At 42.1% G+C, this 288358-nt stretch overlaps 1 protein-coding gene across 1 annotated transcript; it reads left to right on the top strand.

Moving 5' to 3' along the window:
* Window positions 1-46100: 46100 nt before the first annotated feature.
* Window positions 46101-283663, top strand: POU1F1 (POU class 1 homeobox 1). The gene is made up of 9 exons (XM_084617069.1): window positions 46101-46316; window positions 156044-156129; window positions 229133-229203; window positions 268525-268674; window positions 270374-270487; window positions 271682-271927; window positions 274905-275069; window positions 279435-279495; window positions 283073-283663. Exons 2-9 carry the CDS (start codon window positions 156125-156127, stop codon window positions 283284-283286), a joined length of 1026 nt encoding a protein of 341 aa, XP_084473195.1. The 5' UTR covers window positions 46101-46316; window positions 156044-156124; the 3' UTR covers window positions 283287-283663.
* The last annotated feature ends 4695 nt before the right edge of the window (window positions 283664-288358 follow it).

Raw genomic sequence — 288358 nt, 5'->3', positions numbered from 1 at the left:
TGTTCTAGTAATGAATTAGTTTACTTTCCAAAATAGCAATGAACTAATGTGGCATGTCTAATTAAAACGTGTTTTTTTAAAACATTGCATTTGGTATGCAATATTTTGCCTGTTTTATTGTCAAGTTTTTCTATATTTGTTGTCAACTGCACATGCCTTAATCTGTACTCTTTGGAATCTCAAATTGTCTGTTAAATTCATTAGTATAATTACACTGTATGTAATCAGACTCATAAAATACATTCTTGTTCTGTACACAGTTCCCATGGAAGTGTGTGGGAGTATTGCCATTGACTTAAATTGAAACACTGTTGGTCCCCTGAAAATATTTTCTTTGTAAACTTGACGCTAGTGAGGAAAGAATTTTGTAGTTCAGAGAGCTGAGCAAGGGACTAAAGTTTAAATGCTCATAAAAATGTAGGGCTGGAAGGGACCTTGAGAGGTCATCTAGTTCAGCACCCTGCACTAAGGCAGGACCAACTAAACCTAAAACATCCCTGACAGATGTATGTCCAACCTGTTCTTAAAAACCGCCAATGATGGGGATTCCACAACCTCTATTGGAAGCTTATTCCAGTGCTTAACTACCCTTCGAGTTAGACAGCTTTTCCTAATATCTAACCTAAATTTCCCTTGCTGCAGATTAAGCCAATAACTTCTTGTCCTGCTTTCAGTGGACATGGACAACAAGGGATCACTGTCCTCTTTATACCAACCCTTAACATATTTGAAGACTGTTACCAGGGCCTCCCTCAGTCTTTTTCTCTCAGGACTAAATATACCCAGTCTCTTTAACCTTTCCGCATAGATCAGGTTTTCTAAACCTTTTATCATTTTTGTTCTCCACTGGGCTCAGTCCAATTTGTCCACATCTTTCCTAAAGTGTGTGCCCACAACTGGGCACAATACTCCAGCTGAGGCCTCACCAGTGCCCGTTAGAGTTGGACAGTTATCTCCCATGTCTTACATATGACACTCCTATTAATACACACAAGAATATGAGACTTTTTCACAACTACCTCACTTTGTTGACTCAGATTTAATTTGTGATCCACTGTAATCCACAGATACTTTTCTACAATACTACCACCAAGCCAGTTATTGCTTATTTTTTAGTTGTGCATTTGATTTTTTCCTTCCTAAGTATAGTACATTGCACTTATCTTTATTGAATTTCATCTTGTTGAACTCAGATCCATTTTCTAATTTGTCAAGGTCATTTTGAATCTAATCCTGTCCTCCAACGTACTTGCAACCCCTCCCAGCTTGGTGTCGTCTGCAAATTTTATAAGCATGCTCTCCATTCCATTATCCAAATCATTAGTGAAAATATTAACTTGACGGTGGGCGTGGTGGGTCCTGGGACCCCACTAGATAATTCCAGTTTGATAGCAAACCATTAAAACTACTCTTTGAGTACAGTCTTTTGGCCAGTTATGCCCTCATTTTGTAGTAATCCACTCTCTAATAGTATAGCATAGTCATCAGGACTATCCAAACTCTCTCAGCCCGTAAAACTGGTAGGAAATCTCATATGCTTACTTTCTGATCCAGCTTGGAAGTACTGTGAAAGGAAAATCTCCCTTGTGGTAACTCTGATTCCAGCTCCTGCTACAAAAGGAATGGAGGGTAGTGCTGAAATTAAAGTAATTGAGGGGAAAAATTAGCTGAACCATTGGAATAAAAACAAGCACTGTTCTGCAGTAACTTTGCAATAGGACCGCCTATATTTCAAATCTATGCCACTCAGAGGTTTATACCCAGACAGTGACCTAGTTTACCCCCACCCACACAGAGAATAGTATGGTGCCCAGAGGGTATGAAATTGTGAAGTTCCCTTCATGCAGTTTCCCCAGAACCATTCCCCTCTGAGAAGGTGAATTTTTGACGCTTTACTCCCACTCAGAGATATAGGGGATCTGCTTTAAAGGAAACCGCTACACCACCATGAGACTTGAGTCATCTGCTGCCTTTCTGGGTCCCATCCTCCATAACAGCACTGTTTCTGGCAGCATCTTCTCTCCAGCTAATGAATAGCTTCTATAGAGTACTCAGATAGAAGCAATACAACTCTGAACTGGATTACCTCAAGCCTGGATTTCTGCATTGAATCTGGGGACAGAACAAGTGATGGTGCCACAGAAAGCAGCCTCTCCCCTTGTCCACAAAGTCCAAGCCCTGCCCCAGTATTTATGGTGTCTCACCAGAGAGAGACATCCTCAGGGAACTGTGGAGGGATGCACTACTCCAGCCCCTCCCACTCCCTGCAGAAAATGGGAGATCTCTGCATGAAGGGCTCCCTCTGTGTGTGGATCTCTCTGGGATGATACAATCTCCTGGTAAGATAGAAAGGAGTGTAAGAATAATGGGTGGGTTTGGGGACACTTGAGTAGCTGAAAAGTGGAATTAAATTCTATATAAATCAAAAAGGAAAACAGTAAAAATGCACTGTTGAATGATTCAGACTTAGAACAGCATTTTGATGAGTCGAGGCTACTTGGCCTAGTGCTACAAACTGGTAACGTAATTGGGTTTTTAAAATTGTATTATGAGAAAAAGCCTGAGTGGGAGCGTGGGATGAACAGCTGGTCAGGTGTCTTTTTTGTTCAGTAAGTGGAAAGACCATTGTTATTCTTTCAATTCTTGTCATAAACAGTAGCAGGCTCTTTGCATAGTGACAAGCCAAGGTACTAATCTGCTGGAGTGGAATGAATGTGGAAAAACATTCTGTTCCACTCTATTCCTTTGTGATATGCAGTTTAAGGACCAGGCATAGTGCCGTTCTCTAATGTTTATGTTGGCCATCCATCGGTGGGTGTTCATTGTTTATACTTCTGTGTCTGAAGGTGGCTGTAACTATAGGTAAGTAATTAGTAACTTTTTGTTAGCTGTGATATTAGACCCGTCCCTCTGCCCCCCTAAAAAGGGTGGTGGGCTAGGAGGGAGTTGTGAAAATTGTTGACCAAAAAAATTCCTGTTTAAATAAAACTTGGAATATTCACCTTTTTTATTTCAAAATTTGAACCTTTTTTGAAATGTCAAGATTCAGATAATTGTTGACTAATCTGAAGTGAGTGTTTGGTGTCAATTTATGTTCAAGTGAAAAAATACCCACACCTGAAAAATTATCACTATATATTGGCACCCTTATTGCCAGTCTCCTCACAGAGGCCAAGGGTTAAATAGGCACAGAGACTAGACTAAGCTTCTTCCCCTACCCCCAGTGATGGTCGGAGCAAAACAGGATTGGATCACTGTAGTAATGTGTGGGGAAACTTGCCTAGCTACTGCCTATACCATTCCTGATCTGTATCTAAACAGATAACTTCATCCTCACAAGTTGTCAAACCACCACCTTTCATTAACACTTAAATTCATTTTTTTAAAAAGTTAATGGTTTACCTAGAGCATATCTAACACTTTGATGGGTGTAATCCACTATCATCATAGGATTTTCCTCATTAATTCAATCCAATTCCTTTCTGAGCTGTCAGAGGTTGCTTAGAGCACAAACAAGTGTCCTCCATCCCTGTCTGCCATGCTGTTTGCCAGAATGGCTACCTTGTGTTTTTTATAACTTTTCTGTGAAAGTGGGTGGTTGGATCTATTGCTCAAACCCCAACCTAAAGGACCGATGGACTGCTTTTCATCCGGTCCCTGCCTTTTGACCTGTCTGGCTTGGATGGCCCTATGAGGAGTTAAAACTCCCACCAGCATAGCTCATGGGGTCATTGGAACATACAAGTTTTCCCATCACATCAAGGTGCAGTCCTAGGGAAGGGCATTGATACAACCAGTGGAAATATTTTGTACTTCAAAATTTCAATAATATTTTGAATGTTTTGAAATTTTTAAAAAAACCCATCACGCCAATTGTCCCCTTTGCGTCCCCCTCCTCATTTTGTGAGCCAACTACAGAGCTGGTTGGCACCTTTCAAATTTAGATTTTTAGATTTATTTTTTTTTAAATGCAGGGAGTTACCTTTTTTCCTGACTAGCTCTGCTCATTGCATCTTATTTTATTTATTTGTATTATGGTAGTACCTAGAAGCCCCATTGTGCTATGTGTTGGATTTCCAAACAAGCACAAGCCTCTTCTGAGTAGAACTTGTTATCTATGCTTTCAGGAGGCAAAACAGGTTTTTGAGGGCTAGAAAGCCTCTGCATGTGTTCAGATGAAAGATGGCCATCTCACATAGCCCGTTTGTTTAGTTCTGCTGGAGCATTCTGCAGAGATCATTACATCTTCTCTCTAGGTTGACTGGACACACAAACTCGGTTTGCAGGAAGGAAGGTGAAGGCAGAAGCTAATTTTTCTATTTATTCTCGAATCTGGCCCTTAAGTGAAAAGACTTTTCCTAAGTGTGAGAAGTCAAAATAGGCATTCATTGCCATGGATGTCTAGCAATCTTGCCCTTCTGACTTATCTAAAGAAATGTCTGCTCACTTGGGTTCTTATGTTGATTCCCAGATGTACAGGAAAATTCGTTCAGTAACAACTTGACTGGATTCTCCTGATGACCCAGGTGTTGGCAGGTGTTGCAGCCCTGCTGGGAGATGCTGATTGGTTCATGATGACTCACTGCCAGATACAGACTAACTCCTCTGGATAAAAGGGAGGTGGGGGAGTTGCCATCTGAAAAGAGGGATCTAGAGTCTGAGGTTGGGCAGTTCTAAGGGAGGAACTTTTGGAACAGTCAAACTTTGGGAGAAAGGTTGGGCTAGAGGTTTTTGTGTTAATAAAAGCAAAGGAATTTTAATCACATGTACTGTTTATTTGTGCTTTGGAAGAGTGTAGGAATACCACCATGCTAAGATGAGCCCTTTCTAATGGTGATCTGCAGATTTTTGTCAGTGTAACACACTACTGGAAACACCCAGAGCTGTGAGCCACTATGTAACCTCTCCACCTCAGCAAGAGTGAGCTTTGCTGGAGACGAAACTGCGTGTCAGTCCCTACCACATCAGTTTGTTTTCCTCACCAGCAAACTCCTCAAGGATCTCCCAGCCTGAACCTTGCCTAGTAGGTAATAATGAGTGAACTCCAGTTCCTGGGCTCCTTAGAGATGTTTCTCTGAAATGCGCAGCTTCGATCACTGTACATTCACAGAAGATATTAAGTTTGCTGCTCTTCTAAAGAGTCAGCACATTACGTTCACTTAATTGGGGTAAACACACCCTTCCCTTCAAACACAGCATTGAGTTGGTTTACAGTAAAATAAAACAAGTTTATTAGCAAAACAACATGGGGTAAGTGATACCAAGTAAAAGGAATAAAGACAGAACAAATGTAAAACTACATTTTCTAATGGCTAAGATGTAACAAACTGCAGTCTTTGTTCAAGGTAGTTTCTCCAACGATCTTCCTTTCCCAGCAATAGCTGACTCTTTTAGCCAGGGTCCCCACAGAGTCCAAGGAGCTGGTTTTCCTTGTCTTTTCAAGTGAAGAGTAATCCAAAGTCTTTCTGTGTCCCCTTATAACTCAAAGACTGCCGTTGTTTCAAGGGAAAATTGATTCCCTGGGGTTCAGTCTCCTGTATCCTCTGGGGGCTGACTCCATTTGAATTAAAGTGTCCTCTGGTATCTTCCAATGTGATGCTTCCTGCTGCAATTTTACAAAGTTAGTGTTCTCTCCCTGCATCTTCAGTACAAATCCCACTGAATTTGACCACTTCTGGTTTGAAGTGTTGGCCTCTTTCCTTTGGGGAGAACCTGTTTATCAGCTTCCTCTGGCATGCCTGCTTTAAACACCTTTTAGTCACAGACTTGAAAGCGTAACATCAGTGAGTATTCATAACTTCATATTCAGAATTGTCATATTCATTTCATAATGATGTTATTGACCAGTGTGCTATTAGTTTTCAAGTGATACCTCACAAGGCATATTTTATACAAATACTGCAGTAGTGTGTAGGGTGTGAATACAGGGGTGTGTAGGGTCACAGTCCTGGCTACACATGGGATTAGATGATCAGTGTGTATTTTACTGCAAGTGCCATTATCCTTCAGGAAGCTTCACTTATGGTTCACTGATGCAGTACACCTAGAAGTCTAGATTTTAGTTGCTAGCTACCTTCTCCTTTGGTGTTTGCTTATGAAAGTAACCCACATTACATTCTCCTCTCTGTTACGATACAGAGAAAGGAACAAAAGTTCACACCCCTTGGCAGCCAAAGTTGTGAAAGCTTTAATGGTATAAGGAGCAAGAATAAATTACTGCAATGTTGCAGTGAGTAACCTATCGGCTGGGTGGCCTCTGACACTCAAGAGTACATTACTGGAGAAATTCTGCTCTCTGTTACACAGATACCTTTAATGGGAATTACAATGTGAGTAGATGTTATATAGTGACATAGCTGATTCATAATTTGGTTCCATTGGCCAGATTCCAGCCCCTACTGCAAGACGCCTTGTGCTACTCTGGGAATCCATAGGTAATGTAGTCCATCCCCTATAGGCCATCTCCCCTTGAGCACAGCAGTATGGCTGAAGTGCTGCTATGCTCTGGTGATCCCCAGCTGCTGCAATGGCCACTGAGGGCAGTTATGGTGGACACATATTTTAGAAGTCCTGAGATGATGGCTATTTCTCCTTTGTTGAGTCATGCCTACTATCTCATCACAAGTAGCAAGGCTGAAAGCCTCCAGCAGTCCCTCTTGACACTGCCATTGCTGTGCCGGTTCTGTGGAGAACAAGATGTTGTGCCGCTAGGGAAGTCAATTTAGCATGTGATAAAATGACCTTAATAGGTTACTTTTTCAATCCCCCTCCCTCCTCCCAGTAAGGGAAGGGATGGTTTCAGGGATATGATTGGATCAGTCTTGTAGGCTCTCCTTTGATTGGAGATGAATAGCTGGTTCTGTTTGTTCTGGCAATTGCAACTTCCATTTATTGTACTGGTTTTTTCTTTGTTTTTAAACATGGTGGCTCACTGATTTTTACTGTGCTGTGTTCTGCTCTGCTCTTCATTGTACTGCATTGGGGAAGGCTGTATGAACACCCTTTGGAAGAGGGCTCTTCCCTTCAGAGTAAGGCATGATAGGAAGCATCTATAAAGTCCTGTCTTACCATAAGAAATCAGTGTGGTGGAGGCTTTGTTTGAAGAAGGCCCTGTAGAAATTTACTTTAAGGCTAGTTTGATAATCTAATTGATTTATAGTGGGTTTCTGGTCTGCCTTTTGCTTTCATATAAGTTTGGTGTATTTGTATGAATACAAAAAGAAAAGGAGTACTTGTGGCACCTTAGAGACTAACCAATTTATTTGAGCATGAGCTTTCGTGAGCTACAGCTCACTTCATCGGGTGCATACCGTGGAAACTGCAGAAGACATTATATACAGAGAGACCATGAAACAATACCTCCTCCCACCCCACTCTCCTGCTGGTAATAGCTTATCTAAAGTGATCATCAAGTTGGGCCATTTCCAGCACAAATCCAGGTTTTCTCACCCTCCGCCCCCCCCCCCCAAACTCACTCTCCTGCTGGTAATAGCCCATCCAAAGTGACCACTCTCTTTAAAATGTGTATGATAATCGAGGTGGGCCATTTCCAGCACAAATCCAGGTTTTCTCACCCCCCACCCCCCTCCAAAAACCACACACACAAACTCACTCAGAGTGAGTTTGTGTGTGTGGTTTTTGGAAGGGGGTGGGGGGTGAGAAAACCTGGATTTGTGCTGGAAATGGCCCACCTCGATTATCATACACATTTTAAAGAGAGTGGTCACTTTGGATGGGCTATTACCAGCAGGAGAGTGAGTTGGGGGGGGGGGGCGGAGGGTGAGAAAACCTGGATTTGTGCTGGAAATGGCCCAACTTGATGATCACTTTAGATAAGCTATTACCAGCAGGAGAGTGGGGTGGGAGGAGGTATTGTTTCATGGTCTCTCTGTATATAATGTCTTCTGCAGTTTCCACGGTATGCATCTGATGAAGTGAGCTGTAGCTCACGAAAGCTCATGCTCAAATAAATTGGTTAGTCTCTAAGGTGCCACAAGAACTCCTTTTCTTTTTGCGAATACAGACTAACACGGCTGTTACTCTGAAACCTGTATGAATACAGTAGAACAATATTTACATTTTCTTTCCTTGAGCCCAGTGCGGCTTGTGTTATGAGCGCTAAATATCATGTCTACTCTATGGTGAATGGTATATCTCACATGCACAAATCAGCATACCAAAAGGTTTAAAAACATGCCAATTTGATCATTAATATGTAAAAAGATGCACCCTATTTTCAGTTTATACATTACATTTTAAAGAAGAAATATGGGTCAAGAATATTTTAAATGAGCAAGAAAGAATTCCAATTTCTATACATCAACTCACAAGATTATTAAACAGGTTGGAGATTTACCATGCTAAATAGATTAAAGCTGTAAAATGAATGTTCCACCTTGTCTAGAATTCAAAAGTAATCTTTTGCTGCAAGGGACTACTTTGCAAGAAGCTGATGCACTAGAAAATAGCTCACTGAGGGAGGCAAAATTTCAACAAGCCTTGTGGAGAATGTAAATTCATAGAGCAAGAAGAGAGGCTTAATTACTGATCCAGTTCACAAATGACATAATTCAGCATGATGGGTGAAGCTGCCACCACAGATTATTAGAACTGGAAAGGACTTGTTATGGCTGAATTGTATTAATGCAGCGGTATTAGGAATTTTGTATAGTATCTGCCTGCACTGTTTGTGCTAATTTCTCAGATGCCCTGAGGCTTTATGTCCCTGATTCATAGTGCAATTTGCACCCACAATTAATGGGGCCACATACCTTAGTTACACCTCTAATTACTTGAGTTGTGCCTGCAGTCAGGTAGTAAACGATATAAACACTGCTCCAAAAGTTGGTCAGAAAGTTTCAAGAAAAATTGAAGACGGAAGGGGGAGGGGGAGGGGGAGGGAATTTCAGCTTTTTTAGTGAAGAACAAAAAACCTGAAATATTTCAGCCAAAACCCAAGATGAAATACTTCAATTAGGAAGTGTCTCTGTGGTGCTTCATGGGATGTGTAGCATGTGTGCCTCATGCCCCTATTTGTCTCTATAAAGTGGCTATCTAGCTGTACTCATGTCCCATAATGCACCACAGGCTCCCCCCTCCAAGAGTCATTTTGGTGCATCCTAGGAAATGGAAGTCAGCCTGGGGAGCCTGGCCTAAAGAGAGAATGGGGGCATGTGAGGTATCTGAACTACAACTCCCATGAGGCACTTCAAAATTTTAATATTTCTGGGTTTGGCCACAAATGTTTTGGTTTCCAGCTGTCTGGTTTTAGCAAACAGTTTAAATTTTGTGCAGAAAGCAGACACTTTCTCTGAAAAAAACTTAGTTTAATTGAAAACTCAATTTTCCATCCAGCCCTATAAAGTGCTAAGATTTGCATCCATGAGTCATGGCAGGTGGTGCTAGCCACTGAAAATTTGCTCCTAATTGTCACTAGCTAGTGTCAGACATTCACTCTGTTTTTCTTAAAGAAACTTTGAGTAAACTGAAAACCTTATTCTTTATCATATGATGAGGATAAACAGCATCTGTTGCAGACTTGGTTTATTATAATACAGAACAACTTAGAAAATAAAGACATTTTGGTGCATTTTTTTTCAAGCAGTGGTATGTAATGTGGCTAGCCATTGTCCCACTGTATGGTCACATGTACATATTCTACTGTCTCATGTTATTTTGTCTTTTGTATTACCTAATTTAATACTATATGAGTTGGCTTACCCACTTTTTACCTTGAAATATAACTGCCATTGGAGGAAGATATGGCTGTAACCATGTTTCTTGATTTTTTTTGTCTCTATCCTTGGTGATAGATACAGTACTTCTGCTTTCTGAAATGAAGCCATATAATGCTTTGAAGTACTGCTTTGAGAGGACATTTTTAAACAACAACAATCAAAAGGATTCTGAAAGGTTAATACAACAGATTTTGAGGGTGATGCTTCTAAGATGTCTAATAAAAAATCTGAACTTTCCACTAAGAGGTTAATAGCTTCATTTTGTTTCTTTCACAGCCATTAGCATGACAAAAGAAGCCTAAATATCATTCCCCTTCATATCATTCCCCTTCATTCCCCCTATTAAAATGTGTTGTATTTTTCATACAGGTTAACTTAATGCCAGCATACATCCAAGTCACACTGATGGAATCACATGCACACTAAAAACTGTGCATTTTTAATTTGCATTTTTGAAGCACTGGAGTCAGTGCTGTAATGCTACTGTGGTTCTTTTGAATTTTCTATCACCTACTTTTGAAATTTGAGTTACATTCCGCCATCAAAATCTGAAGCAGAGTTACCATGAAAGTACATACCCTTGATAAGGGTCGTCTGTGTCTTTAAGGGTATGTCTACACTACAGAATAAGGTCGAATTTTTAGGTCGGTTTTTTAGAAATCGGTTTTATATATTCGAGTGTGTGTGTCCTCACAGAAAATGCTCTAAGTGCATTAAGTGCATTAACTCGGCGGAGTGCTTGCACAGTACCGAGGCTAGAGTCGACTTCCGGAGCGTTGCACTGTGGGTAGCTATCCCACAGTTCCCGCAGTCTCCGCTGCCCATTGGAATTCTGGGTTGAGATCCCAATGCCTGATGGGACTAAAACATTGTCGCGGGTGGTTCTGGGTACATATCGTCAGGCCCCCGTTCCCTCCCTCCCTCCGTGAAAGCAAGGGCAGACAATCGTTTCGCGCCTTTTTTCCTGAGTTACCTGTGCAGACGCCATACCACGGCAAGCATGGAGCCCGCTCAGGTAACTGTCACCGTATGTCTCCTGGGTGCTGGCAGACGCGGTATGGCATTGCTACACAGTAGCAGCAACCCATTGCCTTCTGGCAGCAGACGGTGCAATACGACTGGTAGCCATCATTGTGTCCGAGGTGCTCCTGGCCACGTCGGCTGGGAGCGCCTGGGCAGACATGGGCGCAGGGACTAAATTTGGAGTGACTTGACCAGGTCGTTCTCTTTAGACTTGCAGTCAGTCCTATTGAACCGTCTTATGGTGAGCAGGCAGGCGATACAGATTGCTAGCAGTCGTACTGTACCATCTTCTGCCGGGCAGGCAAGAGATGAGGATGGCTAGCAGTCCTATTGCACCATCTTCTGCCGAGCAGCCATGAGATGTGGATGGTATGCAGTCCTTCTGCACTGTCTGCTGCCAGCCAAAGATGTAAAAGATAGATGGAGTGGATCAAAACAAGAAATAGACCAGATTTGTTTTGTACTCATTTGCTTCCCCCCCTCCCCTGTCTAGGGGACTCATTCCTCTAGGTCACACTGCAGTCACTCACAGAGAAGGTGCAGCGAGGTAAGTCTAGCCATGTATCAATCAGAGGCCAGGCTAACCTCCTTGTTCCAATAAGAACAATAACTTAGGTGCACCATTTCTTATTGGAACCCTCCGTGAAGTCCTGCCTGAAATACTCCTTGATGTAAAGCCACCCCCTTTGTTGATTTTAGCTCCCTGAAGCCAACCCTGTAAGCCATGTCGTCAGTCGCCCCTCCCTCCGTCAGAGCAATGGCAGACAATCGTTCCGCGCCCTTTTTCTGTGCGGATGCCATACCAAGGCAAGCATGGAGGCCGCTCAGCTCACTTTGGCAATTAGGAGCACATTAAACACCACACGCATTATCCAGCAGTATATGCAGCACCAGAACCTGGCAAAGCGATACCGGGCGAGGAGGCGACATCAGCGCAGTCACGTGAGTGATCAGGACATGGACACAGATTTCTCTGAAAGCATGGGCCCTGCCAATGCATGCATCATGGTGCTAATGGGGCAGGTTCATGCTGTGGAACGCCGATTCTGGGCTCGGGAAACAAACACAGACTGGTGGGACCGCATAGTGTTGCGGGTCTGGGACGATTCCCAGTGGCTGCGAAACTTTCGCATGCGTAAGGGCACTTTCATGGAACTTTGTGACTTGCTTTCCCCTGCCCTGAAGTGCATGAATACCAAGATGAGAGCAGCCCTCACAGTTGAGAAGCGAGTGGCGATAGCCCTGTGGAAGCTTGCATTGCCAGACAGCTACCGGTCAGTTGGGAATCAATTTGGAGTGGGCAAATCTACTGTTGGGGCTGCTGTGATGCAAGTAGCCCATGCAATCGAAGATCTGCTGATATCAAGGGTAGTGACCCTGGGAAATGTGCAGGTTATAGTGGATGGCTTTGCTGCAATGGGATTCCCTAACTGTGGTGGGGCCATAGACGGAACCCATATCCCTATTTTGGCACCGGAGCACCAAGCCAACGCGTACATAAACCGCAAGGGGTACTTTTCAATAGTGCTGCAAGCTCTGGTAGATCATAAGGGACGTTTCACCAACATCAACGTGGGATGGCCGGGAAAGGTACATGACGCTCTCATCTTCAGGAACTCTGGTCTGTTTCAAAAGCTGCAGGAAGGGACTCTATTCCCAGACCAGAAAATAACCGTTGGGGATGTTGAAATGCCTATAGTTATCCTTGGGGACCCAGCCTACCCTTAATGCCATGGCTCATGAAGCCGTACACAGGCAGCCTGGACAGTAGTGAGGAGCTGTTCAACTATAGGCTGAGCAAGTGCAGAATGGTGGTAGAATGTGCATTTGGACGTTTAAATGCGCGCTGGTGCAGTTTACTGACTCATTTAGACCTCAGCGAAACCAATATTCCCACTGTTATTACTGCTTGCTGTGTGCTCCACAATATCTGTGAGAGTAAGGGGGAGATGTTTATGGCGGGGTGAGAGGTTGAGGCAAATCGCCTGGCTGCTGGTTACGCGCAGCCAGACACCAGGGCGGTTAGAAGAGCACAGGAGGGCGCGGTACGCATCAGAGAAGCTTTGAAAACCAGTTTCATGACTGGCCAGGCTACGGTGTGAAAGTTCTGTTTGTTTCTCCTTGATGAAACCCCCCACCCCTTGGTTCACTCTACTTCCTTGTAAGCTAACCGCCCTCCCCTCCTCCCTTCGATTACCGCTTGCAGAGGCAACAAAGTCATTGTTGCTTCACATTCATGCATTCTTTATTCATTCATCACACAAATAGGGGGATGACTACCAAGGTAGCCCAGGAGGGGTGGTGGAGGAGGGAAGGAAAATGCCACACAGCACTTTAAAAGTTTACAACTTTAAAATTTATTGAATGCCAGCCTTCTTTTTTTGGGGCAATCCTCTGAGGCGGAGTGGCTGGTTGGCCGGTGGCCCCCCCACCGCGTTCTTGGGCGTCTGGGTGTGGAGGCTATGGAACTTGGGGAGGAGGGCGGTTGGTTGCACAGAGGCTGTAGTGGCAGTCTGTGCTCCAGCTGCCTTTCCTGCAGCTCAGCCATACACTGGAGCATACTGGTTTGGTCCTCCAGCAGCCTCAGCATTGAATCCTGCCTCCTCTCATCACGCTGCCGCCACATTTGAGCTTCAGCCTGTCTTCAGCCTGCCACTTACTCTCTTCAGCCCTCCACCTCTCCTCCAGGGCATTTTGTGCTTTCCTGCACTCTGACATTATTTGTCTCCACGCATTCATCTGTGCTCTGTCAGTGCGGGAGGACAGCATGAGCTCGGAGAACATTTCATCTCAAGTGCGTTTTTTTTTTCTTTCTAATCTTCACTAGCCTCTGGGAAGGAGAAGATCCTGTGATCATTGAAACACATGCAGCTGGTGGAGAAAAAAAATGGTCAGCGGTATTTAAAAACACACATTTTATAAAACAGTGGCTACACTCTTTCAGGGTAAACCTTGCTGTTAAGATTACATACATAGCACATGTGTTTTCGTGACAAGGTTGCATTTTGCCTCCCCTCACCGCGTGGCTACCCCCTGAACCCTCCCCCTTCCCCGTGGCTAACAGCGGGGAACATTTCTGTTTAGCCACAGGCAAACAGCCCAGCAGGAACGGGCTCCTGTGAGTGTCCCCTGAAGAAAAGCACTCTATTTCAACCAGGTGACCATGAATTATATCTCACTCTCCTGAAGATAACACAGAGAGATAAAGAACAGATGTTGTTTGAACGCCAGCAAACATAGACTGCAATACTTTGTTCTACAATGATTCCCGAGTATGTGTTACTGGCCTGGAGTGGTAAAATGTCCTACCATGAAGGACGCAATAAGGCTGCCCACCCCAGAAACCTTTTTCAAAGGCTTTGGGAGTACATCCAGGAGAGCCACGAATGCCAGGGCAAAGTAATCCTTTCACATGCTTGCTTTTAAACCATGTATAGTATTTTAAAAGGTACACTCACCGGAGGTCCCTTCTCCACCTGCCGGGTCCAGGAAGCAGCCTTGGGTGGGTTCAGGGGGTACTGGCTCCAGGTCCAGGGTGAGAAACAGTTCCTGGCTGTCGGGAAAACCGGTTTTTCCGCTAGATTGCTGTGAACTATCTACAAGCTCCTCCTCCTCATCATCTTCTTCGTCCCCAAAACCTGCTTCCGTGTTGCCTCCATCTCCATTGAAGGAGTCAAACAACATGGCTGGGGTAGTGGTGGCTGAACCCCCTAAAATGGCATGCAGCTCATCATAGAAGCGGCATGTTTGGGGCTCTGACCCGGAGCGGCCGTTCGCCTCTCTGGTTTTCTGGTTTTCTCAGATCCTTAAGTTTCACATGGCACTGCTTCGGGTCCCTGTTATGGCCTCTGTCCTTCATGCCCTGGGAGATTTTGACAAAGGTTTTGGCATTTCAAAAACTGGAATGGAGTTCTGATAGCACGGATTCCTCTCCCCAAACAGCGATCAGATCCCGTACCTCCCGTTCGGTCCATGCTGGAGCTCTTTTGCGATTCTGGGACTCCATCATGGTCACCTCTGCTGATGAGCTCTGCATGGTCACCTGCAGCTTGCCATGCTGGCCAAACAGGAAATGAGATTCAAAAGTTCGCGGACCTTTTCCTGTCTACCTGGCCAGTGCATCTGAGTTGAGAGTGCTGTCCAGAGCGGTCAGAATGGAGCACTCTGGGATAGCTCCCAGAGGCCAATACCGTCGAATTGTGTCCACAGTACCCCAAATTTGAGCCGGCAAGGCCGATTTAAGCGCTAATCCACTTGTCAGGGGTGGAGTAAGGAAATCGATTTTAAGAGCCCTTTAAGTAGAAATAAAGGGCTTCATTGTGTGGACGGGTGCAGGTTTACATCGATTTATCGCTGCTAAATTCGACCTAAAGTCCTAGTGTAGACCAGGGCTAAATATTTTCACTGTCTTTGTCACACTGCGGAATTACTGTATTGTCAGTTCCAGTGTTCACAAAGGCTTCAAAGAAGAAAAAAATTAAAAGGTTCTATGAAATGAGTATTAACTTTTCAACTGCCAGCACTCAGTTATATCATGCTACAAAGTTCTAAGTGTATGAAGTACTACACCTCAATTAATGCTGAAAAAAGCTTGATTTATTGCAGTACAGTATTAAATATTTAAATATCCCACATGTTCTTTCCTTTGTTATAAGATCAAGTTTTCCATTGCTAGAAGAAATACCTTTGACACCAAGCTCTTTTTTTCAAAACACCAATCATTCGGCTGTTATTGAAAGAGTTGCTTTTTAGCCTTATTGTATCTTCATTGGCTACAATAGCACTTAACAGGAGTTCAAATTCATATTACTTGAACTCTGAGTGTTAGTTCTCCTCTAGTCACCACAACTTATTCTACACTCACCCTTGTGAAATTCCTGGAAAACTGTAAGACTTCTTGGATTATACCATAGTGGAGAAAGAAAAGCAGTACTTGTGGCACCTTAGAGACTAACCAATTTATTTGAGCATGAGCTTTCGTGAGCTACAGCTCACTTCATCGGATGCATATCGTGGAAACTGCAGCAGACTTTATATACACACAGAGAATATGAAACAATACCTCCTCCCACCCCACTGTCCTGCTGGTAATAGCTTATCTAAAGTGATCATCAAGTTGGGCCATTTCCAGCACAAATCCAGGTTTTCTCACCCTCCACCCCCCCACACACAAATTCACTCTCCTGCTGGTAATAGCCCATCCAAAGTGACAACTCTCTACACAATGTGCATGATAATTAAGTTGGGCCATTTCCTGCACAAATCCAGGTTCTCTCACCCCCTCACCTCCCTCCAAAAACACACACACACAAATTTACTATCCTGCTGGTAATAGCTCATCCAAAGTGACCACTCTACCTACAATGTGCATGATAATCAAGGTGGCCATTTCCAGCACAAATTCAGGTTTTCTCACCCCCCCACCCCCATACACACACAAACTCACTCTCCTGCTGGTAATAGCTCATTCAAAGTGACCACTCTCCCTAAGAAAATTCTCTGACTTCTTGCCAGTGTAAAACATGAGGTTTGCTTAGGCACTGGGTCTGATAGTCAGATTCCTGTCTGTTCCAACTAATGAGGATTGGACAGATTTGCCTTCATGGTAATGTTGTGTAGAGAAAATTATTAATATTAGGGCTTGAGTCAGATTTTATGCTAGTTTTCCAGTATAACTCCACTGATTTCCATGGAGCTACTGCTGATTCTAACCAGTGAAATCAAATTTAGGTTTGGTATTGATTATTATGTACAAGAAATTTAAAAGCAAGAGGGAACATGAATCTAGAAGTAGATTAGACAGAAATTGTGTTGGGGAAAAGTAGTTGCAGGCTTTTATAATATGGAAAAAATCCTTCCCTGAAGGATAAGGTAGAGTGAGTTATTAAAACTTACTGTCCATTATCTTTGAGATCTTCTCTAGCACTCTGGTGGCCCAGATCTTTTGCTCTGCTCAGTCTTTGGAAGTGGCAGAGCATGGAGAAGCTCCCCAGTCCTTGGCTGACCTAATACTGGCTTTGACCTCAAGGGAGCTTAGAGCTGTCCTTCAGTTGGGGTAAGCTGAAATGCAGTGTGCCCTGATCCCCTTCTTCCTCATACCAAGGGTGTTGCTGTTCCTATGCCTGGGGGATTCCTTCACACAAGGGGAATTCTCACCAGTGACAATGCAGAGGTACCTTTGATCTGCTGGGGCCAGGGTATGGTCCCTAGGCTCTAGATGTCTGGATGCCATGAAGAAAAGGTAGAGCAACACCAGGGATTTTCCTTTTTAAACCCTTATCTCCTTCCATTGGGAATCTTAAATCAAAGTGAGGTAAGAAACTTAAGTGTCTCTTGGTAGTCTAAGATTAACTAATTTTGGGATCTTCCCCCATCCTCAATACTGAGTATATCTTTATCAGACTGAAAGACAGTTTCTTTGCCCTCTGCAATGATTCAAACATCTTTTATTTGCAAACTGCTATTTAATGTCCCATTTTCACCTCTGTGAGTTCAGAATTTCACATGCAATAGAGCCATTTTCCTTGACCAAGAAAAATTTAACCATTCCCCTCTTCCCCCAGTTTAAAATTCAGGTTTTTAAACATTAGGCTTTGTGAAAATAATTACACATTCTGTAGGGAATACGTAACTGAAAAAGCACACCTCATCATCATGCTGCTTAGGGCTTCTGAAGCTTTATTTTGTTTTAAAGGAGGGGGATGTAACTGTATAGGACCAAAAAAAAAATCAGAACAAAATGTTTTTTGCTTATTCTTCTGATATCTATGGTACATGAAAGAAGTTGCTTTATGATCTAACAGATTCTGATCAAGGGAGCAGTGCTATTTTAAGATTCAAGCAAGCAGACACCAGTCCTGTCTGAAGTACTAAGACTGAGTCATCTAATAAGTATCTTAATGTTTTCAATGGCTGAAGCTTTAGAAATGTAGATAACTCTTTAAGTTTGCTGTATTTATGGACTGAAATTGAAAAAAGATAGGTGTAACTTCAATGTCCATATATAATGAAGAATCAGGTGTAACTTCAAAGAAAAGAGACAAGAATGATGGACGGGGAATAAGAGAGAATGAATAAGGGGTGTTTAAAATGAGTTTTTTTTAAATTTAAATGCAACATAAATGATAACTTTTAAACTATAGAAATGAAACCTGTGTACTTCTTCTTCCATTATGTGACCTTAGCGGATATGTAGAAAGAGTCAGGGTGGTACTGACCGTGACTGTAATATTGTCTATTCATAGTCTATAGGATCTCATATAATCAGTTAGTCGTGTTTTCAGTGGCTCCAGCCCTAATGGGGATGTATATAAAATAGGCAACATATTGTAATTTACTGTAAGGAGTCAACGCCCTAGTGAATGCTTATCTATATTTTGCAAGAACTCCTATTGGGAAGCTTTAGGGCATTACATTTGTAGAAAAAGGGATAAAGGAAAGAAACAAAATTATTATTCTAGAAGGCAAACCCTAAAACTGATAGATAGTTCCACACTTCCAAAATCCCTAGTGGTTGTTCCCTCAGGTCTCTGAGGATATATCTACCCTGCAAAGAAAAGCCCGCATCACTGAGTCCCAGAGCCTGAGTCAATTGACTGGTTTGTGTGGTTCAGGCTGGAGGGCTAAAAATAGTGTAGATGCTCCCTCATGGAAACAGAGGGGCGGGACAGGAAGGGGAATTATAAAAGGCTGGCCCAGCTACTCAGTTGGAGAGAAGCTGCTGGAGGTGATAGATGCTTCTTCCCCACTGCTGGAGGCGAGCACCAAGGAGAACTGCTACTGCCCCAGGGAGCAGCTGGAGCTTCCAGGGAGCCTTGACACCAAGGAGCTCTTACCACTACCCTTGGCAGTGTACCCAGAGGAGATTGAGGACAACCTCTGGATCCTGGTATGCCCGAGGGGGAGAGAAGGAAGTAACCCAGGGGAAACAGGCAGTAGTCTGGTGGGGAGTGAGCTGGAAACCAAGTCAGTCTGTTGTGGGTGGATCCTCGCTTACCCAGTGGCAGACTGCCCTGCCACTGGTAGGGCCCTGGGTTGGGATGTGGTGGAGTTGGGTAGGCCTGCATCCCTCCTGCCACCTCATCCCTGGGATGGCAGTACTTCTCCTCTGAGGACCTCTAGGAGGCCTGTGCTCCTCAGCTCAACCCCAAACCTGAGCATCCTCGACTGTGTGTGACGCTTGCCCCAAACCCATGGCCCATATATTGGATGGGGGGGGGCTACAGATCTGCCTGATTGCAGGCCAGAGCCCTGACTCTTAACTGCCCTGCCTAAAAGCTGGGTGAATAGACGGCTGGAGCTCCCCCTGGGTGCCAGCCAGAGCCCAGACTATGTACATCCCGCCCCACTTGAAGGACGGGGCCCCGTGTGAGTTGCTAATTCCCCTACTCTTCTTCTGCTCAGAGAAGGCTGTTGCAGACCAAACTCATGGGGAGGCATGCCTTCTTCCCCCTCCCCCCAACTTGCAGACATAGAGGGATGGCCCCACTAGCCTACACTTGTTTTTTGATGAAATTGTATCTTTCAGGGGAAAAATTAATGAATGAAACATTTCAACTTGTTCTAATTATGACAAGACTCAATAGGTGGGTAAAGAAATTGCAAATGGTGGTAGAGCATGGGAGAGGTAATAGGTGGGTGTGTTTGCATAAATGAGTGGTGTCAGAGCATATCATAGTTGCCACAGTTGTTAGTGGTTATGGTAGCTGCAAATGGCCACCAGGCTAATCAGTGCTAGGCTCCCAGCAGAGGCAGGTGTTGAGAAGGATTTATGAGAGGAAGGTGGTGGAGGACAATTAAATACTGGCCTGTAGGTCCCACCAGGATTCAATGCCATCATCTTCAGTCTCATTGGGGCCCTCAGGATTGTTCTCCTGTCATCCAGCCAAGCTTATTACTTCATACCACTTGCTTACAGGCCACCTCCCTTATATTCAGCTGCTGCTGACAACATGCCAACAGCCTGTTTCCCTGCTGTCTCTGCCTCTCTCCCAGCCTCTTTGTCCCAACTCTCAGGCGGCTGCTGGATGCCCCCAAAGTGAATTCCTTCCCTGCTCACCTATGACTAGTATGGTATGAAACTGCAGAAAAACCTGAGTGTCTCTGGATTAAGTTTAGAAGTGTGTGCAACAAGAGTGATGTAGTGGTGGGAGTCTGCTATAGACCACCGGACCAGGTGGATGAGGCTTTCTTCCGGCAGCTCACGGAAGCTACTAGATCGCATGCCCTGATTCTCATGGGTGACTTTAATTTTCCTGATATCTGCTGGGAGAGCAATACAGCGGTGCATAGACAATCCAGGAAGTTTTTGGAAAGCGTAGGGGACAATTTCCTGGCGCAAGTGCTAGAGGAGCCAACTAGGGGGGGCGCTTTTCTTGACCTGCTGCTCACAAACCGGGTAGAATTAGTGGGGGAAGCAAAAGTGGATGGGAATCTGGGAGGCAGTGACCATGAGTTGGTTGAGTTCAGGATCCTGACGCAGGGAAGAAAGGTAAGCAGCAGGATACGGACCCTGGACTTCAGGAAAGCAGACTTCGACTCCTTCAGGGAACGGATGGCCAGGATCCCCTGGGGGACTAACTTGAAGGGGAAAGGAGTCCAGGAGAGCTGGCTGTATTTCAAGGAATCCCTGTTGAGGTTACAGGGACAAACCATCCCGATGAGTCGAAAGAATAGTAAATATGGCAGGCGACCAGCTTGGCTTAATGGTGAAATCCTAGCGGATCTTAAACATAAAAAAGAAGCTTACAAGAAGTGGAAGGTTGGACATATGACCAGGGAAGAGTATAAAAATATTGCTCGGGCATGTAGGAATGTTATCAGGAGGGCCAAATCGCACCTGGAGCTGCAGCTAGCCAGAGATGTTAAGAGTAACAAGAAGGGTTTCTTCAGGTATGTTGGCAACAAGAAGAAAGCCAAGGAATGTGTGGGCCCCTTACTGAATGAGGGAGGCAACCTAGTGACAGAGGATGTGGAAAAAGCTAATGTACTCAATGCTTTTTTTGCCTCTGTTTTCACTAACAAGGTCAGCTCCCAGACTGCTGCGCTGGGCATCACAAAATGCGGAAGAGATGGCCAGCCCTCTGTGGAGATAGAGGCGGTTAGGGACTATTTAGAAAAGCTGGACGTGCACAAGTCCATGGGGCCGGACGAGTTGCATCCGAGAGTGCTGAAGGAATTGGCGGCTGTGATTGCAGAGCCACTGGCCATTATCTTTGAAAACTCGTGGCGAACCGGGGAAGTCCCGGATGACTGGAAAAAGGCTAATGTAGTGCCAATCTTTAAAAAAGGGAAGAAGGAAGATCCTGGGAACTACAGGCCAGTCAGCCTCACCTCAGTCCCTGGAAAAATCATGGAGCAGGTCCTCAAAGAATCAATCCTGAAGCACTTGCATGAGAGGAAAGTGATCAGGAACAGCCAGCATGGATTCACCAAGGGAAGGTCATGCCTGACTAATCTAATCGCCTTTTATGATGAGATTACTGGTTCTGTGGATGAAGGGAAAGCAGTGGATGTATTGTTTCTTGACTTTAGCAAAGCTTTTGACACGGTCTCCCATAGTATTCTTGTCAGCAAGTTAAGGAAGTATGGGCTGGATGAATGCACTATAAGGTGGGTAGAAAGCTGGCTAAATTGTCGGGCTCAACGGGTAGTGATCAATGGCTCCATGTCTAGTTGGCAGCCGGTATCAAGTGGAGTGCCCCAAGGGTCGGTCCTGGGGCCGGTTTTATTCAATATCTTCATAAATGATCTGGAGGATGGTGTGGATTGCACTCTCAGCAAATTTGCGGATGATACTAAACTGGGAGGAGTGGTAGATACGCTGGAGGGGAGGGATAGGATACAGAAGGACCTAGACCAATTGGAAGATTGGGCCAAAAGGAATCTGATGAGGTTCAATAAGGATAAGTGCAGGGTCCTGCACTTAGGACGGAAGAACCCAATGCACAGCTACAGACTAGGGACCGAATGGCTAGGCAGCAGTTCTGCGGAAAAGGACCTAGGGGTGACAGTGGACGAGAAGCTGGATATGAGTCAGCAGTGTGCCCTTGTTGCCAAGAAGGCCAATGGCATTTTGGGATGTATAAGTAGGGGCATAGCGAGCAGATCGAGGGACGTGATCGTTCCCCTCTATTCGACATTGGTGAGGCCTCATCTGGAGTACTGTGTCCAGTTTTGGGTCCCACACTTCAAGAAGGATGTGGATAAATTGGAGAGAGTCCAGTGAAGGGCAACAAAAATGATTAGGGGACTGGAACACATGAGTTATGAGGAGAGGCTGAGGGAGCTGGGATTGTTTAGCCTGCAGAAGAGAAGAATGAGGGGGGATTTGATAGCTGCTTTCAACTACCTGAAAGGGGGTTCCAAAGAGGATGGCTCTAGACTGTTCTCAATGGTAGCAGATGACCGAATGAGGAGTAATGGTCTCAAGTTGCAGTGGGGGAGGTTTAGATTGGATATTAGGAAAAACTTTTTCACTAAGAGGGTGGTGAAACACTGGAATGCGTTACCTAGGGAGGTGGTAGAATCTCCTTCCTTAGAGGATTTTAAGGTCAGGCTTGACAAAGCCCTGGCTGGGATGATTTAACTGGGAATTGGTCCTGCTTTGAGCAGGGGGTTGGACTAGATGACCTTCTGGGGTCCCTTCCAACCCTGATATTCTATGATTCTATGATTCTATGACTAGCCAAGTATCCCCTTGAGAAAGGGGAGAAAACCAGTGATTCACTGCTTGGCAGATTCATTGCAATATTAAAGAAAACAACAAACCAAGGAGCAAGTGTAAAGTCTCTCCATGAAAGAGCACAGTGTGTGAGCCTCACTAACAGCAGCCATCATGAACTGAAACTACACTACAAAATGGAGGGCCTTCCAGTGTGCTGGCAGACTCGCCACCAATACAGGTGCAATACTCAGAGCTGAGTTCTGACAGATGAATCTCCTCATGTTCTCTCTGCTTAGACTATTACTTTTGGCATAGCTAGCTGGCATAGTTATTGGTTATTGAAGAAATACGGTATTTTTGCTCCCTGACTTGACTCCCAAACCCTCAAACTGCACACACGATTGCCTCAGAGATATTTGATCTGAAACCCTGTTCACAGGATTACTAGTCACACTTCTCCTTTCCTTGGACATTCCTGTGAACAAATTCTCCCGCAGGTGCATATTTGTGAAAAGTGGGGGAGGGGAATTAGTGAATTTTCCAGCTTTTATTTGAACATTCACACATACTACTTTATGCAGTAATCACCCAGCTGTAGTGGAAATAGAGGAAAATATCATCATCTTCTTACAGGAATACCTTTTTGGGCTGAAATTACCTCTTTCAATGAAGTATTCTCAATGAGACTTTGACAGAAAATATCTTTGCCATTAGGATTCCTGTCCTGGATCAAAGTAAATAGCTGATAATTAATTTTTGGACTAAATCTTTGTGATGCATGATTAGAGTTGGATTTCTTCAAATGATTCTTACATCCAATATTGAAATACTGAGTTAATAAACTTTGAAAACAGGATAATTCCCCCCCCCTTTTTTTTTTACTGCTTGTTTCTTGATATTATACACACCGTGGGTAAATCTAAGATGTGAATGTTGCCAAAGGCATCTCAGTTTAGCGTTCTCTCTACCAGTGTAATAAAAATGAATTCATGGCATTGAGTCAGAACCAAATTATTTGGAATGCTTCTAAGCATGGCAAGCACATTTACAACTTCGACTTGTACTTTGTGTGGTGAAGACAACCACACACAAAGCAAATGTAAGTTCCTTCTGTTTTCTTGCTGGTCCTAGAGTTCTTATTTTTTTCTTCTCTGTGAAGAGATGAATCTTCATCCATTCCTGTTTGAATATAAATTCAGTGTCTGTCTTTACAGTCACAAGCTGGCAGTTTTTGCCTTAAATATTCCACTCTCGTAGCAGCTATTGGTCCTACTGGGAAAGGGTTCAATGAGGCTAGCTAGCTATGCATTTCTTAAATCACAGTTAAAAACTAATTTGACCACTTAAGTGTGCCTAGCTCTTGTGCTGGCTCTTTGTGAAGGTTTGCCAGCCTTTGCTTCTGCCAGTTATTGAATGCTGCACAATTTTGCAAACTAACTTTATTTAGCTCCATTGGAACGATAACCAACCATCTGCTATTCAAGGTGTGTGTGTGTGATTTCCCTAAAAGGTAGGGTTTTTCTCTTTAATCTGTGCACAGTTTTACAAAAGTACCAGTCTGAATGCATGAACACCTCTGTGTGTCAGACCTGTACATAACCACACTTTTGACCAACCATACTGCAAATGTGCTTATGTAAAAAGGAAGCTGTGATTGACAGCAGCCTACCATTATTTCCTTTATTTTGAGTTTTGAAAACAATTTGATCTGTGACAGTCTATCAGAATGTAAAAAGACGAGCTCATTGTAGAAATAGAAAGTGCTTATCTGGAGAGTGTTTGAGCACAAACATTTTGTAGCATACTGTATTTTTATAAAAAATTAAACCAGCCAGGCAAGAAATGTAGTTTAAAATTAATGTAATTCTTTCCTCATAATGGCTGTGGGTGGTGGAACATTGTTCCAGTCTATTTATCTCCAAAATGACCATATTCTTAAGTGTTTTTGTGGTGTGTTGTGGGTTTTTTATTTATTATTTATTTATTTTTTTAAAAGACTTCTGCCTGTTATCCATCCACTCTGTAATCCTGGGCTGTTACAAAACAGGGGGAGCGGCTGGGGAGACACAAAATCAGGCCAGTGTTTAAGGGGAATATGTGACTCTCTAGAGACAAACAGCATACAGGGCATGATGGACAAACCAAAGTAAAATTCGCAGAAGTAACAGGGGGAGCACAAACCTCCATGCTGCTCTTCTGGGACAAAAACCTGTGAGGGGGGGGGGGGACTTTGAATTTATTCCTAGTTTTTGTCTGTCTGTGTGTCTCTCTCTGAGATTACAGAGGAGGATGGGGTAGGGCTTGTAAGCTCAACAGTTCCTAGGGGCCTGTTGCGACAGTAAAGGGTGATACCATGCAGGATCACAACCTGTGCTTGAGGAGGGAATGGCTGCCCTCTCCCCACCATCTCTGTAGGATGACTCTCTTGGGAAGCTGTGCCAGTGCTGACAAGACCTCTCGATGCCTGCATCTTGTGCCTGAGTGGAGTACCAAGTGTCAGCTTTGACTTCAGGACAGATTTCTGTCCAAACTTCTACTTGCCCAGAAATGTTACACACAACAGCCCCACAGTCAGTGGAGAGACTTCTGCAGTTTGAGGGAAGGGGAGTGTTGCTGCTCTCCTCCCTCTGCAGTTTTTCGGGGCCTCTTCTACCATATATATAATTATAAAATATTTTTTTAAAATGAACTAGCTGCTTCATTACTGTGGACTTTCCCCCAACTAGAATGCGTTGAAGGGAAAGGATCTAATGAGGAGGGGGGCTGTTACCCAGTTAAACATTTAGTCGATTGGGGCTTCATAATACCCAGAATAATGGTTCTCAACCTTTTCCATGGTAGAAACCCTCTCCCCCACACTTAGCAACACAGGAAGGACAAGGTGGTTGTGACCCTCAGGTTGAGACCCTCCCTGCCCCGCAATCCTACAGTACTGGAAAAGGAACCTCCTTAGATCAGATGGGATCAGGCCTGGGAGAGAGGAAGGAATGTGTGTGACATGGAGTGGTAAGCTTCATGCAGCAGACAGCCTGAGCTGTGAGTAGAAAGCCAAGAGCTGGGCAGAGAGCCAGCTTGTTTCTGGTGGAAAGGCCAGCAACAGCAGCAGGATACAGTGCCACACCTTCAAAAGGGAGGCATGGGACAACTGCAGGTGTGACACCAGAACGGGCCCAACAAAATCACAGGCAAGGAGCTGAGCTCTGGATGGTGCAGTCTGTAGGCCAGGGCTTGAATGGGAGAGGGATGGACTGGTGGGAAGTACCCTAGGCACTAGGCTTGAGGAGTTTCATGGGATCTGTACTGCTAAGTAAAGTAAGTAAACGCTAAGTAAAATTAATAAAGATGGTACATGTGGTGTACTGTCCATTATCTCATGTCTTACTGAACTGATTTAGTTTGTGCATAGCACAAGAAGAAAGCATTGGACTGAAAAATCTATATTTACAAAAGTATGCAAAGTCGTGCTATCTAATCACAGTTCACTAGAGCGATATTGGCAGAAATGTCTATTCTGGGGAGAATTTTGATGCTCCCCCATCATTGGACGTGAAATTTATTTTGGTGATTATTTGCATACTTTACAGCCTACATGCTACTCTCACTGAAATACCAAGAATAAGTTTTATTATCTCAAAATACAGAAAAACATGTTGATTAGTATTGCAGACTTTTGAAAAGCTGAACACCTCCATTGTAATGTGTCCTTTGCTCGTATCCATATCTATTGAGGAATGTATGTATTACTTTGGATAAATAGTTCGTCCTGTTTTTCCTTGTGCCAATTTACAGCTTGGAAAGTTCTACTGAAGCACAGAAATGTGTAGTTTTGTGGATTTCTTTTCCTTCTCTTTTCAAAGAGCCCTATCTTATTTTATTTCCAGATATGCATCTCACAGTCCAAGGGCCTTCTGCTTTTTGTTCTAGTCTGTCTTCTCACTGTAAGAGCCATGACTGAGGTGAGAGTGCAGATGGGTTTGGGGGGGGGGAGAAATCACAATCAACATCCCCTTTTTCATGTTTAGTTGGATGGAGGGTCCTGAAACTTTTCAGTTGTAAAACATGGTCATGGTATGGGAAAGGCTGAGATCCACTGCATTAACCTAAAGACTTTTTTCATAGATTTCAAAGTCTGAAGTTACTATTGTGATATCTAGTCTGACTTCCTGTACAACATCAGGCCAGAGAACTAAAATTATTTTTGAAGCGGAGCCTATGTTTTTAATCCAATCTTGATTTTAAAAATGGTCAGTGATGGAGAACCACCGTAGCCCTTGGTAAATTCTTTCAGTGGATTGTGCTTTTACAGGCTAATTGTCCTGGGTAAAGGTGTTAACCTGGATTCAATTTGCTCTTTATCTTGCATCTGAATTTAAACTGTTCACATTTTTATAATCTTAATATCACTTCGGTCAGTGATCTTATTTGATATAGATGTGATTAACACTAATATCCCAAAATCTTGGTCTCTGGCAATGCTTCATCTTTATTGCCCGAAAAGAGTAGGTATCTCCCCAACATCCTCTGTGCTGAAATCAGGTAAAGAAATTATTTAGTTTCTCAATTGTTCCCTTTGCTCCCTGGTATTCCAGCAGAGCCCTGGTAGACTTAAAGAAATTCCATATTGTTCTTTTCTGGCTACTTGCTCTTCAAATTTTATCTGAATTTCTGTTATGTTGTACTATTATAGCTTTTTTTTCTTTCTATTAGCTTCACTTAGGCTGGATTTCCATTTTCTGATGGATGACTACATGGCTTGAAAATCCTCTTGAACCTTGCCATTTAGCCATAGTATTATTTCTTGCCGTATTACTTCCTTTTTTGTTGATGGGCATGCTTGCCTTCTGTGATTCTATTGTGGTCTCCATAAGTAGCCTAGTCCATTATTGCTATTTTATTACACTTTGTTGCTTTTTCATCTTCCATGCTGCACATACTGTTTCCTGATCTGAAGATCAGTAGCATAATCATTCTAGTTTATGCTATGGCTCGGAATTCGTGTATCTGCAGATACTGTGTGGTTCCTACATTCAGGAATTTGATCATATTAGTCAGTGAAATCTTAAGTATAGTACTACTTTACCACATCTGCTGTATAGGACTTCCTATATCCTTTAAATCCAGGAGCTAGAGTACACTATTGATTTGTCATTTCAACATGTTTTAGTAATGTTGAGGTTCTATTTCAATGCCAGGTTTCTTAGTTCCACCCACTTTTGTCTTCTAGCTGCTTTCTGTGGTATACAGATACAGCTTTTAGTTTTGACTGTGTGCCTATTTGTATTTAGCCTCTTTGACTGACACCATATTACTTTCCACAATGTGCTTCTGATCTCACCCTCTCCCTCCATGTTGGCAGTAATTTTGGCCCTTTTCTTTTTTGCAAGGGAAAAGAGAGCTCTACCAGGTCTTTGGCTAAAGTGCTCTACTGCTGGCTTTCCTCCTGCTCTTAGTTTCAATAATAACCCAAACCTTGTTAATTTGCTATGGTGACAGTTACATTCTAGTTAATGGGGAGCCCATCCCTTATGCATCGGCATCCCTTTCCAATAAGACCAACAGTGACTAATCTCCTTGTACCATCTTCTCATTTGCACATTGAGACCCTTTATGGTGTCTTATGATTTTTCCCATGTAAGTTCCCTCTTCCAAGGGTTTGGGGATGGATGTGTGTGTGTGCACTCCTTAGGAGTATACCACTGCAAGATGCTGGGGAGTTTTTGGGAATTGTAATTTAGTAATTGTTTTTCAGAATCATGTTCAGAAGTAATTCAAATACTTTTTTAAAGATAAAGTTGATACTGCTTTTTTTATTAAAGCAAAAGATGGATCAGAACCTAGGGACACCCTAAAATTAAAAATGAGGAAAGTAAGAAGAAACAAGGAATTGAGCCAGAGCCATTTCTGAGGAAGGATAACAAATCCATGGACTCTTATGTTTCAAGGGGAAGTTAATGGAGGGACAAACATATGTTTCAAAAAAAAAAAAGTAGGTCCAAAATACCCTTTCTTTTGCCTCCCCAAGGACCCCACTGACAACAGAAGGAATTTGGAATGTGTAGGAATGCAGGATCCGATCCCCCATGAAGTATTCGTTTGGGGAGGAGGTATGGTGAGTGAGCGAGAAGTAGGAATGAAGAAAAATCCACAAAAGGCAGAGTGGGATCATTGGCCAAATGTATTTTGTTCATCTAAAGTTAACAATTCACTGCAGAAGTCACCATAATGGAGAGGAAAAGTGTCCTCTTCTCCCCCTCCCCCCTTCTTTTTTTTCTTAAGGGGCAGGGGAGGGAAACACAGTATGTCTATATAGGGATTAAAAACCTATGACTGGCCCGAGCCATCTGAAACAAGCTAAGGGGCTGTTCTTATTGCAGTGTAGACAGTTGGGCTCAGAATGGAGCCCAGGCTCTAGGACCCTGTGAAGTGGGAGGGTCACAGAGCTCAGGCTGCAGCTCGAGCCTGAATGTCTACACCACAATTAAACAGCCCATGAGCCCAAGCCCTGTGAGCCTGTGTCATCTGGCCCAACCCAGCTTTGGGTGTCTAATTGCAGTGTAGACATACCCATAAGGACTGATTCTGCAGTTTTTGTTTCAGACAAAGCTTCCATTTACTTCCTACCTGAGTCAAGACCAGTGAGATGGAGCCCACTAATTTGCTTTAAATTATGCTGTGGCCTTCCTTTCTAATGTGAACTTGCTCCATCAACTGCAAAAAACGCAGTCAGCATCTGATATTTTGCTCAAATATGAAGAATCTGTGATGACAGCGTGCCTCTCCTAACTCCTACCCTACACAGCATGATGCAATGCTCTAACTTTCTGGGTTCCCCCCCTTTCTTCTCTCTCCACCCCTCCCCCCACCCCTGGCCCTATTTTTGTTTCCTGTGGGCAGCAATGATGGCACCTGCTTTTGGAATCATCAGCCCACAGGTAACTAATTTTTTGAAAGCCTTAAATTAGAGCCATTGCTGTAACAGGTTTCTTTTCTTAAACCTCTTTCAAGTCCTAAAATCTTGTTGATCTTTTGTTCATGGGCAAACTTGGACATCATGTTTTCAAAATACTCTGTCTGAAGTGCTCCACTCAATGCCATTCCAACCTGAAAAAGTTCACATCTCCGTCTTCTGGTCTTTAGTCCCCTTATTTTATATCTGATGTCCGATACTTTAGATCGGGGTGGGCAAACTTTTTGGCCTGAGGGCCACAACTGGATGGGGAAATTGCATGCAGGGTCATGAGCGTAGGGCTGGGGCAGGGGGTTGGGGTGTGGGAGGGAGTGCAGGGTGCAGAAGGGGACTCAGGGCAGGGGGTTGGGGTACAGAAGGGGGCTCAGAGCAGGGGGTTGGGGTGCAACAAGGAGTGCAGAAGGGGGCTCAGGACAGGGGGTTGGGGTGCAGGAAGGGTGCAGCAGGGGATTGGGGTGCAGGCTCTGGCCTGGTGTCACTTACCTGGAGCAGCTCCAGGGTGGCAGCAGGAGGGCTAAGACAGGCTCCCTGTCTACCCTGGCCCTGCACTGCTCCCAGAAGTGGTCCGGGGTGAGGGGCGGGAGAGGCAGAGAACTCCATGCACTGCCCTCCCCTGCGGGTACCTCCCCCAAAGCTCCCCTTGGCCACAGCTCCCTGTTCTCAGCCAATGGGTACTGTGGGAAGCAGTGCCTGGAGGTGAGGGCAGCGTAGGGAGCCCTCTGCCCCCCTCCCCCATGGTCCGCAGGGACGTGGTGCTGGCCGATTCCAGCAGTGGCGCAGGGTCCACAGCGCCACAGGGGTGGTGGCAATCCCACGGGCCAGATCCAAAACCCTGATGAGCCAGATCCGGCCCGCGGGCCATAGTTTGCACACCCCTGCTTTAGATTGTAAGCTCTTTGGGGTAAAGACTGTCCTTTTACTGTGAATTTGTGCATAATGGAGCTCCAACCTGGCTTCTAAATACCACTGCAATATAAATAATGATCTGACTTGGGCTTTACCTTAATCATTCTATCTCTGATGGCAAACCCTTTCCAACACTTTTTAAATATCTGAGTACCCTACAGCTACTGAATATGCTTTATTTTGTAGCAGTGATGCCTTTAAAGAGATTCCCCAGATAAAAACAGAACTTGCAGTGTCTAAATCTATGCCTGAATACCTTTTAGTCAAAGTGTGTTTGTCCAGGAGTTCTCCCTCTAACTGTTTCCCAGCCTTTCCTACACCTCATCTTAGAGCTATACATATGTGCAAGGTGAATTTTTTGCTTTGGGTGAAGGATTCCTCAAGTTGCTACAACTCTATTGCTGTGTAACTGAACATATAACAATGAATCATGCTTTAAAATCACTCACTTTTGGGTATTAACATCCCATAAGTAAGGCTACAATTTTGCCATGAGTATTTTTAGTAAAAGTCACGGACAGGATGCAGGCAATAAACAATAAATCACGGAAATGTACGTACACACACACACAGTGCAGTTTTCACTAAATCAATACAGAAGCTTTTAAATTGCCAATTAAACCATATAATTTTGACTACTGACAAGATTAATTGTTAGAGTGTGAAAAGGTCATGTACTTACAGTTAGAGCTGTCCACAATTCTGAAACGGCATGTTGTACATTGCCAGATTGTCATCGTTCATTGAGTGTCTGTCATCTCGTAAGATATCTTCGTAAGATTAAAATGATTTCTTGCAGTCAACACTGTTAACGGGGACTGATAAACACCTCAGAGCTATTATGGCCAGACTTGAAAAGTGATCTTTTAAATTGCACTGAAATTCCACAAAGTCAAGGCACTTTCTTTCAAAACTGTACTGCTGTAGCTACAAAACTCTGCTTTTGCCAATGCATTGACTTCAAACATGGGAATAGACTCAAACATATTTAGTGATGCAAGGCCAAGAAGTTTGGCTTGATTGGAATCAAACACTCAGCAGGCTTTCAAAAAACTGGCAGTGTAAACAAAACCATTCAGATTCAGTCACGTAGGCTTCGATTATTTTTTTTGTTGCTGTTTTTGCAAAGTACTTTCTTAGCTAACAGGTTTTCAGTTGTGCCACTGAAGGACTTTGTCCAACTGGCAAAATTGGCCAACTCATTTGCCACTTTACACTATCTGATTTCTGGGCTTTTTTTATAAGCAGTGACAGGTGCCATTATTCTTGGTACAAATGCTTCTATTGCTGCAACATCTGCTTTTATTTCTGTTGATTTACTTAATGACTACATCTTCAACAGATTAAAAGAGTAGGAGCGAAGCTGTATCTTTTTTTTTTCTTTTTTTAAATCCACATAATCCTGCAGATGACTGGTATGAAAATGGACCACTTCAAACCAGCTGTTCCACTATGTGATTCCAGTGAAGCTGGAATTGCAGGCACCTTCCTCTCCCCCCCTCCCCCTCCACAACAATTGATGAAACCATGCTTTGTGGGCAGGCAGTGAATGCATGTTTTACTGCAATGACAAGTTCATTTATTTTTCCAAATGTTTTTTCTCCAGGTATCGCCCACTAAGTTTTGTGAAGAAGTGCAGTGCATGTTACATGCGCTGCATTCAGAAAAAGCACTTTGACACTTTGTTCCCAGGTTTTGTTCATATTTGCAGCATTGTCAGTGACACACAAGCAGTGACTTTATCAAAAGGAGTTTGATATTTCTGAACTGTTTCTGCCACTGCGTGACTTAGTTTTAAAGTTTAAAGTCTCCAAACATTCACACTCCATCAGCAAAGACTTCAATTCCAAACTACTTTTCCCTTGTCAGCTTGAAATGTCTGTAAAAGACTATCAGGGCACTGCCAGGATATTCGGTATGTTGCACCCTTCAGCATCAGTAGTTTCATCTGCTACGAGACTAATTCCAAAACATTGATTCAGCAGGTCTTTCAGGTCACTTACATGTCTTTCAAAAAGCTTTGGCAAGTATGTTTTTTCAGAGATGATCTGAGGTAGGTATAACATATCAGGATTGTCTAGGGCATATAGTGAAATGCCAATGGTGCAGAAAGACTCCTGAAAGTCGGTGAACTTCTGACCTGCAATTCTCTGTGCTTCAGTCTTTTCAGTAAACGGCTCACTTGCCTTTTTTTGTACTTTAGCTTTCTCGCCCACACTCTATTCAAGGCCTTGTGCCTTACATTTATATAACAGACTTTCTATGTTTGTTTGCAGTTTGCTTTTTGCTTGTAATCTACACAGGAACATTACATGCTGTACAAAACATCAATCCATGATGTTCATGGAATGCTCCTTCCTCTGGTGAGCAGTGATGTTTGCCAGTTGCTCCTCAGTGTTCTTGGCATTGCCATTTTTTTCCTCACTCTAATTAAACCTCACACATGCTCCTCATACTTGACTGCTCAGTTACAACAAATTTTACTGGCTAAGCAACAGTGGTGCATAAAACAGTACTTTCAACATGTGTACTGCAGATTTTAAAGGCAATAACCAATCTCTCTTTTTTTCTCAACCAATGCTTTTAATGGAGTTTTCAGGAACTCACCGCCATCTCTTAAAATCACAGAATCCGTGACAGAATCGTAGCCTTACTCATAGGTCTTGTGCCTCTCAGCTGTGAAGCCTAAAAGTGAGTTAACCAAAGTGGCTGTTTGTGATGCTCCAGATGACACTGGTGCATCTCTAACAGATATATTTTTAGCAGGAGCTTCTCTTGAGACATCTGCTACAAAAATCAGCAGCTGCAAATTGGGAATCAGTTTGACAGGCAACTTGCTTCTATTACCAACTGACTCAAGGGTCAGACAGGTTTCTTCTGACACCTCCCAGAAGATCTGTTTTCTTGCTCATGTAAGATCATTTCATTCTCCCCCTCCCGCCCAGTGTAGTTTTTCAATGGACTATTTTTTGTGCACTCTGAGTAAACCTCAGTCATTAAGTTAGGTCTGATCATGTGGTGATGTCCATATGTCTATTTCTCGTACTCCAGTGATTTCTGACATTACTATCTCATCTTTGTATGTGGCTTTATTTGTCAGAATAGTTTATTTCAAATTCTCTCTTATTATTGTATAATATTAACTGTGTCCCTGTGGTTTGTTTCTCTTTGTACCCTGGAAATTATTTTAACCAAACGGATGCTTTTCCAAGTGTTCTAAGGGTATGGCTATTTCAGATTTCCACTCTTTTTCCAGTGTTACAATTTTAAGGGCTCCACTATTGAGAGGAAGTCTAGTTCTGTGGTTAGGGTGCTGTCCTGGGACTTGAGACACCGGTCCTATTTCTTGCTCTGTCACAGACTTCCTGTGTGACATTGGACAAGTCACTTAGTCTCCCTGTGTCTCAGTTCCCTATCTGTAAAATGGGGATAATACTTTATTGGGGGGAGAGGGGTTTGAAGACAAATAAAATGAAAAGATTGTGAAGTGCTCCGATACCACAGTTATGGGGTCATATAAGTACCTATGATACCTAGATTCACGCACATATAAGCAGGGGAATAGTCCCGCTATTGTGGGGAAATTTCCTGGCTTTTGCTAACCCACTTCACCGGGGTAGTGCAGAAGGATCTGAGTCCTCACTCCCACTTCCCTTACCCAGTGGCCTCCCTGCCCTTGAGGACTCCCCTTCCACTCTCCTGTCTGGCAGAGTCCTCGTAACCCCAACAAGGCTGGGCCCAAGATTCCTGGAGGGCTCAAACCCCAACCCTGCTGTGCTCACCTAGGACAGGGGCTAGGGTGTCCCCACTCCAGGGTACTCTCTCTGCACTGGGCACTTCTCTGACCCACTGACCATTACACACAATTTAAAGCAAATGCAAGTTATTTAATCAACCATTTATTTTAAGAAGAATAAGGAAAAATGGGAAAGGTTAAAGGAAACACATCAACCTGCTCTGTGGCAGTGAACATCACAAACAGTATCTCCGGAACGTCAAGGCAGTTCAGTAAGACCCAGGCCCCCTTCTCAGGCCCTGGCAGTGCTGCAGGGATGCTGTGGGTTGGACACTTGCTCTGATGGTGGCCACACGCTCTCAGGCTCTAAGTGGTAGGACACTTCTTCCCAGTGTCGCCCCCGCCCTGTCAGGGTTATGATCCAAGCCTGGCCTGCAGAGCCTCTTGGCTGAGGCGTCTCCCTGTGCTGGGCCCGCTGCCCAGGGTCCCCCTTGGTCTCCTCAGCTGCTCACTGCACCCAGCTCCAGACTGCTCCAGACCCAGCTCCACCACTCTGTCTCAGCACGGCTGCTCTGCCTCCAGCTCCCTGGGCTGCTTCTCTGGCCCCTCTGCCTCTGGTTGCGACAGGTCTGCTCTCTCTGGATCTGGCCCAGCTCTGCTCCCCAGCTCAGCTTGCTTTCTCTTTAGCTCGGCCCCACTCTGTCTGACCCAGGCAAATCCAGCTCACATGGAGGACGGGACCTCCTTGACTCCCTGATTAGCCTGCTCACCCTGTCATTTAGGCTGAGCTGGAGCATTGGCCTCTCCCCATTGTTCCTGGGGGCTTTCAGTCTCAGGGTCCTGATTCCCCATCGACCCTTCCCCTTTTTAGCACTGGGAGCTAGCAACTAAAACACCCCCACTGAATGTTAGTAAGGGGGCAACAGTCCCCTTACACACATGTCCTCCATTGAATTCACTAGTTATGCTAAGAACTGATAGCAGAATTAAGTCCAGAAAGCCTTCATATTCAAACTGTCTGTCTAGATTTTTCTTTCTGTGTAAGCTGGAAGGCGCTCTGATCCCATGATGATGGGTGTGGTATAAAACCTAAGTAGAACCACCTTCACCTGGACTCCCCTATACCCAGAAACCCACATTGAGCTCCTGTGCATCCAGAGTCCCCCCCTGCATCCAGACCCCCACCAAGCTGCCCACACCCAGATTGCGCCACACAATCCTGGTACTCTTGAAGGAATTCTGTGGCAAAAAATTAAAATTCTGCTAAGTTTTGCATATTTTATTTGTTAAAATAACACCATCTCTACATTTTCAATTATTTTGGTAATTTATTTCAAAATACTTGTTAGCAAATTAAAAAGGGAGTGATTATAGTGTGGTGGTTTGACAAAATATGCAGTTTACAGAATTTTAAAATCTTGTTTGCAGAATTCTTTTCAGGAGTATAGACCCCACAGGAGCCTGCCACGTACCAACTGTCCATTTGCACCTTACTGATGTGCGTTAGTGCTTTGGCCTAGGGTATGTCTACACTACGAAATTAGGTCCAATTTATAGAAGTCAGTTTTGTAGAAAGCATTTTTATATAGTCGATTGTGTGTGTCCCCACACAAATGCTCTAAGTGCATGTAGTCAGTGGAGTGTGTCCACAGTACTAAGGCAACAATCGACTTCCGGAGCGCTGCCCTGTGGGTAGCTATCCCACAGTTCCTGCAGTCTCCGCCACCCATTTGAATTCTGGGTAGAAATCCCAGTGCCTGATGGGGCTAAAACATTGTTGTGAGTGGTTCTGGGTACATATCGTCAGGCCCCCCTTCCCTCTCTTGCTCCATGAAAGCAAGGGCAGACAATAGTTTTGCACCTTTTTTTCTTGAGTTACCTGTGCAGACGCCATACCACAGCAAGCATGGAGCCCGCTCAGCTAACCGTCACCCTATGTCTCCTGGGTGCTGGCAGACACGGTACTGCATTGCTACACAGCAACAGTTTATTGCCTTTTGGCAGCAGACAGTGTAGTGTGACTGGTAGCCGTCGTTGACTTAGTCCAGGGTGACCTTGATGAGGTTGGGGTACCTGGGCTAACATGGGAGTGATTCAGCCAAGTCATTTCCCTTTTAAGTTTTGTTTCATGGAGATACTGTCCTTTAATCAGCAGCCAGCAGAAGATAATGGCCAGCAGTCATACTGCACCATCTTCTGCCGAGCACCCAGGAGATGACGATGGCTAGCAGTTGTACTGCACAGTCGGCTGCCAGCAAGATATATAAAGATAGATGAAGTGGCTCAAAACAAAGAATAGACCAGATTTGTTTTGTATTCATTTTCTCCTTCCTCCCTCCACGAAATCCAGTTTTGAGTTCTATCCTTGAGGGGGCCATTCTGTTTCTCCCAAAGCCACCCCCTTTGTTGATTTTAATTCCCTGTAAGCCATGTTGTCAGTTGCCCCTCCCTCCGTCGGAGCAACGGCAGACAATCGTTCCACACCTTTTCTCTGTGCAGCTGCCATACCACGGCAAGCATGGAGCTCGCTCAGATCACTTTGGCAATTAGGAGCACATTAAACACCACACGCATTATCCAGCAGTATATGCAGCACCAAAACAGGCAAAATGAAACCGGGCAAGTAGGCGACGTCAGCGCAGTGACGAGAGTGATGAGGACATGGACACAGACTTCTCTCAAAGCATGGGCCCTGACAATGTGGGCATCATGGTGCTAATGGGGCAGGTTCATGCCATGGAATGCTGATTATGGGCTCAGGAAACAAGCACAGGCTGGTGGGACCGCATAGTGTTGCAGGTCTGGGATGATTCCCAGTGGCTGCGAAACTTTTGCATGCATAAGGGCACGTTCATGGAACTTTGTGACTTCCTTTCCCCTGCCCTGAGGCGCAAGAATTCCAAGATTAGCGCAGTCCTCACAGTTGAGAAGTGAGTGGCAAATAGCCCTGTGGAAGCTTGCAACGCCAGACAGCTTCCCCAGTCAGTCAGGAATCAATTTGGAATGGGCAAATCTACTGTGGGGGCTGCTGTGATGCAAGTAGCCAATGCAATCAAAGATCTGTTGATATCAAGGGTAGTGACCCTGGGAAATGTGCAGGTTATAGTGGATGGCTTTGCTGCAATGGGATTCCCTAACTGTGGTGGGGCCGTAGACGGAACCCATATCCCTATTTTGGCACTGGAGCACCAAGCCAACGAGTACATAAACCGAAAGGGGAACTCTTCAATAGTGCTGCAAGCACTGGTGGAGCACAAGGGACATTTCACCAACAGCAACGTGGGATGGCCGGGAAAGGTACATGACGCTCACATCTTCAGGAACTCTGGTCTGTTTCAAAAGCTGCAAGAAGGGACTCTATTCCCAGACCAGAAAATAACCGTTGGGGATGTTGAAATGCCTATAGTTATCCTTGGGGACCCAGCCTACCCTTAATGCCATGGCTCATGAAGCCATACACAGGCAGCCTGGACAGTAGTGAGGAGCTGTTCAACTACAGGCTGAGCAAGTGCAGAATGGTGGTAGAGTGTGCATTTGGACATTTAAAAGCACGCTGGCGCAGTTTACTGACTCGGTTAGACCTCAGCAAAACCAGTATTCCCACTGTTATTACTGCTTGCTGTGCACTCCCCCTTACTCTCACAGATATTGTGGAGACGTTTATGGTGGGGTGGGAGGCTGAGGCAAATCGCCTGGCCTCTGGTTATGCACAGCCAGACACCAGGACGGTTAGAAGAGCACAGGAGGGCGCGGTGCGCATCAGAGAAGCTTTGAAAATCCATTTCATGACTGGCCAGGCTACAGTGTGAAACTTCTGTTTGTTTCTCCTTGATGAACCCCCCCCACCCCTTGATTCACTCTCTACTTCCCTGTAAGCTACCCACCCTCCCCTCCTCCCTTCAATCACTGCTTGCAGAGGCAATAAAGTCATTGTTGCTTCACATTCATGCATTCTTTATTCATTCATCACACAAATAGGGGGATAACTACCAAGGTAGCCCAGGAAGGGTGGTGGAGAGAAGCACGAGGAGGGGTGGTGGAGGAGGGAAGGACAAGGCCACACAGTACTTTAAAACTTATTTAATGCCAGCCTTCTGTTGCTTGGGCAATCCTCTGGGGTGGAGTGGCTGGGTGGCCGGAGGCCCCCACACCGCATTCTTGGGCGTCTGGGTGAGGAGGCTATGGAACTTGGGGAGGAGGGCGGTTCGTTACACAGGGGCTGTAGCGGCGGTCTGTGCTCCAGCTGTCTTTCCTGCAGCTCAACCATATGCTGGAGCATATTAGTTTGATCCTCCAGCAGCCTCAGCATTGAATCCTGCCTCCTTTCAACTTCAGCCCTCTCTTCAGCCCACCACCTCTCCTCCCAGTCATTTTGTGCTTTCCTGCACTCTGACCTTGTCTGCCTCCATGCATTCGTCTGTGCTCTGTCAGTGTGGGAGGACAGCATGAGCTCAGAACATTTCATCGCAAGTGCGTTTTTTTTTCCGCCTTCTAATCTTCGCTAGCCTCTGGGAAGGAGAAGATCCTGTGATCCTTGAAACACATGCAGCTGGTGGAGGAGGGGGAAAAAAGGGACAGTGGTATTTAAAAAACACATTTTATAGAACAATGGGTACACTCTTTCACAGTAAACCTTGTTGTTAACATTACATACATAGCACATGTGCTTTCGTTCCAAGGTCACATATTGCCTCCCCCCACCACGTGGCTAGCCCCTCATCCCTCCCGCTCCCTGTGGCTAACAGCGGGGAACATTTCTATTCAGCTACAGGCAAACAGCCCAGCAGGAACGGGCACCTCTGAATGTCCCCTTAAGAAAAGCACCCTAATTCAACCAGGTGACCATGAATGATATCACTCTCCTGCGGATAACATAGAGAGAGAAAGAACAGATGTTGTTTGAACGCCAGCAAACATACACTGCAATGCTTTGTTCTACAATGATTCCCGAGTATGTGCTATTGGCCTGGAGCGGTAAAGTGTCCTACCATGGTGGACTGAATGAGGCTGCCCTCCCCAGAAACCTTTTGCAAAGGCTTTGGGAGTACATCCAGGAGAGCTGCGAATGCCAGAGCAAATTTAATCATTAAACATGCTTGCTTTTAAACCATGTATAGTATTTTAAAAAGTACACTCACCAGAGGTCCCTTCTCCGCTTGGCGGGTCCGGGAGGCAGCCTTGGGCGGGTTCGGGGGGTACTGGCTCCAGTTCCTGGCTGTCAGGAAAACCGGTTTCTCAGCGACCTTGCTGTGAGCTATCTACAACCTCATCATCATCTTCCTCGTCCCCAAAGCCTGCGTCCATGTTGCCTCCATCTCCATTGAAGGAGACAAACAACACAGCTGGGGTAGTGGTGGCTGAACCCCCTAAAATGGCATGCAGCTCATCATAGAAGCGGCATGTTTGGGGCTCTGACCCGGAGCGGCCGTTCGCTTCTCTGGTAGGCTTGCCTTAGCTCCTTAAGTTTGACGCGGCACTGCTTCGGGTCCCTGTTATGGCCTCTGTCCTTCATGCCCTGGGAGATTTTGGCAAATGTTTTGGCATTTTGAAAACTGGAATGTAGTTCTGATAGCATGGATTCCTCTTCCCATAGAGCGATCAGATCCCAGACAATTTCACCTGTAACTGATATGTTCACATTAGAAATAATGGAATATTCATTGAATCAGATGTGACACCCAACTCCTGAATTATGAGTAGATAACTGTAAATGAACTGTCATTTTTGTCTCCTGTTCAGTCCATGCTGGAGCTCTTTTGCAATTCTGGGACTCCATTATGGTCACCTGCTGATGAACTCTGCACTCACCTGCAGCTTGCCACGATGGCCAAACAGGAAATTGAAATTCAAAAGTTTGCGGACCTTTTCCTGTCTACCTGGCCAGTGCATCTGAGCTGAGAGTGCTGTCCAGAGTGGTCACAATGGAGCACTCTGGGATAGCTCCCAGAGGCCAATACCGTCGAATTGTGTCCACAGTACCCCAAATTCGACCCGGCAAGGCTGATTTCAGCACTAATCCCCTTGTCGGGGGTGGAGTAAGGAAATCGATTTTAAGAGCCCTTTAAGTCGGAAAAAAGGGCTTTGTCGTGTGGACGGGTGCAGGCTTAAATTGATTTAACGCTGCTAAATTCGACCTCAATGCCTAGTGTAGACCAAGGCTTAGTCCTCCTTGAAACAGGACTAGATCAAAGTCTCCTAACCGACTTGTTAATACACATTAGCTGGGTGCATGTGGACAGCTAAAATGTGGCAGCCAAGTTCAGGTAGATTCCTAGTTTGCCGCAGTCTAATTGTTCACGCAGACGAGCCCATAGTACTAATGTACCTAATGGTGCTCTATTATAACAATTCTCTACCACTTCATTTACTATGCAACTTAATTTTAAATCAGGGCCAAACGGCAGATTTCTGCCAGTGAGAAGAGTAGGACACAGAGTATGCTTGAGAAGGGATTGCATACAGTACCTCCCTGAGTGGCCTGACAGGCAGAGGGACTGCACGTACTAACCCTTCTTTTAGGATGCTGCAGCCTATCTGTTCCCCCAGAACAGCTAGCTTGCCCCATGGTGTGGAGAATAGGACTGGTGCCCTCCCTCCCCCCTTGCGGCACTATGTGCACTGGGGCTGCATCAGAAGAGCAGTCCTTGTATTCTACTGCACAGGTCATGCACAGGGGGAGAGGGGCACCCTCTTTGAGTGCTCCTTCTACCACGCACCATATAAGGGTCTGTGACAATTTCACCTGTAACTGATATGTTCACATTAGAAATAATGGAATATTCATTGAATCAGATGTGACACCCAACTCCTGAATTATGAGTAGATAACTGTAAATGAACTGTCATTTTTGTCTCTTCTGAGGTGCACATAGGGAATAAATCCCCGAAAAAAGTCCAAGACTCATTTTGCTGTGTGAGTGGGGGGAGACTTTTGGGAGAACATGACTTAGGGGTTGTGCCTGAGCATGTGTGTTTCAGGGTTGTCAGCAGGGTGAGGTTCATGGATCCACTGACTATTCCTCTGTCAAGGGGAAGAGCAGGGACTCTGGGAGCCTGCAGCCCTGAGGCTGTAGTGATGCAGAGTGGCCTGGGAATTTAGGAGGAGGAGGGAGATAATCCGTGACAATTCCCTACAAACACCTCTAGATCTCTTCTGGATGTCTGCCTGGCAGAGTGGGCTGTCAGCTGCTGGTGGGATCTGTCCTCAATGTATGCAGACTAAAAATGTAAAAGACATCTGTTCCCATCACTGTTTGGATTTTTTGCTTGCTATCTATTTTTCAGCTTCTTTTTCCAAAAAGACATTGGAGGTGAGTAAGAACAATGGAATCTATTCAGTATCTCTGCTTTTTGCCAGACAATTGAATTTCAATGAACCTCTCGAGATTCTAATGTCAAAATGGACATTTTGAGAGATTGGAGTCAAGGATTGATTTTATTTTATTTATTTGCTCTTTAGACAGCTTTCCCAAATGTCTGTTTAAGGGGATCTCTTAATCTTTGCTCCTAATGCAGAGGTGATGATTTGTCCTCTGCTCAAGACAGTCAGTCAAATACTGTAATGGCTGCTCTGTGACATAAGATACATCGGAACCTAACTACACCACTTGGGTTAAGTGTCAATATTTTCTAGCAACAGTGGTCCCAATCTGTGGTCTGTGGACTGCTGGTGGTGCAGAAAGCTGTCTAGGTCTGTTGTGCTGACTCTTTTGCCTTATTTTCATCTGCTGAACTGCATTTAAGAGATCATTAAGGATACATGAAAAATGTGCCTAATGCAAGTTTTCCACCTAGATGTTTCATGATTGCAAAGAGGGAGGTAGTTCCAGTGCTTCTGGGAAAGAAAAGTCACAAAATTCCTAAGTTTCAAGAGCTTGCTAGGAAAGTGGTTCTTGGGTTGGTTTACTAATGAAAATGATAAAATTTAGTCACAAGAGTTAAAACAAAAACTTGGACTCTTCCAAAAACAAACCTTAAATGTGTTTATGAAGCAAGTAGTATAACCACATCCAAAGAAATGAAGAAGCAATTCTGCTATTAAGCAGCTTGTGAATTTTTCCCCTCTCCTTGCTACCAGTTTCCTCCGTTGAAATATCTTCAACAAAAGAGACACAAGCTCACATAATGCTAAAAGAGCAGCTGTGTTCTATGCCTTCTCTGTGAAATACATGCATTCTTGATGTCTGTATTCCAGATGGCCAGTTACCAGAGCAGGAAATCTATATGCAGTGATCCACTTCATTGCACTTATCAGGAGTATTCATGCTTGTGAAATCCTAGTGTTGCTTGCATCAGTATAGAGTGACATATGGGGGCATTTATATGTGGTCTCAAATATAGCTGGCTTGGTTTAACATACACTCTGACAGTCAGACCTGACAGCTTTAGGAGTGTAGTGGAATGCAGATTTATCAGCCCTGGAATGGTGCGGGCTGTGTTCCCTATAAGCTGAAAGGAGGTATCTCAGGTTAGAGAGACACCTGAGGCCAATTAAGGCCTGCCAGTGACCTCCCCAGAGAGGAGGGGTCAGAAACAAACTGCAGCAGGGTTAGTAGCAGGAGACAGAAAAGGCTGTTCCTGGATGGAAGGCTGCTTTGTTCCCTATAGTTAGAAATCTAAGTTAACTGCTGTTTAGGGAAGGGCTGGCAACCAGAAGCCAATACAATAAGGCAACACCCTAGAGGGGTGACCAGGTGAGGCATTTCTTTTTATGTTATAAGTTTGGGTTTTGTTTGGCTTAAGAGAACCACTGCTCCTAACTGTGTAAATACTGAAAAATAAATCTGTGAAAAGATTTAATAGGCACCAGAGTGGGATTGATTCACTCCAGGCCCCCCTGCCCCGCCATTGCCAGAGAGAAATGTGGAGGCAAGGAAGGTGCCTTGCTACAGCACTTATAAATAGGCAGGTGAGTGTGGCTTTATAAAAGATAACTCTGTACACACACCCCAGGAACAGGATTAATACTGAATGGAGCTGCAGCAGCCAACAGTTTGTCGCCTCACAATGGAGGCCCGTTTGTATACTAAGGCAGCTGCCAGTTGAAAGATTGTGAAATCTACAGGAGACACAACAGCATGTTTTGTCATGTTATGAATGAAAGCAAAAGTTGGGACTCTGTCTTGGGGCAGTGGCTCTCAACTGAGGGTCCATGAAGTCCCCTGGGGGGCCATGAGCAGGTTTTAGGGGGTTCTCCAAGCTGAGCTGGCACTAGCCTGACAGAGGCCTAGGCAGAGAGCCGAAGCTGCAGTGGGACCGAAGTTTGAGCAACTTCGCTTCATGGGGCTCCCTGTGGAATAGGGCAATGGGCAATTGCCATGGCTGGTACCCCTAACACCAGCCCTGTTTTTATATGCAGAAAAACAGTTGTGACACAGGTGGGCCATGGAGTTTTTATAGCCTGTTGGGCAGGAGGGTCTTGGGGGACAAAGGAATACACTAGGTCCTTCACCTAGGAGACAAGCTGACAATGTCCTTTCATTTAAAAAAAAAAAAAAAAAAAAAAGAGGCTCACAGTCAAGCCTGGCTATTAAAAGCTGCAAGGGCTTTGGGTGAGTACTACTCTACAGGGCATAAGAGTATTTAGTTAATTAAGTCTAGGTTCTGGAATGTATGTTATGCTTTAATTTTATATAGAACCATTTGTTTCCAGGACTTGCATTATTTTAATCTCTGTGCTTGGTTAAATAGACGTTTTTTGTACTTGATTTCACTGTAAACAAGTGCCAGGTGTAAAGTGGAGCGGTGATCTGACAGGGAACTGGTGAGCTGGTGTACTGCTGCTTTGGAAGCAGTGGATTTGTGAATACTGGGAGTGTTTAGTAGAACCAGGACTGGGCACTCCAGGAAGACACCTGGAGGACCCTGGGCTTGGAGTGTGTCTTTTGCTAACCTTGTACAGTGACCGCAGGTCTGTGAGGCCTAGAGGGGAAGGCTTGTGTTGCCCATGACCAGTGGAGTTGGGAGCTGACCCCAGGCAGGCACAGACAAGGCTCTCTCATGCTAAGGGCAGGTGGTAGCGATGTGCCTTGTAACACTTGGAAAGCACCACACTTCCTGTGCTAGATGTACTATTAATGCACAACCAAGAGCAGTTTAATTTTTCCTTTGTCTTTTTGCCACTAGCAATTACTACTTCTCAGTCTCTGCTGGCTTAGCACCTTTTCACTCTTCCTTTTTTGTAAAAACATAATCTCCCCCACTGCCCTCCCCACGGCCTTGCGGAGTTTTTTAAGCATTTCCTTTTCAATGATGCAACTGCTTGAAGTCTTCTGCTTTGTTGCAGAGTTTTCATCTGCTTTCCCTTGCTTTCCAGTCTCTTCCTCAGTGTCATATTTTTGCATTCATCTTTCACATGAGTATGCTCCAACAAACTAGAGTTTGTTCTGTGTCTGTACAGTGCCTAGTACAACAGCATCCTGATTCATGACTGGCACTAAATAAAGGCACTATTGTAATACAAGTAATAAAAATCTAGAGAATACCAAGGAATTTCAGAGGAATCTAGAAAAACAAGATGAAATGGGCAGCAGATGATAGATTAAACTGATCATTAGCTTGCATTTATTAACAAACATTGGAAGGATTACTCTGAATTGTTTATATATGTTTTTAATTTAGAAATTTTAGCTACTTAGGAAAAACGCCTGTCATTAAAAAGTGAACAAAATATTAGCGTGCATAAGGAATAGGATAGGAAATAATACCTGAAGTACCATTCTATAAATCCCTGCTCTCCCCTCCCCCACTTGGAATGCTGTGTGCAGCTCGAGTCAGCTTATCTCCTAAGTGATAGAGGAGAAATAGTGAAGGCGTTACAGGAACAGCAAAAGTTAATGGCATGGAAAAATTTCTGTTGAAGAATGAGTGCAAATATTGGGAGTGTTTGACCTGGAGTAGGAATAAATAGAAGGAGACCTCATAGAGGCATTAAAATATGAAAGCTGTATAGACAGGTTGAATTACACCAGGAGAGGGGTGGGGCGTGGGAAGAGAATAAGATGCTCCAGTCGTTTATGACAACTGTATAGGGCATTACTCATAACAAATTCTGCAGATCTTCATAATAGGCCTTGATTTCAGTGGGTCTGCTTGAAAGTGGTATAGGGAGGATTAATGGAGGCAGCCATGACGAGAGTGGCTGATAGGGAGCAATATTACATGTAGGGTTTAGATGTAGGTCAGGTTGCTATGGTGATGAGCATGACATAAAAACCTATATGGATATAGAACCTTGTGATATTAAAATAATAATAATAAAGGGCTGTTATGTAACCCCACATTCCATGCCTTGGCGTTCTGGTAACTACATACACCATCGGAGAGAAACTTCTTACTGGATATATCTGAACCATTGTTTAATACTGGTTGTATAATAGCTGCACTCCAGAATTTATTTGCAAACCTGCTGAAGGACTGCTCCTGCTGCCACTGAAGTCATCTGGACTTTGCGACTGACTTAATGGGAGCATAGTGAGGCCCCGAGACTAGGGGTAGAACTGAATGCATTTTATCCCTTTCTTTCAACCAAACCAAGTCTCTTATTTGTCCAACGATCCCAGTTATCTTAAGGCTCCCGAATTAAGAGAGCAGTGGAGAGCTCTCCTTTAAAAAAGCTTTGTAGCTAATCCTATATAATTTAATTATCTATTGTTGTGATTAATCCATATGCAATTACTGTGTGATGAATAGTTGTAAGCATTAGTTGTAAGCATTAGTGTAGAAATATGTAGGGGATAGTATTATAGGGGTAAAGGGTTGATAAGTATATATTATTGGTAAGTGTGCGCTTAGGTATACAAATAAGATAAGGATCTAAAGCAAGGTCCATCAGCCTGAGGCCTGTCAAATTTCAGCTTAACCTTATTAGGCCTTAGTTCTGACAGAAGTTGACATAACCCTGTATCAGTAAATGGGTGGTGATTGGGAAAGTGTACCACAATACGTCTGTCCCTGCTGCAAGATGCCTGACTGCAGAATTTCCCGTGAGGCTACAATGACTGCAAGTTACCATGGGGACTTGTTGATATGAATGTTAATGAAAGTAGTAAGGGGGGAACTAGGAGGATAGCCTATAAAAATGAACCTGAACACTTATGGGGTATGGTAGTCCAGATAAGGAAAAAGGGTTGGAACCCTCAAGCATATTTATAAGAGTTATAGATATGAATGTAGCACAAGATAAAAGGAGTTTCCCCAGCATGAATAAGGGAGGAAGAACCCACAGGAGACCTTCCACAGATGGCCACCTCTTGGGAGATCCACCCATCTCTAGGGTACTCATGTGAGTATGAAAACGTGAATGCGGACACTTTATGATTTCTTTTCATCTTAATTGATGTATCACTCAATTCTACAGATATAATCTGCATAATAAGGGATGATAACTTGTGAACGCTATTGCGGTCATTGATATTGTTCCTTGAGTGCTCCTAGAGTCTCCAAACCTAGTGATAGTCCTCACAGTGATTCTCACCCTGCTATTTCTGATACTTTAGCCACTGTTACAGGTCACTGTGGTCTAGGAGAACATTGGCAAAACCAACCTATCAATATAAAGGCTAGGGCTTTTTAAGACACAGGAGCTAAATAGCATTAAATGAAACAAAACAAAACAAAACTTTTGCAAGTTGTTCCTAAGTGTAATCAATGTCATTTCAAGGAGCAGAGGAAAATCTTTAGACATAAAACCCAACCTTTTGCGTAGATTTTTTTTTAAACCTTTTTGTTTATATATTATAAAGTATGTGTAGGGAATGAGTTAATGCAAAATTTTCTTTTCCTAAGATTATCAGTGAAATTTCTCATCTTGTTGCTCCATAATATTGACAAATATAAGATCAGGACAGCATCTGGTGTCAGGATAAAATTCTCCACTGTTTTAATATCCAAATACTGTACTGTAGTATTAAGGGACCAAAGCTCTTTTTAATGGTGCATCAACAGATATTAAGTGCAATAGATCAAATTGAGTAGTTTTTTGCTTCTGTCAAATCAAATATTTTAAAAAGTTACCTATTTTTTTTAAGCTGGAGAATCATAATGGGTTATGAATGAATATTCTTGGCAATGCAACTGTCTGACACTGTGCAGTATCTGCAACATGTGCATGTGTGAGATGTGGAGATGACATGCTCCAGGGTGCTGGCAAAATGGGATGGAATTATTATTACCGTGAGAGAGAGAAGCAAACTACAGTAATTACTGCTGTTTGTCAATGCTCCTTTGTTTATCCATCCTATCTCTTCCTACATATTAAAAATGTTGAGGTTCAGTAATGCTGGTGTATAAAGGTGTCAGCTTACATTGCAAGAAACTAAGTTGCTAATGCAAGTCACTGAAGACACTTAACATCAATCTAACATATTAAACTGTCTGAAAGCTGTTTGTTATGATCACACCTCTGTTCTGACCTCCTACAATATCCTATCAGCTCTCACTTAGAGGATAGCATCGTGAAAAATTTGTCCATACTGTAAGTTGCCCTGATGCTCTTACTGGTCTGTGTTTGGAGGCTGTGAAAATAACTCACTCCTCTCTCAAACTGTGGCTGGCCAGTAGCACTGGCTTTTGCAATCAGGTTAAATACCATTGGCCAAAGCAACAGGGCTCCATCAGATCTCCCAGTTGGGTAGCCCAGTGGTTGGGCTATTCTTACTTGCCAACTGCATGAGCAGAAATGTTTGTTCTTCCCTTCCACAGCCAGTAGATGGCTTTCTGACTCCTTATGTATATTTCTTATGTAGTGTTCTGTGCTGGATGAGGTGAAGCCTGAGGGTTTTCACTGATGTTGAATAACATGCCCCAAAGAAATTACAATTGAACAGCTGACAAGTCAAATGTCTGAGATGATATTCGGTACAATTGGTTTTCTTCTTGTTGTCCTGTCTGATTCTTCCCTTTTGCACAATGCCCCAGTCAATCTGCTCTGCTATTGATATACCATGTGCTTTCCTTCCTCTCTGCCCACCCATGACATAAATTCCAGCTCAATACAAATATCTAAAGCTAGTCTAGACTGTCTCCAGTCCTGCATGCTCCCTGGTGGAAGTGCGGGGATTGGGAGGTTTCTAGCTCTGAGGAACAGGGGCAGGAACTGGCAACATCTTTCCTGTCCCCTTAGGTCAATGTGGCTCCAGTTGTTCTCCCTCATCGTGGAAGTTAGAGGGATGATGCCTCATGGATGGGATTATAGGAAAGCATTTTTTTTTTAATATTGACTCATTTCAGTGCTGCTTTTGGAAGGTGCTGCAACATGCTGGTATCTGTAGTATATTCTATTGAGGGTGTGGGAAAAGCGTTTTACAGGCTTACTAAAATGATTTGTGGCTGTAGCATGCTCATATTGTACTAGGTGTACTCCTTTGCCTGGTACCCTCTGGAGTTCTGGTTGGTGGGTGGAATCCTGTGGTTGTTCTCGAAGTGAGAGGTGGGGTGTGCATTAAACATATTTATAATTAATAAACAAAATGTGGAAGTATGATGTTTGCATCCTAAAATATGAACCAGATGGGTTCAGCCCTTTGAAACCAACTGGCTAGAGAGCATGCTTTCATTTTAATAATGTTGCTGAATTTTCTGTCAGTATTGTTGTCTCAGAAGCACAAAGATATTTAGTTTATATAATTAATCCTCATGGAATAGATTAACTGCAAGATAGCTTCCAGAATAGAAAACACACTAAAGATATTATAGCTATATGAAATTAGCTCACAAATATTTCTTTCTTGCAGTAGATTGTCATGTTTTGGTACACTGGCTCTTAGACAGAATCTATTGTCTTGTCTGCATAGTGCCTAGCACAATAAGGTACTGCTCCTTTGGCTGAGGTTCTTAAGCACTACAAAATAGAAATACAATGTAACATTTTGTTTCCTTGTGTGGGTATAGCTTGCAGCCAGTAGCTATAACAAAAACGATTTAGCAAGTGAGATTGACAGAGTAGTTCCCACTAGTGAATACGTTCAGCTTCTAAAAATAATGCACTACATCTGATACCTAGCATTTTGTCAAGAACTAGCTGATTAGCCAGCTACACAAAATTAGTAAGACCTTCTGCATTGACATAATCTTGTGAAAAGCAATAATCCTATATATAATGTCCAAGCTATCTAAGGATGTAGTGGGATTCTAGTTGCCATGCTTGCTTACTTTTTCTTGAATTTCTGTGCATGGTGTGGGCTGAAATTAAGTTGGTAGGGGGTGCAGTTTTGAGGAGTTTTGGTCAACAGGCTTACAAAGGAACTGGTATTGAAGTTTCCCCTTCAGTATATTTGTTCAAACATTTGTTCAGGCCTGGAGTCCCTGGAACTGGTGCTTTCAGGAAATATGAAGTAGAAATAAAATTAAATATTTTACTTCAAGCATATTCTTGAACAAGCTGGATAGTAAAACAACTTGGTCAGGCTGGAAAACTATAGCTTATGGATGGACTCTGCAGACCTAGGAAAGGGGCAGTGGTGAGGTAGAGGGGTATATCATAATGAACACATCGTGAGCGGCACTGGGCAGGGCATGAACCTATACTTTGTTTAAAAAAAAAATTCTGCATAAGTATTCTCCATTAGGGAAAAACAGGTGAGCCAAGGGGTGTAAGATATTCTCACCACCTGCATTAATTGGGTAACAAACATAAACAAGATTGAATTAAACTGGTAAATCTGTGATTTAACATAGGAACAGGAACTTCCTACTTATGATGCAGTGGTAGGATACAGTCCATAGCTCCTATATTCATATGCTAAATGGGGTAGGGGCTGTATCCTCCACTGAATCACAGGCTGGTAAACCTAACTTCAGTACCAGGCAAACTGGCTTAAACTATAGTAAAGAACAGAATGATCAGACATATAGATGAACATGATTTGTTGGGGGAAGAGTCAACACAGCTTTTGTAAAGGGAAATCATGCCTCCCCAATCTATTAAATGTTTTGGGGCGTCGACAAACAGGGATGAGAGTGATCCAGTGGCTAGAGTAGATCTGGACTTTCAGAAAGCCTTTGACAAGGTCCCTTTCTGAAGGCTCTTAAGCAAAGTAAGCTGTCATGGGATATGAGGAAAGGTGGTCTTATGGATCAGTAACTGACAAAAGGAAAGAAAACAGGGGTAGTGTGACAGGTCCTTTGGCCGGGAAGCTCCGTCCCCTCCTCCTGGGGCCTGCTGACTGCCCCAATAATGCTCAGAGAGGCTTCCAGTTATGCAGCACCTGTGGCTTTATTTACATACACAGTTCTCCCACCACCAATGTTGATCTATTTACAAGGCTTACAGGGTTAGTTCCCTCTTTGGCTAGCAGGCAGCCTGCAGCCAGGAGCCTCACCTTTCCCTCTGGCTGTGCCCTTATAGCTGCTGGCTTGTCAGGCCCGCAGGTGGGGCCAATCCTCAGGCCAGGCATCAGGCTTGTTCCACCAGCCCCAATCTATTTCTCTTGATTGGAGCTGGCTGAGCAGGGGGCTAATTAGGTGCTTTTGCACCAGCACCCTGCTACAGGTAGGAATAAAATGGTCAGTTTTGGGAATGGAGGGAGGTAAACGAGTGGGATCCCCCAAGGATCTCTACTGGGACCAGTACTGCTCAACATATTCTTGAGTGATCTCAAAGATGGTAAACTGCAAAGTGGCACAGTTTGCAGAGGATACCAAATTAAAAAAAAAAAACTAATGATCTTGAGTAAAGGTGACCGCAAAGCACTACAAAGGGATCTTACTAAACTGGGTGAGTGGGCAACGAAATGGCAGATGAAATTGTGTTAAGTGCAAAGTAATGTAGGTTGGAAAACATCCCAACTATACATACAAAATGATGGGGTCTAAATTAGCTATTATCACTCAGCCCTTGAAGTCATTGTAGATAGTTCTCTGAAAACATCTGCTCAATGTGTAGTAGCAGTGAAAACAGCTAACAATGTTAGAAACCATTAGGAAAAGGATAGATTATAAAACAGAACCTCATTATGCCAGTATATAAATCAGGATGTGCACATGCGCGCACACATACAGCCTTCAATACTGCATGCTGTTCAGGTGTGTTGTGTTTTTTTTTTTGAAATGCAACAAGAATTGGAAAAGTACAGAAAAGGGGCGGAAAAAATTAGGGGATGGAACAGCTTCCATAGGAGGAGAGATTTTTAAACTGATGAGTCTCAGCCTTTTCAAAGAGATGACTAAGGGAGGATATGAGATCTATAAAATCATGAATGGTGTGGAGAAAGTAAATGACAGTGGTGTTTACCCCTTCACATAACACAAGAACAGGGGTCCCCCAACCAAATTAATAGGCATAGATTTGAACAAACATAAGGAAATACTTTTTCCATACAAAGCACATTCAGCCTGAGAAACTCATTGCCAGATGTTGTGATCACCAAAAGTATAACTAGGTTAAAAAAAATTAAGTTAGTTCATGGAGGATACGTTCATCAATGGCTCTTGATCAAGTGCTCAGAAATGCAACCCCGTTCTCTAAGTGTCCCTAAACCTTTGACTGCCAGAAGCGGGGACCGGACAACAGGGGATGGATCACTTGCTAATTGCCCTGTTCTGTTCATTCCCTCTAAAGAACCTGGCATTGGCCACTGGGCTAGAGGGACCATTGTTCTGACCCAATATGGCCATTCTTAGGTTCTTAAATCCTGGATGTTAAATCTTTGATTATCAGCATAGACAGACAGGTGGTATTCACCAGTGGGGATTTCAGCACCTGCAGCCCACGCTGGTCCAAGTTGGTATACAATCAGTATAGGTCTTTTATAGACCACTTAAGAATGGTCATACTGGGTCAGACCAATGGGAGATTCTAACCCTGTGGTTCTATGATTCTATATTTTTACTCTAAAGCAATTTAACTTTTATCTGTTAATGATTTCTATTATCTCTTAGCATTACTTTTGCAAACTTCATGATAGTTTTGTTTGTATACCAACAATTATTTTAGCATAACCATGAGGGACACTTGAAGCCTTAGGTTTATATGCTAACTGTGGTCATGAACCTCTGAAACCCATTCAGACCTTTTTAGGTTGAGAACAAAGGAATAGTACCTCATAGGAGTAGGAGTATTAGTATTGGAACAAAACAAAAAAACTACACTTCAGTCCATCAATTCCTTACCCACCTTTCATTTCAATGGATAAAATTCGACTTGAATAATCAAAAATGATCATGCTTTCATCTTAATTGATCAAAGTACTGTGTTGATTTATTTGCACTATAGCATGTGAAAACAGCTACTTACTGTAATTGATTTGTCATCTGTTTATCTGAAATGTTGCACAATTAAAATGGTCTTTTTGCACCTGCACCAGAGTCTAATTATTTCAGCCCACTGTTTCCTGCCACAACATGGTATATTTATTGGCAGTTATGCTTGATGATCAGGTATGCCTAAACATGAGGTGGAAGCAATTTAGCATACAAAATGAATTCTGATGGAGTTTATAGTGCAATATATAATTGTTTCACTTGGCTGAGTATCTATTTTCGATCATGTCTTGTTCCCTTTCCCCTTCCGCCTCCACCATTCCCTCAAACCATGGCTCTTCTTTAGGGCCTTTTTGGCTCAAGGCCTACAACACACAGTTCCCATTCTTTAGCTTTAGGCATTGTCAAGGTTCCTTCCCCACTCTGAACTCTAGGGTACAGACGTGGGGACCTGCATGAAAACCTCCTAAGCTTACTTTTACCAGCTTAGGTTAAAACTTCCCCAGGGTACAAACTATTTTACCCTTTGCCCTTGGACTTCCACTGCTACCACCAAACGTTTATCTTGGCTTATTTATTAGGAAAGCATTGTTTGGAAACGTCTTTTCACCAAAAAATCCTCCCAACCCTTGCACCCCACTTCCTGGGGAAGGTTTGGTAAAAATCCTCACCAATTTGCATAGGTGACCACAGACCCAAACCCTTGGATCTTAAGAGCAATGAAAAAGCATTCAGTTTCTGAAAAGAAGGATTTTAATAGAAGTAAAAAAGAATCACCTCTGTAAAATCAGGATGGTAAATACCTTACAGGGTAATTAGATTCAAAACATAGAGAATCCCTCTAGGCAAAACCTTAAGTTACAAAAAGACACACAGACAGGAATATCCATTCTATTCAGCACAGCTTAATTTCTCAGCCATTTAAAGAAATCATAATCTAACGCATATCTAGCTAGATTACTTACTAAGTTCTAAGATTCCATTTCTTGTTCTGTCCCCAGCAAAAGCATCACACAGACAGACCCAGACCTTTTGTTTTTCTCCCTCCTCCCAGCTTTTTAAAGTATCTTGTCTCCTCATTGGTCATTTTGGTCAGGTGCCAGCAAGGTTATCCTAGCTTCTTAACCCTTTACAGGTAAAAGGATTTTTCCTCTGGCCAGGATGGATTTTAAAGGTGTTTACCCTTCCCTTTATATTTATGACAGACATAAATTCTTCCATTTGTCCACAGAAAGAGATAGAAGGGGAGAACTTGCGCTTGAGATCCAGGGTTACTGAGTTACTTCTATTCTGCTGCATCCTCCCCTAATGGAGGCATGGTTCATGGCATAGCAGAATTGCTACTAGGTGTGACCCATGGGCAGAGAAGACTCATGCCTGCCGATAGTGGGGTGGGAGCGGGGCGCAGAGTGAGGGGAGCTGGCTTCAGCAGTGTTACTTGGTACAAGCCAAGCAGCAAATCAGGGCTATTCTCAGGTGGGTGAGTGTCTCTTACACTTTTCAAAAAGTTATTTACAGAGAAAGTGTCATCCTGATGAGGTATGGAAATAGCAAAATTTCACAAGATGGGAAACTATTTTCTGCATAGATCTAATGAGTTCTGGCTGGTGTGTGTGTGTGTGTGTGTGTGTGTGTGTGAGAGAGAGAGATGGCAAAGTCTCTGCTGTAAATGGGCAGCTGGTTACTTTGGCACCAGGAAGCTTCTGCTCCAATTCACTCTTGTCCCAAGACTAGAGGTTCCCAGTTCCCCTGGAGCCAGGTACCTCTGCCAGGGAGGGATAGCTCAGTGGTTTGAGCATTGGCTTGCTAACCCCATGGTTAAGCTCAATCCTTGAGGGGGCCATTTAGGGATTTGGGGCAAAAATTGGGGATTGGTCCTGCTTTGAGCAGAGGGTTGGACTAGATGACCTCCTGAGGTCCCTTCCAATCCTGATATTCTATGATTCTATGAAATCCCTTGGCCTCTCAGAATTTTCCCCATCTGCTCTGGTCCCTGAAGTCACAACTTCTTCCTCTTGGTTAAGGGATTCCTCCTTGGGGCTCTGGTGAGATACAGGCAGGCTTCCCTGGCTCACCATTCTAGTTCCCATTCCAGGGAGCCTCTCTCTGACTTGATGATCCCATAATTCTCCTCTCCAAGCGGCCTGCTCTCTCTCCTTCTGGGAGTTACCTAACAGCTGGGTTTTAATCATGATAAAGATGTAGCTACCTGATCAACACCTGGTTCCATTCCCCAGCTTGTCTGCTGCTCCTTTCAATGCCTTTCCTTAAAGGGGTCATGGAACAGGAGTTGGATGGTCCTGTGCCCCACTACCCTTTAAAGGGGACAGACCACCCTGTTACACTTCCAACAAGCTCATGTGCCACCAATGGTACAAATACCATTGTGTGCGAACTCTTGCCCTAGGGTACAGGTGAAAGGTAACATCCTGCAATCAGAGTGGTCCAGACTGTATGAGAGCAGGAGCAGCAGTCTGGGAGTTGGGACTGAAGGGAAGGCTGGGTGGCTGGTAGCTTGAGTGCTGGGCAGAGAAGAGCAGCCTGTTGCTGATGGATGGGGAGCAGGGGCAGCAGTAACTAGAATAGGAGGATGTAGCACAGTGACCTGCTGTTAAGAGATATGGAAGCAACTGCACGTGTGCAGCAGGTGTATGGTGTAGAGAGGATCCCAATGAGACTGTTACCTTAATATTCCTGTATTGGACTGCCAGTAGGGACTAGGGTAATTTTGTATTGCAATTTACAGCAATTGTGCCTCGGGCAGTTGCCACCTTTGTTTCTGGTAGTCGTAGTAAAGACACTCACAAAATGTAAGTGTTTTAGGGGACCCATCGACCGCTAGCGCATGGATAGCTTAGTGCTTGAAATGACGGCCGAACATACCTCCAACCTTGAGGTATGCAGAGCGTGCTGCCAGACACCTAGTGGGGAGTGGTATAACAGAGCAGTTACTCACACCATGTAGTGGGGTCAGTCACAGTTAGCTGCATGGTAATGGGCAAATGTTGACTTTTTTGAATGGCTTCCATTCTGCCTCATTCAGCTGAAATGATAAGGGAGTTTGGGAAGCCAGAGTTTAATTACTCAAACTGCAGTTTGACAAGGACACTTGAACTCTGTCTTGCAAAAAGGGTCTTGGGATCTTTAATCACCATTTATAGTTATGAAAACAAACTGAAAGACCACTTGTCTTTGGATGAGAAAAGCATCCTGTGCTGTCTAAAATGTGGCTCTCTTTAAACTGAGGAGCAATGTGCTAAATATTTACCCTTCTGAGAGGATGAATTGCTTTTAGTTACAGCTACGAAGTTCAGTGAAAGATATGGAAATTGAAATCTTGTAGGTTAGTTATACATAACATGAATGTCAATGCTATTTTAATATTAACCTTCCAAGTAGGTGATTAGAACCCACGTGAAGATTTAAAGGTCTTATGAATAATCTTACTGTGGAACTAATGTAAGTTTTCTGAACCATTTCACCCAATATATGATCAAGCCGTCATCTTAATTGACTAGTATTGTAAATCACTTCAAAACAAGAGAAATGCTACTCAAAACAGTTTGTAAATTTTAAACCTGTAATTTTTTTCCTGTTTGTGAAAGACATGTGCAGTCTGGCAATTTCTTTGCACCCATGATAAATTTATACAGCAAATCTGAGAATTTGAACTCCCCCTTTCTCCTTGTCATTAATGAAATATTTCAACCTTGTTGTTAAGCAGCAAGAACTTCTAATCTCAATGTCTGTCTCTCTATAGGGGGCTGTGGGAAGGGTGGCCAGCACATCCCTTGGCCTGCACCGCTTCCCGCAGCCCCTTGGCATGGAGTGGGAGCCGCCATCGGCTGAACCAGTGGATGCAGCAGGTAAACAAACTGGTCCGGTGTGCCAGGGGCTTTCTCCGCACAAGCGGCGGACCGGCTTTGAGAACCACTGATCTAGTCCAACCCCCTGCTCAAAGCAGGACCAATCCCCAACTAAATCATCCCAGCCAGGGCTTTGTCAAGCCTGACCTTAAAAACCTCGAAGGAAGGAGATGCCACCACCTCCCTAGGTAACACATTCCAGTGCTTCACCACCCTCCTAGTGAAAAAGTTTTTCCTAATATCCAACCTAAACCTCCCCCACTGCAACTTGAGACCATTACTCCTCGTTCTGTCCTCTGCCACCACTGAGAACAGTCTAGACCCATCGTCTTTGGAACCCCCTTTCAGGTAGTTGAAAGCAGCTGTCAACCCCCCCCCCCATTCTTCTCTTCTGCAGACTAAACAATTCCAGTTCCCTCAGCCTCTCCTAATAAGTCAGACATTCCACTCCCCTAAACGTTTTTGTTCCCCTCTGCTGGACACTTTCCAATTTTTCCACATCCTTCTTGTAGTATGGGGCCCAAAACTGGACACAGTACTCCAGGCCTCACCAATGTCGAGTAGAGAGGAACTATCACATCCCTCGATCTGCTAGCAATGCCCCTACTTATACAGCCCAAAATGCCATTGGCCTTCTTGGCAACAAGGGCACACTGACTCATATCCAGCTTCTTGTCCACTGTCACCCCTAGGTCCTTTTCTGCAGAACTGCTGCCAAATATTTTGCACCCAAGACGAAACTTCCACCTTTTGTGCCCCCCTCCCCAGCACATCAGTTCATTGAGGGGCAAATCCCAATGAACCTTTATAGACCCCAGGGGCCAGCCGTGCCCAGGGGCTGCTCCCCAGACCAGGTTCCCCCCTTGCTGCCCCCTGAACTCCCCTGGATGGTGCACAGCCCTGCTGCGAGCCCACCTCACCCCGGCAGCCCCCACCCAGAGTCCACTCACTGGCTTTGCTGGGCTTGGGCTGCTGCAGCAGCTCAGCAGGGAGGAACTGCCTTCCGGAGAGCCAGAGCATCTCGCTTGCAGTGATGGCAAGCCCCAGCCATGGAGGAGCCTACACGGCGCAGGGGGGCAGCAGCTCTGCAAAGGCAGCGGTGCCACTCGTGGGGAGCAGCCACACTCCTTCACCCTCCTGCCCAGGCTGCAGCCCAGGCCCCCCCCCCCATAGGGTTACCATATTTCAACAACCAAAAAAAGAGGACGGGGGGAGAGCCCTGCTCTGATCCACTCCCTCCCACTTCCTATCCCCTGACTGCCCCCCTCACAACCTCCAGCCCCCCTTTCTCCTTATTCCCTGACTGCCCCCTCCTGAGACACTCCCCCCACCCTACCTGTTACCCTAGGACCCTACCTGTCCCCTGACTGCCCCAACCCTTATCCACACCCCATCCAACCCCCCCCGCTCCCTGACCTGCCCCCAGGACTCCCCTTATCGTGCCCAAGCCGCTGGCTCCAAATGGAGGCAAAACACACTGCCATGCGCACAGCCCCTCCCGCGCAGAGCGCTGAGGCGGTGGGAGGGGAAGCGGCGGCTCATACTCCTGGGAGCTGCAGAACCCGAGCGCTGTGAGGGGGGAGCCGAGGGCTTCCGGAGCGGATGCATGCGGGCGGCGGTCCCCATGCACCTCCCAGCTCCCCCCTCCCTGCGCTCTGGCTCTGCAGCTCCTGGGAGTGTGAGCTGTTGTCACCACTGCTGCCCCTCCTGGAGCAGGCTCAGGGCCCCGTGCCCCAGCAGCACCTCACCTGCTCAGGAGCCACTGAGCCTGAGCGTGGCAAGGGGGGAGCCACGGGGCATATGGGGGCTGGCGCCAGCCCCCATCTGCTGCAGCCTGTAGGAGCCCCCCAGAGGGGCGCCAGGCTGCAGCATGGGCAGGAGGGGCGGGGGGCACGGCTGCTCCCCGCTACCAGTGCCACCATCTTTGCGGGGCTGCTGCCCCCCCTACACCACGCCAGCTCCTCCATGGCTGGGGCTCACCATGGCTGGGGCTCATCTGCGCAAGTGGATGCTTTTTGGCGCCCCCAACCACTTTGGTGCCCTAGGCGACTGCCTAGTTCACCTAGTGGTTGCACTGGCCCTGCTGCCTAGCCATTTGGTCCCTAGTCTGTAGCGGTGCATGGGATTTTTCCGTCCTAAGTGCAGGACTCTGCACTTGTCCTTGTTGAATCTCCTCAGATTTCTTTTTGGCCCATTCCTCTAATTGGTCTAGGTCCTTCTGTATCCTATCCTGACCCTCCAGCATATCTACCACTCCTCCCAGTTTAGTGTCATTTGCAAACTTACTGATGGTGCAGTCCATGCCATCCTCCAGATCATTAATGAAGATATTGAACAAAACCAGCCCCAGGACCAACCCTTGGGGCACTCTGCTTGATACCGGCTGCCAACTAGACATGGAGCCATTGATCACTACCCGTTGAGCCCGACGATCTAGCCAGCTTTCTATCCATCTTATAGTCCATTCATCCGGCCCATACTTTAACTTGCTGGCAAGAATACTGTGGGAGACCGTATCAAAAGCCTTGCTAAAGTCAAGGAATAACATGTCCACTGCTTTCCCCGCCTCCACAGAGCCAGTTATCTCGTTGTAGAAGGCAATTAGATTAGTCAGGCATGACTTGCCCTTGGTGAATCCATGCTGACTGTTCCTGATCACTTTCCTCTTCTCTAAGTGCTTCAGTATTGATTCCTTGAGGACCTGCTCCATGATTTTTTCCAGGGATTGAGGTGAGGCTGACTGGCCTGTAGTTCCCAGGATCCTCACTTTCACTTACTGTGAAAAATACATCTGTGACGTGAAGCAGAAACACTTGATAATACTATACCTTTTTCATAGGTGGTTTTTCTTTTTGTTACTTCTGGAAAAAACTGTTCTTGTTTGGGGCAAAACTACCATTCGGTTGTATTTGGTCAACAGTTCTCCTAGAAATCTTCCTGAGCCTCAGACATTAATAATCTTATCACTGCCAAAAAATGATTGTATAATTTTGTTTTAAGAAATAGCTGCCTTAGGGAAAAAATCCCACCTTTTACTGGGATGTGTCAGAAAATGGGTGATAGTGTGTGGCAGAATGGCCGAGGGAGAATAAGGGGGAAGTGCACTCTAGATGCAAGTGCTGCTTCTCCATAATGGAGTAGTGTGAGCCAGTCCCTCAGTGGGAGTTATTGACTGCATATGCACAGCTCGAGAAGTGGCCTGACTGCATCCTCTGACCCTTAGGCTACACCCCTTTAAAGTTTTGTGGAATACAGCCCAGCGTATTAGCCCAGGCATGTTAGCCCTGACCTCTCTTAGAGAGTACACGTTGGAAGGGTGTCCTGTCCTGCTGTGTGGGTTTGCTGGGGTAGTAGAAGTTACTGCATCTTCATTTCCCTGTGCATAGGCACAATTTTTAGCAGGTTGAGCTCCTGAAGTTAGTACCCGCTTCAGGCTTCCTCCAAGCAAGGACACTAGATTGGAAAGCACAGGTTAATACATTCTTCTCCTTTTGAGCTTTGTGCTTGTTCAGAGGGTTTAATCCATGGCAGATAATGTCCACTGTTCCATAGTCTGAAGAAAGAAATGTAATGCTAATTAATTTTTTTTCTGAAAAGTTTACGTTGAAGATTTGAAAGAGAATATGAAAATGCAGGCACTCTACATATTGCCCCTTTCAACATTATAGGACCAATCCTGGTGACAAAACTCCCATTAGCATGAATGAGAGCTTTTCCTGTTAAAGGACTTACATAACCGGGTCCTATGTGGTATTGGTTACTATTTCATAAGCTGGATTGTGTGTAGATGTATTAACACCTGTAGTGTTTTTAGCTACTTAGAATCCATTTTCAAAAACTGGATGGTAAAATTTAAGGTACCCCCGCTCCCCCACATGCGGGAATAAGTTTTAATAGCATGCCCATTGTGACAGATGTAAGTCCTGGGGAAGTATTAGGAGTTAAAAAAAAGAGTATATTGAGATATATCAGACAGGCTTTTGGGACACTACAATAGGTGATAAGCAGGGGAATCCCTGAGGATTCGTTAAGGCAAATTCACAACTTTGGCTATATTTAACACCCCCCCCCCCAAAAAAAAACCCCAACAACAAAAAAAAAAACCCAACAACAACCCCATACCCCAGCCTTTTGAATCTGTGCCCTGAGGAGAGGGCCATTGCCTGATGATTCTGTTCCCCGAGACTGGGTCTCAGGCCTGAGCTGTATCAAGAAACAGCCGAACTGTCTAGATCAGGCTTCTGGTTCCTGATCTAAAAACTGACATGAAATAACCAACAGGACAAATCTAGCTATGGGAGTCTGAGACTTCAACCTATCAGAGCTCTAGGTTGGAGTTGGGCCTCCTAGTGAGCTTTTAGCATGTGTGTAGGGCTTTTGTTTCTGTTTTTGTTTAATGTTTTCACCCTGCTGGGGAAACCACAGTGAGGTGCAGAGGGCCTTAAGCCTAAACCCAAGGTCTTGAGGCGGGGAAATACAGATCTCTGTCAGAGGTGATGCCTGGGAGCTGGAAACCATAAATGGGTACCCTCAAGGGAGACCAGAAAGGAGGTCAAAAAGTGTAGTTAACCCTTGAAATGATAACACCTCTTCCTCCTAAGAATCTTTCTCTTGCAGAGTATCCCAGGCATGGACACAAACACAGATATCTGCACAGTACAAAAATAGGAAAAATCCTGTGTTCAGTTCTCATTGTTATGCTAGCCACTAAAACAGATAAGGAACGATCCCTTCTTTAATCCAGCCCACAAGTGCTCTAATTTTAAACTAGGATTTGGTGATTTCCTAATAAATGTTCAATCACTTTGCATCTTAGGCCTGAAAATATCACTGTTTAGATGGCAAAGCCCCAGGGCTGTTTGCTTCTTTTAGGATTTTTGTTTTTCTGATTTAGCTAGTTAAACTTTTACTTTAGAGAACATGTGCTGCTCAGATGGGTTAGTCTGTCCTTGCATTTCTTCTTTTTTTTTAAAGACTGTTGGGTGGCAATGTTTGACATGGAACTTAGTCTTTTGCCCTCTTTTGAAACTCCTCTTGTGGCCTAGCTACAAGGAAATGAATAAATATAAAGCCTTCATCAGTGCTTTGGCACAGTTTTTTTTGACACAGGGCAGATTTTTTCATTCTATCTTGTAAATTATTTCCTCCCTCGTTTGACATCCTGTTCATTTACAAAAAGGAAGAGAATTTACAAAAACATACATTCACTGGATACAGAATGGGCTCTCAATCTGTTTACTGCATGGGGAAAAATTCTATTACCAGTACATATCACTGCAGATGTATATGTGATGGCCGATACACTAGGAATCACAGGTGCCAACTCTGTGGGTGCTCTGGGGTTGGAGCACCCACAGGAGGGGGCGGGGAAGTGGGCACTCAGCACCCACTGGCGGGCCCCGCCAATCAGCTCCTCCCTGTTCCCCTTCCCGCAGCGCCTCTTGCCTGCTGAGGATCAGCTCTTCAGCAGAGGGCAGGAGGCACTGGGGGTGATGGGGCAGGAAGAGGTGGAGTGAGTCACCCTCAGGGGAGGGGGCAAGAAGGGGTGGTGGGGCCTTGGGGGAAGGGCTGGAGTGGAGGCAGGACCTGGGGCACAGTGGCGGTCAAACACCCCTAAGAAATCAAAGTCAGCACCTCTGCCAGGGATTAAACCAGTGACCTCCGGAGTTAAAGCTACTAAAGTTTGAGCTAATGAGTTAGGGGTCTGTAGCTAGGGTTCTAACAGACTCTACCTGTTCCACAGAGGATGTGAGCTGGAGATCTGTAACGCATTTACCAGTGGGTTAGATATGCACATGATCAGTGGTCCCTTTAAATATTGCACTTCAGGTCTATCCAGTTTTCCTATCCTCACTTAAGTAAAAATTCCTGTAGAATTCTCTGACCAACTCTAGATAGCTTAAATGTCTTGAGTTCTAACTTAAATACACTCAATATTTAAGAAAATGTCAGCTCAAATTAGACTGCAACATTGGGTGGCAGGGTAAAAATGTTGCTGATTAGTAAAACATTTATTTTCCCTTAAGATATCAGCTACAAAATGTGTAACTAGGCTCTGCCATTTCACTCTCTCAGTGAATGAAAGGGCATTGAAGAGGGAAATAGCAGATGTTAGGCCAGTCTTGTGATAGTTCAGTGAGGTATATTCTGAAGTTGTGAACCAGGAAGTTTGAGGAGGATTTCACAGAGTGAGTTTGGCCGTGGCTGAAAAGCTTGAACTAAACTTCCTTCTGTGCTGAATGCCTGTCCTATGCTGCAGATCAGAACACTCAGTGAAGAATACTGGGCCTAACTCAAACCTTGGTCGTTACCCTTGGTAGCAGTACCCAGAGAGAGGGCAGGAAACTCCAGTGTCCCTTTGAGTTTCTTTTTCATTCCAGTGCAGGATCCAGAGGGAGAGCTGTGTAGAGGTGGGCAATGTCATTTCTCCGCTCCTGCTCCTCCTAAGTTTTCATTTGTTTTGCAGTTAACCTATTAAGCAATGAAACTCACTGAAGGGGAGGAATCATCCTGCCAACAGAGCATGACAGTTGGATCCTCTGACATGTGACATTTCTGGAAAGGAAGCTTCAGCCAATTATTAAACAAGTACTTACAGTTTCAAAATGCCTGTTCTTTAATCATAACTGTAACTCCCTACCCTGTACCTTATTTTTAATAGGAGAGAAATTTTGCATTTTTAGGTAAACCACCAGGCTGTAATCAGTCATGCTTAGTTGGGCTATTTTGGTTCATAGTTAGGTACTTGGACAAGGAGTATATTTTTCCAAGTACATAACAGTGGAAAAGACCCATGCACCTATAAATATTTTACCTCAAATTCAGTTTAATTCCATATCAATTAACTTCGGTGCCTTTGTTCCCTTCACATGAAACTTGGAGTTATGTCTATGCCAAAGTGGTGGTTCCATCTTTTTCTGATCACTAATTGAGTTGCTGAAGTACTGTTTCCATACTTTCCATATGCTCAGAAGCATTTACTAAATGTTTGGTAGTTTGCAAATGTTACTGGATTAGGTGGTGTGGGGGAAATTGCTGTTAACCTTGCTGTTAAAACTGACCTCATCCCATTCTGTGGCAAAATCTATGCAAAAGCTGTAACGCAAGAGGCCTACAGGCCTGTATCCTGTAAGACCTGGCTTTAAGCTAAAGTATTTACATATGCTAGGCTGTGGCACTTGACCCAGATAATGGACTAGGCCAATCTCTAACTAGAAAAGAACCAAAAGAGCCTCCGGAAGAGTCCCTAGCTGTCCATTATATGCACTCTCCAAAAGTCCCTAGTCAAAACGCTGCCACAGCAAACCACAGATCTTGATAATATGGTATGTCAGCACTGTGCTAATTGTGAAACTGCCCTTCCATTAATTCCTTAAGGCTTTATTAATAATGCTTGAATGGTTAGGAAATGTATCATTTGGCTTGAATTTGGGCCTATAGAAGTCTGGTGGTATAGGGGCAGGGCAGAAAGACTAGGGTGGCACCTGCTTGTGACCATCTCTGTCTCCTTCTCCCTGCATGCTTGTATTCAATAAAGGGCCTCAGACTGTTTGAACCAAACAGATGGTGTGACTCGTTTTCCACAACAGTGGAAATCCATTTGAGCCACAGACCTGCTGCTTTTACCATCCTCGGCAGAGACCTTGCCAGCACCCCCAGACCACGATGGATACCTCAGTAGATCCTTATCTTTTGCTTTTAATGGTGACCATAAATATGATACGTCTATCTGATCTATGGTTGTTGCTGTTGTGGGTTTGAGGGGTGCCCCTCCACCTCTGCAGAATGTCTGACTCTGAGGGGGGAAAAGTGGACTAGGGAGAACGTGTTCACTGATACAGCACTGGCTTGCAGGATATCAGACCATGGACAGAGGGACTGGAGAAAGGCTTAGGAGTCCCAGCAGGAAAAGGCAAAAGAGATGCACCAGGATGTAATGGGACTTCTCCCCCAGCCAACACAAATGCTGCAGTCACTTGTTGACCTACAACTATGAGCTTGTCTCCCTTTGCAGTCAATGGAGAACTCCATTTCAGCAGCTCCCTAGCTCCCTCTTTCCCCCCTGCATTCCATGTCTCATCATGGGCCACATCCTACCCCTGCCACTCCATGCTAGGGGTAGTAAGGGGAACCACTGCTTCACCTACACTAGCCTATGTGAGAGCCACTGTTCCTTTATGTTTGGCAGAAATGGAGTGAAATGGACACATGTTTTCTGCTATTCTAGTTTTAAAGTTCTGCTTCATTAATTGATCTTCTGTGTTTATACTATTTTTAATTGCACATTATGTTTGCATGGTTATACATGTTGGTTTCATTTTCTGGACAGTCAGCTTCATAGCACATGTGCAGAATGTCTAGTTGCACTCAAAGTATTTGTTACTTGTAATAGAACAGGAGCCCAGAACTCCCCAGGTTCAGTGAAAAACCCAGTGTAGTAATCATAAATGCACAGCATAATTCATAGGTTCATTAAAAGGCCATGTGATGTTTGTAAATGCATGCCAAGTACTACGCAATTCGTTACAACCCTGAAATCTTCAGGGCCAAGTAGAGCGCGATCCAGAACGGTACTGTGGCTGGCTGTTTAAAGTGCTCCTTTTGAGGCCTTCCTTAGCCCCATAGCTCCTATTAAGCTCTTGTAATGGCCATTGTATCAGACTGTTAAAAGTCAGCAGGCCGCTGCCCTCCTCTCCACCCCAACAGCAACTTCCCCCGGCTTTGCTTCTCAGGCATTATGCAGGAGACAGGCGGCAGCTATAACTAAAGCTGCGAGTCTGTCACGGAGGTCATAAGTCCGATTCTGTGACTCTCTGAGACTTCTGCAGCAGCAGTTTGGGTGTGTGGGAGGGGGCTCAAGGCTAGGGGCAGGAGGTTGGGGGAGACCGTGGGTGCTTATTTCTGAGTGGGGGCTCCCTAGCTCCCACTGGTCTGGCCTGGCCCGGCCCTGCAGCTCCTCCTAGGTGGAGGGACCAGGGGGCTCCACGTGCTGCCTATGGCCACAGACCCCATCCCCACAGCTCCCATTGGCTGCAGTTCCTGGCCAATGGGAGCTGCGCAGCTGGCACTTGTGGCAGAAGCAGCGCACAGCAGCCCCGGCTGCTCCTCTGCCTAGGAGCTGCAGGGACATGCAGAGCTGGGTAGGGAACCCCTGCCAATCCCCCCGCAGCACCAGCAGGGTCCTTGGCCATGTGCTTCAGCTGGCCCCTCCCCCGCAGCACCAGCAGGGGCCCAGGCCACCTCTCCCAGCACCTGCAGCCCCCTCCCCCAAGTTTTAGTTAGGGGTATATAGTAAAATCATGGACAGGTCACAGGCCGTGAATTTTTGTTTTTGTCCATGACTTTTACTAAAAATGCCCGTGACTAAAACATAGCCTTAGCTATAACCATTGAGATTTCTCTCCCTGAGATCTAATCTAGTGAGTAAACACAGCTAGTGTCCCTTTGTTAAACCAAAAGCACATTTATAGGTCATTCTGCACCTGCTGACCCTATAGCTAAATCTTTCCTTTATACACTGATCACCTTGACAACTCTAGCTTCATGAGCCAGGGGTAGGCTTGGTCCTTGAGGATCACTCCTGGCATTTTAACGTGGCCAATGATAATCCGCTGGATGGGGAAAAAATATCCCTGTTTACAACTTCCTGAACAGTCCTCGTTCTTAAAGATGCAAGCATCCTGTAGCTTTCCTGACCAGGCCACATTGATGTTGGTTAAGTGTTCTGGTGATCCACCAGTACTTGCACAACCATGGAAAAGTAGCTTTTTCTGTTGATATACTCTGACACACTGTGGGTTGGGGGCACAAGAGGGAAGTGCATGCCATGTATCCCCCACCACCGTTCAGGAACCTTGTAGCTGCCAACCCATCCATGATGTCCTGCTTATTGCCTAGAACCACAGCCTTGCATAACAGGATATGATTAATGGCCCCACACACTTGCGTGACAACAGATTCCACTGCTGTTTTTTTCCAACTCCAGAATGATTTCCCACTGACCAATAGCCATTTGGCGCTGCAATGTTCCATAGTGCAATTGCTACTCATTTCTCCACCATCAGTGCAGCTCTCCTTCTGGTGTCCACTCTGGAGGGCTGGGGCGAGCTCAGTGCACACATGCAGGAATGTGGTCTTGTACATCCAAAAGTTCTGCAGCTACTGAGCATCATAATGAAAGTTTGGGATGATGAGATCTCACCAGTCGATGCTCATTTCTTGGGCCCAGAAGGAGCACTCCCTTATTTGCAGCCATTCCGTGAATGCTACCAACAGCCTTGAATTATTTTTCCTTGTGTCAGAGAGCAATCTGTCCTGAAATAAGTCATGTCCCCCATTGTTGCAGTACTTTCTGCAATTACTGGAGGATTGTTTGTCCTGTGTTTTGCAATGCTCATGACTAGTATAGAGCTGTGCAGTCTCGATGCTTGTCAGAGATGGTGGATAGCAAATAGGGTTGCACAAGTTTGTGGGATTTTTTTTAAAAAAGGCACAAAAATTATGGGATATAGATGGCAATATGGGATGGAGAAATTTGTATGATGGGGCAATTGACCCCTTGCTCCCAGCCCTCCCTGCATGACTCATGTGCCTCCCCAACCATGGTGAAAATTCTCTCGAAGGCATTAAGCCAGAAGTGGTGCATAGCGTACTGGGATACTTATCCATGGTGCACCACGCTTTGTGTCAACACAAACGCTCCTGGTGAGTATGCATGCATATCATGGATTATACTAAGTGTGGTAGCTTTTGGCCAACTTAATGTGTATTGACCAAAGTTTGTAGCGTACACATGGCATGAGGCCTTGTCCACATTAGAGTGATATAGCTAGGTCAGTCAGGGGTGTGAAAAAACACCTCTGACATTGCTATGCTGACCTAACCCTAGCATAGATGCAGCTGGCTACAGAAGAATGCTTCCATCAACCTAGCTCCTGTCCCTACCCCAACAGAAAAAAACCCTTTTGTTGCTGTAGTCTGCATCTACGCTACAAGGGTATTCTAGCATAGTTATGGTTATATGGCTCTGCCAGCATCATCTCGATAGTTTGTCTCATATTCTGGGTCAGAGACAGAAGAAATCAAGGTTTTTGTTTTTTGTTTTTTTTCTTCAGCAACATGGTTCAATGAACCCTGGCTTGGCCAATGTGGGCTATGTCTTAACCTTAGCTTCTCTATACTAAGCTAAGGACTTCCCAACACTGTGCTCCAGTTGCCTAATAAACCCTACTCTGTTTTGAAAAGACTGCTCATGTCACTGCAAATACTCAGAGGTGCACTGATTGCTGAAGAAGGGTGAAACAGGTGTCTGTCTCAGTGAGGCCAACTGAGACCGAACTCATGGTGTTAAACAGGAGTGCTGGAGCCCAGAGGCTCAGTCTCAGAGGCATTACCCTGTAGACTGTGCCCTACCCTTAAGGAAGAGTGGGGCCCCTTAAGGGTATGACACACTGAAGGGGTTCCTTGATAGGATTGTTTAAAAGCTGGGGTGTAGCACAGGTCCGTGAGGATCTTCCACCTGATAGTTGATCCTGAAAACAGGATGCATGTCCTTTGTGGTACTCTGTAGAGAGATACTGAATCTAAAGAAGATGATGCTGCATCTGACACAACCAGGTTGAAGGAAGGGCAGCCGCAAAGAACGAAGAAAGCTCTTAGATTCAGCACAAGGATCCTTGCCAGGATGCTGCTGCTTCTTCCCTTCATATTCGTGCTGTGTCATAGCCTTGGCTGTGGCAGTCCTGAAGCTTTATTTTATTCTCATTCAAAACATTCATAAACAGTTCTGTTTGACCTTTTCCAATAGAGTCGTCCACAGACTCATCAACATGTTATCAAGCACCTAAAGGTAATCCATTTGTTTTGAATTGTTTTGGTCCAGTAATGGTCCATAGCTGCTTTATGAACTACTCAATGAGGGGTCTCACACATGGCCTTGTCCTATTTCCCAAGGAGCACTGCCAAACTGAGGAAATTACTGTTATGTTCAGTGAACAATTTATCTGATGAGCCCCAGAAAGCCAAGCATTCTATTTTTCTCTTTTGTCACTAAGAACAAAAACAGCTCCCCCTAGGCAGTAGCATGGATCACCTGCCCCTAAATCCAGCCCTGCTCAGAGCTGTGGATACATGCTTGTAAGTGCTAAAAATAGAAATAAATTAATGCAAATATCCCCCTTTGTGAACAGTTTTCCATTTTAATTTCTAACTAGAATCCCAACCTGATTATAATTTTTTGTAACTTTTTTAGTTAAAATGCTCTCCTTTCCTTTCTCCACCATGACTTCTATTTGTTTTTCACCCTGCCTTACCCTCTACTACCTTTTTACCCATTGCTCCCATCAGTATTTTCATCCCCTCCTCCAAAGCCTCCCCTTCTCCTCCACTCTTTAAGTGAAATGTTGTGACTAATATGAGATGCTCTTTAATAGATTATTAATACAGTATTTGGACCTGTTACTAGCATGGTCACCAATATGTCACAGTTACCAGGCTAGCTGCATGTCTGTCTGTCTTGTGTCTCTGAATGAAACCTGTTAAGCACTCTGTTTGAGCACCTGCTTGACCCTTACTTTGGGTGCCTATGATAGTGACTCAGTGACCCAACAACTTTCTTACAAAACAAAAAGTGTTTTTTATGTACCAGTTGGAACAAAGCATTAAAGAGAGGATTTTAAAACAAACAGCCTGTAGGCATATGGGGTCTAATCTAATATTGATATGCTACAAGCTAAGTTAGATGAGCTTTTCTCTTAAGTTACAAAACCAAACCAACTTGTGCCTGCAACTATGTCCTTGTCGTGCTTTAGTGCAGACACTTTGAAAGAAGGTTTTTTCCTGTTGAGGTAGGTTATTCAACTCCCCACCCTGCAGAAGCTAATTTTGGTTGAAAACTTCTGTTGATGTAGCTGTGTCTAGAATTTTTCAAACCCCTGTGCACGGTAGCTAGGTTGGTCTAATTTTAAGTGTAAAGCAGGCCTTACAGAAGGATCTGGGCTGGCTAGGACAATGTCGGTGAAAAATGCAAACCTAATTTCCCATATCTTTCAACAAAAATGTACTTCCCTCACTTAAATACACAATTCAAACAGTTCTAGGTGCATGACTTTCCCACTCAATGAAAAAATCCACAGGAAGGGAAAAGAGATGTTAAAAACTGAGAGGAGTATCTTGGCACAGTGTAGTTGCCATATTATTCCATCTATAATGCGGGGTGATGTTTTTATGGAAGTAGGGAGGAGGCAAACTTTTCAGGCTGTGGGAAATCTGGATCTAGCCCTATGGAACCCCAAGTATAGCTACAGAGTGGTTGGAATCCATGCTCTTCTGGTGGTGTGACTCCTAAAGCTCAGAGTAGGTTGTGGTGCAGTCAGCTAATGCAAAGGTGGGGGAGTCAAAGTACTGTTCAGATTTCTTCTTGGGATTCTGTCTGTGCTTCAAGGGCTCATTGCATGGAGAGCAGATCCTGTGCCTCCCTCTTCAGTCCAAGTCTCTGTCCATGTTGAGCTTAAGCAGAGGGGCTTCTGCTGGTTTAGGGGAAGGGGAGCACATGCAACAGAGATGCTGTTTTGCTATCCTATTTCCATGTTGTCATGCTCCCCTCTGCCCACCTATAAGGAGGGTAAAGGTTAATTCCATCACTGGTATTTAAACAGGGGCTCTTCAGATAATAACTAGTTTGCTAAAACTGGCTAATAAAAATAAAATTAATGGAAAATTTTTGCTGTTTTGGTTTTTGTGCATTAGCATCCATCAAATCTAGGGGGCTGGACATTTCCTGCACTAAAGCAAAAAGTTAATTTTGCTCAAATATGCACTTGTGAATGGTTAGTCTTCTGAATGTCTGTCAGCAGCGTGGTCTAGTGAGCTGGGCTGGGAATTCCCGAGTTCTATTCCCACCTAGGCTGCTGATGGGGCTTAATCATGCTTTGTGTTTTTATGACGCTTTGCAAACATTATTTTTTTTTGCTGTCGTCTCTTATACCTTTCCTCCCCTACATTCTGGTTCTTTCTGAATTGTGCTTGGGAGTGTTTTAGTGCTCTGAGTCTAATGAGGCCTTTAGGATCAGTGCAGACCCACGTGTGGTTTTCTCACTGACACCGCCCTGCTAAACCTGTCATTTGGTTCTAACACTTTTCTCAACACCCTTTGTTCCATAAGGGTCTACATCTTTTGCCTCAAGTTCTGCTCATAAGAATGCTAGTACTCTGCGGCAGCTGCTATACTGTTTCAGGGTTTCCTTATGGTGAACGTGGGGAAGTAGAAACTACCCATGAGAGTTCATTGTGAGCCAGTGAAAATGCATGTGGCCAGAGGTGCAGCATCTCTGATATTTGCTAAGATGGCATTGGAGAAATAGTGGATAGATTGCCAAAAGTACTGAGTTCTCCATAGAAGCTGCTAGTTGATGAGCATTTTTGAGAATCTATCTATGGTAGTCCAGTGGCAAAAAGGAACAGAGGATTTTATGGAGCTTTCTGATTACTTGGGCTGAGATTTTTTTCAAAGGAGCCTGAGGGAGTTGAGTATCTGACTGTCTGTCTTAGGCTCCCTTTACAATTCCAGCCTTGAACATTTGGTGTATTAAGTACATAAGGTGGAAATTTCCACCACTCATATCCCTCACTGTTTGAGGCAGCAGTACTCATGGGGATTGTCAAGGTTCCTTTCCCACTCTGAACTCTGGGGTGCAGATGTGGGGACCTGCATGAAAGACCCCCCCTAGGCTTATTTCTACCAGCTTAGGTTAAAACTTCCCCAAGGCACAACATCTTTGCCCTTGGACTAGGGTATACTGCCACCACCAAGCTCTTTAACAAAGAACCAGGGAAAAGGACCACTTGGAGTTCCTCTTCCCCTAACAATCCCCCAAAGCTCTTACACCCCCTTTCCTGGGGAGGCTTGAGAATAAAAAAGTTGAGCACAGACCAGCTTGGGTTTCTTAGGGTCCTAAGAAATCAGATTCTTAAAAAACCCAGAACTTTATTAGAAGAACAAAACAAAGGTAAAAGAAACACTCTCTAAGATTATAACGGAAGACAATCTCCCAGGCGGTCAGATTCCAAACATAGAGAATCCCTCTAGGCAAAACCTTAAGTTACAAAAAGAGACAAAAACAGGAATACACATTCCCTCCAGCACAGCGAATTTACAAGACAAAACAAAGAAAACCTAACGCATTTTCTAGCTAGATTACTTTCTAACTTTACAGGAATTGGAGGGCTTGCATCCTTGATCTGTTCCAGGCAAAGGTATCACACACAGACAGACAAAAGCCTTTTCTCCCCGCCCCAGATTTGAAAGTATCTTGTTCCCTCATTGGTCATTTTGGGTCAAGTGCCAGTGCGTTTACCTTAGCTTCTTAACCCTTTACAGGTGAAAGGATTTTGCCACCGGCCAGGAGGGATTTTATAGCACTGTATACAGAAAGGTGGTTACCCTTCCCTTTATCTTTATGACAGGGATATTAGTGTTGAAAGAGGACTTTAGGTTACTATGACAAGCTGTAGAGGCAGTTTGCTGTCTCTGGAAAACAAGGAGTTGTTAATGCTGCTTACACAGGTGCTCCAGGGAGGGACCAGAAGCAGCAGCTCCAGGAACAGGATGAAAGACTGCCTGAGGGAAGGCTGGTCTCTGAACTCAGGGCTATGGGCCTGGGTTAGAAGCCCTTAATTATTTTATTAAATTGTGGAATTTTCTTAGACTCTTAAAACCAGAGAGAGCATTGTGGTAATCTAGTCTGGCCTTCTGCATCGCACAGGCCATAGAATTTCTCCACAAGATTCCTGCGTCAAGGCCATAACCTCCAATTATTAAGCTACAGCGTAGCTTTTAGAAAGACATCCAGTCTTGATGCAAAGACTTCAAATGATGGAGAATCCGCCATATCCATAGGTAAGATGTTCTCATGGCTAATTACCCTGACTATTAAAAAATGTGCAGCTTATTTCTAGCCTGAATTTGTCTAGCTTCAGGTTTTAGCCATTGGATCTGTCTGCTAAACTAAAAACCCTTCTCTCAGAATTTTTTTCCCTATTTAGATACTTATAGACCATGATTGTCACCCCTCAACCTTCTCTTGGACAAACAGAGATTGAGTTTTAATCTTGTCCGTACGGCGGACTTTCTAACCTTGAATCATTCTTGTAGCTCTTCTCTGAACCCTTTCAACACCCTTTCTGAAATGTAGACACCAGAACTTGACACAGTATTCCATTCATGGTTTAACTAAAGCGGTGTGCAGTGGCAATAACATCTTCCTTCTACTCTGTATTCCTTTGCTTATACATTAGTCTTCGTAGCTACAGCATTGCACTGGAAGCTCATGTTCATTTTCATTTCCCCTGCTCTTAGATTTTTGGCACACATTTCAGTGAGGAAAATGTGGGACAATATTATTGTAGAGTCCAATGACTGTAATATCATTCTGGTTCACCTATTTTAATTACTTCCCTTGTATGGCTCAAATGCAGTATGCCTGAAGGTAGTGGGTGTAAATCTCATTGAAGTCAATGTGCCAAATCTAAAGGTGACTTCAGGTGAAAGCAGGTAATAAAATGAACGGATGTGGCAGTCATGGGACTTGCATCAGTTTGGAATTCAATAAGAGCAATATATCCGTGCAAAGAATCTGCACAAGGCCTATGCACTACTTCCGTCTATAAAATGGGTAAAGGCCTTGAGCAGCCCCTGTACACAAGGGTGAACTTCAGTTACCATAAGAATGAGTCAGACGAATGGTCTGTCTGGCTCAGTTTTCTGTCGTCAACAGTGACTGTTGTTGTCAGATGCTTCAGAGGGGATGAAGAAAACAGGACTATTATCAAGTCGTCCAGTCCCAGCTTCTGGCAATCAGAGGTTTAGGGGGTGGGTTTGCATCCCTGACCATCTTTGCTAATAGCCATTGATGGACCTATCCTTCATGAACTTTTTTTGAACCCAGTTATATTTTTGGCCTTCAGAACACCCTGTGGCAGTGACTTCCACAGGTTGACTGTGTGTTATGTACGGAAATACTTACTTTTTTGTTTGTTTTTTAAACCTGTTGCCTATTTAATTTCATTGGGTTACCTCCCTGCTTCTTGTGTTATGTGAAGGGATAAATAGCACTTCCTTATACACTTTTTCTACACCATTCATGATGTGTTAGACCTCTATCATATTCCCCCTTAGTTGTCTCTTTTCTAAATTGAACAATCCCAGTCTTTTTAATCTCCCTTGTATGGAAGCTGTTCCATAACCCTAATCATTTTTGTTGCTCTTCTCTGTACTTTTTCCAATTCGAATACACACTTTTTTTGAGATGGGGTGACCAGAAATGCACACAGTATTCAAGATGTGGGTATACCATGGATTTATATAGTGGCATTGTGAACTTTTCTGTCTTATCTGTCCCCTTTCTAATGGTTCCTGATGTTCTGTTTGCTTTTTTGACTGCTGCCACACATTGAGCAGATGTTTTCAGAGAACTATCCACAATGACTCCAAGATCTTTCTTGAGTGGTAACGGCTAATTTAGATCCCATCATTTTGTATGTATAGTTGGGATTGTGTTTTCCATTATACATTACTTTGCATTTATCAACATGGAATTTCATCTGCCATTTTGTTGCCCAGTCACCCAGTTTTGTGAGACCCCTTTGTAACTCTTTGCAGTCAGCTTTGGACTTGACTACCTTGAATAATTTTGTATGATCTGCAAACTTTGCCAAGTCACTGTTTAGCTCTTTTTCCAGCTCATTTATGAACATGTTCAACAGCACAGATCCTGGTACAGATCCTTGGGGGACTCCACTATGAAAACTGACCATTTATTCTTACCCTTTGTTTCCCAGTTTTTTACCACTTACTGGTCCATGAGAAGACCTTCCCTCTTATCCCATGACTGATTACTTTGCTTAAGAGCCTTTGGTGAGGGACCCTGTCAAAGGCTTTCTGAAAGTCCAAGTGCACTGTATCCCCCTTGTCCACATGTTTATTTGACCCCCTCAAAGAATTCTAATAGATTGGTGTGGAGTGATTTCCCCTTTATAAAAGCCATGTTGACTCTTCTGCATATTGTGATCATCGACACGTCTGACCATTCTGTTACTAACTATAGTTAGAACCAATTTGCCTGGTATTGGAGCAGTAGGGGAGGATTGTGGGGGGAAAAGCAATTAACTGGAGGATAGAAGACCAAACATCCGCTTCCCCTTTTGCATGCTACATTCCTGTTAGTTTGCCATCCCGTTATCCCAGAACATATAATTTGGTATCTTTTACGCATCCTCAGTGTAGCAGGCTAATGTAAATGATACTGCTTTGCCAATCAGGCACACACGTTCTAACTAGCTTGCATCTAATGCTTATTTTACACAATTATTGTGTCACTGCTGAGTTTGCCTCTGTGGTGTATGTCTGTAATTGCTGCAATGTAGACATACCGGAGCTAGTTTTGATCTAGCAGTGAAGCTGTGGCTGCACAGCTAGGTTCACCCAACTGAGACCCTGGGTGCATATTGGAGCAGCCTGCTATTGCTTGTCTGTCTACATGTGGTGCAGTCACCCCTCTCAATTGCAATATACACGTTTACCAGGTGTATGGATCCTGTACGATAGTACAAAGATTTGATTTGATATTACTGCAAGCCAGTATGAGAAATTACCCAGTTCACAAACTGGATGTCACCTAATCCCCAGTAATTTATGGAGTGATGCTGTACCCATAAATTGCAAGAACCTAATGACAGCAACTGCAGCCAAGTACAATGTTGGTGAGGACAGTTGAAAAGCAGTGAAAGGCAGATCTGAGTATGACTTTTTCTCAACTTGTTTCTCCCACAGGAAAATATCTAGTGTCAAAGTGTCAGTTGGTTTGACTTGAGAATAAATGAGGAAAGGGAGTTGATAAAACAGAATATAAAAGCCACTGATCTCTCCCTCCCTTCCATAAAGATAGAAGACCCTCATAATCCACGAATAAACTATTTGCCTGAAAAAGCTGTACTTGTGCCCAATAACCCTGCATTTGCACATGGAAAATTAGTGATTGTGTATGGAAAAGGGTTTTTGGCTGTACAGTTGCCCATTCCGCCTGTGTATTTATTTTAGGCTCATCTTGCATGCCCATGTCTGATAACTTAGTCCTGTGTTACCAATATATAAACTATATTTTTTTTTTTGGGAAGGATTTTTTTTTCCTTTGTGCCTTACCAAGTATAATCTCTCTTTAAAAAAGAAAACATGCAATGCATCTAAAGCCTGAGATTGGATGCGCACATGCGTATATGCACACGCACTCTGGTTTGAGACACAAAACTGTCCAGGCAAGTGCAGTCTTGGATGCATAGCAATGGTAATATTCCTTCTGATTTACTCGTGTTCTTAGTGTTAATCTGTCCTCTGTCCTTCAAGTGAGTATAAATATTAAAGTATGGGCCTAACTCTTCAAAAGTGAATGATTTTGAGTATTCACCTTGAGATACCTTAAGAGAACCAGATTTTCAAAGGGTGGGTGTTTTGGCACTTTCTGGAAATCAGGCCCCTTTAAAGGTGTCCTCAAACTGAGTAACCAAAAATTGACATCCAAAGTAGAATTCACAGTTGCATGAAAGTAAAATAACACTTCTTGAGATCCAAAACTTTTCATAAAGTATTGTGGCAAGATTCAGAAATGAAAGTGTCTGCCTCAATTTTGCATGTGGTGTTTTACATTCTGTGGTGCTCGGAATCCCTCTGCATCTAAGGTGCATGAAGGAGATCCTCATTATTCAGTGTCATAGCTTCCCAACTGCCTCTGTATAATAGACCACAGTATTTTGCAGCAACCCTCCCCAAACTTCCTGTCTCTGACACTAAGGCCATGTCTACATTACCACTTATGTCTCTCGAGGTGTGGGGAAAAAAAAATCCCCCTGACCAATATAAATTTTGCCAGCATCAGTGGTAGTATGCACAGCGCTATGTGCTACCGCCGCCCATTGAGGGGGTGGTATGTCGACGGAAGAACCCTCTCCTGTCAGCATAAAGTGGCTACATGAGTGATCTTACAGCAGCGCAGCTGCATCTGTGTAGCTGCGCTGCTGTAAGTTCGCTAGTGTAGATGTGGCCTAAGTGACCTAAAGGTACAGTTCCCAATACCGCAGGTTTTATGCGTCTCAGAATTGTTTTGCAAGTTACTTGTTGAAGAGAACAGGGTTATGCCTTTAAAGACAAAGTGAATGTGAACTTGTCTGAAAGTTTGTAGAAATCTAATTCAATCAATGTTTTCCTTAAAGGCAGATATTTAGAGTAAGTCCTATGGGGCCCAACCCTGTTTCTTTAATTAAACTCGGTACCTAACTTTATTGGCTGCAATGGGAGCAGACTTGGCTCCAGCAATTATGAGCAAGCAAAATATAGTCTGGATAGCTCTTTGGGAATCCAATTATTAAAAGTTATCTAGAAAGGTGTGCATTAATGAAACTGGTGACAGCAGATTTACTGACCTTATTAGTGAAGAACCCTGACATGAGCTGGAGAACACCTTAACTTAGAATAAATCATGCTGTTTCCAGACAGCATGCCTTTTAAAATTAAAACATGCTAACAAATATCTCTCCTTTCAACTGTTAAGTGATACACCTACCAATCAGGAAGCCAGGCAGAGACTAAAATATTGATGTGATTTCTTTCCACGCTAGGAAGCTTTATTTTTTTTTTTAGCTCATGAATGATCTATTTATCACATATAAAGAAAATTGGCAAGGCGTTTTGCTTACAGAAGGAAACTTATTTTTTTCCCCTTGTTAAAGCAGGGGGCTTTCATATGTAACAGTGTCATGCTGAGAAGGATGCCAACAAAATTAGCTCCTGTTTTCTGATTTTGTACTGAATCCATTTCTAAGGCCCAGATTGACAATAGCAGGGAAGGAAACAAGAGAATCGCATCCACTTGAACAAAGCATGCAATGATTGTCTGATTTCCACAGAAAACATACCTTAGACTTCAACTTTTCCTGATTTTTTTCAGTATGAATAGCTGTCAGGGTGCTTCAGTTAACTTCAATAGTATTGAAAAGCAGCAATGTGGCATATAGTGTGGGATATACGGTAATATACTGTGACTATAAAGTGAGTTAGGATGCTGGATTATACAGCAAACTTAAATGACTGACTGCTATGGTCTGTTAAGCTTGAGACCAGTGCTATTTATTTTATTTAGATTTTGGTCTGTAAGAAACTCCACATCAAAGCATGTCCATCCAAACCTATGGTGCCCTATACAATTGTGTTTATAAATCTCAAGATGTTAAAGCACAAATAGTCCAAAACAGCAGCACTTTTCCTTCCTCTTGCCCTACGATGCATCATTTAGAAGGAGATTTTTGAAAAGCATCTAAGGGAGCTAGGAACACAAGTCCCATTTACTTTCAGTGGCAACTAGGATCCTGCATCCCTTAGGCAAATTGTAAAATCTCTGCCTAAATCACTAGTCATGTGACTGATACAATTTAAAACCCCCTTCAACACTTTCCCACCAGCTGTAAAAACACTTATATAGTCTCAGCTCTGCAAACATAGATGGCGCTCAGAATTATGGTACATGTGTTTCGTGTCTTTGAGCCTAGTTTTGTTTCTTATATAATAACCATAACAAAACAACCTAGAAGATGTGGTGGGTGTGTTATCAGGCCTCATTATAAAGGGGGTTTACTCATCATTTGTTGTGGAGGTTCTCTGACTGGAGTTACTTCTGGGTCATTCTACAGCTCCTGTGTTCACACACACACACACCATCAGTGACTGGAGATAAAATACACAGGAAAATTTAATCAGCTGATTTTAAGCAATTCCTTTCTGATGTGTGAGCCTTACAATAAATATCTCTGCCTTTATAATCTCCACATTGTCTGTCTGTCTGTCTGTCTATTGGTTTTATACTGCCACCCATCACTATGGTATCTCAGCACCTCTGTAAAATGGTTAGCAATAGTGAAGTCCTTAGTGGGCATCCTGGAGTTGTCTGACTTTTTTTTCTCCCCTTCTGATAGGCCTTGCTGTGTTTGATTTGTTTCAGCAAATGTGCTTGATGGGTCTGATCCTGTGGTTTCAGGCCCTACAGACTACCCTGGAAGATTAATCAGAACCCAGAGCTGGTGCAGAATGTGGCTGCTTGCTAGTTTCAGCAGTGGTAGCCCTAGAGAGAAAATATTTATAGCTTCTCTGAGATCTATACTGGCTTCTTATTTTATTTGGGGTGCAATTCAAAGTATTGATGTTGTTCTGTGAAGTCGTCTTTGGCTTGGGATGCTGCAGTAGCTACTTGAGAAGTTGCCTCTCTCCCCATGTGCCATCTCTACAGCTCGGGTCAGCTGGGATGCTCTTATATACAGTCATTAGGTTTAAAGGCCCTCAACTCTAGAAGTAGTTTCTCCAATTTCATAGGTTCAGCAGAACCTAAAGTTAACGTTTAGGGACAGTCAAAGTTATTTCACACACTAGGTGTTCTCCCCGCCCCATCTTGTCTTCAAGGCCCTCTGTTTGCCAGAAGCTGGAATGGGCAACAGGGGATGGATCACTCGATTATCTGTTCTGGTTATTTCCTCTGAAGCACCTGGCATTGGCCACTGTCAGAAGACAGGATACTAGGCCAGATGGACCATTGGTCTGACTGAGTATGGCCATTCTTATGTTCTCTCTTCCATTATCTCTAAGATAAATGAGAAACTATCTGTCCTCCTATTACTTCTGTACCAGCTGTTGACTCTGTGCAGCCTTATGTATCTTCTAAGTAATGTTACACAAAAATCTATATTGGGTATTTAGCTGGAGTTGCAATTCATTTAAACTTATGGGGCCAAATTTTGGTTTCATTTATACTAGTGTAAATCCAGTGTAATTCCACTGACGTTATGGATTTACATTGGTGTAACTGAGAGCAGAGTTTGGCTCGTAGGCTAGAACTGATGCAGTCCCAAAAGTTAATGTCAGAATAGCTCTTCAAACAAAATCCATAGTTTGACTTGGAAAGAACAGTGTCACGGAAAACCAAACCTGGTCTATCGCTTCATATCTTGCCATAATCACCGTAACACAGGGAAATTTGCAATGAAAGTCAGTTGCCTCTTTTTTTGAAGTCAGAAATACAGTGAAGCTTGTGTTAAGTGGCTGTCCGAGGGCCTGACAAGAAGTGATCTCTTGTAAGAGGTGGTCTTTTAATAATAAAGGTCACTGAAAATTTTACTTGAACTGTAGAGACTCCCATAGAAGACTAAATAGTATAACTAATTTATTGTTTACAAAATACTTGGCACATAATAACTATAGGTTTAATAAATAAAGTCACTTGTAGCTGAAAGATTAACTTCTCTGGCATTTACTCTTAAAATAGCAGTTATAATACATGTTACTTTTCTATAAGATGTTTGTCTAAAACCACAAAACAATGTAGTGAACTATGCAAAGTTTCCTGTACATAAGCTGTGTGAATATAGTGTTGTTTCTCAGGGTCAATGTTGTACAAAGTGGTTAAGTGGGTCTCCTAGGAGAGAGTGCTGATCACCCAGACTTTGTGCCGGATGGAGCTCTCGTAATCGTGGAAAGGAGGTGGCTGAGTTCAATTATAAAATGCTGGGAGATGACTTACGTAGTTGCTTATTGAAAATGGGGTCTCTAGCCAGGTTGCTTAGTAGATTACTCTTTGTTTTGAATGAGAGTGACTGGCATACAGACTACTGTAGGATGGCAGTGCTGGTACAGGACGTGCATAGGGTATCCATGAAATATTGAGCAAAGGCGCAGTCTTATAGACACCAGTCAGGGAAGGCCACATTTCGAATACATAAGTGATGCCAGTATTTGCTGCTGTCCTTATGGTCTTACTGAACAAACTGAGTATTCAGTCGTTTCAGGTAATGAAAATGAGGCATTCCTAACTGACTCAGCACAAGGCATATTGCAATCTAATGAAATCCTGAATCACCAAGTTGTTTCATTGTATGGGTTCCTTACACAAGTGCGGACAGAAGACTTTTCAGGCTTTATGCTTCTAGCCTGGTACAGATACAGGGAGGTGAACGTTAGTGGCAGTGTCCCTGAGGATTCAGTCAATAGTTGAGTTGAACTCTACTCTATGGTTTTTCAGAGTGATAGCAAGTTTCATTCTAGAATTACAATCCGTTGACATCCTGCAGATAATCACACCAATGGGATTATTAGCCAACAGCTCGGTATTGGTTGCAGACTAGTTACAGATTAAATGCATGAAACAGATGTGGTGCTGGAAGTCTGCCCATGAATAACCTGCCAATATTTTAGAATAACTTTATCAGTATTCAGAACTCCTATCATGCCACAGTGCCTGAGCCTGACACCTGCAGATGTCTCTGTCCTGATTTTTCTTTGCTATAGACAGAGAATCATAAATAATCCAAACTCCTTGCAGGGTTTTTCTGCTGATCTCAAGAATGGTGTAGTATTCACAACCAAAACAGCGACATTAAAGGTAGAGCCCAGCAGTTTGGTCTCTTGTGCCAAGTGATAAACAATGGAAACCTTGCTCTGACTATCCTTTCTCTTTAGTGCAGGTACAATTACAAGGTGTAAGTAATTATGCCCAATAGTTCAGAGACAGAATTCTGTCTGTTAGCCTCTCCTACAGGAAGAACCATGGACAAATATCACTGTAATTGAAGGGTGTAATATGGTAGAAATTCTCCTGCTCTGGTAATACTGGCACTTTTGGCGGAGGCCACTATCTCTTTAAGAAAGAGATTTTATGGTCCTAAAACATGAAATAATTTTGCCTAATATTTTAGAATCTGCAAATAGCCATTTAATCCTTTAAGGTACCCAAGACTTTAATAAAGGAGTAGGGGTTTAAGACCATGCCAGAGGAGTAAATTAAAGAATTGGGCATCAGTCATGGTGTTCATGATAAACTTGCCTCCAGCCTTTTCTCCACCATGCCTCTGTATGTCTGTCTCTTCGTCAAGGTAAGGCCTTTAACCCTTCTTTTTTTTTTTTTTATGTACAGTACCATCAATGAAAGGAAATGGTTTAATATTGCACATGCTGTACAATCGCTTTGAATTTTGGCTTAAACTTCTTGCATAAAGATCAATGTTAGGAGTTAAACACGAAAATGGGAAGTGAATGCACAGTACAAAACTTGTCCGGGTTTCAGAAAGAGATGTTTTTCAGGGTGGCAGTTAAGTCCCTGACTTAAATATATGCAGTTTTCAATCAATGTGGGCCCAGGTCAAAATCCTTGATCCAATACCCGTGATCTTTGAGGTTTGCATGCAGCTCTGAATACAAACTAGATAGCAGTGTCTTGTCTCTCTAAGGGGCTGAACCAAAAGCACAAATCTGAACTGTCTCAAATTTTGGGAACGTTTGGATGTGCATCTTGAATTGAGCTTTCTGGTTCAGTCAAGTCTCTGATGCGAAGGGATTATGTGCATTCTTTTAAATCTCTTAGAGAAATGCATGGGTTTTACTTGAAGGTGCTGAGTTTCTGTAAGAGAACCCTGCGTGAGATATGTACGTATAGCACAGTCTGCGAGGGTACTGGCAAAGTCCCTGAAAAATGTCAGTCATGGCGATACATGGAAGAATATCAAGTTTCCCTTTGGCTATATATGGCTGATTCACTAAAGTAAGTGTGTGTGTGTGTGTGTGTGTATTAAATCCAAGAGTTTAGCAAGGTTTACAAAAGCATTGGACACTTTTATACAAATAACAAGCTAAAGCGACAGGATTTTTTGTAAATTTTGGAAGAGCAAGAAACTCTCATGTTGCAGACCATAAGCCATATGCTCGCTATCAGGGCTAGGAAGAACTTTCTCCTATGAGCAGACTATTCCATAACTGTCCCCATTTCGGGGTTTCTTGCACCTCCCACTGAAGTGTCTGGTGCTGGCTAAAGTCAGAGAAGGTTACCAGAGTAGATGGGCCACTGGCCTGATGCAGAATCACAATTTCTATTCTCCAATATTCCTACAGAGAAGATCTGTAGCCAGACATTTCGTTTTCTGTATGATATCACACTAGTTCAAACGAATATGTCTGGCCACCTGTGGTGGGAGAGAGATGAAAGAAAAATGTTGATGGTTTGGTTTTTGCCTTAGACCCCTCACCCGTTCTTCAACAATCACATATGTGCATGTCTGGGAGTATGTGCTCTCCTTCTGCCCCGCCCCAAAGTTCCAGTATAGCCACCAGTGGGGAGGTGAGCAGGGAGAGCTGGAGCTGCCAGGGTTTTGGTTTCTTATGTCTTGGAGGCAGGGAGGACTGCCTTAGCTTCTCAACTGCTAGGGGTGGACAGTCCCCCTTTCGAAGCACCTCTGAAAAGAAAGCAGAGCCGTGGGCTGCGTGTGTCTGGCTAACCTCACTCTCAGTCAGAGGTGGGTTTTCTTTTCACTACTCCCTGAAGTGGGGAGAGGAGACTGGGTATGTAGCCTGTGTTTTGGCTCTGCCTTCCCTTCCAGCGTTGCTTCAAAGGAAGTAGTAGGAGTGAAGGGGATGAGGTGGGCTTATACCTTCCTCAGTGCAAAAGAGTAAGGAGTTGAGAACTCTGATGGCTGCTTTGGCCACAGCTCTCACCAGTCTCCTTTCTCCAGTGTCGTCTCGGTATTAGAGGCCAGCATGCCTGCAGACAGGTAAGGACGTGATGTGGGAGGGTCCTCCAGGGCTAAAAGCATGAGCTGCTTCAGCTAAAGAGCCAAGGCTTGCTAGCTGGGGGCTATAACAGACCTGCATTCTCTTTGTACTGGCATAGAGGGGGGCCTGTAACACACTCTCACCAGTGAGTTACGCTAGCATGCCAGCACATCGGGTGCAGGCTGCCAGAGAAAGGCCACTGAAAGTGGTCAGGAGTCAGTAGCCACTATTTTAGCTCACAGGCTGCAGAAGGCTATGCAAGGATTGAGCTGCAGTCTGCATCCTCAGGTTTGGGCAGGGGAAGCTATTTTTTCCCATTTAAGCTATGCTTATTTCCCTGCATAAACTCAAGAGTGAGACATGATCGTGCGGGAGGGGAATTCAATACTGAATACGAATAAACTTGAATATTCTGAAAGATGGATACGAAGAATTTTCTCTCCTAATTCAGTTTCTGACATTTCCTTCCTTTTCTCTTTCTATTTGAAGTTTATAACCAGATTTTCTCCTCGGTATAGATTTTCAGCATAGGACATGGGGAATTAGTTACATGATGCCTCCTGTTAGCATTACAGGTGGTGTGCTCTTAATTCCTTTATATAAAAACACCAGATCTAGAGTTAACAGCAATAATCTCACTTCTTCGATTCTGTTCCTTAAATGCCCCACTATGCCTTGTAAAGCCAATAGATTAGTTCATCACATTGGCAAGAAGGCTTATATTATAACCTGAACAATTTTATGTGTTTCCTTAGCAACTTGCTATATCTGTCTGTAACAGGGGGCTTCTTTTGGTAGTAAACAGCTTAATTCTGAGCATTGACCAACAAAAGACACACCCTGTGGAGGAGTAAATGTCAGCACTATTTTAGAGACAAGAAAAGGTTCGCAACACAGCTGCTTTGCTTCTTTCTCATGAGTCTAGTGTATCTTAAGTCTTTACCTTTGAAATTAATTGCATGTATTTTTGAGTTGCATCTCTCTGAAATTTAAAAATATTGCAAATCTTTGCAGGATTATGTGTGTGTTGTGTGAAGATGTTTTGTGTTTTGAAAGTGAAAGTTTTGACTAAATCTGCTTCATCAAAATTGCTGATAATTCTTGTGATTCATTTTCCACGTCAGCACATGCCCTTCCTTGAACTGCTTTGCATAAACTGTTCCATTCTTGTGGATGTTAATTCCCTGTGTTCTCCTCCTAAAAGCTCTCTCAAGCATACTAGAGGAGATTCCCGTTATTCTCTATTAATGGCTTCTAAGCCAAGCTCGTTCTGTGTAAAGGATGGTCTTGGAGTAGGTTATAATTTAAAAAGGGCATGTCCTGCTTTGTCACACAAGTGTAACTCCAGTGACATCAGTGAAATGACAGTTCCTTCAGCAGATCCAAAATCATCATGTTGCTTGAACACTATTTCATAAAAATATCAGATGCTGTTTTCCCCTTTCTCTCGCATTTTTGCTTCATCGTAGTGTTTGTGACAGGGGAGACTGAAGCCACATCTAGTCACATGGCAGGCAGAGGATGGACAGCAGTAGTGGTGGCTTGAAGTTTTGTTGCAAACATTTTGATTTAATATTTGCTGGTATGAATTAGGTGGCCCAATTTCATGGGATTTCAGCAAGAGCTGGGGGCTGGACTCCAAGACACTCCTTTTGAAACTCCAGCTATGCGTCTTTTCCAAACGTATAGTGAGGTTACATAGGAAAATAACAGAGCTGACCAGAGGACAACACCAGTTTGCTACAACTTTCAATGTTTCAAAATTTTTGTTCCAGTGCAGAACAAACCTAAAACCCTTTGAACATTTTCATGGAGGAAATGGTATAACGGGGAACCAGATAGTAAGGAAACTACTCTTATTCTGCTCCTTGCGTTGCTGTAATTGAGGGCAGAATTGGCCCTGGAGGGGTCTCTGATTCTGAGCATTACTTGTGTTACATGCAGTACTCCAACATCATGGCCCAAATTTTACTCCAGTTAAGACAGTGAAAATCTGGAGCAACACTATTGTAATTACTCCAGATTTACAGATTTATAATAGAACTTGACCCTTTTCCTTCCCCAGAATACCTTAACTATTTTACTTTAGCGCTTCATTTCTTTCTTCCTTTGACTTGCTCTTGGTTAAATTTTAAAACATGACTGCATAATAAAGTAATTTTGTAGGTAAATTGATTCTAGTAATATCTATAACAGACTGTTTTGCCTAAAATGATGAGACAGACTTTTAAAAACCCTTTAATAGGTATACAGTTGACAATTCTACTGTCACATTCACTCTGCCGTGTTGAAATTGATCCAGTTTCCTGCTCTACATAGATAGTAGCTCATTTAATCTAGAATATATAATAGCAATAAAGCATCCCAACATCTCCTATAGGTTTTTTATTTTATTCTGGAAAGTCTATGGGATACAATCGGCTTCCCTAATCCATCAAACTGTTTAGGGTTTCATATTCATTTTAGAATTTATTTCAGTTAGAATAGCAAAACCAGTCACCTCCAGTTCAGACAGAACCACTGCATGGTTTTAATCATGTCTAAAGCCTCAGATGGCATGCAGCACTTTTTATGCTGATCAGAAGCAAGGTGGAATATTTAAATAACTCAACTCTTTAAAGAGTACTCCTCTTCTAGACTGGTAAGCACGAGGCATTAACAGAAATCAAGTGTCCACCATTTTTTCAGCTTGAATGGCCCATCATCCATGTTCATTTAGTCCCATTTAATTTGCTGGGTATCCTGGAAGAAAATGCACGCTCTTCTTTGTGTCTCTTAAGGGGGTGTCTTCCACATTTGTTCACTGTTTTCACTCATCTTTTGGGCTAAAATTTTCAAAAGCGGCCACTGATTTTTCAGTGCCAAATTGGACACATTTTGGGGCCAATTTGCAGAGATGCTGGACACCTGCAACTTCATTGAGTTCAGTTAGAGTTATGGGTGCTCAGCATCTATGAAGTATTGTTATGAAGTATTAAAGTCAGACATGCTACACTGTATGAACATAAGTGACTTCACGGGTGGTGCTCACATTAGGACTGTTTTAGTGATTCTGACTCAGTCATTTGCTCCTTTCTGTATGCTAGTGATAAAGGCATGATCACTCTTACCCTATTAGTCCACATTGGTGGAGCAGAGGTACCACAAAATATATTTGTTTAAAAAAAAAACCCATGATTTTTAGGGTGACCCAATATGCCACCCGTGCCTAAAACTGACTGTTCAGCTGCAAGACAATCTAATTCACTTTCAGTAGCTTAACACTTGAAATTCACATTTGTGACTTCTCTATAGCTGTGGAGATACTCGGTGTGATGGGTTCGGTCACATGGACCCTATTGGGACTGCCATCTGATGTGTTACCAGAGTTGCCTGTTACTTTGGGGTACACTTATTTATTAGGGTTACTCTTCTGGGGGGGGCGCTTTCTGTAATTCTGTCAATGTACTGCTTATGTCCCTTGTGCTCTCATACGGAGCTCTACTTCTCCCTTCAGCAAGTCCCCTCCCAATGGAGCTATCCTGCAGGACCTAGGTTCCCCAGGGCTGGGTTCCTCCAGCCCCAGAATCAGATGAGCGTGCGTGCAGGGCGTGCGCACACACTAATAGAGCAAGTCTGAGAGGACTGGGTCAATCAGCACTCTCAAGCTGACCCCTTATATGTCCCTGGACTCAGTGGATTGGGTCAAGCAACACTTCCAAGCTGCCACCCTCATATGTCAAAGGTTCAGCACATCCCTATCCCCAGTTTCACATTACAATTGTTCTGGTAGTAACCCACTTGATGGTGATCAAACCCCACAGTATTTGTGGGCGCTACAGGGATCTTTAGCTTAGGTAATAGGACCATTGCTGCAGAGTAAATGGGGAAGCCAAAAACACAAAGGAGTAAAGCTCAGAGAGAGAGGGAGGGACGCAACCAGCTTAACCATAAAAGTTATTTACTGAATAATAGTGATAACCACACAAGGAGAGCCTAAACAAACAGATACATTATTAAAGATTACGGAAGTCGGATATAGAAAACTATACCTGATCAAACAAGTCAGCATTAAAAAGTTATACGTGAGGTAGAAAAGAAAACAGAGAGAGCTGGGGTCTCACCACTCCACAAAGCTTGAACTGGTTGGGGTTCCCAGGTGATGGTGGTAGCTCAGGGTCCTGAGTGCTGGAGGCAGGCAAAGCCCCCAGCACAATCAGAAGATGAAGTCTCAGTGGAACTGATGCAGAGTTTGGATCCAGGCATCAGATCACTTACTTTAGTGTGAGTAGGGGTTTTTGTAGGGAAACAACAATGGTTCAAGGGAGAACACAAGATTTGTTTATGGGTAAACTGATGACTCAAGGGGTTTCTTTAGGCTAGACAATAGGAACTGATTATTCTTGGCTATGGGTGGTGTCCTTCAAGGGAGCTCACAATGCGATTAGGAACCTTCAGTATTTTGGATATCTATCAAGGATTCATTACTAGAATTGGTCTGATAACTGCTGAGCTGGGTGTGTGCAGACATAGGTTCATTAATGTCTGCGGAGCAGACATCCCCCATGATGCAGTGCTTCCCTGCTTTTCTGGTCCCAGAGTTCAGTGCAGTTCTTGCCTTGGAATCTCTGTTCTCCATTCTGTGTGCTAATTGAGATGTCTCCCTGTCCCATCTTTGATGCAGAAGAGGCTAGGGGAGTTGTCTTAATCCTAACACCCTTGTCAGGAGGGATTTAAGTGTGTCTCCCACCGTCTTTTCATTGCTTTCTGTAAGTCTTTCTTCTGATCAGTTTTGGCTCAAGCAGAGGCTGGGGTGTCCTTCCAGAGTCAGACAGGCTGGATACTGCACCCTGGTTCCCCAAGAACACAGAGCTGACTGGTATCAGATATGCTGAGACTACTTCTGAGCCCATTTTCCCTGCCAGCTTGGGACTTCAGTACCGTGTCTTGTTGAGCCAGACATGCTAGCCTGCTGCAAACACAGACCCAGGTCTGAACCACACCCCCCAAAAGCTCCTGTCTCTAGCACCCAGATACCCAGTGGGATCCAAACTTCAAATAAATCCATTTTTTACTCTGTATACAGGGTAAACTCCCTCTCTAACACTGATAGAGAGATATGCATAGCTGTTTGCTCCCCCAGGAATGAATTACTTACTCTGGGTTAATTAATAAACAAAAGTGATTTTATTAAGTATAACAAGTAGGATTTAAGTGGTTCCAAGTAATAACAGACGGAACAAAGGAAGTTACCAGGAAAAATAAAATAAAAACATGCAAGTCTAAGCCTAATACATTAAGAAACTGATTACAGATAAAATCTTGCCCTCCAAGACGTTCCAATAAGCTTCTTTCACAGACTGGACTCCTTCCTAGTCTGGGCCCAATCCTTTCCCCAGTACAATTCTTTTAGCTCCAGCTCAGGTGGTAACCAGGGGATTTCTCATGACTGGAACTTCGTTTGTTCTGTTCCACCCCCTTATATAGCTTTTTGGCACAAGATGGGAATCTTTTGTCTCTCTAGGTCCCCCACCCCCCCTTCTAAATGGAAAAGCCCCAGGTTTAAGATGGATTCCAATACCTGGTGACATGGTCACATGTCCTGTAGGACCCCAAGCCTTCATTCTTCCCCGCCTGCCTCACAGGAAGGCTTGCAAGTAAACAGTTATTTACAATCAATTGTACTAATTGATGGGAACCATCAATATTCCAAACCACCATTAATGTCCCACACTTTGCATAATACCAATAGGACTTCAGAGTTATATTTCAAATTTCTAGTTTCAGATACAAGAATGATACATTTATACAAACTGGATCACCACACTCAGTAGATCACAAGTTTTGTAATGATACCTTACAAGAGACCTTTTGCATGAACCATATTCCAGTTACGTTATATTCACACTCCTTAGCATTTCATAAAATCATATGGAGTGCAACGTCACACTTGGGTCTGCTGGAACAAGGTGGATGGGGAGGAAGCACTTGGTGGGAGGGGCAACACAGAGTTGCTTTTGGACCTATTGTGTGGAGCAAGATCTAACCCATCAGTCTGCCCAGTGGGATATTGGGTCACAGATCAGGATTAGCAGGTGAGAGTAAGTTTGAAATTCATGGGACTTCTACAAATGGACACCAATGACCTTTGGAAATGCAGGAAAGCAAAAGAGTCCAATGCACTGCAATGAATGAGTAACACAATTCCCAAGGCTGATATTAATCACTCATCAGAACTACTTCTGCAGGAGCCCTAAATGTAAAAATATGTGCAGCATGGCTTCCCTTTCCTTAGGGAGTCTTACACAAATTCAATTAGTGTGCTGTAGTGTGAGTAAAGATGTGTGCTGTACTTAGCACTCAGCTGGCTCTCAACTGCTGAAGGCCATGTAACTAGTTCTGGGAGTGAAGTCCAACACCTGTCATAATACAGCAATTTTCTTCCAGTTCCAGACTGAAATTCACTATCTGTTTCAGATGTATACATATAAATCATAAAAGGAAGCATGAGCGAGATAATTGTGCTCCTTTTAGAGCATACAGGATTCATGTGGGAAAATCCATGGGATACTTTTAAAATTATTCAATAATCCTAACCCAAAGGTTCTACTCTTACAATCTGTGACGTCAATAATATTTAAGAATGAAAACCTATTACGAAAATTCTGAATGTTCAAAACAAAAATCCCTCCTTAAAACTAAACCATGCCAAACACTTCAATAATAAGACAGTGAAAATCCGTGATACCTACATAACCTACATTTTTTTTTTCCTCTGGGCACTGTAGTATTCAGGTTATGCTTTAAAAAACAAACACAAACGTCCTTAGTTCTACTTACACCTGCTGTCCCCATGTGAAAGGGAATTAAGTCTGTCAGTCTAGCGTGTTACCACACTCATTGCTTTTGAATTGGGACTAATGTTTCTAAGTTAGCCTTGGAAGATAGGGTAAGTCCAGTGGTTACACAGGAATTTATAATTCAAGACAGAGGCTTGGTTTCTTACTGCCCAGATGAGAGGATGCAGGTATTGCACAAGGAATTTATCTAGTCTTGGTGTTAGACACACTAGACAAAGCAAGACACTCCCCAACACCCCATCAAACCCATCCAGAGTATTGTGGATGTCATTTGGAGGGAGTGATATGTAATTCTTCCCCTTTACAAAAGTATACTAGAGGTATTGTAGAAAACAGTAAGCCCAATGGTGCTTTCATTGGGACATCGATGCCGTGTGCCAGAGATGAATAGTGCAATGAAAGCATTGAAAAATAAAGGCAAAGCAGTATTAGCATACATCATACTTAAGGCTTGCTGTGTTCATGAAAGCCAATAAATGTGGATTTAGGTGCCTTGTTCCTTGAATACTGACCTCTCTACATTATAACAACATTGATCCATTATTTTGGGCACTTTACTTTAGTTATTCATAATGGAGTTTAGGTTGGAGAAGTAATAAGGATAAACAAAAATACTTCTCAGTTTTTTACATTCCCTGTGTTTGAGTCATTCTTATAGTATAGTATTCTTCCAGTTACAGAAACGGGATTGCTATAATCTTTAACTACATGTACTGCTTCCTGGTAATGTATGATCAGATGCATTTATTTTACACCAGTACAATAATTCTAAAAGTCCAGTAAGTGGTTCTTACAATATATTTTTCTTGGCAGATCAGCCTATTGCATCTAGTAAAAATGGGGCAGAGTCATGAAAGTTATGAATGTTAAATACTACCAAATAGATCTGTTATCCTTGTACATAGGCTTGACATTTTATCTGGTATTTGGTATCTGCTACGGAGGCATAAGCAAAGCTATTTGGAAGACTCTATTTCAGGGGAAGTAGCATAAGCTTATGCAGGGAGAGGATTGGAGCAATGCTATTGTGTATGTTTCAATGAGTGCATGGTGTCTATTCTTCTCTTCTCAGGGGCCTAAGAATGGGGAGTCTGACAAAGTGAGTTTTCCAGGAGAGTTCTCAATTAAAATGGAGAAGTGAAGTGAATTAATAAAGACAAAAGGATTTTATAAAAAATGGATTTGAGCTGGAAGGTAATGATGCTGAATAATGCACACTTTTGGAAAGGAGCCTCAGAGAGTCAAGTGGAAACGGAGAAATAGGTGCCACTTAACCAGCATACACCTCGCAGAGAGTAATCCTGACCTGCCAGCCACCCAGAATGCTAATAGCAAGTCACTTGGGAAGGCATCCAGATGGCAGAGGAGCATATGATTTGTGTAAAGCAATTTGGAAGCTATTTCTTTTGGATGCTGGTGCAGCCATCAAAACAAGCATTAACTATAATGTTAATTTTTCATTTAAGGGACACCTGTTGAATGGCTTTAGTAATTGCAACAGTCATTTTACAATATGTATTGCAATCTGGGAAGTTTCTCTCTGATGAGAGAGGCAACAGTGATGTTTTAGTTCCTGAATTTGTTTCCTGTGTTCTGATCAAACACATTTCTCCTCTTATTTTAAGCCAGCTGGCAACAATGGATTCAGTTTTGCCCAAATTTCTCTGGCAAGGAGGGAATAATTGGGAGAAGTGGCTTGTAATCTCTCAGTGTCTGTCTCAGACCCAGGAGAGTAAGGAAAGGAGTGTGACTAGTAAATGCTCAAAGATCACAATAAGCCATTCACAAGCCTGAGTAACATTTCCGCTTCATGAACCTAAAAATGATTCTTATACAGGGATGGAGACAAGGTTAATAGCACCCATATATCATACTGTGATGCAGACACCCCAAAGAAAAATAAAATACCTCCACACCCTCCTCCCGCATCCAAGAATCCCCTCCTGCCTGATTTTTCTCACATCTGTGGTGGTTCTTCAAGATGGCACTCTTCAGCAGGGAGGGCTACGTCAGAAACTGGAGCAGCAGCCCCCTCTACCTAAGACTGGCAAACAGCATGCTGCATACCAAGGTTCTTGCCCCACTCGCTCTCTTCACATTAACCAGGATCTTTGGACTTGGTGCTTCTTATTTGCCAATGGCTTGGTTAAGGAGGGAGTACCATAGAAGCAACTGAGCTAGCTCTCCTTGTATATCCTCCATCCCCCGCCTCCTATTTGTGTAGTGGAGTGCCTCCAGATTGGCTAGATTGGGAGTACTGAACACAGAAGTCCACCTCCGCACAATATCCATCATCTTCCTCACATTGGGATTGGGAATTTAAGATGAAGTGCTTTGTGTTTTGTCTTTGCCAAACTGAGGAATTCTTGGCCATGCCTCATCATCCAGCAGAGCATTACCTCAACCCAAAACTCGTGATCTTCAGTTACAGATGAGGTTAATTAATGTTAATACAGCAAATAAATACAAATAAGGAAAAAAAGAAAAACTTGAGGCAAAATCTCTTTGGGGAAAAATGTGACTGCAATGGGCAAAAAAAAAAAAAAGGGCTACTGAGTGTTTCAAATTGGCAGGAAATAAATCCTCTTTTAAGCCCGCACTTTAGTAATACGAGTTGGGACTTTCAAAAGTATGCTCAGTGTTGGCCTAACTCTTTCCCATTGACTCCCATGGGACCAAGCTAAGCATTTCTGAAAATCCTATGTACAAACCTCCTGAGATCTGTACCTTCTCAGAGGTCAAAATACAGAAAGAAGAAGGAAGGCTGCAGTGACTGAACAGCAACTGGTTCAAAAATGCTTCCTCAGTTACAGATGATGAACCTGATGTTAGCATCAGTACCAGTTGCCTTGAAATAGTTTTCAGGAAAATATATGGTCTTCAGTAGGTGTGATCCTGTCACTCCTTGATAATGTCACTAATTCTCTGGCAGATCTCAGGGACAAACATGCTCTACTGGAGGTCAGCCTAGGCTATCGTCGTAGTTGCTGCTTGCCATAAAATCTATGAATACAAGGGATGTTATCTGACTAATTTTGCTGTTGCACTGTGGGGTGCAGCGTTCTGATGGTTGGAATATATCCATGAAAAACAGTGTGCTTTCTGTTTGATTTATCATTGGTCTATCCATGGCTAGGGCAGTGTTTTAATGAAACATTTCCAATTCAATTATTTGTACCCTAGGATTAAGAACAAGGAAAATGTCTCACAAACCAGTTCTTCTCACACTCAGAGTGGTGCAGTGTCAGCCAGGGGTGCATAAAAATAGGAGGGAGGTTCAGATGGACAAGAGTAAGATCTGGAAATTTAAAAAAAAACGCATTGTAGGAGACTCCTTGAAGTCACGCTTCATTTGGAGAAGTGAGGTTTTCTTTTCCATATTCATGATGAAAATGAAGGGAGTAATTCTAAAAGATGCTTTAGGAAATATTTGGATTTCAGTAAGAAGTTGCACAGTGTCCACCAAGTCAGTAAATATGGTTCTACCAAAAGTTACCTAATATGATCTGCTGAATCATAAAATACTCTGATTAGCCTGCAGCAGCATGCAGAACAGAAAATTGTGTAGGAATTGTGTAACAGAAATAAATGAGGACTGATATCTGATTCTGTTTGTCCATAATTGTGCACTAGAGGTGGTTTTCTAATAATCTGTCAAAGCAGATAAATTGCATGCAAACAGTTGTATTACTATCACTTAAACTTTGAGAAGATTTGGTGTTTTAGAGCTTACTGTAACTTTTTTGCCCAAGCATATGATGGGGTTAACATGAGGAGTCACCTTTTAATAACATTTAGAAGTAAAGACCATCTTTTCTGCGTACTCTGTGTGGACTGTTCTGGATGCTAAATCTTATTCCTGACAACACTTGTCAATCTTCTTCAGCGGTAGGATTTGATTATGTACCAGATTTATATACAGCCTCTTCACTGTCTCTGGTATATACTAAGCAACTGAAAGAGAGACAAATGTACATCTTAAAGTAAGCTCACAGATGGATATCCGAAATGAGCAAAGGGCCTTTTTCGTGCTCCATGTGAGGTTCAGGGCCAAAGAGATCAAAGACTCTCAGATGTACTTATACTTGTTGTTCCCTGTTACCTCTCTCACTTTGACCACAAAAATATACCTAATGCTCCGAGCTTCTTAAATGTTATGATGAGATTCAGCACTCTTTATTAAGTGTGTTCCTGCTTTGACTTCCTACTAGAATTTAAAACCAACTTCAGACTCAAGAACTTAATGCTGAACGTTGCTGGTTGTTTTGTGGAAGCCATAACTGTGTCATGCTGTTTGCACTTGGAAATAAAAGGAAATATAAAGATAAGAGCAGTGGGAACCATTTGCGTGGAACTAAGTATGTACTCAGTCTAGCTTGGTTAGTTTGAATAGCATTGCAACAAAAATGTTGTTCGTGTCTAAACTGTCAATAATCCCCTCAACTATTTTTTGTTCTATCTGGATATCTTCAGACTTAATCTCAGGTTGTTCTTTTAGGGTGTTTTTTTCCACTCCAAGCCTGGCTTTCTGGGAGAGAACATGTGGAAAATCAAATTGCCTGGTATTTCTTTTATGTCCCTGATAGGTTTAGCATATCTCCTGTGCTAAGGAAGATTTACCAGCTCAGCTGAAGCTATTTCCATGCAGTTTCTCAGAGGATGAGGATGTATTATAGTTGAGTTTTCTGATTAAGTTATTTATTTATTTTATCCTAATCTTTATGTTGCTGGCAATGCCCTAAGTATTCCAACATTTTGTATTTCCCCAGTTTTTTGGAAACTCTCCTTGTTTAGTTTGTCTTGCATATAGCCTACTTTTAGAAAGGGAAATTAACTTTTCTGAGATCAGAGTTTCATTGTTGCACCAGAGCTGAGGTGTGGTCCCACTTTCAAGTCTGGAGGATTTGGTGTGGTAGCATCACAAAATTTTCTGTGGCAAAATTGGGTTTATGTGAACATAAATCTTTCTGAACTTCCTGGCATGCCAAACAATGTGAACAGAATTTACATACACATTCATGAATCACTTTCAAATCAAACTCTGAATAGCTTACATGGAAGCTTATCCATATGAACGATGCACTAAAAAAGTATGGGAATATATTTATGAAAATACAACATACGAAGACAGATGGAGGGGTCTTGCCACATTGGCTTTGAAGGGTGAGGCAACTAAGCAGATTAATCCAAATGAAGTCATTACCAGATCTGCGCAATTAACACGCTGATGCATAGATCTCTTGTTCCCATCTGCCAGCATGGCAAGCTGATCACTACTGTAAAGTTCTCCTGATCTGACAGCTCAGGTTTCTTTGCTCCCTAATTCCCGTAGAGCATTGTTTACACTCATTTTAAAATGGGCCCCTTTTACCAAAGTTAAACCCCTAGCAATGTGCAGTGCTCTTCTTCCTTAGAAAAGGCATTTGGGGCCTTAATATGTAGTAAACACCTCAGAACGAAACTAGCCAATGCTTTGAGTGTACTCCATCCTTGCCTGTAAGGGAATACTCATTTTCACAAATACAATATCTGTGGTGTGTTCTGTGCAGTTATTTTAAGGGCTTGTACTTTTTCATTTGTGGAGCCATTGTAGTGGGGTGGCTGCCCCACTCCTGGAGAACAGGGGTTAAAAGCAGCCAAGCTAGGCTGATTGGGCGTGGCCCCAGCTTTGGCTGCTTCCCCAACCGGGGCCCAGCTGGCCCTGATAAGAGGGCTGGGGGGCCAGGAGCTGGAGGAGTCTCACTCTAGCCTTGGAGTGGGAAGGGCTAGTTACCTGGATCCAAGGTACCTGAAGCAGAGCAGAGCAGGGCTGGGGAAGGGCAAAGGGAGCTGGGGAGCTCCAGCTTGGTAAACCCCCAGGCTGCAGGCCTTGTTGAAGGCCTGAAAAAGGTACTGGGGCTGCAGAGGGGCAGCCCGGGGATAGGCAAAGGCAGCAGGTCCTACCCCTTTGCCAGTGATGAGTGGCCATTATAGACTGCAGTCTGCCCCAGGGAAACGGGGCTAGATGATGAATGGCAGTAGCCACTCAGGCATGGTGGGCATAGAGAGTTGAGGGCATAGAGAGTTCCTCCCAGGGGAACCCCAGCATGTGGGGGTGCTGCTGTGGGCAGGCACCCCAAGGAAAGGGGCACTGGGGTCTGGGAGGGACATGGGAGCCTGAGGCAGGTGAGACGCCAGTAAGCAGAGGGCGTGCTGAGGTTAGAAAAGAGCTAATTCCCAGATGACCAGTAGGAGGTGCCACAGTGGTGAGTGCTCAGCACTTTGCTACAAGCCCCCACTCCACAGATCAACAGCAATGCTGAGAAGGTTGGCACTACCCAGGGAGCCTGGATTGGCTAAAGGATGAACAGATACTGAAACACTGGCCTCTCCATCCTCACAGCCCTGACTGGTTAGAGAGCTGGCAGGAAAGCTCTCCTGCCTATTACCTGCTGCCAGCTCTCTTCTGGCTAAAGCACTTATAAAGGAAGTGTTTTGTGGATTCGAAACCATCCATAAACAATGTCCTTTTTGTAATAAAGGGACTAGGGTGGTAATGGTTACCTATGTAACCCTTCTGCTAGGTGTTGAACCCAGCCTTCTTTGCTGCTCTCAATTTTCTAGTTCTTTTCTTAAAGACTTAATTAACACTGGCTAGCGCTTCCACCTAGAAACCTGGGAAACTATGTGCCATCTTGAGTGCCCTGGATAGGCACTACTTCCCTATTTAGTCCAGGGATTACAGCAAAGAACCTTAAGGGGTGGGGGAAGGAAAAGAGGGGAGAACAGAATGAACTTGGTTGATCTACTAAATTGTTGTCCATCCCCCCCCCCCACCAGTTCTATGAGGTAAGAGTGCCCCCCCCCCCGCAGGTGCCTTAACCATAGACCCAACCTCAGTTCCGCTGGCAACTGAGTGGCTGGTGTGTTCCAGCCACCTTCCTCTTTCCCAGCTCCCCACTCACCGTTAGCTGTCCTGGACTGCTTTGGGGGCTCTACCACCTGGCTCAACTGGGTGATTTCAGCTTCAATTTCTGGTGGGGAGGTCTGCACTAGGGTCTCTTAGTTGGGCTGCTGGTCTCTCTGGGTATGTCTACACTGCAATTAGACACCGATGACACCCATGTCAGCTGGCTTGGGCTTGGGCTGCGGGGTTTTTTATTGCAGTGTAGACTTCTGGGCTCAGGGAATCTCCAGCCTCCCAGGGTCCTAGACATACTCCGTGGTTTCAGCCAAAGCTTCCTCAGCAATTCTCAGCCACGGCTGCTCTGTCCATCAGTCACTCTGCACTGTCTATTGCTTCCAAGCCACCCTTAGCTCTACCCCCACTGTTCTGTAGCAGGCTCAGCTCTTCCGTGAGGGTTCAGCGGTAGGCTGGACCCTTAACAGAATCCTCACCACCAGAGAGGCACTCCCAGTGGAAGGTAGGAGCCTCTTTCTCCCTCTGTCTTCTCAGCTTTGACTAAGCTCCCTCACCCAATTGTGCCTAACAGCAATCTCGGTCAGAGTAAACTAGGCAGGCCATTCAGCTGGTTTTCAACTAGACTGTCCTGCTTTTCCAAGGTTCATCCCCTGTCTGGTACTGAGACCGAACCAGATGCCATTTTGAAAAGTGTGTTGCTCCACCCCCCGCAGGCATGACCTTACATGCAAGGTGCATGTGAGGTCACACTGGAGGCGTCACATAGGTGGGGGCAGGCCCACACTGTTCTCAGATATACCAAATTGTCTGGTATGCCAAGAACCTGTGAGTGGGCTCCCTACGGTGAACCAAGGCACATCTGATTGTCTGTATGTATTTCCCACAAAGGTCAATAGCATTTCTTTGCCTCCAGACTCAAAATTTACTGTGCTGTAGCCAAAATGCCCGCAACTGTCCCATTCAGTCAATTCCCCATGTTCTCCAATGGATGCCAGCAGAGAGCTCCTTTTTCTGCACCTCTGTAGTTCTTAAGCAGCTCTGGGCTGCTCTTCTCCCACTTCATCAACAAGTGACAACAGAGAGCACTTTGCTTTCTAAGGCTTCAGGCCACAGGGCCTACACACCATGGAGCTGTCCCACCCAGCCTCTGAAGTTACTCCTACATATTGCATGAAATGAATTCCAAAGTAACCTCTCAGGATCCATTAAGCGCAGCTTCATAAAGCAGTTTATGTTGTTGAAATATTATTTTCCGTCTGGTAGCTTTCAACCAGACTTGGTGCCCCAATGCTTGGGATTCACAGGGTGCCATATAGTCAATGGGGTACCAGCTGCTGACTCAGTTGGAGTCATTACTCCTGTAGAAGCAAGTAGCATTAAAGTGATTGATTACAACCACTGTACTTTAATGGCTGGATTGGCAGAACTCCACCATAATGATATTGTCTTCCATCAACATGCATCAGAAATGAATGGTTAAAGTGCAAAGGATGAATATCTTATGTATTAAAGTACACAGCTGGCATACTTTTTTTTTTTAAATAAGTTAGGGACAGGATGAGGGTCAGACTGCTCTTGATTGCTTTATATATATAGTGTTTGTGTGTGTGTTTGTGTTTGTGTTTGGAAGCCTTCCTGTTCCTAAGTAGAGATTTCCCCTCTGCATATAAACATGATGGAATAGAAGCATCTGAAAGCAAATGAATTAAATAGGTAAAGCCTCCAAACATGGCCAGTGTGAACTAGTTGTTTCCAGAGGTCTGAGCAGAACCAGTCTGAACTGTCATGCAGTAATAAAAGTACTGTTCCATCTCTACAGCTTATTCCTGAGGACTGGCTTCCCCTTACCTGGTGTCAAACTTGTATTAAACCAAAAAGGGAGCAATTATTTTTTTCCAAGACACTTGGATTTGAAAAGAAGCCTTGCAGGAAAATAGCATCTGTTTAAGCAACCTTTTTGAATGTTTTATCATCAAAAGGGTTAGAGAGTGAGCACCTAACCTGTTGGCTATGGTGTTTCTCCACATGGCAAGCCCTACAACTCTGTAGATGTATAATACTTTTGCAGAAGAAGAAAGGATTGTAGATACATTTGAGAAAGGAGTATCTCAGGTACTTAGATGGCCCCCAATTTTATAGTAACTGGGACATTTGCCTTTTAATTCATAACCAAGGACCACTCAGACCAGCTGATGTGTATCTAATGAGAATAAACTCCGTCTTAAGGGTCTATTCTGGAAGTTGTGTTGTGCTTTTTCTCCAACCAGCTTGACTCATGTATCTAAACAACATAAAATAAGAGGTTTCTATTTCCTAATTTGCAGGTTAGTCCTAATTTTGGTGAGCCTCTCCTTTGTCTTGAAAGGCTGGTTTGCAAAATATTTATAAACATTCAGATAGGTGAAGTTCTTCTGCGTGGATTTGCTGTCATTTTTGCATCACAATTAGGGTGCCATTTTTGTTGTCCGGCTCTCATTTCTGACAGTTTGAGACATGTGAAAACCTCTGGTCCAGAGAGATCAGAATCTGACTCATACTGTGTCTAAGTGAGGAAGACGGGTACTAGAGTGCCAAATCGGACTAAGTATTAATCTGCCCTGGTAAAGAAAACCGTGTGAAAAGATTATTAGTTCGAAGTGACTCACTACACGCTACAATTATCCTTCTTAAAAATGATAAAAAGGGAGCATTAAAGATGAGTCAGAACAAATACTTAGTCTTCCAGTTTCCTGAACATTTTTATTTTGTCCTAAAATATGAGAGGGGAACAGGAAAAAGGTCATTTATCTTTTTGCATGGTGGTTCTATATTGTGTATACCACTCTTTAGCTTAAAACGATGTCAAATATATTAGGCAAATTCTCTGGTCTATAAAATGGTATAAAGCTTGCCCTAAATGGGGTGGATCTGGACAATGGAGGATTCCTCTCACATGCCAGCTCTCTCCTGGTTTAGCTAAAGCATTTTTCTGCTTGAGCAATCGCTGTCTGCTGGAATGGCTCATTGGGAAGTTTTAGGCTATGTTGATTTATGGTAGACTGGGTCTGTGTTGAGCCAGATGATCTAAGGCAGTGGCTCTCAACCTTTCCAGACTCCTGAAAGGGGTACAGTAGTCTGATTTGTCTTGCGTATCCCCAAGTTTCACCTCACTGAAAAACTACCTACTTACTTAAAAAAATCAGACATAAAAATACAAAACAGTGTCACAACATACTGTTACTGAAAAATTGCTTACTTCTCATTTTTACCATATGTTAAGACTAAATCCCCACTCCTGTCACTCCTGAGTGCAGAAGTGGGGGCCTGCAAGGATTTTAAAAAAATTAATACTTGCCACTCCAGGCTTGTATTACACTCCCAAGGATACAGCTTTTTTTGTCCTTGGCTTGGTAAACACTGCCATGCCCCAAATGCAAAAAAACAAAAACAAAAAAAAACCCCAAAAACCTTTTGAACCCAGAAAGGAGCACTTGGGAATTCCTCCCTGTGGGGTACCCTCAAGCCCTTTCACCCTCCCCTCTCCCTTTCTGGGGAAGAGCTTAAAAAGAAAACAAAGGAAATTAGCTGTAGGTACCAGCTAATCAAACAACATGCACAAACCTCTTAGGACACCAAATATCCAATCCTGTTCTTAAAAAAACATACATTTTATTAAAAACAAAAAGAAAAAAATTACAGCTGAGACTTAGGCTTTTGCTAGATTTTAAAAGAGCAATTCCAAAAATCAAGCACCCAAAATCGCTTTCTTGGGGGTTTAGCTTAAAGGTTACAAACAAACAAACAAACAAAAGCATCTGGGGTTAGCACAGAGGAGAGCCACAAGCCGAAATAAACCTGATTGTGTCTAACTAAACATTCCCTATCCAAATAATTTCTTCTATGTATGGAAGATGAATTTTCATACCTGGTTCAAGCCTTACACAGCATTGCTGTTCCATCCCTGCAGCCCAGAGAACAACAGACAAAGGGAAATTTTCTTGCCCAATTTTAAAAAGTTCTACCTTCCCATTGGCTCTTTTGGTCAAGTGCCCACTCCTTTTCTTTTACTTGTGGGCTTGTTAACCCTTTACAGGTAAAGCAAGCAGAGAACAGACCAAGAGGGATTTTACAGCTAACTGGCTGGCTGGGTGTCCATCAAAGGGAGCTACTCCTCTCACCCTCTTCATGTATCACACCATAGAATTATAAAATAAATCAACTGGAATATAAATATTGTACTTACATTTCAGTGTATAGAGATCAGTATAAACAAGTCATTGTCTATGTCATAAATATAAAGGGAAGGGTAAAACCCTTTGAAATCCCTCCTGGCCAGGGGAAAGCTCCTCTCACCTGTAAAGGGTTAAGAAGCTAAAGGTAACCTCGCTGGCACCTGACCAAAATGACCAATGAGGAGACAAGATACTTTCAAAAGCTGGGAGGAGGGAGAGAAACAAAGGGTTTGGGTGTCGGTCTGTAGTCGTCTTGGCCGGGGACAGAACAGGAATGGAGTCTTAGAACTTTTAGTAAGTAATCTAGCTAGGTATGTGTTAGATTATGATTTCTTTAAATGGCTGAGAAAAGAATTGTGCTGAATAGAATAACTATTTCTGTCTGTGTATCTTTTTTGTAACTTAAGGTTTTGCCTAGAGGGGTTCTCTATGTTTTTGAATCTAATTACCCTGTAAGATATATACCATCCTGATTTTACAGGGGGGATTTCTTTATTTCTATTTACTTCTATTTTTTATTAAAAGTCTTCTTGTAAAACACTGAATGCTTTTTCATTGTTCTCAGATCCAAGGGTTTGGGTCTGTGGTCACCTATGCAAATTGGTGAGGCTTTTTATCCAACATTTCCCAGGAAAGGGGGAGTGCAAGTGTTGGGAGGATTGTTCATTGTTCTTAAGATCCAAGGGTCTGGGTCTGTAGTCACCTAGGCAAATTGGTGAGGCTTTTTACCAAACCTTGTCCAGGAAGTGGGGTGCAAGGTTTTGGGAAGTATTTTGGGGGGAAGGACGCGTCCAAACAGCTCTTCCCCAGTAACCAGTATTAGTTTGGTGGTGGTAGCGGCCATTCCAAGGATAACGGGGGTAATATTTTGTACCTTGGGGAAGTTTTGACCTAAGCTGGTAAAGATAAGCTTAGGAGGTTTTTCATGCAGGTCCCCACATCTGTACCCTAGAGTTCAGAGTGGGGGAGGAACCTTGACATGGTGGCACAGTGGTGGGATTAACCTGAAATCATTTTGAGATCCAGTTGAGATTTTTTGAACTAGAAATACAGATTTTAAAAAGGAATTTTTAGGAAGTCCAGAAGGCAGCTTTGAAACTGAAAGCAGCTTGGTTTCTCTCTGCTTTGTGGCCAAGCAGAGACAAAAGGGGATTATCTTGTGAATTGCAGGTTTTCTTGCCTGGAGGCAGGGTACTTAACTCCTGCAGGGAAATTCACAGTCTTCCAACCCAGAGGTTTTTTTTTTCTTTTCTTCCTAAAAGTAAATAGGGGGTGTGTGCTCTACCCATTTGCCTGGAGACAAAAGTGGCAGGGTTTTTTTTTTTGGATTTTGATTTTTTTTTGTTTTGTTTTACAAGGAGCACAGGTTTGAAAAGAAATTTTTTTTTTTCTTTGGGCTGGGTAAGCAGTTTTCCAAGTAGTTGGAGGTTTTTTGCTTTAATTTGGGCCCAGAGCAGAGACAAGGGAATTGTCTTTTTCTGTAGGCTGACAATCACTATCAGAGAATAGGTACTCTATTCCAGCACAGCAAAAGTTTACAGCCAAGTTTTGTTTGTTTATTTCTAAACCTCGGGTGTAAAGTTAGTTAAAAACAGAGAGGTTAGAATGGCCAAATCCTCAGCTCGACTACAGCTGGAATTAGCCAAATTTCAGGCTGAGGAAAAACAAAGGGAACATGAAAGACAGATAGAACTCATGCGGCTGGAGAAGGAGGTACAGGAGGCTGCCCACAAGAGGGAAATGGAGGCAAGGAAGCATGTGGAGGAGATGGAGAGGATAAAGGCCCAGCAGAATATACCAACAAACCCTAGCAATCCTTCTCCAGGTACCACTTCCCATCCCAGAAAGTTCCCCACCTACAAGGCAGGTGATGATACTGAGGCCTTCTTAGAAAACTTCGAAAGGGCCTGCCTTGGGTACAACATCTCTACTGACCAATACATGGTAGAGCTGAGGCCGCAGCTCAGTGGACCCTTAGCTGAGGTGGCAGCTGAAATGCCTAAAGAACACATGAACAAGTATGAACTGTTTAAATCCAAGGCGAGAGTCAGAATGGGGATAACACCCGAGCAGTCTCGTCGGAGGTTCAGAGCCCTAAGGTGGAAACCAGACATGTCATTTACCCGACATGCCTACCACATTGTAAAACATTGGGATGCCTGGATATCAGGAGCAAGTGTTGAATCTCCAGTAAATTTGCCCTTCCTAATGCAAATGGAACAATTCTTAGAGGGTGTTCCTGAGGAAATAGAAAGATACATCCTAGATGGGAAACCCAAAACTGTAATTGAGGCAGGAGAGATTGGAGCCAGATGGGTGGAGGTGGCAGAGAAGAAGAAAACTGGTCGCAGTTGGAGCGGAGACCAGAAGGGACCACCCCAGACCACACCCTATTACCGGGGGCCGCCCAAAGCCCCACCTACCTCCCAAAGAACCCTCCAGACCCCTTATCGTCCCACCACCCCGTTCTCCAGCAACCCACCTCGCCCCGGTGACCCGTCAGCTGGACGATGTTTTAAATGTAACGAGCTGGGGCATGTAAAGGCCAACTGCCCCAAGAACCCCAACAGGTTACAGTTCATTGCACCGGAATCACACCAGAGGTCCACAGGCCCAGATACCTCCCAGATACCCTTGGAGCGGAGGGAAACTGTGAGTGTGGGTGGGAAGAAGGTCACCGCGTGGAGGGACACCGGAGCACAAGTGTCAGCTATCCATGCTTCCTTAGTGGACCCCAATTTAATCAACCCAGAGATCCAAGTGACGATTCAACCCTTCAAGTCCAACTCTTTCAATTTGCCTACAGCCAAGTTGCCTGTCCAGTACAAGGGCTGGTCAGGAATGTGGACTTTTGCAGTCTATGATGATTATCCCATCTCCATGCTGTTGGGGGAAGACTTGGCCAATCATGTGAAGCAGGCCAAGAGGGTGGGAATGGTCACCCGCAACCAGGCTAAACAAGCCGTGAGGCCTAGCTCTGTTCCGGAAACTTCTATCAGGACCCAGTCAGAGGTGATGGACCTGGACCCCAGGCCAATGTCTGCAACAGCAGTAGTGGATCCAGTCCCAGAGACCCAGACGGAACCAGTCCCAGAACCGGAACCAGCCAAACAACCAACACCAGACCCCGTGCCAGCACTGAATCCAGTACTTGCAACCTCAACACCAGAGGGCCCCACCGAACCTGAACTGGCAGCAGCCGATAACCCTACACAAGAGGCTCAGCCGGAGCCTGAATCCCAACATAGTGCACCAGCGGAGAGCGGTTCACAGTCAACAGAAACAGCTCCATCCCCTATATCGCTTCCAGAGGGACCAAGCCTATGTCCCCAATCCAATGAGGAACTGATGTCTCCAGCATCAAGGGAACAGTTCCAGACCGAACAGGAAGCAGATGAAAGCCTCCAGAGAGCTTGGACGGCAGCACGGAGCAACCCACCGCCTCTCAGCTCTTCTAATCGATCCAGGTTTGTTGTAGAAAGAGGACTTTTATACAAGGAAACTCTTTCTGGGGGACACCAGGAAGACTGGCATCCTCAGAGACAGTTGGTAGTTCCAACTAAATACCGGGCCAAGCTCTTGAGCTTAGCCCATGATCACCCTAGTGGCCATGCTGGGGTGAACAGGACCAAAGACCGTTTGGGGGGGTCATTCCACTGGGAGGGAATGGGCAAGGATGTTTCTACCTATGTCCAGTCTTGTGAGGTGTGCCAAAGAGTGGGAAAACCCCAAGACCAGGTCAAAGCTCCTCTCCAGCCACTCCCCATCATTGAAGTTCCATTTCAGCGAGTAGCTGTGGATATTCTGGGTCCTTTTCCGAAAAAGACACCCAGAGGAAAGCAGTACATACTGACTTTCATGGATTTTGCCACCCGATGGCCGGAAGCAGTAGCTCTAAGCAACACCAGGGCTAAAAGTGTGTGCCAGGCACTAGCAGACATTTTTGCCAGGGTAGGTTGGCCCTCTGACATCCTCACAGATGCAGGGACTAATTTCCTGGCAGGAACTATGAAAAACCTTTGGGAAGCTCATGGGGTAAATCACTTGGTTGCCACTCCTTACCATCATCAAACAAATGGCATGGTGGAGAAGTTTAATGGAACTTTGGGGGCCATGATACATAAATTCGTAAATGAGCACTCCAATGATTGGGACCTAGTATTGCAGCAGTTGCTCTTTGCCTACAGAGCTGTACCACATCCCAGTTTAGGGTTTTCCCCATTTGAACTTGTATATGGCCGTGAGGTTAAGGGGCCATTGCAGTTGGTGAAGCAGCAATGGGAGGGATTTACACCTTCTCCAGGAACTAACATTCTGGACTTTGTAACCAACCTACAAAACACCCTCCGAACCTCTTTAGCCCTTGCTAGAGAAAACTTACAGGATGCTCAAAAAGAGCAAAAAGCCTGGTATGATAAACATGCCAGAGAGCGTTCCTTCAAAGTAGGAGACCAGGTCATGGTCTTAAAGGCGCTCCAGACCCATAAAATGGAAGCATCGTGGGAAGGGCCATTCGTGGTCCAGGAGCGCCTGGGAGCTGTTAATTATCTCATAGCATTCCCCACCTCCAACCGAAAGCCTAAGGTGTATCATATTAATTCTCTAAAGCCCTTTTATTCCAGAGAATTAAAGGTTTGTCAGTTTACAGCCCAGGGAGGAGACGACGCTGAGTGGCCTGAAGGTGTCTACTACGAAGGGAAATGTGCTGGTGGTGTGGAAGAGGTGAACCTCTCCATGACCCTTGGGCGTATGCAGCGACAGCAGATCCAGGAGCTGTGCACTAGCTACGCGCCAACGTTCTCAGCCACCCCAGGACTGACTGAACGGGCATACCACTCCATTGACACAGGTAATGCTCACCCAATTAGGGTCCAACCTTACCGGGTGTCTCCTCAAGCTAAAACTGCTATAGAACGGGAGATCCAGGATATGTTACAGATGGGTGTAATCCGCCCCTCTGAAAGTGCATGGGCATCTCCAGTGGTTCTAGTTCCCAAACCAGATGGGGAAATACGTTTTTGCGTGGACTACCGTAAGCTAAATGCTGTAACTCGCCCAGACAACTATCCCATGCCACGCACAGATGAACTATTAGAGAAACTGGGAAGGGCCCAGTTCATCTCTACCTTGGACTTAACCAAGGGGTACTGGCAGGTACCGCTAGATGAATCTGCCAAGGAAAGGTCAGCCTTCATCACACATCTCGGGCTGTATGAATTTAATGTACTCCCTTTCGGGCTGCGAAATGCACCCGCCACTTTCCAAAGACTTGTAGATGGTCTCCTAGCGGGATTAGGAGAATATGCAGTCGCCTACCTTGACGATGTGGCCATATTTTCGGATTCCTGGGCAGACCACCTGGAACATCTACAAAAAGTCCTTGAGCGCATAAGGGAGGCAGGACTAACTGTTAAGGCTAAGAAGTGTCAAATAGGCCTAAACAGAGTGACTTACCTTGGACACCAGGTGGGTCAAGGAACTATCAGCCCCCTACAGGCCAAAGTGGATGCTATCCAAAAGTGGCCTGTCCCAAAGTCAAAGAAACAGGTTCAATCCTTCTTAGGCTTGGCCGGTTATTACAGACGATTTGTACCGCACTACAGCCAAATCGCTGCCCCACTGACAGACCTAACCAAAAAGAAACAGCCAAATGCTGTTCAGTGGACCGGAAAGTGTCAGAAGGCCTTTAACAAGCTTAAAGCGACACTCATGTCTGACCCTATACTAAGGGCCCCAGACTTTGACAAACCGTTCCTAGTAACCACAGATGCATCCGAGCGTGGTGTGGGAGCAGTTTTAATGCAGAAAGGACCTGATCAAGAATTCCACCCTGTAGTGTTTCTCAGCAAAAAACTGTCTGAGAGGGAAAGCAACTGGTCAGTCACTGAAAAAGAATGTTATGCCATTGTCTACGCTCTGGAAAAGCTACGCCCATATGTTTGGGGACGGCGTTTCCACCTGCAAACCGACCATGCTGCACTAAAGTGGCTTCACACCGTCAAAGAAACTAACAGAAAACTTCTTCGGTGGAGTTTAGCTCTCCAAGATTTTGATTTCGACATCCAACACATCTCAGGAGCTTCTAACAAAGTGGCTGATGCACTCTCCCGTGAAAGTTTCCCAGAATCAACTGGTTAAAATCGTCCTTGAGATGTGGAAAATATTGTTAGTCTTTATGTACTTGGTAGTATATTTAGAGATGCATGTGTCTTATTAACTCTGTTTTCCTAGAGCTCCAGGAAGAAATCCCAGCCAGTGTTTCACCCTAGCTGAGATTTGGGGGGCGTGTCATAAATATAAAGGGAAGGGTAAACCCCTTTGAAATCCCTCCTGGCCAGGGGAAAGCTCCTCTCACCTGTAAAGGGTTAAGAAGCTAAAGGTAACCTCGCTGGCACCTGACCAAAATGACCAATGAGGAGACAAGATACTTTCAAAAGCTGGGAGGAGGGAGAGAAACAAAGGGTTTGGGTGTCGGTCTGTAGTCGTCTTGGCCGGGGACAGAACAGGAATGGAGTCTTAGAACTTTTAGTAAGTAATCTAGCTAGGTATGTGTTAGATTATGATTTCTTTAAATGGCTGAGAAAAGAATTGTGCTGAATAGAATAACTATTTCTGTCTGTGTATCTTTTTTGTAACTTAAGGTTTTGCCTAGAGGGGTTCTCTATGTTTTTGAATCTAATTACCCTGTAAGATATATACCATCCTGATTTTACAGGGGGGATTTCTTTATTTCTATTTACTTCTATTTTTTATTAAAAGTCTTCTTGTAAAACACTGAATGCTTTTTCATTGTTCTCAGATCCAAGGGTTTGGGTCTGTGGTCACCTATGCAAATTGGTGAGGCTTTTTATCCAACATTTCCCAGGAAAGGGGGAGTGCAAGTGTTGGGAGGATTGTTCATTGTTCTTAAGATCCAAGGGTCTGGGTCTGTAGTCACCTAGGCAAATTGGTGAGGCTTTTTACCAAACCTTGTCCAGGAAGTGGGGTGCAAGGTTTTGGGAAGTATTTTGGGGGGAAGGACGCGTCCAAACAGCTCTTCCCCAGTAACCAGTATTAGTTTGGTGGTGGTAGCGGCCATTCCAAGGATAACGGGGGTAATATTTGTTACCTTGGGGAAGTTTTGACCTAAGCTGGTAAAGATAAGCTTAGGAGGTTTTTCATGCAGGTCCCCACATCTGTACCCTAGAGTTCAGAGCCCAGAGAACAACAGACAAAGGGAAATTTTCTTGCCCAATTTTAAAAAGTTCTACCTTCCCATTGGCTCTTTTGGTCAAGTGCCCACTCCTTTTCTTTTACTTGTGGGCTTGTTAACCCTTTACAGGTAAAGCAAGCAGAGAACAGACCAAGAGGGATTTTACAGCTAACTGGCTGGCTGGGTGTCCATCAAAGGGAGCTACTCCTCTCACCCTCTTCATGTATCACACCATAGAATTATAAAATAAATCAACTGGAATATAAATATTGTACTTACATTTCAGTGTATAGAGATCAGTATAAACAAGTCATTGTCTATATGAAATTTCAGTTTATACGGACTTCGCTAGTGATTTTTATGTAGCCTGTTTGTAAAACTAGGCAAATATATAGATGAGCTGATGTACCCCCTGGAAGACCCCTGGTTAAGAACTGATTTTAGGTCCTCAGAAGTGAACTAAAGTCCACCTTGGCTCTTGCATCCGCCACAGTTCAATTGGACCAGAGTCCTAATGTGAAAGATGATTAAAAATATAAAATATGTTTTATAATTAAAACATAGTAAAAATAAAGCATGGATTCATCCTTCTTGAAGTCTGATGAAGTTTCCACTGCCCCTCCTTATTTTTATTTTTTGAACTCTTTATGCTCCAGCTGAGCCAAGAAATAGAAGTGCCAATGTTAGTGACTTCCCTCAAAGCAGAAAGAGTACCAGAAAGCTGAAAAGAGTTTCTTATGAGACTTCTAGCCCAGTTCCATACACGCAAGAGATTTGGCTATGGTAGAAATAAAAACATCTACAGTTTGGGGTGCTTTTTCCTAACAGAACCTTTGGCAGTCTCCCTTCCTAGTAAGACTAAAGTCTGTGGACTAATATCAGTCCTGGTATATAAGCAGCTGTGACATTCATTTGCCCTTAAGCATGACATCTAATGAAAGGGAGGAAAGAAAGTGTGAATGGAATAGCAAAGACAACAGTGATCTGGGAGGATTTTTTTTAATTGATCCATCAAATATATTACACTGTTTCCTCTGCTACACAAGTGTCAGCTGAAAGAGAAGTAGGGGAAGATGGGACCAATGAAGCTGAAATACCATTTTGAGGGGAAACCCCAGTTCCAATGCCAAAAGCATTTAAAATAAAGACTTTGTGATCAAGACTCTGAGGTGTGGGCTACCTGAAACTTAAGGCATCCCAGCTATAATGCTCAGGGCTGTGAAAAATGTCACACCCAGTGCAATGTGGTTAGATCAACCTAACCCTCACTGTGGACTCAGCTAGGTTGATGGAGGAATTCTAATTACTGCCTTTCGAGGGGGGTCAACTTACTACAGCAGTAAGCGTCTACACTAGGGCTGTCAATTAGTCACAGTTAACTCACGTGATTAACTCAAAAAAATTAATCACAATTAAAAAAAATAATCGCGATTAATCACAGTTTTAATCGCACTGTTAAACAATAGAATAACAATTTAAATTTAATAAATATTTTTGGATTTTTTTCTACATATTCAAATATATTGATTTCAATTACAACACAATTGAATACAATTACAACAAATCATATACTGCTCACTTATATTATTTTTATTACAACTATTTGCACTGTAAAAATGATAAAAGAAAGTATTTGTCAGTTCACCTCATACAAGTTCTGTAGTGCAATCTGTTTATTGTGAAAATGCAACTTGCAAATGTAGATTTTTTTTTTTTTTTGGGTTACATAACTTTACAAAACAACACAAAACTTTAGAGCCTACAAGTCCACTCAGTCCTACTTGTTCAGCCTGTTGCTAAGACAAACACGTTTATCATTTACGGGAGATAGTGCTGCCCACTTCTTATTTTCAATGTCACCAGAAAGTGAGAACAGGCGTTCACATGGGACTTTTGCAGCCAGCATTGCAAGGTGCCAATATGCTAAACATTCGTATGCCCCGTCATGCTTTGGCCACCATTCCAGAGGACATGCTTCCATGCTGATGACGCTCGTTAAAAAATAACGCATTAATAAAATTTGTGACTGAACTCCTTGGGGGAGAATTGTATGTCTCCGGCTCTGTTTTACTTGCATTCTGCTATATATTTCATGTTATAGTAGTCTCGGATTATGACTCAGCACAAGTTATTCATTTTAAGAACACTTTCACTACAGATTTGACAAAACGCAAAGAAGGTACCAATGTGAAATTTCTAAAGATAGCTACAGCACTTGACCCAAAGTTTAAGAATCTGAAGTGCCTTCCAAAATCTGAGAGGGACAGGGTGTGGAACATGCTTTCAGAAGTCTTAAAAGAGCAACACTCTGATGCAGAAACTACAGAACCTGAACCACCAAAAAAGCAACGTTCTGCAGTACTAGTCTCAGGGTCCAATTAAAACTTCCAGAGGAAAGAACTGCCTGAGATGGGGAGACAAGGGTCAAGAGGTACCTCATATGAGGAGTGGTATTTGGGGATATTGTTCAGATAGCTACTAGGAGCAGGTCTGATATTTACACAGGTGCTGATGGAATTACGCTCACCGGTCGTCCTTCTGATATGGTCACTCTGCTATATATGGTCACTCTGCTAAAATCCAGAAAGAACCTGAAGTACAAAATCGGGCATATTACTCCACAATGACTCCACTGTCAAAGGGGGCTCTTTCTTTTGAGTAAATGTACTCTGCTGTATTCAGCTTACTCAGGAAGTGCTGGAACAATTTTTTGAAGAGAATATTAAACTACACAAGCAAGTGCTTGCTAGGAGTGGGAGGGTAATTAGCAGTGGAGATGGTGAGGGATAATTAGCACCTTATAGGAGTGCTCCACACCATCACTGGCAGAAAACTTTCAAAATTTGGACATTCTTTGCCATTTTAGAAAATTTTCATCTCCTCCAAATGTGGGTTTTGGTTTTCGTGAGGTATTTTTCAACCAGTGATCAAACTTTTTGACTAACTTTCTCCATTTTTCAACCAACACTTTTTTTAGCATCTTGCAAGATCAGGCCTTCGTTTTGGGTCTGATCCTGAATGGAATTCTGCTCAAAAGGGTACGCCAGTGTGTGGAAGTGTTGATAGGTAAACCATGTTCCTGTGTGTTATGTTTTTCTGTTTTTTTGTTTGTTTAGATATTTGTAAATTTTTTTTTTGCTAACACATGACAAGCTGGTTTCCAGATTTTAATTTATTTGTCAGCTCTGTTGCTTTTTAAATAAAATAAAATAATTACTTTGTCAGGTGAAAGTGAGTTTCTTAATGTAACAATATATATTGGTATGATTCTGAAACTTTAGAAAAGTGGTTGGTCTGTTTTTATACAAAGCAGGAGTTTTAGCTTAAATTTTAAAAAAATGATCCTACATAAAGATGGCGTTAGGGAAATGTCCTGAAGAATGTAGGGTGAGATTCTGGTGCGATGCAATGAAGCTCTTTAAAATAAGTTAAGAAATCATTACAGTAACTTGTTTTTCAGAATAAAAAAAAACTATATTGGAAATTAGCCTGTTAAAGAAATAAATGTTGATAAAACAAGAAGATCCTTTCCATTGTACCATGACATGCAATTCCAATTATAAAAACTTGAAATGGTCATTCCTAACATTCTGTAGAATTGTGATTGTGATACCTATGCGTTGTTTAGGGGGCAGCTGTGCTCTTGGAATGTTCAGTATGTAGGAGGAAACCTTCACTTTTTTCACCAAACAGGCCCTTGAAATCCTCACTATAGTCCAAATGACTTGCCTAAAATATTTTAGGCCAAAGAATTCCTTTCTTCATGCATACTTATTACCTTGTCTTGACATAATGGAGAACTTCTTGTGAGGACACTGAAGTGATCTTCATGAATATAATATCTTGCCCTAAAACACTTGTAAAGTTATCTCAGCTTGACTTCAAGGATTCTGATTCAGGGAGTTTACAATTTCTGCTATTTTCAGCCACTGTGAAAAGGCTGAAAGTGCTGCATTTCCCAGGTTACTTCAGAGGGTCTGATTGTTAAAGCGTTAGTCAGATCTGATGCATAGGGAATAATCCTTTTACGAATCAGAAGGACAAACCCAATCTATTTCCAAACAGTGCTGAAGAAAGAAATTAGAAAGATTCATGAATGAAATTGCACATCATTAAATAGATTTGGGAGGAAAAAATCTTTATAACAAGATGATCTGAGCTCTATAAATATAGGGGAGGTGGAAGGTCTTTAGATTAAAAATCTGACAACCATACTGGCAAACATTTTTCAAAAAAGGGTGCTTGAAGTCAGGCCAAGTGGATATTTTAGATATCTAAATAACTGGCAGTACGTGGTCTGATTCCTCGCCCCTCCCCCCAAAAAGTATTGTGATCTCAATGGAAGTTTTGTTGCTTCCATCATTGGGGTTAGATTCAGGCCCTTAAAGAGAGAGTTTTAATTTTAAGAAGATCAAATCTTCAAGTGTGAAGATACTGTATAAATATTGGCATTGTTAATAAGCTGCTTTTCCTCCTGATCTAATAAGTAGAGAGGAGCAAATCCTTGGGGGGGAAAATTCAGGAGCTAGTTTTTTTTGCCTGAGAATGAATCTGTGCTGTTACATACATTATGTACTCTTCACAGTATTTAATCCAGCAACAAAGGAATTAAATATTTCTGAGACTGTTTGCACATGGGTTAATTGAGACACTTGTCTGCTGTGTTCTTATTGCCTAGAAATACCTGTGGAACAAACAAATACTAATACCTTGTTGCAGCATAAGAATGCCCATACTGGGTCAGACCAATGGTTCATCTAAGCCAGCGTCCTGTCTTCCAGCAGTGGCCAATGCCAGATGCTTCAGAGGGAATGAACAGAACAGAGCAGTCATCAAGTGATCCCTCCCCTGTTTTCCAGTCTCACCAGCTGGCAGAATGTTCCATGCATACATGTGGAGAAAAAGCTATACTGACAGAGAACTTGCTATGTAGAGAAGGCTACTAGAGAACTCCCTGGAAGATGGTTCTCTTGCTCTCTCAATTTCTCAAACTTCTGGACCTTTCCTTCATGTAATAAAAGCTAAGGATTGTGATAGGAAATTTAAGTAAATGCTCTGTCATTTCTTCAATACACAGCTCCCAATGATCAGTTTAAAGAAATGTTTATATTTAATATAATCATAGCTATGAGCAATGGAAAATACCTATTAGGTGAGAGTTCCTCCTCCTCTGCATAAGCAGGAAGTTCTTTTTGGTATGTTCAAGTGTTTTGTCCAGTGTAGTGGACTCAGAGACAATGGCTACCATCACTTCCTTGGAGATCATTAGTACAGTTATTGGGCAGTTGATAATGTTTATGTAGCTTACTGTACATGCAATGTACTGAAGCAGCCAAGGTCAGATGTTTGGGGCTCTGTTTTATCCTTTTCTCATAAATGGGCCAAATGCTGAGGGATTTGCACAGGCCCAGATAGTGGTCAGCCACTGAAATGGGTGGGAGAGAAGGAGCATCCAGGGGAGGGGATGCTGCCACGCTGGGCTGTGCTACCCAGAAGACCCCTGAAGGAATTTTGATGGAGCCTGTCAGGGTTCCTTCCCCACTCTGAACTCTAGGGTACAGGTGTGGGGACCCTCATGAAAGACCCCCTAAAGCTTATTTCTACCAGCTTAGGTTAAAACTTCCCCAAGGCACAAAGTCTTTGCCCTTGGATTAGGTAAACACCGCCACCACCAAGTGATTTAACAAACAATCAGGGAAAGGACCATGTGGAGTTCCTATTTCCCCAAAATATCCCCCTAAGCCCTTACCTCCCTTTCCTGGGGAGGCTTGAGAATAAGCAAGATGAGCACAAACCAGCCTTGGATTTTTAAGACCCAAAAAACCCAGTCGGAGTCTTAAAAAACAGAACTTTATTAGAAGAATAAAAAAAAATAAAAGAACAACTCTGTAAGATCAGCATGGATGATAATCTTACAGGCAGTCAGATTCAAAACATAGAGAATCCCTCTAGGCAAAACCTTAAGTTATAAAAAGACACAAAAACAGGAATACACATTTCCTCCAGCACAGCGAATTTCACAAGCCAAAACAAAGAAAACCTAATGCATTTTCTAGCTAGATTACTTACTAACTTTACAGGAGTTGGAGGGCTTGCATCCTTGATCTGTTCCTGGCAAAGGTATCACACAGACAGCCAAAAGCCTTTTCCCCACCTCCAGATTTGAAAGAATCTTGTCCCCTCATTGGTCATTTTGGGTCAGGTGCCAGCCAGGTTACCTGAGCTTCTTAACCCTTTACAGGTGAAAGGACTTTGCCTTTGGCCAGGAGGGATTTTATAGCACTGTATACAGAAAGGTGGTTACCCTTCCCTTTATATTTATGACAGAGCCAGTCAGCCAATTCTTCTGTGTACTCTGGCTGCAGTGCAGCCATCCACACACACTCCAGTGAGCCTGAAAGGAGCAAAGGCCCTTTGGGTTTGGCTTGTTGTTTTTACTTTGGGTTTCTTCTCAGTCCTCCTTCAGGCTGACTCTTGCTGATGTTAGTTGGGGGTCAGTCTGAGTAAGGACTGAATAGCTGAGCAAGGATCACAGACTGATGAGCAGTATTTACTATGGGTTAAATTTTAAAATTTAAATAAACCTTTAGCGGAACAAAAGAAACAAACAAACCCTCCAGAAATGAGCTATTACTTAACCTGCTGCTTTCAACTTTAAACGGTATTGTAAGACCTATGGTAATGACATTTAAAGTGCAAGATTTGCTTTTGATTTTTAAATAGAGCCAGTCTATGTGGAGTCAAAGACTAGAAGCAGCATTTTGAACTTAAGACAGAATCCTTTTGAAAGGACCTGTTCAGTAAAGATGAGGCATTGTGTGCCTAGTTATCCCCTCTCTCACGCTCTCCATATGCTCGTGGAACTCCACTGAAACTTCAGAGTGGAGTTACTCCTGATTTATTCCAGCTTAAGTAAGAGAAAGGTCAGGTCCATTGACTTCCTTGGCCATGCTGTCCTGAGCAAGCTAACCAGAGGCCTGAGGAGTTTGGGTTGAGATCAGATCATATTTTAAATCTTTTGCATTTAAGTAGCACCATTGATGCTGCATTTAAATCACAGCTGACAGATGATGTTCTCAGTAGCAGACAGTCTACAAACCATTTGATTTCTTTTTTTCCTCTAGCTGATGAGCTATTCATGTATTGATAGTAAGACTTGTTCAGCTGACTCTCAGATTGTCAATTGTATTATTTTCTGGCCATTTCATTTATCTGTCGCAAACAGCAATATGCATTGAGAGGGTATTATATAAAACCTTTCCCCTGTAAAGTTTAAAAACACATTGCTAGCTTTGCTGTTAGCATGACTGATGAAAATACAGTCATGTGTAGGCTTGGCAGGATTAGATTTTTGTCAGTAAATGTCAATTTCATTTTACACACAAACTGATGAAAAAATATGTCCATCGATTTTAGTTGAAAACAGGGCCGGCTCCAGGCCCCAGCGTTCCAAGCAGGCAGTTGGAAAGGGGCGGTAGTTCTTCCGGCCGCAGGGGCAATGCGGCGGCAGCTTCTCTCCTTTGCAGCCACGGTGGCAAATTGGCAGCAGCTTCTTCCTTTTGCCATCTGCAGTTTTTTTCGCTGCTTGGGGCGGCCAAAACTGTAGAGCCGGCCCTGGTTGAAATGCACGGATAAGCAAAGTAAGAAAAATGGAGCTTGGGAACGTATTAAAGTCCCACCTCAATGTGTTATAACACTGGTGTTAAATAATTGTCTGACCCCGCCCCCACCCCTAATTTCCTGGAACGGTGATAAATGTAAATTGATATCAATATTTGTAATTTATTTTTATTTTTATCTGTCAAAATTATTAAAATAAAAATGGAATTCTTCCAAGCCTAAGTCTGAAATATTGAAGGGGAAGAAATTGGCAAATGAACACATTGTGACCAACCACAGTCTAAGTTAGAAGCACATAAACTTCTTATCAGTAAAAAGAGATGATTGATCTTTCCAAACTAGTTAAACATAGAAACAACACATGCTGATTTTTACCTTGGATAATCCCACTTTTTATTCAGTGTCCTGGTGTCCCAAGAAGATTTCTGGCTTCCTGACAGTTCTCCATTTTTTATTTTATCTATCAAAATACTTTTTTAAAAAATGATAAAATGCTTGTTCAAGGTACGTTACTCTCTGATAAAATGTTTTTTTTCTCACCTGTCTCTCTGTCATCACACAAGGTGCAAGTGTTTTAAGGTTAAAGCTTGTCATAACTTTTCATGCAACAACAGTACAGCATGAGCCCAATGAGTCAATGACCAACTCTAGCGAGTTAAAAATCTCTTCACAGTCCCCATGATGGGGGAAGAGACAAGGCTCAAGAAGAGAAGAGGTGGGCCCCTGTATTCCTCACTTCCTTCTCTCTCTGGGCAGAGAAGGGGAGGGAAGCAAGGAACAGAGAGGTGTAGGAGAGAGAGAGAGGCAGAGCTCAGCTTTTTGAGCTCAGGCAGAGTAGCAGAGCAGATCAGAGAAAGGAGCCAGCAGAGAGGACTTAAGTGTTTTACAACTTGGAAAATACAGTACCACAAACATGATTTGATTTGGGAAAACACAATCTTCTTACTTTGAAAGCATGAATGATGTATAGATTGAGTGGTGAGTGACTAGAAAAAGTGATTGGGAAATACACACCAAACAACCTGAAATGAAACCAAATTTGTCTTCATGTTCCCAGGACTAGCCATCAAACTTGTTTCTCTGTTATCTTGTTATTTTGCACCTGTGAAATGTGGGTGTAAAATGCTACTGACTTAGGATGACATTGTTTTTTGCCCACCCTGCCCAGGTGTAAATAACTATACAAGAGCAAGGCAGTGGAGAATTGGGCCCATTTACATAAATGTTAAAATTCTATATGGAAAAAAGGATTCTGAAGAAGTCATTTCAAGGATAATTTTTGTGGTTTGTAATAAGTGTATTTAATCACACTGTAACTAAAGTCTTTAAATCGACAACTTCTAAAGCAATTGAATTGCATGGCATGCTAGTTCTTTCTAGGCTCAGAAAGTATAATTAGTAGTATTTTTCCAGCTGTAGATTCCATCATAAAGTTAAATCAAACCCACAAAGTCATCATCCACTCTTCATCTTTATGCAAAACCCATTGACTCTAATGACAGTTCTGCACATGGAATGAAGATATTAGTATCTGATTCTCAGTGGGAGCTACTGAATGTGCTAAGATTAAATCCCCATCTCTATCCTCATTGTCTGTCATCCTTACTTATCTTTTTGCAACTAGAAGTTAGGCTCGCTCCAGTCCCGCAGAGAACCGTGTGGGTGGTGAAGCACCCAACACTCCTTGATGTTATAAAATCATGAATAATAATACTAGCGTTTGAGAATGCAAAAGTAAAGAATGTTTTCAGGGAAATGGAATGCTGAGGTGCAGCGGCGGCATTTGATAATCTCAAAAGCTGTCTAGGTTCCATGCAAAAAGCATGTTCCATCAATATGAATATTTATTCTTGTTATACCACAAGATTAAAGAGAAAATGCATTGAAACAGTAGGTGTTTTATTTGAAAATATCATCAGTTCAGATATTTCTCATATTTAGGCAATTCATTATGCAGAGTGGTTTGCAGCTCAGTTTATTTCACTTCAATGACCGCACAGAGTAGGTTGCACTGAGAATCTGACATGGGCTCAAATCAGCTACTTTTAAAGCAATTGGGTAGAAAAAATGTACGTTGACTGTTTTGATTTCATTTCATGCAGGCATTCATGTTTGAGATTAATATGTATAGGTACATTTTGTGTTCAGGACAGGTTGTGGATGAAGCATAAATCAAATTTCTTTGTTTCAGGTTTTGTTCTTAGCTCCAGTTATGTTATTGAAACATTGTCTTGGTTGTAAATTTGTTCTTGTAATAAAACTATTTGTGCTGGACTCATTTGCATGACTTTCACAATATGTCTTGTTTCAATACCATTTTCATATGGTAGACTAGCTGCAGGCCCTCTAAGGGAGTGATTTATGTAAATTGTGGGGAATTGGCCATCTTTGTTGTTACTGGACATGAATTTTGATAGGGTGTATAGGCATGGTTTCTTTTCAGTTAACTTTTCTCATTCTAGTTCCAATGGGAAGTTTTTGTTTGCATTGTTTGCCAAAAGTTTTCTGCATCTGCATAAAGTTTGGAAACATTAGCACATAACTACTGAGCAAAATGATGATAATTTGATTATACGCTTCCTTGCCTCAGGAACAAGAATGATCTCCCTTGTCTTGAGATATTTAAGAAGATTTTTAGCTACGCTCAGGAGGCAGTGTTCATCCCTGGAGTAATTTCACTGAAACTTTGTCAGTGTTGAACTTCACCCAGTACATTTTATTATCCCAGTTTTTTAATGGTTATTTCATGTCAGCTATTGTTTTAAAGGGTTAGTTCTGCCTGTGGCATTCTGTTAGCAATACATATTTAAATCATGTAAGTTAATGTACTTGTATTTATTTATTTTCTTAGATGGATGGTGGTGCTTATGAAAAGTACTAAATGGGATAGTGCGGGAAACTGAAGTCTCAGTTTATCCATAGAACTTGTACACCATGGCAACTGGCAGTGGTAGGTTCTGCCTCACAACCTTGTACAGTGTGCCTCAGTAATGGGCTAGTGGGGCTGTTTCCAGATGTGAGAGAGTAGTTGAAGATCCATGTCTATTCAGTCCAGAGCTCTTTTTTGAGTCTGCCAATAAGAATATTAGTTAATGAGACTCCTGATGGTGCACATTTGTGACATGGATACCAAACTTGTGGGATCAGTAGTACCAACTCACAACCACAGAACAGCTACCAGATAATGGTGACTTTTTGGTCACTATTCAGTCTGAGTTTAATTTCACTGATGTCCTATTGATGAAAGAGGTAAATGTTAGGTTTAGCAGACCATTTCATTTGCTTCTTTCTTGTTGATTAATTGCTCTAAATCACAATCTTTGTTTCTCTGCTGTGAGGGCTTAGTATTGCTATTATGTTGCTGCTTTCCCAGAACTTCATAATGATATTAGCATTATTTGGGACTCTGATTCAGTAGTTTGATCACCATGTTGCTGTGTACTTCGAAGAACTGCATTGTAAAAATGTGGAATAGAGAATAGTCATCATATACATGTGGCTCTTCCAGAGACAACATTTGTTGTATCCATGACTACATCTGTGTGAAACCTCCATGATAAAATCTGAAACCTGAAAGTTTTTTTTCCTGAATAAAATGGGGCTGAGTTGCTGAGTACTGGGAAGAGTTTTCTGGTTTTGCCTGTGAGTGTTGTTAAAGCTAGTGATGTCATATGATAGTTTGCACTTGAGAATAGGTACTCAAATACTCAGGAATGATATTATTCTAGCCTGTCTTATAAGTTTCCAATAATGCTTCCATAACTGACCTTCAAAGACTCTATTCTAAAGACTGTTTTTATTATAAAATCATTTATTTAAATAACGGTGCTAAAATTTCCTTTATGGTTCTACATTTTGTCAGAGTATCCTTCCTGGCGTGTCCTGACTTGGACACGTCTCAGAATTTTCTAATTGTTTTGTTTGTGTTTGTCTCCTTTTCCCCCCTTTTCTCAGCCTCCAGTTACCCTGCTGTCCATTGGAAATAAGAGACCAAATTCTTGGGCCTCATCTACATGGGCAGTGGTATGTAGGGTATGTGTAGCTACATGCTGTAGCGCAAACCAGGGGCTGCGTCCACGCGGCAGTGTATAGTGACACATAGCAATGAAAAACCCTTGCAGGCACAGGCACTGGGGAAAGTCTTCCGTCGTGGGGAAGTGCTGAGCCTTTCCCTGCTTCTGGAGCCTTTCCCTGGCAGCAGGGCCTTACACTGCTAAAAATAGTGTAGATGTGGGAAGCCCTGGTTGGGTGTGAAGAGAGCCACACAGGGTGCATACCAACAGGGTTCAGACACACCTTGACTTGCCTCAGCAGCTACACAGCTATTTATACTCTGCAGGGTTAAGCATACAGTGTGTGTACTCTGTCTCACTGTGAGTGTGCAGCATAGACCTACTCTTTTGATTGTAATTGTTGATATAATTGGTCATAGTTGGGCTCTAGAATTGATTGAGATTTCTGATTAATATAATTAGTGCAAGATGTGGTGTGTGTGTGTGTGTGTGATATGTATCTATCAGTGAATTCAAGTACAAGTTGTCCTGCAGTATGTCTAGCATATAAACAGTTACTGTAATAATCCCTTGCAGTTTTTTTACTATCTATGGAACATATTCATCAATATAGACAAATGTTGAAATTATGCCCTAAAATGTGGTGTCTGCTTGTTTTCATTTTTGATAACATTTGTTTTCCGTAGGTCTCCGGCATATTTAAATATCATAGTTGTCACTGCTGATACTGTTACTTTGCCAAAGCTTTTCAAGGAAGTGCTACTGTAGCAAATCTCTCATTAGTATGGTCCTTTTTCTGTTCTGCAGCATCTGGTGAAACATTAAAGGGCGAATAACTGTACATATCTATTAAAAGCTTATGCTTAGTTAGGGTTGTAAAATGATAGTTTCTGGTAGCAAATATAGTGAATTCTGCTTACAGTGAACTAGGATATAGTGAAAGTCCAGGTTGTTTCAGTATATTGCAATGAGAAAATTGCATTTCCAGAATAGCGAACGTGCATAACTTATAAACTGGTTCTGTTAAAAAATCTCTTCAGTGTAAGTGGATGCCTTTTTGGGGCCATGTTTTCCTATTTGGCTGCCTAAGTCAAAATAGGTTCCCAGATCCCATGTTCTAATGCTCAAACAGCTTTGATCAAAGGCATGGAACACCAAATGTGCCTTCTGCAATGCTACTGAAATCCATGTTGTGCATATTGCAACTTCTGAGTGCTTGATGATCTGCTTGATCGGAATGAACTAACAGACAATTATTTGCTGTCTAAACTAGGGCAACATTCTCCCAAGTGTATAGGTATGACTGAAGGAAGACTTTGACCTAAATTTTATATACTACTGAACCCCAGTTACAAGATTCATGAGTCATTTAAAGATACCCAGGCAGAAAGTGAAAATGATGACCCTTGATTATTCAGGGTGCTTCCTTCATTCCTTTTCTATTTCAGTCTCTCATTCAACCATGACCATCTTATCCCTAATGGAAAATGACCAGCTTTTAAGTTAGTGAGATAATGTAGGTGAAGAAATATTTTTGGAAGGGGAAAGGACAGTTATGCTGGATGGTCTGTCAATATCTTTAATTGTTTTCCAATCAATAGATGTGAAAGTCATTAGCACTGTAAAACATTAATCAAATCATGGGAAATGTTTTAGTATGGTGGCAAATAATATAAAACTTTTAAATGCTTTTCTAGCAGGTTTCATATGATGGAAATATACCTCTTAGTTCCTGGAGATGGTCCAGAGCCCAACTTCACTGACAGAACAAGAAAATTTCTTCACTAACAAGTTATGTTTAAATGGTACCTGGTTAAGGACACCTTAAAATAGGATAAGGAGGATGCCTTTGATTTTCTGATGGGGAAATGCAGGCAATTGACTGAGAGTCCCTTTTGTTGGGCAAGACAACTTGACACCTTCTAGTGTCAGTCCAGAGTGCAGGACAATTTATTTGCATAATCCCTAAATTTGAACGGCAGCATGACCAACAGAGAGCACACCCAGTTTTGCAACTAACTGAATGTAAATTTGGTTTCAAACACAATTGAACCAGACTGAGCAGCAGGTGATAGTTTCTGTGTGGGGGTTATAAAGAGTAGAATTTGTTCGGAGGAGGAGATCTTAGCTGTTGGTCATATAAATACACTTGGATGGTGCTGTTCTTGATATTTGTACCCGTCTTAAAAAGATTTACTACATTTTGTAAGTCGAAGCTAGATCTGGGTAATTTATGGCTTCTCTATCTGTATCTAGCCATTTTTCTCTGCCCCTTCCCCCCCAATCTTTAAAAAGAAGGAAAAAAACCTCTTTTTGAATCTAAAACTAACCTGACCTCTTGGAATGCTTATAATACCGTTGCAAAAACCCCCCCAAACCAACAGTTAATGCAGTGTTTGTTTGAAATTATTAAAAAAAATTCAGGAGAGCTCGACTTTGGTGTAACACCGTTTTTTGAATAATAATATTGCGCACTTAAATATGTCAATATATGTGCAATGGGGTTGATTTGCAGTTACTTTTGCAACTGTAACATTGAATTTCCTCATGCATTCGATGAAAAGCATTTAAACTTGAGATAAAGTTAATGCCTGCTCTACTTGCTTGAGTCTAGAGATTCCCTGGCTGACTGAAGAGACGCATCAGTAGAAGACAGATGCAAAGTGGGTGTATGGTGTTACAGAACTTTAAAAGTCAATGTAATATATGTACTGAGTTTTTGTGCCCCCGAAAAGAATTCTGCATATGTTCATGATAATTTACAAAAGGCAAAGACTGATTGTTTAAAAGGGAGTGTTGATTTCTAAACATTTACTTTTCCAGTGTGTGAGCTACCCCATGTCTCCTTTATAGAAAAGCAATTAAACTGAATACACTTCTGAATGGAACAAGAGGGAACGTGAAATTGTTTACTCCACCATAGGATTATTTGTAATTTACCTTCTTGGCATGTATACCGTTGAGAATATTTAGTTTCACAGATGATGTAGGCTTGCTGCAAAATACACTTACTCTCAGCAATATGATCCAGTTTAAGTTGTATTTCTCCTTTGTAATAGACATTAGAAAGGTTATGGGCAGGGTTTTCATGAAGGATTTCTGGCACCTTCATTTAGGTACTGAAATGGGAACTGAGCACTGAGCATATCACATTGTGATATACATACTTCAAAAGTTTGGGAAAATAGTATTGTGTATGCAGAGAATAGCATCTGCCTGATAAATACAATACAGGCAGCCTGAGAAAGATGGAGGAATCACTATCTGCAAGATCAACTTTTTGGAAATGTGTATTTCCAAAATGGGTGCAATTTGAATGAAACACTTGATTTAAAATGTCTAAAAACCACTTATAGTAGATAATCTAAAAATTTTTGTATATTTTTCTTTTTTCCATGACAAATTGGAAAATTAGCACAGATTTTTGTGGCAGTTGTTTATAACACTACAGATAAGAATGTGTGCATGTGTTTGTGTTCAGATTTTCATGAAACTTTACGGTGGTGGTGATGTCAAGGAAAAATTCACTCATCAGATTAGTGTGAGGTAAGGAAGATAAAAGCAAGATAAACATTTTATATATGGATGCCTAATATGTTTTCAGAGATGGAAAATAATTAGCAGCCAAACCTACATGTGTATTTTTGTTAATGTATGTAAAATGAATGGGGTGGGAGGAGAGAGAAGGGGAAATGCCAGAAAAAAATGATTATATTAATGCCAACATGCTAATACTTTTCAAGTGTTTAAAGGCTATTGCTATAAATATACTGAAATACTTTTGATATGCAGACTAGTGGCAAACTTGACTAGGAAGCACAGGAGAAAATCCTATGAAATAGTGAAATCAAATGAATTACAGCATACATCAGACTTATCCTCAGCGTCCGATAAATGCTGGAAATGCCAAGCGATTGCAGGTGCTCTGAAGCATATCATGTAGGCTTGTAGAAAAAGCTGAAGGCTTTTTTTGGGAGTATTATATTCAAAATTGTAGTAGAAATTATGGCCAGCATGTATGCAGTATAACTTCCTTCATGATTTTCCTTTTTTGGAATGGAGTCTGATGGAACTAAATGATACTTTAATCAGACTGAAATTGTTAGGTCTTGTAGTGACAACATCTGATGGGCTCTGATGTGGCACTTCATTTCTGAGGCTCTCCCACAGGGGACATGACTGATGCTATTCTGAATCTGAAGTTTCCCCATGCCATCAGATGTTGCATAGGGAACAAACAGGGCTCCACTATCCCTGTTTATACTGTGTCGCTCTGTGCATGTCTTCTATTCGTTGAGTCCATGAATTTTCTTTCTCGGAGTAGTGTGTGATGGAGGGGTCCTTTTGTGTTCTTCTCCAGCTGCCCAGTGGCCCAGGGGAGACGAGGAGGAGTTAAATTATTTGTCAAATTCAGCATTTCTTTCAAATTCATGCATTGAATACCTAGTATTTTTTCCATGACATTTTCTTTCAAAGACACTTCGACATCTGTGTGTATCTTTGGTGGATTTCCAACTTTCACGTCCATCTGTTAAGATATTTGAGTTGAAGATGAACACAGCAGGGCACGGATTATCCAATAAATTCTTGGAAATTGTAGGTTTTCCACAACCAAATTTTGTTGAAGCTGGCTAATGCAGCTGTCACCAATTCATGACATTTGCTTCTGAATATCCTCTCTGGCTTCCACATTCCTGACAAGGTATGTGAATTGACTCACTTCTTGTATTGTTTTGCAATGGTTGAATTGGGAGTTGCTGGGGTCCCCATTAGATATTTTTTTCATAATTGATTAACACCATCTTTTCTTGCTATATTGCACAGTCTTCTGGTCTTTGCTTGCATGTTGATTGAGCTGTCCCTTAGAGTGATGTCATGAACAAAATCTAGATCTCCTAGTGTGCGGCTGTTGAGCTATGTGATGCTTGTGTTGTCTGTCCACACTTTTTCTCATAATGAGGTCAATGACAAACTGAAGTTACTGGCTGGCACATTATAGGCCTGGTTTTTATCTCATACTATGAGCAAATTCAGTTTGACTAGGGGGGAGGGTTGGATGTGGCACTTAAGTTCTTCTTAGGCTCTCCCACAAGAGAAATGACTGAAGCTATTAACTGGGATGTTATAGCATCCAGTGGATTTGGAGTTTGAAAAAGGGACACAAGTCTCTTCATTAGGGATGGGCTGGAAACTAAACCCTTGGAATTAAATGTTTTCAGACTTTGTGAAGGTTCCCCACCTGAATCCAGCTTCCACCTTTATTTCTGATTAGCCTAACCAAACCAAATTAACCTAACCAAATCAAACTCTATATAACCACCATCAAACTGTCTGAACTTGGGTGTTAGGCCCACTTCTAATCATCATGGTGAAGAACGTTTCCAGACTGCATGATATACTACATTCTCTCCAGTACTTATTTACCAGTATGGATCTCTGATTGTAGGATAGTCTATTGCTGTGTGCTTGGTTCTTCCATAAAATACTTCTGCTTTCAACCCCCAAATTCCTCCCATTACCTGCCAAAAAGTAAAATCTAAAATACAATCACACCTTCCCCAGTCAGGACTATCTAAAATGTATGCCATATTTGAAGGGCGGGGGAAGGGGAAGGGTGTTAGCTACTGGATCTATATGTCTTTTGTATTATGTACATTTTTATCACAGACAACTAGAGTGTAGGATAGGCATGGATATAAAAAGGTGTGAATTAAAATGAATGAGTAGGAAATGAATAATAAATATATAGGCTCACTAGTGTAGAGCTATGAAACAGTCATATTTGTTGCACACTCTGGGATGGTGGCCTAATTAGCACAATAGTATTTCAGACCATTATCAGGGACTCCTGCTACCACATTTTCTTAGCCCAGGGAGATGTTTTGGTGCAAGACTGTTTGTTTGTTTGTTTTCCCCCTGCTCCACAGGTGCCGGCTTCCTCCAGGCCCCAGGGGTGCTCAACCCTCCGCTCTGTCCCCACCCAACCCCTTCCCCCAAATTCCCATCCTGGCCTGCCTCTTCCCACCCCCACTCCACCCCAGACCCTGCCTTCATTCCACCCTTTCTCCCTAGCCCCCACCCCCGCCTCACCTTTCCCACCCAGTTCCGCCCCCTCCCCTGAGTGCACCCCATCCCCGCTCCTCCCCCTCCTTCCCAGCACCTCCTGTACACCACGGAATAGTTGATCATGGTGGGTGGGGAGGTACTGGGAGGGAGGGGCAGGAGCTGATCTGTGGGGCCGCTAAGCACCCAGAGCACCCCTGGAATTGGCACCTATGCCCTGCTCAGTAGCAAATGGAGTAGTGGTAAAACTCTACAAAACCTGAATACTTGTTACAAATTTACCTTGCTTCCAGAGTAGTCTCCTCATGCCTTGCCCTCTTCCATTTGCTATTAAGCCTGGGCTGGAAGCTATAAGCTTTCTCCTGGCCATCATGTGACAATTGCCCACCAATATGGAAAGGTGTTCAAAGTTTTTACATAAATGAGTACCCTGTATTAATTCCTATAAGTCAGTCTCTTAATAAGGTGAGGGAAGGAACAACATATGTCTTTTTAGGGTGAGGCATGAGCTGCTCCAAAGACCTTGGGCTGGCTTTTGTGGTGGTTGGCAGTCTGGGAGGACAGATGATGATGTAGCGGTGAAGTCAGAGGCCAGTGAAGTTTCAATGGGAAAACAAGAGAAGAGCCTGCTGGTTAAATGATTTGAGCCCTTTGTTACCACAAAACTATTTAGGAACCAAGCCAGCAAAGGCTGAAGTGTGTGTGAAAATTTATTTTCAAGCAAATGGTTTATTTGCTGAAAAATGCAGTTTTCACGTTTATCAAAACTATTCATAAATTTGCCAAATTTCAGACCAAATCAAAATTTTCAGGCTAGATTCACAATAGGACTTAGGCACGAATCACAAAAATGGTGGTGCTGCCATTATATCTTATAGCCCAGTGGTTAGGGCCGTCACCTCGGACATAGGAGACTTTGGGCTTGTCTACATTACCTGCTGGATCGATGGGCAGCAATCAATCCAGTGATGTGATAAATCGACCACTGAGTGCTCTCTCGTCAACTCCAGTACTCCACCAGGGCAAGAGGCGCAGGCGGAGTCGATGGGAGAGCATCAGCTGTCGATTTACTGCGGTGTCTTCACTGCGGTAAGTAGATCTAAGTACATCGACTTAATAACGTAGCTGAAGTTGCATAACTTAGATCGATTTCCCCCCCCCCACCTTACCCTCCCCCACCCCCTCCCCCCAGTGTGGACTAGGCCTTTGGTTACAGTCCACAATGTCTCTAATTCCGAGCAGGGATTTGAATTTCTGTCTTCCACATGGCAAGTGAGTGCCCAAATCATTGGGCTATAGTATATGCTGGTGTGGAAGTCTCTCTCTCTCCTGTTGAAGCTGTTCCACTTTGTATAAAATACTTGAATAGCTCTTAAAGAAAGCACCTGAGAAATATTTGTATAACTTCTCCCATTGTTGCACCATATGTTAGACTGAGATTTGTTATGTTTCCAATTTAATTTTTGTTTTCCTGTTTTACCTTAAGAGATTCATTTCAGTAGTGGAATTTTATTTGATCAAAATACAAAGGCTGAGTCTCTTATGTGCTTAAGGAACCCAAATTCAATTAGTTTTTTGAACATATGTGACCACAGAAATCTCAAACAAATTTAATACAGGGCCCAGTTCCCTTCCCCCTTCACCAGGTAGCTCCACTGACTTCAGAAAGGTCACTCTTGATTTGTACTGGTGCAAGTGAAAGAAAAATCAGCCACATAGTTACTACAAACCACTAGAAAACTGTATTAGGAACATATAATTAATTTACATACAGTGATTTCACCCATATATTAATTTCTGCTCCAGTGTGAAGGACTCTAGTAACTCGTGTGCTTAGGAGAGAAGGGAAAAAATGGAGCAAAGAAAGAATAGTGTAGAGAATAGGATGTTAGGAACAACAAAGATGGATGAGAAAATGTGGATGAGATGAAAAATGGAATGGGATGCAGCAATGCTTAAAAAAAAGTAAGAGGCAGAAAATATATCTAAAATATATCTGGCTAACCTACTGAGGAGGGCTTTAAACTAGGTTCAAAGGAGGCAGGTGGCCAAAGCTCACAGGTAAGTCAAGAACATGGAGACCTGGGAGCAGGTTGGGAATTTGGGGGGGAGGAGGGGAGCGTGGGCTGTTATAGCAGGGATAAAGGAGAGACAAGACAAGACAGAACTGTGTGTGTGGGGGAGAAATCAAATCAGTATTGTAGATGTCTGTATAATAATGCAAGAAGTACGGGGAATAATTGGGGAAGAACTCAAAATGCTATTAAATAAATACAACTATGACACAGTTGGCATCACAGAGACTTGGTGGGATAATACGTATGACTGGAATACTGGTATAGAAGGGTACAGCTTGCTCAGGACAGGCAGGGAAAAAAGAGAGGAGTTGTTGCCTTATATATTAAAAATGTATACACTTGGATTGAGGTTGAGATGGAAATAGGAGACAGACTTGTTGAAAGTGTCTGGGTAAGGATAAAAGGGGTGAAAATGAGGGTGATGTCATGATAGGGGCTCTACTACAGGCCACCAAACCAGGAAGAAGAGGTGGATGAGGCTTTTTTTAAACAACTAACAAAATCATCCAAATCACAGGACTTGGTGGTGATGGGGCATTTCAGCTACTCAGACATCTGTTGGGAAAATAACACAGCAAGGCACAGATTATCCAATAAATTATTGGAATGTATTGGAGACAAATTTTTATTTCTGAAGGTGGAGACAGCTACTAGGAGAGACGCTGTTTTAGATTTGATTTTGACAAATAGGGAGGAACTGGTTGAGAATTTGAAAGTGGAAGGCAGCTTGGGTGAAAGTGATCATGAAATGATAAAGTTCATGATTCCAGGGAAGGGTAGGAGGGAGAACAGCAAAATAAAGACAACAGATTTCATGAAGGCAGACTTTAGCAAACTCAGGGAGTTGGTAGGTAAGATCCCATAGGAAGCAAGTATAAGGGGAAAAACAATAGAAGAGGGTTGGCAGTTTTTCAGAGAGTCATTATGAAGGGCACAAGAGCAAACTATCCCACTGCGTAGGAAAGATAGGAAGTATTGCAAGAGACCATCCTGGCTTAACCAGGAGATCTTCAATGATCTAAAAATCAAGAGTCCTTCAAAAACTGGAAACTAGGTCAAATGACAGGATGGCGAATGGGGGAAGTCCCGGATGACTGGAAAAAGGCTAATGTAGTGCCAATCTTTAAAAAAGGGAAGAAGGAAGATCCTGGGAACTACAGGCCAGTCAGCCTCACTTCAGTCCCTGGAAAAATCATGGAGCAGGTCCTCAAAGAATCAATCCTGAAGCACTTACATGAGAGGAAAGTGATCAGGAACAGTCAGCATGGATTCACCAAGGGAAGATCATGCCTGACCAATCTAATCGCCTTCTATGATGAGATTATGGTTCTGTGGATGAAGGGAAAGCAGTGGATGTATTGTATCTTGACTTTAGCAAAGCTTTTGACACGGTCTCCCACAGTATTCTTGTCAGCAAGTTAAAGAAGTATGGGCTGGATGAATGCACTATAAGGTGGGTAGAAAGTTGGCTAGATTGTCGGGCTCAACGGGTAGTGATCAATGGCTCCATGTCTAGTTGGCAGCCAGTGTCAAGTGGAGTGCCCCAGGGGTCGGTCCTGGGGCTGGTTTTGTTCAATATCTTCATAAATGATCTGGAGGATGGTGTGGATTGCACTCTCAGCAAATTTGCGGATGATACTAAACTGGGAGGAGTGGTAGATACGCTGGAGGGCAGGGATAGGATACAGAGGGACCTAGACAAATTGGAGGATTGGGCCAAAAGAAATCTGATGAGGTTCAATAAGGATAAGTGCAGGGTCCTGCACTTAGGACGGAAGAACCCAATGCACAGCTACAGACTAGGGACCGAATGGCTAGGCAGCAGTTCTGCGGAAAAGGACCTAGGGGTGACAGTGGACGAGAAGCTGGATATGAGTCAGCAGTGTGCCCTTGTTGCCAAGAAGGCCAATGGCATTTTGGGATGTATAAGTAGGGGCATAGCGAGCAGATCGAGGGACGTGATCGTCCCCCTCTATTCGACATTGATGAGGCCTCATCTGGAGTACTGTGTCCAGTTTTGGGCCCCACACTACAAGAAGGATGTGGATAAATTGGAAAGAGTCCAGCGAAGGGCAACACAAATGATTAGGGGTCTGGAACACATGACTTATGAGGAGAGGCTGAGGGAACTGGGATTGTTTAGTCTGCGGAAGAGAAGAATGAGGGGGGATTTGATTGCTGCTTTCAACTACCTGAGAGGTGGTTCCAGAGAGGATGGTTCTAGACTATTCTCAGTGGTGGAAGAGGACAGGACAAGGAGTAATGGTCTCAAGTTGCAGTGGGGGAGGTTTAGGTTGGATATTAGGCAAAACTTTTTCACTAGGAGGGTGGTGAAGCACTGGAATGTGTTGCCTAGGGAGGTGGTGGAATCTCCTTCCTTCGAAGTTTTTAAGGTCAGGCTTGACAAAGCCCTGGCTGGGATGATTTAATTGGGGATTGGTCCTGCTTTTGAGCAGGGGGTTGGACTAGATGACCTCCTGAGGTCCCTTCCAACCCTGATATTCTATGATTCTAAAGCTTTTGATACTGTCTCACATGACCTTCTCATAAACAAACTAGGGAAACGCAACCTAGATGGAACTACTAGAAGGTGGGTGCAAAACTGGTTGGAAAACTGTTCTCAGAGAGTAATCATCAGTGGTTCATAGTCAAGCTGGAAGGGCATATCAAATGGGGTCCCACAGGGATCAATTTTGGGTCCAGTTCTGTTCATTATCTTCATCAATGATTTAGATAATGGCATAGAGTGTATACTTATAAAGTTTGCGGATGATACCAAGCTGGGAAGGGTTGCAAGTGCTTTGGAGGATAGGATTAAAATTCAAAATGATCTGGACAAACTGGAGAAATGGTCTGAAGTAAATAGGATGAAATTCAATAAGGGCAAATGCAAAGTACTCCATTTAGGAAGGAACCATCAGTTGCACACGTACAAAATGGGAAATGACCGCCTAGAAGGAGTACTGTGTAAAGGGACCTTGGGGTCATAGTGGACCACAAGCTAAATGAGTCAACTGTGTAACACCATTGCAAAAAAACCGAACATCCTTCTGTGATGTATTAGCAGGCGTGTAGTAAGCAAGACAAAAGAAGTAATTCTTCCACTCTACTCTGTGCTGATTAGGCCTCAACTGGAGTATTCTATCCACTTCTGGGTGCCACATTTCAGGAAGGATGTGAATAAATTGGAGAGAGTCCAGAAAAAAGCAGCAAAAATGATTAAAGGTCTAGAAAACATGACCTATGAGGGAAGATTGAAAAAAGTAGGTTTGTTTAGTCTGGAAAATAGAAGACTGAGAGGGGACATAGCAGTTTTCAAGTACGTAAAAGGTTGTTACAAGGAGAAGGAAGAAAAATATTTTCTTAAAAATATTTGTTTTTCTTAACCTGAGGATAGGACGAGAAACAATGGACTTAAATTGCCGCAAAGGAGATTTAGATTAGACATTAGAAAAATCTTCCTAACTGTCAGGGTGGTTAAGCACTGGAATAAATTTCCTAGGGAGGTCGTGGAATTTCTATCTCTGAAGATTTTTAAGAGCAGGTTAGACAAATACCTGTCAGGAATGGTCTAGATAATACTTAGTCCTGCCACAAGTGCAGGGGACTGGACTAGATGACCTCTCGAGGTTCCGTCCAGTTCTGTGATTCTAAACCAAACAAAACTTTGTTCAATCACAGAAAAGGCATTGAGTCTGATTCTTCCCTCAGTTACATCTGTCCAACCTTGTTGATTCCACTGCTGAATGGAAGAACAAAGCTAGCTTGTGGTCTCTAGAAAATACAAGAAAAGCATCAGGAATTGTCAGGAGCGACAGGGTAAAGCCTAACTAAATAGCTAAATAAACAAAGCTGACTTAAGACCCTCCTTCCCACAGACTCCACACACACTAGGTTGGGAGCATGACACTTATGCTCGCCTATCTTAGGCGAGAAGCTGTCCAATTTATACACACTTATGGAATTAACTCTGCCCCTCATTGTTCTAGTAGCATTCAAAGTGTCTCATGCTTGCTTTGACAAGATACAAAGCTTAACCATGGAGTAATTTTTAAATTGCTATGATCATTCTGAGGTGCATTTCTGCAGTCTTACTCATATATTGAATAGCACTGTACTTTTTGTGTAACCCATTGAAGTAAATGGGAATACTTGCAGAGTAAGGTAAGGTACTACTACACAAGTAAGGCTGATAGAATTGAATGCCACCTAAACAAATGCTGATGTTGTAATATGAAAAGATGCAGTCAGGTACATGGTTGTGCATGACATGGGAAATGTTTCTATCTTCCCTTTTGGATATTTTGCTCTGAAATTGTTGATTTTGCCAACCATTTTATAAGTAGTTACTGAAAAGAGTCTTCATGAATTGTTGATCCCTGTATATCCAGTCAAACAGACATAGGCACTGGAGCATGAAGGATATTACAAAAACAATGAGGGATGAATGCTGTTATCTCTTTTCTTTGTTGTTTTCTATTATTTTAATGCATTATGAAGTAAAGTAAATATTAAGCAGCTTCTAAACATAAGGGGGAAAAAGCTCAGGAACATGAAAGGTTGCTGTAGGATCAGCATAGGATCATAAAAATTAGGATTGGAAGAGACCTGCAGAAATCACCAAGTCCAGCCCCTATGCTGAGGCAGGATCAAGTAAACCTACACCATTCCTGGCAGGTTTTTGTCCAACCTGTTCTTAAAAATCCTCCCAAGATGGTGTCATAAATATAAAGGGAAGGGTAAACCCCTTTGAAATCCCTCCTGGCCAGGGGAAAGGTCCTCTCACCTGTAAAGGGTAAAGAAACTAAAGGTAACCTCGCTGGTACCTGACCAAAATGACCAATGAGGAGACAAGATTCTTTCAAAAGCTGGAAGGAGGGAGAGAAACAAAGGGTCTGCATGTCTGTCTATATGCTGTTTCTGCCAGGGATAGACCAGGAATGGAGTCTTAGAACTTTTAGTAAGTAATCTAGCTAGGTACGTGTTAGATTATGATTTCTTTAAATGGCTGAGAAAAGAATTGTGCTGAATAGAATAACTATTTCTGTCTGTGTATCTTTTTTGTAACTTAAGGTTTTGCCTAGAGGGATTCTCTATGTTTTGAATCTAATTACCCTGTAAGATATCTACCATCCTGATTTTACAGAGGTGATTTCTTTACTACTATTTACTTCTATTTCTATTAAAAGTCGTCTTGTAAGAAAACTGAATGCTTTTTCATTGTTCTCAGATCCAAGGGTTTGGGTCTGTGGTCACCTATGCAAATTGGTGAGGCTTTTTATCCAACATTTCCCGGGAAAGGGGGGGGTGCAAGTGTTGGGAGGATTATTCATTGTTCTTAAGATCCAAGGGTCTGGGTCTGTAGTCACCTAGGCAAATTGGTGAGGCTTTTTACCAAACCTTGTCCAGGAAGTGGGGTGCAAGGTTTTGGGAAGTATTTTGGGGGGAAAGACGTTTCCAAACAGCTCTTCCCCAGTAACCAGTATTTGTTTGGTGGTGGTAGCGGCCAATGCAAGGACAAAGGGTGGAATATTTTGTACCTTGGGGAAGTTTTGACCTAAGCTGGTAAAGATAAACTTAAGAGGTTTTTCATGCAGGTCCCCACATCTGTACCCTAGCGTTCAGAGTGGGGAAGGAACCTTGACAGATGGGTATTCCACAACCTCCCTTAGAAGCCTAATCAAGAGTTTAACTACCTTTGCAGTTAGAAAGTTTTTCCCAATATCTAACCTAAATCGCTGTTACTGCAGATTAAGCCCATTACTTCTTATCCCACCTTCAGTGGATATGAAGACCAATTGATCACAGTCCTCTTTATAGCTGCCCTTAATATATTTGATTTTTTTTCCTTCCAAAGTGTAGTACTTTGTACTTTTCTTTATTGAATTTCATCTTGTTGAATTCAGACCAGTTCTCCAATTTGTCTCCATTTCTCCATTTTGAATTTTCTGGAGTGTCTGCATCCTAGATAGCTTTGGTTCAGCAGCCTGTCTATGCCCAACAGCCCCACTCTGGCTTCCTTAGTTATAACCAGTAAAATGACTCCAACACTCTACCAGTTCCAAGTTCGCCCCAAACCATGTGCTCACCTTAACAACCTAGTATGCTTGCCTCATTCACAGGTACACCATGGTGATGGTTTTCTGCTTTTGAAATGCTGGGTAGAAGAGTGTGCTATGTTAGAATAAGGTAATGGGAGTGTCAAAATAAAGCTCATTTGGCCATCATGTCCTTAAAAAAGCTCACCGGTATTCTAGAATAATAGCCCCAAACATGGCAGCATCATTGCTACAGGATGGCAGGGTTTGAACTATCACCATAGAATACTGTAGCATGTTTTTATAAAGCTTGAAAGGTTGTTTTTTTTTCTTGAAAGGCAGTTTTAATATGAAAATGAAACGTGTCCCCCATTTTTATTAACTTTTTGCGAGAAAGCAGCTGGTGGCCAGTAGTAGTAATGTAATAACAAGAAGAACAGATTATAATACGATAAAAGCCTCTAAGAGGATACGTAACATCGCAGCACTGCTTCAATAATCCACAGATTACAGCATTCACTAGAAAATGTAGAACACTGATATGCATTGGACAAATAATAATAATAATGCCAATTTCTTACATCACACTTTTCATTAGTGTACCTCAAAGCGCTTCACCATGTTTTAATGTATTTATCCTCACTAGGGAAGCATTATTCTTTCCATTTTACAGACAGGGAAATGAGGCCCAAACAGGTTAAATGAGAGAGACATTTCATTCAGCATTTAAAAGTGATTTTTCTGTGTGTGTACTGAGATCCTTCCTTTGATCCCTATTCAATGTCCTCTTCTCTTTGCTCCTTGCCCTTCTGTAAAGCATCCTTGGTTATGTGAGTGAGTACTATAGAGGTGAAGGTTAAGAACATCAGGTGAAGGGAGTAGCCTTGACACTCTTGCCTTCATCACAGCAGTCAGGAGCTGGCTTTTTGGTCATATGACAGCATTGACAGGCATGCACAAGCAAAATTAAACCTAAATATTGCCGTTTTCTGCCAACATGTAAACAGTGTGCACATCTATACACAACTTAATCATTTGTGTATTTCCCCTGTTCCTGTACATATTGCACCCGTTAGAAACCGCCTCACATAGGAACACAGAGCATTGGGATCCAGCATGTGTCTTCAGTAACAGGACAAGAAACTTTCTTTACTGACTAGTGTGTGCTGCATTTCCATTGATTTCATTATCCATGTCATTCATATTGGAAATCTGTGCTACTTGGCAGATAGTGTGTGAGGACTGCCAAGAAGTTTCTGCAATTCTCCCAGCGGGTGATAAATTGTACCACAGGACTTCACTCATTTTTCACAAACTAATTTCTATTATCCATTTTTATCTATACTGCAGAGTTAACCTTACCATAGAATATTGGATTGAAATGCTGAGTTTGATGGCGGTGGCATTTACTTTCACTTTCCTATTTTAATTATTAGATTTTTGTTTGAAAGGCATCACTTTGAAACTCGCAGGATTCCTACTATAAACACATATATATATACATATATAAATACATTCTACATATACAAGTACCTACTTTTACACATCGGTAGGTACTTGTATATGTAGAATGATTCTATGCCAAATATTGTAACTTGTTGGTGAACTGGTGGCATTCCCACCCTCTCTAAAACACAGTTGATTTATGTAGGGTCAAAAATTACCACATTGCCATCTTTCTACCTACCCATCACTTTGTATCTGAACATCTACCTGTTATGGCTGTATTAAGAAGTTAATTCAAATTCCCTCCCTAACCTTCTCTCCAAGCTTGGTTGTTCTTAGGGTCTCTATCCTAGGACTGCTGAGTGTAGGATCCTAGATTCCACTGACTGAAGGGCCATATCCAATATGGCGTTAACAAGCTCTACCTGCTATGGAGACTCAACTAGTCTCACTTAGCATCACCCAACAAGGTCAGCATCTGCTGCCAAGGCCAACATTTTGCACGGTTGTTTCAGGAGCTTAACGTTTCAAGTAATTTTTGTTATCTTTTAGTTTTCTTTTCATGTCGGCTTGAAAAACTTTCCTTCTTTCTAAGCAAGCCACACTTCCTAATTTATCACTAAAGCACAGAGCTGGCACTTTCAGCTTTAAGACTGTATTTTACAAAACGATAATACAAAAACTATTTGTTTTAGCTGTGCAGTGAAGATAAAAGGTTGTTAGAAAACAACAAACCAGCTGAGAATATGATTCTACCAAAATGTATGGTGGTTAGCAGTAGCTAAAAAGTGCACACTCCTAATCACATTGGCTATCTGGAAGAAAAAATGGAAGAGATGGAAAGTTCCACTAAAATTTGTTAAGTTTGTGCAGCAAATTTGTTCAGGTAGTGGGGATTCGCACTCTGAGCTGCATAAAGCATCTCTGTAATATTGCAGAAATTATGCAAAAAAGAATGCCCCCAGAACCCTAAAAGGTTCACAAACCAAGATGGAAGCCAGAACTTCACAATTACCCATTCTGTGGAAACATGGAAATGTGACACCAGCTTTCAAGGAGACAGCACAACTTCCTCTTATATTTTCTTCTGCTCATTCCAGGTCATTTCAAGAACTCTTAGTAAGACAGTTTGAGCCCAGTTAAGGACTAAGTGAGAAACCCTGTTTTTGTCATGCTCTCAGGTGAGGGCATAAAAAGGGTGTGTCCACCACATCCCTCTCAGTTCCTTCTCACCACCTGTGGCAAGAGTTGGAGCTAGCATTTGTTTTGGTTAGCCAGCATTTCAAAACTCTGTAGTGTATATATAGCTTAGTTAGTTTATTTAGTTATAGTTTTAGTAGTTACCTGGAATATTTATTATGAAAAAATCCCCAGGTCTTAAGCATTGTGCCATGTGCAGGGCTGTAATCCTTGTCATGAGTAGGCACAAGAGCTGCTTGATTTGTCTTGGTGAAGCCCCATGTCAGGGACAAATCCCTATTTGTACCTCATTCCCCACCAGGACTCAGAGAGAGATTTCTGACTTAAAGTTCACCTCAGGAATGAGGTGATGCATCCTCTGGCAGGCCCCAGCCTGTATACCTCTTACGGCAAAGTGGGTGGACAGACAATACCAAGTCCTGCATCAAGATTTTGATTATTTTTTGTTGTTCACCCAGTTCCGGATTCCTTGGTGGTCACAGCAACTAATGAATGGTCTTGTCAACCCTATCATGAAGCTACTCCCAAGGATAAAGAATTTAAGAGACTGGATTTATGTGACCAGAATTATGCCACCACTACTCTTCAAATGAGACTGGCTAATTATCAGCCTGGCTTGTTTAAATAAACTTTTTTATTAATTTCTCTGCAATTTCTAAATTTGCTGACAAGTTGCCAGAGAATTATAAGGAACAGGTTTTGGCTTTAGTTTCAGAGGGACATCTCCCAGCCCAAACATCCTTTCAAGCAGCCATTGATGCCGCTGATGCAGCCTCATCTTCCGTAGCCACTGTGATTTCCATGAGGCGTTTTTCCTGCCTGCAAGCTTCTGGCATGCCAAAGGAGCTCCAAAACACAGCAGAAGATTTGCCCTTAGAGGGCTCTAAACTTGTTTTTCCAGCAAAACAGATGATGCTACGTGAACTGTGAAGGACTCCCATGCAATGCTTCATTCACTAGGACTTTACAGTTCAGTTACAAGGAAGCAGTAGTTCAGGCCACACTCTTGCTCTAGACCCCCTTTCCAACAGAGGTCACAGTATGCTTCTAAGAAAAGATGAAGACCTTCTTGACATCACCAGCCATCTTTGTCCACCGGAGGCCCTTCTCATCAGACAACTGCAACCTCCAAGTAGTCATTTTGATTTCTTGATTAAGAACAGCACACTAACATATATCTTCCCTTCGGATCATACCTATCCCTCTTTCACTGTGCTTGGGAAAACATCATGACAGACAAGTGGGTGTTCAGAGTAAAGGAGGGATATGTTATCCACTTCACCTCCCTCCCTTTTCTCAACCCACTTTCCCCATCCCTTTTCAGGGTCCCTTCTCATAAGATTGTATTATTTCAAGAATTACCGTCTCTTTTGGAATTGGGAGTGACCGAAGAAGTTCCTTACCAGCAACGAGGGAAAGGTGTCTATTCGTGGTCCCAAAGAAATCTGGTGGTCTGTCCCATTCTAGATTTAAGAAAGCTGAACATATTCATTTAAAAAAAAATCAAGTTCCGGATGGTCACCCTTGCTTCTATTATCCCTTTTCTGGAGATTGATATGCTGCCCTCAATTTGCAGGATGCGTACTTCTATTGTGGCTATACCTCTTGGCTAGAGGAAATATCTTTGATGCATAACAAGCAATAGCCATTGCCAGTGCATAATACTTCCCTGCAGGCTGTCATCATTCCCACTGGTCTTCACCAAGTGCATGGCGATAGAACTCCACCCTTCTGGAGTTCAAATATTTCCTTACTGGGATGATTGGCTAGTTTGTGGAACATTAAGCACCCAGGTCCAAAGCAGCATCCTTGTCATCAGGCAGCTGTTCTCTCATTTGGGCCTGAAACTAAAGCTGGACATATCACAACTGCAATCAACAAGGGCATGACCTTCATAGGAGCAGATCTCAACCCTGACCACCATGGCTTACCTTCCATAGCCTTTCTTTCTGAAAGCCTCAGGTCCAACCCCCATAGACCAACATGAGTGGTCAATTAGAGGATCTTCTCATCTAGATTTTTCCACCACTGAGATTACCCAGTACTAGACTTGTTCACAATGAACCTGAACAACAACTGCACAAGATTGTGCTTCAGGGTGGGCGGCAGCCTTGGCTCCATCACAGATTCCTTCTTTCTCCCTTGGTCCAGTCATCTTCTATATGCATTTCCTCCAGTTCCTCTCATTCTGAGGGTACTCAGGAAACTGAAAAGAGACAAAGCGACATTAATTCTTGAGGCACTTGTGGCCAAAGCAGTATTGGGTATTGGTTCCTAGACATACATCTAACTCTCCATCCAGTCACCAATAACTTTTACCTCCACTCAAGGGCCTCCTGTATCAGACCAGAGCAAGTCTCTACATCCCAACCTCCAATCTCTCCACTTCATGACACGGATGATCTCTGGTTGAATTCTCATGAGAAAATGTTCTCCTGAATGGATCAGGACATCCTGGTGAGCAGCAGAAAAGAATCCACTAAAGCTAGCTATACAGCAGAGTGGAAGATTTTAGATTTGGGCACAATCTCAAAGTTTATTACCCAATCACAAAAAGATTACACGTATGTTGACATATCTGTTGCATCTGAAATCACCAGGCCTTTCAGTTAGTTCTATGAGAGTCCACCTGGTTTCCACCTCTGCACTGCATCCACCAGTAGAGGGTTTTTCTATTTTCTCTCACTCTCATTTCCTGATTCTTGAATGGTCTACTCAGTGTTCACCCTCCTGTGTCTGATTGTATACGTATATGGGATCTCAGCCTAGTCCTCTCCAAACTAATACGACCCACCCCCCTAGAGCCTAGAGCTACAACTTCACTACCTCGCTTGTTTAAGAACACAGTGTTTCTGGTGACAGTCACTTCTCTGCAAAGAGAGTTTCAGAACTTGAAGCTCTCCTCCTTTCACGGTCTTCCAAAAAGATACGATTGTCCATAGACTACATCCTAATTTTATGCCTAAAGTAGTGTCAGCTTTCCATCCTAATCAAGCCATTAATCTTCTGGTATCTTTCCTAAAACCCCATTTTCCCAAAGCTGAAGAAAGTCTTCGTACCTTGGCATTCTATCTGGACTGCATTCAGTCCTTCAGAACCTCTTCCCAGCTTTTTGTAGTATAGGCTAAGAGAGTAAAGGGTTAATCACTGTCAGCTCTGTAAATATTGCATTGGATTTCTGATTGCATTAAGTTCTGCTTCAATCTTGCTAAAATCTCTCTTCCACCAAGAATAATGGCTCACTCCACCAGGGTTCAATCCACTTCAGTAGTCCTTTCTTAACCAATATCCTAATAGTTGATATCTGCAAAGCAGCAAAATGATCATGTATATGTACCTTTTCCGGTCATTACCCCATCACTTAAGTCTCTCGTGGTGATTCCAGCTTTGGTGAGTTGGTGTTACAATCTCTGTTCAGAAGATCCAAAGCCTCTCTCTACCTGTAAGGGAACTGCTGATGAGTCACCTGCTGTGAAACGTTTGTGTGCACAATCACTCAGAAGAGAAAAAATAGTTACTTGTACAGTAAATGTTCTTTGAGATGTGTCATGCGCATATACATTCCACAACCATCCCACATTCCCTGCTGCTTTGGATGTTACATACAGTGTTGTGAGGGAACGGAGAGGGAGGTAGCAGACGTATCCTTTTCTGCCCTTGCCTGAGAGCACAAGGAGAGTGGGAGCATGTGCTGGCTAGAAGTACTGCTGGCAAAGTACACCTGCAGTGAAATGGATATGTGCACAATCTCATGAAGGAGAACTATTGTCATTGGACTGGGCAGCTTTGGCAGGCTTCCTTTTCATAGATAACCTTCATAGTCCTATGTTCTATTCTTTGTTAGTTTCCACCCTAATTTAATCCCCATTTTTTAATTTAATTTGATTTTGCTTCTAATAACAGTTGTCTTTGTAAAACTGCCAACTAGTATGTTACTTGGGGAATAGAAATAAAGTGAAAAACAATCTTTTATTTGACTAATGGCCATTGTGGAGCGTACAGTAATCGATGTCCTCGATTCTTGAGCCACAAGGATTAAATATGAGGTGTCCACAAATGCTGATTCCCCAGGACTTTAATTACATTACCACATGAGACGCACACAATAGAATCTCAATAGCCATTCACTTTGTAGGCCTATCATTCAGCTGCTCAAGTCAAGATTCACTTGGACAGATAAGCTCATGATTTATTAGTGATCATCTCAAAGATTAAAAGGATTGCTGATCCTGTATCTGATTTTCAGGCTCTAGTGTGCTACACCCTTTCCTTTACAGTAACATTTTCCAAAACTGGCTTGCCTTTAAGTCGCTAGAATATTAAGATGAAATGGTAGAATGCAGGCTTACTGTCAATCTCCATAGTTATTTATTTTGATTCAAAGTACAGTATACTAGTGTTTCTTTATAGTTTATTTGATGTTAAGGAATATATTATTTTATATTACAATGGACTCTCTGTAGCTTTAGGATTATAAAAGGGGGAAAAGATAAAATAGCTTGAAATATGTGCACAGGCACATTTTCGATTAATCTGCATTTATCCTAGTCATCCATGACCTAACTTCATTGAAGCCTGTGCAGCTGATGTGACTTGAAAGCCAAAACACATGTCCACAAGAATGGCAGTATGTGACTGGACATACAGATTGTCTAAAGCTGAGTTCTAACTGGCCATGTGCCAACTTGCACTAGTGCACCTCTGGGAACCCCATCACTCAAAAATATCCCTTTTTTGTTTAATGGGTGGGGCAAAGAAAGGAGGAAAACGCTTTTTAATACCTTGCTCTACCTCTTTTTTTTAAAGTGATTTAAAAAAAACTATCCAAAGGTATTTATACTTGTAAACAGTTTTTCCCTTAATTCTCCACTTCTCCCTCTCTGCCTTACCTGGAAGGTGTTTTTCCTTTTCTTCTCTTCTGCTGCCTCAGGAACTGAAGTGCGACAAAAAACCCCTTCACTTCACTGTACATGGTGATTGTGTGTGAGCATGCGGAGGGGGTGGGCTGGTGGTTTATAGTAAAAGCTACGGGGCTTTAATGATACTCCGGTTCCTGGTGAGTAAGCAGGAAATGTCCCTGCAAACGTTTGCCAGAGGAGAGGTGAAGCTCAGACAGCTTTTCAGTTTTGACTGAAAAAGGATTTTCTTTAAACTATTTCCACATTTCGTTATATATTTTTTTCAAAGAAAATCCCCCTTTTCAGTCAAAACCGAAGGGCTGGTTGAGTTCGCACTCCACATGGAGTGTTCACAGGCAGCACTTCCCATTTGGATGTCAAGGGTTTGCTGCTGCTTCGCCTGGCAAAACCAGAAAGATAAATTGTAACAAATGAAAGCAACAGGGCTGGGGAGTGGGAAACCAACATCTTCTTAAACGCATTGTACTCCAAAGAGGGAGAAATTCAAAGAGCAAATCACCCTTTATATTTTCATGGGAAAAAATATGCAAGAGGCTTCAGGGCATGGATGGCACTACTAGAAAAATATTCTTAATTCCCTGAATTATCCCTTTTAATTTGTGCAAGATAAATCTCATGGTTGTAACAAGGGTCAAAAGAGATCAGTGGGGCAGGAGGGGGTGGGGGTAAAAGAAGAGCGAAATGAATAAGTGTCAGTTTGTGAGCTACCCTTTCCTCCTAAGTGCCGAGTTGCACTTCTGCCAGTGCATGGCCCATTGAGTCATTTTTTGAACTTTCTACTGTAAAAGCTGAATTGGGAGCTTTACAATATTCCAAATAGAACTGGTTCCAAGGAACTTTGGAAGGGGAGAAAGAGAGAAATTCAAAATAGTAGAAAAAAGGTATCTATAAACTTTTCCTATTATTTCCTCTTAATTTAACTGGGAGCCACTTTTCATACTGACAGGTTGTTTTTTATGTATCTTCTTATAATGAAAGTGTTTTTTTTTTTTTGAAAGTTAAAAACAAATCACTGTTAGCCATATTTTAATATCCATTAGCCTCTCACTTAGGCTGCTGCTGCACTTATTGGATGGCTGAAAGCATGAGGTAGACAGACCTGTGGCATACACTAATAGCCTATTCACAACTCAGTTTTGGCTTATTTCTGTAGTGGTAGCTTTAGCTCTTTATAGGTTTAAGTGGGATCTTTGACATTATTTGAATGAAGCTCTTTGGTAACTTAATAGGTTTTATGTTATTTTCCTATATAAAGCCATGCGGACATGGAACATAAAGAAACAGATTATTTTTCAATGTAATAACTCAGCACATCCCCCAAATCTGGCTTGTATTTAAATGTATTGCATAATTAAAGCTCTATCTACAATCTATTTCTGTGAATATAATATCATAGAATGAATGAACTGATGCATTACATTAAAAACCAGTTTCAGAAATCCTAATTTATGCAAAATGTTGCCTCTTCCAGATACCATTTCAGCGCTGAATAGGTGACCTTTTAATTACTATTGTTCATAACTCAGGGTGGTTTGGCCTTTTCAACAAACTGTCAATGTAGGGAATAAATGATACTGCCTCCATATGTTTTGTATGCCTTATGAAATACCTTCAAACAAAAACAAAATAAAAAATGAAGAGAGATGGGATATAAGCGCAAACACACACAAAATCTGGTGTGGTATCAATAGCAGTCTGTTTTTTTTTTTTTTTAAAAGTGGATTAAAATTTTAAAATGAAACAATAGATTTATAATTTTAAGAACACATTCATTAGGGAAGTGGCTGCTTTGAAAGTGGATTTGATATATAATTTATCTTAATATGCATTAATCTCCGCTCTGTTCTACCATATGGAGGAATGTAGAATGGGACAATGCAAAAACAGACAGGAGGTTGACTACATGGAGAGGAAAAGTGTCTACCTGGTATTGTGTCCCAAAAAGCACAGCATAAGACTCCAATGGTACCTCTGAAGCACTTACATTGCAGACCCAAGACACAGCCAAAAGAAAGGCATGTTCTCCTGAAGTGTATTGGGGGAGTAGCCTGTACATGGCGTCTGCTAATCCATTCAATGTGAGTGTTTCTCTCTCTAGCCCCCCTCAATTACTCTTGTGGGAGCTGTTTCACTTTTTAAAATGTTCATTGGGTCAGAGAGAGAGAAACAATGATTCTATAGTCTTTTGGTTAGGGAACTCAGCTGGGATGTGGAAGACCCAAGTTCAAGTTCAGCCTCAGAATCTGGTGGAGCAGATACTTGAACCAGGGCTTCCTACGTTCCAGCTGAGTCGCCTAACCACTGGCCTATTGTGGGCTCTGTTTTATTTTCTCTGTAGATTTGAGTGGAAATCCTATCCTGGACCTGAGAAACCTTCCCAGCAAAAGTTTGGATGAATTGGCATTTTCCAACAAAAAATGTTTTGTTGAAAAATTCCTGACCAGCTCTATTAGAATTATACAAGAGGTATGGTTATTCATTTATTCAACCAGACACTAGGTGGAAGGATCAAACCAGGGATATATTATCATCATTCAAGACCAGGAGCAAAAAGTCAAGGCTTGTGATTCTCCTTAGAAGGATGGCTAACCCAGGGGGCATTGATCAGAAGGTGCACTACAAATCAACTTAGGGAGGAAGAGGTGAACTTTACAATTCTTAGGACTAGGAAGGCATTTGGTATACTTTCAACTTAATTTTATATCGCATCCATTTTTTGTTTTTTTCTCTTAAATACTATGATTGTATTTATGTACTAGTCGGTTACTAAATTACACAATTGAAATAAGACTTGTTTAATGATTTTATTGAACAAAAGCAGACAAGTCAATATCTACCCATTTTATATTCTATAACATGAAAATGACTGATTTTTGTTTTGTGAAGGGTATAAATAATAAAAAACTTTCTGGTATCAAGTCCTTGTGTTTTATGCCAAGCTTCTGGCAAAAATAAATCTTATAGAGCTATTATAAGATAATGAGCTATTTGACTTTTCACAGAAGTTTTGAGGGTCAGTTATTTTTAAAGGGAGGGGGAAATGAACGAATTTTTTTGACCAACTTTAGGCACAACCCCCTGCAATGTTACTCATCAGATTAAAAGACTGAGGGATGTGAGTATGCTTCAGCCTCTGAGGAAATGAAACAGGTATCTCCTTTTAGAGGAAATAGTGAAGAGCCTGTCAATATGGTCCCCACACCACATGGGGGGAAAGCAGTCAAGTGCAGCAGTCTCCTTTGGATTTTGGCTGCAGGCCAGCATTCTTCTACTGTAGCATCTTCTCCAGAGCACTACTACACCCAGTCTGCAAAGAGGGCTGGGGCATTTTTGAGTACAAAAGTGTGTAATAGAGAGGGTATTGCATATGCCTGCCCAGCCATCTACTTGGTCCAGCTCTGCTCAAATGAATGTTATACTGTAGTACAAGGTACAAGTAATGAAGGTTTTCTTTCAGCTCACGTAGAAAAGGTCCTTCTGCTCCAAAGGTATGGGGCCCTGCCTTGTGAACTAAAGGAAGAGAGGTTCTTTTTCAGCTCTAGCAATATTAGAGCTAATTTGACATATATGTAGATTGTTGTATTTTGTTTTTAGAATTGCAAGAGAGTTTGAGAAGCTAAATAAATGGCAAACATCTTAAACTCCTCAAATATATTTTTTTGTCATTATGTTTATGGCTAAGACTTTGTCACGGATATTTTTAGTAAAAGTCAAGGACACGTCATGGCCAATAATGGAATATTTCATGGAAGCCCACGACCTGTCCCTTTTACTAAAAATATCCATGACAAAATGAGGAGCTGGGCAACTACACCCGGGCTGGGAGCTCCTGGGGCCTCCACCACTCGTGGAGGCTCAGACCTCCAGGGTCCTTCTCCACTGGCAGCTCTGAGATTCGGGGGTCCCTCTGCCTCTCGTGGTGGCTGGGAGTGGTGGTCTGCCTGCCGCCCACAGGGAGCTGGGAGCTGCGGGGGGCTCCCACGACCTGGGGCAGTGGAGGTGCCCCCAGGTCCCTGCCTCTGCCAGCAGCAGGGCACCCTGCAGCTCCCAGCCAGCGCTGGCTGAAGTCACAGAGGTCTTTTGGAAGTCATGGATTCCATGACTTCCCTGACCTCTGTGACTAAATTGCAACCATAATTATGTCTAATAGCTGGCAGTCGTGTCATCAGGGCAAATCCCAAGGGATGTAGCCTCCTCACAGATTGAATGCCACTGAATCAATCTCTAATTAGGTTCTTCAGTTGGTCTGTCTTGATATTCAGTTTGTCATCATTAGTATTCTCATCACACCACTGAAACTTTGGACAACCTTGTGGTTGCCAGCAGCATAGCAGCACTCCTTGGTAAACATGCTTTGGAACAGCAGTGGTATATACACACACACTAATATTGGACATTGCAATTTAGGAGCTTACTTAAGACAACTGAGCAGAAACAATTACATTCTTTTGGAGGGAGAAGTAATAGGACCATGTGGTTTGCTGTGCTATATAGATTTGTGAGAGGAAAAGTACAGGGACATAAGAACATAAGAATGGCTATACTGGGTCAGAACAAAGGTCCATTCAGCACAGTATCCTGCCTACCAACAGTGGCCAATGCTAAGTGCCCCAGAAGGAGTGAACTTAACAGGTAATGAGCTAGTGATCTCTCTCCTGCCATCCATCTCCACCCTTTGACAAACAAAGGCTGGGGACACCGTTCCTTACCTATCCTGGCTGATAGCCATTAATGGACTTAACCTTCATGAATTTATCCAGTTCTCTTTTAAACCCCGTTATAGTCCTTCACAACTTCCTCAGGCAAGGAGTTCCACAGGTTGACTGTGTGCTGAGTGAAGAAGAACTTCCTTTTATTTGTTTTAAACCTGCTACCCATTAATTGCATTTGGTGGCCCCTAGTTCTTATATTATGGGAACAAGTAAATAACTTTTCCTTATTCACTTTCTCCACACCGCTCATGATTTTATATAACTTTATCATATCCCCCCTTAGTCTCCTCTTTTGCAAGCTGAAAAGTCCTAGCCTCTTTAATCTCCCCTCATATGGGACCCGTTCCAAACCCCTAATCATTTTAGTTGCCCTTTTCTGAACCTTTTCTAATGTCAGTATATCTTTTTTGAGATGAGGGGACCACATCGGAACACAGTATTCAAGATGTGGGCGTACCATGGATTTATATAAGGGCAGTAAGATATTCTCCATCTTATTCTCTATCCCCTTTTTAATGATTCCTAACATCCCATTTGCTTTTTTGACTGCTGCTGGACACTGCATGGACGTCTTCAGAGAACTATCCACGATGACTCCAAGATCTTTCTCCTTATTAGTTATAGCTAAATTAGCCCCCATCATATTGTATGTATACTTGGGATTATTTTTTCCAATGTGCATTACTTTACATTTATCCACATTAAATTTCATTTGCCATTTTGTTGCCCAATCACTTAGTTTTGTGAGATCTTTTTGAAGTTCTTCACAGTCTGCTTTGGTCTTAACTATCTTGACCAGTTTAGTATCATCTGCAAACTTTGCCACCTCACTGTTTATCCCTTTCTCCAGATCATTTATGAATAAATTGAATAGGATTGGTCCTAGGACTGACCCTTGGGAAACACCACTAGTTACCCCTCTCCATTCTGAAAATTTACCATTTATTCCTACCCTTTGTTTCTTGTCTTTTAACCAGTTTTCAATCCATGAAAGGATCTTCCCTCTTATCTCATGACAACTTAATTTACATAAGAGCCTTTGGTGAGGGACCTTGTCAATGGCTTTCTGGAAATCTAAGTACACTATGTTCACTGGATCCCCCTTGTCCACACGTTTGTTGACCCCCTCAAAGAGCTCTAATAGATTAGTAAGACACGATCTCCCTTTACAGAAAAGATGTTGACTTTTGCACAACCATTTATGGTCTTCTATGTGTCTGACCATATGAAACTGACGGTATGAAACTGCAGAAAAACCTGAGAGTCTCTGGATTAAGTTTAAAAGTGTGAACAACAAGGGTGATGTCGTGGTAGGCATCTGTTCTAGGCCACCGGACCAGGGGGATGAGGTGGACGAGGCTTTCTTCTGGCAACTAATGGAAGTTACTAGATTGCAGGCCGTGGTTCTCATGGGAGACTTCGATCACCCTGATATCCGCTGGGAGAGCAATACAGCGGTGCACAGACAATCCAGGAAGTTTTTGGAAAGTGTAGGGGACAATTTCCTGGTGCAAGTGCTGGAAGAACCAACTAGGGGCAGAGCTCTTCTTGACCTGCTGCTCACAAACCGGAAAGAATTAGTAGGGGAAGCAAAAGTGGATGGGAACCTGGGAGGCAGTGACCATGAGATGGTCGAGTTCAGGATCCTGACACAAGGAAGAAAGGAGAGCAGCAGAATACAGACTCTGGACTTCAGGAAAGCAGACTTTGACACCCTAAGGGAACTGATGGGCAGGATCTCTTGGGAGAATAACATGAGGGGGAGAGGACTTCAGGAGAGCTGCCTGTATTTTAAAGAATCCTTATTGAGGTTACAGGGACAAACCATCCCGATGTGTAGAAAGAACAGTAAATATGGCAGGCGACCAGCTTGGCTTAACAGTGAAATCCTTGCTGATCTTAACCACAAAAAAGAAGCTTACAAGAAGTGGAAGACTGGACAAATGACCAGGTAAGAATATAAAAATATTGCTCGGGCATGCAGTGAAATCAGGAAGGCCAAATCACACCTGGAGTTGCAGCTAGCAAGAGATGCTAAGAGTAGCAAGAAGGGTTTCTTCAGGTATGTTAGCAACAAGAAGAAAGTCAAGGAAAGTGTGGGCCCCTTACTGAATGAGGGAGTAAAACTAGTGCAGAGAATGTGGAAAAACCTAATGTACTCAATGCTTTCTTTGCCTCTGTCTTCACGAACAAGGTCAGCTCCCAGACTACTGCACTGGGCAGCACAGCATGGGGAGGAAGTGACCAGCCCTCTGTGGAGAAAGAAGTGGTTTGGGACTATTTAGAAAAGCTGGATGAGCACAAGTCCATGGGGCTGGATGCGCTGCATCCGAGAGTGCTAAAGGAGTAGGCAGATGTGATTGCAGAGCCATTAGCCATTATCTTTGAAAACTCATGACAATCGGGGGGAGGTCCCGGATGACTGGAAAAAGGCTAATGTAGTGACCATCTTTAAAAAAGGGAAGAAGGAGGATCCAGGGAACTACAGGCCAGTCAGCCTCACCTCAGTCCCTGGAAAAATCATGGAGCAGGTCCTCAAGGAATCAATTCTGAAGCACTTCGAGGAGAGGAAAGTGATCAGGAACAGTCAGCATGGATTCACCAAGGGCAAGTCATGCCTGACAAATCTAATGCCTTCTATGACTAGATAACTGGCTCTGTGGCTGAGGGGAAAGCAGTGGACGTGTTGTTCCTTGACTTTAGCAAAGCTTTTGACACGGTCTCCCACAGTATTCTTGCCAGCAAGTTAAAGAAGTATGGGCTGGATGAATGGACAATAAGGTGGATAGAAAGCTGGCTAGAGTGTCAGGCTCAACGGATAGTGATCAATGACTCAATGTCTAGTTGGCAGCCGGTATCAAGTGGAGTGCCCCAAGGGTTGGTCCTGGGGCTGGTTTTGTTCAATATCTTCATTAATCATCTGGAGGATGGTGTGGATTGCACCCTCAGCAAGTTTGCAGATGACACTAAACTGGGAGGAGAGGTAGATACGCTGGAAGGTAGGGATAGGATACAGAGGGACCTAGACAAATTAGAGGATTGGGCCCAAAAAAATCTGATGAGGTTCAACAAGGACAAGTGCAGAGTCCTGCACTTAGGATGGAAGAATCCCATGCACCGCTACAGACTAGGGACCAAATGGCTAGGCAGCAGTTCTGTAGAAAAGGACCTAGAGGTTACAGTGGATGAGAAGCTGGATATGAGACAAGTGTGCAGTTGTTGCCAAGAAGAAAAATGTCATTTTGGGATGTATAAGTAGGGGCATTGCCAGCAGATCGAGGGATGTGATCGTTCCCCTCTATTCGACATTGGTGAGGCCTCATCTGGAGTACTGTGTCCAGTTTTGGGCCACACACTACAAGAAGGATGTGGAAAAATTGGAAAGCGTCCAGCGGAGGGCAACACAAATGATTAGGGGACTGGAACACATGACTTATGAGGAGAGGCTGAAGGAACTGGGATTGTTTAGTCTGTGGAAGAGAAGAATGAGGGGGGATTTGATAGCTGCTTTCAACTACCTGAAAGGGGGTTCCAAAGAGGATGGATCTAGACTGTTCTCAGTGGTAGCAGATGACAGAACGAGGAGTAATGGTCTCAAGTTGCAGTGGGGGAGGTTTAGGTTGGATATTAGGCAAAACTTTTTCACTAGGAGGGTGGTGAAACACCGGAATGCATTACCTAGGGAGGTGGTGGAATCTCCTTCCTTCGAAGTTTTTAAGGTCAGGCTTGACAAAGCCCTGGCTGGGGTGATTTAGTTGGGGATTGGTCCTGCTTTGAGCAGGGGGTTGGACTAGATGAGCTCCTGAGGTCCCTTCCAACCCTGATATTCTATGACAATTTTATTCTTTACTATTGTTTCAACTAATTTGCCCGGTACTGACGTTAGACTTACTGGTCTGTAATTGCCAGGATCACCTCTAGAGCCCTTCTTAAATATTGGCGTTACATTAGCTATCTTCCAGTCATTGGGTACAGTAGCTGATTTAAAGGACAGGTTACAAACCATAGTTAATAGTTCCGCAATTTCACATTTGAATTCTTTCAGAACTCTTGGGTGAATGCCATCTGGTCCTGGTGACTTGTTACTGTTAAGTTTCTCAGTTAATTCCAAAACCTCCTCTAGTGACACTTCAATCTGTGACAATTCCTTAGATTTGTCACCTACAAAAGAAGGCTCAGGTTTGGGAATCTCAGGTTTGGGACAAATCAGAGGAACTCCAAAGTATGTCTCCACCTAGAATATTGATACTATAGCTGATTTGAAAAATGGGGGAGGGGGAAAGGAAGAGAAAAGTTTCTCTCTGCTTTTCACTGAAAAAATATTTTATTTTTTTATCAGTTCTAGTTGCCATACTAGGAGTAGGCCCCATGCCCAGCGCAATAACAACCTGAGTGAATGGTTGAGCACCCTCACCTCAAAGTCTTTGATTTTACTGGTTTCTGACACTCATTGTTATTGAAAAAGTAGTTTTTACACAGTTTTCATTTAACTGCATTACAGCAAAAGTGCTGTCTAATTCAGTTTTAAGGACAAATGCTTAGTTGTGAGATCATCTTGACCATTTGCTTAGTTTAACATTTCATTCAGGTTTCATTCTGATGATAGCATCGATGACAGTAGAGTTGAGAGACAAGTGATTTTATCCATTTTCTTGTCCTGTAATTTGTCAGCATTTATTCTGCATGATCTGCGTGTACCCCCGACACTATCAATTTTGAAATCTTAATTTAGGGTCCTATCCTGGTTTCATTAGAAGCTAAGTGTTGTATGTGACAGATACTATTTAGTGTCATCAGACAAAATCAAAAATGAAAATCTTCTCAAATTTCTTCATGCAAGTTCACGATGCTCCACAAAGCAATCAAAATTTGACTCTAGGGATCATTCCTGTTTGTAGCAAGAGGAACGGTAACGTGGTACATCTTCTCGATCTCTAATTTCAGTGGTTTTATGACTTATTAGGAGTGTTATGTTGTGACAAAAATTGGGACACCAATACAGACAGAGCAAGAAGGCAGTTTTTAAATGCAGGTTGGGTTCAGGATTGCACCCTCAGTCCCATTATTATTCTTCCAGACCCAGTTAAACTCTCAGGCCTGACGCAGCATAGACAATGCTTTCTAGTTCCATCTAGTGCAGTTTGGGTAAGGTGTAAAAGTAACTGCCAGAACTGTGCTCTGTAGGGAGCTAGGCCAGCTTCTTCATTCCTCACTGGTTTCCTTCCAGAGGGGCAGAAGGGGTTGAAGCTGGGGGCTGTCCTTGCTTCCCACGACAGAAGGAATTGGCAGCTGTATTTATGGGCTGCTCCTGAGTGGAGCCAAGGGCTGCTGCTTGTTTTGTGGGAAACAGGGAGGCAAAAGGAAGAGAGAGGGGAAAAAGGAGAGACGAACAGCAGTGGTTCCGGGGAGCAAAGAAATGAAGCAGTACTGAGGGGCTTAAGAATGGCCATACTGGGTCAGGCCAAATGTCCATCTAGCCCAGTATCCTGTCTCTGACCATGGCCAGTGTCAGATGCTTATGGCAGTTAGAGGTTTAGGAACACCCGGAGCATGGGGTTGCGTCCCTGACCATCCTGGCTAATAGCCATTGATGGACCTATCCTCCATTAACTTTTTATAGTTGTGTTTTTTTGAACCCAGTTATACTTTTGGCCTTCACAACATCCATGGCAACAAGTTCTACAGTGTGCATTGTGTGAAGAAACATGTCTTTATGTTTGTTTTAACCCTGCTGCCTAGACCCCTAGCTTTTGTGTTATTGTGAAAGGATAAATAACAATTCCCTACTCACTTTCTCCACACCATTCATGATTTTACAGACCTCTATCTTATTTCTCCATAGTCATTTCTTCTCTAACCTGAACAGGCCCAGTTTTTTTAATCTCTCCTTATATCAAAGCTGCTCCATACCCTAATAATTTTTGTTGTCCTTTTCTGCACTTTTTCTAATTTTAATATATCTTGCGTGAAGAAGAATATGGATTTGGATGGGATGATGAGTGAGAAAATAAGGGGGAAGAACAGAAGACAGGAAGAAGATTGTTGATTAATGAGACAGAAATATGGGGATTGAAAGGCCTTGGGAGAGAAGGGGTGGAGGGAGAAAAAACAATGCAAGGAAAGGAAGAAGCAGAGAGAACACGATACATGAAGGTCAAAGGAAAGGAAAGAGAAAAGACAGAGGCAGACATTGAAGGACATGGGAAGAGACACTAAAAGTACAACAGAAGAACAGAACATGGGTTGAAAGACTGGAAAATGGAAGGAAGGGAGAGCAAAACCAGCAACAGGAAAGTTAATTTTTTAAAAAATTGGCTTAAAGGTGAATCCCAAAATGTTAAAATAAAATAGAAGTAAATAATGTTAGTGCATGTACATACACAAAGCTTTTGTATGGAGGGGGGAAGGAGAGGAGGGTGTAGTAAACAGTGAGGGACATTCAACCCTGTCCTGTACTTACTGCAGAAGTATCTTCTCCAGATTGACCTTTATTGCTAAATCTTTGGTGCTTCCCGAAGGATTATTTTTTGCCTTTAAGATGCATAAGATTTCACTGAAGAGCAGGAATGAAACCTCCTTTTCCCTCCACATGGGGAAAAGATAACCCAGGACCTTTCTACAAAAGGTTTAATCTTCCCTTAGGCTGAAGGGAAGCCTTTTTTTAGACTGGTCAGAAGATAACAAGCAGGTCCCTTTTCAGCTGTCAAACAAAGCCCTGACAGAGCCTCTGTACTAGCAGAGACTAAAGGGTAGCAGGGATGTGTTGACAATTTTGTGAAACTGTATAGGAGATCCGTAGGTTCAAGAACTTGACGAGCCATGAAAGCATTTTTTAGAGCTGTAGTTCCAGAGTTGAACCTTATGCTTTAACTCAGAAAGCGGGAGAGAATTTACTTAATAGTGCTGTAGAGGCCCTGAACACTGTATGTCATGTCAGGTTAACAACATTTTTTAATTGGACAAGGAGTAAATTCAGTTGTTTGTGTTTTTGGCAGATGCAATCCTGTCGAGCCAAGCCACAGCATTCTTATTAACAATGTTCAAGGTATGAAAACCTCCAGGAAGTTGTCATTTTGCAGTCCTCAACAATGTGTGTCATGGTTAAGGCTACAATTTTGTCATGGAGGTCACAGAAGTCATGGAATCTGTGACTTCCATAGACCTCCATGATTTCAGCCCACAGCGCCTGGGAATTGCAGGGTCCCCCCGCCATCTTTGGCAGCTGGGAACTGAGGGGCACTCCTGCTGACACAGACGGCAGGGGCCCCTGAGCTCCAAGCTGCTGTGGGTGGTGGTGGGACCCTGGAGCTCTGAGCTGCCACAGCCAGAGAGGAGACCCTGGAGCTCTGAGTGGGCAGTAGGGGACACCCCCTATGGTGTGGGGACCCGGCAGCTCCCCATTTTGTCATGCATATTTTTAGTAAAAGTCACGGATAGGTCACAGGCTTCTGTGAATTTTTCTTTATTGCCCATGACCTGTCCATGACTTTTAATTAAATTATGACGACAAAATCTTAGCTTTAGTCATGGTTTGTGTGCCATTTCTCAGACCCCACTCAATGTCAAGCGGGGTTTGATTTACCACGAAGGCAATGGAGCCTTTTCATTCGCTTTCATTGTGGATGTGGAATTTGTGCTGCAATGAATTCAGTAAGGGGCTGGAAGTAGGTGGGCAAGAGTCAGAATGATGAGTTCAACAGAAAGAGATTGATAGCTCCAGATATTCTCTCCTGGGGAAAGAGAATTATCAAATTGCTTCTATCAAGTGGATGTTTAAAGAGAAGGCTTAAACTGCCACATGTGCCAAGTCAAAAATCCCAGGAAAATAAACAAATGAAGTTGCTAGTCAGCTGGGACCTGAGCACAGTAACTAAATCTAATTAACAGCCAGGGGAAGGAATGAAAAAGAGGGAGTTAGAAAACAGCCAAGAAATCCCCAAATTTAAGTAGCATCATTAGAGCTCTGTTATCAAGAGTGAAAGAAGACACATTTGCTGTAGCCAGATGTCACAGGAAAAACTATAAAAATCTGTCTACATTTTCAGATAGTTTTATGCTGGTTATATTATGAGTAATAATTAGTTTTATTTTGAACACTGGAGCAAATCCTGCAGCCCTTTTTCAGACCTTCAGAAAAAGCTTCCATTGATTTGAGAATTTAGCATCCTGTGTTAATTATATGCAGTCACTTAATGCTTGACTTAGAAGATATTTGGCTACAATATTAACACATTCTGTAGAAACAGAGAGCAGTGGGATGTACTGTTCTGCCAGTGGTACTCTCAAACGAAACAAGTGTTAGTGTTGTAAATCAGTTGCTAATTTTCAGGTTAACACATGAATGAGTATGTACGTACAAAATACCAGAATTCTGCTGGGATGAACTGATGCAGCCAAATGACCCTGGACATCTGGAAAAGTGGAGATCCCTTTGACTCTCCTTACCCAGCATTTTATACAAACTCTTAGCAATGACGTCTGACAAAACCCCTCTCTGATTTATCAGGAATTCTTACTTCTCAATTTATCTTTGATTTCTCCATCTCAGAAACTGATGATCACAATGTTTACAACACTTCTGTCTTCACTTTGACTTTTTTCTTAATCAGTTGAAGTCTTTTGGTTTGATTAAATTATCCATATGTTGATAAAGGAGGTTTTGTGTATTATGGAAGTGCTGCTGTAAAGTTCAAGTTTATAGTTCTCTTAATGTTCTTACCATTTGTAAGAAGGCTTAGAGGAATAATTGCCATTGTCTTAATATTATGTATGCAGGATTTTCATACAAAACACAGTTTCAGTAGTGTAACCTTATCCCTGATGTGTTCCTGTTTCAAACCCTCTTACTATTTGCTTGACAATTAAACAGCAAGATGAAGCTGGACTTCAAATTTAACCACAGCCCTTCTATATTGGAGATTCAGAAATAAAAATCAAACAAAAGAGCCAAAGGCTATTCAGCTTTGCAGTTAAAGTTACCTTTTAGTGTTCTTCCAACAACTGGATCCATAAAAGAGAAAGTAGCATTTTTATATGTGTTTTTTTTACAGGAAAGGAGTGAATTTATTAGGTTTGCTGCTCCTCTCAATTTTTATGTGATCGTGATCCAATATAAGTGGGCACATTGTGTAAAGATGCCACCTCCATTAGCAAGGAATGCTTAAACTAGCGGCTGCCTTTAAAATGATTAGATGTTGAAGGGGAAAAATTACTCTTATCTTAGTGACGGTGGTTATTATTCCACAGATTGCTGCCAGCTGCACAAAAAAATCTCAAACAAACAAATATGATTGAGGGATGGGAGGGAGAAGAAGTGTCTGGTAAATTTGACTGGTTTATAAATCAGGTTAGTGGTAATTGAGTCTCGTAAGGCCTTATTTGCTTTAAAAATTAGAGACAGTCAAATAAAATTAACCTTGACTTTTAAAGGGAAATTAGATTACATTGGAGCCCAAAAGACTCCGTAAACAGCTTTGAATGGCCATATGGAAAAGATGTTAAATTGTAAGATACATGCTTTTTTGGAGAGCAGGCACAAGCTCCAAACTTAATTCTGGTCAGACAATATGGGTATCTGTTATGATCCAGCTTCTACCTGACACTTCTCATGGGAGCAGCCCTGTTGCCTTCTGTGAGCTAATCACATGAGTGAAGTGAACAGAATGTGGTCCAACATCCACTTTGTATTTAAACTGACCCTCCTTTAAAGATACACTACTAGTGTATCACTAACATACCCTATACAGATATGCACCTCTTGTTATACCAAGAATACTTATTAACAAAGTAACAGGAAATTATGTTTTGAAGAGAACCATTCTCTAGTGTGATTTCTGTCCATGCATCTGCATAGATATTTCTTGCATCTTGAAGAGCCACGTAGGTCATGGAGGATTCATGGGCTGAGGGACCAGATCCCCTGGGTTCTTCTTCAGGTTGGCAGGCCGCTCGCCCTGGCAGAGAATTGTATTTCCACAGATGAGAAGGGGTCCTAGGTGGTGATCACCATTTTGAATAGATCAGCTTTTTTTCTTGTTTATTTACTCAGTCTAATGACTCGCATTTCATGTGTCTCCATTTTCTACCAGTGAATGTACTCAAGTGCCTTGTGATTTGTGAAAAATGTTCTCCAGTGCAAGACTCCTGGATGGAATTGGTGAGATACTTCAATGAGGTATGTGGGAACAATTCCCATACACTAGTGGAAATCCAACTGAAGTCTATGTGAAGGCTGGTTTTGCTCAATATATCAGCTGTAAGATTTCTCTTAATATATGCAAACTTTATATATATATACAGTACATGTTCCAGAAATTAAGACTGACAAACATCTGAGAATCCTCCTTTAATTGTTTACAGCTACTCTCCTCAAGAGTTCTTTCCAGTGACTTCCAGTTCAATAAAAGAAGTGATATGGCATTATAATTTTGATTTTCTGCACAGTGCTTGCCATGTTATTTTTCAAAAAAACTCCTCATATTTCTCTTAAGAAGGATTTTTTGGCAAGTTCCAGATGTGCTTGAAGAGTGTGCTGAGAGAAATGGCCTGGTTCAGAATGGCTGAATGAGGACGTGTCATATGCAGAAATGTTACAGGAACTGAACATGAGCCAGCTGTTCTCGCCATCACCCACCCTTGAAGTGCTAGGGTTATTTCCTCACTGTAAGTGTACTTCTGAGCATAGTTATACATTGTTGCCTTTTGCTCTCAGAGGTATGTAAGTAGTAAAACTGTATTAACACATTTTGCTTCAGATATAGGTGACGTTTCTTAGCAGAAGCTGAACTAGACATGTCTGGTTTTGGTGTAGTGATGTAACATGAATGAGTTGGCAGAGAGCCTCTCCTAAATGACTTTTTATCTATTTCCTTGTGTTAGAGTGATTATAGATACTGTGGGATGATGGCTCTCCTATCTTGGTGCCCTGGACTATTTTAAAGCTCCATTTGTGTTATCTGAGAATCACTACACAGCAGAACTCAGAGTCCTTCTCTATTTGCAAGGCAGAATAATTCAGAAGATTTGGCTCTGGGACAACTGGGAGAAGGGATTCAAAGAACTGCCACTACTCAAACATAGGGTCATTTTTCAACTGATAGACTGTCCCATACTTGGGAATAAACTCAAATTAGGGAATTGCTAAATAACCTGTTTTGTGACCGGAAGCCAAAATCAAGGCTCTGTGGAGCGGGAACATCCACTTAAATTTAGACATATGTATGTCAGAATATCCTCCTAAATGAGGTTCTGGCTTTGAACACTTGAATCAAAAAAGGGATTATTTCTTGTAGGAGACCGAATAAATGGATAGCAGATCCAGGGTCAATAAATTACTATCAATCCAGACTTTACAAATGTGTAGTTCCTCCAGATAAGCGTAGGTTGTTGAGGGGAGGAAGGAGATGTTTCCTTTTGGTTTCAGATGGACAACTAAAGAGTTTAAAAGAGAGTTCCAACTAAAGGCCTGACTCTGAAACTCTTCCTCAGGTTGTGTTATACTGGCTCTCATGAGTCCTACTAACTTTGAACTAAATGGGGTCACCTGTATGAATAATTGCTACTCAACATGAGGAAGGGTTGCAGAATCAGGTCCTAAACCAGTCCCATGCCTGTTTCACTGGTCAATATAGAAAAGACAAAACTATGTTGTTTTCTGAAAGAGTTTTTAAGAAAGTTGGTCCCTTTCCTCACTGTCCAGCCTAACTCTTGCATGCAAATGTTTTAGCTGGAACTATGCTGGAAAACAGTACAAAGCTGCGTTTTCATATGTGGTTCAATGAAAAGTGGAGATGGGAGAAAGTCATGGAAACCTTTCTCCCATTCAGGGCCAGCAATCACTGGATATAATGACAGAGAGTGTGTGCTAACACAAGAGCTAAAATTAATTTTGTTTTTCATTCAATATACTTTATCACTGAGCCGTGATGAGACAGAGGCTCATAATTATTTTGTAAATAATATGAACAATTTTTTGGTTGCTTCTACACTGTCTATGGATGAAGCGGGGGTGAGGGTGGGTTGCAGGCAGAATGTAACAGAAAGTTGAGGTTGAGCGGAATTGTGCCCTGGTGTAGGTAGGTGCGGTTCCATTGCTTCGTGCTGCTTGCACCCGGGCTAAATTTGGACCACTAGGTCTATAGTTTGTTTAATGAGGAGGAAATCTAAGAACAGAAGTTCAACTAATTTGCAATTCGAATTCAACCTTTAATTCTTGTTTTCTTCACTGGTAAAGCAGTCTGGTTTTGAATATATAATATGGTATAAAGTCTGTCCTGCCTACTCACTGTTGTATATTACAGTACCTTCCTGCTTTGGGACCTGTCTGCCTCTTCAGCTGAGTTATCTAGGTAAAATGAATCGTTTTCCTTTCTTCTTTCTTGATGCTGCAATATATTTTTCATACCAGAAACTGCCAAAACAAACAATAAAAACACTCTCATTTGGAACCAAGGACATGGTTTGCTGCTCTGGCAGCTGTTCTCCTCCCCTCTTCTTGACTCTTGTGTTTCACCAGGGTTGTTTTTGTTGCATGGGTAAACAAATGTTACGCTCCCAGCCACAATTTTTAAAATGTTTTGTTTTTAAATAAGGCTGTGTATGTACATATGAGTTTCCCACACATTGGTGCCTAATGTATGCAGCATATATAAGCCCCAATACTGCAAACATTTATGCACATGCAAAGTAAAGCAAATATATGTGTTCACAGATCTGGGACTTTATTGCATAAGTCTGAAGCATCCTTTATCTATCATTACATGCCATTTTTCCTTTGCTTGATTTCATATTGGATTAGGGTGACCAGATAGCAAGGGTGAAAAATTGGGACAGGGACTGGGGGGTAATTGGCATCTATATAAGACAAAGCCCCAAATATCAGGACTGTCCCTATAAAATCGGCACATTTGGTCACCCTATGTTGGATAATTATATAGTTTAGTATTCAGTTTTATAAACCTTTTGATTTCCAGCAAGGAGAGAGAACTCCCCTCTGTTTCACATTTTCCAAGAAGATTCATAGATGCATAGATATTAAGGTTACAAGGGACCATTATGATCATCTAGTCTGACCTCCTGCACAATGCAGGCAGCAGAATCTCCCCCACCCACTCCTGTGATAAACTCCTCACCTATGTCTGAGCTATTGAAGTCCTCAAATCATGGTTTAAAGACTTCAAGGTGCAGAGAATCCTTCAGCAAGTGACCTATTCCCCGTGCTACAGAGGAAGGCAAAAACCCCCAGGGCCTCTGCCAATCTGCCCTGGAGGAAAATTCCTTCCTGATCCCAGATATGGTGATCAGCTGAACCCTGAGCATATGGGCAAGATTCACCAGCCAGATACCCAGGAAAGAATTCTCTGTAGTAACTCAGATCCCACCCCATCTAACATCCCATCACAGGCCATTGGGCCTATTTACCATGAATATTTAAAGATCAATTAATTGCCAAAATCATGTTATCCCATCATACAATCTCCTCCATAAACTTATCGAGTTTAATCTTGAAGCCAGATAGGTCTTTTGCCCCCATTGCTTCCCTTGGAAGGCTATTCCAGAACTTCACTGCTCTGATGGTTAGAAACCTTCATCTAATTTCAAGTCTAAACTTCCTGATAGCCAGTTTATATGCATTTGTTCTTTTGTCCACATTGGTACTGAGCTTAAATAATTCCTCTCCACAATTGTATTCCATTTAGTGGATACCACCTAGCCAGGCTTTCACTCACTTATCCTCCTTAGGCCTGCTGCTGTCTCCCTTAACGTGCTACTGGCCCTACAGAAAACATTGCCCAGGCCTTATGACTGAGACTGAGCAGGTGGTTTAGGTCCCATAACAATTTTGCCCTTTAGCACCCTCCTTGAGAGTTGCCAGAGTTGTTTTTCTTCCTGGGGATGAACTGCCTGAAACACTGAAGAGTAGAATACCTTAAAGCAAGATTTATCATAAAAGGCGTGAAAATGGATTCAAAACAAAAGAAACCACTTACTTAACATCTCTAAACTAATTAAGGCATTTTAGATTATCTACATGAAAGAAGAGAATCTTCCGTGTTCAATGAGCAAATCTTGACTCTGACCTCTCCTGTGAGAATTCTGGCCCCAGGTTATATCAGAGAGAGAATTTTCTTCCCCTCATAGACAATCTCTTTTTTAAAGCCCCCAGTGTTAGAAATCATTACCATACCAGTGGATAGAGTGCAACTTAAATCTTTTTAAATGGACGCATGATACGCGGCTATTAGAATAATCAGGATCAAATGGGCATTTGTAACCACAAGTTATTTTTATTCACTGTCCCCAGGGCTGCTACTTTGCGTAGAAATTAAGATATTCATGTGGTTGTATTACTAGCAGTATAAGTTAATACAAATTGAACAAGCGTTCACTCCATGAAACTGCAATAGCTGCTGTTTTGTATGCGCTCATACACTTGAAGGAGGTGATGCAAATGAGAAGTTTAAAAATCTGATCATGATTTATGATTCAATTTCCTTTTTTTCATCTCACTGGTTTAGATAAAGAAACCTGCCTGCTTAATCCTATTGAACATACTCAGTCATTGATAAATGTGAAGAATATATCAAAGACCTAGTACATTTTATGGCACCTTTTGCCATTCAACAATGGGAATTCAACTGAAAGTTGTGTGAAGAATAAATTAAACCAAGATACTCTGGCTTGCTTTTAAGTGAATTTTTGAATTTTATAAACATCTGGAACAGGGTATATATAGTTAAAGGATATGCTAGAAAGAAGAAGCCAGTTCTTTGCTGGGAACAAAATTCTTTTTTTGGCTTAAATTGTGTTTAAGGAAGATGAATTTATAAAGGAAACAACTTGTCTCATACAAATACATGAATTAAATCAACACTTCAGTATCTGTTTTTGCTGTTCTAAAAAGTCCAAATGCCTCTGGAACTAAAGCTTGCCAGAGTGAGACCATAACACACAAAATATAATATTAATACTTTGCATTTACATGGCATTTTCCATTCAAGGCCATCAATGGATTTTGCAAAGAATTAATACATTTGGCCTCTAATCCTGCCCCTGTGAAGCAGATAAGTATTACAAATGGGGATTCTGATACATGGGGTGAAATCCGGACCTCACTGAGGGCAATGAGAATTTTGCCATTGACTTCAATGGAGCCAGGATTTCACTCTTGAAATATAAATGATCTAAATCCAAATTAACATCTTAAATAAGGGGCCTGATTCTTTCAGAGGTGCTCATCTTGAACTCAGTGTAAATAGCTAAGTTACAAGGCAGAGGACAACCATTCCTAATGTGTCTGAGTCCGGTCTTACTTAACCTGGTTTTATATCAGTTTAATGCTATTAACTTCAGTGAGGTTACTAATAATTGTCACAAGAGAGAGACCCTAGGTTGAGAGGCCTAGATTTTTGCATTTTGGAAAGGATGGTCCTGTGGTTAAAGTACAAAAGTAGGAGACTGGAGATCTGGGATCTATTCCTTGTTCTGCAACATATTTGTTGTGTAACCTTGGACAAGTTACTTAATGTTACTGGACCTTTGTTTACTCCATCTATTAAGTGAGGCTAGAAATACCTCCCTATCTCATAAGATAATGTGATTCATTAATATTTGTAAAGCTCTTTGTGATCTTTATCTGGAAGGTGCTATAAAAGGGTAATGTATTGTTTTTAATGTGTGTTTGTTTCTCTTTAGGTCCTCCAGTTCATGTATATTGCATTTTCCCCCCTACATCTTGCTGCAATGACTTCTGATGTGCAGGAGAGATTTTTCTGTAAGGATAGAGCATTTTTTGTCATCTGGAATGAGTTAGTAAACTAACAATTTGATTTTCTTCAAAGAAAAACATGTACTGTACACACTCATTTCATGTTTTTAATAGTCTGCCATAACAAGGATGTAGATAAACTGAGCACCTATGGCAATTCACCCACTTATAAAATGAACTAGGTATGTGATTTGAGATAATAAATGTGTGATCTACTGAGTTAAAGTTCAGCCTATTGACCATGAATATTTTGTAGCCCAATAGTTACTACTAGGGCTGTCAAGCAATTAAAAAAATTAATTTTGATTAATCACCTGTTAATAATAGAATACCATTTATTTAAATATTTTTGGATGTTTTCTACGTTTTCAAATATATTGATTTCAATTACAACACAGAATACAAAGTTACAGTGCTCAATTAATATTTATTTTTTTATTACAAGTATTTGCAATGTAAAAAAACAAAAGAAATAGTATTTTGCAATTCACCTAATACAAGTATTGTAGTGCAATCTCTTTATCATGAAAATTGAACTTACAAATGTAGAATTAGGTACAAAATAAACTGCATTCAAAAACAAAACAATGTAAAATTTTAGAGCTTGCAAGTCCTCTCAGTCCTACTTCTTGTTCAACCAATCGCTCAGACAAACAAGTTTATTTATATCTGCAGGAGATGATGCTGCCCGCTTCTTGTTTACAATGTCACCTGGAAGTGAGAACAAGCGTTCTCATGGCACTGTCTCTCAAGGAGTTCAGTCACAAATTTAATTAACACATCATTTTTTTAACAAGCGTCATCAGCATGGAAGCATGTCCTCTGGAATGGTGGTCAAAGCACAAAGGGGCAAACGAATGTTTAGCATATCTGGCACATAAATACCTTGCAATGCTGGCTACAAAAGTAGGAGCATTGCCAGCAGATAGAGGCACTGGTGAGGCCACATCTGGAGTATTGCATCCAGTTTTGGGCCCCCAACTACAGAAAGGATGTGGACAAATTGGAAAGAGTTCAGCGGAGGGCAACACAAATGATTAGGGATCTGGGGCACATGATTTATGAGGAGAGGCTGAGGGAACTGGGCTTATTTAGTCTGCAGAGAAGAGTGAGGGGAGATTTGATAGCAGCCTTCAACTACCTGAAGGAGGGTTCCAAAGAGGGATGGAGCTTGGCTGTTCTCAGTGGTGGCAGATGACAGAACAAAAAGCAATGGTCTCAAGTTGCAGTGGGGGAGGTCTAGGTTGGATATTAGGAAAAACTATTTACCTAGGAGGGTGGTGAAGCACTGGAATGGGTTACCTAGGGAGGTGGTGGAATCTCCTTCCTTAGAGGTTTTAAAAGGCTGGCTTGACAAAACCCTGGCTAGGATGATTTAGTTGGTGTTGGTCCTGCTTTGAGCAGGGGGTTGGACTAGATTATCTCCTGAGGTCTCTTCCAACCCTAATCTAAGAGGGCAGCATTATCTCCTGTAAATGTAAACAAACTTGTTTGTCTTAGCGATTGGCTGAACAAGAAGGAGGACTGAGTGGACTTGTAGGCTCTGAAGTTTTACATTGTGTTGTTTTTGTACACTTTTTTATTTCAGTTACAATACAGAATACAATATATATGAAAATGGAGAAAAACATCCAAAATATTTAATAAATTTCAATTGGTATTCTATTTTTTAACAGTTCGATTAAAACTGAGATTAATCATGATTAATTTTTTGAGTTAATCGCGTGAGTTAACTGCGATTAATTGACAGCCCTAGTTATTACAGATAATGGTCTGGCTCACCTGCATTACACAAAGTGTAACTGGCATGGGCTTTTAATATGCACAGGTTTGTCATTCTTTTCAGATGCTGGTGGTAGTATAATTTTGTACAATGTGCCAGATGAAGTTAATGAAATGACTTATGACAAGCTATTAGCAAATGAGTCAATAGTCCTTAATTCAGTGGGACTACTTGTATGCGCAAAGATGCGTTGGGTTGGGTCATTACTTCATCCATTCTGCATTATAGAATACCAGCTGCAATTGCTATTTGACTTTGACTTACACACATGGTCTTAATTTATACCTTTCCTGAGCTTTAACTACAGAATTTGATCCATTGGCTGCAGGAGAATATACAATTTATGGGTGAAATTCTATTGTGAGTTTCTGAGCACCCATAACACTTGTGAAATAAGTACACTAGAACCCATTTATCCGACCTTCCATTATTCAGTTCTCTGTATTAACAGAAAAACTAGCGCATACAAGTCCAGAAGCGGGTGATCTCTCCTGTGGCAGCTAGACAGCGCTGTGGCCTCACACTTTCCCATTCTCCGGATTATCTGAATTTTTGATTATCTGATCTGGCCCCGGTCCCAATTAGATCAGATAAACAGGGTTCTGCTGTACCTCAAACCACTTAAACCAGTTAACAACACTGATGGACAGCAGAATTTGTCCCATTAATTATAAGAGTAAAAACAATATCATTATTCAATAAAAGAGATACACAGAATCAAACCTAGCTTGTTTCCATATTCTTACCATTGCAAAATGTCTCATAAATCAGACTTAATTGTCCTTTGCTGCATCAGTAAAAACAGTGAACCAATTTAGGAACACAAGCTTAATTTTGGGCAGTATATTATTCCACCAATAGGGCAACTGTTAAAAGGATTGTAGAGGATGGTAGAGTGAATACATATACAGAACACAAAGCATAAATTTTTAGGGTCAAATTCTACCCTTTGATATCTGAGCACACAACACTCTGATTAGAAGTCTGGCACACCCGTATAAGTATGTTTGGTCAGAATTTGGCCTTTAGTGCACTTCCTTCAATCCCTGACCTTTGGACTGGCCTAGGGCCATCTTAGTTATACCAGCTGCCTCTGGCCACAAGGAGCCACTCTGACAGTCTGGAGCAAATTGCAACCATGCTCATTATGCTGGGAACAGGGAAAGAGTTGGCACAGGGCTGCTATGCTAGTTCTATGCCACCAAGAGCTTCCTTCTGCATGAGAGGAATCCTCAAGCAGCTCAGTGTGGGTTAAACCTACTTTATGGCCATGAGGATTTTGCCCTTTGAGTGCAACTGATGGCTGGTTAGCATGCCAGAGGCATTCCAATATCCTAAACTGATGTGGCCAGCATTCTTCTGGGCTTAGGCTCCATGCATTCCTTTCAGCCTCTGCTATCAGGTGCTTGGGGACCGCATGCTTCACCTACAGATTTAAGGAGCATGATAGAGCATATGCACTTGGAGCTCAGTCTAAGGCATTGTGCCTGCAATCTGTGTATGCAGCATGAATATATCAATTTTCCCATTACAATTGGACCCCAATGGCATAGTTTGGCCCAAAGTATTCTCAAAACAGTTCCCCTCCAATTCAGTCCTATGTGGATGAAAAAGCAAGTGTTGTTATCTGTAGGACAAGTGTCTTTTCAAACTGATAGGATGAAGCAAATAAATCTGTCAGTATTGGTTTTGTTAGATTTCAGTAATATACTATATCATTATAAAACACATTAGTGTAACGTTCATGTTTTGTAATATTTCATCCTGTGCATTTAAATATTATACTTCGCGGTTCTTTCTTGACACTTAGATTTTTATTTAAGGAAATTATTTTTTTACAAAATGAGCCCAGCAAAAATTCTGAATTTTGATGATTTTGTTTTCTTTTTTTCCTTTTGTAAGCACAGATTCTTGGAAGGTTGCTTTGGTTTTTTATTGAGGTTCAACTGGAACGTGGAAATTCTAATTGTACTTTGAAATGTAAGTGTATTGGGCAGATATATTCACCTAACCGAAAGGTTAAATAATTATTCTCACTTAAACCCCTGTATTAAAATTGAATTTGGATTATATTGTCCAGAGGCTTCTCTTTGAAAGGAGACATTTCTTGTCTCCTCTTAATAAAAGATACCTCATACAATAAACCTTAAACTAGAGTGCATTTTAGAAACTGCTGTTTAAAGTGGGGCTCGTCAAATATTTCAAAATGTCAAATTTATAGCAGTTAAAATTTGAGTTTTGACAGGGGACCCCCCCCAAAAAACGAAACACCTTTTGATTACATTATTGTCAGCACTTCGATGTTTTTGACTTGCAGTAAAACTGATTGCATTTTTGATAATTGAAACATTTGGTGGAAATTTCAAAAACACTATTTTCTTTGGAAAAAATCCCATTAAATGCTTACTATTTTTCTGACCAATCTAGTGGGATTTTCAAAAGTGCTGAGGTGCTTAATTCCCATTGGTACCTAGTGGGATTCTCAAAGTGCCTATCTACAACTTTAGGTGCCTAAATACCTTTAAAAATCTGGCCTTAGTGACTTGCAATGAGGCTTAGGCTCCTAAATGCCTGTCACTTTAGAAAACAGGATTTAGGAGCCTAAGTCATTAAAAATGTTACCCCTTGTCTCTCAAATGTTCTCTCCCTTCCTCCTAAAGCACATCTTATGTTCCGCCTTGCCGAAAGGGTCTTTCTTTGTAATCCAAGTGTAATAAGTTACTTGTCCTATCACACTGAGTATGATACCGAGTCCGTGTCATGACCTTAGGAGTATAGAACAGACTGACTGTTGTTTGGGATAAAGTATCATCTCCATCTCACATAAGATATGTCAATGGAACTGTCCTAGAAGGTCTGGGCTGCTGTCCATAATTCATAGTTCTTGATAAAGGGGTGAGGGTGCTTACTGGGGGTTAGGGAATGTTCACAAGAGGGTTGCCTGACTCTCAGTAAAGCCAATCAAGAGAGTCTGTGAAAGGTGGTATCTCAGCTAGGTTGTTTAAGCCTTTGAAAGGCAGACAGTGACAGAGAGAGAGTTTGGGGAGGAGGGGACTGGATGGGCAGACATAAGACAAGAAGCCAAAAGAGCAAAGAGAGAGGAGAGCTGGAGGTAGTGCGGATCACAGAAGCCAATAGGCAGGGCCGTCCCTAGCAATTTGGTGCCCTACTCAGCCCCCCCTACAGGGCGGGGTGTGTGGCCCCAAGCCTCCGCGGTGTGGGGGGGGAGCGGGGGGAATGGCCCCCCAGCACGAGCCGGCGGAGCGGGCTGGGGCCGGGTCACTCCACTTCCCGCCGCCCGGTGAGTGCAGGGTGCCCGACCCCTGCTGCAGCCCTCAGGGGAAGGCGTGGAGTGCGGGCGGGGGTGGGGTGGGGCAGAGGCTTTGGGAAAGGGGTGGAGTGGGGGCAGGGCTGGGGCAGAGCAGGGGCTGGAGCAGCGTGTCCCAAATTTCCTGGTGCCCTAAGCGGCTGCGTATTTTGCGTATGGGGGAGGATGGCAAACAGCCAACTCTTTACATAGATTAAGTGTTTTACCCTCATTTTGCATAAGTGAGACACAATGAGGTTAAGTGGTTTGGTCAAGATGACATCATGAATCAATGATTGGGATGGGAATGGTCTTGTGATTGTGATGATTCCTAGTCTTGCGCTTTAAAGATTTCCTCACTTCACCTTCAGCCTGCACAGCTCCTGAACTAGTTAAACTCCTCCTATAATATACTGCCCCTTTTTTATTTATCATATTTATGATGGTCATAACTACTTCAGCAAACAGAGGACTTCCGATGCCTGGATGAGACTTCTCTTTTATGTTTTGCCATGCAGTATTTTAATTTAGTATGATGATATATTGATGGTTGCTCCTTTCTTTATCCTTATATCTTTTCATGTTATTTAACGTTTTATTAACAAATCAATGAAAAAGTGTGAATAGTTCCACTGTGAAGTGGCACTGAAAAGCCATAAAAATGGAGTGGGGGAAAATTAGATGTAACCTTCTGCATATTAGTTTAACATTAGCAGTTGAAATGCAGCATGACCCTGACTATCTTCTTCATAAAACACCGGCACAATAGAAAACTGATAAATTCTGGTTGGTAAATTTATTTGGAAGATTCTAGATTCCTGAAGAGCAGAACTGAAGCATTTAGTATGTCCTCACTTATACTGAGGACAGAATTTGTTACACTCTCACCTGAGTATACTAATATGTTTAACATATATGGTTTTTAATAGCATATGAAGAGCAAACATTGCCACCTAGTGGCTGGCTACAGGGAAAAGGAGGCATGGAAACCGAACAAGATAATTATTGCCTCTGAAATAGTCTAGCCGCCAAATACAGAGGTGTGAATACTGGAAAGTAGAGACATGTCTTTATCTCCAAATGACTTTAATTGGACTCAGTGAACTTTTTGAGTAAGGAAACAACAAAATACTTTTAAAATAAAATAAAAAAAACCCCCAAACAGTTGCTTTTAATTGGGGATGGTTGTTGCATGTGAGTGAAAGTGACGTTGAGTAATGTTTCAGAAATATAATAGGGGGCCAGCTGCTGTACCACAGTGTGGATCTGAAGGGGCACCTGAAGTTTCCCCAAAGCATGAGGGAATCCCCGTTTGGCATAGAATTGGTATTGCTAGCTCTACACCACCCCTAGTGTAGGAGACATGCTGGACCGATAGCGGAGGAAATGTAGTTTGGGTGCAGATCCTGTGCTCCAGCAGTCACCAGCTGGTGTTATGTTCCCTAGGGGCCTGTTACCATCCAGAATGAAACAGACATGTCCTGCCCTGATGGGAGCTTAGATGGATTTAAGAATCCGTGCCCAGATTTCCAGTTGTTCTTCTGAATTCTATTGTTTGTTCTTATGTAAATTGTCACTCAATATTAAAACTAAAAATCATTTTTTACCAAGGTGTACAAAAAGGTTTACTTGGGATAATGTAAATATATAAATAATTGCTAACTTGAAAGCCCCATGCTTCCCAGGCATTTAGTCCTCAGTAATAGTTGATCTGTGGATGACAGCTTGCTCATCAAACAATTTTCACCTGTTCACACGTTTCAAATACTGGGTATTTTCATATATAATTTATAAAAACATAACCTCAAAGCCAAAAATATGAAAAGTTTGTAGGAGTTTTAACCTAAAACTAGAAACCATATGTGTAAATATTTATTGTAGGGCTAGAATTCCTTTGAATTTCACCTTGTGAGAACTTTAACTTATGCAGACCTGTGATGCTTCCCTACTGAAAGTAAGTTAATTAGTGAGCTCGGGAAGGTCGGGGAGGGGAGAGTGCATATCAATTTACAAAACATCCTTAGCTAGGGATCTAAATTTAGACCCTATCAATATTAAGAAAATTTATACGAGTGCAACAACATTAATGTAGCTGCAGTGATGCAGACATCTGTACTGGTCCAGTATAGGTTTTGCAACGGTGCTGCTTAATATGATAATATAACAAATTAAGTTGTATCTAATGTAAGCCCCACTGTGCAGTGACGCAGCACGTATAAATTAGATGTTTGCACTTGTATAACTACACTGATGTAATTACTGTGGCAGAATTTTTAATGTAGACAGCCCTCTCTATTGTTAACTTAAGAAAGTGAGACTCAAATGGGCTTCTAACTGTATCACTGCCATATACATGTTTTAACTTTATTCTTTGTTGAGAAATAGTTTTTCCAAAAGTTTCAAACTTGTGATCAAATTTGAACCTCTTTTTAAAAAAAATCAGCAATTAAAAAAAATTATAGAAAACTTTATGAAAATTGTAGATAACCATTTTGATTTACTGACAATCCAGTGTTGTCCCATCAGACTATTCATGTGCTTAAAGTTAAGCATATGGATAAGTACTGAGGCTAACCTAAAAAATATTTAAAAGTAGCTGAGTTATAAGTGATTGAAAATTAGACTTCATTGTTCTATATCTCCATTTGTGTTACCATAGTGCCTGGTAGTCTTACTCATGGACCAAGATCCCATTTTGCCTAGACACTGTACAAATGCAGAACAAAAGGATGGTCCTTGCTCCGAGGAGCTTAGTCTTGCAATCTATGTTACAATCTTACTTGTCAAAATCTGATCTTCTTTCATAAAATATTTTGGAAAAAAAGCATTCATTTTGTTCAAAATTGTTCATGTTTTTTCACTTACTGAAAAATTCAAATCATACATTGAAATGACAAAAGTTTAGAATGTTTATTCCCCCCCCCTTTTTTTCCTACTAGGAGAAACAGAATTTATCTTACTTTTTTTTACTTCCCTTCCCACCCAGCTCCCTTTTTCAACTGGGGGAGGTGAGGTGAAAGGAGAACACAAAAAGGTGTGTGTTCTCATCATTTTGAACAAAAAAAGCTTGAAATTTTTTAAAAAATTCAAAACATTTTTGAAATACTTTTGTACAATTTCATCAGAAAATGGGGGGGGAGAGAATCAAACCACAAAATTTTTGTGATGCTTTTTTGTGACCAAAACCCCAATTTCCATGGGTGGGGGGAAACATCCAGCTCACTAGGAAACTTTTTCGGATGTAAGGTACAGAATTTCCACCAAGTTCAGGAGTACAACATTCTCTGCAGGACAATAGTATTGTACCTAATTTCTAAGCATCAAGATTTCACTCCAATCAGCCCTTTCCATCTTTTGTGCTTGTCTGCAGGATTCAAGGAACATGCAAAGAGTTAAGAGTCTGACAGGTCAAGTTAGTTGGAGCTCATTGAGCAACCAGGTCCAGCAACATACGTGCCAAGTAGGAAGAGGAAACAGGGAGCAGAAGCAAAAATAAAAAACCTAGAGAAAGGTACAGAGCACATGACTGTGAGTTCTATCACTAAATTAGCCAGAAATTTCACAGAAATCAAATTGTCTGAAGACAAAAACACAGAAAGAAAGAAACCATCCCAGCAATGTAGCAACCCGCATGAGTATAGAAAATGCCCAGCATTCAGGTAAATATATAGAAACTGTAATAAACCCAACCATTATGCTACAATGTCCAGAGAAAGCAGGAAAGTTCATGTATAGAGTGCTGAAAGGGATTCTTCAAGTGAAAAGGAAGAGCTGTTCTTAAGCACAATAACTGAGGAAGCTAAAAACTCAAAAGATTGGCTATTTAAAATATGCACAAATGGCACATGTGACATAAAAGATAGACATTGGGGCAGCACTGCCATTGAAGATCAGAAACAACTGAGGAAAGTACTGGGAAATGTGAGATCTAATAACCTTAAACTGAATAAATCCAAATGTCATTTTGAAACAGCAATAACCTACTTGGGAGAGAGATTACCCTCTGAGGGAAACCTTGTCTGATGAATCAAAGATTCAAGCGGCACCATAAATGCCAAAATCTGAAGATAAAAAGGACATTCAAAAGCTGTGAGGCATGTTGAATTATGTCAGCAAATTCATATCTAATTATACAGCTTTCACAACTCACCTCAGATACCCCCACCACAAGGTCAATGAATGAGCATGGATGCCAGAGCACAAAAGAGTTCAGTGATTTAAAGCACATTCGGATGTCAGCTCCAGGGCTGCATTTTTTTGACCCATTGAAAGACATCAACTTTCCATACATATGTCAAAAGAAGGGCTGGGAGCAGTACTATTACAGTATTGTGGATTGGTTGATAGTCTCATATGCATCTAGGGCTACAGAGAAGATGTATGCACCAATTAAAAATGAGGCACTAGGTCTGGAGCATGGATGTACAAGATTTCATGACTTTCTCTGTGAGATCTTCACAGCAGAAACTGATCATAAACCACTGATTGCACCACCAATGATAGTTACTACTTTTGAAAACACAAAAACATAATGTGACCAGTGATTCCTGTAAACGGCATGCACGTGCAGCCTTCCAGCAACCTTGTATATATTTGTGCTGTTCAGAAACTTGCATGGCCCCAGCAAGACCATGGTGTGGCCTTTTAAGAAACTGCTCTGCTCACTCCTCCCCCTTCTCTTCCCCTACCGACAGGCTGTGTGAGGCCCAGTCTCCTACCTGCAGGAAGAGTGGAAACACTTCTGGTCTCAGGGACGCACTGGATCAGTGTGAGAGGAGGTGGCAGCAGTGGTGTTGATGGAGGTGGGTGCTCCAGGATGCCCCTTGAGCAAGGGCCCTGGTGAGGGGCCAGGCCAGGTTCTGTGGTGTAAGCTGGGTCAGCAGACGTTCTGGAGCTGTGGCTTCCTGGAAACAAAGCACAATCCCTGCCTCCACATGCCTGCCTGGCAGTTGGTTTCCAGGGGTGTGGCAGCTGCTGCAGCCTAGAGGCATCGGGGGAGGGAGCTGTGGCCCAAGCCTCTTCCTGGGAATGCCCAGTGTAAAGGTTTCAAGCCCCAGCCTGGGGAAGGGGTGGTCTTGACACACCTATGCATAGGCTCCTGGCTGGGCCTCTAAGGCTGCAAATGGTGGGTACAGATACTTGTATGTGATAGTGGGGAGGGAGCTATCCTAGGGCATCCCTTCCTGCACATCTCTCACCACACCCCCGCACACAGCCACCCCTATACACACAACCCCCTATTTTGTCCTTAAGCAAGCGTAAGCTCGCTCAGTACAAAGACCATAGAGAGCAAGCATTGGACATGACCCTGGAGTTCCAGCCTGGATGCCACTTAGTAATGGCAGACACACTTTAGCATACGCTCCATCTGATAATACACAGCCTGACAATCTGAAACAAGCAGGAAACAAGCACGTGGCTATGACAGAAGTGTCACGATGCTGTACCTCCAGACATACTGGATGAATCAGAGACAGAAACAGCTAACGATGAAATGCTGCAAGCAGTGATACAAGTGACAAGTAAAGGAGGAAAAAGTCAGCACTTCCCACCTGCATATTCCCTCTATATAAATGAGCTTTGAGTGATCTCAGGAGAGCTCTTGCAGGAAAAACAGATCATGGTTCCTACAGTGCTGAGATGGAAAATATTGGAACAAATACCCAAAGTGCACCTGGGAATGACCAAATCAAAAAGGGGAGCTAGAGAAGTTGTATTTTGGCCACAGATGACCTTGAAGAAATGGTGAGCAGGTGTGGATCATGTCAGTACAGAGGTTCCCAGCAGAAAGAACTGATGATACCTTATGAACAACTCACTTTCTCAATTTCCCAGAAGTAGTCACATTTGAAGACACACTGAAAAGTCATAGAGTTTAAGGCCAGAAGGGGCCACCAGATCACCTAGTTTGATCTTTTGTATATCACAGGCCACCACTCAGCATCTGTACAGCAAATCCAACCACCAAATTAGACCAAAGTATTATGGCCCAGAGGAGACTAGACTGCTGTGATACAGGCAGAGAATAGGTGGGACCAAGATGCACCAGTGCCTGAGGCCCCCACAATGGCAGGAAAATTATTAAGTGAGATATACCCAGATAATCCTGGCAAGTGACTGGCACCCCCAAGTGGAAGAGGAAGGAAAACAAACAAAAGAAACAGACAAAATAAAACCAACCTTAAGGTACAAAAAGTAGGAATGTGCTATTTAAATTAATCAAATTAAATCCACTGCAGCAACAGTGGTCAAGCATGCCATGGAATTCCAAAATGGCAATAACTGACAACAAACCACAGTTCAAGAATAGGAAATTCCTGGGCTTTGCTAAAATGTACGACTTTCATCATATCTAGTCCCAGATATCCTCAAATCAATGGATTAGCTGACTGTGGAGTATGTATAGTGAAGAACTTGCTAAAAGACAACAGATAGAAGAGAAGATACATATTTAGCACTAATCCAGTATAGAGCTGCAATGTGGAAAGTCACCTGCTGAACTTGTCTACGACAGATATATAAATAATTGGTTACCAGATGTGGGACGAAAATGAAGGATAACTAAGAAGTTGGTGATAGTGAGGAAAAGACTGAGAAAGTGAAATAATACAAAAAAAAATAATTACAATAAAGGAGTCAGATTTCTTCCACAGTTAAAAAACAAAGACTCAGTGACAATATGGCAAGATGATCAGTCAACGTCACAGTGATCAAAGAAGAGTCATCGTGCTCATACTCGGTGATTGCAGATTAAGGCAAAAATTTACAAAGGAATCATAAGCATTGGCTCTAGATACTGGACAACTTGGCTGAGACAAGGGAAGAGAATAGACATACAAACTAAAAACAATTCACAAATTGATTCTGCTACTGAACATGAGACTCAACAGTCTATGGCAGACGAGGATTTAACTAAAGAGTGTTTGCAATACAGCCAATTGCAAAGATTGCTGAAACACCCTAAAAAAGTGATTGAAACATGTTAGGATTGTGTTTAAGCAACCTGAAGAGTTAAGTCGGTTACTGTATTTGTAATATCAGGTTTCAGAGTAACAGCCGTGTTAGTCTGTATTCGCAAAAAGAAAAGGAGTACTTGTGGCACCTTAGAGACTAACCAATTTATTTGAGCATAAGCTTTCGTGAGCTACAGCTCACTTCATCGGATGCATACTGTGGAAACTGCAGAAGACATTATATACACAGAGACCATGAAACAATACCTCCTCCCACCCCACTCTCCTGCTGGTAATAGCTTATCTAAAGTGATCACTCTCCTTTGGGTGATCCTTTGGGTCACACTCCTTTGGGTGATCACTCTCCTTTGGGAGAGTGATCACTTTAGATAAGCTATTACCAGCAGGAGAGTGGGGTGGGAGGAGGTATTGTTTCATGGTCTCTGTGTATATAATGTCTTCTGCAGTTTCCACAGTATGCATCTGATGAAGTGAGCTGTAGCTCACGAAAGCTTATGCTCAAATAAATTGGTTAGTCTCTACGGTGCCACAAGTACTCATTTTCTTTTTGTATTTGTAATAGTTTGATAGTTTAAGTGTTTTAATTCAGCAGAAAACTTAAAGGAATCTTTAAAAAAAAGGATGATGTACGGTAGAGTAAGTTCTACAGGAAATGTAGTAATGCCACATTTCCTGTACACTCTACATGTAGTCTTTGGTTTCTGGGCATACTTACTGCCGGGGGCGGGAGGACAAAGGGTAGTTGCAGGATGAAGCTACACAGAGTAATAGGAGATTTTATTACCTCATTTCTGTACATAGTTATATCCATAATAAATACTTTGTCTTGAAACCAGTCTGCTTCTCAGTAAGATACCGCAGATGTAGCTGGCTTACAAAATTCTGAAATTCACTCTGAGAACAGAGCATACTTGTTCTGTATGTAAAGGGAGGACTTCAGTGTATTGCAACGCTAATTCAAATCTAGCAGCACATACTTTCCAAATGGTTGGGGGAAAATGCTCCTGGAATGAGACCTTCTTCCAGGCTAGAAGGGGTTAAAGATCAAGACGGGGCAAAAATAGAAGTTCCAGAGCTGAACCTCTTTGAATTTTGTGGAGTTCAGATTCAAATCCCAGGTTTTCAGATGCAAAATTAGAAGTGGTCACTTTTCCAAACGTGGTAGAAATTTTTCAAAAGCAACTTGTAAAGTATGGATGCCTTTCATCTAAACCTAAATGTGACCTCTATATCTAATTAATCCCTGAGTCCAGCACACTTCCTCCTGGGTCCATCTTCAGTTCAAATTGAAAAGGCTCAACTGCAGCAGCATGTTAACTTTAGTAGAACCTTTTGGATTAAAATACCCCCTATTTTCAGAGGTGTCCAGATAGTATAATTCAGGGTTTATTGAAGCCAAGTAGCATTTGAGATTACAAGATTCAAGAGTTGATTTGAAGATAAGCCCTGGATAAAATTGCATGTTGAAGTGTTCTGTGTCTGTCGAAATACTTATATGGCCCCCACCACCATATCATCTGAGCAGTTCTCACATATTTAAAATTAAAAATAACCATGACAATATATTTGATTGCTGCAGAAATGAAAATAGCCGGTTCAAGAACTGTGAACTTCCCAGAAAGAGGAACAGAAAAGCTTTGGCAAATGAGTTGCTTAAATTTACAATTAAGTGAGAAACTCAAGAGACCACCTCACATAGCAGCCAATAGGTTAATCATGAATAGACACCTAGGGACAACTTTCTTTAACAAAACCACCAAAGCTTTATTACCTCATAACAATCCTCACTGACCAGAAGTGGCATTATAAAATAATTGCTTTTACTGCTGAACAGAGATCCAAGAGTCTCTGAATAACCCTCATTACTGGAGGAAGAATTTCCTGAAAGTATGTGCCAATGAGCCATTAATCAGAAAAGAAAAGAAACCACCAGATTTTTCTAATACCAACTCTTTAAATAAATGAATTTGACAAGAGCAAATAAGGAGTAATCACTGCAGAAAAATCAAATGCTGCTTCAAAGGCTGAAGGGGACAGATGCCATATAGTGTTTTGTGGAGTTTTGTAGCATGTGTTGAGTATTTTCATTGTTGTTGGCAAAATAATTATATATAGATTGAAAAAGAAGCTTTTCCTGGTGAAGAAAAGGTGCCAGGCAGGTGCATCTTTATGTTTAAGGAAAAATGGAACAATGGCAAATGTAGAAGAACCCAGGTGAAAGCTGTGTTGTCTTCAGTAGGACTTACTTCAGAGTTAACAGCCGTGTTAGTCTGTATTTGCAAAAAGAAAAGGAGTACTTGTGGCACCTTAGAGACTAACCAATTTATTTGAGCATAAGCTTTCGTGAGCTACAGCCCAGCTCACGAAAGCTTATGCTCAAATAAATTGGTTAGTCTCTAAGGTGCCACAAGTACTCCTTTTCTCCTAGCAGGACTTATGCATATGTTTAAAATTAAGGACCTGCTTAACTGCTTTGCTGAACTGGTGCCAGAAAGGGATGAGGGAGAAAGGGGGTTGATGCTCCACAGAAGCACATCCTGTAAAATAAGCTACAGAAGGTGTTTCTACATTAAGGGACTGATCTTGCATTCCTTTTCACTTGGGAGTTTTGGGTGTTGTATAGTAATGCCCTGATCTTTCTCAGAGTTAAGTTAATGGAAAAAATCCATATTATCTTTGATAGACGAAAGAATGGATCCAAAATGTGGAAATATCAGTTATACTTTAATCAGGGTTCAAAAATTTGATATTGCTATGGTTTTTGAAAGAAATATGTTCATGAATAACATTTGGTGTTGTTTTCTTCAGTATAATTCTGGAATTTTATTTCTGTGTTTTAGCTTAAGCTTTTAGACCAAGCTTGTGGGCATTTATAAATAGGTTGGGAGTGTATATTTTTCAAATATTTTCAAGGGAAAACAGCAATGGAGAAATAGGAGAAAGTCTGAAAGATAAATCCTTCTGAAAGGTAATCAAGTGAAGTTAGATTAATTTTAGGCCTACCAACCTTGACCACGATCTTTAAGAATGGGAGATGGAGCTTTCTTAGTAACTGATCCATATCTGTCATACTCAAGACAACAAAACATATGAACTACCAATAATCTCACTGCTTTTACAATGGAATGTAAAATCCATTACTTTGGACCCAGTCTTCACACAGTAAAACTCACAAAACACTCTCTCAGTGCCTTTGGGAATGTGAAGCTAGAGGTCCTTCCTTGTGTTTATTTTTGAACTAGCAATGTTCATGTATTGTGATGAGTGCTGTATGAAAAATCAAGATGGACAGATGATGTTTTTATTGTGAATTCTGACTAATCCACTTTTTGAAGTTGTCTGTCAGATTGTCAAGAAACATTAGAGGTGGGATAATCAAGGAGTTGGATCCAATGTCCAATGCAGGAAGGGAGACTATAAAGAGAATAAATTAGAGTTTGACAAGGTACAGTAACTGAAATGCATATGAGCCAAATCCTGCTCATCTCCTTCATGTGAGTTGTTCCCCGGAAGTCAGTAGGACTATTCATGTGAGTAGGGTTTGAATATGAAAGGAATAGTTTGTCTTTCAGTTCATAAAGTTTCTTTCTGCTTCTCATGTTGCATACACTCTCTAGCAAAGTATAATGGGCATCAGTAAGGTTGTATATTCAGATTCTGGGGGAATTCAAATAAACCCAGGGATTTCAGGATTTATATATGGATGTCATGTGTCCTTTTTTTTTTTTTTTTTTTTCCTGCAGGAAACCATATTTGGGACTGAAATAATGAAGGGTCTGGTTTTGTCATTTATTTCCATTGTCCTGGAACAGAAATACAAAAAAAGACCATACCTTGCATTATTTTGAAACCATTTTGGGCTCCCTAAAGCATTTTTTTAAAAGTCTGTAAAACATAAAACCAAACAGTGGAACCCATGCACACCGCTACTCATGAAGGGTAACATTAAAATGAGTTCAGTTTCACAGAAGTCCACACAATAGAGGCAGCACATTATTTTACAATGCAAAGTTATATTTACAGTAAGACCTGGATGACATTTGTTGTATAACTCTTGGATGAGTCCCTTTCCTTTCAGAATTTATTGCTGGAAGCTGCTGAATTCAATAATATGACCTTGATTAAATACTTGAAATAAAAAAAGATGAAATGGGATAGATGCTGCAGCAGCTTTCAATTCACATAAAGGGCTATTGTGTTCAGTAATGTGACTGTGAAAACTCAAAGTGGGATTCTTATTTATGCTTCCTCAGGGCCAAATCATGTTGATTTTGCTCAGACGAGCAGTGCTATGAGAGTTCCTTAGGGAGTACTTGTTTGGAAGTAAAATATGAAGAAGCTGGCTCTTGGAGACTTGTGGATCTGAATCTTGGCCTTTGGCCAATATTACTTAATTGAAATGAAGACCTAAACTAAAATTATAGTATTATTTGCCAATATATACCTGCAATTCCTACAAGTACTTCTCAGTTTTTTTAAATCTCAGTGAAGGAAGATTCTTATAAGTACACAAATGAGATACATTATTGCAAATTACATGATAAACCCAATATGTAGTTTATATAAGGCATAATAAATTGGAGTGCATTACCAGCCATGCATAACATTGCTACATACAGCCCCAGAAAGAATAAGCAATGCAGTTAAGGCATTGCAAACTGGGCTAATAGGCTTGTCAGAAACACAGTAAAGATTCAGACAAATTAAGTAAAACTAGAAAAATTCCATTATGTAGCCAATAATTTTGAATTATTTTCAGGGCCGGCCCACAACATTTTGGCACCTGAGGTGGGGCACTCAAATGACGCTCCCATATGCCCTCACTTGGGCCAAAACTTTGAAAGGTCTCAATTCTGCCTTCTTCCTGTTCTACTCCTCTAATGGTACTGCTTTGCTACCTACCCCAATAAAGGAGAACTAACAACTTAAAATGCCTTGTTCAAAAATTTTAAGTAACACTTAACTTTCAAAGGCCTGAACAGCAAATGTAACCTTTCTTGTCTGCATAGTAAACACTGGCATTTTTATGTTTGAATAATCAAAGTGGTGCTTTCCATGCCTTCTTGGTTGCAAAGAATTGAACTGCTTCCTGAAGGTCCACAGTCTGGGTCAGCTCATGCTCTGTTGAGATGGTTGCAAGGCCGACCAGCCTCTCCTGTGTCATTGTGGAGTGTAGATGTGTTTTTATTAACTTCAGCTTGGAGAAGCTGTGTTCTCCACTGGCAGCTGTTACCGGAAGTGTTAGAAGTATGCGCAGAGCAACAAAAGCATTTGGAAAGAGGGTGGTCATCTTATTTGTGCACATATATTCCAGAACAGCCTTTGGAGTTGATCCTGCTGAAATGTATCTTGAAAGGGCTTTCAGTTCACCACCTAAATCACTCGCATCAATATCGCGCATGTCATCATGTGTCAACACGGTCTTAGTGCCCTGCATTGCTGGTGTAGGTGATCTTCAGGTATAGTGAGGAGTTTTGGAATATCATACAACATCCCAAATATACTGCTGTGGTCCTTGAGCTGCTTGAAACGTTCTTCAACTGACGGTATTGCACAATCTGGCACCTGGTTAAAGAATTCAACTTTGAATTGTTGTTTGGGGTCTCTTATGGGATTGTCCCGTGCCTCGTAATCAAAATGTTGTCTTCTTCGGTGATTCCTGTATTCTTGAAAGGGTGGGAAAATAGCTTCAGTGTGAAGTTCCTCTGCCAACTTCTGTGCACTCTTCAGAACGTTTTGAAATCCCTCATCTGACCAGTAAGACTGCAGGTATGACTTTGCTTTGTCCAGTTGTTCCATTGCTCCAGATATATCAAGGTCAACACCTTGGAGTCTCTTGCTTAAAACATTTATTTCAAACAGTATGTCATGCCACAACACTAAACCACACAGAAATTTGAAGTGATGTATGGTTCTGGTGATTCCATTTCCCTCTACCCCTGTTCTCCCACGAACAGTTCCTGTCATAGCATTATCCTCCATAATGGCAACTATGGCATCATCTATCTTCCCAATTTGGTGTTTGATAGGCTTTATCACCTCCACTCGACTTTCCCATCATGTGGCACTCAGTGGTTTCAGTGTCAGAGAGGATGTTTCCAGGTGTTGCTTCAAAATTTGCCATTGATGAGTTGATGCAGAGAAAACTACATAGATGCTTTGAATTACATTAAAAAATTCAGCAGCCTCACTAGAAGCTGATGCTGCATCACTGACCACCAAGTTCAATGAATGAGAACTGTATGGGACAAAAAAAGCTCAAGGGTTTTAACTCTTGGATCCGTGTCTGCACTCCTCTGTTCTTTCCTCTCATGTTGGCACCATTATCGTAGCCCTGACCTCTCATGTCAGCTATGGCAGTACCCGTATCTTCCAGATTTTTAAGAAGCACATTTGTCATACGAGTTCCTGTAGTATCATCAATGTCAATACATTCTAGAAAATACTCTCTGACAGTCACCTTTGCAGGGACATTTTCACTAGGTTCTGTTGTTACAAAATGCACCATTAAAGTCATTTGTTCCGTATGGCTGATGTCAGGTGTGCAGTCCGGAATAACAGAATAATATCTTTCTGCCACATTCTTCTGTTTGACTTTTGTTGCCAATAACGGTATGATCTCATTTTGAATTGTTTTTTTCAAGGTAGGGGTGTGTGTACATTTCTTGGGTGGTGACTCTTCTTAGATGCTCCTGGAGTACAGCATCAAACTCAGCCATCAGCTGCACAATTTTAAGGAAGTTTCCATTGTTTGGCAGATACAGCTGATCTGAAGTGCCGCACAGTGCTAGGTTTTGGGTAGCAAGCATTCCCACAATGGCAATGAGCCTTTTCAGAACATTTTGCCAGTAAAGAGACTCTGATGCAATCTTCTCTTGATGCTGATCATCTATGGTGGCCTTTAACCTTAGTCTCATTTCAAGCTCTTTCCACCTATGGAATGCTCTCTGGTGATTTGCTGACTTCTCATGGCATGCCAGATTTTTAGCCAGATTTTTCCAGCCCTTTGTTCCTGTAGAACCCAATGTGGCTGGAACATTAGACTGGAAGAGTTTGCAACAAAAACAGTATGCAGCATTCTGGGTTTTTGAGTACATAACCCATGGCCTCTCCACTTTGTCACCATTGGGGATCATAAATGTTCTGGAGGATGATGTGGATTGCACCCTCAGCAAGTTTGCACATGACACTAAACTGGGAGGAGAGGTAAATACGCTGGAGGGTAGGGATAGGATACAGAGGGACCTAGACAAATTGGAGGATTGGGCCAAAAGAAATCTGATGAAGTTCAACAAGGACAAGTGCAGAGTCCTGCACTTAGGACGGAAGAATCCAATGCACCGCTACAGACTAGGGACCGAATGGCTCGGCAGCAGTTCTGCAGAAAAGGACCTAGGGGTTACAGTGGACGAGAAGCTGGATATGAGTCAACAATGTGCCCTTTTTGCCAAGAAGGCCAATGTCATTTTGGGATGTATAAGTAGGGGCATTGCCAGCAGATCGAGGGACATGATCGTTCCCCTCCATTCAACACTGGTGAGGCCTCATCTGGAGTACTGTGTCTAGTTTTGGGCCCCACACTACAAGAAGGATGTAGAAAAATTGGAAAGAGTCCAGCGGAGGGCAACAAAAATGATTAGGGGACTGGAACACATGAATTATGAGGAGAGGCTGAGGGAACTGGGGATGTTTAGTCTACGGAAGAGAAGAATGAGGGGGGATTTGATAGCTGCTTTCAACTACCTGAAAGGGGATTCCAAAGAGGATGGATCTAGACTGTTCTCAGTGGTAACAGATGACAGAACAAGGAGTAATGGTCTCAAGTTGCAGTGGGGGAGATTTAGTTTGGATATTAGGAAAAACTTTTTCACTAGGAGGGTGGTGAAAAACTGGAATGCGTTACCTAGGGAGGTGGTGGAATCTCCTTCCTTCGAAGTTTTTAAGGTCAGGCTTGACAAAGCCCTGGCTGGGATGATTTAATTGGGGATCGGTCCTGCTTTGAGCAGGGGTTGGACTAGATGACCTCCTGAGGTCCCTTCCAACCCTGATATTCTGTGATTCTATGCCAGTAATCTTGTTGGATGGAAACTTCTATTTTCATTGTCTTTGGGGAACATGAAGTTTTTCACTTGCTATGGCCCATGCAGTACAAGGAAGTCCCTCAGGCTACTGCTCAAGTGGGTCCACAGTCCTGGATCATCTAGACTTAAGGAACTAAACTCAGCAGCAGCTGTTTCTTGCACCTCCACCACACTCTTCTCTGATCTACACTTTTCTTCAGGAATGTGCATGGTTACATCCATTTGAGATGGAGATATGGATGCTGCAGTAGCTGCCAGGTCACCTGCACTCTGACTAACTGGAAGATCAGGCATCTCCTCACCACTCACATCCTCACTGGGGCCGGAAGGCTCACTGTGAACGTTTGTGTCTGTGTATCTCAGGAGAGCTCCTTCCTGCTTAGATAGAAAAGCTTCCTTTGCTTGCTTGCTTTTTCTGAATGCTGCCCCAGAGGTGCGTTTTCTTCTTTCACTCATGACTGCTGTTCTGTGCCAGCTATAGTGGCTCTCAACACTCAGCTGAAGGGGACAAATAAGCAGGTTGGTAGCAGGGCCTGAGTGAGGGAAGATACCAGCGTCTTAAGGGCCTAACTGGCTCCTACTACTTCAGTTGACTGCCTGTTCTCCTCAAGTGGGTTCAGGGAAGCAGCAGGAAACAGGAAGCTCCCTGAGATGCTGGTGTTAATCAGTCCAGGCTCCTGGGGGTGCTAGAGGGGTACATAAGAGGTTCCTCCTCCTCTCTCTCCCTGCAGCTCCTGCTGCTTTCTGTTATTCCCTCTCACCTTTTCTCCTGCCTGCCTGTTATGTCACTTGAGTCTTCCTTCCTCCAGCACAGCATCTCACCATCTCTGTGTATCTAGAGCAGAGAGAGTACATATACACCAGCAGCAGACACAATTTTCTACACTCTGGGTCCTAGTGGCACCCCTCCCACACAGTCTGGCACCTGAGGCGGCCGCCTCAGTTCGCCCCATGGTAAGGCCAGCCCTGATTATTTTGATAGCATATCAATTTTGCTTTCAGCATGACTAAAAAGGAGGTTATTATTTAATATCGTTAGGCCAAATCCTACTCACCTTTCTCTCACAAACAGTGCCACTGAAGTGAATGGTTGTGCATCTGTTGTTGTTATGGTAGCATCTTTGAATCCTGTCAAGGATCAAGTCCCTTTTGTATTTGGAACTGTATAGAAATGTATCAGTGAATTCTGTGCCTCAGATAACTCCATCTACATGTCAGACAGGATGCAACAAATGGATAAAACATATGAATAGAGTGGGTGTGGGGGAGGATGAGGTGGTAATAAAATTCATACTGTAACAGAAAAGCAGAAGTCACAGCTTACCACTTGCCTACTCAATGCCAGATAAAAGTGATTTGTAGTATCATGATAGACATGGGCTAGGGTGGTGACTTTGTAACCTTTGATGGGGAGTTTCTCTTGTACATGGGAAAGCAGCAAAGAAAGTCCATAGTGAATAAACCAACAGGATTTGGCTTCTTGAAATTATTGTACATGTAATGGAACTCAAAACGTATCCTCTGACCTTTGCAATTCTGTGATTTAGTACTCCTCAGATACAGCAATATAAGCATCATATTAGCAATTTGACAGGTTACATTGAATGACATTATTAGTTTATGACCTAATTAATTCTAACATAAATTCAAGGAACAGTGCAGGATAAGTGATTTGCTCTGTTTTGTTAATCAATAATTTCAGGGTATTGAATAGTCTGGCTGAACTTCTGCTCTTTGCGAATGTTGTATTCAACTATATAAAGACCTTACCCAACTATCTGAAGGTAAGAGACCCATTAAAGATTGGGTTTAAAGGGCAGATTGTAGACAAAGGGTTTAAGGTAGGGTTTGGGGATTTGGTAGGGATTGGGATTAAATAGTAAGAAAAAAAGGGTTTTCTTGAAGGTAAATGGTAAAGCCTTGTCATGTGACTTTGCTGACCCTGCAGGAAGGGAGGCAAAAGTCTGGGGAAATCTTGTGCAGGAAGAGTGTTTAGAAAAAATTATATTTTTACCACTGCGTTTTGAAGAAGCTAAGTGGCATGGTTGCTAAGTGTATTGGCTTTTCACCCCTTGGAATCTGGATTCTAGTCCTGGGACATAAACAGATGTAGGGAAAGGAAACAGCATTTGGATCCAAATCAGGATTTTACTTGGTTTAGGGCTTGGAGTTTGGGTTTGAGGACCAGTCAGGGTTAGGTTTGTGTTCAATGTTGATGAAACCTCAAGAGATACTGTCATGGGATTTTGACCACAAAATAGCAGAAATCTCATTAAATCAGTTGAAATTCAAGATTTCCACCACCTTCAGTAGTAGGAATCACAGAAGCTCAGCTCTTCTCATCAGATTTCTGTCATAGTCTCATATTTAACTGTGACCTAGTATGAAGCCAGACTGATTTTATAGATAGATAAAGAAGTGTGCACAAAATTATCTAATTATGTTGGGTGTTTCCATGAAAGACCAAAAAGACACTGTAAAAATGGAGCTTGACTAGGCTGTGTAATAATTACTTTATGAGCTTCAAAAGAAAGCTGAATTGATCCCCCCCCCCAACCAAAAAAAAATTGAAAGAAGACTGAGGGACTGACTTAGAAGTGACATAATCCATTAGTCTTTTTGTTCAGTCCACTTAAGGCTTCAAATACAAAAAATAATTTTGAATGTGATGCGGTGAGCTGATAGCCCAACTAAGTGCTTTTATACACAGTCCACCTTTCTGTTGGGATCTCTGAATGAGTATATTGTAGTTAGTGTAGGGGCTCATTTGATTCTACAGTAGAACTTTCATTAAGATGTTATGGAAAGATATAATCAGAAGTCTTAGGCATTTTAGGGTCAGATTCTGCCATGTTTACTCACACTGAGTAGCACCTTGTTCTGTTAGTAGTGATGTTGACTTCATGGGGTTAAAGACTACTCAGTGTGAGTAATGGTGACAGAACCAGGCTGTCAGGGATTATAATTTTTCTCCCATATCCGTTCATTTGACCACACAGCTATAGGATGCTACATAGTTGCAGAACCCAAACCTTTGACAGTGGCGTGAGAATGATATTGATCATCCGTAATGAAATGTGTGCATATGTGTACTATTATAATTCAGCCCTCTTATGAGTTATGATACACTCTTTAGTTACATGATCATATACTATTTCTTCCACAGGACCCGTGGCTCACTCTGTGCACTGGATAAATGGTGATCACTGAATGAGAAGCTATTCAATATTTTGTTTTTTCCTCATTGTTCAGTGTGTGCCCCCCTGACTTATATACTACACACTATTCAGACCCTGGTGTGAATATATCGCTTACTCCTCAGGGAATTCTGCACCATTGTGCGTGAGCATAATTAATGAACCATGCATATTTTTATTTTTTTGCACAGAAAAAGCTTCTGCTGGAAAGTTTCTGAAGTTCTGCCTTTTGCCCACCAGAGGGCGCTGTGGCAATAGAACAGAGCAGCAGCTCCTGGCCAGCTAGGGAAGAGAGAGAGCCTGACTTCTTCACAGCACCTGTCAGGCCAGGTCAGGAGACAGTGGCTATGGGGAGACAGACAGCATGGGGCTGCTGGGGGGGTCAAGCAGGGGCTCATAAGGGCTAGTGTGGGAGGACAGACTGGGGCAGGGGCTGAATGGAAGTGGAGGTGCAGGGCCACATGGCGACAGGAGGGTGTGCAGGGCCACATGGGGATGGGGTGGTGGTGCAAGGACATCTGGGGGTGCAAAGACACATGGGGACAGGGGCAGATGTGCGTGACTGAATGGGAGAGGCTAGGGGTCAGTCATAGTCTGCATGGGGGAAGCTCCCTAACAATCCCTCCCAGCCCCACCCCCCAAAAAATCGTATTCCATACTTTTCCCACCCATACCCAACAACCCTCCAAGTTCACACCCAACCTCCTTCCCAGCAATTACTTCCCTCTCCCTCAGCTCCTCCATTACCCCTGACTCCCCCAAGCCTTTGTACTGCTTCTAAGGGGTGCAGGAAATACAGTTCTGTACTATAGTTTAAATGAATTATTACTCAGAGTTCTGTATTAATATGCCTAGTAAGGAATCTATTTGTCAAAAAAACATTTCCTGAATCTTTTTTATTGTCTGTATTGTTATACTCATATTTGCTGACAGGTATTTTGAAATAAATGACCAAAATAATTGAAATTGGTATGATTACATTGTATTATTTTGACAAAATATGCAGAATATTGCAGAATTTGAAAATATTGTGTGCAGAATTTTTAATTTTTTGGCATAGCATTCCCCCAGGAGTAATCGCTCAGGGGTGAAAATATCCACACCCCTGAATGGTGAATAATCTCTACGGCCAAGTGTCTGGCTAAGCTTTGAAGAAGAGAAGTTGTCCCTGTATAGACAGAGCTAGGACGATGGAAGAATTCTTCTGTCAACCCAGCTACCCCAGGAAGGTGGATTTTCTACAGTGATGGGAGAACTTCTCCTATTGCTGTAGTAAGTGTCCACACTTATGCACTGAAGCTGGGCAGTTATAGTGGTTTAAACGTAGACATAGCCCTAGTTCCTTGAGCTTTTCCACTCCCCAGGCTCATCTTCTAATCTGTCTTCCCAGACTTCTACTCTACAGCTGTCTCCTTGCCCAGTCAGTCCCAGACATTCCCACAAACAATTCCCAGTCCTAGCCTTCCTCTTTGGAAGGCTCTTTGTCACAGTCTGTTCTGTTCTCTTCCCTGTCCTCCCATCCAGGTCCAGCTTGTCCCCTCTCATTTGAGTCAGATGTCACCCTCCATTGCTCCTCAGGAGCCAATGAGGGGACAATGAGAGCATAATACAGTCTCCTTGCTCTTAGTTCCTGTGCCCATCATTGCAGCAGCCAGGCTGCAGGAAAATTCTAGTTCAGCCTCTGCAGTCCTGGGAGGGAACATGTGCAGTCTGGTCAATCCATAGGAGTAGTGAGGGGTTGCGGAATGCTTAGTGCAGATAGAATCTTTTGAGAATTTGGTTGCCAAACTCTAACAAGTCTCTACTGAGCATGTGTGAATGAGACTTTTCAGGTGTTTGTAACTTAGCCAAATATGAGCACGTAAAATGGCAAATACCTGATACCAGAATGACCCTCTTCCCTCGCCAGCCAAATTCAAGTCCTTGGTCTTAAAGCCTGGAGGCTCAAGAGTGCCTCAGCAAAATAGATTCATTTTTTAAATTTGGGCAAAATGTAGGTTTCCATAATCTCCTTTCTGAAAATGGCAGACACCTGGCATGAATAATTTTAGCCTGAATGGTTAAACTTTGGCTAAGTTATAAACAACTGAAAACACAGTCTTATAATGAGAAATATCAGACAACCTTAACTACAGTTGTTGCTACCAGTTCTGCCTGTAATGAAAGCAGAAGAAGTCATGGTTAAAATTTTTGTGCTAAAGTGCAAGTTGGGGTATGTATTGCTTTGGGGTATTTATTGGAAATGAATGTGGAAGCCTTATGGAGCATTGCAGTGTGTTATCAACCATGTTGTAGACAATATGAAGGTGGAAAGGAATGCACAGGTCTTTCCCCATCGTATTTCCATTCTTTTAAGGATTTGGTGCCACTTAAACTGCCACTAAACATAGTTTTGGTTTGCTAATGTAACATTTACTTTCTACACACCATATATGGATGACATTTCTGAAGTTAATTAAGCTTTTGTTAAATCTCTACCATACACTACTTTTTAATTATCATTATATTTGTGCCTACAGTGCTTGCTATCAAACTATATGGAGTTGTGCTGTTAACACAAGGTATTTGCTAGATGATTGACTATATTAGAAATTATTTGACAAGAACTTGTATGGTTTTGGAGTTAAAAAAAATCTAATTACCATCCTTATTGAAGATCATAGGGCATAATACATTCAAAGAAGGCTAACAAGCTCTGCTAGTTTAACAGAGAAAATCTTCTAAATTAAACTTTAACCTGTCTTTCATCCCCAAGTTTTGTAATTTCATCTCCATGCTTTGTTTGCTAATTTTAAAATAATGTGTGCTTTGTTTTCAGCACATGCCTTTTCACCATTCCATTCCATTCACATTAGAACACCTTTTCCAGAGTGGGACAGTAACACATTTGATTATTGCAATTGACATCATAAAGCACTGACTTCACAAAATGACTACGTGGCCCTTCTCTGTGGGTTTGGGAATGGCATTTTCTGATCACCTGTTCTTTGGAGGGGAAATTTTCCAAGCTTTTTTCATAATCCTCAGTAAAAGTAGTAATTATCCTCTGAGCATACACTGTTAATCTAAAACAAGAAACATACCTTGATACATATGCTGTTACTCATTCACTGATCATGAAATTGTGTCAACAGGATAGTGCTGATGCTTTACACTTGAATAGCAACTTCCACTTGATCTCCAAGGGGCTTACAGGTATTAATTAAATCTCACAAATACTTATTTTAGAAATCAATAAACTCAGGGACAAAGTTCAGGCCTAACTTTCTTTGGTGCACACATTTTTAGTTGTCTTTGTTTTTGATGCTATACTTTGAGACTCCTAGCGCCTGATTGTCAGCAGTGCTGAGCACTCACAAGTTAATTTGTTGTGGGTCCTAAAACTCACTCAGTTACATAAAGTGAAATGTCACAGGCAGCAAGGAGACCAAGTCTTCTTTCATCAACAGGGGACTTTAAGTGAATCCTGAATGGATTGCACAGAGGAGAAGGGTGGGAAACACTTTTTGGGGTAGCTAGTTAAATAGGTAGCAGAAAAATCCCAACCCTCTTTTAATTAACCATTCACGTGGCAAGAAAATAAATCAGAGAAGTGGGAATGGAAAGATCATTCCTACTTTAAATTAGTCATGTGAGGCTTGGGTGGAAAGGAAAACCTTACACCAGTTCTCAGGAGGCTGAAAAAATTGGCTCCGACAGGAGTGATTTCTGTCGTCATGGAACCTTCACCCAGAGCCCTGCCCTTGAGTTCTCCAGAGCACATTTCTAAGGTCTGCTAACAAAAGTGCCTCTGCTGATCCTAGCGATTGTAATGTGTGCATTTCAGTTACTGTATAATGCAGTATGTGCCGAAGGTATGCATTACATCCCCAGCAGTCTCTTATATTGTTGGCTTTGAGTGCAGAGAATACTGCATATGAGACCTGACTTCCAGTAACGATTATAGTTTTCCTTTACAATGGATAACTGATATCCTGCAGGTTTCAGAGTAACAGCCGTGTTAGTCTGTATTCGCAAAAAGAAAAGGAGGACTTGTGGCACCTTAGAGACTAACCAATTTATTAGAGCATAAGCTTTCGTGAGCCACAGCTCACTTCCTCAGATGCATATCGTGGAAACTGCAGCAGGCTTTATATATACACAGAGAATATGAAACAATACCTATTCCCACCCCACTGTCCTGCTGGTAATAGCTTATCTAAAGTGATTTCCAGCACAAATCCAGGTTTTCTCACCCTCCACCCCCCCCACACAAATTCACTCTCCTGCTGGTGATAGCCCATCCAAAGTGACAACTCTTTACACAATGTGCATGACAATCAAGCTGGGCTATTTCCTGCATAAATCCAGGTTCTCATATCCCCCCCACCCCCATACGCACACAAACTCACTCTCCTGCTGGTAATAGCTCATCCAAACTGACCACTCTTCAAGTTAAAATCCAAGTTAAACCAGAACATCTGGGGGTGGGGGGGGGGGTAGGAAAAAACAAGAGGAAACAGGCTACCTTGCATAATGACTTAGCCACTCCAAGTCTCTATTTAAGCCTAAATTAATAGTATCCAATTTGCAAATGAATTCCAATTCAGCAGTTTCTCGCTGGAGTCTGGATTTGAAGTTTTTTTGTTTTAAGATAGCGACCTTCATGTCTGTGATCGCGTGACCAGAGAGATTGAAGTGTTCTCCGACTGGTTTATGAATGTTATAATTCTTGACATCTGATTTGTGTCCATTTATTCTTTTACGTAGAGACTGTCCAGTTTGACCAATGTACATGGCAGAGGGGCATTGCTGGCACATGATGGCATATATCACATTGGTGGATGTGCAGGTGAACGAGCCTCTGATAGTGTGGCTGATGTTATTAGGCCCTGTGATGGTGTCCCCTGAATAGATATGTGGGCACAGTTGGCAACGGGCTTTGTTGCAAGGATAAGTTCCTGGGTTAGTGGTTCTGTTGTGTGGTATGTGGTTGTTGGTGAGTCCTGCAGCAATTTTCTTCTGATGCCACCTCCTTTATATGTAGGGTTCAAAACACCGAAATAAGAATAAAGGTATGTTAAAGGGCCCCCAACATTTTTGCTTCAGTACACAACTATTCTTTTAGGTTGTTGGTAGTCAGGAGGGTGAGTGGCTAAATTGTGTGAGCTGTGATGGTTCCATGGAAACCCTCTCCCACTAAAAATACAGGGAGACAGAAGGTAGACTTAGCTATGTTTTGTCAAGTAAAGAAAGGATTCTAAGGCAGAGTTAGTAAATTACTGAGAACTCAGTTCACTCCCACCTACCCAAAACAAGCAGACTTTTTCGTCTCACATTTTCAGTGTGCTATGCTGTTCTCTGTGTGATATGAACAAAGAGTTTGCTTAGCTTGTTTAGTTTAACTAGTTTTTCAATGGCCTGGTCTAGCCAGTATTTGCAAGAACGGTTAGTGTATTTATATCCAAATTCCTTACACAGTAATTTAGAGAAAATAATCCTGCCCATCATGGCTCAAAGTCATCCCATCTCTATCCCTCGGATTAACAGCACTGTGATAACTGGAATAAATTGGACCATCTCATGTTACCATGGCAGCCAAGCTAAAAATAGGCATTTTTCTTCCCTATGTTGGCCACAGATATTGCCACAAGTAAAAGATAAAAACCAGCCATGGCTTGTCACTTTCCTGCACTTTTAGGGGAAGATGTTTCACTATAAATGACCATTTTTTGTGACTAGTTGACACAAAGTGGTATCTTCTCAGTATAGAATAATAGGGCACATAGGAATTGCCACATTTCAACACATCAAAGATCCATGTAGTGTGTCATCTTGTTTCCAACAGTGGTTAATGTTAGATACTTGTATACCCGCACCCTGTAATATATCTAATTGGACAATACTGTACTGAGGAAGGAAATTTCTTCTTGACTTTGGCTGATGATCAGCTTATGCACTAACTAAAAATAACTTCTGTTATGCCTTTCAGCTGAGATGGCAAAGGGCTTTAAAGTAGCTAAGTATCATAAGGCTGCTGGCAGTCAGGTATCATTCCCATTTTACAGATAGATAAACTGAGGCACAGGGAAGTAGAAGTGCATTGCATGAGGGAATGTAAGAGTTGTTGGCCTTATTCACTAAAAAAAACTCAGATCTGGTCATGGGCTATTGTTACAGATGCAGAATGGCTCTTTGTTAAACTAGTTTATGGAGTGAGGTTTTTTCAGTGGTGGAAAATGTCGAGCTTCAGAATGGACACACACTATCTTGTCAGCTGACTCCTTTGCTTGCATGACTCTGTTAAGAAATTCTTCCCATAGTGTTCTTTAATTTCCATTGGATTCTCGCCGTACTAACTTGATTCATGCTACAGAGAACATGGTCAAATATTTAGGGATCCCAAAAAACGTTTTGTTAAACAAAGTATATTTCTTTAAAGAAAAAATCATTATTGAGATGAGTATACAAAGAGTTGCTGTTATACACAGATGTGTGAAGGATTGGGCCTATAAGAGGGGAATAAGAAAAGGAATAAACAATTGGCAAAGATTTTCAAAAATGAGATGGCTCTTAGGTCCTTAGTTAAGCACCCAAATAGATGGCCTGATTTTCAAAAGTGCTGAGTATTCAGCTGCTCCCACTGAAGTAATTGGAAAGAGCCCGAGGTATGTCATCACTACAGTATTACATTACTCAAATGTGCTATTACCTCATTAAGTAAACCTCAGCGGACTGACAGAGGGGAGGCAAATGTTCCATTCCCGAATAATTCAGAATGTTCAAGGGCCTGGAAGGAAATCAACGAATTCACAGCAATGAGGGTTATTTGAAGTTCTAAAGCAACGGCAATGGTTTTAATCACACTGTAAAAGATTCCAACAACAAGGAACACACTGCTTGAGAGTGATAAACTGAGGTGGGAGGGAAATTATTGTAGCATATGCAATTTTGTGGCTTTGAGGCATTTCCATACTGACCACTGTTTTTGAAGCTAGGTCCCTCAAATTAGATTCCTAAATCCATATTTAGGCACCTAAATAAAAATGGCTTAATGTTTCAGAAGTATTGAACGTCTACAAATCTTAATCAATGGGAACTGCGGGTGCTCAGCACCTTTAAAATCAGGCCGCTTTTATGGAGGTACATCAACTGATATCTGATACGCTCTGAAAGTTAATGCACATAATTAAGGCACTCAGTTTTCTAGAAAGCCACCTCTGGTGCCTTTCTATATACCAGCAGCCCAGGATACATCAATTATCTCATAAATAATAAAATATCATTTATGCAGATTTTATGGCTTGGCTCAATTTGTGGAAGAGATAAGTAGGTAGGTATATTGTTAAAATTTTTTTATTAATAAGTGAATTTTTTCTTTCTTGCCACATTCAAAAGAAGAAAAATAAAAGATCTACTGATTATTGATGAAAAACTGTCACTGCTTTGCTACATTTAATGAAAACCAGCATGTGTAGATAAAACAATATTTATAAATTTCAGTTTTCTGTAAATATGGAAATTTTTGAATATTTTGGCAAATTAATGAATGAGCAAAGTAGCTTCTAATAGTTACACAAGATTTGAGAAAAAAAGTTCCATAACTCTTAATGCTCTTGGGTGTTCGTTAGTGCAGGTAAAGAAAGGGTATAACTGGGGGTGATACTGTATAATACTGCAGGTTTTTATCATTTTTATACTCTTCAGCTTTTTCTTGGGAAAAATGTCCCAAACTAGTGGTCCATCAAAGGTAACATCAATGACTTGCTCTTGTGAGTTAAACTATTGATTCCACGATGGGTCCTTTCCATCCTCTGGGAACTCACTGTTGATACTTAAAGGTATTTAGTGGCATTCAGGAACCGGACATTTGGGTAATCTGGATGTACTTTAACTGTTCTCATGGTGTATCCATGATATTCTGTACAAAGTAATTAGAAACTGAATCAGTCTACTTTGATTTGCTGTCAAGTTTGAATAATTGATCTGTGTTCAATTTACACTTAAAGTGTGCTTGATTCACCACTAAGACAAGGTCTACACTACAAAGTTTTGTCAGCAGAGATGTGTTGGCCCAGGGTGTAGAAAAACCACAGCTCCTAGCTAATATAGCTATGCTGGCAAAACACCCAGTGTAGGCGCAACTATGCTGGCAGAAGAGTGCTACTGTTGGCATAGCTAATATTGTTCAGGGAGATGGTGTTACTATGGAAGCAGAAAAACACCTTCTGTCTTTATATGCTGCATCTACACTACGGGATTCTGCCAGTATAACTATACTGGCAAAGCATTTGTAAGTAGACAAAGCTTGAAGTACTCCAACATTCTGCTGATATACTTGCATTGATTTAAACTTGATTTCATAGGACTGGTGTGTAAGCATGGTGCTCCATTAATGAAATAGAATTTGATCCAGTTTCTTTACCTTTCCCAAATTGGCATTTTTTACTCAAACTTCATTTTCCCTATTTGCAATTATATCGAATATTTTGGACTCACCAAGAAATTATGTAGGGCAGGGTTTGTGAATAACAACCTATGATGGTCTTGCTGTTCAGAGAGAAGTGGAAAAAAAAATGTAGTTCTTCTAATTTAATAGTCACATTGAGAAGGCAGAAAGGATGGAAGGTTTCCTTTGTTAAATGTTTAGTGAATGAGGCATGTTTTTTAATTATTTACCACTTGAACATCCTTCAAGTGTTCAATACTGTCAAAACATGAATTACCATTAGCCATAAAACAAGTGGCACAAAACTGGCACTAAATCTCTTCATTTAATCTTAAAAGCAAGGGTACACGTTTTTGTACTCCAGAAATGACTGGCATTCTGATAATTCTTTTCTCTGTGAAGCAAGTGATATATGGGCAGACAATAGTCAGCTAAATGTTAATCAGTGTGTGAGTCAATCTACATGTTGGAAAAGATATTTGTTTATAAGGCTTATTAACGAATACCTTTCCTGGGCCATCCACAAAATGATATCTACTCTCTGTGGATAAAAAATACTATCTTATCTAGAACAAGTGAAATGGATCTATTAATAAACTGACAAGTATCATGATAAGGAGCAACATCTTTGGGTTTGGGTGAGCTGCACTGGTTATGATCTTTACAGTGACTTTTTTCTCCCTTACCTTTCATAAACATGGTGAAACATCAAAATTCGCCTGCTTTGCTTCATTAAGCTTCATACAACTCTGATCTTTCCCATTTATGCTATACTTAATCATGTGATTTCCAATTTCTTTTGGGTCTCTTCGATCTTTCTTTTTTTATTGCATACTTTGCAATGATGTATCACTAATGTTCAGAGATGGGCAAACTGATTTAAATAAACAGAAACTGGTTTAAACCTTAAAGGTTCTTAGGGACTGGTCAGTTTTGTTGGGCCCCATCCTTCTTTCTCCAGGTATTCCTGCCCAAATGACTCTGACTACTCAGACTAGTCCTGAACCCAATAGGAAGAGGCTCCATTCTCAAACTCTTCCAATTCCTAGCAAAGTTCTCTACCTTTCAGTAATATTCCAATTATGACAGTCTTTGTGTGTCTCCAGCTAATCTCTTTCTTTCATTCAACTCATCTAAATGCAAACTCACAAACAAGTTGGCTACCCACATTCCTAAAGCACTTAGATCTACCTCGATTAGATCTTTTTTTCTGAGTTTGTTTTACAACCCAGTTTGGTATCATCCATGCTCTTCGATAACTTTCCTACTTGTACCTTCCTGCAAAGAAGTGTTTGTAAAGTATGGACATTATCATTATTTTTCTCTTGACTTGGTGCAGAGTTGGATCAACCTAATAAACACCAATAAACTTTCAGATGTTATGACTCTGCTCTATATACTTAACCCCATAATCCCAATACATTAATACAGATTATGTAAAGAGTGGTCAAATCAAAGAGTTTGGAGACAATGTAAACCCTTTTTCACAGAATCCCACCATTTTATGATCAGCTGTGCAGCGCCTCCCACTCAACTCAAAGCTTTACTCCCTTTTTCCCTGCCTGGTACACCATTCCTCAGCTGTGCATAGCTGGTACACATCTGCAACTATTCCCCCAGGCTGTCTGGTACAGCTGCAGCTATTAAATGTGTGCCATCTAGCCTGCTGTTCCTCTGGGTTCCCCAGTCTGGCTGGCTCCCATCGCTGCTCAGCTGCTTCTCTAAAGGATCACCTCCATAGCTGATAAATGCGTAACTCTGTTAGACACTAAACATCATGGGCTGAACAGAGACACTGGATGGATGGCTTATTGTAACAATCTGTAACCCACTAACCCCCTCTTTTTGTCCTACGACTTCAGAGGTGTTAACAGGCCACTCTATCTTGCCCTTAAAATGTGTGCTAACTACTTATGCTAAACAATCTGTTCCACCTTGCATTTAGCTGTGATGCTCAGAGTACCTTTCCCAGGCCTGAAGAAGAGCTCTGTGTGGTTCAAAAGCTTATCTCTCTCCTCTGCAGAAGTTGGTCCAAAAAAAGATATTCTCTCATCCACCTTGTGTCTCTAAAATCCCTAGACCTGTGTGTCTTGGTCATATTGGTTAACATGGGCCTGTCCATGGGGTACTTGGCTCATCACATTGCTCAACCCATGAAATGATTTGATAAACATGGCTTTTTCCTTTGATTGAAAGAGTTTTTGAAGTGATAACATTGGGAAGTTTGAGAAGTGACCCCTCGACAGTGGGACTGCGTGGCAAGCCTTGCCTAGCAACTGTTGCTAAGCAGGACTTGCTTTTGCTGCTTTGTGGCTTAGGTGGTGGTCCAATCAGTATGGGAAGGTGAGGAAGAAAGCAAAAGGTGGTGCTAGCAGAGTGAATGGAATGGACCAGCCCTACTGTGCGAAATACATTTTTGGGGCAAACTCAGTTGTTTAGGGATGACTGTACAACAGAGATCACCAGAAATCAAATCAAGTAATACTTAAAACCTTTCTCTATCAAACAATATTAAAGAAGACTTCAAATATATTCTGCTTTAAAAAAAAACCCAAAACCCCCCAACCCCTCCTGATAATTAGCAAGCCAGTAAAATGACAGTCACAGATGTCCACAGATTCCTTATAAAAAGGCACATCTTAAAAGAATACATTATGCTTGGGTAACTGTCCTCTCATAACAGGGCAGAAGAATAATAGGCACAGCTGGCATCAAAGCATGTTATACTGATATTTCTTTCCTTTGGAATGATAGGTGATTATTTTAGCTAACAAGGAGAGGAAGACAGTGTGAAGGCAACATGGAAGCATTTGTTAAAAGCACTACTTTAAAAAAGAATATATTCCACTGCTAGGGATTGAGAATCATGATAATGACTTCAAGACAAGTTAGAATGAAATCACTATAGATGCCTAACTATTCTGGGTCAACTGAATAGGGGAATCTGGAGCATTACCTTGACAATACTGGAACTTTATTATTTTGAACCTTTGTTATACAACAATAGGGTGTAATTACACCCCCTTTACTCCACTGTATTCTGGCTATGCACCTTCCTGACTGGTTCTGAAGACTGTCAGGCTGGTGCAGAGGAGGGCTCTGTGCCTTATCCATCATGGTGCCACATAGCTACCAGGGTGAGGGGGGTGGGGCAGAGAGCTCACACAAATGAATGTTTGAGCTCCCAAGCAACGTTCTGCAAGTTCTAGTTCTCCCATTTCCCTGAACAAGCTCAAGGGAGGTTATTGCAGGTCTGGTGTTTATAGTAATCCAGAACATCTTCAGAAAAAAGAAGGACGTGGAGGGAAGAGGAGACCACCAGGATGGATCACTACATTCTCCCAAATGTTCTTTCTACCATTCTGGCCTGGGGGAGTCAAGGGGGATAAGAATGAGGGGATGCTAAATCTTCCTCCCACTCCATGCTCCGCTCCCCGCCATTACCCTAGCTTGGCCTATATTTGGCTCCTTGACCCATTTTCTTTCTCTGTTTGTTGTTCCTTTCTGGATCTGTCAGTCACTACTGCTGTTGGGAGTATGCGGTACCTTTAAACTTCTCTGTGGCTGATTAACAGGCAGGTGAAAAGAATCATACAGACTAATATTGTAGTGTTTATCATTTTACATTAAAAATGTACCTTAAAATTTCATTAGTTTATATTAACAATTTGACCATTTAATAGCTAATCTTTGTTAGAATGGCCATCTCTGTTGCCAAACTCTGTAATCCTTACATACCTTGGTGTGTGGGCCCAGTTAAGTCAATGGGACTACTGAGGGGGAATAAGGGTTGCAAAACTGCACCTCATGTGGAAGAACTGTTCTAGTTTTTGGTTTTGATTATTTTTTCAGAACATTTTCCATGGCCAGACTTATAGGTACATCATTTTCTTGACCCTGTGAACATTCAAAGTAAGTACATGATGATTCTGTAATATGCAGCCTTTGCCATGTACATCTCACTGCCCTGACTTACAACAATGATTGTACTTATGTATTCTTACCTTGCCTTCTCTCAGACCACAAATGCACCATACTAGTTATCTCTTGAAAACTCTAGCTCAGTAACGCTGTCCAAGGAGGAGTCCACAGAGAATAGAGGTATAAAAAAGTTGAAAACATATTCTTGTTCGTAGCTGACAACACTTTGTTTTTCTTCTAAATCAGCTGCGTGATGCAGTCTCATGGTAACCTGCCAAAGCCATTTAGGTTGGCATGCTGTTTAACACAACAAAAGATGTGCCAATATGACATGTCATTACAATGAGACATGAAACCCACAATATTTATAAAGACTTGGTTCTCTGGAGGCTCCAGAGAAATCACCATCTTTTTCCATCAAAACATTGTTAGAACTATTTAAATGTAAAAACAATATGCATTTGTTTTACTAACATCAGTTGTGCCTTTTACCTGCCGCCTCTCTTCCCTCAGCAGGTGGTTAGCACAACGCTATTGTTTATACATAAGAGAACTAATATGTTGAGCAGGGGAAATCTTTTTAGCAGAACTGATGGAATTTCTTTGTGTCACAGGAAACCTTTGTTTCAGTGTTCACATTTGTTTGGATTTGTATTGAGTGGGAATTTTAATAGGGTAATCTGGTATACCCCAAAATGGGGGTGTTGAGTTCATTCTTGGGAGGTGCTGAATTCCCTTGTTAATTATATTCAGTGGACCAAGGTATAAACTTAGGACTCCATACTACCCTCAGTTCCCAGCAGAACTCCTAATGATCTCAATAGAGACTCGTTCAGAGATCAAACACAGAATCTGGTCTTACTGTAGTAACTTAATGTTAGTAGTAGTATTTCTGTTCCGTGCTTTATTGCTCTGTTCAGTTGAGAAACACTCAACACTAATTGAGAAAACCTGCTCCCTTTTAGGGCCACTGGTATTTCTGCCCTTTGTTTCTCTTCCTTCCTCACCCTCCTTTCTCTTTTTCTCTCTCTATTTCTTGTTTTGTGTGTCTCTGGTCAGTTTTCCCTCTGCATTTCCTTTCTTGTAGCATTACCCAGTTCTTGCCCCTCCCGCCCCTGCGTGGACTTCACCCCAGCCACTTCCCTATTCTGTCTGCTAAAATGGTCCACAATGGTATAGCTAATGTTGACAAGGAAGTGTCCTCACTGGGCTTTAGTGTTGCCACTCCAGTGAGGTAATAGCGGGAGGGGAGTTCATAGTTCAAGAAGAGTAACTGCTTCAAGCAGGCAACCATGAAGGCTAGAATTGTCTAATTGTTTCCTTGTGCTCCCTCTTGGCTAACCACAAGTCACACAAGTGTCTCTTAGACACTCCAGTTTCCCAGTATCACCACTAGTGCCACAAGTTACGGGGAGAAATGGTTATGAAAACCAATACCCCGGTAAAAGAAAAAAGGTTCTCTCAATCACAAAGGACCAAGCCCCAGACCCAGGTTAATATACAAATCAGATCTTATCCACAAATCACGCTGTTGCCAATCCTTAGAATCTAAAATCTAAAAGTGTATTCATAAAAAGAAAAAGATATAGATGAGAGCTAGAATCAGTTAAATGGAATTAATTACATATAGTAATGGCGAAGTTCTTGGTTCAGGCTTGCAGCAGTGATAGAATAAACTGCAGGTTCAAATCAAGTCTCTGGAGTACATCCACAGCTGGGATGAGTCATTAGTCCTTTCTGTAGAGCTTCCGTTTGTAGCGAAGTCCCTCCAGAGGTAAGAAGCAGGATTGAAGACAAGATGGAGGAGCTGCAGCAGCTTTTTATATTCTCTTGCCATGTGGTCTCTGCTTTCTTTGTTCCAAAGACAAGCTGTCCATCACATGGCACGGAAAAATCTCAGAGTTCTGTCCATAGGCATGTCCCTGCATGCCTTGTTGAGTCACAAGGTATATCTGCCTTCTCTCAATGGGTCAACTGTATAGCTGATGGTCAATGAAATAAAAATCTTAAATGAATCCACATGTTCCATAGAATCTCTATGGATAGTAATTCCATGCTCTAATAAGAATATAACAGTAGGGATCTATTATCGACCACCTGACCAGGACAGTGGTAGTGACGATGAAATGCTAAGGGAAATTAGAGAGGCTATCAAAATAAAAAACTCAGTAATAGTGGGGGATTTCAATTATCCCCATATTGACTGGGTACATGTCACCTCAGGACAAAATGCAGAGACAAAACTTCTCGATACTTTAAATGACTGCTTCTTGGAGCATCTGGTACAGGAACCAACAAGGGGAGAGGCATCTCTCGATCTAGTCCTGAGTGGAGCGCAGGATCTGGTGCAGGAGGTAACTACAACAGGACTGCTTGGAAATAGTGGCCATAATATAACAACATTTAACATTCCTGTGGTGGGAAGAACACCTCAACAGCCCAACACTGTGGCATTTAATTTCAGAAAGGGGAACTACGCAAAAATGAGGAGGTTAGTTAAACAGAAATTAAAAGGTACAGTGACTAGAGTGAAATCCCTGCAAGCTGCATGGACACTTTTCAAAGACACCATAATAGAGGCTCAACTTAAATGTATACCCCAAATTAAAAAACACAGTAAAAGAACTAAAAAAGAGCCACCGTGGCTTAAGAACCATGTAAAAGAAGCAGTGAGAGATAAACAGGCATCTTTTAAAAAGTGGAAGTCAAATCCTAGTGAGGTAAATAGAAAGGAGCATAAACACTGACAAATTAAATGTAATAATGTAATAAGAAAAGCCAAAAAGGAGTTTGAAAAACAGCTAGCCAAAAACTCAAAAGGTAATAAAATGTTTTTAAAGTACTTCAGAAGCAGAAAGCCTGGTAAAGAACCAGCGGGCCCCCTGGACGATCAAGATACAAAAGGAGCACTTAAAGACGATAAAGTCATCGCAGAGAAACTAAAGGAATTCTTTGCTTCAGTCTTCACGGCTGACGATGTTAGGGAGATTCCTAAACCTGAGCTGTCTTTTGTAGGTGACAAATCTGAGGAATTGTCACAGATTGAAGTATCACTAGAGGAGGTTTTGGAATTAATTGAAAAACTTAACAGTAACAAGTCACCAGGACCAGATGGCATTCACCCAAGAGTTCTGAAAGAACTCAAATGTGAAACTGCGGAACTATTAACTATGCTTTGTAACCTGTCCTTTAAATCAGCTACTGTACCCAATGACTGGAAGACAGCTAATGTAACGCCAATATTTAAGAAGGGCTCTAGAAGTGATACTGGCAATTACAGACCGGTAAGTCTAAAGTCAGTACTGGGCAAATTAGTTGAAACAATAGTAAAGAATAAAATTGTCAGACACATAAATTGTTGCGCAAAAGTCAACATCTTTTCGGTAAAGGGATATCATGTCTTACTAATCTATTAGAGTTCTTTGAAGGGGTCAACAAACATGTGGACAAGGGGGATCCAGTGGACATAGAGTACTTAGATTTCCAGAAAGCCTTTGACAAGGTTCCCTCACCAAAGGCTCTTATGTAAATTAAGTTGTCACAGGATAAGGGAGAAGATGCTTTCATGGATTGAGAACTGGTTAAAACACAGGGAACAAAGGGTAGGAAGAAAGGTTCACTCAGTGCACAGTCAACCTGTGGAACTCCTTGCCTGAGGAGGTTGTGAAGGCTAGGACTATAACAGGGTTTAAAAGAGAACTGGATAAATTCATGGAGGTTAAGTCCATTAATGGCTATTAGCCAGCATGGATAAGAAATGGTGTCCCTAGCCTCTGTTTGTCAGAGGGTGGGGATGGATGGCAGGAGAGAGATCACTAGATCATTACCTGTTAAGTTCACTCCCTCTGGGGCACCTGGCATTGGCCACTGTCAATAGACAGGATACTGGGCTTGATGGACCTTTGGTCTGACCCAGTATGGCCATTCTTATGTTCTTAATGGGTCATCAAGCAGGCTAGGCAGAGCTGACACCAACTTGTCTGGGGTATCACCCAGAAGCATAGCAGAAGTTTGAAATACAGACAGTATAGAGCCAATACTTGTATCTTTAAGTACAAAAATGATACATGCATACAGATAGCATAATCATAACCAGCAAACCGTAACCTTGTCTTAGAAAATTATTTGACCCCCTTTATACAAGATTTGGTGCCACTACAGGGCCTTGGTTGCAACAATGTTCTACACAGTCCCAGTTTCAGGTAATGAAAGAGCTTCTGATGGAGCCATATTGGCCTCATGCTCGTTTTCCTATCTTTCCTTCACATCGGGGTAGTTTGCAGTTGTGCCTTTAATATTGTCTCTTTGAGAAACTGCCAACTCTTCTGAAGTCCCTTTTCCTTTAGATTTTCTTCCCATGGGGCTTTTAACTACTAGTTCTCTGAGTTTGTTAGTCTGCGTTTTTGAAGTCTGTTGTCCCTATTCTACTGCTCTCACTCATTCCTTTCCTTAGAATCATGAAATCTGTCATTTCATAATCACTTTTACCCAAATCGCCTTCCACCTTCAGATTTACTATCAATTCCTCCTTGTTGGTCAGAATCAAGTGTGATATAGCTGTCTCCCTGGTTAATTCCTTCCCTTTCTGAAACGAAATGTTGTCTCCAATACATTCTAAGAACTGATAGGAAATTTTGTGTTTTTCTGTATTACTTTTCCAACAGAGGCCTGGGTAGTTAAAGTCCCCATTACTACCGGATTTTGTGGTTTGAATATTTGTTGTTTATTCTAGAAATGCCTCATCCACTTCCTCCTCTTGATGTGATGTTCTATAGTAGACGCCACCATAACTTAATCCTTATTTTGTACCCCTTTTATCTTTACCCAGAAGCTTTCAACTGGTCTGCCTCTCACCTCCTTCTGACCTCAGAACAAGTGTATATATTTGTGATGTACAATGCAACACCACCTCCATTTTTCCCTTCCTGTCCTTCCTGAACAAGCTATACCTGTCTCTCCCAATATTCCAGTCATGAGACTTATCCTACCAAGTCTCTGTGACATCAAGAATGCCTGGTTTGCTTCAGTCTTCACTAAAAATGTCAGTGGAACCAGATACTCAACACAATTAATATAAACAACAAATGGGAAAGGAACACAGGCCAAAAAACAACTTTGACAAATTAAAGAACTGGTCTGAATTCAACAATATGAAATTCAATAAAGATATGTGCAAAGCACTTCACTTAGGAAGGAAACAATTAAATGTACAACTACAAAATGGGGAGTAACTGACTGGGTGGTAGTACTGTTAAAAACGAAATTGGAGCTATAGTGGATCAGAAATTGAATGAGTCAACAATGTGATGCAGTTGCAGAAAGGATGGATATCATTCTGGGATGTATTAACAGGAGTATTGTACATAAGACATGGGAAGTAATTATCACACTCTACTCAGCACTGGTGAGGCCTCATCTGGAGTTTTGTGTCCAGTTTTTGGTGCTACTTTAGGAAAAATATGGATAAAATGGAGAGTCCAGAAGAAAGCAACAAAAATAATAAAAGGTTTATAAACCCCTGACCAATAAGGAAAGGCTAAAATAATCTGGCCATGTTTAGTTTTGAGAAAAGAAATCTGAGGGGGGAACCTGATAAGTCGTCAAATAGGTTAAGGGCTTTTATAAAGTAGATGGAGATCAGTTGTTCACTGTGTCCACAGAAGGAAGGACAAGAAATAATGGGGTTTATTTGCAGCATGGGAGATTTAGGTTAGATGTTAGGAAAAACTTTCTAACTACAATGGAAGTTACGCTCTGGAATAGGCTTCCAAGGGAGGTTGTGGAATCCCCATCATTGTAGTTTTTTAAGAACAGGTTGGGCAAACCCCTAGGTTTACATGGTCCTGCCTCAGTGCATGGGGCTGGACTTGATAACTTTTTCATGTCCCTTCCAGCTCTATGATTTTATGAATAGTTTAGTCCATCAGTATACACCACCTGTGCAACAATGTGGAAGCACACATACTTTACTAAAGGAAGGCCCTTCAGTAGTAATCTATCAATCACAGGCAACGTGTTAATAGATCCATGGCCAATTGTAGAATAGTAGGAATGGCACAACCTGAACTTCACAAAATTTCACAAAAAACAACAGGGATTGAATCCAGGACCAAGATTTTCAAAAGTAGGTGCCTAATGTTAGACTCCTAAATCCATGCTTTGGTACTAGATAGGTAGTCTGATTTTTCAAAAGTATCAAACGCCCAGCAATTCTAGTTATCTAACAGGATTTTCAAAAGAGCCAAATCCCACTAGGCACCAATCTGTATCTTTGGGCATCTAAATATCTTTGAAGACCTGGTCCATAATGCCTATGGCGTTGCTTATGATTCCATCCAGTAAAGGGCCTTGGTGCATGCACACTCCCCTCTCTTGCCGGGTCATTACAATGTTAAAACATAAGTTTGATGCCTGTTCGTGATATAGGTTGTGAGCTTTTTCAGGCTGCAACTTATGTTTATGCAAAGTTGAGCAGACTGTCTGCCTTAAATAAGATTGAGTCTTTTTAGTTGTTTCACAGTTATTATATGAGGGGAAAGTAACCGTATGAAAAGATTTATGTAAAAAATTATGTATATGATATATACTGGACTTTCAAAGAAGCAGGCTGCTTGGTTAGGGTGTTTCCTTCCTACACCTACAGACAGGAATTGGAGAGGGAGGCAGTGGAAGACTGCAGGGCCACTACTATTATAATCACCAGGCAGCAGAAAATGATACCATCTTTTTTCTGCTACAGCACCAGGCACAGAAACACACATATGACCGCATCAGATAGCCAACTATCAGTACAGGGTCCAGATATTTTTCGAATGGGAAGACTGATAAAACCTGAGCTACAGCCATAGCACCCATCAGAGCTAGAAACATTAAGCCTGGAGTGTTAAAGCAAACGAGGAATCATTTTCTCTCTCCCTCCTAACTGTGAAATAACTCTGTGTTTGAGTGTTTCTCATCCCCTAGTAAACAAAGTGAAGTCTGATATTCTTTTCTGTTTAGACTGATTAGACCACTTAATTCCCAAGCAGTGTGCTTTACAATGATAAATACTGGTAGCTAGGCAACATATATCACCTTACCTAGAGGCTGCATTTGAAACGTCAAGGCTTCATGGACACAAGGCAAGGTGTTTATTAAAGAGATTTAACATCAGTGGGAGAAGAAGAATTCTTCTTAAATGCCTGATTTTTTTGATTTTTTTAAAAAATATTTGGGGGGTTTGGGTTATTTTTTGTAGTTTTCAGCACAAATAGGGGAGAAGTAATCATTCTTTCCACCTGCATATAATTAAATGAGATCCATAGATCATTAAGCCTACCTAAAAGGTATGATTTGCCACAGTATTCATGGCAAAAAGGGAGTGAAATTACCATTAAAATGCCTTGGTTCCTCTGCATATGTTGCAGAAAGGAAGTCAATTTAAATTGCCTTAGTGGTACATGTCAAACTAGAGTAAGACGTTCTTTTAAGAGGTACTGATTGCACAGGACAATATCTAATAAAAGTTACTTAAATTTATATACAGACTGTCTCTGTAATTACTTATATTAACATACAGACTTGTATCCTAAGAGATCCCAAAGCACTTAAGAAAGTAAGGGCTTGATACCCTCTTCATTCAGAGCAGGGTTTGAATATCGAGCGGTAAACTAGGCATAGGGCCACATATTGTACAATGATGAGAAAATAAAATATTGACTAGCTCCTCATTTAGTGAACGCCATCCATCCTGTACACTTTGAGGCAGCGTTCTTTAGAAAAAAATAGTACATGATTGTATAATTGAAGACTATATCATAATGCATAAATACAAGGGGGTAGAATTAAGGTTACACAGTGTTTCCTTAATTTTGCAGTTTCTCCTTAATTTTGGTATTTTCCAGCTTTGCAACCTTAATCTTCGAATCTAGTATTTTTTTTATGTCATACTATGTAGAGGGCTGTTGCCCAGATTCTGCCCAAGGATGCAGCAAAGTTATGCTGTCTCTTTTCTGATTGCATTGACTCTTCCGCACCCCACACAGCATAGGGAAGCACTGGGCCTTAGTGCACAGATTCCCAGTCCAACACTTGGGCCGTTTGTCCATCTGGTCTCTCAAACATTTCAGATCCATAATTGTAACTTCAATGAAATTACATTCAGAAGGAATTTGGTTCAGTATAACTGTGTAATAAGTTACCTTTTCCTTTGGAAGCTCTTAAATAGTTGTTTTTGTATTTAATTATCTAATTGCACATGCACTGTAATATTTTAAGACGTAGGTGAGTCAGTTAATTCAGATTGCTAGTAATTACGTAGATTTTGTTTGGGCCATTTATGAATGCTTAACATGTTGATACAAAATATTAACATACCATTAAAGATTTTTTCCTGTAACACTGAATGTAGAAGCACATTTTAGTAATGATGGTAGTATTGGGTTTGATAATTGATTAAATTTGATTTACCAACTGTAGAGTATTAAAGGGAGCACATGAGATGGAGACGGGGAACAGTTTGGGAAACATACAGAATAAAAGGAGTTGAGTAGAAATTGTTGACTATTTTATTAGCAAATTGAATATTGGAGTTTCCTTTTCAAATGTTTTAACTTGTTGAGCCTTCTTGGGAATGTTTGTTTTTAAAGGGAATGTTTGGGTTTGTGATTGTGATACATGTGACATGTACTAAAAGAAATATAGCCCTCCAGAGGGTTGATGAACAGGGTTGCTTCCACATAACATTCCAAAATGAAATTTCAGACTGACATGAACTTTGATTTTTAGAAAACATGTGGAAAAAATTCACCAAATCAAATGGAGAAAATTCTATCTCTTTCATGAAGCCCCAGGCTTTTCCTCCTTCCTTTGAATCATAAAAGTGCATCCTCAGGAACTGACTCCATCGCTGCTTGTGCGTAGGTTGAGTGGTGACAGTAACATGACATAGATGAATCATATATAGCTCTATGGCTTGGACAAATAGGGCACTTGTTGATGTGACTGTATTTTAGGATTGCCAGCCCTCCAGGATTGGCCTGGAGTCTCCAGGAATTAAAGATGAATCTTTAATTAAATATTATGTCATGATTAAATCTCCAGGAATACATCGAAGCAAAATTGACAACCATATTTTGTTTGCAACCCATCCATCCTTTGTGGTCATTTCAGTATTCAAGCTCTACTAGTGTGAATACTCACAAAAAATGAATGTTTAGCTCCTCTGCTTGAATTTGGGATGAAAGCAGACTTCAAACTACATACATGCCAACTCTGAATTTTACACTCAAATATGCAGTTCCTGATTTGCAGAGTTGTTGGTTGACAGCATGTGTAATCAAACCAGAGTACAGAAAAAAAACTGTTATTAGCGTCACTAAATAACACAGCACACGTTTAAAAACTTGAACTTGTTTTTGCTAATCCAAAAAAGAGTTTTTGAGGCGTTTGCAGAGCCTTACACTTCAGAAGGCTTGTATGTCGCTAGTAAGAATGAAAGAATGTTTGAAAAACATTATTCTGAGAGATTTCAGAGTAGCAGCCGTGTTAGTCTGTATTCGCAAAAAGAAAAGGAGTACTTGTGGCACCTTAGAGACTAACCAATTTATTTGAGCATAAGCTTTCGTGAGCTACAGCCTGCTTCATCAAGTGAGCTGTAGCTCACGAAAGCTTATGCTCAAATAAATTTGTTAGTCTCTAAGGTGCCACAAGTACTCCTTTTCTTTATTCTGAGAGAGAGCTTTTGTGTTCCGTTGGTCAACTCTGGAAATAATTTTTGGGTTTCTGCCTGCACATAAGGAATGAAATCCTAAATAATGTTGACAATGGCCTGGATGAACAAATTATGCTGGTGTTTAGTATAAAATAATGGAGAAAGGAAGAGGGTTACTGACTGTGTGGCGCTATTGAGATGGACCTATAGGGAGGAAGCAGTGACACAGGATGAGTCAGCTTTGTGCCTGTTGTGTTTGCTGTTATTCAAATGTTCTATTAGATGGGTATTTTGTTATTTAATGCTTATGATACTTGTAGATCAAGGTAACTCTAGCAAAACCTTGTGTATCCGGCTATGAAAGAAAAATACCATTTTAAAAGTACTTTTTCTCTATCCAGCTATTTAGGGGAAATGCGTTTGCAACTCATAGTTGAGATAACATGCTATGAATGACTCATATCAGTCCACCATTTAAAAAAAAGCTGTAAGGGTCAGTTTGACATTAAACTGCATCTGCTTAAGTTGTCTTGGTTCCTCATGGGAGTTGTAGTTTGGGTGCTTTGTGCCCTCATTCTCTTCTATGGGCTGGGCTCCTGGGCCAGATATACATATGGATATACACACATTTGTGGGATGGAAATTCTGATTTTTCTTTTCTCTCTATGAAAAACTATTTTTCACATTCCAGGCTTTTCAGAAATTTTGTTAATATTTGCTTGTGTTCTCCATAAAACAATTTAGGCTGTCTCTTGCCTTTGTGCGTCTATGCAGTTGCAAACCACAGGGCATCTTTTTTTTTTTTTAAACTGTGTATAGGTAGCATATTTACCAGTTGGGGATAGAAGCGGACAATTGTGTTTCATAACCAATATGTCTCAAGTAATGTTAAGAGAAATGTTAAAAAAAAATCTGAATAAAGGAGCTGATGTTCATACCTATAGTTTACATACCAAACAGGGGATGATGAGGATTAATTGGCTAATCATTGCAAAGTATTTTGGAGATTCAAAGTATTGTGTAAATCCAACCCGGTGGTATTATAATACATTAATATCTTTTTTTTTCAGGATTACATTTTATGGTACCTTCTTCAGTACCCAGAAAGATAAAGGAGCAAATAATTAAGCAATCAATTTGCAAACACCTACAAGATAATAAGGAGATAAGTAACGGTATGGATTTGTCAAGAACAAATAGTGTCAAACCAACCTAATAGCTTTCTTTGACAGGGTAACAAGCCTTATGGATAGGGGAGAAGCAATAGATGTGGTATATCTTGACTTCAGTAAGGTTTTTGTTATGGCCTTGCATGACCTTCTCATGAACAAACTAGGGAAATACAACCATTTCCAGAGAGTAGTTATCAGTGGTTCATAGTCAAGCTGGAAGGGCATATCAAATGGGGTCCCACGGGGATCAGTTTTGGGTCCAGTTCTGTTCATTATCTTCATCAATGATTTAGATAATGGCATAGAGAGTACACTTATAAAGTTTGCGGATGATACCAAGCTGGGAAGGGTTGCAAGTGCTTTGGAGGATAGGATTAAAATTCAGAATGATCTGGACAAACTGGAGAAATGGTCTGAAGTAAATAGGATGAAATTCAATAAGAACTAATGCAAAGTACTCCACTTATGAAGGAACAATCAGTTGTATGCATACAAAATAGGAAATGACTGCCTAGGAAGGAGTCCTGCAGAAAGGGATCTGGGGGTCATGGTGGATCACAAGCTAAATATGGGTCAACAGTGTAACACTGTTGCAAAAAAATCAAACATTGTTCTGGGATGTATTAGCAGGAGTGTTGTAAGCAAGACAATGAAGTAATTTTTCCGCTCTACTCTGTGCTGATTAGGCTTCAACTGGAGTATTATGTCCAGTTCTGGGTGCCATATTTCAGGAAAGATGTGGACAAATTGGAGATAGTCCAGCGAAGAGGGACAAAAGCGATTAAAGGTTTAGAAAACATGACCTATGAGGGAAGATTTAAAAAAAAACCGGACTTTGTTTAGTCTGGAGAAGAAAAGACTGAGAGGGGACATAAGTTTTCAAGTACATAAAGATTTTTACAAGGAGGAGGGAGAAAAATTGTTCTCCTTAACCTCTGAGGATAGGACAAGAAGCAATGAGCTAAAATTGTAGCAAGGGTGGTTTAGGTTGGACATTAGGAAAACCTTGTTGTCAGGGTGATCAAGCCGTGGAATAAATTGCTTAAGAAGGTTATGGAATCTCCATTATTGAAGATTTTTTTAAAGCAGGTTAGACAAACACCTGTCAGGAATGGTCTAGATAATACTTATCCTGCCATGATGCAGGGGACTGGACTAGATGACATCACGAGGTCCCTTCCAGTCCTATGATTCTTTAACGGAATAATGTAAAAAATAACTGCATGCAATTTCCACATGTGAGTAATCAAGACAGGAGTATCCTGGAACCACTTTGCTAAACAGGATAAACAGATTATTTGCTAAACAGGATAAACAGAATATTTGTCAGACAATTCCTAGCTGATGATGGTATAGGTTTATTTATATTACAGTAGTGCTCAGAGACACACAAATTTGGATTGGGGCCTCATTGGCATAAACACCAAGTATGAGATGATGGTCCAAGCCCTGAAGAATTTACAATCTGAATAGACAGTAAAAGAGGTGACATACAAGCAAAATGTGAAAAAGTACAAAACTTGATGTTTTTTGTTTACCAGTTCCCTCAGACCATTCTCCCATTAGTTTATCTGTGTACAAGTGCCCCAGCAAACCTGCTCTACCACAGTTGATCAAAAATGCCCCTCCTTCTCTTTTCCCACCCTTAAGAATTACCCTCCATTCAATAAATATGATGAGCAATCAATATGTTTGTTTGGGGGTTTTTTTGGAGAGAGAGAAGAGGGAAAGGGGAACTTATTAAGACAAGTTCTGTAAGGTAGCTCCTAAGTGTCTAAAGGTGAGCTCTCCCCACATGCAACTATAATTGCTTCAGGATTACTGCTGTAATTATGACACATGCTTTGGGTAAGCTTTTTCATGTTGTATAACAAACTGCAGTGCTAAGTTTGCACAAGCATGTATCATCTGATCTACTCTCCAGGCTCCCCATAAACTGACAGTTTCTTACTCTCATTACAAAACCCCAACTGCTAGAGAGCCTCCTGTCATATACCCCTGCAAACTCTGCAACCTCCTCCCTCATCTCCAGTCAAGGGGTGATCAAACTTTTGACTTAAAGGCCTTTAGGTAAACTTGTTTTATGGTTCAAGAAAATAGCAATAAACAAAAATACAAAAATCTAGGCTTCATTTAGTGAAACCTTAGGGACCTGAACAAACACTATGACTTCTGACGATCCTCAATAATTGATGATCTTGTCCTCACCTGGCTCTTGCATGTATCCTGGATTCTTTCTAGTCTGGCCACATTGTTGGATGAGTGGCGGCCTCCTGGCAGTAGAGAGAGATAAGACAATTATGCTGATGCTACTTGAACTATCTGTTGTCTTGTATAGTGTTTTGACTATGTATCCCTACAGGAGTTGAAGGAGCAACACTGAGCTGACTCTGCTCATTCCTTTTCAACGGATCCCAAAAGGTAATGAATGACATGCAGCTGCTGCTGCTCCCACAGAGCTTTGAGGTGGAGTGACCCCAAGGGTTCTGACCTGTCCCAGTTCCAGCTTCACAGCCACAAATGACACCCAAGGGAAATTTTTCTGAGCAAGTTCAGACTTCATCAAAAATGTTTTGAGAGTGTTGAGGGAAATGATTTCTTCCCACTGACCAGGCTAAGGAGAAGAACATGTGCAGTCATCAAGGCAGGGAAACCTGTGCTTCTGTACTAAATAGCACTAGGTTTCCAAGCAGTAAATATGTAAAGGTTTTGAGAATGAACTGCACTTACAAAGAAGTGAGGCTGCTGCTATCTAGAAAACGTATCACTTGCACATATGTCATTTTATTATAGATGCTGACCCTTTTGACTTGATGTCTGAGGATATGAGAAATATGTTGGAGGAGAAAAATAATGGCATTCTGATCCCTGACACCAAGGGAACAGAGCAGATATCTCAGTATTCAGATGTAGTTACCATAAATTGGTCAGTTATTTCTGTCAAAACATGTGAATGCTAACAGACAGCTAGCAGATGTCACACATCAGATATTGCAGACTGCCTTTTATTTCATTATACTTTAAAGGAGGTAAGTTCCTGGCCCCAACAGAGGATGATGGCGCTTTCTTCTACTCACTGCATACGAGTGACAAGTGGAGACTGTGACAAGTGTGTTGACATATGATGGGATCTTACATTCTTTAGACCAGAAGGGAGAATGGTTAGAGGCACTTTGACTGAAGTAATCAAAATTATGTAGGGGCTGTTTAGTCCTTCCTGTTTACTCTGTTAGCTAACATCCGAATAAGGAGACTCAGTAATATGAAAGGGCTGCGCATTTCAAATAAAGGAAAAGAAATAATAGTGTTTGATGCAACATATAGTCGGCTTCTACAGTTCATTGCCACAGGATGGAATCCAATATCATGGAGAGATTTTTAAAAGAATGGGATCATTTACAAGGATTTCTTGACTTTGGTAGCAGTGATAGAAAGGGTAATCAAATCTCATCCTACAAGCTGTAAATCTATCACAGTAGGAAGAAATTTTTCTTCCCCATTTTCTTTCCTGAATCCTATCTACAAACATTGCACAATCAACCATGTTACTGCTAGTTGGGGGGAAGTGCCTTACTTGGAACCATTATGTATTGGCCACTGTCATATGTAGGAACCCAAGCTAGATGGACAAATGGCTGTTACAACAGGAGAAATTAATGGTCCTCCATTCCAATATGAACACTAGAGCAGCGCATCTCAGCTGGGTGTCTGCAGCCCCCTGGGGGTCCACAAGCCCTTTCAGGGGGTCTGCGGGGCCCTGCAGTTGAAATCAAGTGCCCCAAGCCCCGGTGTCCCCTGTGGGGCTGAAGCTAGGAACCCTGGCGCCCCCCTGCGGGACTGAAGCTGGGAGGGCCACGGCGCTGAAGCTAGCAGCCACTCTCCTCAGCTCCCAGCCCCCCTCCGACTGCTCACGCAGCTGGTAAGAGCTGCCTGGGTGAGGAGACTCGGCTCTGGGACTGGCAGAGCCCTTGGGGAGCAGCCACTGCAGGGGGAGCCCTCCTGGCACACAGCCCCTAGCTACCCACGGCCTGTACACAGCGCCTAGTTATCCCCTGCCTGCACCCTTAGCTACCCTCCTGCCTTTACACAGCCCCTACCTACCTCCCTGCCTGCACACCGAGCTACTCCCCTCACTGCACACAGCCCCTAGCTACCCCATGCAGGCACCCTGAGCAGTTTTCAAACTTTTTGAGCTGAGTCCCACCTTTGAGTTATATTTTTGGCAGCGTCCCCCCACAACCCAGACAGGCTGGGTGGCCTCCTTAGGTGAGTCGGGGGTGGAGTTGACGCTCCCTCCCTGGCTGAGCGGAGCTGGCCCTTACCCCGCCAGCCCTTGCACCCATCCCCCAATAGAAGTCAAACTATGCCTATGCCCAAGGGTCCGCCCCCCACAGGCCCAGAGCCCTGAGTCCTCCCCCCCCCTTGCCTCAGCAAGAAAAAGGTTGAGAACCCCTGAACTAGACTGTTTTTGAGACATTCATCTAAAGTAGCCCAGTGTGACACTGGGTGTACAAATCATCTGAGTCACATGAGTCACCCAGGCAACTGAGAGGATCCAGGCTAACTCTCTGTTTTCCTGGCAACTGCAGGGGAGTAAGAGAAGGAAGTGAAGGGTTAAGGTCTAAGGTGAATATGCAGATGGGCTTAGTAGCCAATTTAGAAAGCTGCTGGGCTGAAATGGGAAGGAAGCAAGTAGAGTGCTCCAGTCCTGAGGAGAGTGGGTTAAAGAAAAGGGTGAATGTTGCACTGCTGTTTGTACCCAAGGAGAGAGCGAGCTTTTTCGTTTGTCTGAATTGTTGTTATACTCGGGAAAGGAGAAGGCCATTGTATTTGTTAAAACTTTTTTTTTTTTTAAATACTCCATGCATGGGAAGATTGAAGCTTTGTTTATATTTGGAATTAGCCTTGATTCAGTCACTAATGTAGCTGTGGTGTTGGTTAGAATCCGAGCTAATTCCAAGGCTATAGTTTGTTTTGGTTTAGATGTGTAGGCTGTTTGCGTTGCAAGCTCATATTCTAACATCCAGCATTACAGACTTTTGTGGGCTTCCCCGCTCTGGGAAAGGACACCATGTTAGAACATCACCCTGAGGAATCAAGGTAACTAACACAATCCTAAACATGACTAGGCACTCAGTGTAGACGGAGGCTGGCACGTTGAATGGTACAACTCCGTCAACACGAGGTTGTGTCCTTACGTGATGACTTTCTCAATATAAACAGTCCCTTCAAGAATATGTATGCTTAGCAAGATAAAGGCTAAAAACCAAAAGATAATTTTTTTAACAAGGGCATGCTGAACTTCAGAAAACAAAGCAATATCTCTGGCATAAGTGGCAGCAAGGGGAAAAAACCTCATTGCAGAAAATGCTTTTCTGGCCATCGACTTCTGTAAATACACATTTTTTGAGAGATGAAGAACATCTATGTAAGATTGAACAAGATGCAGGAAACAGACAGATGTATGGTATTGTAGATGAATATTCAGGTAGTAGTAATCAGAATGGTGGGGGGGGAGGGTTGCGGGGGAGGGAGTCAACAAATTTCCTAGAGTAATCCTTCCCCTCTCAGTTCCCCAAAACATTGACCTTATTCTAAGGAACAGGGAAGAGTTTGTTCTCTGTCAATCAGTAAATGAATGTAGATAGAATTGTAAAAGCATGATCTAGTATTGCAGAATTAAAGAATATGGGGAAGAGAGCCTCTGTAAAGAACAGGAGTACTTGTGACACCTTAGAGACTAACCAATTTATTTGATCATAAGCTTTCATGAGCTACAGCTCACTTCATCGATGAATGCATCCGATGAAGTGAGCTGTAGCTCACGAAAGCTTATGATCAAATAAATTGGTTAGTCTCTAAGGTGCCACAAGTACTCCTGTTCTTTTTGCGAATACAGACTAACATGGCTGCTACTCTGAAATCTGTAAAGAACTTTATAGTGAGTACTAGAAAAAAGTTTGGAAAATGTGCTGAGCAAAATATGAGCAAAATATTCCAGATAAAGGACATTATAGAAATAAGCAATTGAACTGAGAGAAATAATGGTGGTAAAGTTTGTCATCCAGTTGAAATGAGAGAGTTATTTGATTGAACTATGGGAAACAGCAGCAAATTCTGGGCAAGTAATGTTAACCTTTTGAGTGTGATATGTTGTTTAATGGACTAAAGCTACACAGCAGTTACCATGGAGGATAGGCAGTGAAAGAGTTAAGGAATAAAACTGTTGGGCCGGATCCATAAATAGTGGAAATCGTTGTAGCAGTCTCTGAGCAGAAATCCATCTGAACAGTAAAGCTGGTTAGGCTAGCCTGAAGTCCTTTTCTGTGCTTTCTTCTCACTGTGTAGGTAAAACACAGGCATAGCTTCTGAGAAGGGCAGGGAGCCATGAAGTGGGCTTCCTATACTCACAGATGTTCTGTGAATCATGGGATTGGAACTTCAGTTCCAAGTGGAGTTGGATTGACAGCTTTTCAAAATCATGCCTCCCGCCCCCTCTGCACAAATCCTCTCCCGTGAGCACAACATTCCTCGGGAACTGCCATTCCAACCTTGCTGACTCTTCTGAACATTTCACCTGATATTTATGGCTCTTGTGCTATTGTGTCTATTTACTGTTTGTGTGTCTATTACTCTCCCTTTAATCCCTTACCCTCTTTCTGCTCCTTTGGAAGCAATTTTAAAAATCATTCCAATCACCAATAGAAATTTCGTCCTGTTTTCCTTGAACACTTTTCAGTTTCTAAAACATAAACTACAGATGCTACTGCTGACTTGTGTTCTGAGCTGGAGGGGTCCTTTTTGCAATCTCCATCTTCCACTCTCTGCCTTATCTAGCTGGCTATGCTCCCTGAAATCAGAGTCAGATCATGTTCCTTGTAATTGTTTTGCGTAGGTTCCTCTTTTCAGAATTTAGTACCCTTGAGCACTGCAGTATTTGCATCCATTTGTTGCTTTTGTTTTGTTTCCTCCCTTTTCCCTTTATTGTTTGCCATGTAATTTTTATTTATGAATATCAATAAAGAAAATCTTATTAAAGAAAATAATCCAACAAAAGAGGAACCAGCCTACAGAAAATCAGTGGAGAAGCTGAACCTTTTCTTTCCTTAATAATAACAATTAGCTCTCATAAAGCTTTTCATTTAGAGATCCTAAAGCACTCTACAAAGGAAGGTTAAGTATCATTATGTCTATTTTACATATGGGGAAACTGAGGTATAAAGAGGTGAAGTGGCTTGGCCAAGATCACACAGTAAGTCATTGTGATCAATAACAGCCATGCCTAACCCCTAGTACAATGTGCTGTCCACTGGACCATACTGCCTCCCTTTAACTGCACGTTAAAGGTGCTGGGCTGGCAGCTTTGGAGCCTGAAAGCCTCTGAATAGCCACAGACTAGATAAGCATGGACAGTGATATATCAGCCTTTCCCCATTAATATGCCCCTGTCCGACTGTGAAAGGACCACTGACAGCTCCTTGGTGGACAGTCAGCATTCTTGTTTATCTTTTGGGTCTCTGCTGAGGCTGCCAGAGAGAACGCCAGCACTAATCGTGTTGGGGGTTTTGTATGTGATCTGGATACCTGCCCATTAGGAAATGAAACGAAACCACTTGGGCTTTAAGGGAATATGTTAAGGGAAGAAAAACAAGCTGTCAATTTTAATCAGTGCTTCATTTATATTTGTCAGAAGTGTTGACAGAAAGATCTGTCCAGCCATCCAAGCTAAGAAGTTATGATCTCCTAGCTAAGAGGCATGTGCTGCTGCTCAGTTAGCACAAATGCTGCAGCTCTCATTGCTGCCTAGCTAGCACACGTGCTGAAGCTCGTTGTGTACCACCCAGCATGCACATTGCTACTTTCTGGAGCAGCAGTAAGGTGCACGCTGCAATCATATGCCCCACATCCCACAATTAGCCATTCCTTGTGTCCGCTAGATGGCCCTTGATCCATATATATGCGTAATTGGCATGTCTCCAATATCCCTCTCCCATTCCATTTCCTCAGCTCCCACCAGTGAGAGACCTAATTATTTGTCAGCTTATTGTGGCTTCATTCATGTATTCGTTTTCTGTTCAGTGTGAGTTTGTGGGGGTGGGGGTGCAGCTTGGTTAGAACAACTACAAGCTAGAGCAGCTGCCTGAAGCGCTAATTATTTTCTACTTCGTTAGCTAAGTATTTTGGTAATCCACCAAGATTTGGGAAACATTCCTAGAGTCTCTGTTCTCTTAGGGCCGAGTGTTACCAGTAGTTTGTGAACTTTTATTGTAATGTTTTTCATGGTGTAAGCACAACAAATAAAGTTTCATACCTGGACTTCAAGTACACAGTAGGCATTTTAAAATTAATTGTTTACGGTGAAGGCCCACATAGAATTGCCACTGGTACAAAATTTGCATAGAAAGAAAAAAGTAATATCAGAGCTTGACAAGTTTCAGCTCCAAGAAAGCCTGACTTATCCCCTTGCAGGAAGAGATCATTGCCAGTGGGAAAAAGTAAGAGGAAAGGCCTTCCTTGTGAGGAACCATGGGAAGCCCAACATTGTCAATCTCTGTGCATCTGTACACTGCCTATGCTTCTCCCTCCTTCCTAGCAACACAGTGGTAATGGTTACCAGTCCACACCTGCCGACTACCATACCCCTCAGAGTGAGTTAGAAGGTGCAGAATGGAAATTAATGTTGCAAGGATATACCCACTGAAGATTAAACTTACCAGAAATGGTGCAGATTTGTTGGGGGAGGGGATTTGCCACATAAAATAACATCTTCCCCTCTCTGCCTTATCTAGCTGGCTATGCTCCCTGAAATCATAAATGTATGTACATGTAAGGACTGTCTGAGTGTAAGGGATTGAGGCGTAAGTGGTCTGGCCTAGCAGTAATAGTTGGACTGAGGTCTGCACACCAGGGATGGTAGATGCCAAGCAGGAGTTGGAGGAATCACAAGAGCCAGATCCCATAAGCAAGAGTCAGAGTCAGGCTGGGGTTGGAGACTGGAGATCAAAGGTAGCACCAGGCTAGAATAAGGAGGCAAGAATCAGGGTCAAAAGCAGGCTGGGGTCAGTAGATCAAGCAAAGTCTGGCATTGCAGCAGACTGAAATCTGCATAGTTGCCCAGACAATTTTATGGGGCAACCCCTGGAGTTAAGCAGGGTTGTTTGGCCAATCAGAGAGCCACAGGGTGCTGTCACTCTGGGCCTCTTAGGCAGTATTTCCTGCAGCATCCACTCTCGGCCATGTTCCCTGGCTGTGCTTCTGCATGTTCTCCTGGTAGCACTGTGGAAATATCAGCTGTCCCAAGCTGTGCAGACCTGGATTCTAGTCCCCAGATCCTTACGCTGAGGCACTGAGGCTTAGGAGGGAGTGAGTGTGCTGTGTGGCATCGGCTTTTCTCTTGCATTTGTTCAGCTCATTTGAGTGTTTTGAGTCTGCGCTAGGTGCTGGAAGTGAGCATAAGAAGTGGTTATGAGTCACTGTTGCTCTGTTTGTAACTTCTTCAAACATGCCACCATCTAGCCAATGTGGAATCTGCTAAAATGACTTCAAAATACAGATGCCTGCATACTGAACCTTAGACCTGACTGATGTGTCATTAGAAATGTCTGCCTACGGTATCTTAGAAAGACATCCAAAGAGAAAAGCCACAGGGAATTACTTTTTGTTAAAGGATAATCAAATGTCAGATAAAATATCAGCAGTGAGAGAATGGATCATATACTCACAGATGCAATTTTGCATAAGACAGTAGATTACAAAATAATGAGGACAAGTGAGAGAACATTTGAGGTAATTTTGGGTGCATCAATCACTCAATTCTAATTTTCTTGCAGTATGTAAATTCTGACAGCAAGGGTTTTGCTGAACTTTATTTCTGGATGAGATGTCATTCCAGGAGTGAGCATTTTCAGTGTCACTCAATTACAATAAGCAAGTACCTCTAAGTAATACTTATAAGTAGATACAATGGCAAAAAGCACCTAACAGTCAATTTGGACAGTGAACTAAGCAGTTCTAATGAACTGAAATAATTAAAGTGAAATAACAGTGTGTAGGGAAAGACAGAAGGAAAGTTAAAAGCAAATGTAATATAAGCTGGGGGAAATCATGTCTACTTTCTAGAGGGAACCCCTTCATTCTTAAGAATAATCAATCTGGAGAAGAGAAGCCACATACCTCCAACGTGTAAATCTTTCTTTCTGTCTCTGTATTCTTGTGCTTACTATAGGCTTGATCCATAGAATACAATTGGCTTTGGAAAGACTTCTATTGACTCCACTTGGCTTTAGTCTGCTCACTATGAAGTCAATTGAAAAACTTCCCCCTGACCTTAGTGGGTTCTGGAGCAGGCCCTTTATCTAAATCTGTGACCAGTATATGCACAGCTGAAAGTGAAGAGACAAGAAAAAGAAAATTAAAAACTATTTTACTATGACTAAAGGTCATTGTGAAAGTTAATTGTATTTGACTTTCTTCTATCCCCAATAGTTAACATTCGGAGACAACTTAGATATTCCTAGGCAGTGGGACATGATGACTGAGCAAAAAGAACAGGAGTACTTGTGGCACCTTAGAGACTAAGAAATTTATTTGAGCATAAGCTTTCGTGAGCTAGCTCATGAAAGTTTATGCTCAAATAAATTTCTTAGTCTCTAAGGTGCCACAAGTACTCCTGTTCTTTTTGCGGATACAGACTAATGTGGCTGCTACTCTGAAACCTGAGCAAAATGAGTGTTTCCTCATCAGAAAATAATGAAAGATGTGATCCAAAACCTGTTGAAAGCAGCAGATAATTAAAGAGAAACCTCTAGATTTTTCATTTTGTGCCTACTTTAACATTTTCACTTTTCTCAATTCTGCAGGCCTCTGTTAGGGAAAAAGGTTTCCCCTCCCGTCTAGGGTTAGGATGGTAGCCTTCCCTGGACTTCTGTATTAGCCAAACAAAACACAAAGTCGTGTTTCTTTGATAAAGTGAGGCACTTTAATGCTAGCAAGTACGACAGCTGAAGGGCTCACCAATTCCTTCACAGAGGAAAATGGCGAAGCCCCGAACAAAGAACAGAGATGGGCTTTTATAGCCTGGTTCAACATACAGTGTGATATCTCTTCCAGCTCAAGCCGGTTAACCCAGTCTGTTTGAAGTTCTGGGGTAGGTATGAACATGGAGGCTTATCTGTATAAGGAATTCTTTCCCCGAAATGGAGAGTACAGGTTATACACAGTTCACATTCCTTCTACCCATAACCTTGGAGAGAAGACAGATAAGCATAGAAAAAAGACAGAAGCCTAGCTTTACATGATTATAGGGTTGTTTTCTGGTTCTTTTCTTTATCAGTTCCCCCCTTTGAGCCTGAAGATAATTATCTTATATGGCTCATTATTCATTGTTTAACATGTTCATATGCTTTTCATCTTGGTTAACGCCACCCTTTCTTATATATAATATCTTTGCTGGGCTCATGGCTTTGGTACATACCCGGTGGAAGAGGGCACAACAACTGGACACACAGCAGAACAGCAGACCCACAATCATAAGGAATCCCACTCCATACACAAACAAAGTTTTTAGCCATCCAAAGTTAGGCAACCAGCTGGTGAGCCAGCCCCATAAGTCAAAGCCCACACTGGGAGAAATATAGGCCTGCTTATGAAAGAAGGCTGACACGTTTGCAATTATATTAGTATCCGTGACTATGCGTCCGCTTTGATTCACATAAAGGCAGCATGTGGCATTGACAAATGTGCACATCCCTCTCTGCGCACTTAAAAGCTGATCCAGGGCCAACCTGTTTTGCATACTGTAGCGAGCTAGTGAGCTTATTTTTTCTTGCAAGGCTTGGATTGCATCTCGAGTGGCGTTAGTAAATATTTCCATTTCGGCTGACATATTTTTTAGAGCGTATTCAAGTTGGCCCACCCCCACCCACAGAAAAAAAATATGGAAGGCTCGCATGCCTGCACTGCCTTCCTCGACAATAGGATTATAACTGGTATCTCGACGGGTTCGTCGAGTTGTGTCTTTGATTTCTATTAAGTCTCTATGATGCATCCCTCCTGGCCAGGCAAAGGCCACCGTGCATCTTCCTAACCACTTTGGGGGCAAGGTTTTTCTTGCCCAAGTACCACATACCCACCATAAATGGTGATCTCCTAATACTATGCTATAGTTGCCTTTATTGCCCCCAGAGTTCTGAGAAACGTCCTGCAATCGTCCCACCAGGGATGCAGCATCATCAGGATTGGGTCCTATTCCCCCCAAGTTCCATAATGTAAGGCCGGCAAATTGAGTCGTATTTTCTCTGAGAATGTACCCCATATAGCCTCCAGCATGGGCATAGTTGGCTACCTCAGTACCATTGGGATACTGCAAAAGAGTAGTGCTTGCATTTTTCCCCAAAATTAGAATTTTCTCACAGTGGGTTTTTGGGTATTTTCCCAGTGTAGTTTTACCTCTGGAACGTAGCAACCTTTTCTCTACGCACAAGGGGGCCTTAACGAGCAAGTCTGGGCGATGGTTCGGGATCCAAGTCCTAAAATCTATGGATCCCCTTCCCCTTTTTCCCTTTTGGCCGTACCACGCCGATGCATTTTGCCAAGAATCGAGGAGCGCTGGAACCAGCAAAATGGGGAAACCTTGCAGTGAATGGGAGGAGAAGTGGGAACACACCCAACAATCACTAACATTCCAGGCGTTGGTTAAGTTTTGGGCTAATTGTAGGAACGTATTTTTATCCCAACCCCCCAGGGCAGAGGCCCAGGTTAATGCTCATAGCCATACATACATTATAAACACTACCGGCTACTAACAACACACACACACACAAAATATTAATACAATATTTATAACAGCATAACTAATGCTCCACAGTTCTATAACTGCTTCTGATTCCGCTGACCGACCGGTACACAGTTCATGTAGAAGCGGCAGTCGTGATGGCAGTTGTTGGGGATGTTGGAGCAGGAACCTTCTTATGGTGGCTGCAGTGCACCCATCTATTGATGCCCTCGACCTTCACTGCAGTCGGAGTAGTCAGAAGGACTTGGGCCGGGGCCGACCACCTTGGTTCCAGGCAATGCTTCCTTCGATGGATTTTAACACAGACAAAGTCACCTGGAAAAAGAGAGTGCGCACAAGTATCAAGCGGTAAAGGTTGGGCATCTTTTACTCTGGCCCACGCATCACTCAATGCATCTTGCAACATGTGACAATAACCCGCCAACTTATCTTGCCCAGCCATTAATGAAGTTTTCGCTGGAGCAAACCCGTCTACACTGGTTAGGGGAATCGGCAAGGGTCGGTCAAATAGAATTTCGAACGGTGTCAACGAATGCTTCCTATGGGGTGTATTACGAAGATTGGTTAACACTATGGGTAACACTTCAGGCCACTTTAATCCAGTCTGCTCGCATAGCTTTGCTAATTGGGTTTTTATCAGCCCATTCACCCTTTCTACTTTTCCTGAACTTTATGGATGATAGGGGGTATGCAAGGCCTGTTTTATGCTGAGGGCCTTCGCTAAGTGTTGAATAATTTGGGAAGTGAAATGGGGGCCTTGGTCACTTTCCAAATGAGTCATTATCCCAAAGCGGGGAACAATCTCCTTGAGGAGACACTTTGCTACGGATACTGCATCTGCCCTTCGAGTGGGGAAAGGCTCAACCCACCCTGAAAAAAGGTCAACCAGGACAAGCAAGTGTTTTAGTCCTGTCACTGGTGGTAAGTCCATGAAGCCCATCTGGACCACAGCAAATGGGTACTCAGGCAGTTTGCAATGTCCCATAACTTGTGGTTTGATTGCTCCTTGATGATTATACCATTGACACAATTCACACTGTGCAGTGATGGTCTTCGCAGCTGCATGGACCCCCGGAGCAAAAAACAACTTAGAATCATAGAATATCAGGGTTGGAAGGGACCTCAGGAGGTCATCTAGTCCAATCCCCTGCTCAAAAGCAGGACCAATCCCCAATTAAATCATCCCAGCCAGGGCTTTGTCAAGCCCGACCTTAAAAACTTCTAAGGAAGGAGATTCCACCACCTCCCTAGGCAACGCATTCCAGTGTTTCACCACCCTCCTAGTGAAAAAGTTTTTCCTAATATCCAACCTCAACCTCCCCCACTGCAACTTGAGACCATTACTCCTTGTCCTGTCCTCTTCTACCACTGAGAATAGTCTAGAACCATCCTCTCTGGAACCACCTCTCAGGTAGTTGAAAGCAGCTATCAAATCCCCCCTCATTCTTCTCTTCTGCAGACTAAACAATCCCAGTTCCCTCAGCCTCTCCTCATAAGTCATGTGTTCCAGACCCCTAATCATTTTTGTTGCCCTTCGCTGGACTCTTTCCAATTTATCCACATCCTTCTTGTAGAGTGGGGCCCAAAACTGGACACAGTACTCCAGATGAGGCCTCACCAATGTCGAATAGAGGGGGACGATCACGTCCCTTGATCTGCTGGCAATGCCCTTACTTATAGATCCCAAAATGCCATTGGCCTTCTTGGCAACAAGGGCACACTGCTGACTCATATCCAGCTTCTCGTCCACTGTCACCCCAGGTCCTTTTCCGCAGAACTGCTGCCTAGCCATTCGGTCCCTAGTCTGTAGCTGTGCATTGGGTTCTTCTGTCCTAAGTGCAGGACCCTGCACTTATCCTTATTGAACCTCATCAGATTTCTTTTGGCCCAATCCTCCAATTTGTCTAGGTCCCTCTGTATCCTATCCCTGCCCTCCAGGGTATCTACCACTCCATTTGAGCCACTAATCCCCCCTTTCCCAGGTGCGAGGCCAGGTGGAGTGCCTGGGAAACCTGTAGGAGGAGTTGTCTTGGGAGAACCGGATGACCGTCTGGGCTGACATAGTGGTTGTCCTTATTTAGGTGGCGTCCAATGGATTTCCAATGGCTAACTTCGGCCGGGGGCATCGTCTGCTGGGCAGAGAGCAAAACGGTTGGCGTCACTGGTTGCAGTAGCAGGGGTGCCAAAAAAGGAAAAGGGGCTGGAGCCCCATAGAGGGCAGCATGACGGGCTGCCGAATCGGCTGCAGCATTTCCCTTGGAAACCTCGTCCGAGGTGCGGGAGTGGCCCTTACAGTGTGTAACTGAAACAGCTGCAGGAAGTTGAATAGCCTCTAACAAGGTGGAAATCAAGGCAACATGGGAGACCTGAGAGCCACTGGAGGTAAGGAACCCACGATGTTTCCAAAGTTGTCCAGTAGAGTGGCATACTGAAAAGGCATATTTGGAGTCAGTATAGATGGCCACAGTTTTGTTTTCAGCTAATTGACAGGCCCTAACAAGCGCCACGAGTTCTGCTGCTTGCGCTGACTTTTGAGTAGGTAAGGCATGCGCTTCAAGCGTTGTCATCAGGGTAACAATTGCATAGCCAACTTGTAAGGCTCCAAACTCGTTCCGACAGGCGGAGCCATCACAAAACAATTGGAGGTCAGGATTCTGCAATGGAAAATCGGAGAGGTCAGGACGAGGCGTGGAGATCAAATCCACCAAGTGGAGGCAATTATGAGGTTCCCCGTCCTCAGGCAGAGGCAAAAGGGTTGCAGGATTCAGGACTTCGCAGCAGTGTAGGGTAACAGCCTGATTGGCGAGCAAGGCCAACTCGTACCTGGTCAATCTGGCTGCTGTGAGGTGCTGCGTGGATCCACGATTAAGAAGCGCTGCAACGGCATGAGGCACCTGAACTAGAAGAGGGTGGCCCAAGGTAAGTCCTGAAGCTTTCTCAACCAATACAGCGGCAGCCGCAACAGCGTGGAGGCAGGGTGGAAGACCCTGAGCCACTGGGTCAAGGACTGAAAAATAAGCCACCGGTCACTGGCCAGGCCCAAAGGGCTGACTTAGCACACCAGACGCCGTGCCAGATTGTTCATGGCAAAACAAGGTGAAAGGCTTTGCGTAATCCAGTCTGCCCAGGGCTGGTGCAGAAATTAATGCTTGTTTGAGGGCGGTAAGGGCGTTGTTGTGTAGAGTCGTCCATGGCAGGGGTTCGGGAACAGAATCCAGCAGCAAATCGGTGAGGGGGTGCACTAACTCCGCATAAGCCGGAATCCAGGCTCTACAATAGCCACTTGCTCCCAGTAACTGGCGGAGTTGTTTTTTAGTGGTAGGCCTCGGCATACTCAGAACGCTTTCAATCCTGTCCTGAGTAAGTGCAGTAGAGGCATATGAAATACAATGCCCTAAATATTCCACCTTGGGTTGGACAAACTGTAGCTTGGAGAGTGCCACCTTGTGACCTTTTTCGGCCAATGCAAAAAGAAGGATTCGAGTGTCTTGTACACAGGCAGTCTTGGCTGTAGAGCACAATAACAGATCATCAACGTATTGAATCAAAGTAGAACCCATAGTCAATGAAATAGAGTCCAGATCTTGCTTTAAATACTGGCTGAAGATGGTAGGGCTCTCCTTGTAGCCCCGAGGGAGGCGGGTCCATACGTATTGACATCCGTCAAAGGTAAAGGCAAGTAGGAACTGTGAGTCTGGGTGCACAGGGATGCTGAAAAATGCTGAAGACAGATCAATCACAGTAAAATACGTAGCTCCTGGGGGAATAGCAGTTAAAATAGTTGCTGGATTGGGAACAACCGGAGCTCTTGGGATCACAATAGCATTGATCAGTCGGAGGTCATGCACAAAACGGTAAACCGGTTTGCCATCGGGGCCAGGCTTGGGTTTCTTAACAGGAAGAATAGGTGTATTTCAAGGGCTGGTAGCCTCTTTAATGATTCCTTGAGTTAAAAGCTGTTGTAGGACTGGCCGAATGCCCTCTATGGCCTCTTTAGGCAATGGATATTGCATTTTTCGGGGCAGAGGGATGTCTGTACGGTAAGTGATATCAACCTTTAAAAGTCCAGTTTCAGTGGACACCGAGGCCCACAATGCTTCAGGAATATCAGATAACTCAGCCGGGACAAGGGGGGCAGTGGGTGTCGTTGTGGTGGCATTAGTGGCTAACAATGCCATTACCGTAGCTTCAGGGATGGAAGTAGGGACTGAGAGATATAGCCCCTCCGGGCTGCAAGTTATAGTTGCTCGTAGTTTACATAACAAATCTCTGCCTAATAGATTTGCAGGACAGGAAGTTGCAATTAAAAAGCTATGATCCTCTGATAACGGGCCACGCTGGACCGTTTGCTCCGCAGTTAGAGGAAGGGCGCACACGGTGCCACCAACGCCTATAGCTTTTACGGTTGCAGAAATGGTAGGAAGGTTGGGGTCCTGTAGAGTACTTCTATCTGCCCCGCTGTCAATTAACACTGAATAAGTTTTTCCTCCCACCACAGCTGGAAGTTCCAGGTGGTTTGCATCCAACTGCACTGTCCAAGAAGCGGAGGGGGTTCCTGGCGGGGGGAACGAAGCATTGTGGGCGGCTAGCTTTCAATCAGTACTCCCTTTTTCTCCCCCCCTTTCCTGTACCCTCTGGTAGGCTTGCATAAGAGGGTCAGCTGACTGGAGGGGGTAATTTGGGCACTGGGCAGCCCAGGGTCCTTTTTGTCAGCACCGCCGGCACTCATCTGGCCCTGCCCTCCCAGGCCGTGGCTGGAAGTTCTGACCTTGTGGTCCCCATCCCTGGGTAGAGCTGCCTCCTCTTCCGCCTCGTCCCCGAAAGCCTCCCCCTCCTACGGCTTGCATCTCGTCCCCGAGAGCCGTCTTGGAAACCTTGCAACTGCAGATTAAGGAGCTTTTCGGACCTCCTAGTGTCTAATTCCTTCCTATTCCTCCAGGCATGGGCTGCTAACCCTACCACCTCCTCCAGCGTTTTGTTTTCATAAGCTGGTTGACTACACACGTACTTTCGAGCGAATGGTAATAAGTTTTTTACATACTGGCCGATCACTTGTGTTTTTGCTACAGGGGAGGTTGGATCTAAGCCGCTGTGGTTTTTCAAAACCTTACAGAGGCGGTGGAAGAGTTTCCCTGGGTGCTCATTGTGCTTTTGAACACATGCATCTACCTTTCCCCAATCATACACAGGCTTAGACATATCCTCTAATGCTTCTAAGATTCGCTTTCTCATTTTATCCCACTCTTGAACGGTCTCCGGAACATCCCAATCCATTTCAGGTTTCTCTTGCGGATAAGCCGCCCTGCCTTGCACCACCTCTCTAGCTTTCTTATACACCGTTTCCTTCTCACCCTCACTTAGCACTTGATTCAAAATCATCTCCACATCATCATAATTACAATTATACATTGTGAAAATACCCTTTAACTTTTTAATAAATTCTTCCAGACACTGCCGAAATGAGGGAAAAGTGGATGACCAATTCATTAGATCCGTGCTGGTAAAAGGGACATACACCATCTGTGTCCCCCCTCTACCACTTGGCAGTTGTCACATAGGCATTTGGACTGCACTAGCTATTGCAGCTCCAGTAACTTTTGCCTTAGGTGTGCCTAGAGAACTATGAGACCGGGTCTTTGCAGGGGTCGCATCACTGGGGTGTCGCGGAGCAGGGCGTAGAGGTGCCAGCCTCCGGATCATCCCCCAGCTCTGTGTCGGTTGTGGGGGTATCGGTAGCTAGCGGGAGAGTGAGGCCGCTCCTCTCCCCGTTCGGGGGCGTGGGTGCATCGGGGTCAGGATGCGGTACCCCACCCCATAGCCAGGTACATTCTTCCAATGGTATAGGGTCCCCCGCTTCTTTCAATGGGAGTTGCGGATAAATAGACTTTGACGCATTTAGCTTCTGGTCAGCATTACTAGATTCAGGATTGTAGGGTGGAGGCCGCATGGCTTTAAGTTTTTCTACCTCAGCACGTAAACTAGTAGTTACACTGGCGCTTTTGCGCCGTTTGGCCTCCCTTATCCATACATCAGAATACTTAAGTTGCCGCGGTTGCAAATCATACAATACTTTCCGTAAATGAACAATGTTATGTAACTCAAATGTTCCCTCCCCCGGCCAGCAATTTCCTGGTTCCGGGTCGTCTTGCGTCATTCCCACCCAGGGACCTTGACACAGAAATATAAACTTATACAAAGCTTTGTTGCCATCCGATTGTAACGCCTTGATATCGCTATCATAATGTTTTAACATATAGCCCGGAGGCGTAGAAGGATCAACAGTTCTCCTGGACCCCCCGCCCATCTTTTCCCAAAGATGGAACCCCCAGCTGTTGTCTAGACAATCACAAAGAAAAATTCAGAACTCACCAAGTTCCCACCGGCCGGTGTTCACCAATAGGTCCAGACCCTAGTGCCTTTAGGGATGCCTTATTTCGCTGACACGGTGGGTGGAAGCGAGACGGGAAGCCTTTAGGGTTAAAGCAACCCAGGTGCCGGCAAGAAGGATTCAGAGTCCCGACCATCCACCGGTCCAGAGAAGCGGCAATCCCGGACGAGCCCCCAAATTGTTAGGGAAAAAGGTTTTCCCCTCCCGTCTAGGGTTAGGAGGGTAGCCTTCCCTGGACTTCTGTATTAGCCAAACAAAACAGAGTCGTGGCTCTTTGATAAAGTGAGGCACTTTAATACTAGCAAGTAGGACAGCTGAAGGGCTCACCAATTCCTTCACAGAGGAAAATGGCAAAGTCCCGAACAAAGAACAGAGATGGGCTTTTATAGCCTGGTTCAACATACAGTGTGATATCTCTTCCAGCTCAAGCCGGTTAACCCAGTCTGTTTGAAGTTCTGGGGTAGGTATGAACATGGAGGCTTATCTGTGTAAGGAATTCTTTCCCCAAAACGGGGAGTACAGGTTACACACAGTTCACATTCCTTCTACCCATAACCTTGGAGAGAAGACAGATAAGCATAGAAAAAAGACAGAAGCCTAGCTTTACATGATTATAGGGTTGTTTTCTGGTTCTTTTCTTTATTACCACTTCTAATTTTAGAGTGTTAAGTAAGTTTGTATATTTTACAGAAAGAGAAATGCAAGACGTTTCCATATTGGATGCCTAGGAGCAGGGAGATACACAGTTTAGTGGAAGTGTTACTAAAGAGAGAGAAAAATAAAGAAGAAAAACAATCCTCAAATGGAGCATGACTGGATGTTCCCAATCAAAACAGCTGCTCTTTTGTAGGCAATATTCCCAGGAAGACCTTGTAGGATTGCTTAAAAACATGCCTTTCTGAGCTCTTCTGCCTTATTTAATGATCTCTTCTTTGTACCATTGTTTTTACCTTACGATATCTGTAAAATATATATAAGATGATTTTCATGTTCAAAATGGAAGGAAATAAAAGGAACAAACCCATAAGCCTACATGGACTTCCCCACAGGAAACACAGCTAGAGAAGGCTAGGAGAACTGTATCACTGATGGAAAGAGACAGAAGGATGTCAATTTTTTAAGCTGATCCCTCCTCCCAGCCCTACAGATCTGGAGGATTCACAGAGAAAGAGGGAAGAGAGGAGCCAGATCCCACGAGTGGCTACTGTGCCACAGCCTGTCCTCCTCTGTGGCAGGATAGCTCCTGCAGGAGTTACACCGCCATTATTGGGTCCCAGGTGCATTCTGGGTAGTGTATTACCTCCCATACTAAAATTCAGGCAGAGGGCAGTGAGACTTATGTTCAGATTCATTGTGGAGAGGCACATCATCTACTCACACTTAAGGGTGGAGCAGGCCTTCTGTTCATGAGGCTAATTTTCCCATTCCCTAATTTGAAGAACCCAAAATAAGCCACTTGAAATTTGTCAGGCTATTTTCTTCATCCACAACATTAAACATTTTCAAAAAATGTTGATTAAAATCAGAAAAGCTGTTCCTTCTCCCCCCACAAAGTATTGAGTGGGGGGTATTAAATTTTAAATCCCTGTATCTACACCCTCAATAACCTTTCCCTTCAGGCCTTTTCCCTCTCTGCCTCCCTAAATACAGTGGTATCTTTCTCTGTTTTTTTGCAGATTTATTGGCTACCTGAAGAGTTCCTGCTCTGAATCAGACAAAGCAAGGATATGGACCTACCATGTCCCAGGTGAGTTCCCTAACAGCAGGCTATTTCTAGGTGTGTGAGTCTAGTGTTTTTCAGAAAAAAGTAGCAAGGTCTTGTTTTCATTCCAGGGCAGAACAAAAACAAATTTGGAAACTTTGAAATTTTTCATGAAATGGAATGATTGTTTTCTGGCCCGCCCTAGTGAAGGGGCTTCTGAGTCTCTTGTTGCAGGGCAGGGGCAGTGGTGCAATAAGCCTCTTAGGGTATGTCTACGCTATGATTAGATATCTGGGGCTTGCCAGCTGACTTCGGCTCAGGATAAGGGGGTGTTTAATTGTTGTGAGGTCTCAGAATCTTTGAGCACTGGGTTGGTGGTGCAAAAAAATGTGAAACAGAGTCCTTTGGGCTGAGTCCAGGTGGTGGCTTATTGCCAGCAGATATTTGATCAAGACGCACACAATACAGGAAAGGAAGGGAATAGGGGACATATAAAAATCTCAGCAGATGCATCTAAGGAACAGATTCTGCTACCCTAACTCAGGCTGAGTAGTACCATACTCCTCAAGTAGTTCAATTCATTTCAATGAGACTGCTTGGGCAGTAAGGGAGTACTTAATATGAATAAAGTAGCAGGATCTGGCCTTATGCTGCTGTTTTTTAAACACTGGAATAATTGTGGTAAATGAATTCACAGATCTACATGTTTACACCTAGAAACCTGAAAGGGCAAAATAAAAAAATCTAGACTTGGAAGATGAAATCGGGATGGGGGGATGGCGGGGAGACTGTTTTTCTTTGTTAAACTCAAAGTTACTTTAAAAATGTTGAAAGGTGTTAGAAATTTCATCAAAGATCAGTTTTAATTTTTCTTTAAGCAGTGAACATCGTACTCATAAAATAGACATTCGAAACAAAATCTTATGCTTCAAATGTCCAGCTGAAAAAGGAGCTGAAGTAGGTGAGGTAATATCTTTCATTGGACGTACTTCTGTTGGTGAGAAAGACAAGCTTCTGAGCTTCACAGAGCTCTTCTTCCGGTCTGAGGGCTCTGTGGAGCTCGAAAGCTTGTCTGTTTCACCAACAGAAGTTGATCCATGAGAGAGATTACCTCACCCACCTTGTGTGTGTCGTGTCCTGGGACCAACAGGGCTACGACATTGCAAACAACTAAAAAGACGCAGGTACATTTTCCTCTCATCTATTACGAAAGGTAAAAGTGACAGAAAAGTCCAAGATTTGTTAATATTCATTGAAGAGAGGAGATTTTTATAAGTTCAAAGGCAATATGCCTGATTCTATTCTAATTTATACTGCTGTAAATTGGGAGTAATTCCATTTTAAATCAGTGGATTGGGGAGGAGTTACACCAGTGTAAAGACAGTGAAAGCAAGCTCAGACTCTATTTCTGTGGTTAGTTCTTTCCCGCTCTCCTTGCTGGGTTTTGGATCTACTATACACTGATGGCAGGAAACTGAGTTCCAATTATGTGTACTTCTTGTTGCTATTCAGTGTAAAAAAAAACAAACAACTTTTATCAATGTAAATTAAGCTTTTGTATGACATGAAACAGGACCAAATGGTCTCCTGGGTGTGTGTTCCCACACAGGGGCTGGAAACACAATGAGTTTAGATTCATTTCCTCAGGGAAGATGGAGTTTGTTCACCTTCTTCAGGCCCAATGTTGCTAGTACCTCACTGCCTGTAGCTATCTCAAAATCACAGCAGAGGGCGTTCAGAAACTGGGCTCCAGCCCAAGACTGAACATTTACACTGCAATTTGATAGTCCCACAGCCTGAGCCAGCTGACGCAGGCCAGCCATAGGTGTGTTAGTGCAGTGTAAACCTACCCTTCGGAGTCTAAGATAGATTTCATAAGAGGGGTTTCCAGTTGTAGATTGCTAGCAAGATAGACACCTTCCTATGGCCCAATTTTTAGGCCTATTTTGTGAGAGGAGTGGGCTTAGCACACACCCCTGTCATTGACATCTCCCATGGGCTAGTTTAGGTGGCTTCCAGCTTTAGCGTGTTGTCTTTTGTGGATCACATTCTGAGGCAATTATCTCTTCCCATTCATTGTTTAGGGAGCCTAGGCACCTAACTAAGGCTTTGTGAATCAGTGTTGTTCCCGTGATTTTCCATGCCCCAAAAAGATAGATACTGTAATGCTCAGCATCACAATGCCTAAGTCCCTTTGTGGGTGTGTGCCTCAGTTTCCCCATCTGTAACTTTCCTGCATTGCAGGGGAGCAGGATTTGGCCTATGCTAAACGACAGACAAAGAAATGCCTCTTGTGTCTTTACCTCCTTGAAGGACTTAGCAATTTGTGGTGCTTATTTAGTATGGTTCTGTGATTTAAATAGATCTTTTTGCAATAGCTTGTGTCCCTTGTGTTTTCATTTATCCGGTCAAGCTTTAAATGTTTTTTTTATCCCACAAGTGGAAACAGTTACCTAGATCAATCATTACTTTAATTATAAGAAGCAGGAATGGAGTTGGTAGAAATGAACGGAAGCCTCTGTATCTTTAACAGATCTGCTTTCTAACTCTATCAGTGCTTCTTTGTCTGGCTGTCTGTTACAGATATGTGGATAATAGTGACATAATGTGCAAGAGTAGATCTACTACTGATTTGATAAAATACACAAAGTATGTTTTCAAAGCAATGAACCGGAATTTAACTGCATGATTCCCATAGATGGAGTCAGGTGTCTAAATCTCAATTCCCAGCATTAGAAGGCAATGGGTTGTGCTGAAAGGTGAATTGTTGGACGGAAGGGAGGTTACTAGTAAAGTTCCGCAACGATCAGTCTTGTCAGCAATTTTATTCCATATTTGTATTAATGACCTTGTCAGAAAAAGCAGGAGTGTGCTAGTGAAATGTGCTGATGATAGAAAGTTGGGAAGCATTGTCAGTACAGTGGGGGATTGAAATGTTATACAGGAAGATCTGGATGACCTTGAAGACTAGAGTGACAGAAATAGGTTGAAATTCAATAGTACAAAGTGCAAGATCATGCCCTTAGGCGTCTATTACTGGAGTGGGTGGGTGAGGTTCTGTGGCCTGCAATATGCAGGAGGTCAGACTAGATCATGATGGTCCCTTCTGTCCTTAAAGGCTATGAGTCATCAGAGGAGTGAGGTTCGGGAACAGCCTCCCAATAGGAGTTATGGGGTCAAACAACTTAATTAGTTTTAAGAGAGCTGGACAAATTTATGACTGCAATTGTATGATGGGATTGTTGGTATGGTAGGAGGTGGGGCTTAGCAGCTCCTGTGGCTCACTTCTGATTTATGTCTTAAAAACTCATGCTGTAGGGTTTCAGTCAGCCAACTTCACGGGTCAGGAAGGCATTTTATTTTTTCCTTCTGACATATTCTGTTTTTTTATTTTATTTTATTTTTTAAATAATCTTAGTCTGAAGCATCAGGGATGGCTATGACTGGAGATGAGAGATAGGACATGAAGGCCCAGGGCTCTGAGGTGGCACCAAACATTCTCTCTCTTTCAGGTGTGTGGCTGGCTGGTTCTTTCTCACATGCTCCGGGTCGAACTGTTCACCATATGTGGGGTCAGGAAGGAATTTTCCTCCATGTCAGATTGCAGGTTTTTTTCACCTTCCTCTGCAGCATGTGCAGGTCACTTGCCAGGATTATCTGGGTGTGTCTCGCTTAATCCTTTCCCTACCACTGCAGGGACATCCGGCACTGGTGCATCTTGGTCCCTCTCCTATTTTCTGCCTGTGGCACATAAAAGTCTATTCTTCTGTGGGCTGTAATACTTTGGTCTAATTTTGGTGGTTGGGTTTAGTGTGTGGATGCTGGGTGGTGGCCTGTGAGATACAGGAGATCCGACTAGACCATCTGGTGCCCCCGCCCCCGGCCTTAAACTCTGTGATCCTATTAATAATCTGTTTTAAAATACTAGAGAAATCAAGGGTTCATGAGGATTTTTTTTAAACAACTTTATTGCTGTTATGTACTGGTTTAAAATATAAGTGTCCCCAATTAGTTCGTCTGGAAAACAGGAGATGCTTATTGGTTTGTATGAAGTATGGAATTGAAACAAACAAACAAAAAAATTGTTTAATTATATTAGTATCTCTTGAGGTTAGTTATCTAAATAATTTACATCCAGTGAAAGTCATTATCTATAAAAGCAAAGTACAATCAATCAAACTGATTACATCAGCAAAGCGGATGGAATTAGTTCATAAATATTTTTTGATTCTTTTTGCCAAAAGTACTTGGTATGTGTGGGTTGGGTAGTGAAGTGGAATAATAGCTCTGAATTAACTAGTCTTTCCAAGGTCCCCATTAAAATCTGTATGGTTTTCCAAATATTTAAGGACCAATCCTGAAGAATGCAGAGCGCTCTCAGCTGCCGTTGATTTCAGTTGTAGTTTGAGGTCATCTGGTACCTCACAGAGTTGGGCCCTAATGGACAGCGGGTGAATTTTGTCTACCGTGAGGAAGAGTAAATTACTAAGATAGAAAATTACGTGCAATACAAAACTTAATCATGACCATTTCTACCTCATGCAACATAAATTGGCAAATCTGTGGGAATGGAGCAACGAGATTGTCAGGGTCACAGCTATAGCTCTTTTCTAATCTGAACGTCAGCATGTCCTTTATCGTTTGTATTATGGTAGCACCTAGAGCTTCAAACAGAGATTGGGGCTGCATCGTTTGCTGGGTGCTGCACAAAGAGAGCAAGAGACAGTCCCTGCCCCCTAAAATTTACTATCTATATAGACAGTCAAATAATGGTAGAAGAAATGGAGGTACAGAAGCTGCTGGGATTTAATTCTGTGGTTAATAGTGCGTTAGGGTGCCTAGAGCCTTGGATAGGCTTGTTTTAGTTATTAAAATCTAAACAAATAAGAAAATAAGCCATTCTTTGACCACACATACCACTATTGCTATTTTTTCTTTACATTAATTAAAATAGGAAATCTACCCCAAACTGCCAGCATTGATTTGAGACAGCTGTTTGCAAACGAATTGCTTTGGCCTACATGCACTCTGATATCTTTTCACAACTCTTTGTTAAAAAAACAACTCACAGATCTTCCCCCTCCAAAAGTCTCTTCCGAGGATGTCTCCAGCCATACTCAGTACTGTACATGGGGCTTGATGCAATACAGTGATGTCAGTGAGAGTCTTTCCAATGACTTCAGCGAGCTTTGGATCAGGCCCTTAATGCATTTTTGTCCTGCTTTTATATTAGTTATTCTGTTTGAGTCAACACTGGGGCATGTACCTATGTCTTTTGAGGTGGCGTGGACCTGTTGTGATGAAAGTTTTTACAGTGGCCACTGCTGGCAATGAATACTGACCCCATCATATATCTCTAACCCAGTGGTTCTTAACTTGTGGCCCACAGGCCTCTTGCTGCTCAATCAGCACAGAGCTGCGGCCCATGTGATATCCTCAGGGCCATACAGATAGTATTGGATGCGGCCCACAATGGTAAATAGGTTTGAGAACCACTGTTTTAAGACCAGAAATAGATTAGGTTGTTGCTAGTCTCCTGACAGTCTTTTAGGAAGCAAGATTAGGATAGGGAACAATAAAGGGTAGCTAAAATAGAGGAATGAGCTAAGCATAATCATGAGGTGACATAATCATATTTGTTTCTATATTTCTGAATGTGAAACCATAAATATTGTTAGATTTGTAGCTATTCAGAACTTTAAATAGTTTGTTTTGCTGGAACTAGTTGTTTGGTGATGCCACCTGCTGGTACAAATATAGCAGTTCACTGAAAAGATTTTATTTTATTTCTCTTCAGCTCTCCCACAGAAGACAAATTACAAATGAACCCCAGAAATCGGACTGTAATTTCTTTTCTGATATAAATATCTATTTTGTTTGGACTTGCTTCATGATGTTTTAGTTATAGCATTAGTTTGCCTTATTTTTATTTATTTTCCTAGCTTTTGTATCATGTGAAAGTCTTAAAATATTTAAATAGATAGGCAGCTAAGCTTATATTTTTACGCAAGTTATAAGGGCCCAGATTTTATTTATTGTAATTTTCAAAATTTTACAATAATGCTGATATTTTCAATGGTGCCTAAAAGAGCTGGATGGTCTATTCCCATTCAAATTAGAGGAAATTGCCTTTCAAATCCCATAAGGCAACTTAAAAAAATCTCAGTCTAATTGCAATCTAAAGATGGCCAATATAATACAGAGGGACACAGCCTACAAAGACATAATACAGAGCCCAGAATACAGCATCTACTGTGTCCAAAGAGGGCCAATTTTTACAGTCCTTACTCCAGCAAATTACATTCACTGCAGATCTTGAGACAGAGAGACTGTCGAGTTTTAAAGTTGCCCAACATTCCCATTATAAGATTCCATATTGTCAAACTTTAAGCATTTGGGCTGAAATTTTGCATGCCTGGTGTCTGCCTCAGGTTGAATTGTTTCAAACCATTTCAGCCACTTGCAAGAACAAGGTTACGAAAAAAAATATGTTGTTTTCTCCATGTTGTTAAAGTTCTGGTGACCTTTTTGTTGAACAGCTCTCAGCCCCTTGTGCTTTGGAACAAAAACTTGACATTCGGCAGAGAGTCGGCCTTTGGCTGTGCCTTTTGCCATCCTTCTGAAAATCTACCCAACTTTGACCAAGTTGAAAAATTACAGTTCACACATGCTCAGTGCATTGCTAGAGCATAACAACTGAAATCTCTGAAGAGTCCATTCTCACTGAGTCTTTCCCAGCTCCTAGTGCTGACTAGGCTGCATATACACCATCCTCACAGAGCAACTGAGCATGCTGCAGCCCAGAGCTACAGGGGTAAAACTGGATGTTTCCTTGTCATGGCACCTGAACTGAGAGCAGGGAGCCTATGTCTCTTGTGCCCTCAATGATCCACTCTACTGGTATTCAGACAGCATAGAGAACCCATCTGATTTGAATGCAGAAGGGACCAAAACTGGACACACAGACTTACTGGGCAAGGAGCCTAGGACAAGAGTTTGGGAAGGGATGGAGGGAGAGATTGATATTAAATGAGGAGCCCAGGCAAGGAAAATAGGGGCTTGTCTTCACAAGTGGTACAGCAGTGCCACTGTAGCGCTTTAGTGAAGATGCTTCTATGCCGATAAGAGAGCTCCTGTTGGTTTACTTAATCCACCTCCCTGAGAGGTGGTGGGTATGTCAGCAGGAGAAGTTCTCCCGTCGGCATAGCACTGTCTACACCAGGAGTTTAGGTCAGTATAACTGTGTCGCTCAGGGGATGTGGATTTTCCGACATCCCTGAACAATGGAGTTATACCAATATAAATCTGTAGTTTAGACCTGGCCTAGGACTAGGAGCTGGGAGGAGAGAATTAGAACTGGCTGGGTAAGAAACCTAGAACTATAATGAGAAATCTGACGAATGCAGACTGGGACTGAAACAAGGCGTGAGGGGTGGATAGAGACGAGTCTAGAACAGGGATAAGTTGGAGAGGATGGGACAGAAGCGATCAAATTTGGGGAAGGAACAGTCAGCAAAGTCTGTGTCCATTAGAATACACTCCTCTCCAGAACCTGGAACTGAACCTAGGGTTCCTAACTTGCACCATTCCTTGGCCATCAGCAAATATCTGTGAAACCCACTGGCAAAGTGAATGTCTCATTCCCCCTCTAGCACTGGTCCCCATAGAAGATGACAACCTACTATTGCTATCAATTACTCCATTAGCTTAAGTGGCAGATGTCTGTGTGATGGATCTGGTTCTAACCCTGCTGATGAACCATGTGGATTCCATCATGAAGCATCATATTGAAATTTTCTTTCTTTCTTTAAGGAATAATGTATTTATATTAACAAGATGCTTTAGGGATTTGGAGTAAAAGTTAGTCACTGGAGTAATGTGCTTCAATGATTCCTCATTCAAGCAACAGGGAGTTGTTACCCCTGCCTAGTCAGACAGGAAATTAATGTATGGTTGTATTGTCTACCCTTACCACTGTCCATGGAAAATCATCCGAGACAATGACAACAAATCAAACCACTTAAGGGTAGAAGAGAAACTTTATGAGGCAGAGGCTCTTCTGGGCTGTGAATGGAAACAAAAGGCTGTTTTCAGTAGAACAGACTGTAGGGAAAGGCACTCTGCATCCATTTTCTGAGGAATGGTGGAGGGGGGTATTTTCATGAACACTTGGACGCTGGTTCTTGAGAAACCAGCTAACTCTGCAATGGACTGAACTGGCAAGGGGAATCTACTTTATTAGCTAGGGAAAGTAATTATTGATACGTGTAGCCCCAGGTTCACATTTTATGTTTTGTTTTGTGGTGTTACCACTTATTTCCACCACTCTCTTTTGTTTCTAGTTACATCTTTATTCTTTCTTACATAAACCTCCTTTTTTTAACATAAGTACTTTCAAGTGCTGTATGGTTCACAAGAGCAGAGTTTTAACGTAAAACTGGTCAATTGTGGTACGCTGCACTTTGGGTGCAGAAGAACTGGAATTTCTGTGAGTAGCCAGTGTTAGGGGCTGGATATCACAGGGGAATGATTCAAAGGGATTCAGGGATTAGGGTGCATCTATTGTTAATATGCAATTTGAAGTTAAGGTTGGTACAAGCCCAGAGGCGAGTGCTTGAGTGGCTGAAAGTCTGACAGTGTCTGAGAGCTGACACTCAGCTACCCAAGGAAGACTCATTCTAGCTGGAGGCAGGGGTAACAAGGTGAATCAGAGTCTTAGGTAGAGTCAAAAACTGTCACACATACCTTGTCACCAAGACTTGGAGCTTCCCTGTAAAAGTCTATGGGGAAGTGAACCCATCTCTCCTTCACCAGATGCTATATTGAAATAGCCAAGGATGAGCTTTGAAAGCAGCCAAATTAGTTCTCTTTGGAAGCTCAGGTCAATTCCCTTTATAGCTTTGTGCCCGCTCCCTCCTGTAGCTGCCCCTTGAATAAGTAAAAAGAAAAGGAGCTGTAGCTCACGAAAGCTTATGCTCAAATAAATTTGTCAGTCTCTAAGGTGCCACAAGTATTCCTGTTCTCTTTGTGGATACAGACTAACACGGCTGCTACTCTGAAACCCGTGAATACAGTGTTATCTTCAGGCTTCAGTCCTGATCTTCAAATCTGATCATAAAAGTGGTCCATGCTACTTAAGGGGACCACCTTCCCCTTCATGACCATAACTGATTTTAACCTGGAACACATTAGAATGACCATAAATCTCACTGCCTTCAGAAAAAACAATAAAAGGACTATGGCAGTGAGGAACTTTTTATGTAGCTGGAGAGATAGATAAAACAAGATTTGTTTGAGCTAGTTTTCCTATAGTAATTAGTTACTCAAATATAAAATCAAATCTATACTCAGGGAGAAACTGAGATCCTATGTTTCTTTTTAAAAACTGTAAAGTGCTCAGATAATATGGGAGCTTAATACAAAAATGTAAGTATAACAGCGTTTCCCAAACTTTTTTGGCCACAGAACACCTCATATATATTTACGGAACACTTACAGTATTATTTTGTAGTCGTTTGGTTTTCAAATAAAAAATTGCATTATTTATGCTCAAATATAGTTTATTTTCTAAAACAAAGCAAAAATACAAATTTAAAATAACTTGAACTAACAAATTTCTAACTGGAAAGCGTGTATAAAGTAGTACAAAAATCAAGTGCAAGACCCTTTTTTTTAATTACGATTCTTTCACGGAACACCTGTTCACATTGTGCGGAACACCAGTGTTCCACGGAACACAGTTTGGGAAACGCTGAGGTATAAGGGTGCAATGATATCTTTACTTGTTGCATATTTTCAGCCACCAGATGTCTCTGTGTTCTGCATAGCTACAGATAGTTTGGTCCCCATGAATCGGATTAAAAACTGGAATTTAGGCCGTGTGGAAGTTGGTTTATTTGTGTCTGTAGTTTGTAGCTCTTGTCTTTAATAGGACTGAGTCCATGCATTATGACCGAAGGCTTGTCTACATGGTGAGTTAATGTGTGGCAAGCCAGGGTGTCACTCTACAGTGCTACTAGCTTGTAATTCATTCACATGTGGACCCTGCTACAGTGCACTAAAAGTTTCCTGGTATACTTGACGCTTCCATATAGAAGTATGTCAAAGCACACTACAGAACTTTACTGCATTGTAGGAAGGTCCAAACGGCAAGTTAGTGTGCATCAAGCTAGTGCACTGTAAATTCACACCTTAGTTTGACTAATTTGCTGCTAACAAGCCCAGAGAGACGGATGGTTGGATATCTTATTCAAGTACACACTGTGCTAGCTAAATGGGAGGGATGATGCAGTGGTTAGAATGAAAGAGTTAGAGGATCCGGACTCTGTCAATTTCTTGCTTTGTGAACCTTGGGCTGAATCATTGAACCTATCTGTGAAATGGAGTTCACAATATTTCCTTGCATCACAGGAGTGTATTGAGGCTTATTTTATAGATACAGTAGTGGAAATCCTTGCTCCTGTCTTAGCAATATTTCATGTTGTAACGTAAAACTGCAGTGTTGAGCTGAGATTTATTTAAAATATAAGATGATGAAAGCGCACATAATGAAGTTGGTTGACATCTGATTGGGTTTGAACATTGCAATATTGCCGAATTATTTCATTCCATCTCAGCCTTATCTGAAGAGGCCATCAGTGAAAACCATGTACTCCAAAAAGCTCCCTGGACCCTATCCTGCAAGCCCTCTATGGGAAAAATGCTTGTTAAAGTGAATGGGAGCTGCACATGGAGATTTAGAAAGCTGAGTCCTCTACCAGGGACCTGGTTCGTCAAGTCCCCTGTAATCTGAATATACACATAAAATGTTTGCTGAAACTAAGGTCACTTTCTTTTGACCAGTGTATTGCATAAATTCTTGCTGATATTATGGAAACTGAACAGTTATGAAGTTTTTCTCTCTCTGTGTGTGTGTGTGTGTGTGTGTGTGTGTGTGTGTGTACACCAGTTTTCATAATTAGGTTCTTTGTGTCACACAATTCATTTTTATGCTATTTTTTTCATACAAAAGAAACAATGTCATAAAACCTACTGAGCACACACAGAAGACATAGTGAGGGCTGCCAGCCACTTCTGTACACAAAAGGCAGAGATCTTAAATCAGTTTTTTATAGCTCCTTTATTGTTCAGTCACTAGGAGAAAAATAATTGACAGTTACATTCAATTTTCTGTTTATTTCTCAGTTTACTTCATATAGCCTCTATTTTCAAGCCTTTTCCTAGATGTTTTTGTGTGTAATGTGTGTATGTTTATATATAATACACACATATTCACACACTTTCTATGTATGCATTCTATCTATGAAGGTTTTAATACTTCCCTCATCACTGTGTTATCTGAGCATCTTCTAGCAGTGCATTAAGCTAATTGACTAACATCTGTCCTATGTGTGGTTTGTTCTTTCCCTCTCCCTTGCCTCAGAAGAATTCTGTGTGCAGTGTAGTGTTTTGTTTGGGTAGGGTTTTGTTTTTAAATGTACATGCTGCTATATATTTATACTAAAGGAGACAAGAAGAAGTGTGACTTGCACCTGGGGTGGAAGATGGTGAACTCTCAGATGGTTGTCAGTTCCTGTGGGCATTTGTTCCAGTCTTGTTTCCCCTGAGAAAACTGTCTTCTGCCCAGACAGGCTTATGATAGATTGTGACAGAGGAGCATAGTTGTTGACCACAGTCCCTATCCCAGAGCTTTAGCTGATCTTTTAGTTACATTTTGGGCCCAGGCCATTAAGGACCGAGAGGAACACAATCCACATTATCCCAAGTAACTTATATTTCCCAAACTTCCGTTAAATGAAAGTCATTATATACCAGTTTAGAAAATTTCAGTGGAAACCATTTTTTAATGAAAAATGGAAACAATACTTTTCAAAATAGTCTGGTTTTGATTAAAAAAAATTATTCTGTTCAGGATTCCAAGCTGGTAGTGGTGGAAAATGGAAGTAGCTGACATATTGGAGCAGATCCGTCATCTAATCTTGATAAAGTTCAGTTGCCAAGTAAGGTAAAGGGAATAATTCTGTATGTTAGATTTTAACTTACAAAAGTGGCTTGTGTGCAGGATGTTCTGCAAATGTGCATGTGCAGTTTGGAGTGAGCTTGTGGAGAATGTGACTGTTTAGTGTTTTGATAGGATTTAGTTTGCTGTTTTTAAATGTATGTGCTACTATGTGTTTATATGAGAGAAGGCAGGCCAAAGTAGGGTATTTTACACTGGGAGTGGAAGGGGGTGAAGTTTATGATGGTTTTAGTTCTTGTGGGAGTTCATTCCAGCCCCTAAAAAGGCTCTGTCTCCTGCACAGACAAGCTTTACCCTTGTGGTAGAAAATTTCATTGTGCCAGAGAAGCAGAGATGTTGACCATGGTCTTCATCCCGGGGCTTCTGATGATCTTGTTGTTTTGCTGGGCCTGGGCCATTAAGTCCTTGTTGAAAAGGACTGACTCCTCGAAGTTGTACTAGATAATCTATTGAAAGCCAGTGTGGGGAGTGGGGGACAGGTTTTACACATTCATGGTCCTTTGTGTTGCTATGGGGAGACACTGTAACATTCTGTACTAGTTGGAGTTTCCTACATGCTGGTGGCTTAATGCTCAAGTATATTGCAGTGTTGTAGTCCAGATAGAAGGAATTGAAGATGCGTATAACTGAGGTCAGGTCGTTATTTGCCAGGACAGGACCAAGTGTCTTAGCAAACCAGAGATGATAGAAAATGTTACTCATGGATGCTACTATGTGAGATCTTAGTGTCAGCAAGAAATCCAGAAGCATTCCTATTCAGTTCCAACTGAACCGACAAATTATGGGTCATCTTCCCCTAAAAGAGATTGCACGATGGCTGCAAACTTCACAATGCTTTCCTCTGTCCACCAGCATCACCTCTGTCTTGCTCAAGCTGAGCTTGAACCAGCTGCTCTTCATTCATGAGCTGATCTTATCCAAATACTGAGTGATTGTGGTGAGAGTGGTGTGGTTGTTTATGGTGAAAGACAGATAGAACTGTGTGTCATTTGCCCCTTGCTGGCACTTGAGTCCGTGTTGTGTGACCAGTTTCCCTGATGGCTGCACATAGATGATGATGATGTCCTGCTATAAGTGCAAATTTAAATGCACCTCTGACTATGGAGTCACTGCCAATGCCACCATAATTTATATATTTCATCACTGGCTGTTATGTACACTTTTTCAGTTTTTAATTTATATTTTTATATACATTCTGGTTTCTTCAACTGTTTCACAAAATTGCTACCATTTATTTAAGTATATTACATTATTAGTACTTTTTTTCCAGTGGTTGGTTTCATGAATCAAACAAAGCTGTTATTGTGAAAGGGACAGACTGTAGGGACATTAAAATATCCACACTCTAAGACCCCAGTTCAGCAAACCACTTACCCAAATGCTTAATTTTATCCCTATTCAACAAAGCACTAAAGCATATGCTTAAGTCCCACGAACTTTAAAAAGTTAAAAGTATTTTGCTGAAGAGAGATGAACTTAAACACATGCTTAAGTCCTTTGTTGAACTGGAGCCTAAACCTTGCGTAACTTTTTAATTGCACCCTTGGCCAGTGATGACCCTATCAATGAAAACTCAGTGAGAGGAATTTCAGTTCACTTATCTGTACTATTGAAATACAGTTGTGGAGTTTATAAATTGGAAATCTGAAAAACAAATTTGTGTATGTGTGTATAGAAATGCATACATACATTCTGTGAAGTTTTAATCCTTTGCATAATATTTTTAAATGGAATTTCTGTTTGTTTCTGATCATAAAACATTTCAGATCTCCTCCTGCAGTCCTTACTCACTGAGGCCAGAGGAAGCAGAATCAGGTCCGCAGTATGAGCCATCAGTGCGGTCATATTTTGTTATGCTAATAGAAGTTGGAGTTCTTATTTATTCAGAATTTGGGTGGGCATGGTGTTGTACTTCAGAAGTGATGTGTGAAATAAATAATTCTCTTCCTTTCATAGAAGTTACTTTAAGTTACAGGACCTTTAACAAGTATCTTTAGAACTTTTATCTTGCTTCGCTATCCTAAGTTAAAAATGAGCCAAATATATTGTTTAAATGTCCAAAACTAGTTCACTGCCAGACTATCTTATTCAGTTCTTCACATTTCAGCCTGCAGTAGATTTTGTTAGCCAAGTTATTGGCCTGTGAAAATGGACTGGTTTTTAGCCTGTGAAATTTATTGACATAACATGAACTATATGGACACAACCCGACATATACAAACTACTATTTATTTACACAAAGGCAGTAGGTTCTGATTGCAGATATTTATGTGGAAAGGGGAAAGCTTAAGTCACCCATTCATTTTTTTAATGGGAAATGGGGCAAGGTCCCACAAGTGTAAATTGCAATGTGGTATCTGGTAAGTCCACACTGTTTGCAGATATTGCTGGACATTTAGGGCTTCATTGCGCAAACGTAACTGTGGTGTTTAGATGTTGCTTGTGATTGTTAGAATTGGGAGCACTGGCTGTTGGGAGTCTGAAAGGACAGGAAACAGGAAGGAGGGGGTAGGAGTTGAGAGGCTGGGAGAAAGCTACAGAGGGTGAAGCAGCAGCTTGGTAAAAAGGTTTTCACTTTGAAAATAAAGTTCTGTTGAAGCTTGTTAGTACCTTGCCTAGTTGATACAACATTCTGGTGACGAGGATGGATCTTCTGCCTCTGAACCCACCGACACCCTTTCTGCAAAGCCCAGGTGAGCCTCCAATTGCTTTTAGTACCTGGATCCATACGTTTGAGACTTATCTGTTTGCAATCAGTTGCTACTGAGATTTCCGAAGTAAGAAAGCGTGCTCTGCTAATCCACTGTCTTGGAGCAGAAGGGCAGCATATATTTTACACTTTTCTCCTTGCAGATGATAAATATGAGACTGTACTCACTGCATTAAAGAATTTTTTTGTGCGAAAAGTGAATGTAGTAGCTAATCGCTACAGATTTTGCCAGCGTGAGCAGAAATTAGGGGAAACTGTAATGCAGTATATTGCTTCCCTGAGGAGTCTGATTGTAATTTGTGACTTTGGGAATATGGCAGATGAGATGATTAGAGAACAGCTGACTGAGAAAACAATCATGCTTCATGTAAGAGAATGCTTACTTCTAGAACCACAACTTATGCTAGAAAAAGCAATAACCAATGCTACTCAAATTGAGTCAGCTACAGCTGAAGCCAAAATAATGAGCGTGGATACAGGAGGCACAGTCCAGGCTGTGACTCCTTTGCAGAAAAGTTCACTACCACTGCAGACACACAATTGCAAGAGGAAAACTAATGAAAAACCACTGAATCAGCAAATTCAAAATACAGTAAAAGCATGTTTTCACTGTGGATCCCCACAACACCTTGCAAGCTACACAGGATGTCCAGCAAAAGTAGCTCAGTGCAATCATTGCAAAAAGATTGGACATTTTGCCAAAGTATGTCGCAGTAGCGAGTTCAATCAACAGGTGCATGCAGTACATTCCAGATGTTACTGTGCTGAGCGTGGACAAAATCACTACTGCACATATTTCAGAACAGATGAAGTGCACTGTAAACGTTTCCGCTATGCCCTCAGGCAAACCACACTCTATTCAGCTAATGTTAGACACTGGCTCAGCAGTATCTATACTACCTGATTCCATCTATCTGCGTTACTTTAAAGATGTGCCTCTTACTGAACCGAAACTTCACGTGGTGTGCTGTTTGAAAAACCTTATTCCAGTACGTGGCTGCCTGCCAGTAATAGTTACTTTTGGTGATTGCTGTGTAACTGCAGAGTTCTACATTGTCCACAGAGGTACTCCTATTGTTGGCAGAGATTTATTGGCTGCTTTAAATCTCAGGGTAGTTAATGGACAAATTGATCTTCCTCAGCAAAGCAGTCTTGCGGTACACACACCAATTTCAGCTGGGACCCAACACCAAGTTGAGGAGAAACTCGGCTGAGCTTATGGGTTTCTGCATAAAGTTAAAATGCAGAATAATGTGATGACTGTATAACAGAAGTTACAGCGCTTATCATTTTCAGTCAGGGAAGCTGTTTCAGAGGAACTTAGAAAACTTGTTCAAAAGGACATTATTGAAGAGATTAACTCCTCAGAATGGGTTTCACTTATAGTAGTGACGCAGAAGAAGGGTGGAGGCATTCACCTTTGTGTGGACTTAAGGGAGCCAAATAAAGCTATTGTGATTGACAGCCATCCTCTTCCTCACATAGAAGTATTATTTGCAGAACTCCGTGGAGCAAAGATGTTTTCTACTCTTGATTTGCAGAGCACATACCACCAGGTTATGTTGCATGAAGATAGCAGAGACCTCACAGCATTTATTACACATGCGGGACTATTTTCTTTTCAACGTGTTCCATACAGTCTCGTATCTGTCCCAAGTGCCTTTCAAAAAATGATGTCATTGATTCTGAAGAATCAACATGGAGTTCAGTGCTATCTGGATGATGTGAGAAAAACAGTTGAACAGAACCAAGCAAAGTCTAAGTCTTTCACAGACAAGCGGCAGGGTGCTAAGGAACCAAAGTTTGAGTGTGGTTCCTTCGTTAGAATACGAAAACCTGGAATTTTATGCAAAGGGGACCATAAATTCACAGCTTCTCTTAAAATCATAGAGAAGAAGGGACCTTACACCTATCGACTTTCTGATGGGCGGATGTGGAATGCTTCTTATCTTGTACCTGCCTATGCACCAAGAGGAAATTATGCCAACACCCAGTCTTCGCTGGATGACTTCACCGTAGTACCAACACTACTGCAAGACGTTGCACTGGAACCGGGACTTGAGAGACGGCCTGTCAGACCCAGATGACCACCTGTCTAGACTTGGTGATTATGTTATGTAGTATCTACAGTGTTTTCAGTGTAATATTTCTGCCAGCAGTATAGTGTCGTTTCATAGTTGTTCCTGTGGTTAGCACAATAATGTTTATTTTAATTGGGAGAGTTTCTTAAGAGAGGAGGGAATGTGGTGTTCAGATGTTGCTTGTGATTGTTAGAATTGGGAGCACTGGCTGTTGGGAGTCTGAAAGGACAGGAAACAGGAAGGGGGGGGGAGGAGTTGAGAGGCTGGGAGAAAGCTACAGAGGGTGAAGCAACAGCTTGGTATAGAGGTTTCCACTTTGAAAATAAAGTCCTGTTGAAGCTTGTTAGTACCTTGCCTGGTTGATACAACAGTAACTTAAGTAGGTTCTTACTCATTCCAACTGCACTACTAAAATGAGTAAGGACTTCTCATGTGAGTAAGATTTTACACAGTCTGGTTCATGCATGTGAGTAACTTTATGAACTCACTGTGACTACTCATGGTCAAAGTAAATGGAGAAGCGGGGAGCACAGCTGCTGAAAGGAGAGGGGAGCTCCACCTCCTCTCCCTGGCGTAGGTAAGCAGCACTTGTCCATTAGTCTCTCTTCTCATTGTCTGGTCTAGTGACAGATCCCCTTCCAATTTCAATCTACTTTAGCCACTGCAGAGCTACTTTACGTGAAAGTTTGCAGGATTGAGCACTTTTGTTTTAAGTTCTTTATGTCAGGGGCCTTGTGCCGCAATAGAGCAGCTGTGTACTATTCTGCTAGCGTGAAGCTGCCTGGAAGTTGGTTTAGCTGGCCATAGGAGGATTCCCTCTGTGGAAGGGGATCCTCACGTGCTATCCCACCTTCCCCACCTGGTATCTTCTGCAGAGGGAGTGAATGGAAAAAAAAGGGACATGGCTGGTGCTTTCCTACACCCAGTGACCCCAAGCTTTGATCACAGCCCTTTGGGGCCATAGGCAACTGAGACAAGTTAGAGCAGCTGTCAAGCCTGTTCCAAATTTTGTCCAGGGACAGGATTGATGCAGTGTGGCCCCAGGATTGTGGGAGCTTAAATGCACACCCTTCCTTAGCCATATCTGAGGATTTTGCCCCTCGTTGTGGACACGTTTGTAAAGCAGCTAGCACAGTGCTGGCACTGGAGGAATCTCTCTCAGCAGCAGGGAGGCTGGGTTGAAGAAGAGAGTGGGCCTGAGTCTCTTCTTGCTTATACCAGATTGACATTGACTTCGGTGGAGTTATCCCTGCTTTGCCCTTTTGTAAGGTAGAAGACAATCTGGGTTAATGAATGGAGAAGAAGAATAGTGTAGTGGTTAGGGCTCTGGCCTAGGACTAGCAGCTTCAAGTCCCTGCTTCACCACAGACTTCCTGTGTGACCTTGAGCCAGTCACTTAATCTCTTTGTGCCTCAGTTCTCCATGTGTAAAACAGCAATCAACCACTTCCCTGCTTCACAGGGTTTGCGAGGTACACACGTTTTATAGTGATAAGAGCCATATAATGACTTTTTGTGAGGAAAACACCCTAAAAGTGAAGGCGTCTACCCTGGAAGTCAAGGCCATGACAGCCTGAATAATACTGCATAATTACTGTTTAACCATAATAGTTTGCTGTGTGCTATGGAGATACATAACTTCATGCTCTCAGGAAAAGGACTAGAACAACACATCCCACTGTCCCCAAAATCTTTCCCCATCTGCAATACCTTTGAAACAAATTGATTCAAGTTTTCTATAAAGTTAAGACTGCTTAGCATTGTACTGTTTTCAGCAATTTTTAACCAAGTCCCTGGGGGAAATCATTAAGTGACTTCAACAATCCTCTCCTGTGAATGATTATTTAAAGCAATGTGATAAATAAAATACTCTGACAGGTGGAGACACTTAGTAATATCAATCAGTTCCCCCTTTAAATATGAAGTATTCATTTGATAAATTTATTTATTGTCTATATAAAGTTGCTGCCTCTCAAAAAAAATGGTGGCATGCTATTGGAATATATCATGTTGTACATATGGAAGAATAAATACACTATGGCTGGCGTGCCAAGGATATGCTCTAAACAATTTTAGGAAGAAGGACGAAATGGTGATGTTTTGCAAACATGAAGATGAGTCTGTTGAGTGCTGGATTAAGAAAAAGATTAAGGGATGGCTTTGGAGAGATCTTCCACTCAGGTACTGTGTTTGCTGTGTACAGACAGTAGGATATTCTCGGCATTACCAGTGACATATGTTTTTCCTATAACACCAGATTTCTTAGTAAGCTTTCTTTGTTAAAGCTTTTGTGAACACAAGGGTAATATAATTTGTTTTAACTCAGTTGTAAAACGTGCACCAGCAACTTGATAGAATCTCATTGTAAGGACTTAATTCACGCAGCAGAATTGCTTTTCTGAATTTGATGCTCTTTGTGATATCTGTAGAGTAAGATAAGTAATGATAGCCATGAACCACATGAAGTAGGTGATATAAAAAGAGTAATCAAATGTGATTTCATTGGGCACTCAAAAATTCATCACATACATACTGTTAAGTATTCTGGAGTAGTGAAAAGTGTGTCTAAGTTTGTGTTCTGTATATATATTCTGTGTATGAATATACTGTGAACATGCATCCAGTCTCTCGGCATTATACAAAGAGCTGGGTAACAGATTTTTAAAAAGCCAATGAACTAGCACAATTCTAACATGACTAGAAACAGAATTAGCAGCGATCTGGGTCTAATATAACCAACCTTCCTAGGGAGTGGTGAAAATTAATGTTTTTAAAGCACTTTGAGACAATCAGATGAAAAGTGCTTTAGAAGTGCAAATTATTGTTAATATAATCAGTACTATATAATAATAATTAGAGTAAAATGAGAGTGTCCTTAATCTATTAAACGAATACCAACTGACAGAGCTCAGAGTGTTGATGGCTTCCAGGTTTCACTACAGCTCCACAGCTGGGCATGCTGTTTTATTTTTTAATTTCCAGTTTTCATTAAGAAAAGAGATTGCAGATTATATTCCTCACAATTCTGTTTCTCATTGAAAGTAAAATGTTGTAGGTACTATATATGAAGAGACTGAGCTGCTAAGAAATCCTGGTAAAACCATGTCTACCTTCCAGCCACACCAACTTTTAACTTTTTTTTTATCAGGGGCTTTTACTGCATCTAGTTTTGTTTTATATTTTAGAAGACAACACTAATAAAACTGGAACATAGCTGTGGGCAAGTTCCATTGCAAGATGTGACTAGCCAACTAAAATGATGTGTGATTTAAAAAGATAACTGCTGCCCTTTTCTAGGCTGGTAAGTATTAGGGATCTGAAAGGAGGATGGGAGGACAAGGGAATATGAGAAAGAATCATAGGACTGGATGGGATCTTGAGAGGTCATCTAGTCCAGTCCCTTGCGCTCATGGTAGGATTAAGTATTATCTAGACCATTCCTGACAGGTGTTTGTCTAACCTGCTCTTAAAAATCTCCAATGAAGGAGATTCCACAACCTCCCTAGGCAATTTATTCCAGTGCTCAACCACCCAGACAGTTAAGAAGTTTTTCCTAATGTCCTCCCTGGCTGCAAGTTAAGCCAACTGCTTCTTGTCCTATCCTCAGAGGTTAGGAAGAACAATTTTCCTCCCTTCTCCTTGTAACAACCTTTTACGTACTTGAAAACTGTTATCATGTCCCCTATCAGTCTTCTCTTTTCCAGACTAAACAAACCCAATTTTTTCAATCTTCCCTCATAGGTCATGTTTTCTAGACCTTTAATCATTTTTGTCACTCTTCTCTAGACTTTCTCCAATTTCTCCACATCTTTCCTGAAATGTGGCTCCCAGAAATGGACACAATACTCCAGCTGAGGCCTAATCAGCACAGAGTAGAGCAAAGAATTATTTCTTGTGTTTTGCTTACAACACTCTTGCTAATACATCCCAGAAGGATGTTCATCTTTTTTTGCAACAGTGTTACACAGTTGATTCATATTTAGCTTATGATCCACGATGACCCCCAGGTCCCTTCCTAGGCAGTCATTTCCCATTTTGTATGTGTGCAACTGATTGTTCCTTCATAAGTGGAGTACTTTGCATTAGCTCTTATTGAATTTCATCCTATTTACTTCAGACCATTTCTCCAGTTTGTCAAAATCATTTTGAATTTTAATCCTATCCTGCAAAGCACTAGAAGCACCTCCGAGCTTGGTATTGTCCTCTTTATAAGTGTACTCTGTATGCCATTATCTAAATAATTGATGAAGATATTGAACAGAACCGGACTCAGAACTGATCTCTGTTGGACTCCACTCGTTGTGCCCTTCCAGCATGACTGTGAAGCACTGACAACAACTCTCTGGGAATGGTTTTCCAACCAGTTTTACACTTACCTTATAGTAGCTCCATCTAGGTTGCATTTCCCTAGTTTATTTATGAGAAGGTCATAGATATACCACGTCTACCGCTTCCCCTATCATCCACAAGGCTTGTTACGCTGACAAAGAAACCTATCAACAAATCCATCCTGACTGTTACTTATCACCTTATTATCTTCTAGATCAGTGGTTCTCAAAGCTGGTCCACCACTTGTTCAGGGAAAGCCCCTGGTGGGCTGGGCCGGTTTGTTTACCTGCCACGTCCGCAGGTTTGGCCGATCGCGGCTCCCACTGGCAGCGGTTTGCTACTCAAGGTCAATGGGGGCTGCAGGAAGCGGCGCAGGCCGAGGGATGTGCTGGCCTCCCTTCCCGCAGCCCCCATTGGCCTGGAGCAGTGAACTGCGGCCAGTGGGAGCTGCCATTGGCCGAACCTGCGGACGTGGCAGGTAAACAAACCGGCCTAGTGCACCAGGGGCTTTCCCTGAACAAGCAGTGGACCAACTTTGAGAACCACTGTTCTAGAGGTTTGCAAATTGATTGCAAGAAGTGTAAGAGAGGGAGAAATCTCCTCACACATTCGGTCTAACCACCCAAGAGTGTGGTAGTGTGGTTCACACAGTCAGTTTGTGGTCTGCTGTGGCTTTTGTACCCTGTGTAGTCAGATGTGAGGATATGACCCATGGCTTGTAAGGTGCTGTGGCATGAAAAAGTCAGTACATGTGGCTCAGCTTATAATTTACTTCAACTGTTTTGTTACTTTGCAGTTACAGCTATGAGTACATATCATGGCTCAGATGACCTCTCAGAGTACTTAAGCTTCACTCTTCTGGCCTATTATGATGTTCCTCACATCCACTGGTGTGCTTATAATGTTATGTTTTATGGATTTCATTTGGCTTTAGGGACAGCCCTGAGCAAGGAGTGGTGTGTACGCTGCACCATCTTTGGAGTGGACCCAGGGAGCATTAACTCAGAGACACTCTTCTGAGCCACAATTCCTCCCCTGCTTCCTCCTCACTGCCAGGGAGTAGTAATGTGCTGTTGGCCTATTCCCTGGCCAGTGACTAGGGCAGGGAAGCAGAGCCAAGTTTCTATCTATTCCCCACCTCTACACATCCATGTTCTGTCTCCCTCTTCCAGAGAGAGAGTAAGTGGTTGAGTAGCTCCTTATGCCTTCATCTCCAGAACATGTTGTAATCCATGTCTAGCCCTCCATATCATCAACTGTACAGAACACCCCTCTTAAAGTATTCTTCTTATATAAGGAAACCAGAATCTCCTGATGTAATGATGGCTTTTTAAGATGAAAGTTATTCATATTCCTTGGCATTATAGTGATGGGGAGGGGAGAGAGAGGGGGTATTTACTGCAGTATTTATGATGTAAATGTAACTGCTGCAGGAATAGTTGTCAAGCACCCCAAGGTCCCCCCCCCCCCCCCCCGTCACTGTGGAGGGGAGTCTGCACCTGGGGAAGGCGGGAATTCCACTTTTGTGACATGCTGCCCTTCTGTGAGGGATTTGTGAGTGCAAGGATAGGGAGCTGTTTCCTCTAGGTCCTTCCTCCAAACTGCTGGAGAAGACACAGTACACGTTAGTATAGCCTGAGGCTATGCATGTTGCACTCTGTGCTCTGGAAGTCCCCATCCACAATGGTACATGTTCTGGAAGTAATGCTGTCATGGGGACACCCTACAAGTACAGCTCCTGTTGCAGTCCAAGGGTTGGTGGGACTTGTGGAGCCATACAGAAGGACAGAGGATAAAGGAATCATCTGCATGGATCCTCCTTGCCTAAAAAGGATGCGCCAGGACCTGTGGGTTCAGGGGCTGAGAACCCTTGACTGCTCTTTCAGGGGAGCAAATCCCACCTTGAAGGAGAATTCCTGAGAAATAATGTGAGCTTAAACTGAGGAGTTTCTTCTCCTCTATTTGGTTATTCTTTCAGGGAGAAGCATACGGGCCCCAGATGTTAATGGTGACCGACCCACTGTAGGTTAACTCATGGGAAATGTCACAGTGCTGCCTTTTTAAAAACATCCCTCTCCCACAGGCCAAACACCTTCCAGTACTGTTGGAAGCCTTCATTCCACGTGGTATCTATGCCTGTTGGCAGGTTAAAATTTGCCATTGTGGTTTTAAAGAGTGGTGGGGTGGGGAAGAAAGTTTCAAAGTTCTCTTGTGCCTGCCTCCCAGCGTGGCTTTCAAAAACACAGTATGTGTTAGGAGGTTTTAAAAGAATAATCTCTGGAGTAATGATGCCTAAAAAGGCATTCATTCCAGTCAGAGACATTGAAATGGTTGGTTTGGGGAGGAAGGAGCATATTTGAACACTTTCACATTTAACCAGTTCCCAAATGCTCACACAGACTACACGTGAAAATGCTGAGTCAATGGCCATTTTGAAGATAGTTGTGCATTTTGCATGTCGGTAGTTGCGGCTTTATTCCCCCCCCCAGGTATTTTTTTAAAGGGGGGCGGGGAGTTCACAATATCTTTTTTTCTCTTCTCACTGCCTTTTTAAAAAACTTCTCTCAATTTTGCATATTTTACATGGAGAGAACAACCACCTCCTTCCTGCCAAGTTGTATAGATATTATATTGCTCCAACTTTTAAGTAGTCAATTCTGATTCTGAACAGCAGACAGACTCCGCTGGCCCATATGGTCCCCCAGAAAGTGTAGGTAGTGTTGTCTGTTTATTAATGTCCACTCAGTATTTCAGTCTGTGTCCTTCTATGATACAGGGATGCATGCAGAAAGTTGCATAGTTTTGTGCTTTGAGCAAGAATCTGGGTGTCTGTAGACACACCTAAGTACTATTCCCATTTCTACCACTGACTTTTTGGGTTACTTGGGTAAGCCACTTAACCACTCCATATTTCAGTTTCCTCATCCATAAACTGATGATGATACCTTTGAAAAGCACTGTGATATCCTCTGAAAGGAGCTCTTCATATTATTCTTCCTATCATACGGTATACTTTTTCACATTTAACATCATTTGGGAATGATTAATTGAGCTTTATGGATTTAATTTTTTAGTATGAGTTATGGAAGACTTTCCTAAAGAATAATACATTTAAATGTTATTTGAGATTAAAAACTTAAAACTTTGTCTCATGTTTCAAAGATTTTTAAATGACCTTCAGACTAAGCTGGTCTCTGGTTTGAATATGCTGATGAAATCACTTTGGTTGCAAGATGTTTTGTTTGATAATGAAACTCAAAACTACCAACCATGCTGAACAGATGATGTTTTTCTGTCTAATATACTAATATTCATCAATGCAATGTGTATGAGGAAAGTTCAGGTATGAATATAGATGAAGACAAGGATTTTCCAGGACCTCATATGATTATTTCCATTAGGTCTTGATTTTTTTTAGCAGCATCATTATCTTTACTTGCATTGATATTGGAAGGAAAAAGCAATATTTCATCATTCAGCACTATGAATGCGGAAGCAATTGAATTCTCATCACTAGCCATTTTATCAAATTAGAAATTCTGATTTAGGACAAAATTTTGTCAGTCTTCCTCACACTGAGTAGTGTCTTATTCAGTGAGAAAGCCCATCAAAAACAATGTGACTATTCACAGATATTACTCAGTGTGAGTTAGAATATCAAAATCTGGCCCTGAATGTTTTGAGTTTATAGGAGAGTCCAGATTTAGGAAACAAATTTGCTTTACAGATTTTCTTGGCACTGTCATTTTAAATAGTCTTATCTTAGATGAACATATGTAATATTTTTTTTTTTTGGTGTGAAGTACAGAACCTTACAAATTCTGTGATCTTCTAGTCAAAAGAAGGGAATTTGCTTTTACAAACCGTTATTTGAAGTATTAGGTTTATAAGAATAGATGCAACCAGAGAAGGTTCACACTTAATAAAAAACTTGCAAATCTCATTTTTACTTTGATCTTGTGTCATTTACCATTGTAAATCTTATTAATGTGAACTAAGCTGGGATCAAAGCTTTTATTTGCACATTTGTTCTTTAAAACCTGCCTATACTTTAAACAACACTAGTAAGGCTACAGATTGCAACTTCTTGGAACATTTGGCCTAAAATGATCTGGATGAATTGAATAGTCTACTTATTTAGTATGTTTATAAAAGATTATAAAGGGTGTCCAGAGCCCTGGATAGGTACCCTCTTATTATAGTTTATGAAATCCAAGTAAATCAATTAATGGGGATTATCTTTTCATTTATATGTATGTACAGCAACCAGTAAGCCTCAATTCCTGGTTGAAGTGTTCTAGCTACTACTGCAATGTAAATAAATAGTGCTGTGTGGGAACTAGAATTTTTCTTTCATGGGAAATTCTGTGATTACAAAATTTTCTTCCATTCTGAATCAGAATGAATGTTGAATCTTGAAAATTCCTGTGAAATGGAATTTTGTCCAGGGGAAAAAAATCATTTTGGGTCAATCAAAATGTTTCATCTTAATTTTGATTTTTTTGTGTTTTAAGATTTTTTTATCATCTAAAATAAAATTCAAAACAAATAATAAAAATGTTTTATTATGGAAATGTTGAGATGGGCTGCTTTGACTTTATTGAAATGCTTTGTTTTGATTTAAAAAACAAACAAAATTTCATCAAAATCAACATGGTCCCAAGGAAAGCTTTGAGTTAGATGAAACAGCATTTTACAACAGAAAAACTATCCATTTGAACACTTTTGACCAGTTCTACAAATAATAAATAATATAATTTTTGTTTATATAATTCATTTTTTACTTAAACTACCAGAGGCCAGCTATGGCCAACCCTCCGTTCTCATGCTGAGTAAACTTAGTACACAAGTAGTCCCACTGATTCCAGTGGGGCTTCATAGATAGCAAGGTACTAGCATCTAATTATTATTTATTCTCTTTAATGGTGCAGAGTATTTAATTGTAATTTTTAGATATAGGGCGCACAATTCATCCCAGGCATAGGTCTACTGGTTAGGCCCGATAATACCTTTTGTGACTAATTCACCACTGCATTTCAGTGGAGTTACACTGGCACAAAACTGGTGAATCAGGGTCTCTATATTTATGCTTTAAGGAGAATGGGTGAAATTTTGAAAAGCACTTTAGTGCTTTAAGAGCACATTATATAAATCAAATCACTCCTAAGTCATTTAGGCTCTTTTGAAAATCCTACCTATCATCTCAAACATATTTTATAATATTTACTATTATTCAGAATTCCGAGGCACTAGTGTGGGGAACTAGTTGCTCACCCCATACCTGTCACTAAGTTGTTCTTTGAGAACCGTGGGAACACCATGTTTTCTGTTCGGATGATGGCTCTTGTCCGTGATGTACATTCAGTGGCTGTTTTTCAGCAGAGATAATCTAGTACACGGACAGGTGCTTCAAGGAAACAAATTATTTTACATTTTCTCTTTAGCCTTTTTCAAGTAGCTCTACTTTTTTTGAATCTGGATTTAAGGCTATTGTCAGCTTTAATGCAATTATGCTTGTTTTTATTCAAACCTCAGTGAACCAGACTTTGGCAGCAAGACCTAATAAGCCTCCTATATGTTTTAAAAGGCAAACCACATTGTGTTGGTCCATGGGAAAGTGTCTTCCTTTAAAAGCTCTTAATCCCTTTCTCCTCTTCATTTGTGTATGCTACAGTAGCTGTGACCATCTATGGTATATACTGACAGGTAGTTAATCTGTATGTCACACACCTAGTAAGAAGTGTACCCTTATCCCATACCTAAGTATAATATACTAAAAAAGATGCTGCTGTTTACTTATAGTAAAGATATTATGGATCTCATGGTTTCATTAATATACTGTAAATAGAAATGTGTATCTCAGTGATTTCAACTGAGTTATAAAGAGTTCCATTGAAGTAAATTGGAGCCGCTGGTTGCTCAGAAATTTTGACCGTCAGGCCACTTATCCATATGCAGATATGGAAGCATAATTTTAGACACCTATTTTGGATCATCTGGTTTGTATTCTCATCCAAGATGTATTTATTTAAGACAGGTATATTATTCTAAATGATCACCTGCAGATATTATTCCTGCCACAAACACTCTTTTAAAACGTATTCCAGTGAATCTGTATTTCGCTGAGAACTACTTCTCTCAAAGGTTTTTCACCACTTCTACCTCTTGTGAAATTAAATCACAGTCCTGTATTAATGATGTTACTTTTTCTTCTCCCACATGGAGTATATTACAAATACAAATGTTAAATTTATGACCTTGAAGAGGTTGGAGGAAATAAATGGAAAAACACAGGTTTTCCAAGAGTGGGATTAAATACATAAGTCAGGTATGTCCCTCGTGTAACTCACTGAGTTTGCAGAGTTACATTTTCTGCAGCTATTCATAAATAGCAGAAAGTATTATTGCACAGCTGTAGAGTGGAGACTGTAGAAACAGCATCTGTAGAGCATCTGGTGTTAGTAATGTTCAGATCATCAGTCTTGAGTAATTATCATGATCTCCTTAATGTTGTTCCTTCAAGGTACAGTGAAATCTGCTACATGCTTGATTTTTCAGTGGTGCTGAATACTTGCAGCTCCCACTGACATAAGTTGCATTTGTGGCTGCTTAGCAGCTCTGAAAATAAGATCTATAAGAATGAAATTCACATATGGTACAGAGAGACAGAACAAGGCTCTCCACTTAAGAAGCATCAAGCCCTGCATAGGGACTCTGCTTGGGGTTTGCTGGCTGAGTAGCCACCTAGGGATGCACATGCATCCTCTGTACTTCACAGGCCTGGTCACCTCTAAAGGGCTGGTAGAGTAAGTCTCTTTGTGGGCTGGATAAAAAACAAGGATGATAGCATGGTAGGGGTCTACCATAGACATTTTAACCAGGAAGAAAGGGTGGATGAGTTTTGTTGGTTTTGTTTTGTTTTTTAAAAAAACTAACAAAATTATCCAAAGCACAGGCCTTAGTGGTAATGGGGAGCTACAACTACCCACATCTGCTATGAAAATAATACAACAGGGCTCAAATTATCCAACAAGTTCTTGGAATGCACTGAACACAATTGTTTATTCAAGAAGGTGGAGAAAATTTGCATGCCCATCCTTGGAATGCACTGGATACAACTGTTTATTCAAGACTAGGGGGAGACGCTGTTCTAAATTTGATTCTGACAAACAGGGAGGAACTGGTTGAGAATTTGAGGGTGGAAGCCATCTTTGGTGAAAGTGATCATGAAATGATAGTTCATGATTCTAAGGAATGGTAGGAGGGAAAACAGCAGAATAAAGACAAATGGCTTCAAGACAGCAGACTTTAGCAAACTCTGAGAAGTGTTAGGTAAGATCCCATGGGAAGCAAGTCTAAGGGAAAAAGAATTCAGGAGAGTTGTCAGTTTTTAAACAGACATTATTAAGGCACAAGAGCAAGCTTTCCTAATGCATGAGAAAGATAGGAAGTTTAGCTACAGACCATGCTTCAATGACCTGAAACTCAAAAATGAGTCATACGAAAAGTAGAAACTACATCAAATTATAAAGGATATATATATAATAAAAACACAAGAATATAGGTACAAAATTAGAAAGGCTAAAGCACAAAACGAGATTAAACTAGCTACAGACATAAATGGTAACATGAACATTTTTTTAAAATACATTAGAAGCAAGAGAAAGACCAAGGACAGAGTAGGCCCATTACTCAATGAGGAGGGAAAGTCAATCACAGAAAACACAGCAATGGCCAAACTATTAAATCATAGAATCATAGAATATCAGGGTTGGAAGGGACCTCAGGAGGTCATCTAGTCCAGCCCCCTGCTCAAAGCAGGACCAATCCCCAACTAAATCATCCCAGCCAGGGCTTTGTCAAGCCTGACCTTAAAAACTTCGAAGGAAGGAGATTCCACCACCTCCCTAGGTAACGCATTCCAGTGTTTTCACCACCCTCCTAGTGAAAAAGTTTTTCCTAATATCCAACCTAAACCTCCCCCCACTGTAACTTGAGACCATTACTCCTCATTCTGTCATCCGCTACCACTGAGAACAGTCTAGATCCATCCTCTTTGGAACCCCCTTTCAGGTAGTTGAAAGCAGCTGTCAAATCCCCCCTCATTCTTCTGTTCCGCAGACTAAACAATCCCAGTTCCCTCAGCCTCTCCTCATAAATCATATGTTTCAGTCCCCTCATAATTTTTGTTGCCCTCTGCTGGACGCTTTCCAATTTTTCCACATCCTTCTTGTAGTGTGAGGCCCAAAACTGGACACAGTACTCCAGATGAGGCCTCACCAATGTCAAATAGAGGGGAATGATCACGTCCCTTGATCTGCTGGCAATGCCCCTATTTATACATCCCAAAATGCCATTGGCCTTCTTGGCAACAAGGGCACACTGCTGACTCCAGACATAAAATTGTTTGGAAAACTTTGGGGTTTTAGTTCACATGGCCTTCCTCTGAACTGGTACATACTCTAATTCTTAATGGCATCACTACAGCTACTCCCCTGAAAGATTTCAGAGTAACAGCCATGTTAGTCTGTATTCGCAAAAAGAAAAGCAGTACTAGTGGCACCTTAGAGACTAACCGCATATCCAGTTTCTCGTCCACTTCTTGTCCATACATATCTAGCTTCTTGTCCACTGTAACCCCTAGGTCCTTTTCCCAAATGCCTTTTTTTGTTTCAGCTTTTACCAAAAAAAAAAAAAAATTAGCAGTAAGTGATCAACTAACATAGGGACCATCAGTGTAGAATCATAGAATATCAGGGTTGGAAGGGGCCTAAGGAGGTCATCTAGTCCAACCTCCTGCTCAAAGCAGGACCAATCCCCAATTTTTGCCCCAGATCCCTAAATGGCCTGCTCAAGAATTGAGCTCACAACCCTGGGTTTAGCAGGCCAATGCTCAAACCACGGAGCTATCCTTCCCCCACAAAATGGGGTAGGATCTGAGGCTAAAATATGGAAAAAACAAGTTAAGAATTACTTAGACAAGTGAAATGTCTTCAAGTCAGCAGGGCCTGAGGAAATTCATCCTAGAATATTTAAGGATTTGGCTGAAATGATCCCTGAGCCATTAGCAATTAACTTTGAGAACTTGTGGAGGACAGGAGAGATCCCAGAGGATTAGAAAAAGGCAAATATAGTACCTATCTATAAAAAGGGGAATACGAATAACTCGGGGAATTATAGACCAGTCATCTTAACTTCAGTATCTGGAAAGATAATGAAGCAAATAAACAATCAGTTTGTAAGCACTTAGAAGATAATAAGGTGATTAACAGTCAGTGTGGATGTGTCAAGAACAAACCATATCAGACCAATCTAGTATCTTCCTTTGACAGATTAATCAATCTTGTGGTAGGGGAAAAACAGTAGATGTGATATATCTCAACTATAGTAAGGCTTTTGATACTGTCTCACATGACCTTCTTATAAGGAAACTAGGAAAACATAGTTTAGATGAACCTACTATAAGGTGGGTGCACAACTGGTTGGAAACCCTTACTGAGAGAGTAGTTATCAGTGGTTCTTAATGGAACTGAAAGGGTATATCTAGAGAGGTCTTTCAGGTATCTGTCACAGGTCTGGTTGTATTCACTATCTTCATAAATGATTTGGATAATGTCAGGGAGAGTACACTTATTAAGTTTGTGGACGATACCAAGCTGGGAGAGATTGCAAGAACTTTGGAGGACAGGATTAAATTCAAAATGATCTTGACGAACTGAAGAAATGGCCTGAAATAAACAGGATGAAATTTAATAAGAAGAAATGCAAAATACTACACTGAAGAAGGAATAATCAGTTGCACAAATACAAAATAGGAAACGATTGCCTAGGAAGGGGTAGTGCAGAAAAGGATCTGGGGATTATAGTGGATCACAAACTAAATATGAGTCAACAATGTAATATTGTTGCAAAAAAAGTGATCATTCTCAGAAGTATTAGCAGGAGTGTTGTAAGCAAGACATGAGAAATAATTCAAGACTGAATAGACCTCAACGGGAGTCCAGTTCTGAGCACTACACTTGGAGAAAGATGTGGACAAATTGAAGAAAGTCCAGAGGAGAGCAACAAAAATTATTAAAGATCAAGAAAACATGTCCTATGAGGAAAGATTGAAAGCACTGGGTTTGTTTAGTCTGGAGAAGAAAAGACTGTGGGGTGAGGGGGGGGGAAGATAATAGTCTTCAGGCATGTGGTTATAAAGAGGAGGGTGATAAATTGTTCTTCTTATCCCCTGAGACAAGACAAGAAGTAATGGTCTTAAATTGCAGGTTAGACATTAGGAAAAACTTCCTAACTGTAAGGATAGTTAAGCACTGGAACAAATTACTGAAGGAGGTTGTGGAATCTCTGCCATTGGAGGTTTTTAAGACCAGGTTAGACAAACATCTGTCACGGATGGTCTAGATAATACTTACTCCTGCCTCAGTGCAGGGGACTGGACTAAATGACCTGCTGACATCCCTTCCAGTCCTATATATCTATGACTCTATGGGCCAGATGAAGGGCCACTGGAATAGTGGTTGTGGTTGCTGTTCCACCCCATGTGCTATAGTCACAGCCATTGAAGACTTGGGTCAGGATAAGTGGATTTGACCTCCCCCATCTCTTTGCACTCCATCTCTACAGAGCCCAAACATTCAGGCTTTTCTGTTCATGGAACAAATTTCTGCTTAGTGAATAAAATATTGAAATGAATGCTTCTGTCAGTGAGAACAGAAGCAGCAGAATTGCGGCTAGATGATTACAAAATCAAAGTATATTTTATAAATTCTCCATTATTCAATACATTGTTTTAGAGCCTCATTAACTCCAGTGGTAACAGTTTTGATGAGCCAGGATATTACACATCCACTGCTGAGCAGTAAAAAGTCAGTCAAAACTACTTTTCATATGACAGATGCCCCCGATGCAGTTAACACCACTTTAAGCATTAAGGCCATGTCCGTGGGATGTAAATTAGCTTCTGTCTCAGCTTCCTACCACACCATGCTCTGATCCTGTGTCTATGTGGATCATGGACATTTCTTTTTTAAAAAAAAGCAGTGAAATAAAACGCATAAATTCCTGATCCATCACTTTTCAGACAATGGGCGATTCTCCACTGACTAATTGTAAATTGGACCAAGTCCAGAATGAATAAACTTAGATGGCAGTACATTTAATTTCAATGTGTCCTACCATTCTGCAACGCTTGTCCTTAAAATTTTACTATTTGCTGTAATGCTTAAGCTTAGATTTATGCTTAAGAAGTTATGAGCATGGATCTGTACCTTAGCTGAATCCCATTAGTAATAATTCTTTATGCTATAATCCTTTTGAAATGCTTTAGCACTGAAGACAAAAAATGTGAACTATGGATACCTCCAGACATAAAATTGTTTGGAAAACTTTGGGGTTTTAGTCCACATGGCCTTCCTCTGAACTGGTACATACTCTAATCCTTAATGGCATCACTACAGCTACTCCCCTGAATGGTTTCAGAGTAGCAGCCATATTAGTCTGTATCCGCAAAAAGAAAAGGAGTACTTGTGGCACCTTAGAGACTAACACATTTATCTGAGCATAAGCTCAAAGCATAGCTCACGAAAGCTTATGCTCAAATAAATTGGTTAGTCTCTAAGGTGCCACTAGTACTCCTCCCCTGAAAGAGGCACTTTTAGGGGTGATATCAAGTATTCAGGAGATTGGCTCTTTGGCTTAATATCAATCTTACAAATATATCGTGGCAAATGGACATAACACACATAAAAACAATATGAAATATCCAAAAAGAAAGATCTGACCCACCCATATCTAATTTTTTTTAAGTTCAGCAAACAAAGATTATCCATGTGTTTTAAAAAAGTAAAAACTTCCTAATGTCAGAGTTAGATATCATCTCTTCAGAAATATAGAGGTGATTACTAGCTTCCCAGTGGGACCCAACACTTGCTTATTCTAGCCCTAGAGGAGCTTAAGAGAACAGTCTTTAAAGACATGGCATTTTAAGATGCCACAAAGCTACTTTAAATGATTATTTTAAAGACATTTTCATGCATCTCTGAGCCCTCTACTATTGGATTAGGGCGCTCTGCATAGCTGCATTGACTTCAGTGTGTTGTCTATAAAAATGTGGTATTTACAGAATATTGGATTGTGTGGTATGGTATAAGGATTTTCTCCACACTTTTTCTGGGATGGTCTGCAGAATCCCTGGAGGATTTACTACTCCTGAGTAATGTGGCCATCCCAGTTTCATGCTAATGAAACACTTAGGGCTCGGCCACACTTGCGAGCTAGCTCACTACCCATCCGCACTGGCAAGGCACGTAGAGCACTCTGACTCCAGGGCTAGAGCGCTCCTGGTACTCCACCTCGGCAAGAAGATTAACGCTTGCTGTGTCTTGGCTGAAACGCCCCGGCATCAGTGTGAACGAGGTGTTGCATTACTGCGCTCTGATCAACCTCCGAAAAGTCTCATAATCCCCTTAAGTCAAGTGGCCACTCTTCTCATTGTTTTGGAATTGCTGCAGGAATGTGGATATGCCCTTTGAAAGCTCTGTTTCTGACAGCCGGCTGCTTATCTGCTCCAAGACAAAGCAACCATTACTGTGGAATGCTGGGTGTGAGAGAGAGGCGGGGGGGGGGGGTGTTTGCTGCTGTCTGAACTTACAAGGCAGCATGCTGACATGCTGTCAGCCCCCCCAAAACCCACTCTCTCTCCCCCCACATACACACAACTCCCTGTCACACTCCACCCCCGCATTTGAAAAGCACATTGCAGCCACTTGCATGCTGGGATAGCTACCACAATGCACTGCTCTCTGTGGATATTACAAGAGCTGCTAATGTGGCTACACCAGTGCGCTTGTAGCTGTCAGTGTGGACAGATTGCAGCGCTTTCCTTACTGCACTCTACAAAGGCTGGTTTAACTCAAAGTGCTCTACGTCTGCAAGTGTAGTCATGCCCTTAGATTGCAAAGGCAATAGCTGGGGCAAGGGTCATCTTTATGTTCTGTGTTTGTACAGAGCCTAGCACAATGGGGTCCATGTCCTTAACAAGGGCTTATAGGCGCTATGATAGTACAAATAAATAATAACAATAATAATAATAAATGTATGAGCGCTTAAATTTCTAGTATTTGTTGTTTTCTTTCAGAATCTTAAAATATTATGTACACAGCTTTTCAAGAGCAGACATAAATTACCTTAGATAAACATTTAGTAGTTTATGCTTACTTATGTAAAGTTCAGAGCCTCTAGATATATTCATTCTATCATGTATAGCACTGAATTAGGCAAATGTGACAAGTCAACTGACATTCGTGCAAGTTCTTGGCATTAGAGTAATTTAGATTAATTTCTCTATACATTCTTTCATAGACTTTCATTTGATTTCTCTGCCAAGTAGCCATCAAAACAATTCCTGGGTGAGGTTTTTGGAGCAGGTGTTAGCTATGGAAAGCTATTCAGTATTAACCATACCAATATTCAGTATTAACCATATTGCCTTACCTCTACAAACTTTGGAGACATCTTTTTTTCCCCTGATTACTGTTCTTTCACAAAAGGCCTGATTTAAAGTATCTGTCAAATCAAGTCTCTGGTTTCCCTCTTCTCCCCGCATTAATTGGGCATCTATTATGTTTGGGTGGGAAGGAAGGAGGCTCTAGGCTGATATAGCAATACTGCTGGGAAAAGAACATTAACATGGATAAAGGGATTTCCTAGTGGTATAAATACCTGCACACGACCTCCCTGTGCTCTGGAGCCCTTGTTTATGTATATATGCAAGTTAAGAGAACTGGAATAGAGTTTGACTGCTGTTAATCAATAAGGATATATTTTGTTAGAAAATAGGGGAAGGTGTTTCTTTGTCTTTTCTCCTTTTGTGGGAATGAGTTGCCAAGCATTTACTTCAGCTGACACCTTCGTCCCCTTGAATTCTGACTCTTCTCCCGCTCTGCCTCTGATAATGCATCATAGCGCTGCAGAATGCTTGCCCGTCTCCAACCATGCTACCAATGTCGTGTCTACAGGTACTTTTTTACTAGAACAATTACACTCTTGCTTACTTTCTTTTTAAATGCTTTTCCCTCTTTCTGTAAATGTTGCCAAACTTAACACAGAGATAGGGAAACACAGGCAGAGCTATTTCATATCAGCTCTGCAGTGACTGGGGACTACCTTAAAGCAGGAAAGTTTTCACAAGGCTATGTAAAAATGAATACATCTAGAGCGACTAAAATGTCTGCATTTTAGCCAAGTTTGTAGCTATCTCTAAATTTGTTATGGGATTAGGTTGAGGTATTTGACCAGCACAGTGAGGTACTGGCTACAAATACTATCAAACTTTTGTAAACAAAATAGTCTTCAGTGACACACGTCTCCTGAAATAAACCAAATTATATTTTGCCTATGAAACTGCAGTTTATAAATATATAAATGTATGATTTCAAATGGGTGATATACTTAAAATGAGGCAGATGCTGATGGCAATAGCTGGGGAAAATACCCATTAATGGGAAAATTAACATTTTAATAAATGCTGAGTAAAGACAATGGGATTTGGGTGAGATTTTCAAAAGCGCCAAAGTTACTTAAGTGCATCGGACCCATCCTTCTGTATTTTGGAATGTGGTACCTTTATCTGACTAGGAATTTTAGTATGTTAAAACTGAACAAAAATCAAAATGTTTCCACAGAAAATGTGCTTGCTACCTGAAAATGTACAGAACTGGAGTTTTATCTCATTGGCATTTCTGTTTTTTTGAATGAATGAAAATAAACTTTCATAAATAGAGAGAACTGAATATTAATTTCAGCTAACCCACTGACTTAAATTGAGTTGCGTGGAGGAGAGAATTTTACTAGATGTCTTCAATAAAACGATGATCTCTTGTTAAGCATACTGGAAGTAACATCTTTCAGTTGGAAGGAAAATGAACCACTTAAGTACAGTACACTACACAGAAAATTGAGAGTATTGATGACAATATGATTGCATGTATTAAATAGGGGGTTCAAAATGTTTCATAGTGCTTGTTAGAAAAACATAAGAGAACTTAAATTAGGGAAAAGAGAACAAATTTCTATATCCATTTTATGGTAGCACTTTCTGAATTGTTTCATTTCCCACATGCTCCAAAGTAAAGAATTAAATGAACACATGTTGGCTGAAAATATCACCACATCCTTTTACTAAGTCTATGCTGTGGTGTTTAATAATCATAGGCCCAGTTCTGCAGTCCTTCATAAAGCACAAATCCCACTGAAGTCAATGGAAATTTTGCCTAATAAGAAATGCAGAATCACATTCTATTTTATTGTATTATTACCCAAGAATGCCAGTGTACAGTCCTAGAAGAAAGAAAAAGTGGGTGAGGAAATCTCTTTTAGCGGACCAACTTCTTTTGGTGAAAAAGACAAGCTTTTGAGCTACACAGAGCTCTTCAGGTCTGGGAAAGGGGGAAATGAAGAAGAATTCTTTGTAACTTGAAAGCTTGTCTCTTTCACCAACACAGGTTGGTCCAATAAAAGATATTACCTCACCCACCTGGTTTCTCTAATATCCTGGACCCAACACAGCTACAACACAAAGAAAGCAGTAATAGAGAGAACATTTATTTGTATTAGGGGAAAGGTTCTAAGTTTTTAGTACAGATGACAAGAACTGTAATACACAGTGCTATGGTGAGTCAGTGTAAAGAACTTGTGCAAAGAAAGAAATGTATAAGGATTTTTACACAATCATTATTTAATTCTTTTTTTAAAATGACAAAATCCCTCACAATGCGTCTGGGCCTTGTAGCGCCGTTGCATATGAATTAATTTTGCTAACTGGCAAGTAAGTGAACACACACACACAAAAGCAAAGATACCTCATCATAAACTTTAGACAAGTACATGTTATCTGTATGCTATATATATTATTAAAGATATGTTCTGGAGTAGATTTTATTTAAAAAAATATCTTAGCGATGTAAGACTTCACTCCTGCATCTGCTATTAAAATATTGCCAGGAAGTTGGAAATGTCAGTCTTTTATGTCTGAAAATCATGGGATGTGTGGATTAGCAAATTGCAGATTGGCAAAATTCAACAGTAAACAAGTAATTCAAAATAAGTCTTTAACTAAGACTTTTTGTCTAAGCACAAACATTGTACAGCTTTATCTATACTGTGTAGTTTAAAGCAGTACAGTCCCTAGTGTGGATGCAGGTATGCTGATATGAATGTGCTTTACCAGTATAGTACGGAAAGGAGAATAAGCAATACCTATCTAAGGTCCCCTATACCAGTATAACTGTGTCAACAGTAGCCGCTGTACCGGTATAACTATATTGGTGGTAAAAATCAGGCTGCCTCCTCCCACAACTAATATTGTTATACTAGTGCAAAACGTGAATGTAAACTATAAAAGTGTAGTTCTAAATATCTGAACTTTGATGACCACGATAACAGCAGTGTTGTAAACTATTAAAATGTCATAGATCATTACGTTAACAGTTTTGCCATACTGCAGAAATCCTTCTGTGCATTTATACAGCTCAAAAGAATCAAAGACACCAACATAGTTCTGTAGTCTTAGCGACAATTCATATACAATCCAGTACTTTAAAAATATCCACTTGTTTGTATTTGTTTTTCCTTTTAGTCCCAGAGCAAGGGTGAAAGAAATGCAAATTTCTCCAGACTGTTCTAACAACATGCTTCAGCTTTGATGTAGAAGGATTAGCCATGAATAGTAACCAAGTCGTGCAGTTCTCATATCTATCTTTCCTTGGTCTCTCTGCTGCGGCTGCCAACACAGGAGCCTATTTGTGACTAGGTTTTCTGTGATGTGGACACAGGTCCAAGAAGACATGAACAACTCCCACAAACTCAGTTAACTTAGCCCACTGAATTGCCATCCCACTGAATTGCCAATATTGAAATTACAGTTAGGAATACTCAGTTTGAGTTGTCCTAAGTTCCTGAACGAGCCCTGATGTGGGATTCAGTGTTGTTGGGGTCATTTGGAAGCAAGGTGAATTTCTGAAAGGGTCAAAAGCATGGCCTCTTTATTGTTTGAGGGAGAGGGCTAAATCCATTATTTGGAAGCAACAACAGACTCATAAACTTCTTTCATGGATCAGCCATTAGAGGGAGACAATATATTCTCATTCTGTGGGATTTAGCACATCTCCACGCATCATTAATATACAACATCTTCAAAAACCAGACTTCCTGCTTTGCATGCATACAGAAATGCATAGTAGATTTTGGGGATACTGATGCTAGACATTACAGAGCAGAGATATGAACCTTCAATCTCTTCATTAGAGTCAGCCAAAATTATTAATATTTTTATTTACAGAATTGACCAGCAATAGCTCAACATTTGAGGATACAGAAAACTTTACAGAATATTTTGTCAGTGTAAAATGCTGCCCTACACAGCTAATAATTTTATTATTGTGGGTCATGCTGCTTCTTAAACCCTTACCTGGTTTCCGGAGATGCCTGATACATAATAGTGTAGCCAAGCAAACAATGGAATCTATTTCCTTGTTCTCTTCTTCAAACTTCTGCCAGCCATCCCACTGCCTGCCAGACACCTGTGCAAACTATGGAGACAAAGTGCATGTGGGTCTATTGCTACTGCTATTGCAAAATGTTGCCTAAATTTTCAAAGTTTTGAATGTCTCTACTTTTGAAGGACCATCTGAAGACACCTTAAAGGGCCCTGGTTTTCAGAGGGTGGGTGCTCAGCACTTCTGAAAATCAGACCCTTTTAAGGTGTCTCCAGGTGAGTGCCCCAAATCACTGCATGCACAAATGTAGGCTTTACTCTACATAGAAAATTGTCCTCTTGGTTATATATGCTTCTTTTAGGTTTTCATTTTAGGGGCTGATGGACTTTTCAAGAACTTAGAAAAGATTAAAGTAAAAATAGATGGAACAGTATTGGGGGCCTGATCTTCATACACATGTAAAGAGGAGAGCTTGTCAGGATACCTAAATTATTACACTTGAGATAATAAATTTAAAAACCGGGCAAGATAAATCATTGCTCTTGGCTAAAAGCGAGCTAGCCAGTTTTCTGATGAGGCATGAGCACCTACTATAGGCTGTTTCCTACAGAATTACCTTGAGAGTTAAAAAGCAGCATAGAATGGTTAGCATGCAGGCAGAAACAAAGTACAGATATTCTCTACCTCTGGACTGAAAGGATGTATCTTGAATCCTCATACATTTTCTTACCAGTCCCGTCTGTTTTGTCTTTGGTCCATACTCCTAAATGTTCCTACGTGCACTTCTCCATGGCAACTTTGGGAAACGCATCTACAGGTCTTCATTATTCAGTCCCTTCCTGTCATTATGGAAACCAACAGTCTACCTATGGGGTGATGGCAGGTAAGAGATATTCACTCTAACAGGTTAGTTATTGGCATGATTGTTTGAGGGGATTTTCCTTCAGAGGGGTTGAGGGAATGGAGGTTAATGAGAGGTAGGATGGCCTCATGGTTAAGGCACTGGACTGGGACTCAGGAGAACTGGGTTCAGTTTCATGCTCTCTCTCAGCCTCTATCTGGGGATCCTGAGCAAATCACTTACTTTCTCTGCCTCACTTCCTTGTCTGTGACACTGGGATAATGCTTCCTTTCTCTCACCCATTGTCTGTCTTGTGCACTTAGATTGGAAGCTCTTTGGGGCTCTTTCTGCCATTTCTGTATATGGCCCCAGTGCACTGGGGCCCCAATCTTACTTGGGGCCTCAGGGGCCCTATGCAGTACAAATAATAAAAATTATAACTGATTATGGAATTTGTATTGAATTCAGGGAGGTAAATTCAGCACAGGACGTAGCTGCTTCAGAATAATCCACCCAGGGCGAGATCAATTAAAGAAACAAAAATAAATGGAGTGCCATTTTTGGTACTCATAAAACTTGTGACAAGGTATCAAACATTCCATTAATTGTGACTCAGATTTTGGCTGGTGAACATTCTGTTTCTCAATCCAGAGTCCCCACTCCTTTCCCTGAAGCTGACTTGGAGCAGGTAGGGAAGAAAAAATGAAAAGTGCATTGTCTGGATTCCCTCCTCCCCCATGTTGTTCTTCCCTCCCAGTCACTCCTGATACAAACAAAAAGTGTGAGGTCACACCTTAACAGCTGGTAGCTATGGGCGATCAGGATTGTTCCTTATACTCACAATTAAAATCACACTGTTATGTGATAGTGTGGCTAGTGTATCTGGGACACCACTATACCTTGTTATAAAACATCAAGGGAAATATCCGGGGCCTGACATGGTTTAGTAGGTATAAGAAGCATTAGTCTTGCAGAGACTGTTGCAGGCTTTATGATTAATAATAGCCTGGCAAGCTTTGAAATAGGAACTTATGTTGAGTAATAACAACTTGCTTTCAACCAGAGTAAACACATCAGGGGTGGTTTCTTTTCACAGAAATACTGTAGCTGACATGTAGGAATCTCAGTCCTTCAGAGTGAAAGGAAATGTATGTGAAGGCCAAAGAGAAATCACTTAATTCAGTTTATGCTTTTCCAAATCTCATGGAGCAATATGAACTGTTTTCACACAGAGGATCCATAGACTTTATGACATAACTTGTAAAGATGTCTTAGCACCCAATGCAGTTCTCTAGATACCACACTGAAGAGAGAAGAGAAATTGTTCAATATAAAGGTGTTCAAGTGAAGTGTCAACCAGGAAAATAATGTAGTAATGCCAGGGGAAGAGACTTGCCAGGAAATAACTATGGCTCAAAACTAATCCAAAATCAAACACAGCATTTTATTTCAATTGAGAAGGAGGGAAAATGTAAAAATGAATCAGCACAGGTGAATGTTTCCTCATGCAGACTTTTCTGGGACAGCAAGTAAGACTCTTTCTTCACATGGCCAAATGCTCCTGCTTCTGTGTCTCTTCTTGTGTCTCTGGTACAGAAATTCTTGTTTAGATCTCTATGGGAAGTCTACAGAAGAAGAATCATTAGATGAGGAGGATTTCCATTCAGAAATATCAACCTATTTCTACACCAAAAGAATTCCATGTTACTGCAGTCTCTCCTTTTTTCCCACTTCCTTTTAGGCATCAAGCCTGCAACCCCAGAGATGTTATCAGCAAGTCTCTCCCAGAGTCGCATTTTACAGACCTGCAGCATGCCCCATCCCAACGTGGTGAATGGAGTCAGCACTCTGCAAGGCAAGGCCTTCTCTTGTTTAGACTTTTGCCCTTCTGACATTTAACAGCTCCCTCTCCTTTTTCGCAGTCATACTGCATGTGACTTTATATATCAATAGGGTTAGAACCTCCATTGTATTCCCAGCCCTCTGGAGGATGTATCTAAGCAGTGAACAAGACAAGAAGAACAAAAGAGAAGGAAGAGAAAGGAAGGATGGTCTTGTGGTTTAGATGCTGGGCTGGAGATGTGGGTTCACTTCCAGACTAGGCTACAGACTGCATGACTGGGCAAGTCAATTACTCTCTTGATCCCCCAGCTCTAAAATGGGGGTAAGAATTTTTCTTTTCTCCCTCCCATGCTTTGTCTGCCTTGTCACGTCAGAGAGACAAGGTGGGCGATATCTTTTATCGGACTGACTTTTGTTGCTCAATAAAAGATATACCTCACCTACCTTGTCTCTCTAAAATTCTGAGACAGACACTGCTACAACAACAATGCAAGCAACAATGGAAGATATCAAATTTTGTCTGTTCAGCTCAGGGAGTCTCTCTGTTTGTTCAGTGCCCAGCACAAAGGGCACCTGCTCTTGATTAAATGGTGCTGTATTGTCCAATAGTGAATAAAATTTAGCATAAAGTAGTTCATACTTGTGCAATTACTTTCCTCTCTAAAATTATAATGTGACGATCTTATCATTCTTTGGGCTTCATCCTGTACTCTTTACTCAAGGAAATTTCCATTGAAATTGGTTGTATATAGTACCGAATCTGCATATCACATGTAGTTTATAAAGTAGTATTGTTGGTACCAGAAAACAAACAAAGACTATGGGCCAGATCCTCAGCTAGTGTAAACTGACATAGGTCCATTTACTTCAATGAAAGCAATGCAAATTTACACCAGTTGAGGACCTGTCCCAATATAAGTCTATCTAAGGTACTTGTATGGCCCTCATTCTCATAGTATTTGAACACTTCATAGCATATAGTACTATTATTCACATTTCACAGATAAGGAACTGAGGCAAAGTATGACAGTTCAGGGAATTGAGCCCTGGTCTCCTAAGTGCCAGGCTGATGCCTTAACCACTGGACAATCCTTCCTCTCTCTAGTATGTAATATTACAAAGCTTAACAGTTGATAGTTGACACAAAGGTTTCTTACGCAATGCTGGAGAATGATTATATCAAATTGTGCTTTTTGCCTTCATGCAGGTGGCCTGACCCCTTGCCTTTATAAATTTCCTGAACATGCTCTCAGTGCCAGTTCCTGTGCTCTGGGGCATGGCTTCACTCCCATGCACCAGTCTATCCTTGGAGATGATCCCACAGCCACTGACTTCAAGCAGGAATTCCGCAGAAAAACCAAGTCTGTTGAAGAGCCAATAGACATGGATTCCCCTGAAATCAGGGAACTGGAAAAGTTTGCCAATGAGTTCAAACTGAGGAGAATTAAGCTAGGTATGTGCTTTGTACTAGCCTGAAAATCCAAATGAAAGCTCAATTATTTCTGTATGTTTTATATTCTAGTCCATCTGATATGCTTTATAATTTAAAACCTGCCTCACGTTTACCAAGCTTTCTCCATACCTAGAAGACTTGTTTAGAACTAATTGCCTCAAGCTTTTTGCAACTTTTTGCAAGAACAGTAAGTGATTTTAAAACTTTCTGCTCTATCTACTACTTCTGTCTGCCTCTGAGAGCAGATTATTGGTACCTGGACTAGCTGTATTCTAGGGGAAAGTGTGATCAATCACATAAATCATACTGTAAAGTTGCATTTAATTCAGCCTTTCAGGATTGTCATGGAAATTTGCCAAACTGGGTACAAAATCTACTTGTTACTATGATAGTGAAAAACCTAAGGATACTTTGCCTGTCAAAAATTATTCACCACGGCAGTTGTACAAGTTGTAAGTCTGATTTAAGGTATGATTTAGACACAAAATGACACATTTTTAAATGATTTCAATGGAGTTGGACAGGAAATGATTTTTATCCTGTGAAAAATTGATGAAAGTGAAATTTTATTCATTTTCACCAAGCTTTTGGTTGCCCAAAACAGCAAAACATACATTTAATTTTTTTTCATAAAACCCGTGTTTTAAAAAAGAAAGCAGCTGTTGTAGCAATACATTTCTATTTAGTCAAAAAGCCATTTTCATTTTAGATGGAAAATTTCCAACCAGCTCTAGTCTTCAACCCTTCCTTTAAAATTGTACCCCAGGTTTTGTGGGGGCTCAGGGCTGGGGTGTGGGCTTACCTCAGGTGGCTCCTGGTCACCGGCGCAGTGGGGGGGGGGGCAAGGCAGGCTTCCTGTCTGTCTTGACTCCGTGCTATGCATGCCTCAGAAACAGCCAGCAGGTCCAGCTCCTAGGCAGAAGTACGCCCGGTGGCTCTGCACACTGCTCTTGCCTGCAGGCACCGCTCCCGCAGCTCCCATTGGCCACAGGTCCATGCCCTATCTCTCACACATATATGCACTTCTGTTTGGCTCTTTGGGAACCTAGACTTCTCTCAGATTCACGTATTCCCTTGTCGCCGGGCCATGTCCCATCATGCATGATGATGCAATTTCTTTTCACTAAATGATCTCAATGTACAACATACAACAACCAAAACTGAGGAGCTCCCCCTCCAGTTTTAGGTTCATTTTAACCACTGCTGAGTATTGTGGTGACCATTTTGTTACCATCTGAGAACTACTTGGGGATGATATGAAATGTGTGGATGATCTCAGCTTGATTTCTGGTGGATAGATGTCCATATCATACTCACTGGCAGCCTCAGCACCGTACAAAGATTAAATGGGCACTGGTGCTGGATTATCCCTATCACCCCTAGAGATTTCCCTCCATGACAAGATGGAAGCACACTGGTGGGGCAGTGTGAGGAAGCTTGGTCCTGTCTGTGCTGCACTGAAAAAAACGAAGTTGTATGTGTCAAACACTGCAAATCCAGCCCCTTCATGGATACTAAATTCACTTTGTGAATTACGAGTGGTCATTTTTAATTTTCTCCTATAACAATAGATTGTATCATTACAGAATATGGCATGACTCCACTGTAAAACACAGCTCTGTAAAAGCATGTAATTTATATGGCTGTAACAGCCATCTGTATTATCTCTAAAGCTACAGGGATATTACTATCCATTTTCCATACAGAAATGAGAGCTAGAGCAAGGGTATGGTGTCTGAAAGAGTGTTTACAACCTGTGCTGTTTTGCTGTATATCATGACTATTTAATGGTCAGTCACAGAAAGGGCAAGATTACCTATGCCCACGAATACTTCAGTAGTAATTATTTACAGTGGCTTGATCCTGAATTCCTGCACACTCAAAACGCCTATTGACTTAAACAGATGTGGCTGAACAGAGACTGCAGGATTGGTCTTAATGCCATTAATAAAAACGGGATGTACCAACAGCCTAAAGTCAAGTAGACAGTGCCCTGCTAGGGCAAAATGTTAACATTAATAACAGAGGGTTTGATACTGTGAGGTGCTTAGGATCCTCACTACCTACTAATGTCAATAGGAGGGGAAGACACTCAACACCTTGAGGATTATGCCCATTATGGGGAGGAGATAGAAGAAGACTTAGCTGTGTCTACAGTGAGGATTAGGCCGACCTAACTATGGTGCTCACTGAATGACATTTTTCTCAAGCCCTGAGCAATGTAGCTGGGTCGATCTAATTTTTCAAGTGTGGCCCAGGCCTGTGAGAGAGAGGCCCAACCCTGGAAATGGGATTGGAAATTGTGTTTTATTTTGTTGTTTACATTCTTCTTTGTATAATGGTAGTGCCTAGAGCCTCTGCTCATGGCTCAGGGCCTCATTGTGCTAGGCACTGGACAGATACATAATGAAAAGACAGACCCTCCCCCATAGAGTTTACAATCCAAGTATATGAGGAGAATCAGCAGGTGGACACAACAAACTGAGGGTAAATGAGATTAAACAGGAGGATAATGATTACTGTGAGAAGCAGCAGTCACAGCAGTTACAATGGTGTGAGTAAAAATCAGAGTATATTCTTAGATTTTAAAGTCTGAACCCTGAATTGTTCTTCTTTTCTGGGTTTAAATCAAACCCCTAACGTTAAAATAAACTTTTAATTCTGTGTGCAGAATTACTGCATGATCATTTGCTGTTGCTTCCTGCCTACATTATCATACTGGTCAAATTGCATGTGTCTCATGATAGACATGGGAACGGATGCTCATCTCACCTGTTTTACACTTGTGATCTCCACTGAAGACAAGAGAGATACACCAGAGTAAGACTGATGTCAGATCGAAACAATCAAAGAAAACACTTAAGGCAACTTACCAAAAAGTGTGTTTTGGGGGCAGTGACCAAGGTGGAATGTATCTTTCTGTAAATAAACCAGGTTAGGTTACTCAAGTTTTTTTTTCTTTATTGCTTTTTGACAGGCTACACACAAACAAATGTTGGAGAAGCCCTGGCTGCTGTGCATGGCTCTGAGTTCAGTCAAACAACCATTTGCCGATTTGAAAATTTGCAGCTAAGTTTCAAGAATGCCTGCAAACTGAAATTGATATTATCCAAGTGGCTGGAAGAAGCAGAACAAATAGGAGGTAGATATTTATAACGCCTCTAGAATTTAGTCTTACCCCTACAAGAAGCTCTTTAATGTATAAGATGGTTAGTAGTATATAACTTCCACTGGTCCAGCTTTTTGTTTATTCAGGTGGGGAAGATGAATATAAATATTGTAGGATCAGTACATGCATTAAATTCAGTAGGACTGATGCCTGTGTCATGGGTAGAGGGAAGCAAACCTGCCAGAAACGTATGGCAGGCACAAATTAGAGAGATGTGGCTCTCTTATATGTCCCTCATTTCCCTCAAGCCCATTCATGCAAACTAGCCCAGCTCTTGAGGTACAAGGCAGCTGGTTTTTGATGCACTGCCATTGAATTCTAGTCCGAAAGACAGCATAGCTGGCTGTGGAAGAATCACTGGTACAAGAAGATCTTCCAATGGTAGAGCGCTGGTGTTGAAACTCCTACACCAACTTGCTCCCTATTACAGGTGTAAGGGATGTGGCAATGGGAAAAGGAATGTGACTACCCAACACCATGCCCCCTATAAAAGTAGAAGGGGGGGATACCATGGGAGTTTTAACATCTGCTCTTTGCCATCTTCCCTATGCCCTGAAAACCCCAGCTGCTGGATGAGCCCCTGGGATTCTGTGGCAGAGGCATGACTTAGGACATGATTTAGAATAGGTTAGCTGTTGTAAATTACATTGGAAGACCTGCCCAGCACATAACTGGCTCAGGATGAGGAGAGAGAAAAGCTCCTGGCAGTGTATGTTCCTTGGCCTTAAGCAACAATCTGAGCTACTATGTAGCTGAGGTTCTGCACGTCAGCAGATGGTATGCCGGGACGTTAAAAGAAAGCAGATCCAGATCCAAAGCCTCTCTCCCCTGTAGGATTCCTCTGAAGACCAAAACAGGTGAGCATGTGATTCTTTCATATACAGTATAGCTGACTCCTTCCTATTGAAGATCCAACTCAGCTTTGACAGAATTTCTCATCCGAGCCCCAAAATGGCTGATCCTTTCTAATCTCACAATCAAAGGTTGCCCTTTCAGAGGCATGGAATATGTGCTGGAGTGCCACCGACAGAGGACCTAATACACACTAGATTGGATTAAATCAGATCATGTATGTTCTATCACTGTCAAAATGACTTTACTGATCATTAAGGGAAGAGAAATGGTGTAAGTAAGAAGATACTTCCATTGTTATAGTAGCTTTTACCATTGCTATTTAACCCCTACATTTTTATCTGTTCGGTGCACTCCTGCTTTTTCCTCCTCCCAACCACAAATAACAGGGCGGAGCCTCAGGCGGAAGGGGCAGGGCTAGGGAGTCAGCCTCCCCCAGCCAGCCCTTCAGCGCTCCCCAGCCCGTGCTGCCTGGGGCTCCGGGTCCTTTTAAATCGCTGGGCCCCGGGGCAGCTGCCCTTTTTGTTGCCTGTTTGTTCTAGAAAAGCATCCTTCACCTCCTCTTCTTAATTTGATGGTCTATAATAGACTCCATATCATCATGTCACCCTTATTTTATTCCCCATTTCTTTCCCAGAGACTTTCAAATGGTCTGCCTCTCATCTACTTCTGAACCTCAGATAAATGTGTATATATTTTTGGTGTACAATGCCACACCACCTCCTTTTTCGCAAACTGTCCTTCCTGAACAAGCTATACCCCTCTATAGCAAATATTCCAGTCATGAGATTTAGCCTATCAGTCTCTGTGATACCAATTGTCATCATTTGGCTTATGTACTAATCCTTTCAGTTGTTCCTGTTTATTCCCCATACTCCTTCCATTTGTGTATAGGCATCTAATACGTTGAGCAAATTCCCCCATTAATTTCCCTCTTGTTGCTCCTTTGACCCTACAGTAATTTCCCATGTCCTGCACAACATCTGCCTTTTTCCTGTTTAACTGTGGGGATTTGTCAACTGTCCCTTTGAATCTAGTTTAAAGCCCTCTCTCGGTTGGTGAATCAGTACACGAAGATCCTCTGACCCTTCTTGGTCAGGTGGACCCCATCTCTTCCCAGTAATCCTCCTTCCTGGAACAGCATCCCATGGTTGAGGAAGCCAATGATGCAGTCTCAGATGCACCCAAAATCAGCCCTTGTGTGAGCTCAGCCTGCAGTCATGAGCCAGCAAGGGCTGCGTGGAACATGCTCATAATGGGTACAAATTCTTTTGCCCTGTATGTGGATATCCAGGCCAACAGACTCAGTGTTTCTCCAGTGCATTTTGAAAATGAGCTGCATCTCTTGGAACAAATTATGTCAACATGTCCCACTATGACCATTAAACCCACTGGCACAAAACTGCAAAAAAACCCAAATCAAAACAACAATCTCTGATCAAATCCAAACCATGTCTATGAGTTTGTAACAAGAAACAGTACCTGCGGTTGGACCAGAAATATTTTGATGTACAGAGTGATTTTGACACGCTCAAAAAATGAATCTGCTTTGAACCAATGTAGATAGGTTCCTTCAGCGCTGTTCACAACATAAACCTTTACTTATTCCTGAAGAGTGCAATTACAACATTCAGCCAGATGTCCCAAAGAGAAATGTTTCAGAGTAGTAGCTGTGCTAGTCTGTATCAGCAGAAAGAACAAGGAGTACTGGTGGCACCTTAGAGACTAACAAATTTATTTGAGCATTAAGCTTTGGTGGGCTAAAGCCCACTTCATCAGATGCATGCAGCTGAAAATACAATAGGAAGGTATATACAGAGAACATGAAAAAATGGGGGTTGCCATACCAACTCTTAGCTCACCTTAATCAATTGGTCTCGTTATATTATCAGCAGGAGAAGAAGAAGAAGAAAAAACTTTAGTAGTGATAATCAGGATGGCCCATTTCAAACAGTTGACAAGAAGGTGTGAGTAACAGTAGGGGGAAAATTAGCATGGGGAAATATTTTAGTTAGTGTAATGACTCATCCACTCCTAGTCTTTATTCAAGCCTAATTCAATGGTGTCCAGTTTGCAGATTAATTCCAGTTCTGCTGTTTCTCGTTGGAGTCTGTTTTTGAAGTTTTTTTGTTGAAGAATTGCGACTTTTAGGTCTGTAATTTAGCGTCCCGGGAGGTTGAAGTGTTCTCCGACTGGTTTTTGAATGTTATAATTCTTGACGTTTGATTTGTGTCCATTTATTCTTTTGCGTAGAGACTGTCCGGTTTGGCCAATGTACATGGCAGAGGGGCATTGCTGGCACATGATGGCATATATCACATTGGTAGATGTGCAGGTGAATGAGCCTCTGATAATGTGATTAGGTCCTATGATGGTGTCCCTTGAATACATATGTGAACAGAGTTGGCAACAGGCTTTGTTGCAAGGATAGATTCCTGGGTTAGTGTTTTTGTTGTGTGGTGTGTGGTTGCTGGTGAGTATTTGCTTCAGGTTGGGGGGCTGTCTGTAAGCAAGGACTGGTCTGTCTCCCAAGATCTGTGAGAGTGGTGGGTCGTCCTTCAGGATAGGTTGTAGATCTTTGATGATGCGCTGGAGAGGTTTTAGTTGGGGGCTGAAGGTGATGGCTAGTGACGTTCTGTTACTTTCTTTGTTGGGCCTATCCTGTAGTAGGTAACTTCTGGGAACTCTTCTGGCTCTGTCAATCTGTTTCTTCACTTCTGCAGGTGGGTATTGTAGTTGTAAGAATGCTTGATAGAGATCTTGTAGGTGTTTGTCTCTGTCTGAGGGATTGGAGCAAATGTGGTTGTATCTTAGAGCTTTGCTGTAGACAGTGGATTGTGTGGTATGGTCTGGATGAAAGCTGGACGCATTTGGTAAGTATAGCGGTCAATAGGTTTCCGGTATAGGGTGGTGTTTATATGACCATCGCTTATTAGCACTGTTGTGTCCAGGAAGTGGATCTCTTGTGTGGTCTGGTCCAGGCTGAGGTTGAAGGTGGGATGGAAATTGTTGAAATCATGGTGGAATTCCTCAATGGCTTCTTTTCCATGGGTCCAGCAGATGATGATGTCATCAGTGTTGTCTGATTATCACTACAAAAGTTTTTTTTTCTTCTGCTGATAATAGCCCACCTTAATCGATTGTTCTCCTTAAGAGATGGTATGGCAACCCCCACTTTTTCTTGTTCTCTGTGTGTGTGTGTGTGTGTGTGTTTGTGTATACATATCTTCCTACTGTATTTTCCACTGCATGTATCTGATGAAGTGGGCTTTAGACCATGAAAACTTATGCTCAAATAAATTTGTTAGTCTCTAAGGTGCTAAAAGTACTCCTTGTTCTTTCCACAGAGAAATGTTTCAAGCAGATCATTCAGCAACCATATCTGGCATGTGTTCATGGTATTAAAACATGACTGGTAACAATGGTTTCCAGAAATTATTGTATTTGTTTTAATCTTGGAAGGTAACTCCCCCTTTTTTAATATAGCTTTATACAATGAAAAAGTTGGCGTGAATGAGCGGAAAAGAAAGCGCAGAACCACCATAAGGTAATACAATACTTCAGCAAATTATGTATTGGAAGTCCTTTTTTTTTCCTCATATCCTTCTTAGGTTTGAAATCTAAGTAATACTTTTCCTTAGAAGCCCTATCTAGAGCTGGTTGAAAAATAAATCCAATTTTGAAAAACAGGGACAAATTTTGTGTGAAAATTTTCACAAAAAATTTCATCCCATTTATCAACCAACTAAGGAGCTGCACCAAAACCTTCAGCCTTTTAATTTTTTCAACAAACCTCCCCCTCACACACTTTTTGTTTGTAAAAAAACATACCCATTTATGACCCCTGGTAATCCCATCCTTTATGACATCCAACTCAGTAATAAACTTCTGTACCCCACTGGCTCCTTATACAGCCTCTGAACTTCCTTTGTGGGAGGTTTGATGATACAGGAGAAATTGCATTACTTCTGCTATAACTTGTGGTGATTAGTCCTGGTGGCTTGGGGGGAAAGCTTGCTGCAAAGAGCATCTACCCCTCCCTTGGCCAGGGATCTGGATCCTGTGGAGCTTCTACAGAGGGTCTTTCAGAGGCTGTAAGGAAAGAGGGAAGGGGAGTGCAGAGTTGCCAACTCCACATAGCAGGAAGTTGTCAGAGAAACCCTGAAAAGTTGCTGGATGTTGCTATTTTAGCATTCAAAAGGCATCAAAAATGTCACTTCACTAAACAAAATTTCCACAGCATTCAACAGAGAATTTTGTGTGTATGTATATAAATACACACACACACACATGCATTGAATACATTATAGAATTTCTGTATACATTAATCACTGAAAATGTTTTTAGACTGTAGATCATATTCCAACAGGTGTTTGTCATAGAGTTTTGAAGTGCATTCCATGGCTTCTTGGGCTGAGAGGCTGTGAATGAGAGGAAGGGTTTGACTAGAGCTCGTGTTGGCAGAAGAGGTTACTTACTGTAACTGGAGGTTCTTTGAGATATGTGGTCCCTCTCTGGATTCCAAATGTGGGTGCGCATGCCTGCCGTGCACCAGAACTGTTCAGAGTTGTGTCCGTTGACCCGCACGTGCTTTGTGCATCAACCGCGTGGCACGTCCGAGGCTTTAAGAGGCTGTGTGGATTGACACTGCTCCAGTTCCCTCGCACCAGTAAGCAACGGAGCCTGGAGCAGAGGGCAGCTACTGGAATCCAGATGGGGAGCCCATATCTTAAAGAACCTCCAGTTACAGTAAATAACCTTTTCTTTGAGTGATGGTCCATATGTGGATTCCAAACATGGGAGAGTAGCAAGCTGTGCTCAGTGCAGAGGCGGGCATGAGGGCTCACCCGAAGTTACAGGCTGAAGGACAGCTTGGTCGACTACCACATCTGTCACTGCAGCAGGTGCGAGGGCATAGTGGGCAGTAAGTGTGGACAGAGGACCAAGTGGCCTCCCAACAAATGTCCTGCCATGCAACATCTGTATGGAAGGCCGACATGACAGTTTAAGCATGCATGGAGTAGGCTCCCTGATGGGAGGTGGGGGGGGGAGACATGAGAGAGAGCGTAGCAGTCCATAATACAGAGGGAGAGGCATTGTGAAGAGAGGGTGCGGCCCCAGCAGCGTTCTGCAATGGTGAGGAAGAGACAGGATGAAGCGCAGAAGGTGCAAGTGCGGTGCAGACAAAAGACCAGCGCTTGGCGGATGTTGAGGGAATGTAGCATGTGTTCCCTGTATGAGGTGTGTGGTTTAGGGTAGAATGTGGGGACAATGTCCCTTGGAGCTGACTTTCTCTGTTTTTGCACCTTTGGTGGCCCACATCTATGGAGTTCAGCCCCCTCTGCCTTTGGAAGCAGAGTGGGCATGGGCCCTCTTGTTATTAATATAGGTCATTAACAAAAGTATTTACATACATAAATAAGCAAAACCAGATGGGATAATGACATCAATAAAAATATGAATTTTGATCCAATTATTAGCTAAACATGATGAGAACTGTGCTGGGTCCCCCCCCACACTCTCTGCTAGGTCATTCCAAACTATGATGACCTGGATAACACCGAGGAATGGCTCCTGTGCACAGATCTGTCCCAATGCCTGTATTAGCATGTATACAATCCCAGTGTCATTGCAAAGAGCAGTCAGTCTTCACAGCACTGCTGCTGATCTGTGCAATGAGGCCTGCACAAATTTTTGTTAAAACCAGCATGACTCTAGATTTCTATGTTATGGGGAGAGTGGCCATCTGGAATAATCTTCAGAGATCAGTGGTGTTTGGAGTCAAAGACCCTTTTTCTAATTGGGGAATAGTCCCAATGAGAGACACCTCTTCACAGGAGACATATCATCTCCAATTCTACTATTACACTCCTGGTGTATCAGTGCTATGCTGGCATCCATGAAACACCTCTAATTTGCAAGCCAATAAAACTAACTGGTTCCTTACACACTATAAATGATCAGTTTTGTACACATGCACACACAGTGCAAGGAAAGGGGGACGCACTCGGTAAGAGAGAAAATGTTCACTGATCCCTTGCGGAGCCTGGGACCCCAGCTTGGGAACCTCTTTAAGAATGAGCTAGAGGAGAGTAGTACCTCTGCACTTCACTCCCATTGAAGTTTTAGGTAGATTTCTTGAGGATAAACTAGAATCTGGAGATGAAAAACAGTGAGTGAGTTAGCCTACTCCAGTGTAGGAGCTTTGTAGGACCTGATCAAACTATCCATAATATGGATGTGAGAAATTATATTTTATTTTCAGCTGTTTGACCCAGTGAAAACTTTATTTAAATACTTATTACTACAGCTGTGCATCTATGGAACACTCAGCTTTCAGCTAGCTAGCATCAATAACCCAACATAAAAAAGAAAATGCATTACTAATGAAATTACACTAAGGGCAATCTAAAGTTACATGCAAAGTTGTTCATCCGTACTAGAATTTCTGCTGCAGGGTCTTGAACCACACTAGCAGAAATAAACATGCTTCATATCTAGAATAAAGTGTACAGTGACCTCTTGTGGACAAAAAGGAATGATACCGCTAATGCTAAAACTAGGTGTGACAAGATCAAGCTTTTCATCCTAATTGCTTTTGTACAAGCACATTTCAGGCACTTATTCTTTTTGGAGAATAAACAGCACACAAAAAATTCACCTATATTCAGCCTCTGTGTCTGAATATGGGAGGAAAATAGCTCTTAACTTTTATGCTGCCTGTACCAGCTGAACCGCAGCACATTTTTGGGTTCTACTGCAATGCAAATAGGCTAAAACTGACTTTTGGGGAGCATGTGATGATTCTTGGGTTGCCATGGGCTATATAAATGCATGAACTACATTTAATGGATTACCTCTAAAATTATAATAAAGTCCTTATTATTTTCAGTGTGGATTGAACATAAAGATACTATCAGATTTTTGCAGCCCATGGCAACATGGAACCATAATACCCTTTAAACTCAGTGTTTTTACTGAGAGGGAAAGCAAAGCAGTTTCTTGCCTTTTTAGTGCAATATTTTTAATGTTCATATCATTGCAGCTTAGCCTAAAATAGCAGCCATGACCCAAGTCTGTCCAAAGTCACTAACAGTGGCATTTTTATTTATCCCTTCTTCCAGCATTTCTGCTAAAGAAGCTCTAGAGAGAAACTTTGGGGAACAAAGTAAGCCTTCTTCTCAAGAGATTATGAGGATGGCTGAGGGGCTTAACCTCGAGAAGGAAGTTGTGAGAGTTTGGTTTTGCAACCGAAGACAAAGGGAAAAGAGAGTGAAGACAAGTTTACACCAGAACACCTTTAGTTCCATTATGAAGGAGCATCATGAGTGCCGGTAAAGTTTCCTGTGCATAGTTGAGGATTTCTGGGTCTTTAAGATTTTTTTTTTAAAGTATTGTCAGTTTGAACAGAAACATTTGTTTCCTCTATAAGTTAATTTTAACTGTAACATATCTTCAGTGGGCTTGATTTTAATGTAAAAGATTGGAAACATTGTTACTATATGTATTTGTGTAGGGGAGACTGTTGCTTAGCTGTCAACTATTCAATCTGCATTAAATTGATTGTTAAAAATTTCATAGTAAGTACTATTCATATACCATGCCTTTCTTGCATCCACAATACATTCACTAGTTAATGACAGGTTTCAGAGTAACAGCCGTGTTAGTCTGTATTCGCAAAAAGAAAAGGAGTACTTGTGGCACCTTAGAGACTAACCAATTTATTTGAGCATGAGCTTTTGTGAGCATCCGATGAAGTGAGCTGTAGCTCACGAAAGCTCATGCTCAAATAAATTGGTTAGTCTCTAAGGTGCCACAAGTACTCCTTTTCTTTTCACTAGTTAATGTGAACTTTACCCAAAAGATCTGGAATGAAATCTTGTGTTAAATACAAAGAAGTTACTTATTGGAACTGTAGCATGTGAAAGAACTTGTGTGATGTGCCCCTCACTCACCCAACAGCAATGATCTTCACAAACCTAGAAAAGCTACAGCTGTTGGGACCACAGAAGTGCCCCTTCACAGCACCAAACATTTAGAGCCGAGGGATGAGGCTGTGAGATCAGTGGTTCGTCCTCCTGCTAAACTTCAGCATCATTGAAGTCTGAGGAAGGTGACCGGGTAATTGAGACAGTTGCCAGTCTTAAAAAACTGCTTAATGCAAACAGCCTTTCTTCTTTAAAGCGGCCTCTACATCTTCCCTCTTGTGGAGTCTAGCTGGTAATACAAACTCATGAAGGTGGGCTAAGTTCTATTAAGCAAGGACTGAATAACTGCCCTCCCATAGAGAGCATCAAATGTAGCAGCTTGGCAGATTTCTAGGATGGAAACATTACATAGGCATTCTGGTTGCTGCCTTAGCCCTGGTACAATGAGCTTTAAGACCCTTGAGATACTGCCACCTTTGCTAATGTGCAACATTTCTCAATACACAGCCAATCCATTTAGACAGGTGCTGAGCAGAAATGACATTCCCTTTACACTGATCGCCAAAGGCTACAGAAAGTCTTGCTGACTTTCTAAATGCTTTAAACCTAGTTAAATCAAAACTCAAGTATAAACTCATTTTCCCCTGGGGAGGATGAGGTTTAGAAAAGAACAGGCACAAATAATTATTTCTAGTCCTCTCTCTTGTCCTGTCCTGCAGAGATGACAAAATGATTTCATAGCTCCATGCCCAGGAAGCCAGGGATTAAGGGGAGTTGGAATAATGTGACTTCATCACTCAAGGGACGGGTGGTCCAGTGATCACTGCAGCAACATTGCTCCCATTATTTGTTACAACGATACTAATTAATGTGTACATATTTCAAGCTTTTTCCCAGGACTAAAATTAGAGGAATGCACATTAGTGGTGTCATAAATATAAAGGGAAGGGTAAACCCCTTTGAAATCCCTCCTGGCCAGGGGAAAGCTCCTCTCACCTGTAAAGGGTTAAGAAGCTAAAGGTAACCTCGCTGGCACCTGACCAAAATGACCAATGAGGAGACAAGATACTTTCAAAAGCTGGGAGGAGGGAGAGAAACAAAGGGTTTGTGTGTCTGTCTGTAGTCGTCTTGGCCGGGGACAGAACAGGAATGGAGTCTTAGAACTTTTAGTAAGTAATCTAGCTAGGTATGTGTTAGATTATGATTTCTTTAAATGGCTGAGAAAAGAATTGTGCTGAATAGAATAACTATTTCTGTCTGTGTATCTTTTTTGTAACTTAAGGTTTTGCCTAGAGGGGTTCTCTATGTTTTTGAATCTAATTACCCTGTAAGATATATACCATCCTGATTTTACTGGGGGGATTTCTTTATTTCTATTTACTTCTATTTTTTATTAAAAGTCTTCTTGTAAAACACTGAATGCTTTTTCATTGTTCTCAGATCCAAGGGTTTGGGTTTGTGGTCACCTATGCAAATTGGTGAGGCTTTTTATCCAACATTTCCCAGGAAAGGGGGGGGTGCAAGTGTTGGGAGGATTGTTCATTGTTCTTAAGATCCAAGGGTCTGGGTCTGTAGTCACCTAGGCAAATTGGTGAGGCTTTTTACCAAACCTTGTCCAGGAAGTGGGGTGCAAGGTTTTGGGAAGTATTTTGGGGGGAAGGACGCGTCCAAACAGCTCTTCCCCAGTAACCAGTATTAGTTTGGTGGTGGTAGCGGCCATTCCAAGGATAACGGGGGTAATATTTTGTACCTTGGGGAAGTTTTGACCTAAGCTGGTAAAGATAAGCTTAGGAGGTTTTTCATGCAGGTCCCCACATCTGTACCCTAGAGTTCAGAGTGGGGGAGGAACCTTGACATGGTGGCGCAGTGGTGGGATTAACCTGAAATCATTTTGAGATCCAGTTGAGATTTTTTGAACTAGAAATACAGATTTTAAAAAGGAATTTTTAGGAAGTCCAGAAGGCAGCTTTGAAACTGAAAGCAGCTTGGTTTCTCTCTGCTTTGTGGCCAAGCAGAGACAAAAGGGGATTATCTTGTGAATTGCAGGTTTTCTTTGCCTGGAGGCACGGTACTTAACTCCTGCAGGGAAATTCACAGTCTTCCAACCCAGAGGTTTTTTTTTTTTTTCTTCCTAAAAGTAAATAGGGGGTGTGTGCTCTACCCATTTGCCTGGAGACAAAAGTGGCAGGGTTTTTTTTTTAGGATTTTGATTTTTTTTTGTTTTACAAGGAGCACAGGTTTGAAAAGAAATTTTTTTCTTCTTTGGGCTGGGTAAGCAGGTTTCCAAGTAGTTGGAGGTTTTTTGCTTTAATTTGGGCCCAGAGCAGAGACAAGGGAATTGTCTTTTTCTGTAGGCTGACAATCACTATCAGAGAATAGGTATTCTATTCCAGCACAGCAAAATTTTACAGCCAAGTTTTGTTTGTTTATTTCTAAACCTCGGGTGTAAAGTTAGTTAAAAACAGAGAGGTTAGAATGGCCAAATCCTCAGCTCGACTACAGCTGGAATTAGCCAAATTTCAGGCTGAGGAAAAACAAAGGGAACATGAAAGACAGATAGAACTCATGCAGCTGAAGAAGGAACAAGAAAGGGAGGCAGAACAACACCAAGAGGCTGCCCACAAGAGGGAAATGGAGGCAAGGAAGCATGTGGAGGAGGAGAGGGAAAAAGAGAGGAAGCATGTGGAGGAGATGGAGAGGATAAAGGCCCAGCAGAATATACCAACAAACCCTAGCAATCCTTCTCCAGGTACCACTTCCCATCCCAGAAAGTTCCCCACCTACAAGGCAGGTGATGATACTGAGGCCTTCTTAGAAAACTTCGAAAGGGCCTGCCTTGGGTACAACATCTCTACTGACCAATACATGGTAGAGCTGAGGCCGCAGCTCAGTGGACCCTTAGCTGAGGTGGCAGCTGAAATGCCTAAAGAACACATGAACAAGTATGAACTGTTTAAATCCAAGGCGAGAGTCAGAATGGGGATAACACCCGAGCAGTCTCGTCGGAGGTTCAGAGCCCTAAGGTGGAAACCAGACATGTCATTTACCCGACATGCCTACCACATTGTAAAACATTGGGATGCCTGGATATCAGGAGCAAGTGTTGAATCTCCAGTAAATTTGCCCTTCCTAATGCAAATGGAACAATTCTTAGAGGGTGTTCCTGAGGAAATAGAAAGATACATCCTAGATGGGAAACCCAAAACTGTAATTGAGGCAGGAGAGATTGGAGCCAGATGGGTGGAGGTGGCAGAGAAGAAGAAAACTGGTCGCAGTTGGAGCGGAGACCAGAAGGGACCACCCCAGACCACACCCTATTACCGGGGGCCGCCCAAAGCCCCACCTACCTCCCAAAGAACCCTCCAGACCCCTTATCGTCCCACCACCCCGTTCTCCAGCAACCCTCCTCGCCCCAGTGACCCGTCAGCTGGACGATGTTTTAAGTGTAACGAGCTGGGGCATGTAAAGGCCAACTGCCCCAAGAACCCCAACAGATTACAGTTCATTGCACCGGAATCACACCAGAGGTCCACAGGCCCAGATACCTCCCAGATACCCTTGGAGCGGAGGGAAACTGTGAGTGTGGGTGGGAGGAAGGTCACCGCGTGGAGGGACACCGGAGCACAAGTGTCAGCTATCCATGCTTCCTTAGTGGACCCCAATTTAATCAACCCAGAGATCCAAGTGACGATTCAACCCTTCAAGTCCAACTCTTTCAATTTGCCTACAGCCAAGTTGCCTGTCCAGTACAAGGGCTGGTCAGGAATGTGGACTTTTGCAGTCTATGATGATTATCCCATCCCCATGCTGTTGGGGGAAGACTTGGCCAATCATGTGAAGCAGGCCAAGAGGGTGGGAATGGTCACCCGCAACCAGGCTAAACAAGCCGTGAGGCCTAGCTCTGTTCCGGAAACTTCTATCAGGACCCAGTCAGAGGTGATGGACCTGGACCCCAGGCCAATGTCTGCAACAGCAGTAGTGGATCCAGTCCCAGAGACCCAGACGGAACCAGTCCCAGAACCGGAACCAGCCGAACAACCAACACCAGACCCCGTGTCAGCACTGAATCCAGTACTTGCAACCTCAACCCCAGAGGGCCCCACCGAACCTGAACTGGCAGCAGCCGATAACCCTACACAAGAGGCTCAGCCGGAGCCTGAATCCCAACATAGTACACCAGCGGAGAGCGGTTCACAGTCAACAGAACCAGCTCCATCCCCTATATCGCTTCCAGAGGGACCAAGCCTAGGTCCACAATCCCATGAGGAACTGATGTCTCCAGCATCAAGGGAACAGTTCCAGACCGAACAGGAAGCAGATGAAAGCCTCCAGAGAGCTTGGACGGCGGCACGGAGCAACCCACCGCCTCTCAGCTCTTCTAATCGATCCAGGTTTGTTGTAGAAAGAGGACTTTTATACAAGGAAACTCTTTCTGGGGGACACCAGGAAGACTGGCATCCTCAGAGACAGTTGGTAGTTCCA

Source organism: Lepidochelys olivacea (assembly GCF_965140295.1).
Source record: "Lepidochelys olivacea isolate rLepOli2 genome assembly, chromosome: 1".
Lineage (NCBI taxonomy): Eukaryota > Metazoa > Chordata > Testudines > Cheloniidae > Lepidochelys > Lepidochelys olivacea.
This window is presented reverse-complemented; position numbering and strand designations above follow the sequence as displayed.

Bases quoted from the DNA above. Each gene is read 5' to 3' on its own strand.
- POU1F1 (XM_084617069.1), top strand. The intron at 229,204-268,524 runs GTGAGTTCCCTA...TTTTCTTACCAG, and splicing joins ATGGACCTACCATGTCCCAG to TCCCGTCTGTTTTGTCTTTG. The intron at 271,928-274,904 runs GTATGTGCTTTG...GCTTTTTGACAG, and splicing joins ACTGAGGAGAATTAAGCTAG to GCTACACACAAACAAATGTT.